Raw genomic sequence first — 288,358 nt, forward strand, 5'->3', positions numbered from 1 at the left:
GAAACTGTTTTTACTTATAAACAATTAACATAGTCTGAGATAGAATGGTTATCATCTTTTGTTGAAGCGTTCCGACTTGTACTCATCAGGACAATTCACAAGAGTATCAATGTGAGGAGAATAATGAAAAGTTTTGCATAGGTTTTCCACATACGCGATGAAGGATTCCTTCACATTGGGAAGACAATGCAGGAGTTGCATATTAATATGAATGTTGTGTTCATGTGCTTATTTGACATTGTTAGCCTATTCACCAATGTTCCACTTAATGTAACCTTGGACGTTTGTACACATTAGTAGAGAAATCTGCCAGGTATTCTCTACTACAGTTTACTACAAGCCAACCTTCGCTGGTCAATATACACATTGAGATTCCTACAGCCTCACACACTATAAGATTGGCCTTATCAGCAACCCTATAAAGAGGGCCCGAGCCACTTGCTCACCATGTAAACTAGATGCTGAAACAGAGCACACACCAAAGGCATCGTGCAAGATAATGGCAACCCTAATCAGATCATTTCACATCGTATATCACGTAAATTCATGAATGGGCTAAGGCCATCATCCTTGGCCCTGAAAAGTGCCCAGTCTACCTCAGATCACCCTGGAAGGGCAAGAGATCAGAAAAAAATTAGCAACAGGTAAAGCTAGTTGTTTCACACTGCTACAATGCAGTAGTTTTAAAGTTTATTTATTAGTGTCACAAAATGGCTTACATTAACACTGCAATGAAGTTACTGTGAAAATCCCCAAGTCGCCACACTCTGGTGCCTTTTCGGATGCACTGAGGGAGAATTTAGCATGACCAATGCACCTAACCTGTACGTCTTTCAGACTGTGGGAGGAAACCAGAGCACCCGGAGGAAACTGAAGGCAGCAGTACTGAACACTTGTGCTCCAGAACTTGCCACATACCTAGCCAAGCTTTTCCAGTACAGTTACAACACTGGCATCTACCCAGCAATGTGGGGAATTGCTCAGGTAAGTCCTGTACACAGAAAGTAGAACAAATCCAACCCAGCCAATGACTGCCTCATCAGTCTACTCTCAGTCATGAGTAAAGTGATAGAAGGGGTCATCGACAGTGCTCTCAAGCAGCACCTGCTCATTAATAACCTGCTCAGTAATGCTCAGTTTGGGTTTGCCAGGGTCACTCAGCTCTGACCTCATTGCAGCCTTGGTTCAAACAAGGATAGAAATCAGAGCTCAAGAGATGAGGCGAGAGTGACTGCCCTTGACATTAAAGCAGCATTTGACCAAGTGTGACATCAGGAAACCCAAGAAAAGCTAGAGTCAATGGGATCAGGGAAAACTCACTCTCTTCGGGTTCCATTCCTGTTTCGCTAACAGCAGTGAATTGGCCTACCTCCAGGCTGCCCAGTCCAATGCCACTTCTTCCATCGGTGTCAGGATAGCTGACTAATGGAGTCTGCTGCCTGTCTTTGTTCAGGCCCTCCCTCTGTACACTCTTCTCCTGAAAGCTCACGATGTACACTGTCAGTCACCCATTGCAGCACTTATGCTGGTACCAGCCTGAATGTCCATTCTGGCTCCACAAGGATGTCCTTTCTACCAACTCCACCTTCATCATTGGTCACATTGCAGTCTCTAAGATTAACAATGTGTGCTGCACTCACCTTGCCAGGATCTAATGAGGTTATAAACACTCTTACAGCACTATAGCCTCTGGCAAGGGAAAACCCCACTGCTACTGACCTCCTCTAAGATCTGCATCCAGGTTTAATTCATCTGCTGGGTCAATTTCACCAACTCCCCCTCACTCCCCCCAATCTCCCTCGCCCCACAGGACCTCCCTCCTGGCCCAAGCAGCTTGAGGGAGTTCCGGCAGGTAGAATTAATAAACTGTAGGGCTACCCTGGGACGTCCTTCTAACATCTCTGTACGTCCCTCAGTTCAGGTCTCAGTGTCTGCTGTCTCCAGGGCTGCTGCCATTTAACTTATTGCCCGTTTCCCTCTAAATATGGCTCTGGCTCCAATGGGAAACAAAACTTCTGCCCACTCCCACCCAAGCAGCAAAGGAACCCGTTTCCAGTCCCAACGTCGGGATCTTGGGCCACTCGGCAGAAAACTCCATCCCTATTTCCCTTGCTGAATTGTTATAAGCTGGCACTTTTAGCAAATTGCCATGCACAAAATGTATAAGTGTAAATGTGCAAAGGTAATCGAATGCCAGAAAACACTGGATTGACTCCAATAGCAAACCATGGCCCCTGGTTCCTGAAGACAGTTTTAACCCAAAGTAACTTCTCCAGTCTATTCATGGAGCTGTTCTGCCCAGACTGAAACACTGGGAAGTGGGCTGCACTGTCCAGTGTAATTCAGACTGGGCAGTGAAATGAAAAAGGCACAAACACCAACATCAGTGGATACTGGCAGAAATTATTGGCATAAATTTAGGTTCAACATGAAGTGGCAAACAGAGAAACTGGGGGGGGGGGGGGTGGTGGGTGGGTTTAAATTGTTAAATTGGATTGGCTCTGAAATTGGCTGAAGGATTGTGAGGTGGTCATTAACTCATGCCTGATCGGAGTCATGCAGGTACCAAGGAATCTCTGTGTGTTACCCACTGGATTGTGATGATTGTGATGGACAGGCAATCACTGACTGAGCCACTGAATGGTTGGACACCTCGGGGGAGGGGGAGGGGGGGGTGTCCAAGTTGGTGCGAGCGCCACCTAAAACTATCCAGCACTGCTTAAAACCAGACTGCAACTCTTCCTTCAAGTTGCTGTGCCTCCTGGCTGCAGAAAAGTCTGAAAGCTCTTCAAATGTAGCGTAAACCCAGGAGGGGGCTCCAGAAATTGTGCAACAGGCCAGAGGGTGTGCCCCCAATTGGCTGGAGAAGGCTTTGGTGTGTGGAGAAAGATCCTCTTTCCTCAGTGAATCAAAAGATTCTTCAGACAGATCCTGAGAAGACATTGTGAGCAGATAGCTGTCTCAATCAACGCCAACAGTTTAGACCAGAGGACCTGCATGGATGTGCAGAAAGTTTAAAGACCTCATAAAAATGGTCAGAGTGGTGAAAATGTATCTTCAAATGCCATCTCTTACCAACTACCCTCACAGCCTGCTCCATCTGCAGCCACACCCCCTTCACTCACCTATCACCAATCTCTACCAACTCCTCAGATCCTGAAGCAGCCCGTGCCACTTTGCAGCAAGACCTGACGACTCTGATGGGTATCATCGGGAAAATGGTTGATGGGTTTACACGTTGAAATATCTGGGGAACTTCAGCATGAACTTCCAGAGCCGACCATAATGCAGCATCTGATGACTGATGCCTCAGCTTCCAATACAGCACCAGCTGAAGCCATTCAATGTCTCATTGCTGCAGTGGAAGCTCCAACATTGGTCATGAAATCTCGGCTTGTTGCTACACAGGCTCTGACTGCAGCCTTCCTGGCTGCCGATGTCAGTGTTAAACGCTGTTTGCAGGATCCCACAGTAGTCCAACATTCTGTGCTCCAGCAGATTACTCAAATAAAGCCTTGTTAAGGACACTAGGCCAGGCAAAGACACCCATAAAGATGTACACAGGGCGATTCATTGTGTATTGAAAGGATTATTGGATAATTGTGCTTAAGAGGATGCTCTGATGGTCTACAATGGAGGGATAGCAAGGTGTGTAGGGCTGTTGTCCACCAAGGATCTAAAAGTCAGAGTGAAACAATGTGCTCACTGACAGACTGTCTGGAAAGTGGATGTTTCAGCAGCTTCCTCCGTCCCACATCCTTCTCTTCCTGCTCCAGTTGAGCTCCTCAGCAAATCAGGGCAGTGAGAGGTGATGGCTGGGTTCTGGCGGATGCAATGCACAATTACAAAGTGGGACACCCATTTGGATGAATACTGGATGACTCCCCATCATTGTTGAGGCAGAGGAACCTCAATGACTTGCTCGATAATGCTCCTTGTGGCAGCAGGGCTCTCATTGCATGGGTGTTGGTCATATAAGATTGGGTTTTCGAGGGAAATCATTAACCAGGGTCACTAGTATCACTGAATAGCCACACTCTGGTTTAACATATGGTGGCTAAAAGATTGCCAGAATCGCAGACTGGCACAGGATGGGTGCATCATGACATCACCACATACGGTGCTTGTTTTAACACCCTTAATATGATGGCATTCATCACGTGCCACACCGGAAGTGGATGAAACCACTGTTGTACTAAACCAGCATCCCTACTGCTGAAACGACCGAAGCTATGGAGCTGAATTTAGCAGCCTGGAGCTCCCAAACTGGACTGGGAATGATATTGCTCATGAAACAAAGTGGGAATGAGTCCCACACATTCTTGTGACTCACAGATGTGTTCTTCTTGCAATGATGTAAAAACAGTAAACACATTCAGATCCTGAGTTTTGCCACACAATTCCGTTTGTAAGAATATTACAATCTTAGCTGATCCCTCACTTCAAGCAATGGCCATGTCACTACAATGTTCAGCAGAGCTCGCTGCATGTTGATTAGGACAGAAACACTATTCTGCAGATTGCTTTTAACCTCCCCTGTAAATAGCTGCCAGCAGCGACCCGGCAGGAAGGACTGCCCATCACCATTCTCGCTTTCCTTGCTGGGAGATGGCTCGCTGCCACCAAGCAGAATGCGAATAAATCTCATTAATCATTGTGAACTGATGTGTGTCTGTAGTTGAAAAGTGAAGATCTGTATAAAATGTTTCACATTCGATCATGATACATAAACAAAAGCTCCTTAGTATCAATAAATCAAGTTGGTGAAGGTTGTCAATTAGTTTAATATTTTAGGAAATGAGTCCACTGGCTGCCTTGTGGCCCTCTATCACGACAGCTCTGATGTTTCAACAGTATTTCATTAATTGTGAACTGCTTTGGGACATCCTGCGAGGTACGAATCAAAACTCAGTTATTTTGTTTTCTGTAAATCCTTTCTATCTCAGTTCAGCCAGACTCCCTCCCCCGAAATACTAGACCCCAAATACTTTCAGTGTATTACACATTGTCTACCACTTCCTGGGTCCCCACAACTTTGAACAAAAAGATAAAAATTATATATACAGATTAGGGAACAGCGTTTTCCCCAGTTTTCAAATGGTTGAGGCATTTTAGAGTAAATTATAATGGCTCAAGTAAATATTCCCATATTTGGATAAGTTAGCCAAAACAAGATGTCCTTGGGTAAATGCTTCAGCCATATCTTTGCATTCAGAGGATCGGTAATCATGCAACAAAGGGAGCAGGAGTCGCAATCTGAAGCATTGATAGAGAAGGTCAGCAAACAATTGTACAACAATTACACCTGACTCTGAGCAAGAGTGAAACTTCCATCCACTTCCTGCCTCACAGCAGGAACTCCCTACAGGGCCCTTCAGACTGAGTCACAGAGCCTATCTCTGCATAAATACTGCTTCCAGAGGTGACAGGTTCGACTCCATCACACATCCACCACCTCTCTCCCTTCCCATCACCAACCCCTCCCCCCACCAACCACTCTCCTCTCCCCACTCCCCTCCCCCCACCACCCCTCCTGGCTTGGGTCACTGTCTGTGTGGCGTTTCCACATTCTCCCCGTGTCTGCGTGGGTTTCTTCCGGATGCTTCAGTTTCCTCCCACAGTCCGAAAGACGTGCTGGTTAGGTGCTTTGGTCATGCTAAAGTCTCCCTCAGTGTACCCAAACAGGAGCCAGAGTGTGGCGACCAGACGATTTTCACAGTAACTTCATTGCAGCATTAATGTAAGCCTACTTGTGACACTAATAAATAAACGATTCTGTGCACCCGAATGTGGAATGAAAATGAGGAGCACAGTGTTTCTGAGAGGAAATGTTTCTGCTGTATAGATTGCTATCCTTGGGGGCTGCTCTGCAGTCACCTGTGAAGTTTCTACTGCCACTGTAATGTCCTAAAGTTTCGAAAAATCTCTTGCCTTACTACAGGATTTCTAAAGGGCCATACAGGAAGCTTTGAATATTCTCAAACAACTGCACCCATTCTCTCATTGCTGTGTTCCCGGCAGCAGAGAAATCTCTCAGCCTCGCCCACCAAGCAAGTTGCATCTCAGTAACAGCAGCAGTGTCTACTGACTCTACCTCGCTGGCGCTAACACGTGCTTTGTCTGTGTTATATGTCTTCACAGTAAGAAGTCTCACAACACCAGGTTAAAGTCCAACAGGTTTATTTGGTAGCAAATACCATAAGCTTTTGGAGCAGAGCTCCTTCATCAGATGGAGTGGATATCTGTTCTCAAACAGGGCACAGAGACACAGAAATCAAATTACAGAATACTGATTAGAATGCAAATCTCTACAGCCAGCCAGGTCTTAAATGTACAGACAATGTGGGTGGAGGGAGCATTCAACACAGGTTAAAGAGATGTGTATTGTCTCCAGACAGAATGTCTTCAGGCAGGGAAAGGGAATCGAGACTGAAAGGTTTAAAATGGGTGACATTGGATTGTTACCGATTATACTGTCTGTTTGGTGAGAGGGAAAATGGGGTGTGATGTAGAATAGCCAGCTGATTCTCTACCGCCTGATTAGTAATCCAGCCCAAGTTGCATCTTTATGAAAAGGTTTAATTATGCAGCTATAATAGCAGTACCCAGAGCAAACTGTTAGCCAGAAGCAAACTTTATAAATAAAAAGCAGCTGAACAAACAACAAGATTTACTTTTTCAGCCTTTTAAACAAATCAAGAAATAAAAATTCTTATTTAACCAGTCGCGCCTGCATTTACTGTTCGACACACAAAGAATATAAACAGTGTTAGGAATGCAGCTGCAGTGTAAGGAAAACATTGTGCGGCCAATTTTACACTCCATGGACCGTCTGAAAACATCTGGATGGTGCAAGGTGCTCGCAATGATTCTCTACCCATTCATTTTAATGGGTAAAACATTCAATCTGTGCTCTAAGCACCATTTCATCAAATTAGCCTTTATTTCTTCGTGAAGACATTATCAAAACAAAATGTTACTCTCTGTAGGGAAATGGCTTACAAACCTTTTTTCATTGTGTTTCGCTGGCAATGTTCGCTTCCCCAATCCAGTCCTCCCTCAGCCCCTAGCTTGAAGCAACTCTAACTCATTCTAGATAAAGCTATAGGAGGCCTGCTCCCATGTAATATTTTTTTCCTATTTAATCTGTGGTGTGACACATCGCTTCACAAGTGTTTAAAGATACAAAAGTCTGAGGTTACGTACCATCTGACTCAAGAACAGTTTCTTCCCTGCTGCCATCAGACTTTTGAATGTACCTACCTTATATTAAGCTGATCTTTCTCTGCGCCCTATCTGAAACTGCAACACTATAGTTTGCACCCACTCCTTTCCTTCCCTCATTATGTACTCTATGAATGGTATGTTTTGTCTGTATAGTGCGCAAGAAACAATACCTTTCACTTTATCCCAATGTATGTGACAATAATAAATCAAATCAAATCAAATTGTCTGCCTCATTTGCATGACAACAAAAGTAATTGGTTGTAAAGCAATTTGAAACGTCCTGTGGTCATGAAAAGCTCTGCATCAATACAAGATTTTCTGTCCAGTTTGAACATTTTGGGGCCTTATCCACAATATTGGATTTACAGCTGTCCTTTTCAAAGTTGCTGCCTGACGAAAGCACCTACTCCCCAGCTAATTGTGTTATGGGCCAAGTTCTCAGAGGAAGCTTCCCACATGACAGTGGTCTCTTTAAATGAGGGGAAGGAAATCCTATTGGGGAAAACTGGTGCAGTCACCCACTGACCTGCCTTGTCAGCACAGAGCGACCCGCAGAGCAGCCAATCTGGGAAATCAGAGATAGAGTCAGCATACAGGGAGAAGTACAGGGAGGCGATCCAAAAAAATATTCCTGCTATTAATTGTATCATCTGAAAAAGTGCTAAAGTGAATACCATAAATTAACATCGAAGTATTTTGGTTGAAATTGTTCTTTGAGTAAATTTGCAATTTACTAAATAAATACCACTATTTGAGCAGAGAAACCTACTGCAAACTAGGGAACGTTTAGTGATTGCAAACTTTGTATTTGCATAATTTTCTTCCTAAGTGTGTTAACTGAGGACAAACAATAAATAAAAGGATCCATGAAATGATGAAAACTCCTGTGTTGCACGGAATGGTCATTGGGGAATCCTGAAGGTGAAAGTGTGACACATATAATTGCTTGATGTTTGCTGAAAAGGTTATAAAGCAACATCAGAGCACAGCTTCCTGCCGGTGGTTTTTGGGAGAAATGAAGAGGAAGTGGGTTAGACTCATTAAAGAGGTGCGGAAAGGCTCGGGGAAGAGAAGGAAATCAATCAGAAAGCTGAGAACCTCCAGAAGGAAAAATAAAGTGTCGGTGCGATGGGAAGTGTTTGCAGGAGAAATAGAAAATAAAAATCAGTGGGTGCAAGAGTCAAACAGGTGAGGCAACAAGTGACAATGAGGAGCAAATTAAAGTGCTGCTCATTGTCAGAACTCATCTGAGACAGGTCTGTTCAGCAGATGCAATAAAAATAGTTTTTTCCAAAATTCTGGAGCTGGTGTTGATAACGAATAGTAATCCCTTTGTAGGATCTAGCTGCGCATCAAACTTCTGCCAATTTCCTCATGGCCCCATTCATCCCTATCTTTGTAATCTCCCTCAACCCCATAGCCATCCCAAATCTCTGCACTCATCTAATTCTGGCCTCTTGCTGTAAGATTTTGGATGACTTCATATTTACAGAGGATAGAATGTGAGAGAGCAGCCTGGAGTCTCTTGGATTAGTCAACTCTAGGGGTAACAAATATATTAGACCATAAGATCATAAGACATAGGAGCAGAATTAGGCCACTCGGCCCATCGAGTCTGCTCCGCCATTCACTCATGGCTGATTTTTTTTTCTCATCCCCATTCTCCTGCTCTTTCCCCATAACCCCTGATCCCCTTATTAATCATGAACCTATCTATCTCTGTCTTAAAGATATTCAATGACTTGGCCTCCACAGCTTTCTGTGGCAAAGGGTTCCACAGATTCACCAGCCTCTGGCTGAAGAAATTCCTCCTCATCTCTGTTTTAAAGGATCATTCCTTTAGCCCGAGGTTGTGCCCTCTGGTTCTAGTTTTTCCTACTAGTGGAAACATCCTCTCCACGTCCACTCTATCCAGGCCTCGCAGTATCCTGTAAGTTTCAATAAGATCCCCCCTCATCCTTCTAAACTCCAACGAGTACAGACCCAGAGTCCTCAACCGTTCCTCATATGACAGGCTCTGCATTCCAGGGATCATTCTTGTGAACCTCCTCTGGACCTTTTCCAAGGCCAGCACATCCTTCTTTAGATATGGGGCCCAAAACTGCTCACAATACTCCAAATGGGGTCTGACCAGAGCCTTATAAGCCTCAGAAGTACATCCCTGCTCTTATATTCTACAAGATGGGGATGTATATTCTACATGGGGATGTATATTCCTGTGGGTTTCAACAGCAGATGAGCTGAGACAGGGTAAAAGCTGGGCAATGTTATTGAAGTGGAAATAGGTGGCCTTGGCATGAATATGAGCTTCGATCCTCACCTTGGGAATAAATGTGACAGTAAACTTGTTAACAACTGCCTTTATCTCAGCCTTATTTAAGGGAATGGAGTTTGGAGCAATAACTGAAAACAATGGTTTCTTTTTTCCCAATATTTAAAGGGAAGAAATTTTTTGATCATCCAGTTCTAGATGTTGTATAAGCAGTCTGATAATTTAGCAAGAATGGAGGGATCGAGAGAGGTAATGGCGTGATAGAATTGGGTATTGTTTGTGTTAATGTGAAAACTAATGGTGTGTGTCTTTGGTTTAAGTGGTCGAGGGTCTGCATACAGATTAGAAATAGAAGGGGACTGGGAGTAGATCCTTGGGGGACATCAGAGGTGGGAGCAGGAAGAGAACTCATTGCAATTGATTCTCTGAATCTGATTGGATAAATAAGAATTGAACTATGTGAGAGCAGTTCCACCCATCTGAATGACAGGGGGCGGGCGGCAGGGGAATGGGACGTTGGAGGAGGATGGAGTGTGAACCGTGGCGGAGGCTGCAGACAGGTCGAGAAGGATGAGGAAGGAAGTTTACATTTGTCACAGTTCAGAGGATGATGTTTGTGACTTTGATGAGCTATGACCAAAACGTAGCATTGTCATGGGAACATCATTAACTGGAAGATTTCCTCCAAGGTGCAGAACATACCAGCTTGGACATGTCCCTCCATTCCTTCATCACCACTGGCTCAGTATCCTGGAATTCTCTACCTTACACCATTGTCGGAGAACCATCCCCACATGAACTACAATAGTTCAAGTGGAGGGATCCCCAGCATTAGCATCAGGGTAACTCAGGCAATAAATGCAGCTCTGCCAGTGTTGCCCACTTCCTGAGGACAATAATAAAAAAATGGCGAGGCAAGAGGTAGGAAAAGTCAAAAATACGGACTGTCGCTCCCTGTCTGGAGATTGTACGGTACAACATTCACATTACAACATGCTTCATCTATATAGTCTTCTTTTCTCAAGCCTCATGCTGTCCAAAATGCAAGTTTTCTTTTGTTCTCAAAAAAAAAACAAACCGACAGAAATCTTAAATAGATATCTGAGTAGCAGACAGACTGGAGAGTTATCCAGATTAATGGAGGAAATTCCAAAGGTTTAAATTATAGCAAATTTTGAAGTTTTAACTTTTACTCCAGTAGCAGGTTATTAAATGAAAGCAGCTGCAATAGTATTGTGGCTTTCCAGACCTAATGGAAATGCATTAACTCATTAAGATCAAAAGAACAGGAGAGACTGGAAATATATGAAGAGAAATGGTATGGATTACTATAAATACATCGATGTATTCCATAATACAAAATAATTTTATTAACCTTGCTACCTCCAATCCAGAATTTTTGGGACTAAAGCTAGCCTAATATAATTCTAACAGAATTTCACATCTGAGGTAAAAATGAAACCAGAATTGATCAGTAACATCCATTACACTTCATGTACATGCATGGTGATGATTGATGTTGAGCCTAAACTTCTTGTACAGTGCTGCATGTAAAAAACAATCCTCAAAATGGGTTTTTCTTACTGTTCACCCGACGTGCACTGTTTTGTAATTGCCTGAGGGAAGGTGTGTGAAGAATGGTGTACTGTATATTGTCTGTTTAAAGGCCTAAAGGGGAGGCAATGGTTTCCTGTACCACAAATTCCCAGCGCTAGTCTGCAGACAGGTACACAAAGCTTCTTTTAAATTTTATGAAATAAGCGGTGAGATGAAACATGCCCACTGATGGTTAACAGATCTGTCCCTGAAGACTCTGCTTCTCAGAATACAGAGTTTGTTTACACTCTCTGAAGCTTTTAGCATTTGCAGCATATGAGAGGATTTGGCAGATGGCCACAATGGTGATTACAATACTCCCAAGCCAGAAATGTCAGTTCCTTTTTTTTCCTGATCGCCCATTAAACACATTGTGTAGTGTCCCGAGGTTCACAGCAGTTACAAAGCCTCAATTTGTATAAAATCCATATGTTTGGATGAGATGATGTGAAGCTTTTAAATTGAGCAAAAAATGAATTCATGCATGGTGTTTAACTTTGAAATCATGCAAATTCTAAAAGAAGATGGTTAGCACTAAATGATCAATTTAAAGAGCTAATGATAATCTATCAAGCAAAATGGCAATGTAACTTAAAGGCCTAACTGTTTGTCATTATGGAAATTCTTCCGATATAATCAGTTCATTTGCACATTGCCTCAAACTGAGCCAGTTCCACTGCCTTGTATATAAGAGAGCAGATCCTTTCTCTCACTGAATGGCTAGTCTGAGAAATTTACTTATGACATAAAGTTCTCAGGATATTAACTTCACTTTTAGTTGTGGGAATTTGGCAATATGACTGGCAGCTGCCCCTTCTTCACATTACATTCCACTGATTTTGATGTCCAGTGCTGTTCCTGCCCCTCAGGCTATTGTTTCATCTCTTTAATGTGTCCAGGTTGGAGGACCCACACTTCTGCTGCTGACCTCCTCAGCCACCTCCAGCCATGCCTGCTCGATTGGAGGGGTTGTCCTCTTCCTCCCATCCTTGGGAATAATTACCTCATTGCAGCCCCTCAACTCCTGCAGTAGGACAGCCAGACCCAAGGAATACTCTTCTTCATTCTTCTTCATTCCTGTGATTGCTGCAGCTTCAAAACTCCAAGTGCTGGTGGTCCCTTGTAACTCATGCCTTTCATTAGAAATCCTTCCTTTGATGCATGAGAAATTGTCCCGTCCACCCTCCATGATTGGTTGGACATTCCAGGTGTGGAATGCTAATGCCATAATTGAGTTAAAGAGCCATAGTTAAGTCCATCCATTAGTAAATGGCATTCCCAATCTGAAAATGGTCTCAGCATTCTGAAAGGGCCTCAGTCCAGTACATTCTTCCTATTGTTTGTGTTGGCTCTTTACTAGTGAAACCTAAAGTTAATCTCACTGCACCATGCACTCACATGGTTTTTTATCTTCCATTGCTTCAAATATTTAGAAACATAGAAACATAGCAAAACTACAGCACAAACAGGCCCTTCGGCCCACAAGTTGTGCCGAACACATCCCTACCTTCTAGACCTACCTATAACCCTCCATCCTATTACGCTCCATGTACTCATCCAGGAGTCTCTTAAAAGACCCTATTGAGTTCGCCTCCACCACCACTGATGGCAGCTGATTCCACTCGCCCACCACCCTCTATGTGAAAAACGTACCCCTAACATCTCCCCTGTACCTACCCCCCAGCACCTTAAACCTGTGTCCTCTCGTAGCAGACATTTCCACCCTGGGAAAAAGCCTCTGAGAGTCCACCCGATCTATGCCTCTCAACATCTTATACACCTCTATTAGGTCTCCTCTCATCCTTCGTCTCTCCAAGGAGAAAAGACCGAGCTCCCTCAGGCTATCCTCATAAGGCATGCCACTCAATCCAGGCAACATCCTTGTAAATCTCCTCTGCACCCTTTCAATCTTTTCCACATCCTTCCTATGGTGAGGCGACCAGAACTGAGCACAGTACTCCAAGTGGGGTCTGACAAGGGTCCTATACAGCTGCATCATTATCCCCGGACTCCTAAACTCAATTGTTCCCTTTTTCCTAAAGGATGCAATAATTTATGTTTCAAATATTCTCTGGAGCACAATCCATGCTTCAAACAACCTAATGTGAAGAAATATCTCATAATCTCCCTTCCGATTCTTTTGTGATCATTTAAACTGATAGCCTATCATTGCAGATTGACCATCAGAGAAGGTGAATTTTCCTTATTCACTCTCAAAAACAGTATTTAATCTTTGTGTTCTCTACTCCAGTCTCTTCTTATAGCTATAGTATTGCATTATCCTTTTGAATATATATGTTGTTGCCTTCTGTGGCTTTCGAATCCTTTCTGCATTGACGTGACCACGATTGGACAATGTACTCTAACTGCAGCCCTAGTTCTGTGCAAATTACAGCCGAGAGCTTCATCACCAAGTCACCTCAGTTGTTTCCCTCATCCCCATGGGCTCATCGTGGAGGGAGTGAAAATTTCCAAGGAGGCAGATGGCTTGATCCCAGTAAAAATGCCTGAATGAACTATCCCAAAGCCCTCCATATCCGACTCTGCCAAAGTTCACAGGGATAGGGGATGGTCCCTTAACCAGCATACATTTCCATTCCACTGCAGTGGGGAGGGGGAGGGGATTGGGGGGTGCACCTAGGTTATCCACATTTTCCCAGAGGTCAATAACAGTAACCTACATTTATAAAGTGCCTATAATGTAATAAATTGTATTAGGACGCTTCACAGGAGCATTAACAAACAAAATTAGACATGGAGCCAGAAAAAGATCTTGGTCCATGACAAAAGTTGAAAGAGTATCTTAAAAGAGAAGGGACAATACTAAGGCAGAGAGGTCATTCCAGAGTTCAGGCTCTAGCAGAAGGAAACACCACCAATGGTAGAGAAATTAAAATCTGGGATGTACAGGTGACCAAAATTGGACAAGCACAGAGATTTTGGCTGTTTGTAAGTCTAGAGGATATTGCAGAGAAACTGAGAACTAAACCATGAAGGATTTGAAAACCTGTACAAGAATTTTAAAATCAAGGTGTTGCTGGACTTGGGGCCAATTCGGGGTTAAAGGGTGAGCAGGACTTGGTGTGATTGAAGGTACAGACAGCAGAGTTTCAGATAAGCTCACGTTCATGTCAGGTGGGTGACAGGAGGCCAGACAGGAGAGCATTGAAGTAGTCAAAACCAGAGGTAACAAAGGCATGGGTGAGGATTTCAACAGTAATAGAGCTGAGGCTGGGGTGGACTTGGGGAATGTTATGGAGGTGAAACTGGACGGTCCTGGTGATGGCGTGGATATGTAGTCAGAAGCACACCTCAGGGTCTAATGTTGCCAACGATCTGATTCAGCCTCAATTTCCAGGTGGAGGGATCCTGCCAAGACTTCAGGCTGATATAATTGGTCCTTCAACTGAAAGATTTCCCCTCAACATTATGCCCTGGCTTTATATCATGGGTTCTAAGGGGTAAAACAAGGGGTGAAATGATCTAAGGCAAGTGACATAGGAGGGTGTAGAGATTCCCAATGTTCCAGTGTTCCTGACCTCACAAAGACCATTTTATCTTTTCTGAGGTAGCAGGGATATGGCACCATTCACTGGAGCTAGTATATCTTATTGTGATACTTCCACCTGGTTCCATTTCCATTTCAACTTTTCACGGAAGTGGAAGGATCTTTTAAGGGATTGGGGTGAAGATAATGGGAGGGGTGATGGGCCGTGAGACATGAACAGAGAGAAACTGGGAATTAACTTGCTAATTATCTAAGTTTTGCTGGTGGTGAAGCCTCATGATGGTGAAGTCGAGAAAGTGACTGGGAAATCTTGTGTCTGAAATTAGAACAAAAGAGCAAGGGGACCAGTGGAGGCAAGGGGGGATTTAAGTCCTTAAGGAACAGATACAATAAATAAAGATAAGTATGGAAGTTTATGTTCAGTTAAAATAGGAGGAGTATAGCTCAGTTGTAAGAGGTTATTATTACAGCAATAAACCTGTTGGCAGTTGAGTAACATATTACTGTAATATTAGGACTTGTTTCACTGTCATGGTCTGTGAACTTTTAGAATAATGGCTGATGCAGGAAGCCCACAGTAAAATAAATCGATGCAACAATATCTTGTGCAATTTATATGGCATTGGTAACACAAGGGTTTGAAATGTTGGTGAATCTAGCTTTATGCAAAATAAATTAATGGACAGTCTCTTATTACATTATCAAATTGATGATTTCACCCCTCCATTTGTATTATAATTTATATCATTGCTAAAGTATTATTACCTTCCAGATTGCACTAAGCAATAGTGGTGGCACATTGACAACCTCTATATCTGTCGTCATGTCTCCATGAAGCACAGTGTATTTTTCCTGGACTGGTTAGACGGTGATGCATTACGGTGCATCAAAGTTATATGTTTGCTTAAGAGCCTCTTTGACAAGCCAATTGCAGCTCAAATAATGGACACATTCTTAGAACCATTATCTACTTCTGGCAGGTAAGTAACTTGAACTAAACCGCTCAAGATATTCCTTGCAGTTCCAGATTTACTTTTACTTTTCAACTCCTTGCTTTGCGTACTCTTCTTGTGTTTTTGACTGTGTGGTGTTTCCTAGTTGATATTAGTTCCATTGACGATTCATCAGCACTACTCGCTGAAGAGGAACCGAAGCATGCAGAGTGCGATGACTGTGTGATTAATCAACTTGCCATCCATCACAAAGTAGCCAGGCTTAAACGTTACCACAATTGCAGATCAAAAGATACTTTAAAGCAACAGTATCACTTTCACTGTACATTCCACAGACTTATAATGAGAGCTGTAGAAAATTAAAACTACTTCACTTTCCTGTAAATTCCTCTAATTACTCCCAACAGAACATTTGTTAGTTCAGAGATCAATTAAATTTGCTTTCAGCAATATGCCAAAAATCTAAGTATAAAGGTGGATGCATTTATTAGATTTTATTTCATGATCTTAAAGTACAGAGCATTTAATACAGATTTTCTTTAAATTGCCAAATTAGGTATCTCTTGAGGGATTCTAGGGATGGAGCTGTAGGACACTTGACTACACTCCTGCTCAGGTAAGTTAAAACAATCAGTCCATCTCAAATTCAACATGTTTATTATCCTGTCATGTGAAAACCTCATTACTGTCTAGGAAGAAATATAGGCGTGAGGTAAGATTAACATGTTCATGTTGGAGTGCAAGTTCTTGCCTATCATCTAAAATCTCATGGTACATTGCAAATGATATGTACTTTGAACATATTATAAAGTCAGATTTTAAATACTTGTCACATCTGCTAAGCACAGTTTGCTTAGCCGTTATGTCTATAAAATATTGCATTGTGCTGTTGTCCCGTATCTTAAATCCAATGATAGGTATGATTTTCAAATTTAGTCTTGGCAAGGTGATGTCATCACTAATTGGCTAAAAACTGATAACTCCATAACAGAATGAGTTGTTGAATGCAAATTTGCTGGATGGAATTTGTAGCAGCATCTGAAAACAGAACTTCATTACCAGATGTGCGGGTTAGGTTGATTGGCCAGGCTAAAATTGCCCCTTAGTGTTCTGGGATGCATAGATTAGAGGGATTAGCGGGTAAAATATGTAGGGATATGGGGGTAGGGCCTGGGTGGGATTGTGGTCGGTGCAGACTCGATGGGCCGAATGGCCTCTTTCTGTACTGTAGGGTTTCTATGATTTCTATGAGATCACTACTTGCAAGCCTGATCCAGTATGCAACTTTCTAACAAGTCTCAGTGGGTGACAAGCTGGAGCCCTGGCTGATTTGTGCTCACTTTATTCTGGACAAATTCTTGGACTCTTAAGATCCACTCATTCAATACAGCTGGAGAATTGATCCTGGAACCTTCCTGTTGCTGTGTGGCTTCATGATATATTGCTTAGCTGGCTTTAAGAAGAAGCTATTGACTGATTAACCAGGGTGTGAGTCTAGGATATTGAAATGAAAAGAGAATGCTCTATAATGCTTGAAAAATGTTTCAGCACCAATCTAGTTCTGAATTACTATGACTAAACTCTGACTTTAAGAATATAGCACATTTTTCATTTACTAGCCTATCTCCCTTGGCATTACACATGGCATGTAAGAGAATATAACTACCCTCTTACCTGTCTTTATTTGTGTTGCTGATTCCCTCTATCATTTCTGCTTTTTAGCTGCTCTTCACTGTGTCTTCTGCTTCTTTTCCTTATCCTTCTGCCTTTTGGATTGAGATGGGTGGCATTGTGTGGTGTGACAAGGAGCCACATATAGCAATAGTGTGGGAATTGTAATTTTCAGTAGCTGTTTCCCCATTCCCTCCCCCCCCCCTGGACTCAGCCATGCCTCAGTTAGTAGCACTCTTGTCTCTGAGTCACAAGTTTCGGGTTTAAGTCACGCTCCAGGACCTGAGCACAAAGATTTTGGCTGCCACTCCAGTGCAGTACTAAAGGGAGTGCTGCACTGTTGGAGGCGCTGTCTTTTGAATAAGATGTTAAAATGAGGCTAAGTTAGCTCTCTCAGGTGGATGTAAAGTATCCCATGGCCTTCGAAGAACAGTTCCGACATGCCACAATGAAAAACCGCACCGACCTCCTCAGAAGACAAACACGGGACACAGTGGACAGAGTACCCTTCGTCGTCCAGTACTTCCCCGGAGCGGAGAAGCTACGGCATCTCCTCCGGAGCCTTCAACATGTCATTGATGAAGACGAACATCTCGCCAAGGCCATTCCCACACCCCCAATTCTTGCCTTCAAACAACCACGCAACCTCAAACAGACCATTGGCCGCAGCAAACTACCCAGCCTTCAGGAGAACAGTGACCACGACACCACACAACCCTGCCACAGCAACCTCTGCAAGACGTGCCGGATCATCAACACGGATGCCATCATCTCACGTGAGAACACCATCTACCAGGTACATGGTACCTACTCTTGCAACTCGGCCAACGTTGTCTACCTGATACGCTGCAAGAAAGGATGTCCCGAGGCATGGTACATTGGGGAAACCATGCAGACGCTACGACAACGGATGAATGAACACCGCTCGACAATCACCAGGCAAGACTGTTCTCTTCCTGTGGGGGAGCACTTCAGCAGTCACGGGCATTCAGCCTTGGATCTTCAGGTAAGCGTTCTCCAAGGCGGCCTTCACGACACACGACAGCGCAGAGTAGCTGAGCAGAAACTGATAGCCAAGTTTCGCACACATGAGGACGGTCTAAACCGGGATGTTGGATTTATGTCACATTATCAGTAACCCCCACAGCTTGACTCCTGGACTTGCACAATTTCACAAGCTGTACTGTCTGGAGACAATACACATCTCTTTAACCTGTGTTGAATGCTCCCTCCACCCACATTGTCTGTGCATTTAAGACCTGGCTGGCTGTAGAGATTTGCATTCTAATCAGTATTCTGTAATTTGATTTCTGTGTCTGTGCCCTGTTTGAGAACAGAGACCACTCCATCTGACGAAGGAGCATTGCTCCGAAAGCTTATGGTATTTGCTACCAAATAAACCTGTTGGACTTTAACCTGGTGTTGTGAGACTTCTTACTTCGAAGAAAAGCAGGGGAGTTATCCTGGTATTCTAGCCAACATTTATCAACATCACAAAAACAGATAGCATAGTCATTATCAGATTGTGGGAGTTTGCTGTGTGTATAACAGCTGCTGTGTTTCCTGCATTGTAACAGTGAATATAGTTTAAAAGTGTGTCATTGGCTGCAAAGTGCTTTGAATATCCAGTCATCATGAGGAGTGCTATCTAAAAGCAGATATTTTGTTTACCATTGTGCCCCCAACATCTTCACCCAAATACCATCCATTCTCCTATCTCCCACCCCCTCAATTCAATATTTTCCCATCTTCTTCTCCTTTGAACAACCGTAACTATCCTCTGCAGCCTCTCTTCCGGCCTTCATACTATTTCCCCATTTCTAATCATTGTCTCCAGGGGTAGGTGCAAACACAGCAGAGGCTTTCCACACCCTCAGCCAGTTTGCTTTACCCCTCCCCCTCTCATTGTCAATAAATCAAATTAAAATGAGGACAACATTGGCTGTTTACCTTTTTCTCTCTTGTTCTTTTTCTCTGGCCCCAGACGCTCTGCCTCATATTCTCTTTCCCTCAGTACAATGCACCTGGTCCTGTTTACAGAGAATAAAAAGCTGCAACAGGTGTGGCATCAGGGCATTTTTCATTTTCCTCTTTCTCACGTACATGTAAGTTTCTGGACCGAGTGTTGAGTAAGGGCCATTAGCAGACAGGATTACTCATCTCCATGACTGCAGCGTGAATCTGGGGACTTCTGATAGTCCCAGTCCTGGCCACTGCTGGTGCTGGTGCTACAGTGCTGCTGGCCAATCAGATTGGCTGGTAGATCTCTAAGGTGGGACTTCCACCTGAGTGAAGAAGTTTTGTCTCCAGCCAATCGATTCTCCTTACAGCGCTGGGTGGATGCTGGCCTAATGTGACCAGCAGCACTTATTGGGTAGCAGGGCGGGTAAACCTGGCATCCAAAAAATCCTTTGATTTGATGTATTATTATTGTCACATGTATTAACATACAATGAAAAGTATCGTTTATTGTGCGCTATACAGACAAAGCATACATGACCCCGCCCCCGGTTTCAGATAAAACAATTTCTGTTACTAATTATAGAAGTAACCATGATTCTTTTACGTGCTTGATTTCATGAATGAAAAATTCAGCCATGAGTATTCCTGAATTCTGACAAAAATGCTCCATGAAATTCATTCTTCATTCCTTATGGGGGTTTTTTTGTTTGTTTTTAAGGTGGCACAATGGATTTCTGGTTTGAGCAGAAATAACTACAAGTTTCATTTTGTCTTCAGTACCTGCATTAAAGGGTAGCTCAGTTGTCAAGATGTGGTTCATATAACACCAGCAGCATGAGTTCACTTTCTGCTTGAGCTGAAACCTCCCTGTTTGTCCTGCTCTTGAGAGTGGAAGGCAACATGACAAACTTCCACTGGCAAGAAAACAGCGCAGGGTGAAGCACTGGCTGATAATGAGCCAAGGGACTTGCCTTCAGGCAGGGCACACATGAAATGAATGAACTGGATTAAATCCTTGTTTTTGCATATGCAGGCTGACATGATTTTATTAAATTTTAACTGGCTGTATATGCTGAATAAACCTTTGTATTTCGCTTTTCACCAGCCACCAATCATCCATTCTTTTATTTGTAAAGGTAAATAGTCAGATGCAAGTATCTGAGGCATAGATATTCTTTAATGTATAAAATGAATCCATGCAGACAGTTTCATTTCCATTTTGGGACTCAATGTTGAGTTCAGCAACTTTAGATTTTGACCTTTATACTTCATCTTAAATATCGCCATACACCCCCTCCTCCAAAATATCCCACACGTGTATTGCCTCAATCCAACCTTCCCTCACCAACTCATCTGTCCTTTGTTGCAGTCTCTCAGAGCTCTAACGCATTCTCCCTCCCTTCAGTTCTGACAAAGATTCAAAGGGCTCAAAATGTTGGCCGCGATTCTTCCATCGTGACCCGCAATTTTTCTGACCGGTCGCGGTCGGAGATGTGCGTCGCCTGCCTTGTTCTGGGATTTGCACATGTGCCGGGAACGCATGCGCATCTCCCAGAGCCGGCGAACAGTCGCCGGTCAGACCACGCTGGAAACTGGCGGGAAGACAGGTAAGTCATTTGAATCTTTTAAAAATGTATTTCAAATATGTTTTCAATGTAATTATTGGGAACCTTCAGGTCCCGATTGAATTTCCCACCCCGCCAGGAGTACTTCATTCCGGCAGGGTTTAGGCCAGCTCCACACGTTCGGGGAACTAGCAAGAGACCCCACCGGAATGAAGCGGGGGGGGCAATCGGAGCCCCCAGGGGGTCAGGTGGTGGCGGGGTGGTGCCTCTGGGCATGGGCACCCTGGCAGTGCCAGCCTGTACCAAAGGCACCGCTCAAGGGACAAAGTGCCCATATCCAGGGGGCACCTTGGCACTGCCCACTAGGCATTGGGCAGTGCCCAGAGGGTGGGACCTATTATGGGCGGGGCCTAGGGGTGATCAGAGGGGGTGGGGGTCCCACTGCCACTCTGCATGGTGATCGGTCTGGGGTGGTGGGAGGGCAGAGATTGGGGCGGGTTGGGGGGGAGTTCTGTCGGGGGGGCCCTGCTCCAGGGGTGGGTCTGACTCCAGTGGGGGTCTGACCCTGGGGGAGTCAGTGGGGGGGGGGGAGGGGGGGAGGGGGGGAGGGGTGTCTGCTGGTGTGAGGGGGGATCGTCGCTGCTGGGGGTGGTGGGCTGGGCATAGGGACGCTCGGAGCGGGGGAGGTCAGGGATGGCCCGGGAATTGCTGTGAGGACCGCAATCAGGGGCCATGGGGGGTGGGGGGGATGCTGGAGGGGCAACACTGCGCGGGTCCCGGGCGATTGAGCTGGTCAGCAAACGGGGAGTCTGACAGATTGGGGCCACTGCACATGCGCAGAGTTCCGGAACTGTCAGACTCCGGCGTGAATAGGCCCCACCCCCCTGGGTTTTTAATGAGATTCACGACTGGGATCTCTGCAGTTGTCTCCAGACAGTACAGCTTGTGAAATTGTGCAAGTCCAGGAGTCAAGCTGTGGGGGTTACTGATAATGTGACATAAATCCAACATCCCGGTTTAGACCGTCCTCATGTGTGCGGAACTTGGCTATCAGTTTCTGCTCAGTGACTCTGCGCTGTCGTGTGTCGTGAAGGCCGCCTTGGAGAACGCTTACCTGAAGATCCAAGGCTGAATGCCCGTGACTGCTGAAGTGCTCCCCCACAGGAAGAGAACAGTCTTGCCTGGTGATTGTCGAGCGGTGTTCATTCATCCGTTGTCGTAGCGTCTGCATGGTTTCCCCAATGTACCATGCCTCGGGACATCCTTTCTTGCAGCGTATCAGGTAGACAACGTTGGCCGAGTTGCAAGAGTAGGTACATGTACCTGGTAGATGGTGTTCTCACGTGAGATGATGGCATCCGTGTTGATGATCCGGCACGTCTTGCAGAGGTTGCTGTGGCAGGGTTGTGTGGTGTCGTGGTCACTGTTCTCCTGAAGGCTGGGTAGTTTGCTGCGGACAATGGTCTGTTTGAGGTTGCGTGGTTGTTTGAAGGCAAGAAGTGGGGGTGTGGGGATGGCCTTGGCGAGATGTTCGTCTTCATCAATGACATGTTGAAGGCTCCGGAGGAGATGCCGTAGCTTCTCCGCTCCGGGGAAGTACTGGACGACGAAGGGTACTCTGTCCACCGTGTCCCGTGTTTGTCTTCTGAGGAGGTTGGTGCGGTTTTTCGCTGTGGCACGTCGGAACTGTTGATCGATGAGTCGAGCGCCATATCCTGTTCTTATGAGGGCATCTTTCAGCGTCTGGAGGTGTCTGTTGCGATCCTCCTCATCCGAGCAGATCCTGTGTATTCGGAGGGCTTGTCCGTAAGGGATGGCTTCTTTTACGTGTTTAGGGTGGAAGCTGGAGAAGTGGAGCATCATGAGGTTATCTGTGGGCTTGCGGTACAGTGAGGTGCTGAGGTGACCATCCTTAATGGAGATGCGTGTGTCCAAGAATGCAACCGATTCCGGAGAGTAGTCCATGGTGAGTCTGATGGTGGGATGGAACTTGTTGATGTCATCATATAGTTGTTTCAGTGATTGCTCACCATGAGTCCAAAGGAAGAAAATGTCATCGATGTATCTAGTGTATAGCATCGGTTGAAGGTCCTGTGCGGTGAAGAAATCTTGTTAAACCTGTGCATGAAGATGTTGGCATACTGAGATGCGAATTTTGTCCCCATGGCTGTTCCGTGTGTCTGGATGAAGAACTGGTTGTTGAAGGTGAAGATATTGTGATCCAGGATGAAGCGGATGAGTTGTAAAATTGCATCTGGAAACTGGCAGTTGACGGCATTGAGTACTGAGGCCGTTGCAGCAATGCCATCATCGTGGGGGATGCTGGTGTAGAGTGCCGCGACATCCATTGTGACGAGGAGTGCTCCTGGTTCAACTGCTCCATGTGTGTTGAGTTTCTGTAGGAAGTCCGTAGTGTCGCGACAAAAGCTGGGGGTTCTTTGTACAATGGGTTTCAAGATGCCCTCGACATAGCCGGAGAGGTTCTCGCACAGGGTTCCGTTTCCTGAAACGATGGGACGGCCGGGTGTGTTTGCCTTGTGTATTTTTGGGAGGCAGTAGAGATCTCCAACGCGTGGAGTACGTGGGATGAGAGCACGGAGGGTGCTCTGAAGGTCCGGATCAAAGGTTTTGATCAGAGTGTTGAGTTGACGGGTGTGTTCTTTGGTCGGATCTGTGGGTAACTGTCTGCAGTGTTCCTCATTGTTCAGTTGTTGGTACACTTCTTTGCAGTAATCCGTTCTGTTCAGTATGACGATGGCCCCTCCTTTGTCTGCTGGTTTGATGACAATGTTGTGGTTGGTCTTGAGAGCGTGGATGGCGTTGCGTTGTGCTTGGGTGATGTTCGGTGCTGTCTTGTGAGTTCGGCTGATGAATTTGGTGTTGACGCACCTCCTGATGGCTTGGGCATACATGTCAAGTCGAGGGCAGCGGCCTTCCGGAGGAGTCCAATTCGACTCTTTCCTCTTCGGTTGCACTGCGGATCTCTCTGTCTGCTGTTCCGGTTCATTAGCTGTCTCATTGTGTTCGCTGTTGGCCTCTTGGGGTTTGTGGAAGAACTCCCGCAGCCTCATTCGCCTGATGAATTCCTCTGTGTCCGCTGCGAGACTGATGGGGTCTATTTTGGTAGTGGGGCAAAAGTTGAGCCCTCGGCTGAGAACTTCGATTTCATCTGGCTGAAGTGTGTAGTCCGATAGGTTGACAATGGACTTTCCTGCAGTGGTACTGTTTTCTACTGTGGTACCGGGGGAGGCTTGGTTGCTGCTGGTGGTGATGCCGAGTTTCTCAAGTTTCCTGTTCTTGGTGTGCATGTAGATGGTGTAGTTCCTTTGTCTCGTCTGCTTGGCAGAGTTTCGCAGCTGGTCTGCGTCCTGAGCGCAGGTTGAGAATATGGATTCGATCTTGGTTTCCAGGCTGCGGCGTTTGCTGTAGAGTTGGTGTATGAGGTGTTTGAGGAGGGTGAGAGAGGTGTGACGGCAAAGTCTCTCAGCGTAGTCCGTGTTAAAGGTTGACCTGAGTGCGTTCGTGATCCGTAGTCCTTTCGGTATCTTGTCTGCTTTCTTGCATGTTTGTAGAAACTTGATGTCTGTGTCGATGTGTGCGATCTTCTTGGAGATTTTCCTGGATTTATGTCACATTATCAGTAACCCCCACAGCTTGACTCCTGGACTTGCACAATTTCACAAGCTGTACTGTCTGGAGACAATACACATCTCTTTAACCTGTGTTGAATGCTCCCTCCACCCACATTGTCTGTGCATTTAAGACCTGGCTGGCTGTAGAGATTTGCATTCTAATCAGTATTCTGTAATTTGATTTCTGTGTCTGTGCCCTGTTTGAGAACAGAGACCACTCCATCTGACGAAGGAGCATTGCTCCGAAAGCTTATGGTATTTGCTACCAAATAAACCTGTTGGACTTTAACCTGGTGTTGTGAGACTTCTTACTGTGCTTACCCCAGTCCAACGCCGGCATCTCCACATCATCTCTGCAGTGCTCAGAGTGCAGAGATTCAGGTGAGAAGCTGAACTGACAAAACAGTCGGGATCTGGAACAGTTCTCCTGCCAATTCAGCACTTTTGGGAGAATTGCAGCCGTTAACTCTGCTTTCTCTCCTTACAGGTGCTCTCAGACCTGTCGGGTCTTTCCAGCATCCTCTGTTCCGAACTCAGTTTTCATAGTTTGCCTCAAGCAAATTGTATCTGAATATATGTCAATCAATTTACATACCTGCACTGAAATATTAAAAACCAAGGAATAAAGCTGCCATGTACTATAATAATTTAGTGAAAACACAAAGCAAATGTATTTCTCTATTTCTGTAATATTTTATGGTTAAGCAATATTTCATACTTGTGGAAGCATGTTGACAATAAAAGGCGATTTGATTGTAAGTTTATACAGCCCTCAGTGTGGCCAAAGACTCAACTAGATCAACTCTACCAAAGCAGAGAACTGTCTGTATGAATCTGTAATTTGTGCTCAAGTCACTCGTTAGGCAGCACAGCCAAAACGGCCAGCACGTGGATTTCTGTGATTTCAGCCTTGTAATTCTCAGTGTTGATCCATTCTTCAGAACAGCTGGATTGAGTTTCCATTGTCGTGGTCAGGACTTCCCAGTGGAAACCTTCCTGTATTTGGTGAGGAACTTTATGATTATTTGTCTGGATTATCAGTACTCATGGCTAGAATTAGCTGGAGAGTTCAATAATCAAAGGAAATAAATGACCAGTTTACTTAATATCTTCTTAAACTTTGTAAATCAGAATCCCAACAATTTTATACATTAAAAAAATTATTTAATGCAAACTAATGTCATTTTTAGAAAGGCAAGTATGTTCATAGAATTATGGTCAGGAGAGGCTTTAATTTAAACAGTCCTGATTTCTCCTCACACCCCTCATCCGGAAAAAGAAAGATGTTTTGATTTTGATTGCCCCCTTTACAGGTGGTAGTGTATTTCCCAATCCCTCACATTTGCTGTGATCCATTTTTATTAATAACCCCATAGCAAACCTGAGATAGGGTTAACTCAGTGGGTTAGTTTATTCACACACACTCAAACACGAGAGGAGAGGCATGATGTAGCCTTCTTTTTCACCCACACAATAAAAGAGGGGAGATAGAGTATTAAATGCTTAAAGTGCAAAGGTCACAGAACAATTCTAGTCAGTCTGGAGTCCAGAATCAAAGTGCAATGATGATTGCAAAGTGCAATCTCACAGAGATTGGCAGGTTGAAGACTGATGCTGGATAATTCACTTTTCCCGTAGAGATGACTTACATGATGGCATAGGCACATAAAGATGACTTATCCTTTTAGGCGATGGTATAGAAATTCACAAGTCCCACAGTGAAACAGTGGATATAAAGTGAACTCTTGTTCTGAGCTGCTGCTTGCTAGAGGGAAGATGGCAGGCAACTGGCAGCAGGGTAACTGGTTCTCCCAGCTGAGTGGGGGGGCAGGGGGAAGGGGGTCATGTGACATGACTCCCACTTATCCATTTTGACAAAGGGTGTATATTCCTTTACTTGGATTCTTGAGAGTGTTAATGTTTCAACCATCAAAAATTCAGAAAGAGGTTTCAGGGTCCTTTGTCCTAGCAGACTGGCAGTCTCCATTGGAGACTGGGTAAAAAATTAGGAAAGAGACAGGAAGCACAGAATAGTCAACGATTGTTTTTCAAAGTGGAAGGAGGATTAGAATCATGGAGTCATAGAGTCATAGAGGTTTACAGCATGGAAACAGGTCCTTCAGCCCAACTTGTACATGCTGCCCTTTTTTAAAATCCCTAAGCTAGCCCCAATTGCCCGCATTTTGCCCATATCCCTCTACACCGATCTTACCCGTGTAACTGTCTAAACGTTTTTTAAAATACAAAATTGCTCTCATTGCTCTTTTAGATATATACTAGTGACCTGGACTTGGATATACAGGGCGTAATTCCAAAGTTTGCAAATGTAGGAAACAAAATCAAAGCAGTAATGGAGATCAGGAAGATAGACAAGCTGGTGAAATGAATAGACATGCGGCAGGTGAAATGTGAGGTGATTCATTTTAGTAGGAAGAAAGAGGAGAGAGAATAGAAACACAAAGCTACAATTTTACATGTGTTCTATTCATTGAAGAAGAGTACAAAAAGTACAGAAGTTATTCCAAACCTTTCGAAAACACGAACTTGATCGAGTTTTTTGAGGAAGTGACGAAGATGATTGATGAGGATAGGGCAGTGGATGTTGTCTACATGGACTTCAATAAGGCATTTGACAAGGTCCCTCATGGCAGACTGGTGCAGAAGGTGAAGTCACATGGTATCAGAGGTGAACTAGCAAGGTGGATACAAAACTGGCTCAGTCAAAGAAGACAGAGGGTAGCAGTGGAAGGGTGTGCTTCTGAATGGAGGGCTGTGACAAGTGGTGTTCCTCAGGGATCAGTGCTGGGAACTTTGATGTTTGTGATATATATAAGTGATTTGGAGGAAAATGTAACCGGATTGATTAGTAAGTTGTGGACGACACAAAGGTTGATGGATATGCGGATAGCGATGAGGACCATCAGAGGATACAGCAGGATATAGATCAGTTGGAGACTTGGGCAGAGAGATGGCAGATGGAGTTTAATCCAGACAAATGTGAGGTAATGCATTTTGGTCTAATACTGATAGGAAATATACTGATAGGAAATATACAGTAAATGGCAGAACCCTTAAGAGTATTGATAGGCAAAGGGATCTGGGTGTACAGGTACACAGGTCACTGAAAGTGGCAATGCAGATGGAGAACGTAGTCAAGAAGGCATACGGCATGCTTGCCTTCATCGGCCGGGGTATTGAGTTTAAAAATTGGCAAGTCATGTTGCAGCTTTATAGAACCTTAGTTAGGCCGCACTAAGAATATAGTGTTCAATTCTGGTCGCCACACTACCAGAAGGATGTGGAGGCTTTGGAGAGGGTACAGAAAAGATTCACCAGGATGTTGCCTGGTATGGAGGGCATTAGCTATGAGGAGAGGTTGGAGAAACTTGGTTTGTTCTCACTGGAGCGATGAAGGTTGAGGGGAGACCTGATAGAAGTCTACAAGATTATGAGAGGCATGCTCAGAGTGGATAGTCAGAAGCTTTTTCCCAGGGTGGAAAAGTCAATTACTAGGGGGCATAGTTTAAGGTGCAAGGGGCAAGGTTTAGACGAGATGTACGAGGCAGATTTTCTACACAGAGAGTAGTGGGTGCCTGGATCTCGTTGCCGGGGGAGGTAGTGAAAGCGGATACGGTCGTGACTTTTAAGGGGCATCTTGACAAGTACATGAATAGGATGGGAATAGAGGGGTATGGTCCCCGGAAGGGTCAGAGGTTTTAGTTAAGTCGGGCAGCATGGTCGGTGCAGGCTTGGAGGTCCAAAGGGCCTGTTCCTGTGCTGTAATTTTCTTTGTTCTTTGACTCCAGCTGGAGTGTTGTGCTCAGTTCTGGGCAGCACACTTTAGGGAAGAATGTTCACGTTTCAGAGAGAGTGCAAAGGAAATTTGTTTGAAAAGTACGAGAAATAAGGGACTGCAAATAAGAAGCATTGTCCCTCCTTTCAGCAGAGATTTTTATGAGATATAATCGAGGTATTCACAATTTTGAATGATTTTGATGGAAAAGATGAGGGGAAAGTGTTTCCAGAGGCTGAAGGGCAGATAACCAGAGGAAACAGATTTAAGGTGATTGGCAAAAGAACGAGAGGTGATGTGAGGATGACATTTCTTTACACAATGAGTTGTGATCTGGAATGAACTGCCTGAAAGGGTGGTGCAAGAAGGTTCAATGGTAACATTCAAAATGAATTGAATAAATACTTGAAGGGAAAAATGTCCAGTGTTATAGCGAAAGAGTAGGGGAGTAGGAATAATTGGATAGTTCTACCCAAGTGCAGGCACAGGGAAGAAGGGCTGAATGGCATCCTTCGGTGATGTATAATTCTGGGACTCCATGATTTTATCTCTGAGGAGTAGAATAGTGAAAAACTAGGAACAGTGAAAATTCAAAGAGACATACACATTTCATTAAAATGTAGTGGTCTGATACAATGAAAATCAGAAAAGCTAATGGAATGTGAACCTTTAAAACCAGAGAGCTCGAAAACAAAGGGGAGTAAGTTCTACTAAACTATAAAATACTCTGTTTTAGTCCAAATTGGGAATACTCTGCGTACTACACCTTAGAAATGATATACTGGCCTTTGAAGGAGTACAGCACCGATTCATTAGGATATTACCAGGGCTCCAAGGGTAAGATTATGAGGGAGATTATATAAACTAGATTTATTTTCCCAGAATATAACAGGTTATGAGGTCATTTTTGATTGAGGTTTTAAGATTTTGAAATAATTTGGTTGGCTAGATTGGGAAAAGCCTTTGTGCTGGTCGGTCAGTCTAGCACAAGGGGATTTAACCTCTAAATCAGAGCCAAACCATTAGGAGGGAAGTTAGGAAGTACTTTGGAACTTTGCCCTACATAAAGCCATGGAGTACAGCTCGATTAATATGTTTAAATCTGAAATCATTAAATTTTTGCTAGCCAAGGTAAGGTATATGGACACAAGAATTCTGACAGATAGCAAGGAAGGTAGCACTGATTATCTTCCACTTTTTATTAATTTTATAGAAAGTGAAATACAGATGGGACATAGCATATTGGATTAAAGTACAAACAGAATTACCATAAACTTTTAAAACTTTATTATTTCACAAGTCTATGTTTTTATCTTAATTGGCATTCCGCAAAACATAAAACTAGGTTTTCAAGCCAGAGAGGTTGGTCAGAAATAATTACGTCTTAGTCTGTGTATACCCAGTTGCGCCTCACTCAACAAGGAAGGACTTTTTAAAAAGTTTTCTAGTGAGGCAGGTAATACAAAAAGTGGAAGTTCATTTCAAACGAGTGATTTCTGCAAGGAGTCCGACAGTGCATCCTGTGAAGGAAGGGGAAATCATTGAAAGCAACTTTCACCAGATATGTGCAGACACCAAAAGTTGCTGTATCATTGATGGTGTATACTGATAATTCCTGCACCATTGCAACTGGAAAATACAGGAAAAAAAATATTTTTTTTTGATAAGAATGAATAAAGTGGCATTTATATATTGTGACAGGATGTCCCAAAACTCTTCACAGACAATAAAGTAATGTGGAAGCATGTTCACAGTTACAATGTAAGGAAAAGCAAAAGACAATTTTGACTCAACAAACTCCGACAAACAGCAACAAAATGAAAGACCAGTTAAATAGTTTTAGTCATGCTGAATTAAGGATAGTTACCAGAGCAACTCTCCCTACACTTCTTCAAATAATGCTGTGAGATCTTTTACATCAAAGGCAGAAAGACCTTGACATCTAGTGGAGGCTTTGACAACATTTTCAGCAATCATTCGTTGGTGAAGAATTGGGCCATGGGAGGAATTTATGAACAGATTTATTAAAGGAAAACCAATTCTTTAAAAATATGGAACATTGCTGCAAAAATTGTCTGGTTACATCTGTTGAATAACATACAAAGTGCACAATGACATCAATCTACCATCAAAATATACAGAATTCCAATGTTATTATGATTCTTCATCTAGTCGAAGTTGTTAATTATGTCATTTGAAATTTGACACTAACATCATTCAGGATCACACTACACCAATACCCAAATGTGCAGCAGAAGCAATGTAATGGAGGTAGGCCAGTTACAAGCTTAAAGCACCCTCCACAGCATTAAAAGTTCGCCCCGCTCCCCACCTCTGCCCCCCCCGCCCCCCAATTCTATACTTCCATTTCTCACGTCAACTACCCTTTGACCAAGCCGTCTTTGTGCATGAATCACAATAAGCTAGCATGGCTATTTCAGCAGGTAATCAGGAAGACAAACGGTATGTTGACCTTTGTTTTGAAGGGAATGGAGTATAAAAATAGGGAAGTCTTGCTAAAACTATGCAAGGTGCCAGTTTGACCACACCTAACAGTTTTGGGTCTCTTATCTAAGGAAAAATATACCAGGATTGGAGGCATTGCAGAGAAGGTTCATTAGGTTGATCCTGGGTATGGATGGATTTTCTTATGAGGAGAGGTTGAGTAGGTTGGGCCTCTACTCATTGGAGTTTAGAAGAATGAGAGACAACCATATTGAGGCATGTAGGATCTTGACAAGTTAGATGCTTGACAAGGTAGATGCTGAGAGGTTATGTTCAATTATGGGAGAGTCTAGGACCAAAGGGCATAATCTCAGAGTAATGGGGTTGTTCATTTAAGAGACAGATGAGGAGGAATTCCTTCTCTCAGAGGGCAGTGAATCTGTGGAATTCTTTACCACAAAGGACAGTAGAGGTTGGGTTGCTAAGTATGTTCCAGGCTGAGATAGACAAATTTTTAATCAGTAAGAGAATGAAGGGTTATGGGGATAAGGCAGGAAAGTGGAGTTGAGGATTATCACATCAGATCACTCATGATCTCATTGAATGGCGACACAGACACGTTGGGCCAAATGGCCTACTTCTACTCCTATGTCTTATGGTCTCATAATTAACTTAGTGTCATTAAGTTACCACTGCATTCACACACATACATAAAATCAGTGAGAAGCTGTTTAACTTCACACAGACTGTCTAAATTCAAACCAAATTTAGCATGTTTCACATTTGGGAGTTAGATCGTGTCTCGGCACTCGATTTCACAACCATTTTCCAGTGCAATGCTTCAGTTTCACAGGAATGCGACATCTGTGCAGTGTTGGCCAACCCTAAATGTAAAATTCAGTGCCAGTTTTGTGCTATGTAACAGGAATGTGTGACAATCCTATGCAGGAATCTTTGTGAGGGCCCAGAAATCTTTAACTCATACTTCCAGCTAGAAAGTTATGCAGGTTCCCAATACAGTTCCTATTGGCTGAATCAGGATGGAACTATGGCTGGTAGGATACTTGCAAAATTGTTTCAGAAAGATGTATTTTATTTTCTACTCTATTTGTATCACACTCAGAAATAAGTCAATTATGATGCTAGAAGCTTCTTATTGAATATGTCTAATTGGTAATGTGGGGAGAAATAAACTATTTCATACAATGTTCAATAAAATAGAAACAGAGGCATTTAACCATAGGAATGACGAATCTCTTTGCTTTTACTTTAAATAGATAAAGTCGCCATAGTGCCAGATGTCCAATTGGCTGCTGTCCACTTTGAGGTGGGTACTGACTGGTGGCGATTTAACCTGAGGATCACCACACCTCAAGTGAGGGGCAAGGTTGAGAAGGCGGGGCCTTAAGGAATAACCTCCGCTGGTGCTGGGCCACTGGGTGACATCACGTCAGGGGGCTGAAAGCTTGAGTAAAGAAGGTTTTAAGGATTGTCTGAAAGGGAAAAGGAGAGTTGGAGCGATGGTGCAGGTGTGGGGGGTGGCTTGGGGAGGGAATTCGAGAGCTACAGGCCTAGACAGCTGAAGGCACAGCCACAGAAGGTAAGGACAACAGATTTCCTTTTTTGTTTTATAATACTAGTGAAGTGGCAAAGATGTTTTTATTACTTTAAAGGTGCTAAAGTTGTTGTTGTTCCTCCTCGAAGGGCTTTGTGAATAAAGTGGGTCTTCATGACAATCTGTAGCTTTTTAGTTCCAGATTTGTGAACAGATTTATTAAGGGAAAACCAATTCTTTAAAAATGTGGAACATTGCTGCAAAGATTGTCCGGTTACATCAGTTGAATAACATTCAAAATGAATTATGACATTGTTCGACACTCAAAATATACAGAATACCAATGTTATTATGATTCTTCATCTAGTAGAAGTTGTTAATTATGCCATCTGAAGTTCCAGATTTATTTAAGTAACATTCAGGCTACACAAGTGCCAAGCAGTGATCACCTCTGAGAAGAGAGAATTTAATCCTCTCCCCTTGACATTTAACTACGTTACCATCACTGAATCCTCCACCATCAATATCTTGGGAACCACCACTGACCTAGAAACTTAACTGGACCAGCTGCACCAATGCTCTGGCTACAAGAGCAGGTCAGAGACCTGTGGTGAGTGATTCACATCCTGATTCCCCAACCCTGTCCAACATCTGAAAGTCACAAGACAGGAGTGTGATTGAATATATATTTTTTATTCATTTTACAGGACATGAACGTCACTGGCCAGGCCAGCACTTATCGCCCATCCCTCACTACCCTCCATTTCAGGGAGCAGTTTGAGAGTCAACCACATTGCTATGCTAGAATCACACGTAGTACAGACCAGGTAAGGACATTAGTGAACCCCAGATTGGTTTTTACAATAATCAACAATGGTTTCATGATCCTCATTAGATTTTTTATTCCGGACGTTATTGAATTCAAATCTTAGCATCTACCATGGTGAGTTTAAAACTTGGGTCCCCAGATCTTTCTCGAGTCTCGGGATTACTAGTCCAGTGACAATACTACTGTGCCACTGCTCCCCATTTGGTCCACTTGCCTGGATGAATGTCACCCCAAAACACTGAAGAAGCTCAACACCTTCCAGGACAAAGCAGCCTGCTGGATTGGTGCCCCACACACCACATTCAACATTCACTCCCTTCATCACCGATGCAGTGGGAGCAGTGTGCATCATCTAGAAGATGCACTGCAGCAACTCACTAACAACTCACTTAACAACACCTTCCACATCTGTGATCTTTACCATCTAGAAGGACAAGGGCAGTAGATACATGGGAACACCACCACCTGCAAGATCCCCTCCAAGCCAATCACCATCCTGACTTAGAAATATATCGCCGTTCCTTCACTGTCACTGGGTCAAAAACCTGGAACTCCCTCCCACAGCACAGTGCATGTACCTACACCATTGTTCAAGGAGGCAGTTCACCGCCACCTTCTCAAGTGCGATTAGGAATGGATAATTAAAAGTGGTCTAGCCAGTGATGCCCACATCCCATAAACAAATAAAAAACCTGGATTCAAGTTCCCTGGTTGACATGACAGGATTTGAAGTCTGGCCCCTGGATTAAAATCAGTAACATGACCCCTAGGCTGCTGAACTCCATGGCTCAATTATACTGTTCCCTTTAGCTGAAAATGTTGAAGTGGGCTGGTTGTAGGGAGCTATGACATTCTGTCTCTGATAACATAAAGACACTTAAATGTAAGTAACTGTTTTAACTACACACAGCACATTGAGAGTCTGGGACCTTGTTCTTTCCACTGTTCTCAATTCCAGCTGGAAAGGTAATTGACCCAATAGGTTGTGATTTATTAAGCATGAACCAACAATAACACCACGCAATTGTGTCTGCAGAGTCCGTTCACCTCATATTTTACCCACACCCTACCCAAAGTTTCATCACGTCCGATTAGTATCTGCAAAATTCCTTAACAAGTTTTAACGATGGAACCGTCTGTTGATATTATTGAAAAACATGGTTGGAATTTGAATTTGTTTGTACAAAATAAGCGCATAACCACATTCACAGCGACTCTTTAAAATGTCGTGCACATTCTGAACGCATTCACCCAGCTAGCAGGTAGTTAACCTGCAATGATATTTACTGACATGGAATAGGATTTACATTACTGCATTTCAATCCTAGTCCATTTCTTACTGAGAATCCTGGTCTATTTCTTACTGACAATCCCGATCCATTCCTTACTGATAATCTTGGTCCATTTCATACTGAGAATCCTAGTCCATTTCTTACTCTGCTGCTGAATTTATGCTGCACTGTGTGAAATACACATTTCTTATCCATTTGGACTTCACGCTTTGTCTATTCACGTGTACCTAAACATTTCTGGACAATTATAACATGTGTATGTTTATTTTACGAACTATGAACGTTGAGGCAAAAATCAAGGATTAAGTATGATTTAACATGAAAAGGTCTGTGTTGAAATAATCAAAACTAGCAGCTTTGCAAAAAGGGACAATGCCACAATCAGACTGCAGGCTGGCTTTTTGCTTTTCTTCATTAGTTTCTCGACAATAACTCAGTCCTGTAGCTTGTTGAGTAAAGCAGCTTTGAAAGCCGGTGTTGGCGGCCCAAGTGAACCAGGTTGTTAACCCAGTGACAAGCCTGGGACGGGACTGGACAGGAGCTGGCCTGAGCCTCCAAACTCTCACAATAATTATTTGAATTTGCTCATGACATTGAAGCTCAATCGAAACATTGAACCAAGAAATGTAAAACATTTAGACAAACCAATGAAAAGCCCAATGGTTTAAAATAAGGAATGTAATTACAGATTTAAATGCAGCTGTGGGAACTAATATTCTCAAAAAAGGGGGAAGAGGAGAGAGAATTTCTCCTTTAAAACATGTTTTATTTGCGGATGTAAGGATCGGCCTGTCCACAAGGTTTCGGCCAAAATATCTTTACTATTTCAGTGATGATACTGATTAATTTAACCTTCAAATCCGGAATTATTCCCAGGAGGAAGTTTCCAAACTCCCTCCATCAACAAACCCGGGGGTAGTTGCGAAAGCAAACAGTGAGTAAATGAAATGTTTCGTTTCCGAACAGAGATGTTTCAGGATGTGGGGGGCTCCTCGCCAGAATGAAGCCGCTCCCAATCCCGCCGGGACTTCCTGATGTGAGCGCGTTTCTGTAGTGGCGCCGTCAACATTTCCAAATTCTTCATACTACTACGTTTTAAAAGAGAAATAAAACAAATACCATTTATTTGAAAGTGCATCGGGTTAACTATTCTCCCAACGAACTCAAGATTATATAAGTAGGCATTCATTTTAATACGCTTAGTTCAATAAACATCTCGAGACTTCAACAGGAACGATGCCATTTCAATTAATTGTTTATTTGAATTTAGTTATTCTCAGTTAAAAGGCCAACCAATGCTCCGATTAAGCGGTTGACCGCACACGAAACCAAGTGCCGGTGTTTTGCGGTACTTCGCACCGCACCGCTGCTGTCGGCACCAGAGGGTAAGGAGGCTAGTCAAGGTTACCCCAAGTCAGATGTCGGGTAGCAGCATAATTTAATGCACACTTTAATCATTTACTACTGAAGTTTAAACACTCGAAAAATAAAAATGCTGTCCAAGGTTTACAATTTCAGGAATGTATCCAGATTATTTATTTTCCCGAAGCAACTGGTATTTAATTGTATTTTTATATTTACTGATGATGGTCCCTTTACTGATTATACAGCGTTCATCCAGGCTAAGATTGCATCTGCAGTGTAACTAACTACCTGAGTTCCCAGCCACTCAGTATCTTGTATACATTAGTAAAAGCAAAATACTGCAGATGCTGCAAATCTGAAATAAAAACAGAAAATGCAGGAAAAAATCAGCAAGTCTGGCAGCATCTGTGGAGAAACAGAGTTCCGAGTCCATATGGGCCTTTCACAGAACTGAAGAGGGATAGATAGAAACGTAAAGAATTATATCATTGGAGAGGGAGGTAGAGGAGGCAAAATAGGTCAGGAATGGGCCTGTCACTTTTTCAGTTTTGCTTTCACTGAGCATCAACCTTTGTTCGTTTATTAACACATTGTTATCTTACCTTTATGTCACTATTAGCAATGCTTAATCCCGCCATTAACACCCTCTTTCTGATGTTCATGACATCTTTGTCAATCTCTCCTTAGACCTATCCCTAACCTTACATTCTGCCTACTCCTCCACCTTTGGTCCAACCAGATAATCCATTATAAATAAAAACAAAAAAATGCTGGATAAACTCAGCAAGTCCAACAGCATCTGTAGGGAGAGAAACTGAGATAACATTTTAGTCTAAATTACCCTACTGCAGAAATGAGGAAAGGTAGGATTGTAAAGAATGATATAATTGGAAAGGAAACAAAGAAGGTGAGGCAGAATAGAAAAAAACAGGAAAGGTCAGGGCAAAGGAGATATTGACAACTTTGTCATGGACATAAGGAGATAGGAAGTAATGAAGGTGAACATGGTAAAAGAGAAAAAACAGAAGTTCAATCGGAGAGAAGAGCAGTACTTCTTTGAGGAAGGCATTCCTGAAAGAGAAATGAAAGTGAATTAAACAATCAAATGATAACAAAATAACGCAATGTCAGAAATCTGAAATTCATTATATTTCTATCCCTCTAATTCTGTGGAAGGGTCATCCAGACTCGAAACGTTAACTCTGTGTCTCTCTCCACAGATGCTGTCAGACCTACTAAGTTTATCCAGCATTTTCTGTTTCATATAACATGTATGTATTGTTTGGTTTCCACCTGCCTGAGGCCTAAATTATCTACAAGGGGGAACCATCCACCAATGGACCATCATTTTTAGGAGATAAATGCAACAATCTAAAATTTCCCTGTGTAGTGCCCAAAGTTTTGGCACTAATAATGTTGTTTATGGTGTCAAAAGGGCATCTGTGCCTCACACCATTGTAGCTTGGTTGTTACTGTGGCACTGAGTGATTTTGGGTTGGTTGTTACTGGGACCCTGTGATGTAGTGCTAGAACGATTCAGAGCAGGCAGATTACAATGTCAGTGATATGATTCTAATAGTGCCATTTTTGATCCCACATTTTTAAGCTAACATTCTCTCTTAATCAACCACAGCCAAACTTATGTTATGCAATGGGGGCACCCATCACTAGTGCTATTTAAGGGGATTGTCAATTACTTACAGTTTTCATTATTTAGTTTTTAATTGATTTCTACTGCTTCCAGGTAAATTAGTCAAAGTGTTTGGAGGTTTGTGTCTTTGCACTGCTACTTTTAGTTTTTGAAAACTAAAGGCAGCCATCTAGCATGTGATGAAGGCCTGAGTTGTGACTCAAAGATCACTTGCTCTCAGTTATCACTGCTGTAGTTACTCTTAATTTGCACCATGGTGGGTAGAATGAGTAGAGGTAACAGAGGAGGACAAGCCATGCAATGAAGGAGGCTCTGGAAAGAGAAGGGCCCTCAGCAGGGGGCCACATCCACCTAGGGACTTCAGGGAACAATTTTATGTCAATCTCAGAGAGGAATAGTATATGTGTGAGATATCTCTGTTTCACTAAAGAGGTGTTCATTGATATCTGCCACTTGTTATAGTCAGATTTGTAGCTTTGGTACATGGTGTGGATAGGATTGACAGTATTTGCATAAGAGACAGTGGCAGTAATGTTTTTGTGTTGGGCTTCTTCAAGGTGATATTTCTGACACTTTGCCAATCACAGTTGCAGTTTGACATCCATGATTGAGGGAGTTCACTGCAAGTCAAAGACAGCTGAATGCATTTCATTCTCTCCTGCCAGATAGAAGCAGGTGGAGCTTCATCATGATAGCAGACTTCCCCATAGTGGAGCGTGCCAATGACTACAAATCTATGCTTTGTGGGTGCATGTATATTCAGATGTACTGCAATTATAAGGAACTAGAACTCCCTCAACATTTGACAGTTATGTTACCACTCCATGCTGATCTCATAACGCAGGTGAATACCTGATATCTTGGCAACTGTAATGATGGCTTTATTCCATGGTATTCTCGAGATGTTACCTACAACCTGTTACATATGTTAGGAAATTACAATATAACTATTTACATGGAACCTTTTCTAACAAGTAAAATCTTAATGCCATCAACACAGAAAATGCAAAACAATTCTTTTAATGCATTTATCTGAAGTCAATATTTTCCTAAACAAGGAAAAGTATTACATATTGGACCTGTGAGAGTTAATGCCATAGGCATTGATTAAATAGAACCAGAATTTAAAACTATTGCAGTCATTGTTTTTCTGCAACTCAAGTTCATTTATTAGTTAAAAGATTAAGCCCACAGAAATGTCATGACTATTTCAAGTATCCAATTCAACTACATTTTCTATGAATTATGGTCTGCTATTATTAATAAAATACCTTGTGCAAGTTAACTGTGTTTTTATACATCTTTGAAACTTTATTCTAGTAATAGCAGAATTCAGTTATTCCCGCAAAACGTGGAGAAGTGAAATGGAACATACTTCAAGATATTATATACAATACCATACACTCAACATATGGGAACAAAAAGTGAAAAAAATGCTGGTTTGAGGCTAACATCACTGAGACAGATCCTGTCATTGAAGCCAAACAGTCCACTCTCATTAATGTCAAGAAAGATCTGAGAGACATTGCTCTAGATGCACGAAGAGCTGCTTGAAGGAAAGTCCAACAGACTGCTAGGTGCTGTGCCCATGACTACTGGTTACATTATTGGTTACACCTTTGACAGAATTTCCACATGTCTTTTGATACAGGGAATGCTAGGGGCATGTATGAAGAGATCAAAAAGGCAACTGGTCTATCAGCAAAGAAAACACCATCACCAAGTGCAATAAACAGTTGGAATGATGGATGGACTAACTTGTGTTTTATTCTAAGGATAATGCTGACACCAGGGAAACTTTGGATACGACGGAAAGCCAGCCTGTCATGGCAGAGCTGGATATTGAACCCACACTGAAGGAGCTTAGCAAAGTTATTGGCTTGCTTACCATGGGCAAAGCCGCAGGTGCTGTGCTATACTGCCTGAATTCATCAAGCACGGGAAACCAGCACTCACACGGCATCTGCATCAACTTTTCTAATTCTGCTGGTGGAAGGCAGCAATGCTCCTGGATATACATGATGTAAAGATTATGACCCTGTACAAGAATAGGGGCAAATGCAGCAATTGCGACAACAATTGAGGCATCTTCCTATTGAGCATCAAGGGAGAGGTTTTTTCCCATATTGTCCTTGTCAGATTGCAAATCACAGCTGAGACAGCTACCCTCAATCCTAGAGTGTTTTCAGAACTGAAAGATTTACAATTGGCATGATTTTCTAACTCTGGCAGCTGCAAGAGAAATGCCATGAACAATGGAGACAACTATATGCTGATTTCATTGATCTCATAGAGGTTTTTGACCATGTGATCAGGGCAGAATATTTAAGCTGCTGGATAAAACTGGCTGCCTGCCAAAACTGCTCAATGTGATCTCCTCTTTCCATGACAACGTGCTGCATGCTGGGTAAGGTCAGCTATGACATGGCAACATCAGCAACCTTTGTGATCCACAGTGGGGTCAAACAGGATTGTGTTCAGGCACTGATGCTCTTTGGCATCCTCTTCTCTTTGCTGCTGTCATTTGCCTTTAAGTCATCTACACAGTGTCTCTACTTATATATCAGAACTGACAAAAAACTGTTCAGCCTTGTCTGAGATCCAGGACAAAGGTGCACCAAGTCCTCATCAGAGAGTTGCTCTATGTTGACGATACCGCACTAGCAATTCATACTGAGGAACATTTTCCGTGGTAAATGGACAGACCGTCTCAAACCCGTAAAGAGTTTGGTTTGACCATCAACATGAAGAGGACAAATGCCATGGTTCAGGATGTTGCCATACAGCCATGTATTAGTGTTACAATGTGACGCTTCAGGTTTTTGATGATTTTACATACATTGGCTCCACAATCAGCAGAAACCTGTCTCTTGATGCTAAAATCAATATGTGTACTGCAAAAGCTGCAGCTGTGATGTTCCAAATGAGTAGGAAAGTGTGAAACAACCAAGCCTGCATCCTCAGTGCACTGCTCTACAGTGGTGAGACCTGGACAACATATGCTCGACAAGAGAAAAGGCTGTCTTCACTGACAATTTTACTGTTTCAGACATAGCCTCAGTATCTCTTGGCAGGAAAAAGTTACCAATCAGCAGTCCTAGAGTGTATTAATTCCATCAGCATATACTCATTGCTAATCCAATGATGCCTGTGCTTGGTCATGTTCATTGGGTGGGTGACAGCTGTGCATCCAAAGACTTCCTGTACAATGAACTGGCCACAGGGTCTTGACCTCCTGGACATCCATACCTATACTCCCTGGGCAATTGCAAGCAAGATATCAGGATAACAGACATTGACACTGGCAATTGGAAGATATTTGCTGACGGTTGTGACCTCTGGAGGCTGACTGTTTAGAAAGGAATTGGAAGAGGAGAGCAGAAGTGAAAAGTCCAGCTGGCGAAGGAGACAGCCCAGAGGAAACAGAGCTCAGCAAATGATGCACTTTCTCAGCCCACTCGCTTCCTCTGCAGCAAATGGGAAAGAGACTGCTTAACCAGAGTGGGGCTTCTGAGCCACAACAAACAATACTTAACACACAGTTGACCACCACGGTATATCTTATGAGACAGAAGGCTACCACATATACATATATGGATTATAAGACTATATACAAGATTATAAGACTATATATAAGATTATAAGACTACCTTATGCAAGTTAAGTACATTTTTATGTATCTTTGAAATTTCTTGTCATATCAGAATTCAGTTGTCTGTGCTGCTTTTGTTTTACTGCAAGAATAAATCCACTTATATTTTCAAAGTATTTCAGTGTTTTCATTAATTTGATATTCTTTTCATTTTTTCCTCAGATCACAATCTAATGCTTGTATATAGGAGATAGCTGGTCTCTTTGTTCTACTAGTCTCCATTGCATTGAAAATATACAGAACAGAAATAACAATGTTCAGAATAAATTCCAGAAATGTCATGAGCTGATTTGGTGTTCAATATGGAGGAAAAGCACAGAGGTGTGTATAAAATTTCCAACTAGTAATAAATATCTACCCATCTAACCAGGTGTTATTTTAATTATGCACACACTAAAGTATTTGGTATTGCATCTCAGTGAGTTGACCATCATGGTGAAGAGGGAATTAGTGCATGTATAGATGTCAAACATGAACATAAGAACTAGGAGCAGGAGTAGGCCATCTAGCCCCTCGAGCCTGCCCCGCCATTCAATAAGATCATGGCTGATCTGACGTGGATCAGTACCACTTACCCGCCTGATCCCCATAACCCTTAATTCCCTTACCGATCAGGAATCCATCCATCCGCGCTTTAAACATATTCAGCGAGGTAGCCTCCACCACCTCAGTGGGGAGAGAATTCCAGAGATTCACCACCCTCTGGGAGAAGAAGTTCCTCCTCAACTCTGTCTTAAACCGACCCCCCTTTATTTTGAGGCTGTGTCCTCTAGTTTTAACTTCCTTACTAAGTGGAAAGAATCTCTCCGCCTCCACCCTATCCAGCCCCCGCATTATCTTATAAGTCTCCATAAGATCTCCCCTCATCCTTCTAAACTCCAACGAGTACAAACCCAATCTCCTCAGCCTCTCCTCATAATCCAAACCCCTCATCTCCGGTATCAACCTGGTGAACCTTCTCTGCACTCCCTCCAATGCCAATATATCCTTCCTCATATAAGGGGACCAATACTGCACACAGTATTCCAGCTGCGGCCTCACCAATGCCCTGTACAGGTGCATCAAGACATCCCTGCTTTTATATTCTATCCCCCTCGCGATATAGGCCAACATCCCATTTGCCTTCTTGATCACCTGTTGTACCTGCAGACTGGGCTTTTGTGTCTCATGCACAAGGACCCCCAGGTCCCTTTGCACGGTAGCATGTTTTAATTTGTTTTCATTGAGATAGTAATCCCATTTGTTATTATTTCCTCCAAAGTGTATAACCTCGCATTTATCAACGTTATACTCCATTTGCCATATCCTCACCCACTCACTCAGCCTGTCCAAATCTCTCTGCAGATCTTCTCCGTCCTCCACACGATTCACTTTTCCACTTATCTTTGTGTCGTCTGCAAACTTCGTTACCCTACACTCCGTCCCCTCCTCCAGATCATCTATATAAATGGTTAATAGTTGCGGCCCGAGTACCGATCCCTGCGGCACGACACTAGTTACCTTCCTCCAACCGGAAAAACACCCATTTATTCCGACTCTTTGCTTCCTGTCGGATAGCCAGTCCCCAATCCACTTTAACACACTACCCCCAACTCCATGTGCCCTAATCTTCTTCAGCAGCCTTTTATGGGGCACCTTATCAAACGCCTTTTGGAAATCCAAAAACACCGCATCCACCGGTTCTCCTCCATCAACCGCCCTAGTCACATCTTCATAAAAATCCAACATGTTCGTCAAGCACGACTTTCCCCTCATGAATCCATGCTGCGTCTGATTGATCGAACCATTTCTATCCAGATGCCCTGCTATCTCCTCTTTAATAATGGATTCCAGCATTTTCCCTACTACAGACGTTAAGCTGACCGGCCTATAGTTACCTGCCTTTTGTCTCCTTCCTTTTTTAAACAGCGGCGTAACATTAGCCGTTTTCCAATCAACCGGCACTACCCCAGAATGCAACGAGTTTTGATAAATAATCACTAACGCATCCACTATTACCTCTGACATTTCTTTCAATACCCTGGGATGAATTCCATCCGGACCCGGGGACTTGTCCACCTTCAGTCCCATTAGTCTGCACTGCCAGCACTGCCTCTCTGGTAACATTAATTGTATTAAGTATTTCTCCTGCTGCCAACCCTCTATCGTTAATATTTGGCAAACTATTTGTGTCCTCCACCGTGAAGACCGACACAAAAAACTTATTTAAAGACTCAGCCATATCCTCATTTCCCACTATTAACTCCCCCCTCTCGTCCTCCAAGGGTCCAACATTCACTCTAGCCACTCTATTCCTTTTTATATATTTATAAAAACTTTTACTATCATTTTTTATATTAATTGCTAGCCTAGCTTCATAGTCTATCCTTCCTTTCTTTATTGCTTTCTTAGTCTCTCTTTGTTGTTTCTTAAATTTTTCCCAATCACTTGTTTCTCCACTATTTTTGGCCACTCTGTGCGCAGCTGTTTTTATTTTAATACTCTCCTTTATTTCCTTCGTTATCCACGGCTGGTTCTCCCTTTTCTTACAATCCTTGTTTTTTGCTGGAATATATTTTTGCTGAGAACTGAAAAGGATCTCCTTAAAAATCCTCCACTGTTCCTCAGCTATCCTACCTGCCAGCCTGCTCTCCCAGTCTACCTTAGCCAATTCATCCCTCATCCTATCATATTTCCCTCTGTTCAAACAGAGGACACTGCATATGAAATCGTAAGTATTACTGCACAATTGCAACTGATATTGAAGCTATACGGGAAATAGTCTGTAAGTATTACTTGTGTTACATGGTTATAATTTTCAGAAAATACAGGGGGAAGTAAACAATCAGTATATTCTTGGAGAATAATAGATATTTGAAGGGAGTTACAGGTGAGACTACTCAATCTCAAATATATCTTGACTCAGTCATGAGTGAATGCAATAGTCAGAAATAAATAGAGAAGCTCCAAATTAACCTGCTATTTGTTTGTCAAGGTATTGCTCTACCATCATGTTTGTGTTGATCTTAAGTGGTTTTTCGAGTGACAGCTATCACTTAAGAATCAGGTCAAAGATCTGACTGTTGTGACTTGGTTAGTGCAACTCCACATGGCACAATACTTATTCTGATAGTGGTCTAAAAGTAGGATGTACATGAGGAAGGGCATTAGCAATGATGACAGACAAGTGCAAGATATCACAGGTTCAATTTCACCATAAACAACCAAACCGGGAAGGAAATGTTTTCAGTCAAACATGCTATATACATTGGAATATTATCAAAAAATATTTGAAAATGTCTCATATCGTAATACAAAAGAGCAGGTAAAGAATTTATCAATAAGCACTGTTATTTATAAAGGTTTATGGTTCGTCTGTTAAGGAAGGACCTGAAAAGCACAAGCACTATCATTTTACAAACTGATTTTTATTAATTTAAACACACAATTCATAAGGATGTTCTGTACATGTAATTTGCAGACAAAGCACTTTTTTTCTTACAGCGAGACACAGGTGATCTGTTGATTTCCAGTCATTTTGATTGAAAAAAGCAAAATCATAATCTATAGTTATTTATTCTAGATCTTTATCTGCAAACATCCAGTTACCAAATAGTTAAAGTAGTTCACTGTGGTCTTGATTAGCAGCAGTGCCCATTTAACAAATCCCCTCATGAAGAAGTGGATCTTTTTTGTAATAATAAACAATTTCTTGCAGTTGCTGCAATAGATAGCTGTGTGGAACTTTATAAAGAAACAAGCCTGTTAAGTACATGAGGTGTAAAGCATCATAGAGCTGAAATTCCTTTTACATTGAGGGAGGGAGAGTGTTTGGGACTATGCTTAGAATTGTATTTACAATACACAGGCTAAGCTTGTAGCTTTTTGCAGTAAGGAATCTTGAAGCTTCATGAGATCCAAGATCAAACAAAAATATCAATCAACAGCTGAGTATGTCAATAATATTAACATTTTGGATGAAAAATGGACAGTACCAAAATGGATCTGGTCTAATTGCACAAGAACAATTCTAAAATGTTCTAACAGTTCCTGCTCCAAAATTCTGAACTTTATTTTCCAAATGTATTTTCATATAAAAGAATGTAGACACTACAAGGATGTAAGTTGACAGTAGTCCTCACTCTCGCTGGTAACAAAAGAAATCAGGTTTCATAATAAAAATATATTCCATAACATTCACATTATTTGTGAACGAAGAGAGCAGAGAATTATTTCCTACTTTATCCACACAGAGTATTCCATGTATTTGTTTGCAGAAAAGATGGATGAAATTAATTTGGCGAAATGAGAAAGCTGGAGAAAAAGGAAGATAAATCTTGACACTTGACATCCAAGCTTTTGATCTTAATAAAATAATCGCAAAAATTCCATTATCTACATATTTACCCAACAAAAAGTTGCACTTTAACACACTAACACTTTGATAAGGCAAAGCAGTGTTTCATGTACGCACAATACCTCGCGACACCTTTACTTCACCTTTCAATTGCATTTGCCTTAACAATATGTAAGAGAATTGCCTGATTACAAATTTACACAAAATGACATTTTTCTGTACATGATTGTCTTAGCAAATTCAACAGTCATCTTGAATTATAAGAAAACCGTTTTTCTGTAAACTACTTTGTGACATGACAGAATCAAATGTGCTTCTTGTGTCTAATGGCAAAATCTAATTTAAGTACCTTCATAAATGATGTTAACACGAAACAATCAGTTCATAAATAATAAGAGTACCCTGGATATTAGTGATCATGGAAACGAACCTTCTCCACAAGTAAAATATGTTGCTAGCATTTGTCCAACTCAGTTTTCAGTGTAAGTTTTAGATTCATTATGGCAAAAATGTTTTTTTTAAACAGAAGCTTTAGACTGTTAGTGCTTAAAGCATTATCCATAACATTTGTTCTGAGGACCTTATAAAGAATGTTGGTGAGATCTATTTTCTTCACAGGTCTGAACTCTTGTAGCAATATAGAAATAACAGGGCTGTTAAATGTTATGATGGCTTTTCACTGTACAGTCTTCGCAGTCTTTTGAACCATCAGCAGCTTTGCCAGGGATTGATTTGCCTCCATTTAAAGAATCGTTAAGGGTGAAGACAAATTGCTGTTGTATTTCAACACTTGGGACATATCACACAGTTTGGAGTCAGAAGCTGCCACAAGACAAAGAAATATTGTAGTCCACAAATAATGAGGTGGAGATCCTACATTTCAAAGTACTGCTACAAGTACTCCAATTCCAGGGCATGATGTAGGGCCATAAGGTCAGAATGGCTTGAGATCCTCCAGAATGGCATGGTGTGCTGCAAAACAACACAAACAAGAAATCTGAGAAGACCACATAGCCTTTGCTCTGGCTAAACAATTAATTGCTTGACTTGCTAGCTCTAAACAAGCCAAAGCATCAAAGATATAAATTGTGTTTCATAAATTGTCTAGTCTTTCTAAAAAATCACATTATATATTCATCAAAAGTGCTTTTGGTTTTCTGTTTTTAAAAGAGATTAAAATATTAAAGAAAACTGCTAAAGATAGCTGAAAAAGCATGCAGCATACAGACATCATAAACAGCTCTCAACTTTAACATGTTTGAATATTAAATCATGATTTTCATATTGTATTCTATATCCAGTATGGTGAATTAAATTGATGCATATGATGCAGTTTATTACCATAATTGTTTTAAACCTGAGAAATACAGCAAGTTATTGACTGATATCCCATTTTAATTTCTGAATATAGTTAGAAAGACTATTTTGCAATGATTGAAATTTACTGCAGGAAGAGCCTGCCTCATTAAGCAAAGATACATATGCCAATAGGTTACTACCTGCCATTACTCAGGCATCAGAATGATGACAATCAGGTTCTGTTCACTATAAAAACAAATGCATTCATTGTAGAAATACGACTCTCAGGTGAACTAGAAGGAGACCTTGTCAAGAAATGACTTGAAATATTTTCCTCGGATCATTACCATGTCTTATCAAAGGTAAATATTCTCAGAAGGAATGCATTCCGATCCCTAATGCTTATGCTGACCCAAGTAATGGCCTTTCCTTTGTTGTGTAAATTCCCTTTACTGTAGAGGTCGATTACTTTATTCACTAGCTATCATCCCAGAGTAGCACATCAGGGCAAATATTTCAAAATACCCTTATTAGACTTTTATATTCGGACTTTGAAAAAATACTTACTGCTTTAGGACTGTCAATTTGTTTGATTTGTTTCACTTTTTCTAAGGAGGTGATATGACCTTGGAGGAAGTCTTGGTAAGTAAGATACATTGCAAGTTAATATGTCCCTCAGGGTTTCTTTGTGGATTGGATATTATCGTGCCATGCCATAGTTCTACCATCCATTGATTAATGTATGGTTTGTGAAGTAGATATATATTTAAAAAATTACATTAAGGGAGCTATTATTTTCTAAAATTTACTTCAAAGTATATTTACTTTCCTATGATAAACAGAAACCTAAACAGAATTATGGATGAGATCAGCAGCACTAAATGTTACAGGATAGTTTCTGCCTCATAAGATATGGAACTTTCAGTGATAATTTTCATTATTCCATCACTTGGGTTCCCACAGAAAGAGCTTGTTAGGGCATGTTATTCATTCCTAATTCTGCCTGAGAACTACATTTTTGAAAGATTAAAAATAGCAAATCTGTCCCCTCATTCTTTCACCCAGTAGTTTTGAAGCCTTCCCAATCTTCATTATCATTTACTGCAGTTTGAATTAAGTTCCCTATTATATCAGGTTCCTGCCTGCCCCTTAATTAGCATTCGAAGTGTTGAGGTTATTGTCAGGGAATTTAATTTACTCTATAAACTTAAGTCTCTAAAAGGTGAAGTGCCAATTCTTTTTATTAGGTACATATACGTCAATTTCTCAATTTCAACAACAAAGAAATATGTACTTTAAGAGCACTCAAAACACAATTATTTAAAGATAAGCCAGTTGACTGCTGAATACCTTTCTCCTTTTTATTGCATGCCATGTACAAAAATTCCCCAATTTCAACAGATTTTGAATGATTTTCATTTACAATTAAGTTTGCAAATACTTCAACCTTCTGCATTTACGAAAACTCCATTTTTGAAGCACTCCAATAATGTTCCTACCCTGGTGGGGCTCACTAGCGTGGGGAGGGGAAGGGGGATTAGAAACAAAGCTAGTGGGGTGGATTCCAGTAGTATTCACAGCCTTCTTGGTGCTGGGTCCCTTGATTGGGCACTGAGTGCTTGTCAGGGTCTGCCTGGTGACCTTCTGGAGCCCTGCACGGTGAATGCAAATTCTGGTAAATCCCAGAGCCACCACTAAATTCTGGTGGGCTCAGGAAAACTTGCCTTTAAGTGGCTCATTTATGAGTCTAATTACCATCCTAACACCAGGATTTCCACATTCAGGCCCTTTCTGTTGCTGACTAGATTGGAGGGTAGTTTTCCCAATGCGGGATATTGGACCCAGTGCTCACACCCATTTCTCTCTGTGTTCCCTGTCATCATAACTGTTCCAGTTTACTCCATTAAATGCAATCCACCATGAGGCTGTGAGCATGGTGAACTACCTCCCCATCCTCCCCTCATTTTTCCTGACCTGCTTGGAAGCTTTGACATGGTTGACCACACCATCCTCCTCTGTTGTCCAGTGGGTGTGACTGCCCTTGCCTGGTTCTGTTCTATCTATCTAGCTGTAACCTGAGAATCTGTGGATCCCTCCTATCGACCATCTACAAATTGTTCCTTGGCATTTGTCATGGATTTGCCTGGGAACAAATAAGATCCAGAAGTAACAAATGGAATGATGGGATGTAACAAGGGAGAATCTGCCAGACCCCCACATTCAAAGGGGCTGATGAGAACTGTCCTTTTCCCAGTAACAAGATTAGCAGACGTCTAGATAAGATCAAATGTAAATGGCCGTCATCAGCCGGCCAGGGTAACATCTAACAGCCAGCCAGCGAACAACTACTTTGTGAAATCCTCCAGCTAAGTTAATGCAGAAACCTTTATAAAGGCAGCTTACCTATCTTCGCTGAAGCAGGCAAAGATGCTTCCCAGACTGGATATTCCTCCTGGTATTGTGTGGTAACTATAAGCAGGATTTAACTTATAGATTTTAAAGTGGATGTTGCTTGGGAAACGGGGAAGTCTTACTGAGTTCAGATATTGGGGATATAGTTTGGAACAAGGAGTAATTGCCAGATAAAACTGTGGGTATTTGTATAACTCTGGTGTTTATGTGTCTTATAGAATTGCAGTCCCATTCGTGTGTATTTGTCTTTTCTTTCATTTAATAAATAACCTTTAGTGAGTAGTAGAATCCACCCAGGATTACAAGTACCTCCAGGACATACAATGTTCCTTGGACTGTTGTTCTCGCCCTATCCTGAGATCCACACTCAGTGCCATGCACCGCCATATTAACACACTAGATATCACTCTGCAGTATAATCAACTCACCCTAACACAAAACTGTCCTTACTCTTAGTTTCATTTCAATCTTTGTCTCATCCGACGCCTTAACAAGAAACATTTTCTTTTCTCTTCAGGTGTAAGGAATGCAAGCTTCAACAACTCATCGATAGTAACGCCCATCTAGGACCCTCCTCCCTTTCCCATCCCTCAGACCCCACTCCTAACCTCAGTCTTTGCAGTGTATTCACTATACCCTCTGACCTTCCCCTCTCTGAAACTGAACGTGCTGTACTCAGCAAAGGACTCGGCTTCATACCCTTACGTCCTCAACTCAACGAATTTTGGGCTCGATGTGATGTTGAAATCTTCTGCCACCTTCGTCTCTGTGCTCACTTCTTTGGGCAAGAGTTCTTCCCCATGTTCAATAGATCCTTTTACCCACCTCCAATATTCTCCATTCACCTGGAACCCTCCCTATGGCTTCTTACCTACTCTTAGGGCCCAATTTTACCGTTGCGTTGCGCCCATTTTCGGGCGCGAAAATATGGTAAAGTTGGGCGTGAGGCGAATAGCTGTGTCCATGCAGATTCCCACTTTATCAATGCCCGAAAATGGCTCCGATTGGAACCGCGCCCGAAACGGGCGCAATGTCAATTTAAATGCATTTGTATGCATTTAAATTGACTTAATGAGCTGGACGCCCAATCTTACCTGCATTTCCCCCTTTACCATTGCGTCCGCCCGTCCAGATTCGACGCGAAACAGACATGCTCATTCTGGGGTAGGTGGGACCTCTACAAACGAGATGGTCTACACCTGAACCAGAGGGGTTCCAATATCCTGGGGGGGAAATTTGCTAATGCTCTTCGGGACGGTTTAAACTAATTCAGCAGGGGGATGGGAACCTGAATTGTAGATCCAGTGTACAGGAGGTTGAGAGTAATGAGGTCATGGATAAGGTTTCAGCGTCGCAGGAGTGTACTGGCAGGCAGGAAGGTGGTTTGAAGTGTGTATACTTCAATGCCAGGAGCATCCGGAATAAGGTGGGTGAACTTGCAGCATAGGTTGGTAACTGGGACTTCGATGTTGTGGCCATCTTGGAAACATGGACATAGAGCAGGGACAGGAATGGTTGTTGCAGGTTCCGGGGTTTAGATGTTTCAGTAAGAGCAGGGAAGGTGGTAAAAGAGGTGGAGGTGTGGCATTGTTAGTCAAGGACAGTATTACAGTGGCAGAAAGGACGTTTGATGAGGACTCGTCTACTGAAGTAGTATGGGCTGAGGTTAGAAACAGGAAAGGAGAGGTCACCCTGTTGGGAGTTTTCTATAGGCCTCCGAAAAGTTCCAGAGATGTAGAGGAAAGGATTGCAAAGATGATTCTGGATAGGAGCGAAAGTAACAGGGTAGTTGTTATGGGGGACTTTAACTTTGTAAATATTGACTGGAAAAGCTATAGTTCAAGTACTTTAGATGGGTCAGTTTTTGTCCAATGTGTGCAGGAGGGTTTCCTGACACAGTATGTAGATAGGCCAACAAGAGGTGAGGCCACATTGAATTTGGTACTGGATAATGAACCAGACCAGGTGTTAGATTTGGAGGTAGGGGAGCACTTTGGTGATAGTGACCACAATTCGGTTACGTTTACTTTAGCGATGGAAAGGAATAGGTATATACCGAAGGCCAAGAGTTATAGCTGGGGGAAAGGAAATTATGATGCAATTAGGAGAGATTTAGGATGCGTAGGATGGGGAAGGAAACTGCAGGGGATGAACACAATTGAAATGTGGAGCTTGTTCAAGGAACAGCTACTGGGTGTCCTTGATAAGTATGTACCTGTCAGGCAGGGAGGAAATGGTCGAGTGAGGAAACTGTGGTTTACTAAAGAAGTTGAATCTCTTGTGAAGAGGAAGAAGGAGACTTATGTAAAGATGAGACGTGAAGGCTCAGTTAGGGCGCTTGAGAGTTACAAGTTAGTCAGGAAGGACCTAAAGAGAGAGTTAAGAAGAGCCAGGAGGGGACATGAGAAGTCTTTGGCAGGTAGGATCAAGGAAAGCCCTGAAGCTTTCTATAGGTATGTCAGGAATAAAAGAATGACTAGGGTAAGATTAGGGCCAGTCAAGGACAGTCGTGGGAAGTTGTGTGTGGAGCCTGAAGAGATAGGAGAGGCGCTAAATGAATATTTTTCGTCAGTATTCATGCAGGAAAAAGACAATGTTGTCGAGGAGAATACTGAGATACAGGCTATTGGACTAGACGGGATTGAGGTTAATAAGGAGGAGGTGTTAGCAATTCTGGAAAGTGTGAAAATAGATAAGTCCCCTGGGCTGGATGGGATTTATCCCAGGATTCTCTGGGAGGCTAGGGAGGAGATTGCAGAACCTTTGGCTTTGATCTTTATGTCGTCATTGTCTACAGGAATAGTGCCAGAAGACTGGAGGATAGCAAATGTTGTCCCCTTGTTCAAGAAGGGAAGTAGAGACAACCCTGGTAATTATAGACCAGTGAGGCTTACGTCTGTTGTGGGCAAAGATTTGGAAAGGATTATAAGAGATAGGATTTAGAATCATCTCGAAAGGAATAATTTGATTAGGGATAGTCAACACGGTTTTGTGAAGGGTAGGTTGTGCCTCACAAACCTTATTGAGTTCTTTGAGAAGGTGACCAAAGAGGTGGATGAGGGTAAAGCAGTTGATGTGGTGTATATGGATTTCAGTAAAGCATTTGATAAGGTTCCCCATGGTAAGCTATTGCAGAAGATACGGAGGCATGGGATTGAGGGTGATTTAGCAGTTTGGATCAGGAATTGGCTAGCTGTAAGAAGACAGAGGGTGGTGGTTGATGGGAAATGTTCATCCTGGCGTTCAGTTACCAGTGGTGTACCACAAGGATCTGTTTTGGGGCGACAGCTGTTTGTCATTTTTATAAATGACCTGGATGAGGGCGTCGAAGGATGGGTTAGTAAATTTGCGGATGACACTAAAGTCGGTGGAGTTGTGGACAGTGCGGAAGGTTGTTGCAGGTTACAGAGGGACATAGATAAGCTGCAGTGCTGGGCTGAGAGGTGGAAAATGGAGTTCAATGTGGAAACGTGTGAGGTGATTCACTTTGGAAGGAGTAACAGGATTACAGAGTACTGGGCTAATGGTAAAATACTTGGTTGTGTGAATGAACAGAGAGATCTCGGTATCCATGTGCATAGATCCCTGAAAGTTGGCACCCAAAATGATAGGGTTGTTAAGAAGGCATACGGAGTGTTAGCTTTTATTGGTAGAGGGATTGAGTTTCGGAGCCAGGAGGTAATGTTGCAGCTGTACAAAACTCTGGTGCGGCCGCACTTGGAGTATTGCGTACAGTTCTGGTCACTGCATTATAGGAAGGATGTGGATGCATTGGAAAGGGTACAGAGGAGATTTACTAGGATGTTGCCTGGTATAGTGGAAAGGTCTTATGAGGAAAGTCTGAGGGATTTGAGGTTGTTTTCGTTAGAGAAAAGAAGGTTAAGAGGTGACTTAATAGAGGCATACAAGGTGATCAAAGGATTAGATAGGGTGGATAGTGAGAGCCTTTTTCCTCGGCTGGTGATAGCTAGCACGAGGGGACATAACTTTAAATTGAGGGGTGATAGATATAGGACAGATGTCAGAGGTAGGTTCTTCACTCAGAGAGTAGTAAGGGCGTGGAATGCCCTGCCTGCAGCAGTAGTGGACTCCCCTACATTAAGGGCATTTAAATGGTTATTGGACAAACATATGGATGATATTGGAATAGTGTAGATTAGATGGGCTTTAGATTGGTTTCACTGGTTGGCGCAACATCGAGGGCCGAAGGGCCTGTACTGCGCTGTAATGTTCTGTGTTCTATGCTCGGCCAAGGTCTGTTTCGGGCGCTCCAGCTTCTGAAGAGATAAGTTCAGAACTTCCAATGGCTCTCTGACTTAGATCGGTGGCTGGGGGGGAAGGGATGCGGGCCAGATCATTCTCTGGTGGGGGGGAGGAGGAGGAGGGTCAGATGTATCTCTGGTGGGTGGGTGGTTGGGGGGGGGGGGGGCGGGATGGGGGGAGGAGGGAGGCCCGATCATTCACTGGTGGCGGCGGCGGGGGTGGGGGGGGGGGGGGAGAGGCCAGATACATCTCTGGTGGCGGGGTTGGGGGGGGTGGTGGGGAAGGAGGAGGAGGGGGGTGGGCCAAATGGATCTCTGGTGGGGGGGGCGCAGGGGAGCCCGATGATTCTCTGGTGGGGGGAAGGGGGGGGGAAAAGAGTGGCCAGATGGTTCTCTGGTGCGCAGGGGGGGGGAGGGGGGGTGGGGGAGAGGAGGGAGGTGGGCCAGATGGATCTCTGGTGGGGGGGGGAGGAGGGAGGCCTGATCATTCTATGATGGGGAGGGTGGGGTGAGGGAGGCCAAATGGATCTCTGGTGGGCAGGGGGTGGGGGTGCACGTTGAGGAGGAGGGAGGCGGGCCAGATTGTTCTTTGGTAGGGGAGGGAAGGGAGGAGGAGGGCCAGATCGCTCTCTGGTGGGGGGCGGGAGGAGGGAGGCCCGATCAGTCTCTGGTGGGGGGGGGGGGTGTTGGGGGGGAGGAGGAGGAGACAAGATGGGTCTCCCCTGGGTGGGTGGGTCCGCTGCCACTCTGTGGGTGATCGGTGGGGGGGGAAGGGGGGGCACGGGGGTCATGATCGGTCTGCGTAGCGGGGAGGGTGGGTGAATAAGGGGGTCAGTTATGTTTTGGAGGTGGGGCGATATCTGTGGGGGCCATCACTCTCGGGCTTCTTTATCTGCTTTTTGCGGCCTGGGAGCGATGTAACAGGGGAGCGTTTTTCAGTTTTTTTTTCACAGTGCTTGCGCAGCTGAAGGCTCCGATTGGAGCAGCAGCATTTCGGGTGCAATAAGCCCTGCCCACAGCGCAATTCAGACTCGCAATTCTTTTTTCAGGTTAAGTGTGTATGGGGGCGCCTGAGAACAGGTTTCCAAGTCGAATCTGAATTGCGCCCAGATTCAGTACATAGAATCAAAATGGTAAAATTGCCTCCTTAATCTTTTCATCGAGAACTGTTGGCATGATTTGGCCATCTCAATTTCACTGCTCCTCTCATACACTCTAACCTGTCTCCTTCAGAACTTGCTGCACTTTGCTCTCTCAGGTCCAACCCTGACTTTGTCATCAAACTTGGTGACAACGGTGATGCTGTAGTTGCCTGGCATACTGACCTCCACCGCTCAGAGGCTGAGCGCCAGCTTTTGGACACTTCCTCTTACCTCCCACCTCCCCCTGGACCATGACCCCACCACCAAACAACAAGCCATTTTTTCCAGGACTGTCATTGACCTCATCTTCTCCAAAGATCTTCTCTCCACAGCTTCCAACCGCATAGTCTTCCAACCCTGGACAGTCCGCTTCTACTTCCTTCCCAAAATCCACAAACAGGACTGCCCTGGTAGGCCCATTGCGTCAGCCTGTTTCTACCCCACTGAACTCATTTCTTCCTATCTTGACTCTATCCTCTTGTCCAATCCCTTCCCATCTACATCGTGATTCCTCTGATGCCCTACGTCATATCAACAACTTCCAGTTCCCTGGCCAAACTGCATCCTCTTTACCATGGATGTCCAATTCTTCTACACTGCCATTCCCCACAAGGTTGTCTGAGAGCTCTCCACTTCTTCCTTGAACAGAGCTCTGAACAATTCCCAGAGGCCTGAACAATCCCCATCCAACACCATTCTCCTCCACCTGGCTGAACTTGTTCTCTCACTCAACAATTTCTTCTTTAGCTTGTCTCACTTTTTCCAAATAAAAGGTTTGCTACGAGTAAACGCAATGTGTCCTAGTTTTGCTTGTCTCTTTATGGGGTATAGTGGAACATTCCTTGCTCCAGTCCTAGTCAGGCCCCCTCCCACAACTCTTTTATCAGTAGATAGGTACATTGATGATTATTTTAGTGCCGCATCATGCTCTTGTCTGAGCCTGGAAAAATTTATCGATTTCGCTTCCAATTTCCACCCCTCTATCTCTTCCAGCTGGTCCATTTCTGACACTTCTTTTCCCTTCCTTGACTTCTCTGTCTCCATTTCTGGTGATAGACTGTCCACTAGCATGCATTACAAGCCCATCGACTCCCACAGCTACCTTGACTGCAGTTCTTCACACTCCACATCCTGTAAGGACTCCATCCCATTCTCTCAGTTCCTTTGCCTCCATGTCATCTGTTCTTTCCAACATAGCGCTGCTGATATGTCTTCTTTAATCGTGGATTTCCACCCAGTGTGGTTGACAGGGTTCTCAACCATGTCTAACTCATCTCCCGCATCACTGCTCTCACCCCCTTTCCTTCCCCACCCTCCCAGATCCAGGATAGGGTCCTCCTCATTCTCACTTTTCACCACACCAGCCTCTGTATTCAAAGGATCATTCTCCGCCATTTCCGCTGACTCATAAACACTGAACACATAAAGTTTAAAGTTTATTTATTAGTCACAAGTAAGACTTACATTAACACTGCAATGAAGTTATTGTGAAATTCCCCTCGTCACCACAGTCTGGCGCCTGTTCTGGTCAATGCACCTAACCAGCACATCTTTCAGAATATGGGAGGAAACCAGAGCACCCGGAGGAAACGCACGCAGACATGGGGAGAACATGCAAACTCCACACAGATAGTGATCCAAGCGGGAATTGAACCCAGGTCCCTGGCGCTGTGAAGCAGCAGTGCTAACCACTGTGCTACCGTGTTGCCCACACTGTGCTACCGTGCCACCCATTGTCCCCTCACTCCCCCTGTCAGCATTCCACAGGGACCGTTCCCATCAGGATACACTGGTGCACTCCTCCATCACATGCAACACCTCACCCCCTGCTCACAGCACCTTCCATTGCACTTGTAGAAGATGCAACATCTGTCCGTTTATTTCCTCCCTGCTCACCATCCAAGGGCCTAAATACTTTTTGAGATGAAGCAGTGCTTCACCTGCACCTCCTTTAATCTGGTTTATTGCATTCGCTGCTCCCAGTGCGGTTTACTGTACATCGGAGAGACCAAATGCAAAGTGGCTGACTGCTTTTCAGAACACCTTTGGCCCCTCTGCAAGCAGGACCTTCCTGTCGTTTGTCATTTCAACACACCATCCTCTCATATCCACATGTCCGTCCTTGGCCTGTTGCAATGTTCCAGTGAAGCCCAATGCAAACTGGAGGAACAGCACCTCATCTTCTGATTGGGCACTTTATAGCCTTCAGAGCATGAACTCTCTCTTCCACCTCCACTCCATTTCCATTAGTTTTATTTTATCTTGTGCATTTATTTTTATTTTTTAAATTTTCACTTCTTTCATCATTTCGTTTGTCCATTTTTAAAAATTTCCATCTTGTTAAAGTTTAACGTTTGTTTATTAGTGTCACAAGTAGGCTTACATTAACACTGCAATCCCCTAGTCGCCACACTCCGGCGCCTGTTCGGGTACACTGAGGGAGAATTTAGCATGGCCAATGCACCTAATCAGCACGTCATTTGGACTGTGGGAGGAAACCAGAGCACCTGGAGGAAACCCACGCAGACATGGAGAGAACGTGTAGACTCTGCACAGACAGTGACCCAAGCTGGAAATCGAACCCGGGTCCCTGGTGTTGTGAGGCAGCAATGCCAGCCACCATTTCACCCATTTTTTTCCCTACCATGGTCTCCCCTCCCTCCTCCACTAGGGCCATCTGTTACATATCTCAGGATGTCTTTGGACACACTGCTTACCTTTGCTCTGGGCTGCTATAAGCACCCTTCTTATCCATGATCATCACCATTTACATTCGCTTTTGTCTTTTTGTGTGAGACATTTTTGTCAATTACATCCCCCAACCTCACCCTAACAATATAAATCTTGTCCTATTTTCTTTGTCTTCAGCTCTGATGAAGGGTCATCCAGACTTGAAGCATTAGCTCTATTCTCTCTCCACAGATGCTGTCAGACCTGCTGAGATTTTCCAGCATTTTCTGTTTTTGTTATAGATTCCAGCATCCATAGTAATTTGATTTTTACTTTAACCTTTAGTAATTGATATGTTACGACTGGACTGCTTATTCTCATGGGAGTTTCATGTGACTCCTAACACCATTTTTAAAAAACAATAAAATACACCACCATGAACCAGTGTCTCACGTTGAGGCGCCCTTGCAGATATCAGCGTGGTTTGTGACAGCATTACTTTCTGAAAACCCAACGTAGTTTCCACATGAATTTAAACAACATCCAACTCTACCTCACTGTTAGCACTCTCAATCCTTCCACTGTTTCTGATTTGCCACAGCCTCCCCCGACATCCATTAACAGAAGTGCAACTTACTACTGAATAAATTATTGATCCTTTTCCACATTCACTCATAATTATTCATTCACCCAAAATGTGACATGTAGAATAACAAAAGCAGAGAAGCAGGCCATTCGGTCCATCAATTCCACCAATACTTTTCTCCACATTAACTATTTTGTGTAATTTCCTTCATGATCATAAATCCTTAGTCCTTGCCTCAAGCAACCATCTAATTCCCTTCAAAATGCTTTCTGTTTCAGCAATGTTTTTTGGAAAATAATTCCCTATTTTATTCTTTTTCAAAGTTTTTTTGACCATAGTTTAATTTATTTTGTGATCATCAATTCTTCAACAAATGGAAATCTCAGTCCTAATGATAAAAGCACTAATTTCCCAATTCTTTTTCCATGCTGGTCACCCCTGAGACTAGTGAATCAAAGTTGCACCTTTTCAATTAATGTTGTATCCTTCCTATAATGATTGTTGCATTCCAGCTATGGCCTAATTAAGGTCCTGTACAAATTCAACATTACATAACTGTTTGAATATTAAATATAGATAGAAACATAATAGAGCTAAGTGTTCTATTTGCCTTTTTGTGGCCTTTTGTATGCCCAATCTTAATTATCCATGAAGCTCTAAAACTAAAGTTCCTCTCTTCCTCTACTTCCTTTAAGATTGTGCTATTTACTTCACTATATTATCTCACATTCCTCTACACTGAACTGCAGCTTCTACCTATTTGCTCAATTTACCAAACCATCTCTAGCCTCCTGAAATCTTTTACAGACCTTGTCACTAACTGCCATGTCACCACATCAATGTCATTAGCAAGTTCCAATACTGTTCTCCGAATTCCTAAATCTAACTCATTTATGTTTATAGTAAATAAGCATAGCTCCAACGTAAAGCCCTGTAGTACTTTTCTGATCAAAGCGCTTCAATTTGAAAAACATATCTCTACCGCTTGTGCTATAGCATCAAGGCTAGGGCCTGGATTTTTGCTCAAGTCAGGAGCGCAGAGTTGGGACTGTTTCTGAGTCTGCAAACGTGACCCGGGAGAAAGTGAACCGGGGGTTGGATTTTCGTTCTGGGGTGGCAGAGTTCCCTGGTAGTCAGGCCTGGTGGCCCTGGAGCAATCGTAGATGATGTAAGGTGCATGGGGGTAGAAGGGGGGAACGCTGGGCAGAAGGCCTGCCTTGTTGCACTGGCACTGTCTTGAAGTTCTTAAAAAGCAGAAAAACACAAAACAGTCCCCCCAGCAGCCCAGCCTCATGCATTCTGCATGCCCCATCAATCCCACCTCCTTCCTCCCATCCACTCCCATTCCTTGCATGCAAACCTATGCCCCTCTGCCCACCTCTGATGACCCGATACCCTCCATGCCAATCTACACCCCTCTTCCACTCCCAATAACTCTTTATTGCTCAATATAAATTTATTGATAACCCATGCCCCCATCACCACCCTTTTTCCTTGCACTTATCAAAAATTCATCCAGTATCCACCATGGCAGACCTCAGGAACCATGCTGAGATTAAATAAAATAAAGTTTCTATTGCATTCTTTATTTTATAAAGGCTCTCATTGCCAAAATCCCATTTATTACATTTACATTTCTTCAACTATTTATTCTTTATAACAACAAACATTTCAATCAATTGAATAAACTCTTATAAAAACAAATAGTAGTGTTCATAGTCCCACTTCAAAGAGCCCAATACCACTTGATGCTGTTAATCAAGCAGTGAAATGGCAGCTATACAACTGTGATAATGGATAATGAATCTAAACTTGGAAGGGCGACACGGTAGCACAGTGGTTAGCACTGCTGTTTCACAGCTCCAGGGACCTGGGTTTGATTCCCGGCTTGGGTCACTGTCTGTGTGGAGTTTGCACATTCTCCTCGTGTCTGCGTGGGTTTCCTCCGGGTGCTCCGGTTTCCTCCCACAGTCCACAGATGTCCGGGTTAGGTTGATTGGTCAAGTTAAAATTGCCCTTAGTATCCTGAGATGCGTAGGTTAGAGGGATTAGTGGGTAAATATGTAGGGATATGGGGGTAGGGCCTGGGTGGGACTGTGGTCGGTGCAGACTCGATGGGCCGAATGGCCTCTTTCTGTACTGTAGGGTTTCTATGATTTCTATGAGCCATGTTCAGGGGCAGGACTTCCAGATTCTGGCCTCTTCTGTCATTTTTGCAATGACTGAGAGATTCTCTATCGTTGTGAAAACCCAAGCCTAGGTTTTTATACTGCGGGTTAGATAGATAGAACAGTACAGCACAGAACAGGCCCTTCGGCCCACGATGTTGTGCCGAGCTTTATCTGAAACCAAGATCAAGCTATCCCACTCCCTATCATCCTGGTGTGCTCCATGTGCCTATCCAATAACCGCTTAAATGTTCCTAAAGTGTCTGACTCCACTATCACTGCAGGCAGTCCATTCCACACCCCAACCACTCTCTGCGTAAAGAACCTACCTCTGATATCCTTCCTATATCTCCCACCACGAACCCTATAGTTATGCCCCCTTGTAATAGCTCCATCCACCCGAGGAAATAGTCTTTGAACGTTCACTCTATCTATCCCCTTCATCATTTTATACACCTCTATTAAGTCTCCCCTCAGCCTCCTCCGCTCCAGAGAGAACAGCCCGAGCTCCCTCAACCTTTCCTCATAAGACCTACCCTCCAAACCAGGCAGCATCCTGGTAAATCTCCTCTGCATTCTTTCCAGCGCTTCCACATCCTTCTTATAATGAGGTGACCAGAACTGCACACAATATTCCAAATGTGGTCTCACCAAGGTCCTGTACAGTTGCAGCATAACCCCACAGCTCTTAAACTCCAACCCCTTGTTAATAAAAGCTAACACACTATAGGCCTTCTTCACAGCTCTATCCACTTGAGTGGCAACCTTTAGAGATCTGTGGATATGGACCCCAAGATCTCTCTGTTCCTTCACAGTCTTTAGAACCCTACCTTTGACCCTGTAATCCACATTTAAATTAGTCCTACCAAAATGAATCACCTCACACTTATCAGGGTTAAACTCCATTTGCCATTTTTCAGCCCAGCTCTGCATCCTATCTATGTCTCTTTGCAGCCTACAACAGCCCTCCACCTCATCCACTACTCCACCAATCTTGGTGTCATCAGCAATTTTACTGATCAACCCTTCAGCCCCCTCCTCTAAGTCATTAATAAAAATCACAAAGAGCAGAGGACCAAGCACTGATCCCTATGGCACTCCGCTAGCAACCTGTCTTCAGTCCGAAAATTTTCCATCCACCACCACCCTCTGTCTTCAATCAGATAGCCAGTTACCTATCCAATCGGCCAACTTTCCCTCTATCCCACACCTCCTTACTTTCATCATAAGCCGAACATGGGGGACCTTATCAAACGCCTTACTAAAATCCATGTATATGACATCAACTGCCCTACCTTCATCAACACACTTAGTTACCTCCTCAAAAAATTCAATCAAATTTGTGAGGCACGACTTGCCCTTCACGAATCTGTGCTGACTATCCCGGATTAATCCGCATCTTTCTAAATGGTCGTAAATCCCATCCCCAAGGACCTTTACCATCAATTTACCAACCACCGAATTAAGACTAACCGGTCTATAATTACCAGGGTCATTTCTATTCCCTTTCTTAAACAGAGGAACAACATTCGCCACTCTCCAGTCCTCTGGCACCATCCCCGTGGACAGTGAGGACCCAAAGGTCAAAGCCAAAGGCTCTGCAATCTCATCCCTTGCCTCCCAAAGAATCCTTGGATATATTTCATCAGGCCCAGGGGACTTATCGACCTTCAGTTTATTCAAAACTGCCAGTACATCCTCCCTCCGAACTTATTATTGGAGTATTTATTATTGGAGTCATGTTATCTATTATGATTGCAAATTGTTCCAAATGTTATTAGTTGCTACCTGCAATGTTTGAGACATTGAAACAGGTTGTGCCCCCATCTGAATAGCCTTGCATAGTGCAACATGGATACATACAGTAATACTAGCTTGGAAACAATTTTCTGGTTAACAGGCTCTTCTTAAGAAACTAATACATAAGTACTGTTTGGTAAAGAGGGCATTAAAAATCTTTGATCATTTACCTTTTTAGATGCCTGTTCTTCTTCTACACCATCTCCCACAACAACATACACTACTTTTCTGCCAAACCTTTGAATTATTCGTTCAAAGCAGCTTTCCTTTCCTAAAGCAAAGTATGTAAATTGTTAACTTAAAATAACTTCATTGTTTTCCTATTACACCAAAGTTAAATATTTTGCTTAACTACAGCAAAATAATTCAGCAGGTTTGAGCTCTTAACATGCTGTGGCACACAGTGGAAAGATGTGTTTTTTTTGTTTGAAATTCCTTGTATGAACTATCAATATCAGCTATGTCACAACATAGAGAGAGATAACACTTTCTAGTACCTAGTCACATACAACAGCATTGACAAATGAGTGGAAGAAAATTATTCAATGTCTTCTTGGCTGGGAATATTGGATGACATAGGAGACAAAGCGAAGTGGATAAAACAGACTTATTTTTAAGAAATCAAAATTATAAGTAAATAAGTAATTAACACTTTGCATCATCCCAGTAAATTAAATAAAGAACTCTAAATGATCTCAATTCAATATTTGCAAAGAAATGCAAGTGCGTTTATACTATTCATGTGCAGAAAGCAAAGTTTAATGTTGACCAGGTGTTTTTGTGTTTCATGATATACATCAATGATTTTAGACTTAAATGTAAGGGACATAATTAAGATATTTGGAGATATTACAAAAATTGATGCTGAGGAAGTTGACAGTGAAGGAGAATGATGCAGGCTATAGGAAGGTATTAATGGACTAGTCAGTCAGACAATAAAGTGGCAAAGTGATTGGAGTATGGAACTTACTGCCAGAAAGGATGGTAGAGGTACAAACTCTCAGCACTTTTAAAAAGTATTGTATATGCCTTGAAGTGCTATAACCTACAAAGCCACAAATCAAGAACTGGACAGTGGGATTAGGTCGGTTAACTCTTTTTCAGTTGGTACAGACACAATGGACCAAATAGCCTCCTTCTGTGCTGTAATTTTCCATGATTTCTGATCCTATATCTAATGTTAGACCATATATTTTAAAACCATGAATTACATAACAATTAATTGCAGTTCATTCTGCCTCATGCATCAAAAATGCTTTTCTTAAATACTGCCAGAGTTTAGCATTAATGTGTTTATTAATCATATCATTATTGGGAGAATAACTTTAATAAATGAATCTTGAGAAGTGCCAAACACACTTGGACTACAGATGAAGTGAAATACTTCTGTTATTTGCATTGCACTTTTTGATACAGGTATTACTCACCTATTTTTGTTGCACTATACACGTTTTCAATTGGAAAAACAATTCCTAATCCATAAAGCAGCACTTTGGCAAGAGCAGGTATCAATTGAGTTGTTGTTACTAAAATATTTATACAATTTGACCTGAAAGACATCATATTTTTGGTATTACTAAAAGTTATGTTATAAAACTAGAAGTAGATGCACTCTAAAATCAAGAAAAAGGAGTTCAACCATTTTGTTACAAGGCAAATACTATAAATTGTGCTATTGTATTACCGTGTTTTGTACAAATGCAGTGATCTGTACTAATCATGGATAAAAACCTTCAATACTGGGTATTAGAGAGACAGTTAAAGGCTTTTAGACAAAATTTATATTTTGCTCAACTATTATAACAAAATGTTGCAAAAACAAACATGTAAGTACTCACATTTACACAACCAATGTGCGGTTATGCATGAAGAATGAAGAAAAATGTGGATCCAACATTTAATTTTAAGGGGAGACTTTTTTTTATTTACTGACACATTAAAGAGGGTTGATTGTGGGAGATAGTTTGTGTTTGGAGGTCAGGTAGCATGTGGAAAACTCCAAAGTCTGGCTTTTCCCACATGCTGTGGAGTTAAACTTTTGGCTCTGACAGATTTCCTGACTGAAGACAGCCTGATTGACAGGCTTGGTTTCCACTCCGACAGGGAACACTCCAGAGAAGGCCACAGGAGCTGATAAGGCTGATTTATGGCCCTGACCTGGGTGGTAGGGGATGTGGGGTTTGAGGAGTGGATCTGGGGATCTGATCCCAATCTCGGGAGGAGTGTGGGGTTAAAAAATGCTTCAATCGCAATCCCCTAACTGTCGGATCCCAGAGAAGGAGGTTTGCATGGGAGGGTGTACCTGAAGGTGCAGGAGTTTGGCAGGCTGGGAGGAAGACTCCTGCTCCTCATGATCAATAATTTCTCCTTGAGACAGCCCTCATTTTACAGCAGTTGCTGAATTTCCTGAGGCTTAGGAAACATGGCCAGCCACAGTTTAATCTACAAAGCTGGATAAATTCAAGGTTTCCAGCCTCGCTACCATGTTTAAAATGCCATGCCGCCTGGGAGCAGATTGCTGCTGCTCACCCCTTGCCCCAATACTGTAAGATCCAGAAGTTTGCAGGGTTGAATGGGTTTCCCAGGGTGAGACTCTTAAATTTCCCTAAACTATTTCATCTTGTTCTCTTTTCGAGGATCTCCCCTATCTCCTCCCTAATTAGCAGCTGGTGATCTGCTCCTATGCTACTGCTAATGCTGCAGCAAAGTATAGTTATTGGGAAAATGGAGGATATATCAGGCAGAAACTATTATTGAAATAGTTTCTCTAATTTTCCTACTGACTATGTTTTGAAGTTTACCTCCCTACAAATATAGCATGGCTGGAATTGACAATTTAGCATGTGGAAAACTGGTTGTAAATCTCGCTTCTCACTAAAAAACAATATTCAATTATGCAGGTTGTAAAATCTCTACTGAGTTGATGGAAGTGAATATCAACTGGGGTTTAGAACAATTGGGCAGGGAGTATAATGGGCAGCTGATCCAATACCGCCAGTTTTGTGCCCTCACCAAAAGTTGGAGTTCTACCTCTGTGATATAGCAGTCAAATTATTATAATAATTTATGACAGTTTCATGCAGAAGACCTTCAATCCATTTAGTTCACCAGTTCACAGGATTCCCTTAGTGAATGCATTTAACTCTGAATTTCATTTGATGACAAGAGCATGTCTAGTTCCTTTATGTAATCCATTTGATTTCTTCTTATCCCACCCTTGATGACATACTATTTGAAATATCTATTACCCTTTTAGTAAAAGATATTTCTCCTTCATTTGTTATATTCTTATGTTGTGTTTAATTTGAAAATATGACTCCTTGTCTACAAATTCTACACAACAGAATATCTTACGAATCCACTTTATCTGAACCATTCATAATTTCTTCTCTCAAGGCTTTTTACAATTCACTTCCTTAGTTTTCTCCTTTCAAGACAGAAAAGATCCAGTATAGTTAATCTTTCCTTATATATGGAACCACAATGTGCTTTACCTTTGAACTATCCCAATTCAGATTTTTAAATTTATACAAATATCAGCAAAAATAAGATAATGTATTTATGGTTTGCTTTCATTATCTTGATGTTTCAATTTTTTCCAGATAAGCTTATTTTTTGATGCTGCTGTCCTATTATAAAATGTTTTCATCAATGTAATGACCTCAGTTCGCTCAAGATTGCATGTTCACATCTACCCTCACCTTGAATGAATGAGTGTGAGCACTTTCAGTGCAAGTGTTAACCAGGAATCTGTTAAAGCTTCAATTTCTGCTCGCAACTGCAACCATGATTCCCTTTTAGTTGGACCAAGGAGACCTGAGGTTTAGTTAAATAATAATTGAGTTAAAGATTCATTTGTTATTTATACCAAACATTTCAACAGCAAATATTCCAATGTATAACAGAGTTAAACACAACCACTCAATGCAATTCTATCACAAAACATAATGAAGAAAAAGAATCCATGCAAGGATCCAGCTGGTATATCTAAACATTGTATAAAGACCTACAAGGTTAAAACAAACTTTTTCCAAAATATTGAATATAGTTCTTTTATTTTATATTTTGACTCTTTTTCTTCTCCACGAGTGCCACAAATCAACATTCAGGAAGCAAGAAACAACAGCATGGATCACATACCCACATGGTTACTTACTGAAGCCCTGCTTAAATCAAGACTTTTGTTGGATTTACTTTTGCAATTGGAGACATGAATCAAGCAGGGTAAGTTGAGAAATTGAATTCTGCTGGATTTTTATCATTTTCTGACATGCAAACATTTCATTTCACTAGATTTCTCCAAATACCAGTCTACTTGAGAACTAATGAATTTCAAGCGAAATACACAAACTTGATCAAGAGAAATCCCTCATATGCAAATTCATAACATTTTGGTTGGAATTCTTTTATTTAAAAAGTGACATAGAATATTACCCAACTTGACCATAAATGCAGATACTGTTGTTTAACACAAACCTTAATTTAATATGGTTTAAGGAATTGAATGATCATAGATAAAGATTATGAAGTACACATACATGATTATAATTTTTTCAACTGACAAAGGTTTGATATTCCAACACTGCCAGATTAATAAAAGAAACATTCAAAAACTGATATAAATCATATAAACACAATATTTCATTTGAGTTTTGTCTTTTAAAATTCTAAGTTATTAATTTTAGCAGATATCAGTGATCATATCACCATCCAATAGTCAGCGAAAACAGTACTCACTTTCACCATTAACATGTTAGATACTAAATGATTTAATTCCTTGCAAATTAACCAAATATTTCATGAGGGAAAATTAGAATACTTGCCTCCAACATTATTTTTGTAGGTGTTATATACTTCTTTTACTCTTCGATAGCGAAAAGCTAACTTCCGCATCCAATCAACCCCTCCACGCACACCAGTTGCTAGGCAAAGATTTGCACTAGTTGCTGCAGCGTGAAAGCCATCTGTGGCAAAGTTATAAGTGCTGTGTAAATGGACACAAATGAGTCAGCCATCAGTAGAGAGTAGAACTCATGATATGTCACATAACATACTGTGATATCTAAGAAATAAATTCTGTTGCTTAGTGATTAACATACCTCAAATCCTGCCCATTATCATCTGACGATACATCATCAATGTGAACTTGATCACATTCCTGTTAAGAATTAAGGATGTTTGTAAGGTAAGTGAAATATAGGTTGAAACTGAATTATTTTTGAAAGAAGTCTGAAAGCAATGGCAAAAGAATGAGGAATTTGTAAATTTGGCTATATGTAGATTTGGCTAATATTTCTATTCAGTTATTTTTTTACAATTTGTTTTATTAAAACACTCTTGTAAAATCAAAATTAAATTATTTACTGTTTTTTATTCATACACACATGGCTATAATGGTGCAATTTTAAATCAAATGAGCAATAAATTATCTGATAAGAATAATCATTCGATAACAGCCTTGAAAAGCCACCATTTCCTTTGTTTTGCTGCAAAAAAGAATTCACTGGCGCATCGCTTGGTATGGACAATGACAACAAAGTTCATGAAAGCATTTTTAATATTCATCAGTGTTAGTATCTTCAAATAGCAGGTACCTGTTCGAGTGATTTTGTAAAAACATAAGGGAATTCTAAAAGAACGGAACATGATGATACACACATTTTATTAGTTACCTCTTTGAGGGCTACAAAATCAAGTATGCTTTGGGCTGAATCTTCCTTGGACTGGCAATCACTATCAGATTGCCACTCTGCTCCTAGACTGGAGCTCCACATTTGACATCTGACTTGAATCTATGGAGAAATGTGGAAGGTAACAGGTCTTGGAGTCCTACAGGAGCATTGGGAGGAACCAAACCATGCTCCCTTTATACAGCAGTAGTTGCCGTATGCCAGTAACTTTCAATGTCTCAGCAATTTTGACAAGCTATGGAGAGATGGTAAATATGTAGGCGGGTGAAGGGTGTGTTGGATGGACTGGGGGGTGGGCTGGGGGGCTGTTGTGAGTCAGTAGTATAATTAGTTACCTAGCAGTTAGAACTGCTTCTAACTTTTCCTCAGTAACTATTCTGCTAAGTTATTTGGAACTATCCAAAAGCTTTAAATTGGAGCTTTGGAAGATTCCAGGTGCAGATTCCACAGAGGTTGAAACCTTCCAGGCAAATCTCCATGCAGTCCTTGTGGGGGTCACCCGGCAGAACGTTTGCAGTACGATCCCCCAAAGAACAGAAAATCAGGGCCATTGTGTTCAAGAACAACAACTTGTAGTTATGTAGCACCTTCAGGATAATATAATGTCCCAAGACAGTAGTGCTATCAAAGAAAATTTGACACTGAGCCCATAAGGAGATATTAGGAGGCAGCTGAGCGAAGTTTTAAGGAGTGTTTTAAAGGAGCAAAGAGAGGAATAGAGGCAGAAAAGTTTAAGGAGGGAATTCTAGTGGATACCAGTGATGGAATGATTAAAATCAGAGATGATCAAGAGGTCAGAGTTGAAGAAACTCAGAAATTTTGAAGTGATGAAGACGGGAAGAGATGACAGAGATACAGGAGGTGGAGACAATGAAGTGCTTTGAAAATAAGTGTGAGTATTTTAAAAATCATGGCATTGTTAACTGTCTTCCCTAATGTAGATCACTGAGCACAGGGTAGGTGGATGAACAGGACTTGATATTTGATTTGTCACATGTATTGGGATACAGTGTAAAGTATTGTTTACTGCATGCAATAGAAACAAAACATACCGTTCATAGAGTACATAGGGGAGAATGAAAGGAGAGAGTGCAGTTATAGAGGTGAATTTTCTTGTTCTGGCCACCATAGGAATTGGAGCGGGTGAGGGGTGGACCATGGAAAGGTCCGATGACCCCAGGCGAGATTTTCCGGTTTTGGGGCAAGCACAGCCGAAAAATCCTGCCGATAATGTTAGAGTCACAGGGTGTAGAAAAAGATCAGCTTAATATAGGTCCTGATGGCAGCAGGGATGAAGCTATTCTTGAGTCGGTAGGTACGTGTTCTCAGACTTTTGTAACATTTTTCCCGATGGAAGGAGGTGGAAGAGAGTATATCCGGGGTGTGTGAGGACCTTGATTATGCTGGCTGCTTTTCCGAGGCAGCAGGAAATGCAGACGGAGTCAATGGATGGGAGGCTGGTTTGCATGATGGACTGGGCTACATTCACAACCCTTTGTAGTTTCTTGCGGTCTTGGGCAGGGCAAGAACCATACCAAGCTGTGGTACATCTGGAAAGGGTGTTTTCTGTGGTGCATCTGTAAAATTTGGTGAGAGTAGTAGCAGAATTTCCTTAGCCCACTGAGAAAGCAGAGGCGTGGTCGGCTTTCTTAATTATAGCATCAGCATGGAGGGACCTGGACAGGTTGTTGGTGATCTGGACACCTAGAAACTTGAAGCTCTCAACCATTTCCACTTCATCACCATTGATGTAGACAGGGGCATGTCCTCCACTACGCTTCCTGAAGTCACTGGCTACCTCCTTCATTTTACTGACTTTGAGGGAGAGATTATTGTATTTACACCATTTTGCCAGATTCTTTATCTCTTTCCTGTACTCCGTCTCATCATTGTTTGAGATCCGGTCCACGACGGTGGTGTCATCAGCAAACTTGAAAATGGAGTTTGAACGGAATTTGGCCACACAGTCATAAGTGTATAAGAAGTATAGTCAGGGACTGAGGACACAGCTTTGATACGAGTTAGGATGCAGGAAGCAGAGTTTAGGATGACCTGACATTTATGGAAGGCAAAGCTTGGGAGGCAAATCTGGAGGTAATAAAGACATGAATAAAGTTTTCAGCACCAGATGAACTGAGGCAGGAGTGAAATCAGGCAATATTACCAAGGTGGAAATAGGCAGTCTTAGCAATGACATAGATATGTGGTTGGAAGCTCATCTCAGGGTCAAATATATTATCATGATTATGAACAGTCTGGGTCAGCTTCAGACAGTTACCAGGGAGACGGATGGAGTCAGTGGCCAGTGAATAGAATTTGTGGTGGGGGCTGAAGGTTTTGTTCTTTCAAATATTTAGTTGGAAGAAACTTCTGCTCATCTAGTACTAGATGTTAGATGTAAAATAAAACTATAATTCTTAATTTTTTCTCAAAGGTATTAAAAATCCACTTATGTTCTTGTTCCCCAGAATTAATTCTGATGTAATATTTGACATGTTTTAGCAGAATTTCCTTCCAGACTTAAATAATGGAAAACATGTTTCAAAATAAAAATCATCTTCAAATGATTAAGTAAGCAAATAAGTGAGAACTGAAAGATAACAAATGGAAAGTTATTCTTTATGAGTTACTTTGCTGATTCAAAATTAAATTTTGAACTGATATGCACATGAAATGACTTAAATCCCTTTTCCTATACTTAATAAAGATAGCAATAGCAAATGAAATCTCTTATTTTTCATTTCATTGTTATGATTTGAATTTAAATATCATGTTCAGCTAGGTTGTTTCAGTCAATTTTCGGAGTAACAAAACAGACTTACTGTTGTTGCATACTGCATGCTAAAAAAAATTGAACCTGATGCAAACTGCCAATGAAATTATGACCCCTGATTGCCATTGAGCCACACACCACCATTGCCTCAGGCTTGCATTTAAAAGGCTAGTAGACAAAAAAAATCTGCAACTAGTTTGCTGTAGACACTCTATGTCCATGTTTTGCTAAATTGTATATAGTAAAAGAGTTTAACACGGGGCACTGCTAATAAAGCATGCAAGGCCCAATCTACAAGGCTGTATTTGGGAATGATACAAAATGTGTGTTATAATGAGGGGCCCATTACAGGTTTGGCATTTTATATGTTCTCCTATGAGACAGCATGAGAAAAGGGGAGAAAGACAGAAGCATCAGAAGTTGTGTCATATCAGAATATGTTTTTCTTTTACAGTGGAGAATGCTGCTTTAGCTGCACATCAAATATTATTCTCTGAATATACAAATAAATGTCTGGCCTTGAACATTTTCACTTTACTGAGTATTTTCAGGACACATTTTTTATCTTCCTGGATTTGTGGATAAGGGAGGGAGAGAACTGCAGAGAAACTAAAACCAGCTGTTCCTTAACAGAATTAAAATCCTGACCCTCAACCTCTGTTCTAATACATCTATTCTGCAATCAAACCTCTCCCAGCAAGCAGCGAGGGCGAAGGAGGAAAAGACTTTGACCCTGTAACCTTCTCCTCCTTCTGAGAGGTCAACAACTTCAGATAAGAGAGAAAGTCAATGTGGCCTCACAGGAGGGCTGTGAATTTAACATTTTATAAAATAAGTCACCAGTTGAAGACATAATTCAGAAACTTTTTTGAAGTTGTTTGTTAAATCTGTTTTAAGGCGACGCATGAAGACCTCTCTAATATAATGGTTTTCACAATTTGTCATAGGCAGATCTAACTTAATAACACAGTACTTGAGAGACTGATAATATTGGTTTAAAAAAAAGGATTGGCAGAGAAAAAATAATGGAAGCCATGGGTGGGGAGGAATAGACACATTCAGTTGCTCTCAAGCCCTCACACAGGGCTATAATCCTTTTAATCAGAGTAAGGGTTCTTATGTGCACAACCGAAGCAAAACCTGAAATTATACAGTTAACATCATGAGAGACAAAAGCTCTTCACCAGGAGCTATTTAGTAGAACTCCAGCACCCAATTACATACTAATTGGCTGTTAATGAATCTATTACGACTATTCTTCTTCAACATCCTGTGTTTGTTTTCTCCTGCTTGCTTTGTTTGGGTTGTCAGCCACGACTTGCGGCAACTGTTTGAAGTATTGTTCGGAAAGCAAGCCTTCTATAATTATGTGACGCCAATTCTTACTCAGCAAAGACATTCAACAGATGGGAACTTGTTTATTTGTGGGGAGATTAAATACGGTAGTTTTAATGATCAATGATTGTACATGGTGTGATTACAGATTAAAACTATTGTTTCTCAGTCCCTTCTTTAGAATGCTTAGTTGCCATTGCTATTAGATTAAATAAATGCTTTGCCTTCAGGGGATTATATGTCACCGGTCCAAAATGGCAAGAATTCTTAAATTTTATAGAAATTATAGAGTTTATAAACACAGGAGATGACCATTTGGCCCATTTTGTTTGTTCTTATTCTATGTTAGAGCAATCCAAAACCAATACAATAGCCCCATGTTCTTCCCATAACTCTACACCATCTTCTGTTACAAATGTTTACATTTTCCCTTCAAAATATCCAATGATATCTGCCTCAACCAGGATGTTGCCTGGTATGGTGGGAAAATCGTATGAGGAAAGGCTGAGGGGCTTGAGGTTGTTTTCGTTAGAGAGAAGAAGGTTAAGAGGTGACTTGATAGAGGCATACAAGATGATCAGAGGATTAGATAGGGTGGATAGTGAGAGCCTTTTTCCTCGGATGGTGTTGGCTAGCACGAGGGGACATAGCTTTAAATTGAGGGGTGAGAGATATAGGACAGATGTTAGAGGTAGGTTCTTTACTCAGAGAGTAGTAAGGGCGTGGAATGCCCTGCCTGCAGCAGTGGTGGACTTGTCAACATTGAGAGCGTTCAAGTGGTTATTGGATAAACATATGGATGATATTGGAATAGTGTAGATTAGAGGGGCTTTAGTTTGGTACCACTGGTCGGCGCAACATCGAGGGCCGAAGAGCCTGTACTGCGCTGTAATGTTCTATGTTCAACCACTGCCTGTGACAAAAGAGTCCATGCCCAACAACGCCCGTTACTTCTGATCTCTTCACTCTTAGGGGGCGATTTTACCTGTTTTTTTCCTGAGTGCTGGGCGGACTTGAAACTGGGAAAGTTTCAGATCCGTCTTTTGGGCGTATTTTCAGGCCCCTGCATACACACTCTGCCTGCAAAAATATCAGCAAGCCTGTTGCTCGATGCAGAAACCTGTGGGCAGGGCTTAATGCACCTGAAAGCCTGCAGAAGGAGGTAGTGTGCATGTGCAGGCTTCTGATGCTGCACATGCGCATTAGCAGCAGCAGGGGTCTGACCGAAAAGAGAGAGCTGTCAGTAGAGGTCCTTGCCAGTGCAGGCCACCTGAAGCAGTTCTCCCCTCCCTGCAATCGCAGGGGCCCACAGCCTGAGATATAACTCCCGCCGACCAGACCGATCAAGGACCCCCCTCCCCCACTGATCGTGGACCTGCTGTCCCCCTCCCCCAACCGATCGCTGCAGTGTGGCAGCAGGCCCCCTCTCCCTCCTTCACCTCACAATAGCTGCAGAGTGGGAGCTATCTACCTCCCTCCCTCCCCCCCACAGATAGTTGCAAAGTGGCAGCGGGCCCCCTCCGTATTAGCCACTCCTCCATATTAGCTGCTCCCCATTGGCACCACCCCACTGGCCCTGCCCCCTGGCCCTGCCAGGTGGGTATTGTCTAGGTATTGTCCAGGTGCCAGTCTGGCATCCCCCTTGCCCTCTGCCTCCCTGCGGGGCCTCAATAGCCTCCGGTTCCACCTGCAAGGCCAACCTGACTGCCCCCCATTCATGGGGAGTATGTCTATTCCTCGCCAGCGTGAACCTTTCCTGGCAAGGTCATAAGGGGGGGCGGGTCTGGACGATTGAGCCCCGGGCTTGCTAAGCAGATGTAAAACAACATTACAATAAATTTGAATGCATTAACCTGCCTCTCGCCCATTTCCAGCAACTGACTGACTGCGCTCGAAATCTGGCGCTCGTAAAATGGCACCAGTCGCGAAAACCGGCGCCAATTGTGCCAAGCGCTTTATGCCCGACTTTACTACTGCGTCGCTGCCCATGTATGACAATTTTAAAATTGATGACTCTTGTTCACCAGTTCCCCACCCAGAGGGAATCATCTTTTCTTGTTCATTCCATCAAATTCCTTAATAATTTAAAAAACTCTGCCAAAACATTCATTGCCTGTCTTCACTCCAAAAATTATAAATACTTCATTCCTCTTGTCTATCCAATTGATCTCTTTATTCAAAAAGTTTATTGAATTTGTCAAATGTTACCACTTATTTCAAAAAATTTATTTGATCCCAATGTGTTGCTGCTGATTTATTAGCTCCCTTGTTAATTCTGCACAATATATCTCTTTCTACTTGAACATAAATCCATCAAACTCCCATTCTAAATACTCTACTGTACTTGCCCAATTATGTCAACCCATGTTGCCACCCTGCAGTCAAGCTGTCAACTGTTGTCCATTTAAGGATGACAGACAGACTCTCAAAACTCGAGGGTCAATCAGAAGCCTTCCAGCATGAATAGAAAAGCAGGCTCTGGTGCTCTGATGGAAGCTAAGTGAGAGAGAGGGCAGTTCAATATGGTGATACCCTTTCTCCTGCCTTTTAAGTTTTGAATAAAAAATGGCTTATGGAGTAAGTCAATTAATGTGTGGGTGTGCAGGGTGAACCTCTCTACAGGGCGGCCTGTGGCTGCTCCTGCATGCAGGAAGTCAGTAAGGGCCTGCCTCCCTGGCCTGCCTTTGGTAGAGGTCTGCCCATGGTGGACACTTGGTGAGTGGGTGTGGAGGTGGCATGGGGATATGAAGGTGAAAGGGAATGGGTGGGGCATGAGATGGCATTGACTTGGCATGCAAGATATGAGGGGCCATGGGGGTGAGTGGATGTCATGAGTTGGCATTGGTTGGAGCATGAGTATGCGACAGTATGAGAGGACATGGGTAATTAATCTCATTGGGACTTAGGCCACAGTATTCTTGGGGTGCCCAGAGGAATGCTCCTGCTAGCTTTGTCACAGAAAAGCTAACTTAAAAAGATCTGGAGCCATCCAACTATTTGTTCCTCAAAATTCAATTGGGGTACTTTGTATGCCACAGGATACATTGCACACCAATGCACTGACCGCCCATTGAAAGGTCTCTTCGAAGATGTTGGTGACTGAGTGCAAGTATAAACAAAACAATAAGTGATCCAAATCTATTTTGGGATCACTAGTATTCCATTTATGTTAGAGAAGCTGGCTTAAAACTGGACTTATACTATTTTACTGAAAAAGCTGAATTTCAATTTCTGGATATGTTTTCGGAGCATGATACAAATTTGGCCCAGACTTTCCCCACGATGGAAAGCCTCTGCATCGCAATGAAAATAGTAGAAATGTCCACAAACTAGAAGTCGCACCCGCAAACACAGCACTTCCCATTTTTGCGGGGGGTTCGAATGGGGGAGGGGCATGTTTTATGTATGTATGGTTTACAGAGGAAGCTGGCTATTTAAATAATCAACTGCCTCCACTGTTGAAAATGCATGCTAACCTCATGGCTTACTGATGGAATAGACAGTACCTGTGAATTTAGTATTTTCATACTCTGGACAAGTATAGGTACAGCTTCCTTCTGTATTTGCCCCTGGAAAAAAATCTCCCCCAATTCACTTACAAGTGCATTTTCAAAATCTCACTGTCTACTCACTGACTCATCATTCACTATTCCAACATTTCTGCAGCTACTGATTTGCTCAATCACACTCTTCTGCCTTCAATGTACTTGTTTACATTAAAACTATGACTCTCTGTCAACCTGGCCACTACCCCTAGTATGAACCTCATCTCTGCTCCCTTAAGTCCAGAGACGCAGACATATTGCTGTACCGCTTTTACAATAACAGCTTGAGTTCAGTGTGCGATACAGGTGTCATAAAACAATATGAACTAATTGCATATTCTGCAGCATGGGACCAATTATTCCTCTACTTTGTGAGGACACTTGGTTTTTAAGTATTGGCTTGCTTTCTGAAGTACATTGTCTATCGCTAATTCTGCTTTTGGCTCTTCTCGTAATAAGATTTGTAGTCGCTTGTGAAATCACAGCAATCATGTGGTCTTCAATGTCGCAAGTCACTTTTCTACTGTTAATGCTATCAGCTACTCAAGTTTAAAGTTTATTTATTAGTGTCACAAGTAGGCTTACATTAACACTGCAATTAAGTTGCTGTGAAAATTCACTAGTCGCCACACTCTGGTGCCTGTTCGGGTACACTGAAGGAGAATTTAGCATGGCCAATGCACTAAACAGCGCATCTTTTGGACTGTGGGAGGAAACCGGAGCACCCAGAGGAAACCCATGCAGATATGGGAGAACGTGCAGACTCTGCACAGACAGTGACCCAAGCCAGGAATTGAACCCGGGTCCCTGGCGCTATGAGGCAGCAGTGCTATCACTGTGCCACCATGCCGCCACAATTGCTATGACTCTGAGAGATATTTGATCTTGAAGTCATGAAGAAGACTTTCTGACCATTTGTAGATGTACAGAGGTTGATGATTGATTCTGACGTGGCTAACAATGTAGTCAGTGCTTGGTGATGAATGCAGAGAGTAAGTTTTCTGCTATAGAGATACATGCACCAATGTTCACAAACATCAATGGAGGCTAGTGTTTCTTGCTCTCCAGAAGTGTATTTGCATTCAGTTTCTGATGACATGCAAGAGTGATTGGTCATTCACTTCCTTCTATGTACTGCGAGAGTATAGCTCCAATCACATTTCCTGACACAAATCTATTGTGGCAAATGTTTCCGCAAGTGGGTGGGAATGCGTGAGGACTGGCAGAGGTGCTATCTTTAAAGGGTCAAATGTTGTTTGTTGCAAGTACCCATTCCCATTGTGTATATTTGCACAATAGCTTTTGATGTGGCTCCGCAATTTCAGTGTATGCAGTACTGAATGTGAAAAAGTTGGTAGAATGAAGGAATGATGCCAACTCTTTCATATTAGATAAGTTGGGAGCACATGAATGGCTTTGATGTTCTCATGTGTAGGCTTTACTCCAGTTGCCTGAGGCTGAACCAGATTACTTGCAACCCTGATGTCATATTTGACTGAAATGAGCTTCCAACCATATATTCGCTAAGATCCCCTATTTCTACTTTAGAAACATGTCCTGCTGAAACCCTCATTGCTCTCTATGTTACCGCTGGACTTGACTATCCGAAGACACTCCTGGATGGTCTCCCATCCATCTACCCTCCATAAACTTGAAGTTATCCAAAACTTTACTGCCTGTGTCTTAACTGACACCAAGTCCTATTCACCCATCACCCCTGTGCTTGCTGACTTACATTGATTTCCTGTTAAACAATGCCTTAATTTTAATATCTTCATCCTTGTTTCTAAATTCCTTAATGACCTTGTCCCTTCCTACATCTGCAATCTCCTCTAGCCCTAAATCTCTGTGATATCTGCCCTCCTCAAATTCTGGTCTTTTGTGCATCCCAATTTTAATCACTCCACTGCTGGTGTCTTCAGCTGCATGGACACTAATCTCTCAAATTCCTTCCTGAAACCTCCCTTCCCCTCTATCTCTCTTTCCTCTTTTTGGATGCTTTTTAAAATCTATCTTTTTGACCAAGCTTCCAGTCATTTGCCTTAATATATCCTTATGTGGTTTGGTATCATATCTTGTTTTGTAATGACCCCATGAAGTGCCTTGGGCTGTTTTATTAGGTTAGAGGCACTAGATAAGTAAGTGTTGTCATACAAGATGAGAGGGCACGTATGTATCTTAAGAGGATGTAATAAAACAGCAACAGTATTTAATAATCATTAAGACAAAATATAAAGAAAAGTATTAACCGAATATGAAAGTTATTTATCTGAAATACTTCAGGAGTACTACTAACAAATGACATAGGATGATACTGAAATATTATTTTAATTTCTACAGCAGCAGATCCACTTCTGGGAAATCTTTTCATTTGTATGGCTGGGGAAGCAGTTATGGTTCAATGTCAAAATGAACAATCCATTCAGGGAAATGAAAATCATATTTCAATGTCCTCTAGATCTATGGTTTACCCACCCTCAGATTTCCAACAGATCTAGTTCATTTTCTGCCTCCCTGTAATTTTCCATTTGAACTTGTCTTTTTGAAATTCCTGCCCTCTTAACTATGCAGTCTCGTTGGGGGGGATGAGAACTGCAAATTTCAAAAGCATTCGAAAATAGAATTTGTGCAACCTGCTCAAATGCATGATTCTAGTATGGAGCCAGTACTGAATGTGCTGATAAGTAGCTGCATGTTTGAGCAAGAGTTACAAAATTTAAGAGATTAGTGTGAGTTCAAGCTAATCTGTGCTACTTAAAGCCAGCCTGCACATTTTGTTATTCCTTCATGAGATGAGAGTGTCGCTGGCTAGGCCAACATTTTTATTGCCCATCCCTAATTGCCCTCGAGAAGGTAGTGGTGAGACACCTTTGTGAACTGCTGCATTCCACATGGTGTAGGTACACCTTCCGTACTGTTTGGGAGAGATTTCTAGGATCTTGACACAGAAACAGTGAAGGAACGGTAATGTATTTCAAAGTCAGATGGTCAGTGGTTAAGAGCGTTAATTTGCAGGTGGTGGTGTTCCCATCCAACTGCTGCCCTTGTCCTTCTTGGTGGTAGAAAGACCTCTTAAAGGCAAGGCATATTTTGACTGGAATATGTGCTGGAAGTCATTGTAAAAGAGAGGTTGACCTGGGATAGCCACAAGAATGGCACACTCTGGCAGACAACAGACTTCACAGTTCTTCTACAGCACCTGAGACCTTGGGTGTAGGAGGTGGATAGGAGGGGACAGTTCCACACTGCATAGATATTCAGGAGGATCTCCACACACACTGCACTAGCATGTGGTCAGTGCCAGTAGTACAGCCCTGAGGGCCTGAATACAGTGCTGCAAGAAGTTCAATCACCTTACAGGGGTGATCAAGATCAGTGACTGGATCTTCAAATGCCATATCTACCGCCTCCACCAATAATCTCACACAGTGGTTTATTCACCACTTCCCACCTTCATTCACTCATCTCTATCAACCATGACTCATTCTGCACCTTCGTCCCACCCTCATACACTATGCTATTATTAGTCTCAGACCGATATCTCACAGCTGGCAGATGCTGCCAGCAATTCAATCATAACAAGCACGTCACCCGAGCACACTGCACTAAACTCACTGATACTTACCTTTCTCTTGCAGGACAAGATGGAACACAATAGCAGGCAGCAGCACCTAACCAGTGGAGAACAGATACAGTTCTATGTCCTCGCCACAACAGAATAGACAATGCTCACCATCACTGAGGCAACCAGGACTGGGGCTGTGGCAACCAGCAGGGCTGAAAGCATCAAAGATGATGCTGTGTTCACATCTAACGCCCTTTCTCACATTCCATGTCCTCCTCATCCCACAATCTCTTCTGATTTACAAGCTGAATATAGTCTGAACATGAACCTTTCAATGTCCACACCTCTCCCTTCACCTCATTCATACCCTGGCACCTTTCTCCTTTCAGCTACTCAAGAACTGCAACCCGGTCAGGCAGTGGTTTAGGAATAATAGGTAGAAGACAAAGAAACAGTAGAAGAAGAAAAATCATCACTTGCTCTCATACTTACAACCACCAGTCCAGAGCTCAGATACTGACACTGTTACACTTTGGAGGCTAGCTCTGAGGTGGGAGGTGAGATACTGGGCATAAGTGGCCTGCAGGAAGGCAAGGGGAAAGGATAGCAGAGGTGCCAGCTTGATGAAGGGTGAGCTTGCACATGAGTTCTGCTGTAGGACTCAGATGTAGACTTCATAGGATGGGTGAGGTCGGGGGGGGGGGGGGGGAGATGGTCGGAAGGTGCATGCAGTAAAAGGTTGATGGGTGTGCACACATAAACCCATGATGCATTGGTAGCCCTGCCAGAAAGCTGGGCCACCAAAGCTTTCTTGCATGTTTGTAGAAACTTGATGTCTGTGTCGACATGCGCGATCTTCTTGGAGATCCTCTCCACTTGGAGCCGGCAGTTTGCGGTGTCGATGGTAGTCATGATGTGGAGATGCCGGCATCTCCACATCATGACTACCAAAGCTTGTCAAGGAGTACAAAGGACACCAACATTGTGTTAAGTTTTATGAAATGCCTTTCCAGTGTGGCCAACTCAATTATCACACTTCTGGATTGAAGTAAGATGCAGTATCTCAGCTTCCAAAGCAACACAAGCAGGAACCACCCAACAGCTGGGTGCCAAGTGCTATAGTGGAAACTCAAACTGAAGACATGCAAGCTTAGTTTGCTGCCATGCTAGCCGAGGCTGAAGTCATTATGGATGCAGATATTAGTGTTCGTAGGGCATTGATTGCAGGGTTTCACAGCAGTGCAACAATCAGTCCTCCAAGACCTTGCTAGGACATTGCTAGGACTGCTGAGACAACACCCTGGGAGAATGGCAGTGATTCTGTGGAACATGATCTTAATGCCCTTTCACAGGATGACATAATTCATCCTCAAACCATTACCACTCTGCCACTGTTTTTGTTGTTGTTTGATATTGAGAATACCCTCCATCAAGTTGTGTGGCACGATCCCTGTGCTTAATAGGATAGATTTCAAACAGGTCTAGCAAGACTGGGCATCCATGAAGCACTGTGGGCCATCAGCAGCGGCAGAATTGTACTCAACCACAATCAGTAACCTCATGATCTGGCATATCACCCCAGTCTACCATCATCACCAAGCCAGGGGACCAACACTGATTCAATGAAGAATGCAGGAGGGATGTCAAAAATTGGTGAAGCCACAAAACAGGGCTACCTCCATGCCAAACACATAAGCAGCAAGTAATAGACAGAGCTAAGTAATTCCAGAACCAACAGATCAAATCTAAGTTCTGCAATCTAACCGTGAATGGTGATGAGCAATTAAAAAACTTGCTGGAAGAAAAGGCCCCACAAATATCTCCATCATCAATGACGGAGGAGCCCAACACATCAGTGCAAAAGATAAGGCTTAAGCATTTGCAAGAATCTTCAGCTTGAAGTGCTGAGTAGATGATCCATCGTGGTCACCTCTGGTGGCTTTAAGCATCACAGATAGAACATAGAACAAAACAGCACAGGGACAGGCCCTTTGGCCCATGATGTTGTGCTGAACATGACGCCAAATTAAACTAATCCCTTCTGCCTGCCCTTGGTCTGCATTCTTCTATTCCTTATACATTCATGTGCTTATCTACAAGCCCCTTAAACGCCCCTATCGTATCTTCCTGCACTACCACCCCTGGCAGTGTGTTCCTATCACTGTGTAAAAAAACTTGCCCCTCACATCTCCTTTGAATTTTCCCCCACTCACCTTAAGTGCATGCCCCTCATATTAAACATTTCAACTTTGGGAAAAAGATTCTGACTGTCAACCCTATCTAAGCCTCTCACAATTTTATAGACTTCTATCAGGTCTCCCCTCAGCCGCTCCAGAGAAAACAATTCTAGTTTGTCCAGCCTCTCCTTACAGCTCATACCTTCTAATCCAGACAGCATCCTGGTGAACTTCTTCTGCACCCTCTCCAAAGCTTCCACATCCTTCTTGTAATGTGGCGACCAGAACTGAACGCAATACTTAGTTCGGCCTAACCAAAGTTTTCTAAAACTGCAACATGACATCCTGACTTTTTTGTACTCAATGCCCCGACCAATAAAGGACTCACCTGATGAAGGAGCAGCGCTCTGAAAGCTCGTGATTCTAAATAAACCCATCGGACTTTAAGCTGGTGTTGTGAGACTTCTTACTGTGCCCACCCCATTCCAATGCCGGCATCTCCATATCATGCTGACCAATAAAGGCAAGCATGCCATACACCTTCTTTACCACCTGATTTACTTGTGTTGCCACTTTCAGGGAGCTATGGACTTGAACCCCAAGGTCCCTATGTACACCAATGCTGTTCAGGGTCCTGCCATTAACTACATGCTTACCCTTAACATTTGATCTCTCAAAGTGCAGCAACTCACACTTGCCAGGATTAAACTCCATCTGTCATTTCTCCGCCCATATCTGCAACTGATCTATTTCCCTCTGTGTCCTTTGACAAACCTCTACACTATTCATAACTCCACCTATCTTTGTGTCGTCTGCAAACTTATTAACCAACCCATCTACGTTTTCATTCAAGTCATTTATATATATCCCAAACAGCAGAGGTTCCAGTACGGATCCCTGTGGAACACCACTAAACCAGCTAGAAGTGCTGAGTAGATGATCCAGCCAGAAAAACACTGTTTCACCACTACTCTCTGACTTCAATGGGCAAGCCAATTCTGAATCCAAGTGGCCAAGTCACCGTGGATTCCATGCATCTTAATCTTCTGGATGAGCCTACCATGAGGTACCTTGTCGAAAGCCATACTAAAATCCATGCAGACAACATCCACTGCTCTACCTTCATCAAATACTTTTGTCACCTCCTTGAAAAAAAATCAAATTAGTAAGACATGAACTGCCCAGCACAAAGTCATGCTGACTATCCCCAATTAGGCCATGCTTTTCCAAATGTGCATAAATTCTATCCCTAAGAATCCTCTCCAATAGCTTCCCAATGTGAGACTCACCGGTCTATAATTTCCTGGATTATCCCTCTTTCCTTTCATGAACAACGGAACAACATTAGCTACTTGCCAGTCCTCTGGGATCTCTCCAGTAGCTAGCGAGGATACAAAGTTCTTTATCAGGGCCCCAGCATTCTCCTCTCTTGCCTCTCTTAATAACCTGGGATAGATCACATCAGGCCCTGGGGACTTATCTGCCTTAATGCTCTTCAAGAAACCCAACACCAGTAAACTGATGGAAGGGGGTCATCAACAGGGCTATAAAGTGGCACTTACTCAACAATAACAAGGACACTTACATCAGACTCTGATTTATTGACTACAGCTCAACAAAACTCATCTCGAAGCTCTGTGGCCTAGGGCTTGGCTCTTCCCTCTGCGACTGGATCCTAAACTTCCGAACCCACAGACTGCAATCAGTTAAGTAATGACATGTCCTCCATGATTATCCTCAACACCGGTGTCCCGCAAGGCTGTTTCCTCAGCCACTTACTATACTCCTTATACACTTATGATTGTGCGGCTAAATTCCACTCCAACTCTATGAACAGCATGTTTTGTCTGTATAGCACGCAAGAAACAATACTTTTCACTGTATCCCAATACATGTGACAATAATAAAATAAAATTAAATTAAAAAGATATAAAAGTCTGAGAACATGTGTCAACCGACTCAAGAACTGCTTCTTCCCTGCTGCCATGCGAATTTTGAATGGGCTTACCATATATTAAGCTAATCTTTCTCTTCACCCCATTTGTAACTGCAACACTATATTCTGCACCCTATCCTTTCCTTCTCCCCTATGTGCTCTATGAACGGTATGTTTTGTCTGAATAGCATGCAAGAAACAGTGCTTTTTACTGTATCCCAATACATGCAGCAATAATAAATCAAATCAAAATCAAAGCAATGATGAGCAATAATAGAAGCAACTGCCTATGGGAGAGCTGCACATTTACTGTCTGCTGCACGCTTCTAACATAAAATGACCTAGAATGGTAGTTTGTCCTTTACAAAAGCAAAGTACTACAGATGCTGGCGGATATGCTCAACAGTTATGGCAGCAACTATGGAGAGAGAAACAGAGTTACTGGGTGAGGTTTAACTGCCCCGTTTCCTAAATCTCACAAGAGGGCCATAACAGGATTTGCGCTGGTGAGATCTTGGTATGAGATCTTCCCATGTTCCCCCCCCGATGATGTAATCTGAGTGTGAACCTGATTTGCATCAATTTAAATAATATAAAAATCTCAATGCCATATTGTCTGGCCCTGTGGAATGCTCACCCCTGGCATCATGACAACGTAAGAGTTTTAACAACACCAGTTAAAGTCCAACAGGTTTATTTGGTAGCAAATGCCATTAGCTTTCGTGATATCATGACATCATACCAGTGCAATTCTCTACGAGTTTCAAAAATGAAAATCAGTCAAAAGGACCACATTGGGGTACAGAATGTCTGGAGGCCTCAGGGGTTGAGGGCCAAGGCTGGACATTGCGCTCTGGCACCTTGGCAGTGCCACGGGGCACTGAGTTGGGCACTGCCAGGGTATTGAAAGAAATGTCAGAGGTAATAGTGGATGCGTTAGTGATTATTTATCAAAACTCGTTGCATTCTGGGGTAGTGCCGGTTGATTAGAAAACGGCTAATGTTACGCCGCTGTTTAAAAAAGGAAGGAGACAAAAGGCGGGTAACTATAGGCCGGTCAGCTTAACGTCTGTAGTAGGGAAAATGCTGGAATCCATTATTAAAGAGGAGATAGCAGGGCATCTGGATAGAAATGGTTCGATCAATCAGACGCAGCATGGATTCATGAGGGGAAAGTCGTGCTTGACGAACATGTTGGATTTTTATGAAGATGTGACTAGGGCGGTTGATGGAGGAGAACCGGTGGATGCGGTGTTTTTGGATTTCCAAAAGGCGTTTGATAAGGTGCCCCATAAAAGAAGATTAGGGCACACGGAGTTGGGGGTAGTGTGTTAAAGTGGATTGGGGACTGGCTATCCGACAGGAAGCAAAGAGTCGGAATAAATGGGTGTTTTTCCGGTTGGAGGAAGGTAACTAGTGGCGTGCCGCAGGGATCGGTACTCGGGCCGCAACTATTTACCATTTATATAGATGATCTGGAGGAGGGGACGGAGTGTAGGGTAACGAAGTTTGCAGACGACACAAAGATAAGTGGAAAAGTGAATCGTGTGGAGGACGGAGAAGATCTGCAGAGAGATTTGGACAGGCTGAGTGAGTGGGCGAGGATATGGCAAATGGAGTATAACGTTGATAAATGCGAGGTTATACACTTTGGAGGAAATAATAACAAATGGGATTACTATCTCAATGGAAACAAATTAAAACATGCTACCGTGCAAAGGGACCTGGGGGTCCTTGTGCATGAGACGCAAAAGCCCAGTCTGCAGGTACAACAGGTGATCAAGAAGGCAAATGGGATGTTGGCCTATATCGCGAGGGGGATAGAATATAAAAGCAGGGATGTCTTGATGCACCTGTACAGGGCATTGGTGAGGCCGCAGCTGGAATACTGTGTGCAGTATTGGTCCCCTTATATGAGGAGGGATATATTGGCATTGGAGGGAGTGCAGAGAAGGTTCACCAGGTTGATACCGGAGATGAGGGGTTTGGATTATGAGGAGAGGCTGAGGAGATTGGGTTTGTACTCGTTGGAGTTTAGAAGGATGAGGGGAGATCTTATGGAGACTTATAAGATAATGCGGGGGCTGGATAGGGTGGAGGCGGAGAGATTCTTTCCACTTAGTAAGGAAGTTAAAACTAGAGGACACAGCCTCAAAATAAAGGGGGGTCGGTTTAAGACAGAGTTGAGGAGGAACTTCTTCTCCCAGAGGCTGGTGAATCTCTGGAATTCTCTGCCCACTGAGGTGGTGGAGGCTACCTCGCTGAATATGTTTAAAGCGCGGATGGATGGATTCCTGATCGGTAAGGGAATTAAGGGTTATGGGGATCAGGCGGGTAAGTGGTACTGATCCACGTCAGATCAGCCATGATCTTATTGAATGGCGGGGCAGGCTCGAGGGGCTAGATGGCCTACTCCTGCTCCTATTTCTTATGTTCTTATGTTCTTACCCACCTCCATGGCAGTGGGGTTTCCCCTTGTGTGGTGGGGGGTGGGGGGGGGCAGTGGAAAGAGGGGTGAGCCGAGGACAGTGGAGGGGAAGGAGTGGGATAGGGGAGAGAGTGGCTCTAGGTACTTCTGTGGTAGGACGCCCCGAAGTTTGTGAGGGTGGACATGTGGGAGGGGGTTGGAGTCTATTATTTCGCAGATCAGGGCACCCTTTAAAAAAGGTGCCCCAATTTCCGTGGAATCTTTCTGGCTCTATCAGGCCACTCCCCGACCCGCCAGAGTGACGGCACAAACTGCAACCCTGATTTTTTTTGACAAAGTGTCAGAAGATTTGGTGAGAAAATATGGCTTTTTCTGGAGAGAAATATGCTATTTTTCAGTCAGAACCTGACACTTTGCCATTTAAAAAAAAAAATTCCGCCCAATGTTTCAAATTGATGGCCTTTCATCAGATCATTTGTTGTTTATATTGGTTGTGAGGTTGGGGTGATTGAAAGGTTGTTGCCTGTCTGATTGATATCTATGTACGTGCTGTATGTCACATGATATATAGCAGGAGTATGATTAACACTCACAATGGCAGTTGTAAAAGTAAGCTACTTCAACTAAAGAATTAATTTCAGTGCACACGTGCCATTAGATATATAAGCTGTACATGCTGTAAAGGAGCCAGTGTAAGATGATGTACATTTTTGAAGAGAATGCAGAGGTTTTTCTTCCACAAAAAAAGAAAATGATATGTTTGACTTTAAAAATCAGTCAAAGCAAAACACAGCGCTGAAATATAGCGGAAGAAAATGTTCTGGAGTCAGCATATTTTCATTCACACTTTATATTCCCCTGTTCATTCAAAAAGACTGGTTGGATCTTCTCCAGTTTAAAGGAAATCATCAGTACCTCCTTTGTTCTTTCTATGTCTGTCACCAAGCAATTAACATCCACCATTTCAGTCTTCCTGTTGAGTATGAAAGGAGGTTATCGCCAACTGCAATCTATCAATCTGCATCATGTTTATGGAACATTTAGAAAACCGATTTTATTTGTAACAGTAGCTTTTATTGTTTTTTAATATTATTTGTAATTTAATTTTTAATTCTTAAGTGCAATGTGTTCTAGGAACATTTTATGTAGTCTCTGTAATACCTAAATGCCTTATTTGATTTAATCTTTTTGAAACTTTAGATGTCTTCAGAATTGACAATACAGCATTTCAGTTACTTTGGACGCTTTCAGCCATCATCACAACATTCCTATTACAAGCTAATGCCATGTGAAAAACCTAAATCTACGGTTCGCAGCTTCTCAATGCTGGCACACATTTGGCAGAACCTGTCATCCCTGTCTGGTCTGTGGTTCATGACCTTTGCATTTTCTTTGCTTTCTCACCACAATTATTCTATGCAGAAAAAAGGGGTGCAGATTACCTATGGGTCAGAACAGGATATAAAGAACAAAAGGAGTTCTTGAAACCCACTTCATTCCATTCTACAATTTTTGGATGAACAGTAAAGGAATTAAAATAGGCTGTATGGGGTCCTAAATAATCCATTTGAAGTGCAATGAATGAGTACATGTATCTTTTGTTATTGGGATCAAGTTATACAAAATGTGTATCAAGTGGTAAATATTGAGTATACTCAATTTTTATTTTTCACAGAATATTAAATATGCCATTATCGTTAGCGCTCCTATCCATTGCACACTACCATGATAATTATCCTTGAAAGGCATAGAATAAGCCTTAAAACTGTCAAGTAATGTTTTTGTTGGATAATTGAGTTTTAATCTGGTCATTTGTATCTGCATTATGGGAAACCATGGTGTCAATCTTTAAAGTGCAATGTATTTAAGAATGTAGAGTAAAAGAAAATCAAGATAATTATTCTATTATTCTTACATTGGGGAAACCATTACTTATCAAAATTATTAAGATATCATTAACTTATTTGAAGTAAACAATGTAGTTATTTTGATATACTGAGTGAACTGCAAATCTCAAATACACTGCAGCAATAATTGGGCATTTATAAAAATGGCAAACTAGATCCCTTGCCTATACATTTAAAAATACCATAATAATCACATTTTACAGGTTTTGGGGATTGTTAATAAATCAATATAAATTCTTAGAATGTTTCCTAAGAAGCACGTTTCCTAAAATTACCATGATCCAGTTACTGCTATCAATTCTGAGGGCAAGGCTAAGCAATAAACATTTTGATGAATGCCACATCTTACTGTTTCTTTATTGTTTGCAACAATAGGAATGTTTGAAAAGTCACTCAAAATGACCAGATATTTCAGTAATTTGGAAGGCCACTCTACCTCATCAATAGATTGAAACACCAAGTGAGTATTCACTGAAAAGTTCTACCAATGTTGCAGTTCATTTCTTATTTAGCCTGGAGAAGTACTGTTAATCACATCATCATAAGCCAATATGAATTGAACATAAACATTAATTCTTGTTACTTGTATAAAAGTAGACTCAAGATTATGATCCTAATTTTGGGCTTGACTGCATATTGGACTGACAGAGTGATCACAACACCTGCCTCATGTTGTCAGTGAGAGGCCGGAGTCCCTTTGATGCTTAGGACTCATTCGTTGAGGCTGAAAAAGTAATTTTATGTTTGTTGAATGTCAAATTTCTCCATTATAAGAAAAGCTTTTCCACACATGTATGAAAAAAACCTTTGTTTATGATATGTTTATGAAACAGGGTGTAAGGCGTTAGGGGAGAGAAAGTTTGGGGTTAAGGTAGGTGGGCGTCTTAAGAAAAATTTGGCTTGGTGGATAAGGAAAAGGAAGGAAGCTGCAAAGGCAGCAGAATGAGTAGTCTTAATCCTAGTGATATAGTAGGCCAGAAGCTCCTCATATTTGCTATAGGAGGTGAACGTGGAGGATGCAAGGCAAAGGAATTTTCAAAGATGGCTTGTGCTGTTTTAGTAGGGGAGGGAGGGGCCTGATGGTGCTTTATGCGGTCCAACCAGATCTAAATGCCTAAATCTTCTGCCATAAACTTTCAAGTCGAACCCACTTGGATTTATGGGATTGGAGATGAGAGATATAGAGACAAGGGTACCAAAAGTAGAGCTGAGGGTTTGACTGAGCAGATTAGTAACTTCAGCATTATCATGATGAATGATGGGGCAAGGACAATTTTATATGTATGTTCTGGACAAATTAATCCGTAACAGTATTGAGTGAGCCTACCAGTTTTAACTGAGTTTCTACAATCTATGACATGGTAGGGAACAAATTCTGAACATTTTATGGTGGCTCAATGGCATAAACCATCACAAAAAAAGTTAGATTGTCGGAAGTATAAGGTACTGAAAATAAACCCCTGGTATAGAAGCTTTATGTATCATAGAAAATAGATAGATAGCTTGAAATAATTACCATGGAGTAATCTCACACAATAGTTCAGATGATGTCATAAACCACAAGGGTATTTTCGTGTTGTAATTTGAATCCAAGGATAAGTTTACAATCTTAAAATCAGTCAGGAACATCTATTATTTCTATCATATATACACTGTAAAACTCTTGGGGAGGTGCTGTTCAGATGTTGCTTACTTTTGTGGTTGCAATATCTCTTAGGCTGAATGCCAATGCACAATCTAACAACGTGACAATGGATGCGTAACCTCTACAATGAAAGACTAACAATTTTGGTTATTGTATGCTGACTATTCAGAACATTCACAGTCTATCTAGTAGAAAATATAACCTGAAACAACACAGAACTTAAAAGTTATTGGAAGAAATAATATAGATACAAAGGGCTTTTTTCACTTGACTTTACAGTGTTGGACTGGCAGATTACTGTAGGCAATTACTTCTTAATTAAAGTGTTTTTGAGAAACAGCAGAAATAAGTACAGTGCTTTTAAATCATTTTATCAATGTGCTAGTTCACAATATGACTGTAATTGGTTCCATCAAAGATGAAAGAGGTCAAAATGTAGGACAGATGTTCAGTGAAGCCCATTTAGGCTCTTATAATCTAGTATTTTAAATTGATTTTGCTTCATCTGTGAAAGAAGGTACACTTTACTGGGTTTTGAAAAAGAAAACATCAGGAACGATTTAAATAGAAATTGCAGTTAATTAATTTTGATAAGCAAAACTCGTATTGACTGAAATCTTTTAGATTCTTCCTTCCTCTGAAGAAAACAGATGCAGATTTATACACAAGACAAATTTCATGAAAAAACTCTGATAAGTCAGGCTGGCGAATTATTTTTGCAATTGAACATTTTGAAAGAATGGTGTTTGTGATGATTTTACCAAAAGCCTTTAAGCCAAACACGCATACTTTGCATCATATCCTATAACTAGGGCAGCACGGTGTGCTAGTAATGGGGTAAATCTTCATTGCATCTTTAATACCAATCCCTTTACTGAATGCATAGTTGCCAAACAACAGTCAAGATTTTTCACAGGCATTCATCAAAACCTGACAAAAAACTGTTCTTTCTGGCATTCGGTCCAATAATCAGTACTGATAATGCATGACAAACTATATTTTTACAAGTGCTCACATTAAGTACTCACAGTATGATGTAGACAGACAAGACTGACATAGAAACCCTAGAATCTTAGTAAATTGTACTTACTGATGTAGGAGACATGGGAACAGCAGTATAAGGATATGGCATGCGTCACAAAGACTGACAGCTCATGTAAAATTCATGTCCCATGGGCTTGAAGGTATTACTTTTCCACAGTGGGATATAACTGAGGAATTTGCACCCTACCAAATGTTTATGAATATCAAAGTTTAATATTTAATAGTGTCCAGTCTTCATCAGCATTTGGTATTTTTAAAGCAGATTCAAATGCTTTCAGTAACTATTCACAACTTGAACAAGTTAATTTTCTAACAAATACCTTTAATTTATGTTATTTCTGTCATTCACCAGCATATTGAAAATTAGCTAAGACTTTTATCTGCTTCTGACATTAGACTGTCAATTTGAGCTAAGAGCCAAATAAATATGAAATATGGATCGAAGTTTAAAATAATAGATAGATAAATACCATCATTGAGTGACAAGATACAAGTTTATGCTAATGATTCTACATGCACTGCATTACGTTCTCAACCAGGTTAAGGAAAATTATAGTCTGGAGGCCAGCACTTTTTCTCATAGTGATAAGAAACTTGGGAGCAATCTTATTGGCCAGATAGAAGCTGGCAATAGAAAGTGCTTGAAAACAGGTCAGCAGCCTGCTCACTTCAAAAAATAACAACTTTCACCTATATAACAACTTTAATACAGTGAAGTGTCTCAAGACCTTCCTTGTAAGCATTATCAACAAAATTTGACAATGAGCCATGCAAGGAGATGTTAAGCTAGATGATCAAAAGCTGGGACAAAGTGGTAAGTTTTAAGGAGCAACTTAAAGGAGCAGATATCTTGCATGAGGGAATGTTTTAAACAGCAAGTTCGAAATACCCTCCTCATGACCCCATGTCAAGGTATTCCACCCCCACCCACTTCCTATGGCCCCTCATGCCCATGCCAAGCAATGGCACTTTCATGTCCATTCATTCATTGGACATTGTATAGAACTAATGGACCTTATAGTGACAATAGGATGTGTAAAAATAAAACTTTAAAAAACATTACTTGCTAACTTTCCACTTTCTTTTAAAAAAAACTCCCTCCTTTTTACTAAAGGCCAATAAAAGTGTCAATCACCAAGACCCTTTAATGTATTAAAGGCAGAAACTGCAAACATTTGAAACCTCTATATGTTGTATAAATAAACATTGTGCTGTTGACCAAAGGGGCCAGAGAGCCAGAGCTGTCAATCAAGCAATGTTTTCCCCAGGGCTCAGATACTTCAACAGTCTGATGGATTCCTGGGCTCTCAGACAAGAATGCATAATGAGGGTGTGGGCATAATGTGCCATGCAGGAGGCATGAGGAATGTGTGGGATATGAGAGGGTGCGAGGTGAGGGCTAGAAGGTCTTACTTTTTTCTCTATACATGGGACAAATTCTCAAGAAACTGAGATAGGCCTTTAGAGCAGCCTGCCTCGGCACCTAGCAGTCCCTGTGGCTGCATCCGAGCATTTTTCTGGGTTTGCTGGCCCTGCAGCCTGCACTCTATCATCAGGAATGAAAATTCCATCTTTCCTGGCATTTTCTCCTGAGGCCAAGCCGGGATATTTCCCACCTCCCACTGCTCACCTCAAGAGTGAAAATCAAGCCCATAATTGGATTGGCCATAATAACACGATGGCTTCAAGAAGAAAGCTGACCATGAGTATTATAGGATGGTTGGCTCACCTTCTGACTCCTCAATGCCTATCCAGAATTTACATGACTTTTGTGAGATAGCATAAACTGTTTCTATCCAAGATCTTTCCTAACAGATTTACTGGACTTCTTAGAGGAATGACACACCTTGTCAACTGAATTTCTTAATTTGATTTATTTAGATTTCTGGAAAGTTGTGATATCAGCCACATAATTAATGTACATTTAGAACAGATTTATCTAGGTGTCAGTTGCTAATATGTATGTAACATGCCAATCATTACTGACACCCTGAAACCAACTATTACCTAACTCTAGGCTACTCAGTTATACTTCCTAAACCACTTGCTAACCATCATAAGTGGCTCTGTATGGTCAGGCATCGAAAATGCTGTCATCACCTCATTGCCAACAAGTCCACATTTGTTCCAAATGTCCTCTACAAATGTCACGCCCAATCTTTCTTTGGCAAGGTTCTTGGAAGTGTAACTGTCTCAGTGTTCCATTTCCTCTACTGCCATAGCACTCTTTTTGAATGTCTACTGTCCAGAACACCAAGAAGTGGAGATGCCGGCATTGGACTGGGGTAAACACAGTAAGAGTTTTAACAACACCAGGTTAAAGTCCAACAGGTTTATTTGGTAGCAAATGCCATTAGCTTTCGGAGCACTGCTCCTTCGTCAGATGGAGTGGATATCTGCTCTCAAACAGGGCATACAGAGACACAAAATCAAGTTATAGAATACTGATTAGAATGTGAATCTCTACAGCCAACCAGGTCTTAAAGATACAGACAATGTGAGTGGAGGGAGCATTAAGCACAGGTTAAAGAGATGTGTATTGTCTCTAGACAGGACAGCCAGTGAGATTCTGCAAGTCCAGGAGGCAAACTGTGAGGGTTACTGATAGTTGACATAAATCCAAGATCCCGAGGCATGGTACATTGGGGAAACTATGCATACGCTATGACAACGGATGAATGAACACCGCTCGACAATCACCAGGCAAGACTGTTCTCTTCCTGTTGGGGGGCACTTCAGCGGTCACGGGCATTCAGCCTCTGATCTTTGGGTAAGCGTTCTCCAAGGCTGCGTTCACGACACATGACAGCACAGAGTCGCTGAGCAGAAACTGACAGCCAAGTTCCGCACACATTGTCTGTATCTTTAAGACCTGGTTGGCTGTAGAGATTTGCATTCTAATCAGTATTCTGTAACTTGATTTTGTGTATGCCCTGTTTGAGAGCAGATATCCACTCCATCTGACGAAGGAGCAGCGCTCCAAAAGCTAATGGCATTTGCTACCAAATAAACCTGTTGGACTTTAACCTGGTGTTGTCAGAACACCAAGACCAGGCTGATTAAAATCACCAATAATATCTTCTTTGACTACTACCGCATGGCTTACCTCTCATCCTACCACTGTTACTCCTTCTAGCATCGCAACTCTGCCCACTCCAGCAATAGAGCTAGAGCCATCATTTGTCTCAGATCTATATTCTGAAAATCCCTTCCTAAATCTCTGCGCTCTTGGACTGGCAAAAATAACCTACTTCCTTTCCTGCTTTAAAAGCTTTCTTCAAACCCATTTATTAACAATCATCTCTCCAGTAACTCCCCCATAAAGGTTTGATGCCCATTAATTTTCTCGCTATGATCCACCTTGGACATTTCTCTACATTAAGGCACTAGGGTAAAGATTTACCCATGGTGAAGCACTTCAAAGCGGTGTTATGCAGATCATGTAAATTTCCCAGAGGCAGACAGCACCATGGGGCACCATCTACGCATATCGTGCAGGTTTGCTTGATGATATCAATGGGGAACCCAATAATGGTTGTATAAGCAGCAGCTATGGCACTGTCTACACTTTGGGAATATATATAGTCTGCATAAAGGAAGATTTATATTTATAACATATTACGTCTCTCAGAAATGTCTTAAAATGCTCCATATACATTTTAAGTCAGGTTAGCTCAATAATATTTCTTTTGTTTCAGGATGTTGAAGGTTCAAGTGCCACTTCAGGACTTCACCACATACTCTAAGTTGATACAGTAATGAGGGGTATCTCATTGCTGGAAATGCTTTTGGATAAGATATTAACATAGAATCTTATTTACTACTTCAAGCAGATAGGACAATTTCAAGATGGGCAGAAATTTCTCCTTGTGTCAGTATTAGTCATAGAGTCAAAGAGTCAAACAGTGCAGAAAAGGCCATCAGCCCATCGAGTCTGCACCGACAATATTTACCACTAAAGGCACGCCTTTACCACTTCAACTAAAAACAATTAGTTATTCATTTGATTGCCGAATGTAGCATTTTATTTGGAAGGTAGCAGCTCTGTACTGAGTCTCTACCCTTTAAAATGATGCAAATTATTAAAAATTTGCCAATTTAAAAAAATGAATGAGAACAAGATATAAGAACGTAAAACCATCATTTTGCACTTTGGCTGCCTGCAGCTGCATATTCCTGCCCATTTCCAAATTCATACCCAATTTTTCAACAGTTCCATACTGATGGAAGAAGGGCCAGCTGCCAGTTTGGATCAACAAGCCCTTAAGTGAAAAAAAAAGGAAAATACTTGGTGGAATGGGGTGCATAACACTTACTTTAACAAGTATGGGCTTTAACCTTTCTTGCCTGTTCAATAGATATAAGATGATTTCAGAACTTGAAAGCTGTTCTAATATTCCACCAATAGATACGGGGATTCTCTGGTCTCCTTGCAGCATGTTTCTCGCAGCAGGAGGCAGTGTGTCGTTTGCCAGCAGTGGAATCTTCTGGTCCTGCATCTGTCAATAGATTTCCCATTGACTGCACCCCATGCTGCAGGGAAACCTGTGATGGGGGTGCACCATCAGCAGGACCAGAAGATTCCGCAGGCATGAACAGCTGGAAACTTCCGGCCATATTTTGTCCATCTATGTATCAAGGTTTGAACATAGATGTTTAAAATTATTCTTTAACACAAATTCAGCTTTGACATGTTCAAAGAACCAAATCCTGAGGACATTCAAAATCAATATCAATACTACTGTGATGTACAATATTTTATTTTTGTGTGGAAAGCCAAATTGACAACTGAATTCTCTCTAAATTTTAGCTAATGACATTGTAGTTGACTTATGTACCAATGTAAACAGTAGGAATCCCCATTCAGGAAAAAAAACTAACAGAGCAACTCAACAAATAAAATGGATTTCCTGTCCTGGTCCTCCATTCCATCAGTCGAAAGTATTTTCAGGGATATTCTTCAGCTAAATCAGTATTTAAACTGAAGATTGAACAAAGGGAGCTTTATTGCTGAGTTCATTCATCCTTCTACTAATCACCTGTCCATCAATGATAAAACAAACAATTCTCTAATGAGCTGTTTTGAGCACAGGTCATATTTAACAATAGAGTCCAACCATTAAAAAAATCACCACTTACTTCTAAATCGTTAAAAAACAGATGTGTATCAGCCAAGTTGAAGATCATTTCTTCCATTCGTAGCCCAAGTGACACTGATGTAGGTGGATCCTGGAAATAAAAGTTCAAATAAGAAAACAGCACTCGTAGGCTAAAACAGGAGTGCCCTAACTTTTTTTAAATCTTTATGGATCACTTAGTTGCATCCTCTGGATTGTTGGTGGCCATGTTAAAATTAAAATTTAAATCTTAAGCTTTTGATACCAACAGATCTCAGTGTTTTGCTTTGGGACTTGTTCACAAGCTGCCTTTTAAAACCTGCAGCCCCATAAAATTCAAACATAAATGGTTAGATTTTATGGAGGATACTATTTACTACCCTCCAGAAGAAAAATCAGTTGGAAACTTACCAACTTTAAAAATGGCAGTTCTGCAGTATGTTACTGTGGGTCGCCTCAACAAACAGAAAGTGGGACTACCAAAACTCAGTAGCCAATCTGATTGGCCAGATGCACTTGCAGTTCCAGCACTGCCCACCACCGGGTTCTGGGACTGCAAGGAGGCCCACTTGGCGCTCAGTCAAATCTCCATTCACTGCAATGGAACTGGAGAATCCCAGCTCGGGCGAGGTCGGAGAATTCCAGCCAATAATCATGTTAAAACCAAATCATTTTTAGTACCAGTTCACAACACAATGAGTGTTGATAATCCTACTTATAATCCTATGTAATTAAACAGGAACACACAAACGTAAGAATTAGGCGTAAACCATTCGGCCTGATCCACTATTCCATACGATCATGACTGATCTGATTGTTGCCTCAACTCTACTTCCTGTCTGGCTCCTTAACCTTTGATGCCTTAGATGATCAAAAATCTAACTCAGCTTGAATGTACTCAATGACCCAGCCTCCTCTCTGGGAAGAGAATCCCACAGACTAACAACCTTCTCAGGAGAAAAAAAAAATCTCATCTCATCTTAAACGGGAGATCACAAATAGAATAAATACAATTTACTGCTTAATTAATTAGAAACCAATGCTTTTTAAGTCACAACACACAAGAATGTTACCTATGATTCCTGCCCAAACAATCACTCTTTGAATCTCCTGAGCTTTAAACATTGCATGAGCTTCACAGATAGAATATATAGGTCAATGTCTATGTAATTATCAAGGTTTAAGTTCTACAACATTATCTTACCCAGGAAAATTATGGCCTCAGTGTTATTCTTGAGGATTTTAGCTTAAATATTTGATCTCTGATTTTAAGCCCTGCTGTGAATGAAAATGGGGCATGCAGGTGGTTAAAATCTCAGTATTATGCTGCTCATTGAAGCCACACTGCTCATAGGCCAAGCTATTTTAACAGATATGTTTCAGGTAGTATGAAGCCCTCTCCCCAAGCAGACAAATAGGAGACAGCAGCAGCAATCTATGGGTGCAGTCAATGATGCCCTGAACACTGGGAAATTCTGTAACCTGAGCAAATCCCTATGTTTTATCCTATTTCTTCCTGATGTTTAAAGGTAATATGAAAAAGTATGTGTTCTGAAAAACAAGGAACCAGCCATTCTTTTAGTGCAAGTATGAAATGCACACTGATTCATGTTGCTGATATCTGTTGTGGGAGTCTAGAAAGAATAGGAAGCAAAATTGAGGAGTGCAGTGATCTTGACTTCAATGGACACTGCTATGTTAGAGCTAGTTATATGTCTTGTTGCAGGAAGTGACAGAACTCTATGACAGCCTATCTAAAGAAACACGACTTCCTTATGCTCTGCTGCTTTTAGAAATGCAGGTAGTTTGTCCTGGGCCTACAAACTGTGGGAGGGTAAGGATCCTCCTCCTCCTCTTCCAGAAAGACCCCATGATGAAAAACTGTTTTGCCAAAAGGCCACATTGTACAAGCATTCAAAGCATTTAAAATGATTTAAGTAGCCAAAATTCACAATGTAATAGAAGCAAAATAGTATTCTAAACTTTCCAGCATGTTCCATGAAAGCAGCTGAGGATCTCTTTTAGGTAGCACTGAAAATGATTGGCTGCCAGAAAAGAGCAATGCAGATGGCAAACAAAATATTATCCCAGGTTGCAAAACAGGTGTGATTTACACAAGTGCATTTGATTGCCAACCATTTCAAATATGAGTGATGGCTACCTAAAAGGAGAACTGCTTTTATATTACATTAGATACAATAGGTGTTAGATTCAAATTCAGTGCAGAGCACTGTTACATTTTGGCCTGGTACTGTTCATCCTGAAAAATGGGTAGTAACCTAACTAAAATCCTCTGTCTGAGTAAACATAAAAACAAACCTTGATATGACACATTTCTTTGGCATTATGGATGCCATTTTGCTTCCACATTTCGGCCCCATTTTGTTGAGGGTACTAGCATGCACCCAGGGTGTGTATCCACCAGAAGTAGGCAGATTACACAAATTGTGAGGCACCACCATTTTTTGGAACTCAATACTCCGAGTTACTCCCTCACACAGAACAAAGTAAGAAAAAGGAACTGGAACAAGTCATTTGGCCCTTCGAGTCAGAAGGAAGAACCCCATCCCCCCACCTGTGCTATTTAAAGGGCTCATCAATACTTTGTGTGGTGAACCATCGTTGGTTACCACTGTGGGGTTGTTCTAATGTTGTTGTTGGGCTAGGGTGTTCACACTGTGGGATTAATACACCTGTGGTTGTTGCTGTTGTGGCACATCCCAGTCGGGCCCCACCTCCTGGGAGAGGTATAAGACCCCCTGCTCGGGCGGGACCCCTTCAGTCTGGAGTGGTGTACTTGTGTTCTAATAGTTCCATTGTTAGACAATAAAAGCCTTCAGTTACCGAAGCCTTGTGTCTTGTGCTCGATTGACGTGCATCAATTTTATTGTCTAACACTAAGCTCTCGACGGAAAGGAGAGTATGGAACAAATGCTAAAGCCAGAGCGTCTGACGCTGGATCCACGTGCGGTCGGCGCCTCTAACACCTTCGACCACTGGCTGAAGTGTTTCGAGGACTACCTGGCAGCCTCTGCAGCGGTCATCACAGATGACGACAGACTCCAGGTCCTCCATGCGAGGGTAAGCGACACTGTCTACCTCGCGATCCGTGCGGCCACCACTTACCCGAGGGCCCTCGAGCTTTTGAAAAAGCGCTACACGAGACCTCCCAACGAGATCCACGCTCGTTACCTCCTCGCTACACGACGTCGGCAGTCGGGCGAAACCATGGAGGATTACGCCAATGAGCTCTTGCAGCTTGCCAGGGGCTGCGACTGCAAAGCTGTGTCGGCTGAGCAGTACATGTACGACCTCGCCCGAGATGCGTTTGTGGCAGGGGTAGGGTCTTCGTACATCCGTCTCAAGCTGTTGGAGAAGGGGAATCTCAACCTGACCCAAGCTATGGAGATGGCTGAAATGCTTGAGGCGGCTTCGAAGAGCTTGGTCCTGTATCCGGAGGACCACGTGGAGACAACGTGGCAGGAGCAGTCACAAATCCCTCCTCGCCCCACGGGCTCGAAGTGCAGTATTATGGCGTGCTCCCATATAGACCCGACGACGGCGGCAGCCCCAGGCGGCCCGCGGTGCTACTTCTGCGGAGAAGCCAAGCATCCACGGCAAAAGTGTCCTGCTAAAGCGGTGGTCTGTAATCAATGCGGTAAAAAGGGGCACTACGCGAAAGTCTGCAGATCGAAGCCCAAGAACGGCAGTGCAGCCTGTGACCCTCCAAAACGGGGATCATCACCATCGACGTCGAAGTACCCACGAGGTCCGTCCACGTGCGAGTCCAGGACGACGCCATTGTGGTCGGCGGAGTCGGAGGGAGATGACCACCAGGAGTCGCTACACTTGGCGCCCTCAACCATGTGCGATTCATGGGGGCGGCCATCTTGGTCGACGACGACCTGGAGCGACCAGCAGGGGTCCTCAGCATCGACCTCAGCTGCCTGCAGTGACGTCCAAGGGCCAACGGTGGCGTCGATCACCCTGAACCAGGCTAAGCATCACAGGCTTGACTGTTCAATGATGAACATTAAGGTAAATGGTCGTACTGTTTATTGTCTGTTTGACAGCGGGAGCACTGAGAGCTTTATTCACCCTGACACTGTAAAGAGGTGTGGACTCCAGGTTCTACCTGCCAAACAGACAATTTCTATGGCATCACGGTCCCGATCTGTACCGATCCAAGGACGTTGTGTGGTAACTCTGAAAGTGCAGGGCACAATTTACGAGCGATACAGGCTTCTTGTGTTGCCGCATCTTTGCGCACCAATTCTCCTTGGACTAAACTTTATGGCCCACATGAAGAGTGTGATCCTACAGTACGGTGGGCCACTCCCTTCGCTGACAGTAGGGGACCAGCTGCAGCCTCCAAATTGTCCAAAGCGCCCCGCATGCAATCTTTCCACATTAAAGATCACCACACCCTCTTTATTTAAGAATCTGGTACCAGGCTGCAAGCCCATCGCTACTAAAAGTAGGCGTTACAGCGCTGAAGATCGGATCTTCAGCAGATCTGAGGTTCAGCGGCTCCTCAAAGAAGGGATCATACAGCCCAGCGTTAGTCCGTGGAGAGCACAGGTCGTGGTGGTTAAGAGCGGGAACAAACCCCGGATGGTCATTGATTACAGTCAGACCATTAATCGATATACGCAGCTGGATGCGTATCCTCTCCCGCGCATATCTGATATGGTCAATCAGATTGCGCAGTACCGGGTGTTCTCCACCATAGACCTTAAGTCCGCCTACCACCAACTCCCCATCCGCCCAGAGGACCGACATTACACGGCTTTTGAGGCGGATGGTCGTCTGTATCAGTTTCTTAGGGTTCCATTTGGTGTCACCAATGGGGTCTCGGTCTTCCAGCGTGCTATGGACCGAATGGTGGACCAGAACGGGCTGCGGGCTACCTTCCCGTACCTGGATAATGTCACCATCTGCGGCCGTGATCAGCAAGACCATGACACAAATCTCCAGAACTTTTTGCGCACTGCATCTCGCCTGAATCTGACCTACAACAGGGAGAAGTGTGTATTCCGTACGCGCCGGTTAGCCATCCTGGGATACGTAGTGGAAAACGGGGTCATTGGCCCTGATCCCGACCGTATGCGCCCCCTTGCTGAACTTCCTTTGCCCGCTAGCGCAAAAGCACTGAGGAGATGCCTCGGCTTCTTCTCCTATTATGCGCAGTGGGTCCCCAACTACGCGGACAAAGCCCGTCCGCTTATTAAGTCCACGACTTTTCCACTCACGCCAGAGGCCCAATTGGCCTTCAAGGCTTTGAAACGCGACATTGCGAAAGCCACGATGCACGCGGTGGACGAATCCATCCCTTTTCAGGTGGAAAGTGATGCATCTGATTTCGCCCTGGCCGCCACACTAAACCAGGCAGGCAGGCCCGTCGTGTTTTTTTCCCGCACCCTTCAAGGTCCCGAAATTTGGCATTCAGCGGTGGAAAAGGAGACCCAGGCCATTGTGGAGGCCGTCAGACACTGGCGCCATTATCTGGCGGGGAAGCGGTGCACCCTGATCACGGACCAGCGGTCCGTGGCGTTTATGTTCAATAACACGCAGAGGGGCAAGATCAAGAATGACAAGATCTTGCGGTGGAGAATTGAGCTCTCCACCTATAATTACGATATTATGTATCGTCCAGGGAAACTCAATGAGCCCTCGGATGCCCTCTCACGCGGAACATGCGCTACTATGCAGGAGGACCGCTTGAACGCCCTCCATAATGACCTGTGCCATCCTGGGGTCACTCGGCTCTACCACTTCATCAAAGCCCGCAACCTGCCCTACTCGGTGGAGGACGTCAGGTCAGTGACAAGGAGCTGTCGGATTTGCGCGGAATGCAAACCGCACTTTTACCGACCTGACCGGGCACATTTGGTCAAGGCCACTCGCCCCTTCGAGAGGCTGAGTGTGGATTTTAAGGGCCCCCTTCCCTCAACAGACCGGAACGTGTACTTTCTTAACATCATAGACGAGTACTCCCGGTTCCCGTTTGTTGTCCCCTGTGCGGACACGTCGACTGCCACAGTGATCAAGGCATTCCGTGATCTTTTTACCCTGTTCGGGTACCCCTGCTATATACATAGCGACAGGGGCTCGTCGTTCATGAGTAATGACTTGAGGCAATTCCTGCTCTCATACGGGATTGCCTCTAGTAGGACCACGAGTTACAACCCTAGGGGCAACGGACAGGTGGAAAGAGAGAATGCTACAGTCTGGAAGGCTGTCCTATTGGCGCTGAAGTCTAAAGGCCTTCCAGTCTCCCATTGGCAGGAGGTCCTCCCAAATGCGCTTCACTCCATTCGCTCCCTCCTGTGTACGGCAACCAATGCTACTCCCCACGAGAGGATGTTCTCATTCCCTCGGAAGTCGTCCTCGGGGATATCTTTACCAGCCTGGTTGACGTACCCAGGACCCGTCCTTCTGCGGCGACATGTAAGGGCCCGCAAGTCCGACCCCTTGGTCGAACCGGTCCACCTCCTCCACGCCAACCCTCAGTATGCCTATGTGGCATATCCTGACGGGCGAGAGGACACAGTCTCGATCCGAGACCTGGCGCCCGCAGGGGACGTAGCAACTCCTGTCGCTCCCATACCCCCAGTCACGAATCCCCTATCTCTTATTTCTCCCCCGGACGTGGCGCGGTCAGCACCGGGACCAGTGCATAACAGTTATACTCCACTGTACAGCTTGCCTGAGACTCGGAGATCGGCGCCATCGCAGAATGTACCGGGATCCCCTGCACTACCGCTTCATCAGGGTCAACCGGCCCGTGAGTCCGCGAGAGGACAGCCGGACGCTGTTTTGGAGAGAACGCCACCGCAAGCACCTGCTCCGGTGTCACCACCGGTATTGAGGAGGTCACAACGACGGTGCGGTCCTCCAGACCGTCTGGACTTGTAGATTGTTGACTTTTTTTATATAGTCTGTTTTCGCACCCCGGCGGCCTTTGTTCTCAAAGGAGGGGTGAATGTGGTGAACCATCGTTCGTTACCACTGTGGGGTTGTTCTAATGTTGTTGTTGGGCTAGGGTGTTCACACTGTGGGATTGTTCTAATGTTGTTGTTGGGCTAGGGTGTTTACACTGTGGGATTAATACACCTGTGGTTGTTGCTGTTGTGGCACATCCCAGTCGGGCCCCGCCTCCTGGGAGAGGTATAAGACCCCCTGCTCGGGCGGGACCCCTTCAGTCTGGAGTGGTGTACTTGTGTTCTAATAGTTCCATTGTTAGACAATAAAAGCCTTCAGTTACCGAAGCCTTGTGCTCGATTGACGTGCATCACTTTGTTAGTTGCTGATTGATTTATTTTGGCTCTTGCTACCATTCTAGAAAATCTGGTGGAATAACAAGATTGGGCAATGTGGTTCATGGTTGAATAGCTTTCAGTGTGTACGAGCTGTGAGGTATGGGTGTGAGGCTTGCAGCAATGCTAAGTGTGTGGGAGAAGATGATGCTATAAATTTAGGCATGAGGTCATGACTGATCAAGATTATTGAACAATGGGAATATGGTGCATGGAGCAGTGGTGAATGTGAAATTTGAAGATGCTTTTGCTGGCCTTGAACACTGGCCTTGAGGTCACTGAACCTCCTTTAGTCTGCATCCAGGTGCTGGCGACCACACTGACAGCCACTGCTATGTTGTTGGTCCTTTTCCTGCTGAGAGTTTCTCTGGAAGCCCACCTGACCCCCTATGGATGGATGACATTTCTCCTCCTCTGCATCTATCAAGCCAGGTCTCAAGTGCAGGATTAGAAAATCATGGAGCCTGCATGTTGTAATTCTTGTGTCTGTTCCAGGTCAAACTCACTTTTACAGTGACGTCCAGCACCTGCTCCAGTCAAAATGCACCTGCCCTTGAAGAGATGCAGGGTGGCTTTAAGTACTGCAAGCTAGCTTGAACTCACACTAGCATCTCATGATTTTGCACCCAACTAATGTGTAGATATGCATGCAATCAACCGTGTGCATAGTGCTGGCAGGTTGCTACAATCATTTAAATGCAAGGAAGCATGAAGTTTTCACACTACTTGCAGTAGAGGCTTTGGGCACAGATGAACCATGCATCACAACCCCCTTGCCTGTTTTCAGATCTGATCAAATTTTGTGGCCATTCAGTGGTAAATTATTCAAAACATTGTTTTAGTTGGATTTAAATTCAGAGCTTGATGTTCACCGTTCATTCATTGCTTCCAAGGGTCATATTCCCTAAGCAACAAGAAAGCTTCTATTTTATAGTTCAAAAGCTTTGTCTGATATTTTCAATTGTAATGACCATTTCACTTATAATTAAGGCCGCGAGGGAATGAATTTGGGTTTAATCTGCAACTAGGATTTTTTTTAAAAAGCGGTTTGAGATTCTAAAAGCTGTAATTATTTTAATGGCTTGGTGCTAAAATTGTTGGACATCTATTGAAAATTAAGTGCTTTATATGATGGAGAAAAGTTGTGCTCAGTTAAACTCTTTTGTTGTTAAAGCAACTAATTGAAAGCTAATTATTCTAAGTTATAATAACACACTTAAGGAGAAAGCTTACAATGCACAAGGATTTGCTGTTTAATGTGACTATCTTAAAAGGTGTGGTTGAACTATGAACAAACCTTTGAGGGGGTAAGGATTAAACCAAAGGAGGAATGACAGCTTGCTATAGAATCCTAAACAGAACTCTGTTCTGCTTGGAAGAGGGTGGATTGAAAACATAGGTTGATTGCCATTTTTAATTTCACCTCACGGAATCACTTCCTTCAAAAAATGTTGAGGAACAGGAATTATTAGTCTTTGCAGTTTTACAATGAATAACGATCATTATAGTTTTATGTGGAAAATAAGAAAAAACAAGGATTATTTAACCTATTTCCACTTATATTCTTTGGAACAAAACCCATTATCAATTAAAAAGAGCCTAAGGGAATTGTAGGGCAAGTAATTTTAATACTGTTCCCCTTAAATATTTATTTTATTTGCATACATATATTGAAATACATATATGAATTCACTTATTTCCTGCCAACAGCAAAGTCCTCTGTTGAGTAGTTGAATACAACACTAACTGGTACAGGAAATTTGTAGATGCAACCATGCAAGAAAATGTCAGGCTTCAGCTGCTCTTTAGCTTTTGCACCTGCCTTCAGTCATCAGTGCTATCTACAAAATGTCAGCTTTTTCCCAGCTTCCAAATCCAATCACTATACAGCTGGTTTGAACTGTCAGTTTTATGCGCAAGAACTGTTGATGCCAATCGAGATAACTGAGCAGCATAACAGAGGAACCTTGTCCGATTTATAATTTTTTGCTCTACAGCTAAGAGAAGACATTGTTCAAAGAAGATTTTCATTCACTCTTAAGAAAAATTTACAAAGTAACATGACTGAGAAAAAATTCCATAAAACTGCAGCAGTCTCAACTGGGAACTGAACAATATGTAGCAGCATTGAACAAAAGGTTTTTTGAAATTAATTTGCTTCAAGCAATTTTTTGCACAATTTTTATTCCCTCTTTTTTGAGATATTGACTTACTGCTGGAGCATATTCCCCAGAAGGTTGTGGTCCACCTTTCACACCTGCCCCAGTAGCCATTATTCAAGTATGAGGCCTGTAGATGAATGTTGGAGCTCCTCATTTGAAGTATTTTATTTTTCTATTCCTCTTACTAAAATGAATAACTCACATTTTCCCATCATACCCCATCTGCCACTTTCCTGTCCACTTAGCCTATCTATATCCTTTTGCAGACTCTTGTGTTCTTCTCAGCTAAATTTCCCATCTAGAATTGCATCATCGGCATACTTGGATACATTATCAGTATGTCATTAACATACTAATTTACTGATACTTGTACTTGCTAAGTTGTCAATTCTCTCTCACTGTTAATTTGCATTTTATTGTTTTTAGTGTTTAAATGAATTGAGTTGTGTAATTTTTGATGTTGCGGTCATTATTATAAATGAGAATTGGTTCTCAATTGACTCACCTGGCAAAATAAAGGTAAAATGAATAAAAATAAAAATGGATTCTAAATAGCTAGAGCCCCAGCCTTGCAGCACATTATTGTTAAACTGCTTGCCAGTCTGAAAATGACCAGTTTAGAAACATAGAAAACTACAGCACAAAACAGGCCCTTCGGCCCCACAAGTTGTGCCGAACATATCCCTACCTTTTAGGCCGACACTAAGGGGGCAATTTAGCATGGCCAATGCACCTAACCTGCACATCTTTGAACTGTGGGAGGAAACTCTAGCACCCGGAGGAAACCCACGCAGACACGGGGAGAACGTGCAGACTCCACACAGACAGTGACCCAAGCCAGGAATTGAACCCGGGTCCCTGGCGCTGTGAGGCAGCAGAGCTAACCACTGCGCCACCCACGAGGTTTATTCCCACTCTGTTTTCTGTCCTTTAACCAATTCTAAAAGTAAAGTTTATTCATTAGTCACAAATAAGGCTTACATTAACCCTGCAATGAAGTTACTGTGAAATTTCTCTAGTCGCCACACTCTGCCTGTTTGGGTCAATGCACCTAACCAGCACGTCTTTCAGACTGTGGGAGGAAACCAGAGCATCCGGAGGAAACCCACGCAGACACTGGGAGAACGTACAGACTCCACACAGGCAGTGACCCAAGCCGGGAATCGAACCCGGGTCCCTGGCGCTTCCCCTTGCTAATAGATTACCCCAAAATCCATGAACCCTTACTTTGCAACATTTAGCCTAGTGCCTTATGGAATGCCTTTTGAAAATCCAAATATCCAATATTCACTGATTGCCCTTTATCTACTCTGCTAAATACATCCAGTACATTTGTCAAAATCAAATCCCCTTTCATAAAGCTATGTTGAATCTGCCTAATTTTATTATGACGTACTACACTTCCTTAATAATGGATCCCAGCATTTTTCTTACACCAATGCCATGTTAACTGGCCTGGAGATACTCATTTTCTCTCCCTCCTTTTTTGAATAGCAGGGTTACAACTGCTACCTTCTAGATCACTGGGACCATTCCATAATCTGGGGAATTTTGGAAGATCACAACCAGTGCATTAATTTTCTCTGCAGCCACTTGTTTTAGAATGTGAGCATGTAGATTATCAGATTATCAGGTCTAGGAGACGTGAAGGCTTTTAGTCCCTCTCAGTTTTTCCTGTACTTTTTCTTTACTAATATTAATTACTTTAAATTCGTCACTCTGAGAAGTGTGGTTCCCCATTATTTTTGGTATTTCTGTCTTCTACTGTGACGAAACACAGAAAGTACTTGCATAACATCTCATTAAATTCCATTATAATTTCTCCTGCCTCAGAAGCCAAGGGATCTATGTTTATTTTTGCTATTCCCTTCTGTCTAGTTTATTCTCATTGAATTTTCCCCCAACTTTATCTATTTTTTAGTTGACATTTGCAACTTTCTAAACTCTTCCAATTCTAAGGTTGGATCGGTGCAGGGGGTGCAAACAATAGGAAACCCCATTGACAGCGGCGGGATAAGAAGGTCCTGCCATCGGCCAATGGTGGGCTGCCTCCACCGTTGCCACAAAACATGCTGCGGGCATGTGGAAAATCCTGCCTTTAGGATTACCACTCAGATCATTACTACTCATTGTTGAAAGGGTGGCACAGTGGCACAGCACTGCTGCCTCACAGCGCCAGGGACCCGGGTTCAATTCTGGCTTTGGGTGACTACGCAATTTGCATGTTACATAGAAACCCTACAGTGCAGAAGGAGGCCATTCGGCCCATCGAGTCTGCACCGACCACAATCCCACCCAGGCCCTCCCCCCACATATTTTACCCGCTAATCCCTCTAACCTACGCATCCCAGGACTCTAAGGGACAATTTTTAACCTGGCCAATCAACCTAACCCGCACATCATGTTCTCCCTGTGTCTGCGTGGGTTTCTTCTGGGTGCTCCGGTTTCCTCCCTCAGTTCAAAGATGTGTGGGTTAGATGGATTGGCTATGCTAAGTTGTCCCTTAGTGTCTCAAGATGTGTAGGTTAGGGGGATTAGCGGGGTAAATACGTGGGGCTACGGGGATAGGGCCTGGGTAAGATATTCTGCCGGATGCACTGAATGGCCTCCTTCTGCAGTGTAGGGATTTTATGAAAGTAAACATTGTCAATGTGTCCAATTCAGATGCTTCAAATTGATAAAAAAACAGAAAATGCTGAAAAATCTCAGCAGGTCTGATAGCATCTGTGGAGAGAGAATAGAGCCAACGTTTCGAGCCTAGACGACTCTACGTCACAGCTGCTCAAATTGACATATATCTATCCATTATTAATAATCAAATATTTTGCTGGGACCTGCACTTCACAACTTGAGCAATCTCTCAGAAATTTCTTCTGTGCTATTTCATTATATGTGGAGGAAATTCCTGCATAGGCTGCTTCCCCACACACTCTGCTTGATTGCCCTCATCTTCCATTCATACGTAGCGTGCCACCTTCTTGTACACCAAAGACAGGGGACCCCAATGGGGATTTTCTTTGCAGGAGTCCTGCCTGCACCGCAGGATATCTCAGGTAGGGAATGTTGCACAGAGTTGTCCTCTCTTATAGGTTTTACAGTTATTTTATAAACGTTTATAGTTTTTTCAACCTCGACAATATCATTTCTTTCATATTTTTGTTCAATGTCATAGATTGCAATTCCACTCCAGTACTTGAAAGGGATGTAGATCAACTCTAGGCACCATCTTAAGACCACATTCCTGATCTTTGGCCACCCACTGTAGGGGAAGGCAGGATAAGTGGAGGACTGGTTCATGAGTCTACACCTGCGGCTGAACAAGTTGGTCCTCTACAGGTCCAGGCTGCAGACTATGAGGGTGGTCATTCTGAATATCTGCCTCTCTTCTATGAGCTTATCTGTGCCTCAGTGGCTCCGGAGAAGGAACACTTGAAATCCATCGATGGATTAGAGGTCATTCGTAATATATGGGCGGCACGGTGGCAGAGTGGTTAGCACTGCTTCCTCACAGCACCAAGGGACACAGGTTCAATTCCAGCCTCGGGTCACTGTCTGTGTGGAGTTTGCACATTCTCCCCGTGTTTGCGTGGGTTTCCTCCAGGTGCCTCGGTTTCCTCCCACAGTCCAAAGATGTGCAGATTAGGTTAATTGGCCATGCTAAATTGCCCCTTAGTGTCAGGGTAAAATACATGAGGTTACGGGAATAGGGCCTGGGAGGGGTTGTTGTCGGTGCAGACTCGATGGGCTGAATGGCCCCTTTCTGACCTGTAGGGATTCTATGAAGTGGACATTGCAGAGACTGGAAACAAAATTATTTTTAATGTTTTTAAATTTCCTATTTTTATGGTTTTGTTCAATGTTAAGGTAAGAACATGAGAAATAGGAGCAGGAGAAGACAATATGGCCCATATCCTTTGACCAAGGGACAGATTTTCATGACTGAGATGGGTCTCTCCAAACTCTCCAGACCCTTCTTGGTAAAAACTGCCCAAAATACACTCATTCTCTTTCATAGAATCATACATTCTATCCCACACACTCACTCACTCTCTCTCTCACACAGACACTCATTCACTCTCTCTCACACAGTGGCTCATTCACTCTTTCTCTCCTTCACAGAGTCACACTCTCCCGCACAGTCAATTGCTTGCCACATACACACACACACAAACAGTCACACTCACTCACTCTCACACACACTCACTGGGGTGAATTTCCCCATCCTGCCTGCCACGGGAATCAAAGCGGATGAGGGGTGGACCACGGAAAGGTCTTGGGCGGGACTATCTGGTTTCAGGGCGAGTGTGGCTGGAAGATCCCACCCACTATCTCTCACACACACTCACTAATACACTCACACACACTCACTGCGCCCGATTTTACCATTGCGTTGTGCCCGATTTTGGGCACGAAAACTTGGTAAAGTGAGGTGAATAGCGCGATCCGTGCCCGCCTCCGTGCCGGTTCCCCTTTAACAAGGCCCGAAAATGGCCGTGATCGGGACCGCGCCCGAAACACACACACTCTCTCACATGCACACACTCATTCTCTCTCACACTCACACACACTCTCTCAAACACACACACTCACTCTCACTCACACACACTCACTCTCTCACACACACTCACTCTCTCTCACACACACTCACTCTCTCTCACACACACTCACTCTCTCTCACACACACTCACTCTCTCTCACACACACTCACTCTCTCTCACACACACTCACTCTCTCTCACACACACTCACTCTCTCTCACACACACAGTCTCTCTCTCGCACACACAGTCTCTCTCTCGCACACACAGTCTCTCTCTCGCACACACAGTCTCTCTCTCGCACACACAGTCTCTCTCTCGCACACACAGTCTCTCTCTCGCACACACAGTCTCTCTCTCGCACACACAGTCTCTCTCTCGCACACAGTCTCTCTCTCGCACACACAGTCTCTCTCTCGCACACACAGTCTCTCTCTCGCACACACAGTCTCTCTCTCGCACACACAGTCTCTCTCTCGCACTCTCTCTCTCTCTCACACACACACTCACTCACTCTCACACACATTCACTTTCTCACACACACACACACACTCACTCTCTCTCTCACACTCTCTCTGTCACACACACTCTCACTCTCTCCCACTCACACACTCTCACTCTCTCACACACAGTTGCTCACTCTTCTCACACACAGTCTCATTCTCTCTCTTCTCACACTCTCACATACATACTGTTGCTCACTCTCGCACAACACGTTCTCTCATACACATTCTCACGCGCGCACACTCCCTCTCGCGCGCGCACTCCCTCTCGCGCGCGCACTCCCTCTCGCGCGCGCACTCCCTCTCGCGCGCGCACTCCCTCTCGCGCGCACACACTCACTCTCTCTCGCACACACTCACTCTCTCTCGCACACACTCACTCTCTCTCGCACACACTCACTCACACTCTCTCGCACACACTCACTCACTCTCTCTCGCACACACTCACTCACTCTCTCTCGCACACACTCACTCACTCTCTCTCGCACACACTCACTCACTCTCTCTCGCACACACTCACTCACTCTCTCTCGCACACACTCACTCACTCTCTCTCGCACACACACACTCACTCTCTCTCGCACACACTCACTCTCTCTCGCACACACTCACTCTCTCTCGCACACACACACTCACTCTCTCTCGCACACACTCACTCTCTCTCGCACACACTCACTCTCTCTCGCACACACTCACTCTCTCTCGCACACACTCACTCTCTCTCGCACACACTCACTCTCTCTCGCACACACTCACTCTCTCTCGCACACACTCACTCACTCTCGCACACACTCACTCACTCTCGCACACACTCACTCTCTCTCGCACACACTCACTCTCTCTCGCACACACTCACTCTCTCTCGCACACACTCACTCTCCCTCGCACACACTCATCGGATCTCTGAATTGCGCATGCGCAGTTCGAAAAAAATCTGACAGAGTGCCCGGGCGTGAAAAAAAAAGCAGAAAGCGGAGAGAGCGGCTCTCTGACGTTCATCATCTGGTTGGGAGCGGGGTGGGGAGGGGGAGGGGGTGTGATGTCTCATCCTCTGGGGGGGGGTGGGAGGCGAGGTGGTGTGACTGATCATCCCCTGGGGGGATGGAGGGGAGGGGTGTGTCCGATCATCCTTGGGGAGGGGGGGGGCGGGGAGGTGTGACTGATCAACCCCTGGGGGGGGGGGGGGGGGGGGGGCGGGGGCGGTGGGAGGGGATGGGGTGTGACCGATCATCCCCTGGAGGGCGGGAGGGGGTGTGACGTATCATCCCCTGGGGGGGGGGGGGGGAGGGAGCAGAGGAGGTGTGACGCCTCATCCCCTTTGGGGGGGGGGGTGGGGAGGAGGGAAGAAAGGGGGTGTGACATGTCATCCCCTTCGGGGAGGGGGGGGGGGGGGGGGGAGGAAGAAAGGGGGTGTGACGTCTCATCCTCTGGTCCGGGGGAGGTCGGCTGCCAGTCTGCGGCCAATGCCTTCTGCCGGAGTGGATGTGCGGCCATGCCATCCCATGAAATCTTCAGGATGAAGCGATTCCTCGCTAAGAAAATGAAGCAGAACCGGCCGATTCCACAGTGGATCCGCATGAAAACCGGCAACAAGATCAGTACAAGTCCAAGAGGAGACACTGGAGAAGGACCAGGCTGGGCCGCTTCTGCTTCATCTTCTTTGCGAGGAATTGCTTCATCCTGAAGGTTTTGTGGGATGGCAAGGCCGCACGTCCACTCCGGCAGGAGGCATCGGCCGCAGACGGGCAGCTGACCCCCCCCCACACACCCCCCCCCCCCCACGAGGGTGAGATGTCACACCCTCTCCCCTCCCCCCACCACCCCCCTCCCTCCAGTAGATGAGACGGCACACCCCTCCCCCCCCCACCCCCACCCCCAGGGGATGAGACGTCACACCCCCTCCTGCTCGAACCACCCCCCCCCCCCCCCCCCCGACCAGAGGATGGCCTGGGTCAGAGAGCCGTTGCAGTCTCTGACCCCGCTCTTCGGAGGCTGCAGCGGCGACTTCAGACTTTTATTTTGCAGGTCGGTAACAGCGCGGCCGCAGATCGTGCCAGAAGATGGTAAAGTGGGATTTGGCGGTAGAGTTGGCCGCGCGGTTCATTAGGTCGATTTAAATGCATGCAAATGCATTTAAATCGTCGGGCCACCCGATTCGGGCGCAGAATCGGGTGTCGGTAAAGGCGCAATCTGCTCAGATTTGGATGCAGATCGTGTTAAAGGCCCGATGCCCAACTTTACCGCGATTTCACGCCCGGAAACGGGCACGAAGTTGGGGTAAAATCAGGCCCTCACTCTCTCTTGCACACACTCACTCTCTTTCAAACATACTCTCTCACACACACAGTCGCTCAATCTCTCACACACGCACACGCTCTCTCCCCCGCGCCCACTCACTTCTCCCGCGCACGCTCACTCTCTCCCGCGCACGCTCACTCTCTCCCGCGCACGCTCACTCCCTCCCGCGCACGCTCACTCTCTCCCGCGCACGCTCACCCTCTCCCGCGCACGCTCACTCTCGCCCGCGCACGCTCACTCTCGCCCGCGCACGCTCACTCTCGCCCGCGCACGCTCACTCTCGCCCGCGCACGCTCAGCCTCGCCCGCGCACGCTCACCCTCTCCCGCGCACGTTCACCCTCTCCCGCGCACGCTCACCCTCTCCCGCGCACGCTCACTCCCTCCCGCGCACGCTCACTCCCTCTCGCGCACGCTCACTCCCTCTCGCGCACGCTCACTCCCTCTCGCGCACGCTCACTCCCTCTCGCGCACAATCACTCCCTCTCGCGCACAATCACTCCCTCTCGCGCACAATCACTCCCTCTCGCGCACAATCACCCCCTCTCGCGCACAATCACCCCCTCTCGCGCACAATCACCCCCTCTCGCGCACAATCACTCCCTCTCGCGCACACTCACTCCCTCTCGCACACACTCACTCCCTCTCGCACACACTCACTCCCTCTCGCACACACTCACTCCCTCTCGCACACACTCACTCCCTCTCGCACACACTCACTCCCTCTCGCACACTCACTCCCTCTCGCACACACTCACTCCCTCTCGCACACACTCACTCCCTCTCGCACACACTCACTCCCTCTCGCACACACTCACTCCCTCTCGCACACACTCACTCCCTCTCGCACACTCACTCCCTCTCGCACACACTCACTCCCTCTCGCACACACTCACTCCCTCTCGCACACACTCACTCCCTCTCGCACACTCACTCTCACTCTCTCACATAGTCATTCACTCTATCTCTCACACAGTCACTCACTCTCTCTCACACAGTCACTCGCTCCCACACACAGTCGCTCTCTCTCACACACAGTTGCTTGCTCATTCTCACACACAGTCGCTCACTCTTCTCAACACACAGTCTCATTCTCTCTCACACACACACTCTCTTGCATACACAGTGTTGCTCACTCTCTCGCACACAGTCACTCACTCTGACACACAGTTGCTCTCTCTCTCATGCCACACACACACATTCTCTCATACACACACATTCACTCTCTTGCACACACAGTCGCTCACTCTTACACACACACACACTGTCGCTCACTCTCTCGCACACACACAGTCGCTCACTCTCTCGCACACACACAGTCGCTCACTCTCTCGCACACACACAGTCGCTCACTCTCTCGCACACACAGTCACTTTCTCTCGTGTACACATGCATTCTCATACACACACATTCACTCTCTCGCACGCACAGTGGCTCACTCTCTCTCACGTACACTCTCATTCTCTCTCACACAGTCGGTCACTCTTCTCAACAGTCTCATTCTCTCTCACACACACACTCTCTCACATATGCAGTGTTGCTCACTCTCTCACACACAGTCGCTCACTCTTGCACACACACAGTCGCTTTCTCTCTTGTGCACACATGCATTCTCTCAAACACACACATTCACTCTCTCACACACAGTCACTCACTCTCTCTCACACAGTCATTCACTCTTCTCAAAACACAATCTCATTCTCTCTCACACACACACACACACACACTCTCTTGCATACACAGTGTTACTCACTCGCACACACAGTTGCTCACTCTCGCACACACACGGACGCTCACTCTTACACACACATACAGTCGTTCTCTCTCATCCACACACACATTCTCTCATACACACACATTCACTCTCGCACACACATAGTCACTCACTCTCTCGCACACACACAGTCGCTCTCTCATGCACACACACATTCACTCTCTTGCACACAATCACTCACTCACACAGTCGCTCACTCTCTCGCACACACACACAGTCACCCACTCTCTCGCACACAGTCACTCACTCGCACACACAGTCGCTCATTCCCTTGCCCACGCACAGTCGCTCACTCTCTCACATACACACTCACTATCTCTCATACACACACTCTCTGTCACACACACAATCGCACTCTCTCTCACACACACACACTCTCATTGTCTCTCACACACAGTCGCTCACTCTTCTCAACAGTCTCATTCTCTCACACACACACTTGCTCGCATACACAGTGTTGCTCACTCTCTCACACACATACAGTCGCTCGCTCTCGCACACACACAGTCGCTCGCTCTCGCACACACACAGTCGCTCGCTCGTGTACACATGGATTCGCTCATACACACACATTCATTCTCTCGCACACACAGTTGCTCACTCTTCTCAACACAGTCTCATTCTCTCTCACACACACTCTCTCGCACACACACAGTCGCTCACTCTCTCGCACACACACAGTCGCTCACTCTCTCGCACACACACAGTCGCTCACTCTCTCGCACACACACAGTTGCTCACTCTCTCACACACACACACTCGCTCACTCTTAAACAAACACGCTCATTCACTCTCACACAAGCATGCTCCCAGTGAAAATAGTTACAGCTGGAAATAAGGGCAGGATTTCCACATCCGGGTCCTGATCGCCGCCAGCCCCCACCTTCATGGCCAGCCCTGATTGCCCCCCCTCACTCTCCATGGCCAGCCCCAATTGCACCCCCCATGGCCAGCCCTGACCACCCACCACCCCCCCTCCTTGCCAGCCCCAATCACCTCCCCCCGCCTCTCCCACCACCAGTGATCAGCCTGCCCTTGGTCTGACCCCGCACCAAGAAGGCCCTGCCCCCCTCAGACTCTGCCTTCTTGGAACTACCCTGTGCCCAATAGGCAATGCTAGGGTATCAGGCTGGCACTGTCCAAAGAGCATCCTCCCTGCCAGACCTCCTGGGGGGGCCTCAGTGGCCTCTGCCCCCACCAGCAAGGCCATTATGCCTGGTCCCCGTTGCTTTAATCCCCAGGGGTCAGAAACATTAGCGAGCCCGGACGATACCGTCCCAGACTCACTAATGAGCTTCAAATATCAATTTCAATATGGTAATCAGTCTCGTGCTGTTTCCTGGCACGAGGCGATTATACCCAGGAAAGTCACGACCTATGAACAAGCAACAGACTGTTACAATATCAATTACAGAAGCTTTAAGTGCTTCATACCTCTTAATCTTGTACAAATAACATTTGGCCATTGATAAAAGAGATCACAGAAAAAATAACTTACCATAAACACATGAAGATGTCAGTCAAAGTCAACAATTCACTCAATCTGTGCAAACAACCTCCCACTCACAATCTTTTGATGCATTTGGGCTCTCAGCCAAGCTGTTGTAGAAACATCAGTTTTTTTTCCTCAGATAATTATTTTTTTCTGAGCAGTTTCACACATGTCATTCTTACTGTAGAGCTCACTGGTTCTGTTCATGGTGTCTATTGGGTGAATGGGCATGGAAGGGGCATGAGTTGGTGTAGGGGTATAAAATGCATTTAAATCGTCGGGCCACCCGATTCGGGCGCAGAATCGGGTGTCGGTAAAGGCGCAATCTGCTCAGATTTGGATGCAGATCGTGTTAAAGGCCCGATGCCCAACTTTACCGCGATTTCACGCCCGGAAACGGGCACGAAGTTGGGGTAAAATCAGGCCCTCACTCTCTCTTGCACACACTCACTCTCTTTCAAACATACTCTCTCACACACACAGTCGCTCAATCTCTCACACACGCACACGCTCTCTCCCCCGCGCCCACTCACTTCTCCCGCGCACGCTCACTCTCTCCCGCGCACGCTCACTCTCTCCCGCGCACGCTCACTCCCTCCCGCGCACGCTCACTCTCTCCCGCGCACGCTCACCCTCTCCCGCGCACGCTCACTCTCGCCCGCGCACGCTCACTCTCGCCCGCGCACGCTCACTCTCGCCCGCGCACGCTCACTCTCGCCCGCGCACGCTCAGCCTCGCCCGCGCACGCTCACCCTCTCCCGCGCACGTTCACCCTCTCCCGCGCACGCTCACCCTCTCCCGCGCACGCTCACTCCCTCCCGCGCACGCTCACTCCCTCTCGCGCACGCTCACTCCCTCTCGCGCACGCTCACTCCCTCTCGCGCACGCTCACTCCCTCTCGCGCACAATCACTCCCTCTCGCGCACAATCACTCCCTCTCGCGCACAATCACTCCCTCTCGCGCACAATCACCCCCTCTCGCGCACAATCACCCCCTCTCGCGCACAATCACTCCCTCTCGCGCACACTCACTCCCTCTCGCACACACTCACTCCCTCTCGCACACACTCACTCCCTCTCGCACACACTCACTCCCTCTCGCACACACTCACTCCCTCTCGCACACTCACTCCCTCTCGCACACACTCACTCCCTCTCGCACACACTCACTCCCTCTCGCACACACTCACTCCCTCTCGCACACACTCACTCCCTCTCGCACACTCACTCCCTCTCGCACACACTCACTCCCTCTCGCACACACTCACTCCCTCTCGCACACACTCACTCCCTCTCGCACACTCACTCTCACTCTCTCACATAGTCATTCACTCTATCTCTCACACAGTCACTCACTCTCTCTCACACAGTCACTCGCTCCCACACACAGTCGCTCTCTCTCACACACAGTTGCTTGCTCATTCTCACACACAGTCGCTCACTCTTCTCAACACACAGTCTCATTCTCTCTCACACACACACTCTCTTGCATACACAGTGTTGCTCACTCTCTCGCACACAGTCACTCACTCTGACACACAGTTGCTCTCTCTCTCATGCCACACACACACATTCTCTCATACACACACATTCACTCTCTTGCACACACAGTCGCTCACTCTTACACACACACACACTGTCGCTCACTCTCTCGCACACACACAGTCGCTCACTCTCTCGCACACACACAGTCGCTCACTCTCTCGCACACACACAGTCGCTCACTCTCTCGCACACACAGTCACTTTCTCTCGTGTACACATGCATTCTCATACACACACATTCACTCTCTCGCACGCACAGTGGCTCACTCTCTCTCACGTACACTCTCATTCTCTCTCACACAGTCGGTCACTCTTCTCAACAGTCTCATTCTCTCTCACACACACACTCTCTCACATATGCAGTGTTGCTCACTCTCTCACACACAGTCGCTCACTCTTGCACACACACAGTCGCTTTCTCTCTTGTGCACACATGCATTCTCTCAAACACACACATTCACTCTCTCACACACAGTCACTCACTCTCTCTCACACAGTCATTCACTCTTCTCAAAACACAATCTCATTCTCTCTCACACACACACACACACACACTCTCTTGCATACACAGTGTTACTCACTCGCACACACAGTTGCTCACTCTCGCACACACACGGACGCTCACTCTTACACACACATACAGTCGTTCTCTCTCATCCACACACACATTCTCTCATACACACACATTCACTCTCGCACACACATAGTCACTCACTCTCTCGCACACACACAGTCGCTCTCTCATGCACACACACATTCACTCTCTTGCACACAATCACTCACTCACACAGTCGCTCACTCTCTCGCACACACACACAGTCACCCACTCTCTCGCACACAGTCACTCACTCGCACACACAGTCGCTCATTCCCTTGCCCACACACAGTCGCTCACTCTCTCACATACACACTCACTATCTCTCATACACACACTCTCTGTCACACACACAATCGCACTCTCTCTCACACACACACACTCTCATTGTCTCTCACACACAGTCGCTCACTCTTCTCAACAGTCTCATTCTCTCACACACACACTTGCTCGCATACACAGTGTTGCTCACTCTCTCACACACATACAGTCGCTCGCTCTCGCACACACACAGTCGCTCGCTCTCGCACACACACAGTCGCTCGCTCGTGTACACATGGATTCGCTCATACACACACATTCATTCTCTCGCACACACAGTTGCTCACTCTTCTCAACACAGTCTCATTCTCTCTCACACACACTCTCTCGCACACACACAGTCGCTCACTCTCTCGCACACACACAGTCGCTCACTCTCTCGCACACACACAGTCGCTCACTCTCTCGCACACACACAGTTGCTCACTCTCTCACACACACACACTCGCTCACTCTTAAACAAACACGCTCATTCACTCTCACACAAGCATGCTCCCAGTGAAAATAGTTACAGCTGGAAATAAGGGCAGGATTTCCACATCCGGGTCCTGATCGCCGCCAGCCCCCACCTTCATGGCCAGCCCTGATTGCCCCCCCTCACTCTCCATGGCCAGCCCCAATTGCACCCCCCATGGCCAGCCCTGACCACCCACCACCCCCCCTCCTTGCCAGCCCCAATCACCTCCCCCCGCCTCTCCCACCACCAGTGATCAGCCTGCCCTTGGTCTGACCCCGCACCAAGAAGGCCCTGCCCCCCTCAGACTCTGCCTTCTTGGAACTACCCTGTGCCCAATAGGCAATGCTAGGGTATCAGGCTGGCACTGTCCAAAGAGCATCCTCCCTGCCAGACCTCCTGGGGGGGCCTCAGTGGCCTCTGCCCCCACCAGCAAGGCCATTATGCCTGGTCCCCGTTGCTTTAATCCCCAGGGGTCAGAAACATTAGCGAGCCCGGACGATACCGTCCCAGACTCACTAATGAGCTTCAAATATCAATTTCAATATGGTAATCAGTCTCGTGCTGTTTCCTGGCACGAGGCGATTATACCCAGGAAAGTCACGACCTATGAACAAGCAACAGACTGTTACAATATCAATTACAGAAGCTTTAAGTGCTTCATACCTCTTAATCTTGTACAAATAACATTTGGCCATTGATAAAAGAGATCACAGAAAAAATAACTTACCATAAACACATGAAGATGTCAGTCAAAGTCAACAATTCACTCAATCTGTGCAAACAACCTCCCACTCACAATCTTTTGATGCATTTGGGCTCTCAGCCAAGCTGTTGTAGAAACATCAGTTTTTTTTCCTCAGATAATTATTTTTTTCTGAGCAGTTTCACACATGTCATTCTTACTGTAGAGCTCACTGGTTCTGTTCATGGTGTCTATTGGGTGAATGGGCATGGAAGGGGCATGAGTTGGTGTAGGGGTATAAGAGGCTTTTGGGGGGGGGTAGGGGCACATGGGTCGGCATTCAGTTGGCAGAGAATGCATGGGGCATGAGTACTATGTTTTGAACTTATCTTTCAAAAGGACTATGGTTCACAACTTCTCTGAGGGGTTGTGAACCATAAGTCACGGAGATGCTGACGTAACTCCATGAAAGTTGTGGAACTGGGAGGAGAGGGGGCTAGGAGATTCCTACTCCCACAAGCAGCCGGCCATGTCAAAAGTGTGGTTCACTACCCACACCCTTATACCGTGCTGGCAAAAACTGCAAGGCGCTCGGAATCTTGGAATCGCATCCCGCCCACCAAATTGAAATGTCCTTCTGACTCCGAAAATTAATTGAATTTCAGAATGTGACTCCAAACAAATAGAAATGCTGAAATTCTACATGACATCTAGACATTTAACATATTTGGTCATTTTGAAGCTATGGCCTTGTTCAATGGCCTTTATACGCGGTTGCTTTTCATGCAATGTATATTGTTTCTGAGTTGTCAACTGTTGAGGGACGTGTTAAGATTTCCTGAAGTTGCTTGTCAGCTATTCTGAGTTTTGAAGGCTAGCATCTATGGAAATCTGTATTGAAACATAATTCTTTGCCAGGTTTCTGCACCTCATTTTGGGTTTTTTCGATAGAATTTAAATTGGAATCTTTAAAAAATAATGAAGTGTCCAATATCAATGGGAATTTTGTGTGTTGCTTCAAGAAATTTTCAGACTGCGGTATCCTAGGTCCCTGTTTGCCTTGAATGCTTGACTAATAAAAAGTAAATAAACACGACAGAGTCAGCCAAGGGTTTAAATATTTCCCTCATTAGAACAAAGGCAAATGTAATTAATAAGTGAGCTCACTGTGGGCGTTTTATTTAAACCAAACAAAGAATGTTGGTGGGAAACAAATACCATACACAGTGCTTTATCTACTCTGCACTCTAATTTGCACACTGTTCACTGGATGTAATATTTATGATGTTGACAATATTATTTTTCATTGTCTGTTTAGTATATCCAATGAGTCTCACATTTATATATCTGCTGAATCTGATGCCTGTTTGGATTAATACAGTAAGAAGTTTAACAACACCAGGTCAAAGTGGATTAATAAACACTCCTTTACACTGATTCATTATTTGCAGGGAGAATGACGCTGAAGCAGACACCTCCAACTTCCCAACAACTTCCCAAGTGCTTCTCTCCTGGCTTTGCTACTTTAGTATTGATAGGGTTTGTTGGGTTTGTATTATTGTCACTAGCGACCACTATTGAAACCCAATGGGCAGGATTTTACGGCCTCACTCGGGCGAGACTGGAAATTCCCGCTGGAGGTCAACTGAGATTTCTGTTGTCGGACCCGACCTTTGCCCGTGCCGATTCCATGGTGGGCGAGGTGGTAGAGTTCCGGCCAATAGGTTTTGGGTCTTGAAATGATCAAATATGTAGAATTGACCTTTTTATTATGAAATCTGGCATCACTTTTGTGGTACTACTCATCTGAAGTAGGTATCAAACTAAATAGTTTGCATAGCAGATTAGCTCAAAAAGTGGGCTCTGCTATACAACCCAAGTCAGGTAAAACTGGAATCAATTCCTGTTTATAGTCTGGAGCTAATTCTACTGTATCTGACAAACAAGCACGTACTGCTGTTTGAGTGTATTGATTTGGGAATTTTTGTATGGCTATTGAATTTTCCCATGAAGCAGGGCATTAAGTAACTACTTTGTACGTGACTTCTTGGTAGAAGACAAAAGCATTCCAGAAATAGTGGGAAAACAAGGGTCTATAAAAAATGTGGAATTTAAATAAATTAGTATTAGTAAAGAACTAGTACGGAAAAAATAGGACTAAAAGTTGTCAAATCCCCTTCATATAATGGCTCAGACCTTTTTATTTATTTGTTCATGAGATGTGGGTGTTACTGGCTAGGCCAGCATTTATTGCCCATCCCTAATTGACTTTCGAGAAGGTGGTGGTGAGCCACCTTACTGAACTGCTACAGTCCATGCGGTGTAGGTACACCCACAGTGCTGTCAAGAAAAAAATTCCAGGATTTTTACCTAGTGACAATGAGTAACAGTCGTATAGTTCCAAATCAGGATTGGGTGTGACTTGGAGGGATAATTCTCCTTGGTGAATTACTCAGTGCATCTTGCAGGTGGGAAACCGCTGCAATTGCATTGGTGGTGGAAGGAGTGAATATTTAAGGTGATAGATAAGTTATCAATGAAGTGAACTGTTTTTTTCTTGATGATGTTGAGCTCTTGGTATGTTCTTGGAGCTATACTCATCCAGGTGGAGAATATGCCATCACTTCTGACTTGTGCCTTGTAGATGGTCAACAGGCTTTGGGGAATCAGGAGGTGAGTTACTCTTCACAGAATTCCCAACCTGTGACCTTCTCTTGTAGCCACAGTATTTATATGGCTAGTCCAGTTCAGTTTCTGGTCAATCGTAACCCCCAGGATGTTGACAGTGGGAGATTTGGCAATGATAATGCCACTGAATGTCAAGACGATGTTAGATTATCTCTTTTGGAGATGGTCATTGCCCAGTAATTGTGTGGCACAAATGTTACTTGCTACTTATTAGTCCAAGCCTGAATGTTGTCCAGGTCTTGCAGCACACGGACTAGAAAAGCTTCAGTACGGGGGGAGCCACGAATGGTGCTGAACATTGTACAATCATTAGTGAACATCCCCACTTTTGACTTTATGTTGGAGGAAAGGTCATTGATGAAGCAGCTGAAGGTGATTGGGCCTATTCCGAGAACTCCTGTAGCGAAATCCTGGGACTGAAATGATTTATCTCTAAGAGATAACTGGAGTTCAGACGAATGAGGGGGGGATCTCATAGAGACCATAAAATTCTAACAGGACTAGACAGGGTAGATGCAGGGAGGATGTTCCCGATGGTGGGGGAGTCCAGAACCAGGGGCCACAGTCTGAGGATTCAGGGTAGACCATTTAGGACAGAGATGAGGAGACATTTCTTCACCCAAAGAGTGGTGAGCCTGTGGAATTCATTATCACAGGATGTAGTTGGTGCCAAAACATTGAATGTATTCAAGAGGCAGCTGGATATAGGTGAATGGTATCAAAGGTTATGGGGAGAAAGCAGGATTAGGCTATTGAGTTAGACGATCAGTCATGATCAGAATGAATGGCGGAGCAGGTTTGAAGGGCCAAATGGCCTCCTCCTGCTCCTATCTTCTATGTTTCTATGAACCACAACCATCTTCCTTTGTGCTAGTTATGATCCCAACCAGTGGAGAGATTCCTCCAATTCCCATTGACTTCAATTTTCTAGGCTGCCTTGATACCATATTCGTTCAAATGTTACCTTATTGTCAAGGGCAATCTCTTGCACCTCACCTCGAGTTTAGCTCTTTTGTCTATGTTTGGATCAAAGCTGCAGTGAGGCCAGTAGCAGAGTGGCCCTGGCAAACCTCAACTGAGCATCAGCAAGCAGGTTATTGCTGAGTAAGTGCTGCTTGATAGCACTGTCGATGATCCCCTTCTATCACTTTGCTGAATATCATAGAGTTTTAAAGGATGTGGCTACATAAATAGTGGATTCATTTGTTTTAATTTTCCAGAATTCCACAGATTTTCCAACAGTTTTAGTGGATGGGAAAATAGAAAACATAACCCACTATTCAAGGAAGGGGAGAGAAAGCAGGGAGCTATAGATCAATTAGCTTGACGTCAGTCGTATGCAAAATTCCAGAATCTGCTGTTAGAGAGATGGTAACAGGGCACTTAGAAAATCATAATATGATTAAGCACAGTCAACGCTGAGTTTGGAAGTGAAATTATGTCTGCAGTCCCACCACACCTTGTCATGAATCATAGTGGACAATTAAACAACTAACTGGCGAAAAAGACTCCAAAAATATCACCATCCTCAATGTTGGGGAAGCACAGCACATCACTGCAAAACACAAGGCTGAAGCATTTGCAATTATCTTCAGCCAAAGGTGCCAAGTGCATTATCTTTCTCTGCCTCCTCATGAAGTCACCTTAAATACTGTTGCCAGTATGTTGTCAGGGCCCATGGCCTTTGCAGTATCCAGTGGTTCAACTGTTTCTTGATACCATATAGGATGAATAGAATTATGATTTAGGCTGAAGACTAGCATGTGTGATGGTCGCAACTTCATGAGGAGGTAGAGTGATGAGCTGCTGTGTGATATATATGGCAAGGTTTGTCCTCAAGGCTTGCTGCGTCCGCATACATCTGGGCTGCCCAAATCACGAAAAGTGATGTCCCATTACATGCTGTTATCTATGAGCAGTTCTGCACAACATGAATTGGCCAGATGGTTGAATTGTTACAACCAGTTTTCCATATACCTGGTGAAGGATTCCTTCACATTTGTGAAGACCATACAGGGCTTGTATATCGATAGCAATGCTAGGTCCGTGTGCTCATTTGACATTGCTAGCTTATTCACCAATCTTCCACTTAAGGACGTCTTGTACATTTGCACTGCAGCACTATATCATGATGATCTAGACCCGCCACCATTGTGTGAATCAGTATTCACTGGGCTTATAATTTTGGCAACTTATGCAGTTAAGTTCAATTTTAAGACACAATGAATGCCCAAATAGATGGTGTTGCCATTAGACCCTTCTAGCACCCACTCTCACAAACAACTTTGTTGGGTTGTATAAGAAAAGATTTTTTGATGGAATAACATCACACCTCCTATTCCTTGCACTTTTGTAGTTTATGAGGAGAGATTAAACAGATTGGGTCTGTACTCGTTGGAGTTTAGAAGGATGAGGGGTGATCTTATAGAGACATATAAGATAATGAAGGGGCTGGATAGGGTAGAGGTGGAGAGATTCTTTCCACTTAGAAGGGAAACCAGAACTAGAGGGCACAGCCTCAAAATAAGGGGGGGCCGGTTCAGAACAGAGTTGAGGGGGAACTTCTTCTCTCAGAGGGTAGTGAATCTCTGGAATTCTCTGCCCATTGAAGTGGTGGAGGCTTCCTCGTTGAATATGTTTAAATCACGGGTAGATAGTTTTCTGATCGATAAGGGAATTAGGGGATATGGGGAGCAGGCGGGTAAGTGGAACTGATTCGCTTCAGATCAGCCATGATCTTGTTGAATGGCGGGGCAGGCTCGAAGGGCCAGATGGCCTACTCCTGCTCCTATTTCTTATGTTCTTATGTTCTTTTCAATATGTGGATGACATTTGCCATATTTGAATCTGCAGCTGTGTGTAATAATTTCCTTACATGTCTGAGTGGGCTCCATCCTGTGGTCAAATTCACCTTTGAAATGGAATGGTCAAGTGAACTCCTCTTACCTGGCATACTAGCTGAGAAATCCACCTCATGCTTGCAAAACCCAAAATAGTGTCCAACATTAGATGTAATTTCGTGATTGGACAACACTTGCTGAATCATCCTCAGTGTGCTAAGAAATATGCTGACAACCAAATTAAGATTGTCAGTTAGGCTTGCGGTGTGGCACATTTGTGTGTACTAGAGGCTACATATATGAATAGAAAGGGCCCTGTTCTTTGCAGACAAAAAGAACATGTACACATCCAGCCTGTTTCAGCTAAACAAAATAAATGACAGCCATTCCTCAGGGCAATGTCTTGGCCAAAGTCAAGCTGCCTGGTTTAAATTTCAAACAATGCTTGGCAGTTGATTGTCATCTTCAATTAGTGCATTCTCCATGAAATGCCTCTGCCAATCAGAGTCCACTTGTCAGCCAATGAGCATTCTCTTCTCAGACAGTATAAATTTGTTGCTTTCCCTTGCATTGGTATTCTTGCGAATTGTCTTGATGAATGCAAGACAAAAAGCTTTGGCAAATGTCTCTTTTTTCAGCAATATTTATAATTTACTTCAATGACTTAGATGCAGGGCTCGAGTGTGGTACATTTAAGTATTTTGATGATACAAAGCTCAGTGGAAAACTAAACTGGCAGATAGAATATAACATGGAGTAGTGTCAACTTATCCACTTTGGTAGGAAACAGAGAAGCAGAACTCTTTTTAAATGGTAAGAGACTGGGAAAAGTTAGTATTCAGAGGGATGTGGGTGTTCTTGTAAACCAATCATAAAGTTAACATACAGCAAGCAATTAGAAACACAAATGGTATGTAACCTTCAGCATTGGAAAATAAGAGCAAACGAGTCTTGCTACAATTACCGAAGACCTTGGTGACACCATACATGGATTACCATATACAACTTTTTTGATTAGACTGGGCCAATGTACTTAGGGCAGCACGGTGGCAAAGTGGTTAAGACTGTTGCCTCATAGCTCCTGAGTGACTGGAGTTTGCACATTCTCCCTGTGCCTGCCTGGGTTTCCTCTGGGTGCTCAAGTTTCCTCCCACAGTCCAAAGATGTGCAGGTTAGGTGGATTAACCATGCTAAATTGTCCCTCAGTGTCCAAAGGTGGGTTGTTTAGGGGGATTAGCAGGGTAAATATGTGGGATCATGGGGATGGGGTGGGCCTGGTTAAGATGCTCTAGCGGAAATTTGGTGCACACTCGATGGGCCAAATGGCCTCCTTCTGCACAATCCACGTAAAAGCTCTAGTTAGGTATTGTAGGGGTCACTTGCATAAAACAAATTAAAACATTATACCCTGTAAGTTGAAATACTGTACATTCCTAAATTCCTGCATTTGTAAATTAAGTAATTTTTAAAACAATATACATTTCAAAATATAACATAAATATGTTAACTGTTCTGTGGAAGGGTCATACAGATTCAAAACGTTAATTCTGTTTCTCTTTGCACAGATGTTGCCAGACATGCTGATCCAGCATTTTCTGTTTATATTTCAGATTTCCAGCATCTGCAGTATTTTGCTTTTACATAATTATAGAATGGTTACAGTTCAGATGGAGGATATTTGTGTCTGTGCCATTCCCTGCCTTTTTTTGTAGTCCTTTAAGATTTTCCTTTTCAGCTGGTGATCCAATTCCCTTTTCAATGTCATGATTGATCCTGCCTCAACCACACGGTCAGGCAGTGCATTCCAGATCCCAACCACTTGATGCGTAAGTAATGTTTTCCTCATGTCACCATTGCTTCTTTTTCCAATTAATTTAAATATGTACCTTCTGGTTCTGGATCCTTCCACTAATGGGAACAGTTTCTCCCTATCTACTCTGTCCAGATCCCTCATGATTTTGATTGAATAGCTAATAAATCTCCTCTCAGCCTGTGCTTCTCCAAGAACAGTCCCAGCTTCGCCAATCTATCTACCTTCCTGAAGTTCCTCATCCCTGGAACCCAGGGTAATGCTTCTGTATCCTTCCCAAAGTGTGTTACCCAGGATCACTTTCTCAACTTGCACATGATTTGTGCACATACCCACCAGGTCCCTCTGTTCCTGCGTCCCGTTAGAATGGTATTATTTATTTTATAGGAGTAAGTGAGCATGTTTTGCATATCTGACTATTGCAGCAGATTTCAGAATTGGAACAGCAATAATAAGCAAATAAATCCATGGAATGCCCAAGGAACAGTTAATTAGGATAATATTGGTGAATAGAGACACATGCTGCCAAAGCTTCAGTTTTGCACTCATCATCAGGACAAACACAATGATTCTGAATTTCAGAAGATCACAACCATTCATACTACAGGAGAAAAGGATGCCAATTGGTTGGCAAGTCAACTCTGATTGACCAAGGTGTGCTATGGTGAAGGTTAACAGGGAACTACAAGCTCCCCAAGCTCCTGGTAATTCAAAAAAGGCACAAGGTTTGAACATATTCCTTTTGTATCATAATGCAATGAACTGCGCAGGGTGGAGAGGCAGGGTCCTTGAAATGCCACATGACACAGATAACTCTGAGGCAGAAGATGAGGATAATGACGAATCTGATCAAATTGTACTGCTCACAAGGAGTTTTAGTTCAGTTATGAATCTGTTTGTCACAGATTTATTCAACTGTGCTGTGCTAGATAGTACTGGCGCTTTGACTCCATGTGGAACAAATTGGTTAAAATGTTATGTAGATTCACTCAGCAGTGAGGTTTGACAAAAGGTTAAGGAATATAAAAATACTACTCTCTTCATTTTTGATGATGACAACACATCAATGTCATAACAACAGTTGAAGTTCCATGTCAAACAGCTGGAATAAGTCACTTTGCCAGTACTGATGTACTCTCTAGTGAAATACTTTTGCTATTGGGAAGAGCAAATGTCCTAACAGCGATCCCGGAGGAACTCCACTATAAACCTTTCCCCAGTCTGAAAACAATCAATTCACCTTTGCTCTCTGTTTCTTACAACTCGGCCACTTTCATATCCATGTTGCTACTGTCCCTTTTATTCCATGAGCTCTAACCTTGCTACAAGTTTGTTGTGTGGCACTTAATCAGATGCTTTTTGGCGGTCCAAGTACACCACATCAACAGCATTACCATCATCAATCCCCTCTGTTACCTCATCAAATAATTTAAGCAAGTTAGTCAAACACGATAAGGCAAATTATTTTTGGAAAATCAGTTGACCTGCAGTTCACCCAATCAGAATGGTTTTGTATTCCTCAGATTGTATTAATGGCATCAGGTGATAAGAATCAGAGAGGAAGCAACTTGTCTTTAACATTACAGGTGTGAGGAGCATGCAAGGCTTATAGAAGAGGCTAGTTTGAAGTATGAAATTAGTAAAGATGTCAGGAGATGCCAACATTTCCTATTGTAAGTCTTCGACTGGTATGTGACTTTACTAATACTTTACTTTAGTCAACTGTGAGGTAGTTGTGTGGATCTAAAGATATGGAAGATATTTTATAGACCAGACAACCAGATTTAGTCTTTCTACAATGATAAATAGATGGAATAAAAGGCTGCACCAGTTTAACTTCTTTCAATCGTGACCTCAGCCATTAGGAGATTTGATAACGATGGTGCCTTAGAAGGTCATTGGAAGATAATAGGATTTTCGCTTGTCCAAGAGTCATTAACAGGCAGTTACATGGTGCAAATGTTACTTACAACTTGCCCAAGCCTGTATGCCTCTCTAGTTCTGCCGTAGGATGGCATGGACTGTCTCTATCAGCGGAGTTGTGAATGGTCTGAACATTCTGTATTTGTCAATGAACAGTCCCAGCGCTGAACTTATGATGGAGCAAAGGTGAGTAATGAAGCATCTGAAGATGCTTAGGCTGAGATACTTTCTTAAGGACGCTTGCAATGATATCCTGGCATTGTGATGACAGGTTGCCAACAACCAGTCATTTCCCTTTTTGTCAAGGATAACAAAAAATATACATGACTGTTCTAGTCCCTTTGACTCCCAATGTGATTGATAGCTTTTTAATTAGTGGGGGAGTTAAGGATTACGGCGAGAAGGCAGGAAAGTGGATTTAGTGAGTGTTAGATCAGCCATGATCTTATTAAATGGTGGAGCTGACACGGAGAGCTGAATGGCCTATTCCTGTTCCTATTTCTTATGGTGAATAATTTTAGTTTAAAATTATTTTCCTTAGCGCTATACTCAGTCAAATGTTGCTCTGATGTCAAGCAGAGCTACTTTCACTGCTCTGGCATTCATCTCTTGTATCCCTATCTGAATCAAGGTTATGAGGCGTTCTGGAAGCAAGCAGTTCCAGTGGAATGTAAATTGGGCATTGGTATATATGGTGACTACTGATGAGCAGGTGTTGCTTTAATATGTTCCCTTGGTATATTGATTTTTAAAAATCTCCTCCATTGAAGGTGGATGGTGATAATGTTTGCACTCTTTTTGTTAGTCTGTAAACAATATATCTCAAAACATTATGGCCTGATCTTAACAAAAATTGATACACACATACTGTACAGCTCAAGGAAGAATTTGTTAGTTTTTGATGAGGATATGGATTCAAACCCGGATCCTCAAATTATTTTAGAGGATCTGTTAACATGGGTAGGTAGTTTGAATTGTCTCAGCTGATGTTCTGGAATTTGTCACAGCTGTCAAAATGTGAGCATTGTTTTTGGAGCAGGTTGTAGTATGTGGATTTACCTAAAGCTTCCTCAGCCTGAATAAAAAAAATATGTTTTTCAGCTTTGTAGTTATAGAGCATCATCTAGGCAGGGAAAAGCTTCAAGGAAGAGTGGTATAATTGTAATAGCATTAAGACAACATGACAGAGGTATAAGCTCTGAGTGCCCTCTTCAGTGTTGGTGTCTGGGATTGCATTCATTTTCAAAAATGGGATCATATTGGAAAATTATTGGCAAGTGCTAGTCTATATACTCAAAACGTTATCCTATCTTTTGTCTTTACAGATGCTAATGACCTGCTGTATATTTCCACATTTTAATTCCCTCTTATAAAAGTGCTTTCTTAGAGTTAAATCAATTAGAAAAATATTTCCACAGAAAATAGAATAAAATTTTAAATGATCAGAACGAAAGAGCATTCAAAAATACACAACAGGAATTTCTCAAGGGGAATAATAGTCCAATAATTCTCTGTATTTTTTAAAATATACACATCACGCACAGACACAAATATACATATATCCTACAAACTAGTTACAGCCCCAGTTCTCAACGGCGCAGCTCCTGGTTGACTGCGAATATTACCAACCCACATCCTGGTAACTAAATTTGGATGACCCTTAACTGCTTGAAGATGAGCCAATTGCTCCACAAGTGCAAGATGAGGAATAGCTTAAATTGTGACTGTAGTCATCCAGGTTAGATCATTGCTTACATACTAAACTTCTGCCCTGTGAGATCCATTCCTGCACAACCGTTCACACTGCATCAGCTGAAGCCATTGAATAGGTTATTAACCTCGACAATGAACTATAACTGCTTCCCTAGCCATACAAGTAAAAATCTGCATACCCCTAGACCTACAGGAAAATTTGTTACAGTGGTTGCATATTAATATGTAATAATAAAAACAAATCTTTCAAAATTTGCAACCTTACCACATTTTCCATGATTCCTCGTATTTATCTTACATCTTGATGTTAAAAAGCATTCATTATTTTTTAGAAAGGACAATTTAAATGTCCATACCTAATGTCCTTTGGTACTTACCCTTCCATATCTATTGGCATAGGATCCTGTGAGCAAGGAGTGAAAAACAATGATTGTTTCATCTAGGTCCCATATGAACACTCGCTGTGAAGAGACATAGAAATCAATGTAGCCCTCTGCACACTGAAAAATTACACCTCAATCAATAATTGTAAAACCAGCGGGAATTGTAGTTAAGTGCAACTGTGTCGTGACCCAGCTTTCTACATTACTCACTAAAGGACTTAAAAGTCAAAGTCTGAAACCAGCAAAATCTATTGCTAAGTCACTCATCAAATGAGATAATGGTTATAGGTGATAGTATATTAATGCTTGGTAGTTACTAGATCAGATTGTATTAACTAATTCGTACATTTAACAGATCATTTATCAAGAGAACTAACATTAAAAAAATCAATACTCAAACTGTTACTGAGAAAAAAAAAATTTACAAAAAGATTTAAAACTATTTAGCTCATTCATTTTCATACATAGAACCTTTATTATGATATTAGTGAGTGCACCCTTCATTAGTACTCATATATCATTTTGTTTTATTTACTTTTAATGAAATCAATGTGTCAGCTTTACCTCAAGGTCAGTGTCTGGGGGAGGCGAGGGGTTATTATTTCTTCTGCCTCTGCCACGTGACTTTCCATCTGAAGCTCTACGCAATCGATCTGATTCTGAATCTTTAATGGGTGTTGATGGACTGTGGATTGTACCAAACTCTCCTGAAATATAAAATGATTTTCACCTTCCAGCAAAGACAGATAAAGGATTTTTCAAGTGACTATGTAAAACTGTCATTTGTAAACTTACGGATTTTAAAATTTCAAGAGGGAATACATTTATGGACCATGTATCTTTTCATCAAGATTGTTAGGATAATAAAGTGGAGTCATATTGCATGCAGTTGGCTGGGAAGGACAAAATTAAATTTGTAATGTCAGCAAATGAATGCTAAATACAATCCTATAATGTTCCACTTCCATCCATTTCAATGGAGGAGTTAACCAGTTTAAAATGAAGGCCTCCGTTAAAATAAGAGCGCAATTTCATACAGAATTGTTAAGCATTCATATATTTTAAGCATTCATATTTAATATTGTCAACAATAATTGAGTCTGTGTTTGTTCTGCTAATATTGTGATTTGAAAAGTAATTCCTAAATAAATCTTGATCCAACTAAGAAAAATTCCATGCACATTGAAGAAGATTTTTATTTGTTACAGATGATTGTAAAATAACACCTCTTGGATCCTGTTCCTTTCTTTAAATATCACATCCTAAAATATCTCAATTCCGTGAGTGCCAGCATGGTTTCGCGGTTGCACTCTTTCTCCTGAATCATTAGATTACAAGTACATGCCCAAGCATGGACCCATGTGCAGAATCAAACCTTACCCTGTAGCTGTATTGCTAGAGATTCTGGATGGGATTTTTTGGTCTCGCCGAAGGTGACCCCCACAGCGGGTTCCCCGACAGCAGGTTGGATGAGCCACACAAAATGTCATAGATGTTGGTGTGATCTTCTGATCCTGCTTGTGGCCAATGGAGAGCCAACTCCGCTGCCAGAAAACACACCAATGGGGAGGGGGGGGACTGGAATATCCCACCCCCTATTCTTAGGATGAACCTGAGAAACTGAATGGTAACACAGATGGATATAGAAAATCCCGTGACACTATTCAGAGTACATCATTAGGTATTCCTGGTGCCCTGCGCAGTGCTCTCCCTTTACCAACACCATAAAAAAAAGCAGATTATTTGAGTAAACTCTTACTATTTGTGGGGACCTATTGTGCGCTTATGCCAATAACTGCACTTCAAAACATATCCACAGGTGTACAATGCTTTAAGATATTCAGCTTGGGAGCACTCTTGCTTCTAAGTTTCAATTTATGGATTCAAGCCGCACACCAGGCCCTGAGCACAAAAACCAAGACCAACACTCTAATGCAGTACTGATATCCCCCAAACATCACAAACTTTGGTGGGATGAAAAGCTGTATCATAGCATTATGCATATTTTTGCTGCCATTAAGCTTTTTGATATAAAGTCGGTTTCAGCTTTTTAAGAACTCATTCCCAAATGCCAAACAGTTTGTATTTGGCGTTACTGAAACAGCAGTATAGCCTGGAATGTTGATCAACTTCATAGAATCACAGAATTCCTGCAGTGCAGAAGGAGGCCATTCGGCCCATCAAGTCTGCACCGACAAGAATCCCATCCAGGCACTATCTTGGTAACCCCCTATTTACCCTGTTAATCCCCCTAACCTACACATCTTGGGATGCTAAGGGGCAATTTACCATGGCCAATCCACCTAACCACATAATTGGACTGCTCAAAGGGAAATGTGTTAACCATTAAAACTGTCATCCAGATCAGTTTGGGACAGTGGGATGGAAGTTGTTAGCATAGCGCATTTCAACATCTTCTAGCAATAGTCATCCATGTAATCTTAGTATGGTCCCCTTTCATGAAGCCCAACAGGTGGCTTAGTTGAACAAATAATGTGGTTGCCAATTGGGCCTGTTAGAAGGGCTTGTTCAGTAGGTCTCATAAGTGCAGAGGCTTGTAAAGTTGAACAGTAATGTTTATTGGTAACACATAGCTATATACATACGTACAAAGTATAGCCCAAACCAGGAGCAAACTTCAACATGAGTCTCTCCATATAACTTTATCTCCTGTCCACTGCCATGTGTCTGCCTACATCATACTATAGGTCATACTATTCTCCAGTCCCACATTAACCCTTGCTATGTTGAACACTCTAATACCACACCTCCAAGTCTTTACCCAACATATTCACAGTACAGTATTTCTTTAATGGTACCACTTCTTGCCACTCTTCAAGTATCTGACTTTATAAATTCAGATCGTCTACAGGTTTGACAATTCTTCCAAATCTCATTCTAATCTCATTTGGAGGAGTGGTACGCTCAGTTGCTTTGAGTAAGCTTTGTTGGCTTGAAATTGTATTATTCTGTGTTTCTGGCATTTGGATGCTTTCATTTGATTTGCGTAAATGTTTAGCAGGAGGTCCGCCTCGAGGGTCGAGGAGAAGACTCCTTCTGTTCCATCAGATATGCCCTTGGTCTATTACTATCTCTCCAGACAATCGTGCCCTCTCTTCAAGGTCTTAGATCTAAACATGGTCACTTGTGTGCAATTCAGGCAGGGTTTCTAGAGTGGTACCTGCTATTTCCCACACTGCTGTCTGTGGGACTGTTCTTGGTCCTGAACCTTCTGATAGCCCTCAACTGCCAATCATGGGATTATTTTATTTGGCAGCATTGGGAGTTGTGTGTGAAGTTTCCTGCCCATCAGGAGCTCTGATGGGACCAATCCACATTGCAGTGGGATGAATCTATTTGTTAATAAGCACCATTGGGAATTCTTCATTTTTTCTGTAAAGGGTTTTAATGGTGCGGATGCCTCTTTCTGTCTCACCATTAGATTGTGGACACCTTGGGGAATTGGTAAGGTGTTGAAAGCCGTAACTAATGGGCCGTTAATCAAATTCCACGTAGTCCAGGATGCTATGGCTTGCAAACACTTCCTTCAAGGACCCAACGACTGCCTGTGTGGTCACCATGTGTAACTGCTTTACCATGATCCAGTGGGAGAAGTAATCAACCACAATGAGGAAGGACCAGCCATTAAACACAAATAAGTCAATTCCCAACCATTCCATGGCCTGGTAGGGAACCGTGTGGAGATAAGGGGTTCCCTCTGGACAGATTTGAGCATTATGCACACCTCGCAGTTTGAGATAATTTCTCCAATTCCTGACCACCCACTGCAGATGGGGCCCATGGTTCGCACTTTGTAATATCCAGGTGGCCTTAGTGGATTTATTGGAGCATCTCCTGCCGAAGGAAGACTGGAATGACCAACTGCTTGTTATGTAGCAGCAGATCATGTATCATGGTGAAGTGTTTCTGCTGTTCACCACAAACCTTCATGGCATTGCCACCTGGCCTCTGCTGCTTCACCGTTGTTTACGGTAATGACAAAAATGGACACACTCATCTCACAACTGCTCATGGCCTATTTGTTGAAGTTTTTCTGACATAGCCGGTAATTGTTTTCTCAACCAATTGGGAATACAACTTGAACTTCTCAACCAGACTGATATCATGTGGCACAGGAAAGTTGACTATGACCATGAATAGTGTGTCTGCAGTCATTTGTAGCTTCCCTTAAATGTACATCCTATCACATGCAAAGTGCAATTTGTAAATTCTAGTGGGGCATCTTCTCAAGTTCCTTCTAATCTAACAGTGAGACCAGTGGTTTATGATTGGCCTCTATGGTGACTTTCAGGCCAACAGTGGAGTCAGAAAACTTCTTGCAAGCCCATGTGGCTGTGAGAGCTTCCTTTTCAATAACAGCATGCCCTATCTTGGCATTCAACAGAGTTTAAGATGAGTAATACTAATACACTGATTGGCAACATCCATCCAATGCTTCGGGAACAAAACTGCCCCGAGGTCTTTGGAGGATGAATCGATTGCTATTATATTGGGCAGCGTTAGGTTGCAGTGAGCCATACTGACTTTCCTGTTCAACGGGTAAAATTCTTGATTGTGGAATACAAATAGTGTCTCTTGTATTAATTTGTTTTTGTACTGGGAGTGTGGCCTGCAATGTACCTTTAACTGGGAGCTTAATGGCACCTGCTCCGTACAGCTGTGATTTTGGGTGGTAACAGGTGTTACTTCACCAGTCAAGGTTCCTTATTTGAAAGGACCGTAACACTGGTCCCCATGCCTAATTTGAAATGATGAGGTGACTATTTACAGAGATGTCAGCTTTCAAAAAGAGAATACAAGATCCTTGATCCACCCAAGAAGCATAGTTGAACTTCCTTCTCGTGTGGTACCTCAACCTCATGAACTGTTTTGGGATCCTCTGCACGTCTTGAGGTCCTAGACTTACACAGCTTTTCAAAGTGTCCCAGCTGATTGAAATAGAAACGCTCCACAAGAATTGCTAGGCATTTCTCTAGTTTGCTGTCTTTTGGCTCTACAGCGCTGACAAGGTCTGTTTGGATTTTGTTTTACTTGGCCTGGAGTATCCCTGCTCTTTTGTTGCTTTATGAGCTTGACAGTTGGGGATTCTCTATACCAAGGCTTAATCTCGCCACGTAAAATGGACTGGTATTGTTGGCGAATTTCAGACTGTCTTTTGGTGGCCTTTTCGAGAGTCTGATGTCTTTTTGCCTGTAGTATGGCCGAAAGAGCATCAGCCACTCTGACTACTATTTGGTCTTGTACGAGTTCTGACTTAAGGTCACTGTAGTTACAGCCTTCAGCCAATCTGTATAATTTGTTTATGAAAGAGCCAAGCTCTCCAAAATCATAGTGCTTTGGCTCTAGGCTATCTGCAGCTTCTGGGACTCGCTTTAAATTTAAGTCAATATCAAAGTATTTCACAACATCTTCAAACTTAGTTGAAGATTTATTTATTCCATGCCCTGCAATGATTTCACCAGCTATTGAACCTACTTAGTGCATTCACTTATTCAGCTGTCTTATTTATTTTGAAAATCTTTTTCACCTAAGTGTCCAATTTTAGCCTGGTCTGGCCCTTGTATCATTCTACATTGAACTGGTACGGTGATTTATTATCCATGGTTGCTTTTCAGCGCAGGGGAGTGCAGCTTTAAATGCTGTTTCATTTTTTTGAAGATAATGCTGCAGTAACCATTTTTAGTAAGGAGTCTAACAACACCAGGTTAAAGTCCAACAGGTCTAACAACACCAGGTTAAAGTCCAAAAGGAAAATAAACCTGTTGGACTTTAACCTGGTGTTGTTAGACTCCTTACTGTGTTTACCCCAGTCCAACGCTGGCATCTCCACATCGTAACCATTTTTACCATGCTTCTTACCATGCTTATCAGATTTTGTCAGGCTTTCACAGCAATAGGGGATCTGACCTCAAAAGGGAACAATTTCTTCGGGCAAGTCCAGAGCTTGGTTGCCATGTGGCATGGGGCCATCTCTGAATCTGTGCTGGCCATGCTGATAAACAAAATAGATTGGTCTGATTGATTAATAGCCTAAAGGTATTTAAAGGCTAGTTCAGCCTTAGAACGGAATTTTTTGTTGATCCTTGTTAGGTTCTTTGATTCTGCAATTGATGGGCCTGCATGTGCTCTGGTGGAGGCCTTTGGCTGCACAGTGGATTTTTCTTCTGCCCTTCAGCCTCCCATCTAATATGGAGCTTCTTTTTAGGTGCTCTCCAGCTGTGTCCTCAGTTCAGGTGCTCTCCTGTCATGTCAGGATGCTATTTCTTTAGTTTATCAGATTCTGGGTCCTTTGCCAACTTCTTAATTTCTGAGTTCATTCATGAGCTGCCACGTTTGTTCAGTAGGTCTCACGAAGAAGCTCAGAGGTTTGTAAGATTGAACAGCAGTGCTTACTGATAACACGTATGTGTACACATATGTATGTGTACACGTATGTGCATGTATACAAAATATACACCAAATCAGGAGCAAACTCAAGTCTCTCTCCATACAACTCTTGTCTGCTGTCATGTGCCTCTCTACATCATACTGTGTGCAGTACTGTTCTCCAGTTCCACATTAACCCTTGCTATGTTGAACACCCTTATATTACAGGATCCACAGCAAAAAGGACAGTAATTCAATGTGTTAATTCCCAGACAGGGAGTTGGAAGAAGATTGGAGATTAAGATCAAGATCTTGGCCTTTTTCCCAGCTGAAAGAAATGGTAAGGATTTCACTTTCTCTCCAGCCAGAAGAAAGCCATGACAGACTGCAGGTCAAGGTTTAAATTCCTACAATCTATATTAGAAAAGATTAGTGCTGGCTAGTTGGAGGGCCAAGTTGGTAAAGTGAACTTAGCCCATTAGCAGAGTCAGACATGGCCTATTTTGTAATTTTCCATGTTACAAAGAGTTATATGAAAACAATTAATATTTATTGTAAACTATTCTATCTATTCATATATTACCTGCAAAAAAAGTTGTTAGTTTCAATGTTCATATCTCAATAGCGTTGATCAATGAACCTTTGAGAAGATGAAAGAATGCATGTGAAGTGTGTGTGCGCATACGTTTAAAAATCTTCAAGTTTCAAGCTTCAAGTTTTTAGGTGCCCACCAACAACCTGTCCTGGTCCCCCCATGCCGACACTATAATTAAGGAAGCTCACCAGCGCCCTTACTTTCTCAGAAGACTAAGGAAATTTGGCATGTCAGCTACGACTCTCACCAACTTTTACAGATGCACCATAGAAAGCATTCTTTCTGGTGTATCACAGCTTGGTATGGCTCCTGCTCTGCCCAAGACCGCAAGGAACTACAAAAGGTCGTGAATGTAGCCCAATCCATCATGAAAACCAGCCTTCCATCCATTGACTCTGTTACACTTTCCGCTGCTTCGGCAAAGCAACCAGCCACGCACCCAGGACATTCTCTCTTCCACCTTCTTCCGTCTTGAAAAAGATGCAAAAGTCTGAGGTCACGTACCAACCAATTCAAGAACAGCTTCTTCCCTGCTGCTGTCAGACTTTTGAATGGACTTACCTTGCATTAAGTTGATCTTTCTCTACACCCTAGCTATGACTGTAACACTACATTCTGCACTCTCTCGTTCCTTCTCTATGAACGGTATGCTTTGTCTCTATAGCGTGCAAGAAACAATACTTTTCATTGTATGTTAATACATGTGACAATAATAAATCAAATGAAATCAAATCAAATGCCAAGTGTAGACTGTTGAGAATGCTAGCTGGAAAGGTTTTATGAAATATTCATTTTATATGCTGGTTTTTATCTTGTAATTGAGATGATTTGCAGAATCTGTTGAAACAGGTAATATCTGCAGAATGTCAACAAACCAGTTTGAATTTGATCTGATCCAAAACAGCATACATGATGTCATGCAAGATATTCTTCAGAAGTTCTTATCTTCAAATCACATTTTAAATCTGTTTGGTGACAATAAACTTTTTCTTTTGGTGGAAGGTTCAATAACCAGATGATGTCAATTTAAGGTAATTCGCCAAAAGAACCAGAGGTGACAGAAAGAAATATTTTTTGTGCAATGTGTAGTTAGGATTTGGAATGTACTGTTTGATAGAGCGATGGATATAGGTTCAGTAATAACCTTCAAAAGGGAATTGGATAAATATTGAAGGAGAAATACATTGTAGATATAAGACGGAAGAGGGGGAACTTAGATTAACTGGATTGCTTTTTAAAAGAGCTGGCTCAGACTCAAAGGGCCAAATGGTCTCCTTCTATGGCAAGACATTTACCTTTTCTGTACATATAAGGACAGCTTGTTACAAGACCTACTCTGGAATGCTAAGTCATTATAAGTTAACTATACAGCCAAGAATGAAGTCATGTAGGAGGTGACTTTTTAAGTTGACCTTAAAAAAGTAAAACTACTCTAAGAAAGCAAGGGAAAACACATGAACTAATATCCTATAACTAAACTCAGAAACTGCAGCGGGAGGTTTCCAACAGCTTTTGCATTGTTTGCGTGTTGTCTGAGGGTATTAGTTTTCAAAGCCAAATCTGTAAATGGAAGGTTTTACATTTAGAAACTCGATTTCTGCTACAGACAGAATGGGCCAGGTTTTGTCAAGGTGGCTAAGGTGGGTTAGAAACAGGTTAGCTAGCAAATTTGCACTGCAGCTCAGTTGCCTGGCATGGTGCAGAGTATGGCCCCCTGCCTGGTAGTGGTGGGCTGATGGTTAAAGATAGTTAGGAAGAAAGTTGATAGCCAATTAAGTAAGGCAGCAAAATTTTATCAGAGATCATGGACCACATGTTGTGTCAGCACCCCATCCAAGCATCTGCACAGTGGCCAGTCCTTGACTGAAGTAGCAAACATACACAATTTTGTGTAAAAGGATTTAACAGTGAGCAGGAGTTGTTGCACATTCACTAACCTGCCTTTTTTTGCAGCAGAGCTGAACCCCAGGAAACGGTAATCGAGAGAGAGAATATTGGAGAAATTATTCTTCACAAAGACTCAAGGGAAGTTTGGCAGCTGAGGTTCTAGTGTCTGACACTATTGGAAATAATGGGGGATCACTTACTCAAAGCTGGGCTGGAACAGATGTGGAGGCAAACAGCTCTAGAAGATCTCCCAATTGCTAAGATGCCTGTATTGCACTTCCTCGGGGTTGCTGTGCATGCGATGGTGCCCCAACAGACTGCACCAGCTACAGTTGCGCAAGAACAGCCTCAAATATGGAGGCGTGGCACAGAGGTTAGCACTGCTGCCTCACAGTGCCAGGGACCCGGGTTCGACTCCCGGCTTGGGTCACTGTGTGGAATCTGCATGTTCTCCCCGTGCCTGCGTGGGTTTCCTCCGGGTGCTCCGGTTTCGTCCCGAAAGACATGATGGTTAGGTGCATTGGCCATGCTAAAGTCTCCCTCAGTATACCTGAACAGGCGCTGGAGTGTGGCGACTAGGGCAGTTTCACAGTAACTTCATTGCAGTGTTACTATAAGTGATGCACGACAATCGAGCACGAGACACAAGGCTTCTGTAATTGAAGGCTTTTATTGTCTAACAATGGAACTATTTAAACACGAGTACACCATTCCAGACTGGAGGGGTCCCGCCCGAGCAGAGGGTCTTATACCTCTCCCAGGAGGCGGGGCCCGACTGGGATGTGCCACAACAGCAACCACCACAGGTATATTAATCCCACAGTGTAAACACCCTAGCCCAACAACAACATTAGAACAACCCCACAGTGGTAACCAACGATGGTTCACCACATTCACCCCTCCTTTGAGAACAAAGGCCGGCGGGGTGCGAAAACAGACTATATATATACAAAAAAAATCTACAAGTCCAGACGGTCTGGAGGACCGCACCGTCGTTGTGACCTCCTCAATACCGGCTGTGACACCGGAGCAGGTGCTTGCGGTGGCGTTCTCTCCAAAACAGCGTCCGGCTGTCCCCTCGAGGACTCATGGGCCGGTTGACCCTGATGAAGCGGTAGTGCAGGGGATCCCGGTACCTTCTGCGATGGCGCCGATCTCCGAGTCTCAGGCAAGCTGTACAGTGGAGTATAACTGTTATGCACTGGTCCCGGTGCTGACCGCGCCACGTCCGGGGGAGAAATAAGAGATAGGGGATTCGTGACTGGGGGTATGGGAGCGACAGGAGTTGCTACGTCCCCTGCGGGCGCCAGGTCTCGGATCGAGACTGTGTCCTCTCGCCCGTCAGGATATGCCACATAGGCATACTGAGGGTTGGCGTGGAGGAGGTGGACCGGTTTGACCAAGGGGTCGGACTTGCGGGCCCTTACATGTCGCCGCAGAAGGACGGGTCCTGGGTACGTCAACCAGGCTGGTAAAGATATCCCCGAGGACGACTTCCGAGGGAATGAGAACATCCTCTCGTGGGGAGTAGCATTGGTTGCCGTACACAGGAGGGAGCGAATGGAGTGAAGCGCATTTGGGAGGACCTCCTGCCAATGGGAGACTGGAAGGCCTTTGGACTTCAGCGCCAATAGGACAGCCTTCCAGACTGTAGCATTCTCTCTCTCCACCTGTCCGTTGCCCCTAGGGTTGTAACTCGTGGTTCTACTAGAGGCAATCCCGTATGAGAGCAGGAATTGCCTCAAGTCGTTACTCATGAACGACGAGCCCCTGTCGCTATGTATATAGCAGGGGTACCCGAACAGGGTAAAAAGATCACGGAATGCCTTGATCACCGTGGCAGTCGACGTGTCCGCACAGGGGACAACAAACGGGAACCGGGAGTACTCGTCTATGATGTTAAGAAAGTACACGTTCCGGTCTGTTGAGGGAAGGGGGCCCTTAAAATCCACACTCAGCCTCTCGAAGGGGCGAGTGGCCTTGACCAAATGTGCCCGGTCAGGTCGGTAAAAGTGCGGTTTGCATTCCGCGCAAATCCGACAGCTCCTTGTTACTGACCTGACATCCTCCACCGAGTAGGGCAGGTTGCGGGCTTTGATGAAGTGGTAGAGCCGAGTGACCCCAGGATGGCACAGGTCATTATGGAGGGCGTTCAAGCGGTTCTCCTGCATAGTAGCGCATGTTCCGCGCGAGAGGGCATCCGAGGGCTCATTGAGTTTCCCTGGACGATACATAATATCGTAATTATAGGTGGAGAGCTCAATTCTCCACCGCAAGATCTTGTCATTCTTGATCTTGCCCCTCTGCGTATTATTGAACATAAACGCCACGGACCGCTGGTCCGTGATCAGGGTGAACCGCTTCCCCGCCAGGTAATGGCGCCAGTGTCTGACGGCCTCCACAATAGCCTGGGCCTCCTTTTCCACCGCTGAATGCCGAATTTCGGGACCTTGAAGGGTGCGGGAAAAAAACGCGACGGGCCTGCCTGCCTGGTTTAGTGTGGCGGCCAGGGCGAAATCAGATGCATCACTTTCCACCTGAAAAGGGATGGATTCGTCCACCGCGTGCATTGTGGCTTTCGCAATGTCGCTTTTCAATGCCTTGAAGGCCAATTGGGCCTCTGGCGTGAGTGGAAAAGTCGTGGACTTAATAAGCGGACGGGCTTTGTCCGCGTAGTTGGGGACCCACTGCGCATAATAGGAGAAGAAGCCTAGGCATCTCCTCAGTGCTTTTGCGCTAGCAGGCAAAGGAAGTTCAGCAAGGGGGCGCATACGGTCGGGATCGGGGCCAATGACCCAGTTTTCCACTACGTATCCCAGGATGGCTAACCGGCGCGTACGGAATACACACTTCTCCCTGTTGTAGGTCAGATTCAGGCGAGATGCAGTGCGCAAAAAGTTCTGGAGATTTGTGTCATGGTCCTGCTGATCATGGCCGCAGATGGTGACATTATCCAGGTACGGGAAGGTAGCCCGCAGCCCGTTCTGGTCCACCATTCGGTCCATAGCACGCTGGAAGACCGAGACCCCATTGGTGACACCAAATGGAACCCTAAGAAACTGATTCAGACGACCATCCACCTCAAAAGCCGTGTAATGTCGGTCCTCTGGGCGGATGGGGAGTTGGTGGTAGGCGGACGTAAGGTCTATGGTGGAGAACACCCGGTACTGCGCAATCTGATTGACCATATCAGATATGCGCGGGAGAGGATACGCATCCAGCTGCGTATATCGATTAATGGTCTGACTGTAGTCGATGACCATCCGGGGTTTGTTCCCGCTCTTAACCACCACGACCTGTGCTCTCCACGGACTAACGCTGGGCTGTATGATCCCTTCTTTGAGGAGCCGCTGAACCTCAGATCTGATGAAGATCCGATCTTCAGCACTGTAACGCCTACTTTTAGTAGCGATGGGCTTGCAGCCTGGTACCAGATTCTTAAATAAAGAGGGTGTGGTGATCTTTAGTGTGGAAAGATTGCATGCGGGGCGCTTTGGACAATTTGGAGGCTGCGGCTGATCCCCTACTGTCAGCGAAGGGAGTGGCCCACCGTACTGTAGGATCACACTCTTCATGTGGACCATAAAGTTTAGTCCGAGGAGAATTGGCGCGCAAAGATGCGGCAACACAAGGAGCCTGTATCGCTCGTAAATTGTGCCCTGCACTTTCAGAGTTACCACACAACGTCCTTGGATCGGTACAGACCGGGACCGTGATGCCATAGAAATTGTCTGTTTGGCAGGTAGAACCCGGAGTCCACACCTCTTTGCAGTGTCAGGGTGAATAAAGCTCTCAGTGCTCCCGCTGTCAAACAGACAATAAACAGTACGACCATTTACCTTAATGTTCATCATTGAACAGTCAAGCCTGTGGTGCTTAGCCTGGTCCAGGGTGATCGACGCCACCGTTGGCCCTTGGACGTCACTGCAGGCAGCCGAGGTTGATGCTGAGGACCCCTGCTGGTCGCTCCTGGTCGTCGTCGACCAAGATGGCCGCCCCCATGAATCGCACATGGTTGAGGGCGCCAAGCGTAGCGACTCCTGGTGGTCATCCTCCTCCGACTCCGCCAGCCACAATGGCGTCGTCCTGGGCTCGCACGTGGACGGACCTCGTGGGTACTGCGACGTCGATGGAGATGATCTCCGTTCTGGAGGGTCACAGGCTGCACTGCCGTTCTTGGGCTTCGATCTGCAGACCTTCGCGTAGTGCCCCTTTTTACCGCATTGATTACAGACCACCGCTTTAGCAGGACACTGTTGCCGTGGACGCTTGGCTCCTCCGCAGAAATAGCACCGCGGGCCGCCTGGGGCTGCCGCCGTCGTCGGGTCGATATGGGCGCGCGGGCCCGTGGGGCGAGGAGGGATTTGTGACTGCTCCTGCCACGTTGTCTCCACGTGGTCCTCCGGATACAGGGCCAAACTCTTCGACGCCGCCTCCAGCATTTCAGCCATCTCCATAGCTTGGGTCAGGTTGAGATTCCCCTTCTCCAACAGCTTGAGCCGGATGTACGAAGACCCTACCCCTGCCACAAACGCATCTTGGGCGAGGTCGTACATGTACTGCTCAGCCGACACAGCTTTGCAGTCGCAGCCCCTGGCAAGCTGCAAGAGCTCATTGGCGTAATCCTCCATGGTTTCGCCCGACTGCCGACGTCGTGTAGCGAGGAGGTAACGAGCGTGGATCTCGTTGGGAGGTCTCATGTAGCGCTTTTTCAAAAGCTCGAGGGCCCTCGGGTAAGTGGTGGCCGCACAGATCGCGAGGTAGACAGTGTCGCTTACCCTCGCATGGAGGACCTGGAGTCTGTCGTTATCCGTGGTGACTGCTGCAGAGGCTGCCAGGTAGTCCTCGAAACACTTCAGCCAGTGGTCGAAGGTGTTAGAGGCGCCGACCGCACGTGGATCCAGCGTCAGACGCTCTGGCTTTAGCATTTGTTCCATACTCTCCTTTCTGTCGAGAGTTTCGTGTTAGACAATAAAATTGATGCACGACAATCGAGCACGAGACACAAGGCTTCTGTAATTGAAGGCTTTTATTGTCTAACAATGGAACTATTTAAACACGAGTACACCATCCAGACTGGAGGGGTCCCGCCCGAGCAGAGGGTCTTATACCTCTCCCAGGAGGCGGGGCCCGACTGGGATGTGCCACAACAGCAACCACCACAGGTATATTAATCCCACAGTGTAAACACCCTAGCCCAACAACAACATTATAACAACCCCACAGTGTGAACACCCTAGCCCAACAACAACATTAGAACAACCCCACAGTGTGAACACCCTAGCCCAACAACATTAGAATAACCCCACAGTGGTAACCAACGATGGTTCACCACAATAAGCCTACTTGTGACACTAATAAATAAGCTTTAAACTTTAAAAAGTGAGCCTTATTGTGTGTCCCAGTCAGAGAGGCAGAGGGGCCAGCTTCAGAAGATGGGGTCCATTGGTTGGGGGCCAGATCCTCATCATTCCTTGTACCCACAGCTCTTTGATGGCCCATCTGCACATCTGCTCTTATCAGCTGAGTGAGAGAGAATACCTGATTAGGCATGTACCCTTGTACCATCAATGCAACTGACTGCTCAAGACTAAAGATGCATCATACATTCTGTTCAGGCCAGATCAATGCTCCTGCATTCACTTAGTGGACTACCTTTGTAGACTACAAGTTTCCATGAAGTTGACCACCCTTTCAATGAAGGAGCTTGTGCATTCATATGCCTGTGTCAATGCAGTCCGATCTCATGAATGGGCTCCACCACTTTCATCGTAAGGAACTGCACTGCCCACGAATCTCTTCCAGACGTCCACACATTTCTTTTGCTGCTCAACCAGCATCTACTTTGTACATGACTCCAGAGTCTCTTTAGTTCTGATCAGGTAAGCATAACTGAAGCTGCACACTGATGGAGACTGCCCCCTGAGCTTTCTGCCTCCATTATCTGCTCCTGCTCATGTGTACTATGCTGCTCATCTTGTGCCACTCATTCTAAAATTGCTTGAGGCCCCATTGAGGTGTATGTAACTGTGCTGGTAGATGGTGCAATTGACTGCTGTGATGGTGGTTCCTCAGAGTGTGAGTTGCTCTCTGAAGTTGACATGGCCTCCAGTCAGATGCACTTCCTCCATCATGAGCACTGTGCAAAGGAGAAAACATTAGTTTCTCAACCTCTGTTGTCTCAGTTGGTGCTATAGCTTTCAACACATTAAGTGGCTTTCACTGAAAAATCCTTCACAAGAGTTGGAAACAGTTCCAAAGCTGATGGAGAATTCATTAAACTGTCACCCCTCTCACCATCAGACGTTAATCCCTTATTTCCAACTGCCTGCATTGTTGCCACCCTTACAATGACAAGTGCCTCCTCCGCTATCACCATTAGGATGGTCATCTTGACTATTCCACACCAGAGCCCTCAACTACAGTCGACCCATTTCCCGCACTTTTATCCACATCCCATCAGCATTCTGCAGGGACCGCGCATTCTGCAGTCAGTGTTCCAAGGGTACCTTTCCCTCTGTGACACTCTGATCTACTCCTTCATCACCCCCAACACCTCATCCCCTTCCCATACAATTGCAGGAGGTATAACACTTGTGTCATTATCTCCTCTCTCCTCACATTCCTTCCAGAGAAAGCAGCAATTTATTTGCAATTCTTTTAATTTAATATACCGTATTAGCTGCTCACAATGTGGTCCCCTGGGTTTTGTTTTGTGGAAGACTTGCACTCGGTCCACCAGAATGACCATGATGTTCTGTCATTTGCTATTTCAAGTCGCCATCTTGTTCACATCTCTGACCTTGGCCTGCCGCAATGTTCCAGTGACGTCCTATGTAAGCTAGAGGAACAGCACCTTATCTTCTGCTTAGGCACCTTACAATCTTCTGGACTCAACCTTGATTTCAACAGATTTCAGACCATGAATGAACTCTGTCCTTAATTTTGAAATTTATTTCCGTCAGTGCCAGTCTGTATCTTGTTCCCATGATTCTGCTTTCAGACGATGCTGACCTTTATTCTGCTATTAACATTACTCTGACCAAGTTTTGTACCTTTAATCCTATCAGTACCACCGCTGCTTTTGCCTGTGTTCCATGACATCTTTGTGTCTTGATCTCTCCCACTCTATAACTTATCCCTGACCTTCTCTTTTGCTCCATTTGCCCCTCCCCAAACTTTTTTTAACTGCATAAAACCCATCACATTCCTACTTCTCTACAGTTTCAAAGACATATCAGATTAGACTTGTTAACTGTTTCTCCCTCCACAGATGCTCCCAGACCTGCTGAGTTTTTCCAACACTTTGTTTTTATTCCACCCCCTGGATGACTCTGCTCTCCTATGTTGTGTGCTCTTTCTCCTGCAATACGGGACTAGAGGAGTCAACTACAATCAACCATCCCATTTACTCATCCTGATCCACGATCTGAAGTGATGCTCCTGTCATTACATCAACCCAGTATTTACATAACCCTCCTCAACCTTCCATTGCTTTGATCATTTGCCTCAGGTGAGGGTTGGCAATGGGCAATGATCGCCACAGTATTCCTATTCATTGCTTAGTGGTGCCCTTCTACACAGAGTGTGCCTTCTTTGTGCAATTGTCAGGGCTGACAGCTTGGCTTTACTTCATATCTTCTAGAGCACCTTGCCCACGTCCTTCTCATCACGCGGTGGCTTCTGACTTTTTTGCAGATCTCCAGCCATGCTTCCTTTGTTTGTCTGACAGGTTTCCTCCTGCCAGTATCGGAAAACAACATATTTCATGCGTCACACTGCCCCCATCACAACATCCAGGGAGGCATCTACAATGGACTGCCATGTCCCTTCTCTAGTATACTACACCCTCAGCACTGCTTTCCTCTGATTCTTTAAATTTGAAAATTGATAGGCACTCAAATTGGGCAATTCCAGGTCTCACCTCTTACTCACATCTGCTGTCCTTCATAGGATGGATATTGCGGATGTGACCCACCACTTGGTCGCCTCCTAAAAATACTGACCAACAGCTCATGCTCACCTCCAATGCAGTCAGAACCTGGAAATGGTTCCGGTGTCAGTATGTCACCGAGATCGGAAAATCCAGTCCATTAATAGCTCTAAGTTGCTCTCGCTAATAGTAGCTTTTTAAACCATGCTCTTCTTTGTCAAACAGGGCAACCTTTCTTTTGCCTATATCCTGAAGAAGCAGCTCTGATATCTACACCATTGAAAGGAGACACACAACTTCCATGGAGCGGCAAACACAGTAGGATTGCCACTTTGCTCCTTAATATTTATCTTAGTCTAGAGCTGTACATTTCTTGCCCAGAAGTCCAACCTTGGCCTGGTTCCCAACTCCTTTGGTGCAGGGCAGCAACGTTGGGGACATCAAGCCACATCTTTTATATGGCACTAGCTGTGTAAACAAGGTAAGTTTAAAAGGTCCCAGCCATTTGAAGCCAGGGGAAACGCAAATGTGTAAAGTAAGTGGATGAGGTTGGGGGGCGGGGGGAGGGGCTATGGTGGTCAGTTGCTCAGGGGAGGTAAGGGTTGGAAGATTGGGTGGTGGTGGTTGGGGGCAGGGTGAGGGTGTGTATTATAGTTACTCTGGGGTTAGAAGTAGTTTTCATCCTTCTAACATTTCATGGGTAACTATTGTGCTATGGACTTTCTGGATTGCATTGTGTGGGGACACGCACACGCGCGCGCACGCACACACACGCCTTTACTTCAAGAGCTGTAGATCTGCTGCTCCCTTTCCAGTGAGTGGGCTTCCAGTAATAGGACCAATGCAGGCCAGGAGTTTTTATCAAATATAATCCTGGAAAGATCATATAGATGTAAAGGCTTAGCCATTCTTAAACACGCGAGTGCAAAACATTTAGCGAATGAATCCCATGGCCCTCATGTTGGGACCAGAAATTTACACCTTTACGTATGGAAGGAACAGGAAACAAATACTGTTTTAAATCAATTTATTGCCTGCTTTGCTATCATTATCAATATAGCTTTTGTCACATTCTTGCGTTCATGATGAATGTGGCCTTGTTTATATTTAGTTGCATTTTGTAACAATAACAGGATTTCGTGGGTCTGTGTAATGTCTGACATTACATCCATTCAATTGATGATTACTAAATGGGAAGGCATTGCATCTCAGCAAATATTCCTTCACAACAGGCTCTCTTCCTCAATACTTCACTTGTTGAAACAGACTTTTCTCGAGAGTTTCTGAATCTTGGCTTCATAGTTCTTAACCAATGCCCTTAGTCTAGGAATTAACTTATATGTTTATTATAGCTGTGAATAGACTTCTTGCTTTTAAAGGTGCGAAGTTAATTGCTGTCAGCTCAAATTTGCACTGGTTAGTTAAATTTCACAATTATAAGGTTATCAGATCTCAATAGTTCTCACATATTCATTTTTTTTCCCCATGAAAGCTTTTCTACACAAAGCGAATATATACTCAGCGTTTTTTGCAAGGTGGCCTCCTTTGTATATTGTTTCAAACATTTTGAGTTCATTCATTTTAAATGCTCTTACATAATCTCCAACAAGAGAGAATCTAACAATCTCCCCTTGACATTATCATTGCTGAATCCTCCACTAACACCCCTCTAGGGATTAGTGTTGACCAGAAACAGAGCTGAACAAGTTGGAATTCTGAGATAAGAATTTCATCTCCTGACTTCCCAAGCATGTCCAGCATCTACAAGACACAAGTCATTCTCCATTTGTCTGGATGAGTGCAGCTCCAACACTCAGGACAAAGCAAACCACTTGATTGGCTCCCCATCCAGCACCCTTAACATTCATTCCCTCCCTTACTGGAGCACAGTGGCAACAGTGTGTAACATTGATAAAATGCACTGTAGCAACTCATCAAGCCTCCTTTGACAATTCCTCCCAAACCTGTGACCTCTACCACCTAGATGAACAAGGGCAACAGATCTGCAAGCTCCCCTCCAAGCCACACACCATCCTGACTTGGACTTGTATTGCTGTTCCTCCACTTTCATTGGGTTAAAATCCGAAATCCCATTCCTATAGTGCTGCGGGTGTAGCTGCACCATATGCACTGCAGCAGTTCAAGAAGGTAGTTCACCACAACCTTCTCAAGAGCAATTAGGAATGGGTAACAAATGTTAGCCTAGCTAGCGATGCTCACATCCCATGAACAGATACATTTAAAGAAACACAGGCCGCATTTTTACCGGCCCGCTCCACCCACCAATGGGCAACGCAAACCGGTAAAATCATGAGTGCGCCAAGAAATTAGGTTCACCTCTCGTGATCTTACAGGCGATTTGGTGCGATCAGTCTCTCGCCCATTTCTGGCGAAAGCCTGAATATGCAATCGTCCGGGCTCACTTGCCTTTGTGGCCTCGCCGGGAGAGGTTCTGACCGGCGAGGAAAACACCTGGTCCCCACAAATAGGGAACAGTCGTGAAGGCCTCGCTGGTAGAACCAGAGGCCATTAAGGCCCCACGGAAAGATTGAGGGCAATTGCCTTTTGGACAGTGCCAGCCTGGCACCTTGGCATCATCCACCTGGCACCATGGCATCACCCACCAGGCACCTTGGCATTACCCACTGGGCAGTGCCGGGGCAGCGTCTGAAGGAGCAGGGCCTTAAAGGAGTGAGGCTGGACCAGGGCGGTCTGATCGGGTAGGGAGGGGTAACCACTCTGCAGTTGTGATCAGTGGGTAAGGGCGAGGGAGGGGGCGTGATCGGTCTGGGTCGTGATACTTCTGGGAGATGTGGAGCTCGTGATCGGCCGTGGGTCTCCATGATAGCTGGCCTGGGGGGGGGGGGGAGGGGGTGTAGTGCTCATTGAGGCTGGCTGCAGCAGCAGAGGCCTGACAGGTCTCTGTCTCAGACCTGTCAGGCCTTTGCTGTTACAATTGCGCATGTGCAGCCACAGTCTGCACAGGTGCAATAGCTCCCTTTGCTGTTACAGTAAGCTGGCTGGTGATTTATGCCCCGCCCCTTCCCCTAAAAGCAAGGAATGGTTTAGCCTAATTTTCCATGCACTAAGTGTATAAAATTCGTGATTTGAATTCACCCAAAAAACAGGTGAGAAACTCTCCCATTTTCCCGCCAGTCCTGAACTTAGAATTCGTTTGGTAAGATCGCTCCCACAGTGTTTGGTGAAGTACAAGTTTACACTTAATTCAGAGGCATAATGCAAATAATCAAGCAAAATATGAAACAACTTTATAAATTACAGCAGAGCTAAGATGAGACTTTAAGCCACCTGACTGCTCCTGCTTCAAAAGTTGTACGGCCAGGTTTCTGACAACTAAGAGATTCCATGCCTATTCTTTTTGATTGAATTTGAAATTTGGTAAATTTTGCATGATTTTTACTTCCTCTGCAGAGTTTAGTGGTCCTAAAAAACAGACACAAACCACCTTTCCACAGGATATAGTTTTTCTATTGAATTTCTGCAAGTTTAATAGTGGTGATATGAAGTTGTAGTGTGCAATCTGTTTGCCCGAATTATGCATGTCTCATACGACTGCTGTGAGCTCTCAAAGAAACACAAGTTTCTTTGGTGAACAATGAAAATGTAAACTGTGAGGGGGATGCAAACAGGTTGCCTGGGGATGTAGACAGGTTAACTGAGTGGGTAAGAACATGCAAATATAATACAATGTGGGGAAGTGTGAAATTAACAATTTTGGTAGGAAAAATAGAAAAGCAGATTTAAAGATACTGAGTGTTGGCTAAATGTTGGTATTCAAGAGAATCTGGGTGTTCTGGTATACAAATCACAGAAAGTTAACACCAAGTACAGCAAACAATTATATAAGCAAATGATCTGTTAGCTTTTATTCTAAAGGAATTGGTGTAAAACAGTAAAGTAGCTTTGGTGTATGGGGTTTGTGAGACCACACTTGGAGTTCAGTGTACTGTCTTGGCCCCTTTACTTAAAGAAGGATACACTTGCCTTAGAGGGAGCGCAATTAAGATCCACTTGACTGATTTCTGGAATGAGGAGATTGGCCTATAAGGAGAACTTGCTTGAGCTAGGCCTATATTCCTTCTAATTTGGAAGAATGAGAAGTATTCTCATTGAAACATGCAAAGGTCTTGAAGGCATTAATGCTGGAGGGATGTTTCCTCTAGCTGGGGAGTCTTTTTTTTAATATGTTTATTGAAAATGTTCTTACATTTTACATAGCAAACAAACACAGATCCACACAGTGCTCACGTGTACATTCCAACACAACTGGGCACAGGGCTCCTTGTGGCCAGGGGACAAGCCCCTGGTACCCCTGGCACCCACCCTGCCCAACTCCCATCTAATTGCACCAGTAATGATGGTAATAATATAAAGCAAAAAGGCAGAGGAACGCCGTTGGAGAACCAACTGAGCACCTAAACAGCCCAAGCTATAAACTAGCGAGCAGAGAAAAGAAAGAGAGACAGCGAAGGAGAGAGAAGAGAGAGAGTAAGAGAAAAGTTCTCGTGTTGGTCCCCACACCTCAGTAGGGTGGGCAGGTGTACTCAGGTAAAGGGCCAGGGTGCATCCACCAATCGGGAGGGGGAGGGGGGTTCTGTGGGAGCACCCGGGGCCCTCCGGTATCGACTCACCTGGCTCCAACTGCAACGTCCCAACATGCGCTATAAATGGTTGCCAGGTCTTACAAAACCTAGCAGTGGACCCATATAGCGTGCACCTCATCTTCTCCAGCTTAATGGTATCTACCACCTCCTTCACCCACTGTGAATGCATCGGGGGCACCTGATTTTCACCTAGACAGGATTAGTCGTCTTGCCAGGAATGTAGTGTAAGCTACAAAATCCACTTGGAATTGCGGCAGTGGCGGATTTAAAGGCACGACCCCAAACAGGGCAGCCTGGGTCGATGCACTTATGTCCCGATCTAGCATTGCCACAATCGTCTCAAATATCGATCTCCAGTAGTTATACAGTGATGGACAAGCCAAAAACATATGTAAGAGGGTGGTGAGAGCTTGCCAGCACAGTTCACAAATGGGGCTTATGCCTGGGTACATTCTAGAGAATCTAACCCTAGTTAAATATGCTCTGTGAAGGAGTTTACATTGTATCACACCCAGCTTGACACATATTGAGGAGGAGTGTACTCGATGCAGCACTATGTCCCAATCCTCCTCCGAGAACTCCTCCCCCAGATATCGTTCCCATAAAGATTTAACCACTGATAGAGAGTTTTGTTGGGACAGAATTTGAGAATAAAGAACAGAAATGATACCACGCATAGCAATAAAGGCACTAAGAAGATGTCAATGGAGGCATGAGGTGGGAGTGTCGGAAATTGGGGGTCGGCCCTATGCAAATATCTGAAAAAGTGCATCGCAGGTAAAACAAACTTATCCACCACCTACTGGAATGACGTAAACACGCTTCCACATACAAGTCCCGGAATGTTCTGATCCCGTGCTTGACCCATATGTTGAAGGCACCATCCAAAACAGATGGAGGAAATAAATGGTTAGCCGACACTGGGGAGGCCAGTGACCAGGCCTGAAACCCGAAGTGGCATCTAAATTGCGTCCAAATTCTAAGAGTTGACTTGACAAGTGCACGCCTAGTATACTGGGAGGAGGGAAAATTTACTGGGGAATACATCAAGGCAGCCATGGAAGATGGAGCACAGGAGGAAGATTCTAACTGCAGCCAACAAGAAACCTCCTGTTGCCTCTCTCTCTGCACCCAACACACTACCGCTCTCATATTGGCTGCCCAATAATAAAATAGAAAATTGGGCAATCCCATACCCCCCTCCCGTTTAGGGCTTTGCAAGACTGTCCTCTGCATTCATGGGTTTTTCCTATTCCAGACAAAGCTTGAAATGAGCCGATCAAGTCTGTGAAAAAAGGATTTGGGGATGAACACCGGGATGTACTGAAAGAGATATAAAAACGTAGGTAGTATGTTTATCTTCATCCCATTGATACGGCCCGCTAACAATAATGGGAGGATGGACCAACGTTTGAGGTCCTGTTCCGTCCGCACCATGAGTGGAGCAAAGTTAGCTCCAAAGAACCCACTAAATTTGCTAGTCACTTGCACCCCCAAGTAAGTAAACTGCCTAATGACAATCTTGAAAGGCAGGGTGTGGAGCGGGACGCTACGAGGCACTACATTCAAAGGAAGGAGCTCACTCTTATTCAAGTTAACCTTGTATCCCGAAATATGACCAAATCTCTCTAGAGTTCGGGAATCGAGTTGGACGGATCACCGACCTACAACAGTAGGTCGTCCGCATACAGTGATAATCTCCACTCGATTCCCTCCCGACCAATCCCCACCACTCATTTGCTGTTGCAAAAAGCCACAGCAAGAGGTTCAATAGCAATGGCAAATAACAGAAGGGAGAGGGGGGCATCCTTGCCTAGTGCCCTGGGACAAAGGGAAAAAAGCTGAATGCACATCGTTTGTCCGGACCGAGGCTAGAGGGGCGGAGTTCAGTATTTTGATCCAGGAGATGAGTTTTGGGCTGAACCCAAACCTCCCGCGAGCATAAAATAAATAATCCCATTCCACCTGATCAAACGCATTTTCAGCGTCCAGTGAGATTAACATCTCTGGTAGCTTGGAGGTGGCAGGCGCATACATAATATTAAACAGCTGCCGAATATTCGAGTTTTAATTGACCCTGTCTGGTCAGGCGAGATGATAGAGGACAGAATGTCCTCCAAGCGAATGGCCAGAATCTTAGAGATCAGTTTGAGATCCACATTCAGCAATGAGATCGGTCTGTATGAGCTGCAGATTTGTGGGTCCTTATTCTTTTTAACGATAAACAAAATTGTCACTTGCCTCAAAGTCTGCGGGAGAGTGCGGTTCTCATATGATTTGGCTGGGGAGCCTTAAACTAGAGGATGCAGTCTCAGATTAAGAGGTTGACCATTTTGGATGGAGAAATGTCTTCACTCAAATGCTTGTGTATCTTTTGAATTCTTTACCCCCTCCCCCAACCCCTGCAAGACACTTTCTCAGTCATAATTCAAAGCAGATCACTAGATTTTATAATTGTAAGATAATTAAACAATAAGGGATTGTGCATGAAAACGGATTTGATGTAGTAGTCCAGCCATTATCTTAAAATTATTTTTATTCATCAGTGGGATGTGGGTGTCACTGACTGGACCAGCATTTATTGCCCATCAAGAGTTGCTCTTCAGGAAGTGGTGGTAAACTGCATTCCATTTCAGAGGGCATTTAGAGGTCAACCACACTGCTGTGGATCTGGAGTCACATGTAAGCCAGACCAGGTAAAGGTGGCAGATTTTCTTTCCTAAAGAACATGAGTGAACCAGATGGGGTTTTAAGGCAATTGACAATGGTTTTATGGTCATCATTAGACTTTTAAATTCCAAATTTTTATTGAATTCAAATTTCACCATCCGCCATGGTGAGATTTGAACCCCGGTCCCCAGATCTTGTCCAGGATTACTAGTCCAGTGACAATACCACTAGGACACTGCCTTGCCAAAAATATGCTTTTTTCTTTGAGAGACCACAGTTGAGGTGTTTGAAGGAAAAGCTGGAAAACAGGTAGATTTTAAATTTCAGCTATTGCAAAAGTGAGCATCCTTGTTTTGACAGTTCAAGACCCCAAAACCACAGACATGTAGACTGACTAGGAAGTTGGTGACAATTGTGAATGTCAATAGAACTGCATTACGTGCCTGGAGTTTTCACAGATAGAAACATCTGCCAAGATAGTCTGCATGCCATAAAGAGTTGCTCGAAATCTCAAATTGGTTACAGCTGCATACAAGATGTGGTTTGCACACGTAGATTCAAATAAGAACAACAAGGTTTATTGAGGAGCTGCTGCCAGTACAGAGTGGAAAATGAAACTAAGGCAAAAACCAGTGAAATACCCCAATGGCCTCATGATCAAGTCATGTGATTTGCTCTTAAAGTAACCATGCAACCACAAAAATATATAACAGGAGGTCAAACAAGGTCAATGAATATACAATTAATGGGAGGTGTCAAGGAAGTGAGGGACCTTGGAGTGAATTTCCATAGGTCCTTGAAGGTAGCAGGATAGGTCGATAAGCTGGTTAAGAAGGCAAATTGAATCCTTTCCTTTATTAGCTGACATATGGAACATAAGAGCAGGGATGTCCTACTGGAACAGTATTAATCATTCGTCAGACCACAACTATTACCTCAGTAATTAAGGGATGTAATTGGACTAGAGAGGGCACAGAGGAGATTTATGTGGGTGTTGCCAGGACTGGAAAACTGCAACAATGAGGAAAGATTGGATAGGCTGTGGTTATTCTATTTGGAACAGAGGACGCTGAGAGGAGATTTGATCGTGATGTACATAATTGTGATGGGCCTAGACAGAGTGGGTAGGAAGGGTATATTTTCCCTAGCTGAGCAGTCAGAGATTTAAAGTGATTGGTACAAAGATTAGCGGGTAAATGGGAAAGTATTTTTTTACTCAGCTGATGGTCAAGACTGGAACTCACTGCCTGAAAGGGTAGTTGAGGCAGAAACCCTCAACTAATTTAAAAGATATCTAGAGATATCTAGATGTGCACCTTAAGTGCCATAACCTGTGGCCAAGGACCAAATGCAAGAAAGTGGGATTAGTCTGAGTGACTAGTTTTTCAACCAATGCAGATAGGTTGAATCAAGTGGCCTCTTCCCGTGTTGTAAACTTTCTATGATTCGATGATAATCCTGAAGTAGTAAAATAAATTTAACTAAGGAGAGGGAAGGGAAACATGGTAGTGCTTAAATGGGCCAGATTTAGCAATGAATGAAAGATAAGTTACTAGGTGTATTCCATTGCTAACCCTCAGATTTAAATGAGTAAAGGAGAAAATTGGGAGGGAAGAGAGAGACACTGAGTAATGTGGAAGGAGTAAAGGTGTTTATGTCAGAGATGAGGGAACAGCTGATCAGTTCAATCCCAGTTGTGGTATTGCATTGGGTGAAGGGCTTGAGGAGAGGAAGCTGGGAATTTGAAAGTAAACTTGAGAGGCAGCTGTAAAGAGCTTTATCCAGGGACTGAGAGCCAAAGTCTCTTTTTTTGTCCTGTACTTTCCTATATTCCCATTTGGTTATTTGTGCCATAAATTCACCTTGAAAAGAAGTCTCAGCATGCATCTTGATGGGAAAATTATGTCAGGTATATGGAGTTATGTTATAGTTCAGCCATGATTTAGTTAAATGGTGAAACAGGCTCAAGGAGCTAAATGGTTTACTTCTGTTCTTATGTTCCTAGAAAGAGGGTGTGTGTGACATTGAGGGGAATAGAACTGGTGTCAGCAATACAGTAGGATGAATCAGACAATAAAGACGGTCATAGTTGAAGCATTTCTTAAAAGGACAAACCACAGATGTTAAATAATCATACCTAATCATATGCTATTAATCAAATACCATCTGTTGCTATGTTATGGTGGGCTCCTGCCAAATTGGAACCAAAACTAATTGAATACTCATCACAGTCGACACATAATCAATCACTGGTTCCAATCACTTCTTCTAAGTGATCCTCTTGTGAAAGGAAGAACTGTGTTAGTTCGCTTCAGGGCTTCATTGGGATTCAATAACATTTAGGTCTCCTTGGCTACACATTGCACAGGCATGCCATAGACAGATTTCTGGTGCCAATATTACTATTCTTTGCTTTGATATATATGTTAACAGATGGAAAGATCACCTTACCTGGCACCACTGCATATTACATACTTGGAGGAGTGTGTAGAAGATTTACAAATATATGCATGCAATGGCTCAGTATCTTGCTAACTGTGCATACTCAGGAACTATAGGCAGAAGATGTAAAGGACACACTCACTCTATCTCTTCCGGTACCATGTCCTGAAAAGGCGTTGGTAGCCATGGACTTCCATGTGTTGGGCCATGGTTATGCTTGGCAAGGTATTGCAGTGGTATGCCATTGCCTTCTGCAGCTTCTGGTTGACCAGGAGATTCTCTCACTCATACTACCTGCCATAGGTGTATTGGAATGATGTGCAGGTAAATGATCAACCTGTTTGGCCATGTTATGAAAACACTTTCCATGACCATCCAAGTCCTAGAATGGGACTTGAAACCGGAGCTTCCGACTCAGAGGTAGGGATTATGACTCAAGACATCTGCAATCTGTAGAAAGGGCATTATGGGACTGAATTGGTTAAAATGGAGGCTGATATTCCTGAGTGAAGGCAAGGAAAATATCAATCCTGCCAGGAGAGAATGTGGACAAAGATCTCAGAGCCCTGATGTGAAATGAAGGATGCTCACTGATGCTCACATCGGACACAGGTTAGAGACACTGCAATTTTGCAGCAGATGTATGTCAGTTGGATGGTAATTGTGGTGGATTTCAATGCCATTCTCTGCAGCACAATTTGAGATGGATTTCTATTAACTTCAGGAAAATCTGGTCACTTGATTGCATGACCTGTGTGTCAGGATATCCAAGATGCCAGCATTGATTACAGGTTTTAGACAGTGGAAAATCATGGAGGTCTTAACCCATTGATCTCTTGAACACATCCAAGTCAGCATTTTGATGGATTTGTACGGTATCTGATGATCTCACTCTTGAGTTTTGAAAATATGAATGCTTTCATGAAGTATGTTCTTGCACAGATCTTGTATCTCTTTCTAATTCAAGTGGGATAGTTGTCCTTGCAAATATCACATTAGTTATTTAATTGACTAAAATGATTAATATTGTGACTGAAGTGTGACTTTGAGTTGACCAATCATTGTTACAAACAAGGAGGAATGGAGGAACTAAGTAAAAGGCTAGTAGGTCAAGATAGTGATTCCTCTATGAAGGAAAAGATACCTTGACAAACAGTGGTTTGTGCTTCCGTGATGGTGCCCGGAATAATTGCTGAATTGCTGCTGTTTCCTCTTTCTGTGGTTGATATCATGATGTCACCATCTGCCTCTCTCTATTTATCCTTTGACATGTCAATCTTTAAACATTTCTGGATAGCAAAGTTGTGGAAGACATGGCAGGCTACCACATACGAAAGACTCTCCAGCTCTCTGACCTCTCTAGACAGCTGAATCTTCTTTTTAGCTTGTCTGTTGATAGCTTTATTCCAGTTGTTTTTCTTATGTGGGAATCATTATGTCTCTTCTGCTGCATAGATGATGCTGGATACAGGGATGGGCTACTGGGGAAGAGAGTAGCGTTTATCTCCAATGAGTCGTCCTAACGTATGCTTCATTTCAAAACAACTGTCAGATGGCACATATGTCATGGCAACTGACAACATGTGAGGAAATAATTGCCTTTCATCACATATCAGTTGAATATTCAGGAAGTGGAATCCCTTTCATAGAACATTACAGCGCAGTACAGGCCCTTCGGCCCTCGATGCTGCGCCGACCAGTGAAACCAATCTAAAGCCCCTCTAATCTACACTATTCCAATATCATCCATATGTTTATCCAATAACCATTTTAATACTCTTAATGTTGACGAGTCCACTACTGCTGCAGGCAGGGAATTCCATGCCCTCACTACTTTCTGTTTATGAAATGATAAAGATCGTCTGTCATGGCATACAGAGTCAAATTGCACCAAGGACCTTGGGAAATCCTGCAACTCAATAGCATAGTAGTACTAAAAATAGGCTCACTTATGCAGCAGAAGTCATGTCACCTTGAAATAAGATAATCTGGATTGTAAGTCCAGTTACAACAGTTGACAGAATTCCACTAGGGCTGTGTGATTTCACCACCGCCTTGTTAGACTTAACTCCAAATATTTAGGTCAATCTATCCTATTGGTAGGTATCAACAGGAGGGTCTGATTTTTCTTAGGTGCTACCTTACTCATTGTGCACACCATGCACGCACTTGCTCATTCTCCAACATGCTTTGAATGTACAATGGAATTCCATTAGGAATGCCATTTTGCAACTTGGCAGCTATTATCCCAAATTCTCCAGGCAAAGATGTCCAGGAGGTCTTGAATTGGAAACTAAAAACTTCAGATTAATGGAAGAACTGTTCTTTCCAAAAATATAAAGCAACATTACAGCCAGAAGATTTTCCTACCAAACAGGTTATGGGATAGGCACTTGTCCCCTTCATCATCACTACCAGTGTAATTTTCAAATCATTTTAAACAGGGTAGAACCCAGCAAATCCAGGTTCTGCACCAAATTCCTACCCCCTACAGCAAGAATTTCCACAGTTGCATCCAGTCTCCAAAAAATTCAGGTCCTTTGAGATTCACTCTTCGATTCACCATCTAAATCCTTGGGTATGTTATTTCCTTCCTGAAGTTGATGCACAGTTTGTTATTATTTCAATCCATAAAATTCAATATCAAGTAAAAGGTGTGTACTTTTATTACCTGTAGCAGAATCCAAAACAGCTTGGCTGGTGACAGTTGGTATATCTTGCAGCTGGTATGTTGTGGTGGTCGAAGGAGTTGTTGGACTGCTGTTGTTACTTGTCATATAAGGGGAAGGGTATGGAGAATTGTTATAATACTGTGCATATTGTCCCTGGCCAAAGCCTGCATAAGAATATTCCTAGAAAAAATAAGATAAACATATTTAGATTCTTTTTAAATATTCTTACCTTTGTACTGAAATAATTTTGTTTTTCATAATGATACATCAATAATAATAACACAATTCTATCATGGACATTCCATGCAGAGCGATGTTCCACGCTTTGTAGGGCAATGGATAATGAGTGACCATTACATGGAGGCAGAAAAGAGCAATGTCACTTGGTGGCAAAGCATGGTCAAAGAGAAAGATATTGAGGAGGATTTCGAAATACATATATGACAAAGCAAGATGCCGAGGGAGGGAGTTTCAGAGGGCAGAACAAAATGACTGAAAGAATGGTTGAGAAATTCTGGAGCAGAGAAAAGGGGAATAAGAAGTAAACTAATGCTGAAGGACCAGCGGGTGCACTTATACAGAATTGTAAAGCGATGAAAACGGATTATGGGGACATTCAAAGTGAGCCTGAGAATCTTACAGCTGTTGATTAGACAAATGGAAAATCAATGGACTTTCGGGAGGACAGAGCGATGGAATTGTGGACCTTGGTGTGGATAAGGATGCAGGCTATTTGCACTCTTAATGAAGTGTAGTTTATGAATTGTGGAGGTAGGAAGGCTGGCAATGATAACATTGAGAAAGTCCAGCCATGGGTGATAAAAAGGTAGATTAAGGAGGCAAGCAATGTTGTGCAGGTGACAGAAAATGGCCTGGGTGACAAACTGGGTCAATGAATAAAGGTTAAACTGGGGTTAAACAGTTCTGCAATATTCCCCACCTGAGGCTGAGAAGAAAGTATTAGATGAAACTGGAGTAGCAGAAGGGTGACTTCGATTTTGCAAACATTACACTTGTTTAAATTTTAGCTTACTCAGATATTAATATTGAATAGGCAGTTGAAAACATTGGTGATAGTTGTGAGGTTGATGGAGGGGATGACTGTGGTGAACCACTGTAGTTGTCTGTTTATGTGATAGTTATGTGATATGCCTGGACACACCCCTGCTGCCTCAATCCGGGGCTCCGCCCTCCTTGGGGTATAAAGGTGGCTGCTCTCCACCCCTTTTGCCTCAGTTAGGATTAGCTATTGGTTTGGGAGTGCTTCTGTTCTTTGTTAATAAAAGCCTGTTGTTTTGCAACATCTAGTCTTTGCGTAAATCAATGGTGCATCAATTTTATTAACAAAAGTTTTGAGATGGAGCAACTCCTGAAACCTGACAAATTGGACTTGGATCCGCAGGCAGTTGGGGCCTCTGACTCTTTCGATCACTGGCTGCGCTGTTTTGAGACCTTCATCGCCTCCTCCTCCTCCGTCGTCGTAACCGACATTGACAAACTACACGTGCTCCACGCCCGCGTCAGCGCTCACGTCTTCGCGCTGATCGGAGACGCAGAAACTTACCAGGAGGCAATCGATCTCTTCAAGAGCCAGTACAACCGGCAGCCAAATGAGGTCTATGCCAGACATCTGCTGGCCACTCACAGACAGCAGCCCGGGGAATCAACTGAGCAATTCCTGCGCGAACTGCGTGCACTCGGCAGAGCCTGCATCTGCAAGGCTGTTTCAGCCGCCCAAAACGCCGACGACCTGATCAGCGATGCCTTTGTCGCGGGCATCAGGTCGACCTATATCCGGCAGCGCCTGCTGGAACAAGGTGGGCTGGACCTGAAGAAAACTGTGGAGCTTGCCGGCTCGCTGGAGGTGGCTTTCCGGAACCTCAAGGCCTACACCCCCGACCGCGAGGGCGCACCGTGGACACCGCGACCGCAGCCATCTCTGTACCCGGGAGGGCCGCAAACCTACGCCACGCCCCGATGCCGAACTGACCACTGCGGCAGTCCCCGGAGGCCCGAGGTGCTACTTCTGCGGCCTGGAGAAGCACCCACAACAACGCTGCCTGGCGAAAGACGTGATCTGCTCTGGCTGCGGTAAGAAGGGTCATTACCTGAAAGTTTGCAGGGCAAAATCGGCCCCCAGGCCCAGCAGCGCCGCGTGTGATCCACGGGAGGGTCTGCCTTTGACACCATCGACCGTGTGCGATCCGCGGGTGCCGCCACTACTTAGCTGGCAAACGGTTCACTCTGCTCACGGACCAACGGTCCGTTGCCTTTATGTTCAGTAACGCACAGCAGGGCAAAATCAAGAACGATAAGATTTTGAGGTGGAGGACCGAGCTCTCCACCTACAACTACGACATTTTATACCGGCCTGGGAAGCTCAATGAGCCCCCAGATGCCCTGTCCCGGGGGACCTGTGCCAGCGCAAACCTAGACTGGTTACAGACTCTCCACGATGACCTCTGCCACCCGGGGGTTACCAGGTTCTTCCATTTCATCAAGGCCCGGAACCTGCCAGATTCCATCGAGGAAGTCAGGTCTGTAACCAGGCACTGCCAAGTCTGCGTGGAGTGTAAGCCGCACTTCTACCGGCCAGACAGAGCGCACCTCATCAAAGCCACCTGCCCTTTCGAACGCCTGAGCGTTGACTTCAAAGGCCCCCTCCCCTCCTCTGACTGCAACGTATACTTCCTCAACGTCGTTGATGAGTATTCGCTGTTCCCCTTTGCTGTTCCCTGCCCGGATATGACCTCGGCCACGGTTGTCAGGGCCCTGCACAACCTCTTCACCCTGTTTGGTTTCCCCAGCTATATTCATAGTGACCGGGGTTCCTCTTTTATGAGTGACGAACTGCGCCAGTACCTACTCTCCAAAAGCATAGCCTCGAGTAAGACCACCAGCTACAACCCCAGGGGGAACGGACAGATGGAGAGGGAGAATGCGACAGTCTGGAAGGCCGTTTTATTAGCTCTCCGGTCTAAGGACCTTCCAGTCTCCCGCTGGCAAGAGGTCCTCCCTGATGCGCTACACTCAATTAGGTCACTACTGTGCACGGCTACCAATGCCACCCCTCATGAACGAATGTTTGTTTTCCCCAGGAAGTCCTCCTTGGTGACCTCACTACCGTCGTGGCTGACGTCCCCTGGCCCTGTCCTGCTCCAGAAGCACGTGCGGACCCATAAATCGGACCCCCTGGTCGAAACGATCCGGCTCCTCCATGCCAACCCCCAATACGCCTATGTGGCGTATCACGACGGGCGGGAGGACACGGTCTCCATTCGCGATCTGACCCCCGCAGGTACTACGTACCACGGCCCCTCACCCCCAGCTCCCAACGTTGTCCATGATGCACCAGAGTCGCAGCACGCTCATTTAGCCCCCGTGTACGGCACGCCTGAGCCCCAGGAGCTGCCTCCACACACCTGGCAGTCTGAAGGCGCTACGGACAGCTTCACCGGTTATGGACTGGCGTCTGACTCATTACCGCGGCCTCCTGAACCGGCACCACGGCTGACACCGCGGCAGTCGCAGCGGCAGATCAAGCCCCCGGAGAGACTGAACTTGTAACTTGAATCAATAACTTGTGACTGTCGTTCCACCACCTCGCCCCCGCCGAACTCTTTTTTAAACAGGGGGTGAATGTGGTGAACCACTGTAGTTGTCTGTTTATGTGATAGTTATGTGATATGCCTGGACACGCCCCTGCTGCCTCAATCCGGGGCTCCGCCCTCCTCGGGGTATAAAGGTGGCTGCTCTCCATCCCTTTTGCCTCAATTCGGATTAGCTATCGGTTTGGGAGTGCTTCTGTTCTTTGTTAATAAAAGCCTGTTGTTTCGCAACATCTAGTCTTTGCGTGAATCAATGGTGCATCAATGACGAAATGGATACAAGTCAGCATCAAAGTGAAAGTTAACTGTATGCTTCTGTATAATATTAGAAGATAAAAATAATTTCCTTTTGTCTAGCACTTTTCCCATTCCAAAGTGTGTTACAGCTAATGAAGTACTTTTGAAGTGTAGTCACTTTTTAAAGACATGAAAAGCAGCAGTCAATTTGTGCACAGCAATGTTCCACAAACAGAACTGTGATAATGACTGGAAAATCTATTTTAGAACTGTCGATTGAAAATTAAATATTAGCCATGCTTCCTCTACTCTTTTTGAAATGTTGCAATAAGATGTTTTATATTCAACTGAAGGGGCAGAAGTTGGTTTAATTACCTCATCCAAAAGATGACGAGGGCAATCTAATCTTCCTGTCCTGCTGGTCAATGGGTGGGACGAGCCAGTAAGATTGCCAGAGAGGCAAAAAAAATCGGGTTCACGCCCGATTTCTTGCCTCTCGTAATTGTACCAGCACCGGATATCCCAAAAAGGGCGCGAGGCTGATCTCAATATTTCAGTTCTATGTTAAATAGAACTTAAATATTACAAGTGAGCCCGGGATGCGATCGTCCGGGCTCACTTGCCTAAGGGGCCTCGCCGGTGAAGAACCTCGCTGGCGAGGATCACGTATGGTCCCCATCAACGGGGACTGTTATGATGGCGTTGCCGGTAGGACTGGAGGCCAGTGAGACCCCCCAGGAGGTCGGAGACAGTGCCCCTTTGGTAGTGCCAGCCTGGCACCCTGGCTCTGCCAGCCTGGCACAGTGGCTCGTGGAAGGGGGAATTGGCCGAGAAAATTGGCTGTGAAGGCCAGTGATAGCAGGGTGGGGGGAGTGGAGGGGCAGTCAGTCGCAAAGGCCAGTGATGTGTACAGAACAGAGAGATCTGTGCACACTCGATTGTGCTCTCTGCTGTGAACTGTCAGCTTTTGGTAAGCTTAGGCCTTGCCCCCTCCCTCTGCTGGCGGGATACAGATCTTGCATCATCTTCTGCTCAGAGTGTGGTAAGATTGGATTTTTACCTCACCCTGAAAAATGGGTGCGATTCTCTCCCGTTTGCATGCTCATTCAGCACTTACATTTTTTTTGTAAGATTGCCCCTGACATTACAACAGTGCAGTACTACCTCAGCACTGCACTTAGAGTACCATCTTAGATTTTGTATTCAAGGGCTAGATTTTCAAAGAGGGGTTAGGAACCTGCGCCCAGATAATTTCTGGGTCCTGACATTGCATTGCCACTGTGTCTTTGAAATCCTAATTGGACAGAAAGCAAGCTCAAATCTCAATTGTGGCACTGAGTGTCTCTAGAAGGCAGGAGCTGCCTTCAGTGCACCAGTGACAAAGGTGGAGACAGTAGCCATAATGGAGCCTACCACTGCCTTACTGAAGAGAGCAAGCTGTTGCTTGGAGGGCCAGCAGTGTTAAAGCACAGGAAAGTGGCCATGCAGCCCAATAACGGTAATGTGTATGACCCGGCGCAAGATCCTCCATGAACAGACAGATTAAATTGTTCAAAACGAGTGGCACAGTGGTTAGCATTGCTGCCTCACAGCACCAGGGACCCAGGATCAATTCTGGCCTCAAGTGATTGTCTGTGTCGAGTTTGCACATTCTCCCCGTGTCTGCGTGGGTTTCCTATGGGCGCTCCTGTTTCCTCCCACAGTCCAAAGATTTACGGGTTAGATTGATTGGCCATGCAAAATTGCCCCTTTATGTCAGGAAGATTAGCAAGGTAAATACATGGGGCTATGGGGATAGGGCCTGGGTAGGATTTTTGTTGGTGCAGGTTCGATAGGTCCAATGGCCTCTTTCTGCACTGTAGGGATTCTATGAAACTTACAGTTCTCCCTGCAATGAATCAGACAGTTGTGCACTAATGTGCACCAAATTGTTCAAGTTTGCTGAACTCACAATTGAAAATGCTGTCCTTGCCCTTCCCAGCCTGTTAACAAGCTCCTCAACAAGCTTAATGGGCTATTAATTGGATATGTTCCATGCCTTCCATCTTCCATTTGAAAATCCCAATGTCCCAGGGGCACTGGGATCCAGAGATGTCCTCTGGGAACACAGTTGTATCCGTACCCAATTCCAACCTTACAAGCAATTGAAAATCTGGCCCCAAGACTCTAGAGGGGGATTTGAAAGGTGAGATCACTAATACTGAGCTAATGTTGATACATTGGTGAGGGCAGGATGCTACTTAAGAGAAGGGGCTCAAGAATGGCTTCTTACAGAACACAAAAGTAATTATCCTGCAAAGAAAGAAAAATCACTGGAATGTAGAATGCATGTCAAGTAAGAGTGGAACCAGGAGAAAGAGCTGCCATAAGAATGAATGGTGCAGCACTTAATGAGGGTCTCTACTCCATCGTGTTTGTTTCAGTTCTGTATCAGAGCTGTCTAAAAGTAATGCATAGGATGGATGGTGCAGAGGCAGGTAGTCAGAGGAGACAGTTTGTAGCGGAGTAGAAGAGTTTGTAGTTGTTCATGCTTTCCTGGGTGATTTGAGATTAAAAGAAAAATTTGACAGTGGCAAGAGATATGTACAACCTGAGGTACTTTAGGTCATATCTGATGATGGATAGCTGAACTTTCTACTTGCCAAACATGTTTCAGTTTATGGCCAATGATGTTGAGGCTATTATACTAAAGAAGTGGCATTGATGGAAAGCCATTTGTTTCCTATCAGAACAAGAACATTAGAGATTTATATTTTGTTTACATTTCCTGGTTTATACTTCCTGGTTAGACTCTAGTGTCTCAGTGAGGTTTCTTTAATCTTATCAGTTGAAGAGTCTTGCAGTTGCTTTTCCTCCCCCCAGACAGCACAGGTACACATAACAAGTCACCATCCAAAAGCCTAAGAAAAGAGGGTCAATGTCAGTCCATTGAATGATCATGCCATTCCTTATTTGAGGAAGGATGTACTGACATTGGAGGCAATTCAGAGGAGGTTCACCAGATTGATTCCATGGATGAAAGGGTTGACATATGAGGAGAGTTTGAACAGTTTGGGCTTATACTCACTGGAGTTTAGAAGGATGAGAGAGGATCTGATCGAGGTGTAAACAATAGTAAAAGGGATTGATGGAGTAAAAGTAGACCCAATGTTTCCCCTTTGGGGCAATCAAAAGCAAAAGGTCACAGGTATAGGTTGAGAGGCGGTAGATTTAAAACGGAGATGAAAAGGAAGTACTTCTCGCAGAAGATGGTGAATTTGTGAAACTTGCTGCCCCATAATGCGGTGGAGTCTGAATCATTAAATGGTTTCAAGAAGGAGATGGATATATTTCTGATAAAAACGGGTTAAAGGGATATGGGGAACAGATATAGAGGTGGATTTGAGACCAGAAAGAGATCAGCCATGATCTGATTGAATGGCGGAGCAAGCTCGAAAGGCTGAATTGCCTATTTCTGTTTCTAATTCCTATATTTGCCGCTGAATGCAAAATCCAGGTCAATATCCCATTTACCTATTATTCTGGAACCAAGTGGATGGGTATGCAAGCTTATTGACTTTTAACAGCTTTGCTCTCATTGTAGTTGCTCAAAGAGTTAAGAGTTGTGAGGATAGCTTGATGGTGTTGTTTAACTGTGCCTGACAGTGTAGCATTTGTGCAGTAAATGGCAAACTAGTATAACACTGACAATTTGAATCAATGTGGAATGATGGAAGGGCAGGATGATCTGTGTGCAGAACCAAAGTGATACACATAGTAGCCTCCCGGATTTCTGCTGATTGACAAGTGTGGGGATTGAATGGCAGTTACTAAATATCACATAAGAGCCAGAATCATGGCATGCTGTGATGTCAAAAGCTGCATTATGAAGCTTGCATTGCCTTACAACCTACCCTTCTTCGAGGAACTCAGTTTGGAATTACTGTTTTGCATTGCTTAATTATTGTTCACACTTAATTTTGATTTTATACAAATCTCTTTTTTAAATATATGCTGAAACTTTCCAAATATATACTTACACCAATATTTTCATTACATTTTAAAAGGTATTGTTATAACTAGAAGTTTGTCTTCAGAACCAATTTACATATTGAGCAACTGAACAGCTTGTTACTTGAGAATTATTGTATTTTGGCAGGTGTAATATATATGGTTGCTCAAAGCACTGTATTTTGACATTTGTGCAGATATTGTACTCCAATTTCTTCTCTACAGTTCGAAAGAGAGTGATTCTTCTTTACACAAGATTAAACAAAAACAGCATACTTTTATATAGCACCTTTTACACAGTAAAAGTGTCAAGGTGCTTTGCAGGAGTATGATCAAACAAATTACATTGAGGCACATAGGAGATATTGAGACAGATGGTCAAAGAGTTGGGATTTAAGGAGCATTTTAAAAATCAGGAAGGTAGAAAGGAGGTAAAGTTTTGGGATTGAGTTCCAGAGTTTGGGGCCCAGGCAGCTAAAAGAAAAGCTGCCAATGATCACAGAATCACAGTGCAGAAGGAGGCCATTTGGCCCATCAAGTCTGCACCGACTCTGACAGAATATCTTACCCAGGCCCTATCCCCGGAACCCCACATATTTACCCTCCTAATCCCCCTAACCTACAGATCTTGGGACACTAAGGGGCAATATAGCATGGCCAATCCACCTAACCGGCACATCTTTGGATTGTGGCAGGAAACTGGAGCACCAAGATGAAACCCATGCAGACACAGGGAGAATGTGCAAACTCCACACAGTCACCCAAGGACAGAATTGAACATGGGTCCCTGGCACTGTGAGGCAGCAGCGCTATGATGGAAGAACTAAAATAGGGCTTGTGTCAAGAACCAGAATTTGAAGATATCTTGCAGGGTTGTGAGATGAGAGGAAAATGCAGAGATACGGAGAGGAGGGATTTGAAAACAAGGATGGAAATTTTAAAATTTGTGAAATTGCCAGATCAGGAGTGAATATAGGTCAAGGAGCACAGGGAAGATGGATGAACAGCACTTGGTGTGGGGAGGCCACGGGCAGCGGAGCACACACTGGAGGGTAGCATATGGAAGGCCAGCCAGGTGACCACTTAACTTGTCAAGTATATAGGTAACAAAGACATGGGGTAGAATTTATGGTCCCCCACTGGCAGGTTTGCAGATGTGGGAGAGCCTGTAAAATTCCCCAGGTGGCATTCCCACCACCATCCTGCCCACTCTGATCTCTCTGCAACTTTATGGTGGGATGAGAGAGGCCTTGGCCAGCTAGCCAACCCACCCTTACCCCAATTGAGGTCCTTATGTTGGCAATTAATGATCACTTAAGAGCCATTTCCCACTTGGCCTCAGATAGGAAGAGTTCATGAGCAAGATGGAAGCCTGGAATGATCCCTGCTCAAACCCTTGTTGGGAAGGCCTCCTTCAGTGACCTCCTTTGAATATCAGGTGCACGGTGCACAACTTGGGGTCAAATATGATACCAAGTTTATGAACGGTTTGCTTTAGTTTCAGACAATTGCCAGGGAGAGGTATAGAATTTGCAGTGGGGCAATGACTTTGGTCTTCTCAAAATTTAATTGCAGGAAATATCTGCTCATCCAGAATTGGATGTCAGACAAACAGTCTGACATTAAAGACTGTAAGAGGGTCAGATGTAATGGCAGTGAGGTAGAGCTGGATGTCATTAGTATACATGAGGAATCTAATGTTGTGCTTTCAGATGATGTAGCCAAGGGGCAACAACTAGATGAGAAATAGGATGGGGCCAAGCGTAGATTGCTGGGGATCTCCAGAGGTAACTGCAGGAGCAGGAAGAGAAACTATTGAAGGTGATTCTCTGGCTACAACTATGGTTATGCACCCAAATCTAGTGTTGAATTTTCAGATCTGAGCCTGATCTTGTTCTCACCCAAAGATCACACACCCAAAACAGACATTGTGGCAATATGTAGCAAGAGTAATTATATAGTTTTCAAGTGCAGACATCTTGGATGATATTCTCGCTTCCAAGTCCAGGAAAACGGGGAACATTATGCTGGCTCATCACTGTCCTGGCTTAGATCAGCTAACTCTGCATAGTTCAGGACTAAAACTGGAATCTTTCTGCTCTGCAACTTCTGTACATCATATTACACAGTTACCCCCTAAAATTAAGAATGTACTTAGATGTAACAGTACCTTTTTTAAAAACACCCTCCTCTAACTTTCCCATTTTGTCACTATTCATGTATGAGCCTTGGCAGTAAATACTAGAGAGCTATTCCATGGGAGCCATCTGTTATGTTTGAAGTCTACTTATGGGTATAAAGAGACCATGAGGTAAGTAGAAGTAAATCAAACAGGAATGGCTTATTCAGCATCATAACAGGGTCAACCCATGGAAAGCGAATGGCCCGGATGGGGTACCCGGACGAACACTCAGATCCTGCGCGGATCAGCTGGTGGGGGTATTTGCAGAGATCTTCAACCTCTCTTTACAATAATCTGAGATCCCTATCTGCTTCAAGAAGACGACCATCATCCCGGTACATAAGAAAAACCAAGAAGCGTGCCTTAATGACTATTAGCCGGTGGCTCTGACATCCATCATTATGAAGTGCTTCGAAAGGTTAGTCATGGCACAAATCAATTCCAGCCTCCCGGACTACCTGGATCCACTACAGTTTGCGTACCGCTACAACAGGTCCACAGCAGACGCCATTTCCCTGGCCCTCCACTCAACCCTGGAACACCTAGATAACAAGGACATCTATGTCAGACTCCTATTTATTGACTATAGCTCAGCCTTCAACACTATTATTCCCAAGAAATCCATCTCCAAACTTCGTGGCCTGAGCCTCGGCACCTCCCTCTGCGGTTGGAATTTCCTAACTCACAAACCACAATTAATGAGGATAGGCAACAACACCTCCTCCACAATCATCCTCAACACCGGTGCCCCACAAGGCTCTGTTCTCAGCCCCCTACTATACTCCTTATACACCTATGACTGTGTGGCCAAATTTCTCTCCAACTCGATTTTCAAGTTTGCTTACGACACCACCGCAGTGGGTCGGATCTCAAACAATGATGAGACAGAGTACAGGAATGAGATAGAGAATCTGGTGAACTGGTGTGGCAACAATAATCTCTCCCTCAATGTCAATAAAATGAAGGAGATTGTCATCGACTTCAGCAAGTGTAAAGGAGAACATGCCCCTGTCTACATCAACGGGGACGAAGTAGAAAGAATCGAGAGCTTCAAGTTTTTAGGTGTCCAGATCACCAACAACCTGTCCTGGTCCTCCCATGCCAACATTATAGTTAAGAAAGCCCACCAATGCCTCTACTTTCTCAGAAGACTAAGGAAATTTGGCATGTCAGCTGCGACTCTCACCAACTTTTACAGATGCACCATAGAAATCATTCTTTCTGGTTGTATCACAGTTTGGTATGGCTCCTGCTCTGCCCAAGACCGCAAGGAACTACAAAAGGTCATGAATGTAGCCTAATCCATCACACAAACCAGCCTCCCATCCATTGACTCTGTCTACACTTCCCGCTGCCTTGACGAAGGTTTTCTCTTCCACCTTCTTCCGTCGGGAAAAAGATACAAAAATCTGAAGTCACGTACCAACCGATTCAATAACAGCTTCTTCCCTGCTGCTGTCAGACTTTTGAATGGACTAACCTTGCATTAAGTTGATCTTTCTCTACACCCTAGCTATGACTATAACACTCCATTCTGCACTCTCTCGTTTCCTTCTCTATGAACGGTATGCTTTGTCTGTGTAGCGTGCAAGCAATAATACTTTTCACTCTATGTTATGTGACAATAATAAATCAAATCAAATCAAAATAACAGTGGCAGAGTCAACACAAGATTAACCTTGCAAGTTCCACCCACTGTGCAGCTTGAGCCCGGGGTCACCTGACCCACTCTCTTAAAGGGCCATATGCTCAACTACATACATATGTGCGTGCACACGCACACATTCCAATTAATGTCTACATTGACATAATCAGTCTTTCTGGGGGATGACAATTCCTGGATGAATGGCTCCTTGCCTCTGGAGCCTTTTCGGGTGTCATTTCCCAAACTCCCAGAAGTTCTTGTCGCACATTTATAGCTGCCTCTCGAGATTGCTCTTTGTCTCCTATTTGCATTGCCAACATCTCCTTCTCAGGTAAAGCTAACCCTGCCTCAGGAACACTTTGCTCGATTGCTTCCTCTGGTTCTGTCTGATCCACTTCTGGATCTTGGAGAACTTCCCTCCGTTGATAAGATGCAGTGACCTGCTGATCCATGTGCCTCCTCCAGACCAGCTCATCCTTGGACTGCAACAAGTATTGTGGTGTACTGGGAGTTGTCATTCCTCCCATATTAAGAGGAAAGATGCTGGAACAAGAGCACCAAGGGCACCTGGGCATGGTGCAAATGAAGGAGATAGCCAGGAGCTATTTTTGGTGACTGAGTGTAGACTCCCAGATCAAGGAGAAGGCAGGTTCTTGTGAATCATTCAAGATTTGCACTTTTGGTCACTTGGAATGGGCATCGACCACGACAAGTAGCATTTGTCCTTTCACAGGATCTGCGAAGTCTACATGGATCCTTTGCCAAGAAGCTTCAGGCCATTGCTGTGGGTGAAGGGCTGACAACGATGGCGCCTTTTGCACTATCATGCATGATTCACAAGAACCTGCCTTCTCCTTGATTTGGGAGTCTACGCTCAGTCACCAAAAATAGCTCCTGGCTATCTCCTTCATTCGCACCATGCCCAGGTGCCCTTGGTACTCTTGTTCCAGCATCTTTCCTCTTAATACGGGAGGAATGACAACTCCCATACCCCACAATACACATCCGTCCGACAAGGACAACTCTCACCTCCTGGACAGGTAGGGACTTAAATCTGGCTGATTTCTATGGCCGGTCCTCCCTCTCAGGACGAAATCTATGACTTGACTTAAGACTGGGTCATTATAGATAGCATTCTGCGCCTGGGCTGCAGACACCAGTACTTATCTTCTTAACAAAAATATATGATTTTCAACTTGGAATCCAGAACATCCATTCATCCAGGGAGAGGCAGCCTTGAAAGCGCATCTGTGTTGCCATGCTTCTCCAATTGTCGATATCGTAAGTTGTAGGAATGTGCTGATAGAAGTAGTGCCCATCTTTGTAAGCATGCTGCCGCCATAGTTGGTATCCCAGTACGTGGCCTGAAAATGGTGGTGAGGTGTCTGTGATTGGTTAGCAGCACGAAATGCCGGCCGTATGGGAAAAGTGATATTTTTTCACCCCAAACACGATACTTAATCCTTCCTTTTTGACCTGGACATAGTTTTCCTCTGTTTTCGTCAAAGAACTTGATGCAAAGGCAATGGGTCTTTCCTCTCCATTAGACAATACAGTGCCAATACCATAAGGTGGGGCATCGTAGGCTAATTGCAAAGCCAACTTTGAGTCGAAATGGGTTAACACTTCTGACCTCCTTAAGGCTTGTTCTACCTCCCAGTAAGCCTCCTCACACCCCGGGTCTATCTCCATGGCCGGCCTTTCCCAAACAGCCAGTGTAAAGATTTTAGCACGGTTGCCAGATCTAGCATGAACTTGCCATAATAGTTTAACAACCCCAGAAGCGAACGTAATTGCAATAAGTTTTCTGGTCAAGGAGCCTTCATAATGGCATTCATTTTCTTTGATGCATATGGTAGACCTTCCCTATCAATGACATGGCCCAGGTATTCGATTGAATCTTTGAAGAATTCGCATTTTCTTTCTTTACTTTCAGGCCATTCTCCTGCAACCTTCCAAGGGTTTTTTCTAGGCTCTTCAAATGTTCCTCTTAGGTGAAGCCCATCACCAAAATATCATCCAGGTAACACTGGGCCCCCGGTAACCCACTCAATATTTGATCCATTGCCCTCTGGAAAAGGGCTAGCGCTGACATGATGCCAAAGAAGACACTTATAGCAGAAAAGTCCCCTATGAGTTACTATCATTAGGGGTGGTTGGGACTCTTCTGTGACACCCATTTGAAGATAAGCCTGTGACAGGTCAATCTTCAAATATTTCTTCCATCCTGCTAATCCACTGAACAGGTCCTCAATGAGAGGAAGTGGGTATTGATCAGCACACAGTGCTGGGTTGACAGTGACCTTAAAGTCCCCACAGATTCTATCCATGCCATCCTTTTTAGAACTGGAACAATTGTGGTGGCCCATTTGCTGGTTCCAATGCCTCCATGGTCACCAGCTGTTCTCGTTCTGCCTCCACTTTCGGCCAGATGGCATACAGTACTGGACGTGCCTTCAGACTCGTTGGATGAGTCTCTGGCTTCAACTGAACTTTAATTTTGACCCTTTCATCTCATCCAAGGTGCGCCTTGAACATATCCTTGTACTTATCTGGGGCATCTTGTAAACTCGTTCTCGAGTATGCCAGTCTATTCACTGCGTCCCAATTTAATTTCAATTTCTGTAACCAGGAGCATCCAAACAAAGCAGGACAGTCACCCTTGACTATATACAAAGGTAACTCTGCATACTGGTCCCTTAGCTATACCTTCACCAGTACATATTCTTTCAATGCCACCACTTGTTCCATGTCAGTACGTACGGTAATCTCGGCAGGATTCAACAGCAGTACTTTGATTTTATCTCTGTAAAATAAGTCAGGAATCAGTGACACTGCTGCCTCCACATTCACCTCCATTTTAATTATCTTCCTTTCTAACTTGGGAAGGAGCCAGAACCGATCAGCTTCTCATTGGACTGACAATATATTTAGCCGAAATTCCGCAGATTTGGCTGACTCCCTGTCCCCTTCCTGGCTGGCAGCATGTAACTTTTGCCTTGTCTTCAGGATAGTCTCTCACCGACTCCCCTTTTCCTCTTTAAGTCGTGCCCTACAATTCCGGGCAATATGCCCCAACCTGCTTACATTTACAGCATTGGGCTTTACAAGTCCAACATGATGATTCTTTGTGGCCAGACTTGCCACATCGGCAGCATTCTACAGTTGGCATCACGTTCTGCTGTGTTTCGGCTACTTTGTGTACTCAGGCACTGACACCCAATTGTGTTGCTTCATTGGTGGCCAACTCCATTGCAGTAGCTATTTCAAAGGCTACGTTGAAGTCTAAAACGTTTTTCGTTAAAAGTTTTCATTGGATGGCTTCGTTATGGAGGTCACAAACTAAACAGTAACGTGAAGTACCTTGAAGAACCCCACCAAATTTGCAGTGCTCAGCCAATCATTTTAAAATGGCCACAAATTGAGCAATGGACTCTCCTTCCAGCTGTACCCTTTTATAAAATCGGAAATGTTCTGCTATCTTTAGAGGCTTGTGTGCAAAATGGTTCCCTAACACCACGCACAAATCGGCAAGGGCTTTCTCTGCAGATTTTTCAAGCTGCATCAGACTTTTTAGCGTATTGAATGTCTAACTCCCTTTGGTGCTCAGAAAGACCGCTACCACGAGGTCTTCATCCACCTTATTGGCGTTAAGTTTGAATGAAAATGCTCCGTATATAATGTCTAGCTCTCAGATTCTTCATTGAATGGCCCCATCACTCAGAACCGGTCCACCTTTTTCTCTTCCCACTGGTGGGAATTTTTCCCACCATTCATGTTTCAGTAGATAATTGTAGCCCTGGTTCCCTCATTTTGTGCTCTTCGCGCCAGCCAATCCCTCACCGACTGTGCTCTTACTACTCTTCCTATCAAATGCAGCCCAACTTCCCTCGTGACCGCTTCCCCATAATGATCTCGGTACTCCCAGTTTGGAACTCCCTCTGTTATTCTGGCTGTCGACAGTGGCCCTTGTTCCCTCACGACCACTGCCTTAAACCCATTTCCTGATAAATACCTTTGTTTTTGAGGTGTTGAATGCAGCCTGAGTCCCCTCGCTGCTGCTTCCCTCGATGCCTAGGCCTGTTTCCTGCAAGTTTATCCCGCTACCTCGTTAATTTGCGCTGTTTTCAAAATCTGGGCAATGTTGGACATTCCTCCCCTCTCCCGAAAAACCGACAGTAACACGCAATCTATGGGCTGTGACTCAACCTCATCGACAGTTATTATGTTTGACGTCTGTTTATGGGCTATAAAGAGACCATGAGGTAATTACAAATAAATCAAACAGGAACGGTTTATTCAACGTTGTGACAGTAGCACAGTCAGCACAAGACTGACCTAGCAAGCTCCATCCAGGGTGTAGCTTGTGGCCCGGGTCACCTGACCCATTCTCTTAAAGAGGCATATGCCCATCTACATACATAACACCATCACACCCAAGCAAAATCACCTACTCAACCCCTACACATGGGTACTTCCATAAAGGGCAATAGATAATAATCAGAAGTGGAACCGTACCTGCTATTTCCCCTCTCTAACTGAGGTTGATTAAGGCCATTTGCAAAATCCCCACTGCTACCCTTGTTGAAATTATTTACACAGTATGTTCAAGGATTGTAACAGATTTTTCTGGTCTGAATGCCTCAGTGAGGAGAAATTGACACTCACTGGAATAATTCACTGGGCTACAAAATTCATTTAGGTCTATTTTAGGATGCAGAATGGCTGGTTCAATCCTGGTGCAATCTCAACTCATGCCGGAAGCTGGAGGACAGACGTTCAGCTACAATTGAGCCTTGGACCTCATTTCAATATTATCCGTGAGTTCCAGGTGCCTTTGTTCTCTTTGGCAACTTCTCAGTTTGAAGATTTCCTATACGGGCCAATTCTGGCTGTTGACAGTAGCCTAAGTCCCCTCACGACCACTGCCTTCAACCCATTTCCCAAAAAGTACCTTTTTATTTGAGGCATTCAATGCAGCCCGAGTCCCCTCGCGGCTGCTTCCCTCGATGCCTAAACCTGCTGGTAGCAGTTCTCAGGTAGATTGTGGGAGGAGGGAGGGAGGGGGAGAATAGTTGGCAGAGACCCTCGGAAATGCTGTGGAGCTATGCTGCTCCCCATAGCTCCATATGTAGATACAATTTCTTTAAACATACCCATTTGTTGACAATCGCTACTCAGTTTCTGGAAGTGTTTATAATTGAACATTAAGCCCCTTATTAACTTATGCCAAGAGTCTATCATATGTTTAAGGCAACCATCCAGGATACCCGAATATCATCTGAGGCTAATTACTGGGGAGTGGAGCAAAATTGGTCATTTGTAGTTCTTGTTTCCTACACAGAAAACAGGTACAATGTGAATCAATTTCTCCTCACTAAGACTTCAAGGACTCCTATATCAATACCATAAGCCATGTACAGAAGATACCCAAAAGTTGGTGCATATCATAAATTGGTAGATAGCATCTGATAAGAAAGCTATGGAGAACGTTATAAATAGTGAATTTGTTGCTTTCATGAGACTACTTGAAGAAGAAGATTGCACATACAAGATGGAACACTGCGCTGGAGAGTTAATTGGTTTAGGACCAATAAAATTGACTGAAATCAGCTGAAGTTTGAAATAATCCAATTAAGAAGAACGAAAGATATTTGTAGAACACTGAAGATATGTAGAAGAAGAAGAATATGAAAAAATTATGCATGGGATACTCTAAATACATTAGGATTTGTGCTTGATCTGCACATGACCCCAGGAAAATACTTTCAAACATACTGTTGCTTGGCACCTTCTCCACTATTGCCTGTGGAATTAATCAGAGTACAAACTCTGATTAATTCTCTCCTAAAATAACATATGGAGCTCCAAAATATGTCACAGGATTCTGGTGATTCCTTCCATAAGCCTCTTTCAATATGGCAGTCGCTGCTTGTACTGTATTATTGCTCCATTTGCACCAATTAAAATCAATTTTATCAGACTGCCACTTCTGTTTAATTTGGAGAGCTATATTAACATACAAACAGACTAATTAGGAGCAGGAGTAGGCTACTCGGCCTCTCGAGCCTGCTCCGCCATTCAATAAGATCATGGCTGATCTGATTGTCACCTCAACTCCACATTCCTGCCTGCCTCGATAATTTTTCACCCCCTTTCTTATCAAGAATCTATCCACCTCTGCCTTAAAAATATTCAAAAACTCTGCTTCTACCACCTTTTAAGGAAGAGAATTCCAAAGACTCAAAAATATTCTCCTCGTTTGTCTTAATGGGTGACTCCTTATTTTTAAACAGTGACCCCTAGTTCTAGATTCTCCCAAAAGGGGAATCATCCTTTCCACATCCATCCTGTCAAGACTGCTCAGGGTCTTACATATTCCAACAAAAAATTATCTTACTCTTTTAAACTCCAGTGAATACATTCCTAGCCTGTCCAACCTTTTCTCAGAAGACAACCTACCCATTCCAGGTATTAGTTTAGTAAATCTTATCTGAACTGTTTCCAATGCATTTATATCCTTCCATAAATAAGGAAGGATGTAAATGCATTGCAAATAATAATATTCCCATAAAATAGCAAGGAATTAGCAAACTAATATGGTTTGATATATAATAGTAATATTGCTGCATTTATTCTCTTATTTATTCTCTTGTTTATTTCTTCCAGCTACGTAGGTAATGATTTAGCATTTAATTAATTTACCCTTACAATATTGTTGGTACAAAAATATAAAATAAGAAGGTGCAATACCTGAGGTGAACTATTAAAGCCTGTAGAATTTGTAAGTGAATTGTTTCCTGTGTAAATTCCTGATGCTGATGTAAAACATCCCCCTGAAAAAGAAAACTTTTGTCAGATTTTTACTTTCTTCAACAAAATCTAATCCCTGTATTTTGGGTAAACATGTTGCCAATATACATGGGTGGTTAGGAAATAAAATGTCATATCGCATAATGATTGATTCATTTATTTCCCAGTTTGTTATCAATTCTGGATTCTCACAACCAAGTACAAATTTTGTTTTATTTCTTATTCATTCATGGAATGTGGACATCACTCAAACTCAGCATTTCTGAAGTGGCTTGTGAGGCCATTTCAGAAGATTGCTGAGAGTCTGGAGTCACATACAGGACAGATAATGTCAGGATAGCAGATTTCCTTCCCTAAAGATATTCGTGAACCAGCTGAGTTCTTACAACAATTCTACAGTTTACTGGGCACCATTACATTAAAACAGCTTTTTATTTCAGATTTATTAATTTTCTCAGCTGCCTTGGTAGCTCCAGTTTACTAGTCCAGTCGCATAAGCTATGTTACTATACCCACTGATGTCACCAGGTTTGATACTGCCTTGTGGAAAAGGATCCAAGGATCAAAAAAAATGTAGAAAATTGTAGTTAAAAATGGGAAACAAGGAAATGTTTTTAGAGTTTTAATCTCATTTTTGATTCAGATAATTCTGCTTCCTCAAGATATTAAAATTTACTTCAGGGCTTCACAATGTCCCTCGGGATTCAGGAGAAACCAATGTCCCTTTAACTGAATGGTTAGAGCCTGAAACAGCTCTGAAAGCTACTTCTTACTTCACATCTGCCTCCTTGATGAACTGATTTAGCATCACTCTGCACAAACCCCATACATGTACCAGATGGGCTGCCTTGCATAAAAACACAATTATATATAGTATGCTCTAGTCATGTTCCCATCTAAAACCTATTCCTTAGTGGACAGGAACATACAGTGATAAAAAAGACCCATAACTGATTTTAATTACTGTTCTTTCCTACCAGGTTCCATAATTTGCTTCCTTGGCCTGCTGCCAGTGGGCAGGGAGTATCATCAGTATTTAAATTTAGGCAGTTATCCTGCTAACAATGAAATTGAAGGAGAATCACTTCTCCACTATTACATAATTCAGCCCCTCTTCATAAAACACATTTGCAATATTAGAGCCCAAATTGCGCAAAGGCTAAGCGTGTAACTAAAGCCTGTAACTAAATAAATGCCAAAATATGTCATCGCCTTTCCCGCACTCATTCCACTTTGCTCCTATATGGCATCGCAATCTTGCTAATAAACAATGCTGCATAGTACACAACTGTGTGTATATTTGTCTCAATGAGATTCTTCCTTTGGATTGATACATAAGCTTCCATTAAACAAGATACGGGTTGATATTTAATGTATAATGAAATGTAATGTAAATTATATGCACACAGGATTAATTGATGGGAAGAGCTATTCCATCTTCACTGCTACCAACCTTTCCACACATGCATCCTAAAATGAAACAGGCAATTGTGACTTTCCTTTTGCAGTCTCCAATGGTGAACTGTTTTAATAACAAATTATACAGCTACCTAATTTGCATTAGTAATCCCAATCACCAACCCTGCTAATGTTTATTAATCATGGAGTGGTAACTTTGTATAAATAATTTGGGTGAGCACTTTCACCACTAGACGACACATCCTGGAATCTGCCCAAGGATGGCAAAAATGTTGCCATTTGGACTGCCTCCGTGACACAATGCCAGTGCTCTTCTTCCTTCAGGAATAATGATGCTCTGCTCCAAACCCCTTTGCTACCAAAATTTGAAGATTTTTAAGGGATTTAGGTTACAATGCAGGCCTGGATTTCCAGGTAGACACCATTTCTAATGCACCACAGGCTCTCTGCTCCTGCTCTCAAATCAGAGGATGATATTTGAGTTTATCCTATTCCTGGTACTTCTGTTATACTTACAACAGAGGAAAGTACTTCTCACAGTCAGGACATTTAAACAGTCTCTTATCAGTACGAACAAGTTGGTGTGTCAGCAGGTTGAATGAACGGGTAAGTCCCTTGCCAGGTGCTGCAGATTTTTAGGTTAATTGTTCTTGGAGTTTAAGACTACCAAACAAATTTAATCATGTTCTGTGCAAAAATATATTTCTAAGACCAGTTATGCTAGAAAAAATGTTAGCCTTGTATGACATGAGAAATAAATCTGCACTTGTAATTATCCCCATTAAAACAAAATGCTTAAATTCTCCTACTCCATATTGAATAGGAAGGATATCCAGTGTATTTTATTGATACTAACAAACACTTGTGGGATGATTTTAATATTTCAAAAATTTTAACACTGTCCACCTGGTAAGTGAGCAGTCACCCTTTAGATTTACCTGCTCAGGTACCATTTTCTTCTTGCAGGTTCCTACTTTGACTTGTTCTTCTTAGTAAGAGGGACACCACTGGTAGCCATCTGGGTATTTTTATCAGGTTCCAATTATGTCATTGGGACCAGATTGTTATTTCACCGTAATGTTGCACTGTAAAACAATTCTGGTTTCCCACCAGGCCAACCAAAGGGAAGAAGAGTCGGGGCCAAAAGAGGCCCACAAAGTATGTGGCTTTATAATGTGATCTGCTCACTATTCATTTTTCACCCTGCCCACTTTATTTTTTATTGCTTTCAATGGACGATAAAATTTAGCAGGGTGTAAATCAGGCAGGTTATCAGGTCCCATCAGATGGTCTGGGTTAAAATTATTCCTGAGATGCAGTGGTGTGTGTCAAACCTCCCAGCTGATGGTACGCAGCGTGGACATATTCAAAGTGATAGGAAGGAGGGTGGCTCTATTTGCCACCCAAATAACTCTGTCCATAGGATAGCAGTGCAGAATATTTGGAAAGTTGGAGAGCTCAACGGCACTGACTGCCATCAGCCAATTGTGAATTTTTAAAATTTAGTCTTGATGTGAGCGTCACTGGGCAAGGCCAGCATTTATTGCCCATTCCTAATTGCCCTTAAAAAGGTTGTGATGAGCTGCCTTCTTGGAGCACTGCAATACTATTATACTGATTTGATACAACTGATTAACTTATTAAGTCATTCCAAAGGGCAGAATCAACAATATTGCTGTGGGCCCGGAGTCACGTGTAGGCCAGATCGAGTAAGCACTTCTTCTCCTGAAGGGGACATTGGTGAACAAGAGAACCAGATGGGTCTTTCTGACCAATAAGGGTTTTGTGAATGTTATTAATGAAACTAATATTTTATTCAGATTTATTAATTAATTGAATTTAAATTCCTCCAGCTGCCATGATGGGATTTGAACTCATGTCTCGAAAGCATTTGTCCAAGTCTGATTAACAGATGAAACTGTTTTATCATTGCTTCTACAGGCAGAACACTTGGTATATTGGGACAAATTTTTTGATTTTGAACTTGAGTATAAAATATCACACAGGCAGAGTGCAAAATGGCAAAGTGAACCAATTGGACTGCCTGCTCATAACAAGACCAGCAAAATTTACATCCGTTTTTAAGTGGGTGGAAAACTGGTGGGGTCCATTACAGCCAAATGACTCTCTTTGCCTGATTTTCCTTTTTGCACTTTGCCCAGGTGCTGCTTTACACCGAAATGCTGGAAAGCCATCTGTCCAATGGACGTAAACAATACTGATAATGGTCAAACTTTTCCCTCTATGTTGTCACTTGGCTGATTTGCTGTTCATGGGACGGCATTATGTGCAAAACTACATGGATAATAATCATTATGGCAAGATCCCAAGGCCTGAATTTTGCACTCATTGCGTGCGCGCATTCAATAGCTCTGGAAACAGATGTGAAATGCCATTTTGGTCACTATCAGCTCCCAAACATAATTTCACGCTGGTTGGCCCACTAGCGGGCAACCAGTGTCAAACATGCACTGAGAAAGGCTCAGTGCTGCTGGGTGGGTGGAAGAAAAGGGAGGGTGTACGCTGGCGTTTCTAATCAGTTCCCTCAAGGCGGACAGCTGTTGCATTGCTGTCTTGGAGAGCTGCAAACCTGTACAAATTAAATGTGATGAAAACATGCAACCTGTGTCTATGCACCTTTTTCAAATGCTTCTCAGCAGAACTCAGCAAACCACAGTCCCCAGACATCTTGTAAAATTTTATTTACACTAGACATTTCATTCCACCCTGGATTAAGGTAGTTGAAAAAATGTGGAGGCCGTCTGGCCAACTGGCCACTCACCAACTGCAAACGTGTAAGGACCACATACAAATTGCTTTTAATTGATTCCATAGTAGGCTTAATAGTCTACTCAATTGTCGGGAGTGCTTTTCTAACTCCTGCGCGTGTCCGATATCTTCTCATGCGCTTCCAGGATGGGTGTGCATCCACCTGAGCAATGTAAAGTTCTGGCCCAAACATATAGTTAACTCACTACCGTTTTAAATTAGTAACTCTTTGTAAGGATCATTTCATGCTAATGCTACAAAGTAAAATAAATGAACATGCTGGGAATGTTAAAACATTTGCTGCTTCATTGTACGTTTGTTACTGAAAAATATATAATGGCCCCAAACTGCATTGCTGTTTCAGCAGACATTCATTAGAATAGCAAAAAAAACTGGTCAAAATTTCAACATGGCAAGTCCCCAGCTGCTCTAATATTCCTGGAATAGTCTCATAAAGGGGCCCTAGAACACAGGATTTCTCAAAGTGACAATCCATTTTCCAAGTTTAAGTTTAAACTTAACTTTAACTTAAAATTAGACCTAGTCACACCAGCATATTTCCTAATCAGAGTGTGTCACACCTGAGTATATAGGCTGGGTTAAAACGTGGAGCCACAATGATCTGGTGGAAAAACATTTTTCGTGGGGACAGAAGGAGTGATTTAAAGCAGCTATCTTTATAGGGAAAAGTACACTCAAACCTTTCTCCCGGGAGAAGGCTGGTGGACATTTTAGGGGCCTTCCCTGCCAAAGATCTGTAAGAAAGCCCCTCCCTTGACCCTGTGAATTTCATTGTGGTCAGTGGCAGGGGTCCGCTGTGGATGTGGTCTAGCATAATTGCCATGTTCACATACCCAAAGATTTTTTAAGCTAATGTACTTTGCCATTTTTATGTGCAAAATACAGCATTGGAAAGTCTCAATTCGGAATTGTTTGAATGGTTTAATTCTAAGAAATTTGTTTCTTTATTTTCATTCCTTTTAAACATTTTCTTGAATTCACTATCAGCCATGAGAACTTCCTACCTCCAGATGCCAAAGGTCCAGTGCTGGAGAAGGCTGCATCCGTCCAGGGGCACAGTGAGCCACCTGAGCCAGGCACTGCAACAGTTGGTACCACACGGACTGGGAGGTCACCCTTTCCCTGTGGCCCTGAAAGTCACTGCCGCTCAGAACATCTATGCCAGTGGTTCATTTCAGGGCTGCATGGGTGACCTGTGCGGCACCTCCCAGTCAGCCACGCATAAGTGCCTAACGGAGGTCACAGATGCGTTATTTAGAATCCCTATAGTACAGAAGGAGGCCAGTTGGCCCATCAAGTCTGTACCAATCACTATCCTACACAGACCCTATTCCTGCAACCCCACACATTTACCCTACCTTGACACTGAGGCCAATTGAGCATTGCCAATTAACCTAACCTGCACATTTTTGGACTGTGGGAGGAAACTGGAGTACCCGGAGGGAACCCACGCAGACATGGAGAGAACGTGCAAACTCCACACCGACAGTGACCCGAGGCCAGAATCGAACCCGGGTCCCTGGTGCTGTGAGACAGCAGTGCTAACCACTGTGCCACCGTGCCGCCCAAAGGCCCATCTGAATATCAACTTTGACCGGGACCAGGTGAGCCAGGAAGTTAGGGCCATGGGCTTTGCTTGCACAGCTGGCTGGCCCCAGATAGAGGGCAGCATTGACTCCACCCACGTGGCTCTGAATTCCCCATGGGGCACTGTTCGTGAACCACAAGGGATTCCACTCCCTCAATGTTCAGATAGTGTGTGGTCACAGCATGTGCATTATGCAGGTGTGTGCCCATTTCCTGGGAGTGTTTATGATATCTACATCCAGGGACGCTCACAGATCCCAGCCATTTTTGAGGAAGAGCAATGGCTGGAGGTATAGCTCCTCTTAGATAAAGGATAGCTCCCTCAGTGGGTAGCCAATGACAGTGTGGAGGCATCAAACACCCTTGAAACTCACTATAACGAGGCTCATGCATTAACTTGTGCATTGGCCGAGCAGGCGATTGGCCTTTGGGGAGCCTTCCAATGCAGACCCCAGAGGCTGTCCTGCTTCATTGTGGTGTGCTGCGCTTTGTACAACCTGGCACTGCAGCGGGGCGAGCAGCTGGACCAGGAGGAGATGGAAAAGTGCCACATCTCCTCGGATGAGGAGGACGATGGTGGCAACCCACAGAGAAGGCAGAGGGGGGACCTCAGACGATGGCCAGGGCCCGCATGTGGCACAGGGCTAGGAATGCCCTCATTGCCTCTCAATGTGTGGATGACCAGAACTAGGGCATCAAGACTTCTCTTATCATGGGGTATTACATGTTCCCAACACGGTGGAGCTTGTGGGAGGTCATCGTGATGGCCACACCATTCATGGGCAGGGTGCTAAAGCGACTAACCATCACTGCGGGAGAATGATGACATGCAGTGAGGACAGAGCGATGCTCCTCTTATCCTCTGCAAGAGTCCAAAGATGTGTGGGTCAGGTGGATTAAACAAGCTAAATTGACTGTTACGCTGGAATTTTACAGCCTGCCCGCCCACCCACCCGCCCGGGGAATTGGAGCAGGCGAGGGGTAGACAATGGGAAGGTCCGTTTACCCTGGACGGGATTTTCCGGTCTCGGGTCGAGTGAGGCGGTAAAATCCCGCCCTTAATTTCAGGGGGATTAGTAGGATAAATGTGTGGGGTTACGGGAATAGGGCCTGGGTGGGATTGTTGTCGGTAAAGGCTCAATAAGCCGAAAGGTCTTCTTCTGGATCCTATGAATCTCTGAAAATGTCTGACTTCTGCCTGACAGAGAGCTGAAAGTGACTTGCCACTGAACAGGGTGATTTAGGGGCTGAGAGAGGTTGAATGAAACATGTCAGCTGCTACTGCTTCCTCCGAGGTCAAGGGTCCTAGTCTCCATCTACTAATGAGCTGGATAGACTTACACCTTTTCAACCCATGGCATCCTCATAATTAGAGAATTCTGGTAGATATGAGAGGCCTGAGTGTTGATGAGAGGGGGGATGGGGAACCTTCCATGGATAGGGATTGCCAAAAGCGGCGTGGCATTACTGTGTTGTCCGTGTGGGAGATGGGAGAGACACATTGCTGCCATTCTCTCAGTGCACAGGGAGGAAGCACCGAGTTTGCCTAGGGCTTTACAGAGCATGGTGCCATGACAGGACAGCTTGGAGGCTCCTTACGGGTGATCACATTTAATTTTAATGCAAGCTGGTTCTTACTGTGGTGACTTATCACACTCACGTGCATCCACTAGGTGCCTACAGTTTCTTAACCTTCCTCACCCTCCCGCTACATCCAGGTGTATCCTCAGGATCCACAGCCAAGGTTGAGGCAGCTTGCTGACTTCCATGCCCTGTTGCCCGAGATAACTTTGGCAGGTATCCCCTGGACTTTGGGGGTCCAGGCCTACTTTTGGGCAGCACAGGTGCTGCAGTGTTGCCCTCTCAGTATGTGGGGCTGGAAGTGTGTCACCCAAAGGAAGGGGGGTGACAGATGTTCCGGACACACCAAGGATCGCCTGGGTGGAAGGCTCTGGGCTGCACACCGACCAATTCTCTTCCCTTCGGGTCCATGGGGGCTTCTGGGCTCCTTCATGGGATAAAGCGACAGCTGGAGTAAGATCCAGAAGCCTCACCATCCTCTGACACTGACACTCATGGGATTCTCACTAGTGCCTGCACCATGCAGTTGAATCCCTGCACCATTGAGCTCATGCTCTCATCCATAGAGTTCATAACCTGAACCATGACGTGGACATCCCCTGCCATGCAGTGCACATCCTGTATCAAGGTCTCCACTGCAGATGGCACCCTCACAGTGTTGGCCTCATTGTGCTAGAGTAATGGCACCATCCCCTCAGACAAAAGGTGATGGGACTCCGAGTTGGCTTGGCAGTCCGAGGAGGGATGCTGTCAGCCCTTTCTGATATTTGAGACTCTGTTTACGCAGCCCCAGCAGCTCTCTGAATCCAGGAGTATATCCGCCTGGGTCTCAACAAAGTTCTGGGCTTTGGCATCTCTCAGAGTGTGGATCATCAGGTGTGAGGCACTCACCAGTGAGTGACCCAGAAACCTGCCTACTACTTATTCCCACCGAGGTGCACTGGTGGAGGGAGTGGGTGACAGCTGTGATGCACCTTAATGCTGAGATGTCTCCCTTGGAGCTGATTGGGTCTGTGGTGTCCAAGGGCTGTGAGGCTGGTCTGGGCAGGTCTGCTGATTGGCCTGCAATAGAAGGGAGATAGCATTAGTGCAGGACTGGGGAATGCTGATAGGAGAAAGGCCACTCATTTGAGACTTGCGCCATGGCTCTTGCCCCCTCCTCACCCTCTGTATAAATATGGTCCAGCTCCTCATCAGCATTATTAACCCTAACCCTCAATAGTTCAAGGGCTCATTCCTCAAACAGGGTTAGGGTCTTGAGCTCTGGCATGGCTCCATCCGGCTGTGCCCACTCACACTGATTGTGTTCAACTTTGTCCTGCAATGAAAGAGATAGGGAGAGTGTAGACGGGAGTCGTGCCACATCAGATGGGAATGTTGTCTGGCATGTGTGGGAGGTGAGTAGGAGTGAGCCTGTGAGGGGCCTTGGAGCTACTGGGGGGACATTATGGAGAATGGGGGAGGGCTGGGGGTGCGACACATGGCCAAGCGCTGTGACCCTGCGAGGTGGGTGTGAGCGAGATCACCATGGAGGTGTGAGGGTTGTGTTAGGAGATGCAGTGAGACATGAGGAGGCAGACTAACCCTGGCTACATAAAGATGATGCTTCATTTCCTTCCGACGCTGCGGCCCCACCCTCTTATGAGGTGAGCTGGTGCTCACAATTGCGGCCACAGCTCCCAGGTGGGTTTGGTCAGATTGCTGGCTGGATGTCTGCCCGATCAAGGGTAGAGGGTCTCCCATCTCTGCTCGAACCCATCCAGAGGTTTGCTGAGGCTTTCCTCGGTAAAACATGATGCAGATTTTCTGGTTGCCACCCCCCCTGAACCCACCAACTGGACCTGGGGTGGTGTTTAAGTGGTGCGCCCCACCGATTGCATCGATGGAGTTGTAGCAAGGTGAGCAAATCAACGACAGGCCACCACGGACTTGGCATCAAACTAGTGAATTTTATTTTCCTTAAAGAAGCCAAATATAGAACCATAGAATTCCTACAGTGCAGAAAGAGGCCATCCGGCCCATTGAGTCTGCACTGACTCTCTGCCAGAGCATTTTACCCAGGCCCAGGCCCAGGCCCAGCCCCCCCCCCCACCCCCCCACCCCCACCCCCACCCCACCCCCCCACCCCACCCAATAGGTGGGAATTTGCAGTCGCTCATACTGGCAGGATCATCTGGCCCTGCTGACAGCGAACCTCTGCCACAGGTTCTCGGATAGCAGAGGGTGTGAAGACCGGGAAACCTCATTGACATCCGCATGACTGGATGATCTTGTTGCCAGCCAATGGCAGGCCACCTCCACCCATACTCTTTCTCCTTTTCTTTATGTTTTCCTCTTTCAATAAAGTTATATTTCCTTCTTACCAGTTTCTTTTCATATCATTTATCATTGTTATATTGAACTATCCTACTTAACTGGCACTGTCACTCATTACTATTATGTCCAGAGTGTGGTTCCAAATGCAAGTGAGACCCAGCAAGGGACATTCACGCCTTTACACTGTCCAGTATTCTACGAGACATGATGGAAAACAGCAATGCAGCCCAAAGCTCATTAACAGTCTTCTCTGTCCTCTTTCAACATGGCAGCAGTGAAAAGTTTAAATTGAGCACACACTTCCGTTGGCCATCTCCATTCTGACTCCTGTGGCTAACTGGCCACCAAGCCCACCTCCACATCAATTCAGGAGTTGCCCCAGGAAAACTGTGACTCAATTCGGTTTTCCCTGGAGTAGGTTCAGGACCCGGAAATATAGTCTCAAACTCCGGTTCCCTCCCTGGTCTCAAAATCCAGCCTATGATCTCTCTGGTGTAGTGCTGGAGCATTATTGGCATTTGGAAAATTATAAACAGTATTTCCCAACCAAAATGAAAAAAAATCGAATCTCTGTGTGATAAAAATGTTGAAATTCTCCGTTTAAGTAGCAAAATTAGTGAAAACTGAATATGGTAAAGATTCCAGTTTCCTAAATTAGTTCGCAATAGGAATTTTCTTTATAGTTCAGCTGAAAAGCTTTGCATTCTAAAAACAGTACACATATTAATATTCAACTGTCCAATGAAAAAGAAGCTCAAGAGAAACCTTAGCAGTCTCACAATTTCAAAGCTCCTCAATGTTACCAGCTTTTGTCAAAAAAAACACAGGAGATTAATTTACAACAGTCGGCAGAAAAAGTAATTACACCTCTGTTCAGGGAATCAAAATGAGCATGGCCCTTTCATCCTGTGGTCATCAGCTCATAGGGAGGTCTTACAGACCGTAACAAACGTAAAACAGGTTTGATACAAGACGCTGTGTGGGCTAACCAGTACTGTTGGCTCTGACATGGCAATTTAATAAGGTAGGATGGGTGAAGATTACAAGAGCAGTTTAATAGTAAATTTCATCAACTCTCATATTCTAAAGTGTAAACCAATACTCTTCTATATAATTAGCAACCAGTGTGTGTTTTTGTCTCTGAGGCTCTAAATCCTAAGTCACTCTGTAACACCCAGACTTCTCTGTAGAACAAATTAGCGAGATAGGCACTTCCAAATACGATAAAAGCTTAAACTTACAGGTCAAAGGGCAAGTCAAGAGAGAGCAGAGACCCACATTAAAGCTAAGAACCTGACCAACATTTGAAGAATGAAGACCTGCTGGGACTAGTTTGTAGCTCCCATGTGTTGAGCCTTTTTTTCTATTTCCCATTTTTGTGGGCAAGACGCTAGCCTCCTTTGTGAGTTTCTGACAGGGGACCATTTGCTTTGGTTGATCAGCTCCTTGCCATGGGCTACGTCTATCATCAGTGCACAATATATGTGGCAGAAGTTAGAAGATCTCTCTAGGGAAATGCCTATGAAGTCCAGATGGGCTCTTTAAAACCAAGCATTTCAGCCTCTGATTTATTCGGAACTAGTTACAAGATCAGGCAGCTTGTACTCTAGTATAGGTGATTGCAAACAAACTTCTACATCTGTACTAAACATTTTACATATGTCAGACTAAATTACTCAGTTTGCATGGTTTGTAATTACAACAAGTTATACAAAATTTGCATTTATATTTATAGAATAAGCTTCCACAACATAAAAGGTTGAAATAAGCAACAAATATAGAACATTAAACTTCTGTACAAAAATATTTTGTTCATCCTCAAGTTGTGTGTATATTCACACTGTGATTTCTGCCCAAGTAGCAAAATTGCTAGCATGGGCCTAATCATGTGAGTTAGGGAGAGAAAACAACGAAGAGTTTGGAGGGAGAGTAATGCATTTTTTAAAAGGTCCAATGAGCATAGATGGCAGCACAACTATAGAAAGTATAAGCAACTTGAAACATTCTAACCAAAGTAGATTAGATGGAACATGTGAGGAGAGGTCAATAAGGACAAATTAAAAAAAAACAATTTAATAATACAAAGGAAATCTCGTGTGACAAAAGTTAAAGCCTATTAGGTGAAACAGCCAGTCAAATCAGCTTACATATATTTGATCTATACAGAAGAATCCATGTAGCTTGCAAATACTTTACCCTCTCCCCATTACATACTTGCTACAGATTCTTCTTATATGTTTAATTGTTGATAAGTGAAAAGTTGGATATTGCATAAAAAGTGGTTAAAATAATTTTTGCAAATTGCTAACTTCCACTGTTTTAGACTATAACTAAGGAAAAGAAAAATGTTTTTGACGTATAATGTACACGTATAAATGAAATCTGTAGTTAGAAAAAGAAAAGGAGAATCAGTGATGAACTCCAAATAAAATACAAAGAAGAGATCATGAATCTGAACTTCCCAAGTGAGGCGTGTCTGATAAATAGACAAGGCTGATGTTGCCAGGAACAGAAGGCTTTTATTCGCTAAAAAGGAACGATGTGGAACAGACAATAAACAGAACAATACTGGGCATGAGGATCTCCCGACTGAGGCCGGAGGGGGAGGGCTGCAGCCTTTATACCCTGAGGGCGGAGCCTCCAGTTAAAGGTGCAGCCGAATTAAAGGTGTCAGGGAGTGTCTCATATACGAACAGTAGTGGCAACAATATATACAGCTCAACCGTGCCGAAGGCACGACAGTGGTTTACCACACCAAGATTCATTTGTTGAACTATCTATGCATTATTACATTGAATCATAGAACCAACAAGTCATACAGCACAGAAAGAGGCCATTCAGCCCTGTGTGCCCAAGTCAGCTCTTTGGGTAAGGAACAACGGAGTAGCACAAATTGAATACTTCTTTCAGAGTGTTGCAAAATTGAATTTGAACAGGAGACGAAAACGCCCTGAAGAGAGCATTAGATGCATATCTACCAATGCATAGTAACACTGCAGCTTCAACTGGTAAATGCAATGTATAAGACCATTTTGATTTCCTCCAGTTCATGTTCATTTTGAGATTTCAAATGAATTTTTTCAGACTTACTTAAATCAAGGCGTGGACACAGATCTCAATTAATTTAAACCAATCTAAATTGTTTTATAACCTTACAAATTCATTTTGAAACTAACATTGATTTGTTGGTGCATGCACTTCTAGCTTATGATCTTTAACAATTATAGCTAGCATATCATTTATAACTATTCAGTATATTTCATGCATCTGATGCAAGAGGAGGTCAGACAGTAATCTGCATGCAAGCATTGCTTTATGATATTTTCAAATTTTTAATTAACTGTAGATCTACTTTAAAACAGTAGCTAGCTCCAAAACCTTTCTATGGGGAAAAAAAAGAAATGTGAACATCAAAATATCATGTGTCGATGCCGGCGTTGGACTAGGGTAAGCATAGTAGGAAGTCTCACAATACCAGGTTAAAGTCCAACAGGTTTATTTGGTAGCGCAAGCCACAAGCTTTCGGAGCACTGCTCTTTCATCAGGTCAGTCAGCAGCGCTCCGAAAGCTTGTGGCTTGTGCTACCAAATAAACCTGTTGGACTTTAACCTGGTGTTGTGAGACTTCTTACTGAACATCAAAATAGCCAGACCAGTTAACAATTAGCTCCGTTAGTGGTAACTTCCAATAATTCATAAGAAATGTATGTAACCTTTCCACATACCAATTCAATTTTCTTGGGTTTTTAGCAGCTGTGACACAGATCAACCACAACTTATCAAAAAGGACATTTGTGTCAATGGCCATTATGGTAACAGCTAAACTATGCTCCATGCTGTCAATACAGAAATTGTCTCTATGGTATCCATGTGAAACACCTGATCAATATGAACTAACTAGCACATAATGGCAGTATAATCTTTTGTGAATACTCCATGAATATCCATCTGCTTTCAAATTCCTCCTTAGGTGTTAATTGCGATGTGAGAAAATTCCAATGATGCTCCTGAAACTTGTGTGCAACTAAGGAAAGGCTACTTCTTTTGAGCTATGATATACCAGAGATCTAATTTGATCATAGTCTTGCAACTGTCATTAATTATCATGAAATATCAAACCTTTATGTGCACACTTAGATACATGCTATCAGAAATTAGTATTGTTTTTAAAAACATGTGCAAAAAACACATTCTGACATTTTAAAATATCAACTTTTCATTTGAAAATTGTGTTGTTGGCAGGATCTTACAGGATCAAGGCAGGGATTTTTGCTACAAGTCAGGTATTTAAAAGTAATGTACAGCTCCTCCTTGACTGTCCGTGGTGCATTCTCACATTTTTTTCTTATTGCTGTAAACCTGCTTTCACAGTGATAATGGTAAATGGACATGATTTCAAAGGAGCAGTAGGGACCTCAATATTCTGGTGGCAAAAAAGAAATCCAATGGGTGGGAGTGTCTGCCCCTAAGGCTCCCAGGCCTGCGATATGTTTTGAGATGGCAGAGGCAGCTCGCCATGCGGGGGGGGGATATTCCCATCCTGCGGCTGCCAACGCGGTTTTTACCCTTTGCCGCTGGGGAACCTGTGACGGGATGCCACCGTCAGCAGGATCAGAAGATCCCGCCAGCGGTAAGGGCCAGAAAATCCTGTCCGACACTTCCTATTAGGTAATATCATTCCATCAATTGACAAAAGGAGCGAAACCTTCTGATTCTTTTTTTAAAAAAAGAGTGTTGGTTTCAGCAACAAAACTGGCATGCAGCTCTCCAACAGCACAGCTGAATTTTCTCTCCAGATTCTCTGGCACAAAGGACCCTACCAATCACAGCTTTCTCAAGAACCTAAGAATAATATCTGAGGTTCAATAAGCAAGTGGGCTCAGAACATCTTCTTCAACATGCTCAGGAATCTTGCACCAGGACAAGAATGACCCTATCAGTGGCCTAAAACTCAGTGGCATTAAACTGCTATGCATCTAGCTTTTATAGGTGTGAGACATATGTAACATCTCCTACTATTTCATCGATTATGATTCCACAGGGGGCCAGATGGTCCCTTGAGGTAAAGCTTCCAAAGGGAATGGGGACAAGTGGTTAAGGTCTGCCCTATGGACCTGGCAGCATAGCCACAAGAAGTTGGTCATGGTCAGTCAATGCACCTTTAAAGGACATCGCCCACCCATTGAACCATCAACCTTTTGCACTGTCCAATGCATCACACCGCCTTAAGTCAACTAAAAGCAATTCCTACCACTTGCGACTTACACCCAGCATCCAAATACTTCATCCCACAAGAGAGACTGAACAGTGAGGCCTGCCGTCTAAATGCAGAATAAATAAATATGGACACAAAGAACAGGAAAGGACCAGTCAGTTCATTGATCTCATGACATTATGTAACTTACTTCTGTAACCATCATCAACACTACCCTCTCTCTACTGCAGTCACGCAATCTCTTAAAACAGGCAAAGAACCACAGATAACTCTTTTGGTCAATTTAGGAAAAACTTTGAGAAATTTGTCTCTGATTCCTAAAGTGAAACTCCAGTCAACCATGGTGACTGGGTGACACAACCCCCAATGGCCTACCTTTCTTCTATATTTAGATACGCTTACCAATTGCAGGAACTTTACACACTTCCTTTCAAATGCTTGTAACAAATTTGTACTCACTGCACATGCTAGTAACTTATTCCAGAGGTCACTGACTTGCTGTGACAGAAGTTCCTCCTTGCATTTAACCTAGTTCCAAGTTTTATGTTCTATGAAGTAAAGGAAAAGAGAGAAAAAAAAGAGTGGAGGAGTGAGTCAGTAGACCAGTGAGGGAGTAAAGTGTGAAAACTAATGTACTGGAAACAGACAAACACCTCGTGACATTCTGGATACTCCAAGCATCATTAGTTACAGAACTGAGAGTTTTTGATGAAACCTAGAATCAAAAGTTTAAGAATTAGATACTTTTATTCAAATTAATTAGCCAAAGGTGAATCTTGAGTGGCCAGTCACTTAAAAAATATATTTTTTAAATGTTTTGTTTCAAAGTTTCAAGATTTTGCACAACAAAATTAGATGTGCCCTGTTCACTATAAAAAGGATATTTTACATCTTACTTTAGAATTCAAATTACGTTCTGTGCCACAGACTTCAAACATGTGGCTGTGAAGATTAATTTCTTTAAATACCAGTTGGGATTAGAATTGGTTGACATAGGGATAGGTGTAAACAGGTGTGATTAAGTATCCCATAAGAAATATATCCATGTGTTGGTGGGGCAAGATGAATTTCTTGGTAGGCAACAGAGCAGAATTGAGTGTTAGTGATGTGAAGATGAATAATTTACAATAAGGACTCAGGGTTATGGCTGCAAAGCATTCCATAGGCCTTCACTTATCCCATGTTTAGTCCTAAACCATACAGACAAAAATGTTCCAGCTTTGATTTCCAATCTCTGCTGAATTAGGCAATGACATCTGGGGCACCAATTGGGGCACTACAAATTGGTGTTGACATCTCTGGACTAGGAAGGGGAAAATCAGCCATGGTTCCAGATCGCTGTCCAGTGATTCCTGCTGGAAAGTGCTCATGTGAACGTCAGGCTCACCTGTGATGGTCCCATGATAAAAGCCTGCGGGCTCTCACCCTCTTGGCTCATGCATGAAGAATGACCACGTGAGTGAGATACTGAAGGTCTGCTGGTGCCCATGGAACTCTACCCCAACAACGGTCAGCACCTTCAGGAGATGAGGGGAGAAAAGAGAATTTTTTAAAACAAAAGCTCCCCAAGAGTTCCAATGGAATATTGAGTTAGATGGTATACTTCCGAGACATTTTTCTTCCTTTTCAGCTTTACTTCCTTATTTTTCTAATATTTCCCTTCCCAGGTGAGGAATACAGTTGAGTACTTTATTTTGATAATTATCTTAGTTGCTTAGTGTAGCCTGATAAGACATTGTGAATGATGTTCTAGAGAAAAAAGAGTCAGTTTTCTACTCGGAAAAATAGAAATGACCACATAGAAATTAGCTCACCTTCTGAAGTTAATTCAACAATGGAGCAAGTAAACTGTTTGGCAAAATATTTGTGAAATATAGATTTCCTTTCATATTAACTGATTCTGTATCGCCACTGACAGAAGGCTGCAGGAATAAACAAACTAAACACCTCATCCACCATCAGATCTCTGGCTCACCAAACACATTTGTACTTAATTCATCTGAGGACTAAACTGATAGATTTCATTTTCTGCCAGGTGATTGAAATTTCAAGATTTGGGCATTTGAATACATGTTGCAAATACAAAGTCGGGAAACATTAATTAATGAAATAACACTTTCAAGAGTTGAATTCATTTTAATCTAGTTTTAAAATTCCGAAGTTGATAACCATAATATACATTTATGAAACACCTTTAATGCAGAAAAGCATCCTACAGCACGTCAAGAGACATTGCCAGAATTCTACCGCCTCGCCCACCACAGAATTGGAGCAGGTGAGGGGGGACAACAGAAATGTCCGTTGACTTCAGGTGGGAATTTCCAGTCTCGCTCGAGCGAGGCAGTAAAATCCACAACTTATTTCTTTCATCTCAAATCAAATGCCTTGAGCATGTCAATGCTAAATTCACAGGTAATTATCATTCTTGCTTTTATACCCTGCTAACTTAAAAAGCAATATCTCCCCATGGTCTATTTTCTCTATATGCCTTTTAAAGCAAGGGTATCACTGTCCACGCCTACATCTATGGCCCATCAGTAATTGCCCTGGATAAGGTTGCGGTGTGCCGGCATATTGAACTGCTGCAGTCCACATAATGTAGGTACACCCACAGAACTGTTAGGAAGGGAATTCCAGGCTCTTGTTCCAGCTTCAGTGAAGGAACAGGGATATATTTCCAAGTCAGGATAATGTGTACTTGAGGGGAATGTGCAGCTGGTGGTGTTCCTATGCATCTGCTACAGCACTTGTACGCCTAGTCCAATTCAGTTTCTAGTCAACAGTAACCTCTAGGAGTTGAGATTAGGGGATTTAACGTTGAGAATGCCATTGAATGTCAAGGGACATGGCTAGATTCTCTCTTGTTGGAGATGGTCATTGCCTGGCACCTATGTAACATGAATACTTAACAACCCAAGCCTGAATGTCGTTCAGTTTTTGATGCATATGGACATGGACTGCTTCATTAGCTGAAGAGTCATGAATGGTGCTGAACACTGAGCAATGATAAGTGAATCTTCCCCTTTCTTAACTTTATGATGGAGGGAATGTCATTCATGAACCAGCTGAAGATGGTTGAGCCTTGGACACTATGGCGACTCTCCCAAAAAAGTTCTGTTGAGTTCGCGGGAAAACTGGTGTAAATCACGATTGTTTTTTCAGTGCAACTTCAGACAAGAATCTCCCACACACTGTGCAATGCAGAGGTCACAATTGTGATTATCATTAAAAGCTCAGGGGGGCGGGGCCAATTTACACCGGAGACAGTTCCAGGCCTCTGTGCATGCGCAGTGGCCCGTATCTGTCAGCCTGCAATTTGCCAGCCAGCTCAAACGTTGGCCAGCCCAGGACCCTCACAGTGCTGCCCCTTCACAGCCTGATCCCATCCATTCATGGGCCAGCCCTGGACCAGTGCCCCCAGCAGGAGTGATGATCCCCACCCCCTCCCCCTCCCCACCCCCCCAAGAAGCCAGACCCCGCTCCCCCAAATCACTGGCCTCTCTCCTGCCCCCATCGATTGCAATGGCAGAGTGCCAGCGGAACCCCCACCAATCGTCCCTAGGCCCTGTCCCCAGAAGGCCCCACTCCCTTGGCACTGTCCCATGCCTGATGGGCAGTGCCAAGGTGCCCCCTGGGCATGGACACTTTGCCCCTTGGGCAGTGCCGGGGGCACAGGCTGGCACTGCCAGGATGCCCATGCCAGGGGGGCATCCCCTGCCTCCCGACCCCCTGCGATGCCCCGATTGCCTCCCCCCTTCACTCCGGTGGGGTCATCTCACTATTTCCCTGAAAGTGGGGAGCTAGTCTGAAGCCTGCTGGAGTTATAGAGTCATAGAGGTTTACAGCATGGAAACAGCCCCTTCGGCCCAACTTGTCCACGCCGCCCTTTTATTTTTTAAAACCCCTAAACTAATCCCAATTGCCTGCATTTGGCCCATATCCCTCCATGCCCATCGTACCCATGTAACTATCTAAATGCTTTTTAAAAGACAACATTGTATCCGCCTCTGCTACTACCTCTGGCAGCTTGTTCCAGACACTCACCACCCTCTGTGTGAAAAAATTGCCCCTCTGGACACTTTTGTATCTCTCCCCTCTCACCTTAAACCTATGCCCTCTAGTTTTAGACTCCCCTTCCTTTGGGAAAAGATATCGACTATCTACCTTGTCTATGCCCCTCATTATTTTATAGACCTCTATAAGGGCACCCCTCAGCCTCCTACGCTCCAGAGAAAAAAGTCCCAGTCTATTCAGGCTCTCCTTATAACTCAATCCATCAAGTCCCGGTAGCATCCTAGTAAATCTTTTCTGCACTCTTTCTAGTTTAATAATATCCTTTCTATAATAGGGTGACCAGAATTGTACACAGTATTCCAAGTGTGGCCTTACCAATGTCTTGTACAACTTCAACAAGACATCCCAACTCCTGTATTCAATGTTCTGACCGATGAAACCAAGCATGCTGAATGCCTTCTTCACCGCCCTGTCCACCTGTGACTCCACTTTCAAGGAGCTATGAACATGTACCCCTAGATCTCTTTGTTCTGTAACTCTCCCTGTAACCCTACCATTAACTGAGTAAGTCCTGCCCTGGTTCAATCTACCAAAATGCATCACCTCGCATTTGTCTAAATTAAACTCCATCTGCCATTCGTCAGCCCACTGGCCCAATTGATCAAGATCCCGTTGCAATCCGAGAAACCTTCTTCACTGTCCACTATGCCACCAATCTTGGTGTCATCTGCAAACTTACTAACCATGCCCCCTATATTCTCATCCAAATCATTAATATAAATGACAAATAACAGTGGACCCAGCACTGATCCCTGAGGCACACCGCTGGTCACACGTCTCCAGTTGAAAAACAACTCTCTACAACCATCCACTGGCTTCTGTCAAGAAGCCAATTTTGTATCCATTTAGATACCTCACCCTGGATCCCGTGAGATTTAACTTTATGCAACAACCTACCATGCGGTACCTTGTCAAAGGCCTTGCTAAAGTCCATGAAGACAACATCAACTGCACTGCCCTCATCTACCTTCTTGGTTACCCCTTCAAAAAACTCAGTCAAATTTGTGAGACATGATTTTCCACACAAATTCATGCTGACTGTCCCTAATCAGTCCTTGCATCTCTAAATGCCTGTAGATCCTGTCTCTCAATAGACCTTCCAACAATTTACCCACCACAGATGTGAGGCTCACTGGCCTGTAGTTCCCAGACTTTTCCCTGCAGCCCTTTTTAAACAAAGGCACAACATTTGCTACTCTCCAATCTTCAGGCACCTCATCCGTGACTATCGATGATTCAAATATCTCGGCTAGGGGACCTGCAATTTCCTCCCTAGCCTCCCACAATGTCCTGGGATATACTTCATCAGGTCCCGGGGATTTATCTACCTTGATACGCTTTAAGATTTCCAGCACCTCCTTCTCTGTAATATGCACACTCCTCAAGACATCACTATTTATTTCCCCAAGTTCCCTAACATCCATGCTTTTCTCAACAGTAAATACTGATGAGAAATATTCATTTAGGATCTCACCCGTCTCTTGTGGATCCGCACATAGATGTCCTTGTTGATCCTTAAGAGGCCCTACTCTCTCCCTGGTTACTCTTTTGCCCTTTATGTATTTGTAGAAGCTCTTTGGATTCTCCTTTGCCTTTCAGCCAAAGCAATTTTGTGTCCCCTTTTTGCTCTCCTGATTTCTCTCTTAACTCTACTCCTACACCCCCTATATTCTTCAAGAGATTCACTTGATCCCAGCTGCCTATGCATGTCATGTGCCTCCTTCTTCTTCTCGACCAGGGCCTCAATATCCCATGTCATCCAGGGTTCCCAACTTCTGCCAGCCTTGCCCTTCACTCTAAGAGGAATGTGTTTACCCTGAACCCTGGTTAACACACTTTTGAAAGCATGCCACTTACCAGACGTCCCTTTGCCTTCCCACAGACTCCCCCAATTAACTGTTGAAAGTTCCTGCCTGATACCATCAAAATTGGCCTTGCCCCAATTTAGAATTTTAACTTTTGGGACAGATCTATCATTCCCCATAGCTATCTTAAAACTAACAGAATTATGGTCACTGGTCCCAAAGTGATCCCTCACTAATACTTCTGTCACCTGCCCTTCCTTATTTCCCAAGAGGAAGTCAAGTTTTGCCCCCTCTCTAGTCGGGCCATACACATACTGAATGAGAAATTCCTCCTCAATACACTCAACAAATTTCTCTCCATCCAACCCTCTAATACTATGGCTGTCCCAGTCAATGTTGGGAAAATTAAAATCTCCGACTATTACCACCCTATTTTTCTTGGAGCTATCTGTAATCTCCTTATATATTTGCTCCTCAATTTCCCGCTGACTATTTGTGGGCCTATAGTACAACCCTATCAAAGTGATTCCCCCCTTCTTATTTTCAGTTCTACCCATATAGACTCAGTGGCCGAACCCTTGGATATATCCCCTCTCAGTACGGCCGTGATGCTTTCCCTAATCAAAAGTGCAACTCCCCCTCCTCTCTTACCTCCTGTTCTATCTTTCCTATAGCATCTATACTCTGGAACATTAAGCTGCCAGTCCTGGCCCTCCCTTAGCCATGTTTCAGTAACTGCTATAATATCCTAGTCCCATGTACCCATCAATGCCCTGAGTTCACCTGCCTTGCCCGTCAGGCCTCTTGCATTGAAATAAATGCAGTTTAATCTGGACTTCCCTTGCTCTCTGTCTTGCTTTTGCCTGATCTGTCTGGTACTAGGATTACTGACACTGCCTTTACTAATTAATGTGCTCTCTTTAACTTCTGTGCTGTCCTCAAACTTCTCTTTTGTCTCCCTACTGCTTTGGATCACAGCCCCCTGCCAAACTAGTTTAAACCCTCCTGAGTGGGTCTAGCAAATCTCCCCACCAGGATGTTAGTCCCCCTCCAGTTCAAATGTAACCCATCCCTCTTGAACAGATCAGCTCTTTCCCAGAAAAGATCCCAATGATCCAAAAATCTAAATCCCCGCCCGAGTTGGAGATGTTAACGGGCCCAGAGAATTCAGTCCTAGGCCCGCTAATCTGATTTAAATTACATTAAAAGTAGATTTAAATCACTTACCTGGTGTTCCCTCCAGTTTCCAGCACAGCTCAAATGGCGCCGGATATCTGGTGCTGGGAGATGCGCATGCAGCAAGAACACATGCGCGAATCCCACGCATCAGTGGACATGCAATTCTCCCAGCCCGCTGTGCTAAAAAATTAGTGCGGTGTGCTGGGGGAATCACCCCTGATGTTGCGGAACGCCTGCAGTGATATTCTGGGCCTGAGATGATTGAACTCCAACAGCCACCTTCTTTTGTGGGAGGCATGATTACAACCAGCAAAGAGTCCCCCACCCGCTACTTCCCACAGTATTGCTTGGGTTCCTTGATGCATACTCAGTCAAATGCTGCTTTGGTGTCAAGGGCACGCACTCTCACCTCACTTCTGGAGTTCAGCTCTTTTGCCGATGTTTGTATCAAGGCTGTAATGAGGTCAGGAGCTGACTGACCCTGGTGGAACCCAAACTGATCGTGACCTATATGTTTTCAAGAAGCAGTTAGATATCTGCAACAGATAGAATGGTGAGGATGAGAGCAAATAGACTTTTCCCCCTTGTTGTTTTGCTCGCCACCTGCTACTGGCCTAGTCTAAGAGCAATGTCCTTTAGGACTCAGTCAGTTCAGTCTGTGGTGCTCCTAGCAAGCCACTCCTGGCAATGGAAATATAAGTATATTCTGCATCGTTCATTTCCTCAGTGCTTCTTTCATTGGAGTTCAACATGTAGGAGGATTGATTTGTCAGCTGAAGGGTGCAATAATCAGCAGGTGTGCTTTTCCATGTTTGACTTTATGCCATGAGACCTTATGGGATCCAGAGACGATGTTCAGGACTCTCAGGCAACTCCCTCCTGAATATAAACCAGAACTGCCACTTCTAGTGCTTGGCCCTGTCAGTGGGACAGGACATTCCCAGTGATGGTGGTGATGGTGTCTGGGACATTGCCTGTATGGCGTGTTTAGTGAGTATGAGTACGTCAGGCTGTTGCTTGGCTAGTCTGTGGGACAGCTCTGCCAATTTTGGCACAATCCCCCAGCTGTTAGTAAGGAGAACTTTTCAGGGTTGACAGGACTGGGTTTGCCATTGTTGCTTCTGATACTAGGTCAATGTCAAGTGATATGACTGGTTTCAATCCTTTTATACTTCATAGTGGTTTGATACAACAGAGTTGCTTCTTTCAGGTCAAAATGGTCAATGTGATCACAGGGTACAATGGAAGTCGGATTCCAAAGCATGTCCAAAATTTAACCTCAGCCAAATCAGCATAATTTTGGTGAGCTGTGGAAGCTAATCAGGCATCTAGAGGTAGCTTGCTGTTTTTTAGCATATCTATTTGGGTCATAACTGGAAGCAAACCTTGGGTAGATCCCCATGGGAGATGTGGGGTTGGAGCGGAGGAGAACAAGAGGAAGGTGATGCAGAGAGGCAGTGGCCCTCAGTACCATTGTGAAGCCAAGGAGCTGCTCATGGGAGAATTTAGGGCTTTGTTGGTGGTGTAATTAAAACCTGCTGGTAATGTTACAGCAAGAGCATGAAAAACAAATGGGTGCTTGGCACGCACTCTCTCAGTGCCATCGATTATCTGAGAGGGGTTCCGAAACAGGCATTAGGCCCCTCCATTAATACATGCAAGGAGTCAAACATCTATTTTAGACAGCAGCCAGGAAGCTTGCACATTACTCAAGCCAATCTGGTATTGAACGTTTTTCAGGTGCCCTTTTGATACAGGAAGTAGCACCACAAAATTGGTTGTTATTGCCCCTCCTTTACAACTAAAAACCTCTGAAAAGTGTTTAATTTTTCCCCTTTAGTTCCTGGTATGTATTAACGATTCTACTTTCTTATTTAGCCCTGAATGTATAACATATGCATCATATTTAACTTGAATAGAATTACAAAATCACAATTTATTCTTATTACTTTTTGCATAAATTATTAAGATCTTTACCTGCGCTCTAATTCAGTCCCTGCTTGCATTTCCAATCCTATTCTTTCCTCATTCTTAATCAATTGTAATTCTTAACCTTCTTACTTTCAACATGCTATGTGACTCTATTTAAAGTGTTTCCTTTAAATGGTGCTCTTTACCCATCTTAGTAGTTTAAATCTATTCCAAAAGCTATATTTATTTTTGCTGCTTGAATATTGATGCCAGTGAGCTTCAATGACGATCATCTAATTACTCCTTTGACAAGGTTGTTGCATAAGGTTAAATCTCACAGGATCCAGGATGAGGTAGCTAAATAGATACAAAATTAGCTTGATGACAGAAGCCTGAAGGTGATTGTCGAGGGTTGTTTTTCAAACTGGAGACCTGTGACCAGCGGTGTGCCTCAGGGATCGGTGCTGGGTCCACTGTTATTTGTCATTTATATTAATGATTTGAATGAGAATTTAGGAGGCATGGTTAGTAAGTTTGCAGATGACACCAAGATTGGTGGCATAGTGGACAGTGAAGAAGGTTTCTCGGATTGTAACGGGATCTTGATCAATTGGGCCAGTGGGCTGACGAATGGCAGATGGAGTTTAGACAAATGCGAGATGATGCATTTTGGTAGACTGAACCAGGGCAGGACTTACTCAGTTAATGGTAGGGTTACAGGGAGAGTTACAGAACAAAGAGATCTAGGGGAACAGGTTCATAGCTCCTTGAAAGTGGAGTCACAGGTGGAGAGAGTGGTGAAGAAGGCATTCAGCATGCTTGGTTTCATTGGTCAGAACATTGAATACAGGAGTTGGGACATCTTGTTGAAGTTGTACAAGACATTGGTAAGGCCACATTTGGAATACTGCGTACAGTTCTGGTCACCCCATTACAGAAAGAATATTATTAAACTAGAAAGAGTGCAGAAGAGATTTACTAAGATGCTACCGAGACTTGATGGTTTGAGTTATAAGAGGCTGGATAGACTGGGACTTTTTTCTCTGGAGCGTAGGAGGCTGAGGGGTGACCTTATAGAGGTCTATAAAATGAGGGGCATAGACAAGGTAGATAGTCAATATCTTTTCCCAAAGGTAGGGGAGTCTAAAACTAGAGGGCATAGGTTTAAGGTGAAAGGGGAGAGATACAAAAGTGTCCAGAGGGGCATTTTTTTCCACACAGAGGGTGGTGAGTTGTCTGGAACAAGCTGCCAGAGGTAGTAGTAGAGGTAGATACAATTTTATCTTTTAAAAAGCGTTTAGACAGTTACATGAGTAAGATGGGTATAGAGGGATATGGGCCATATGCGGGCAATTGGGACTAGCTTAGGAGTTTTTAAAAAAAGGGCAGCATGGGCAAATTGGGCCGAAGGGCCTTTTTCCATGCTGTAAACCTCTATGACTCTGACTTTTCCCCTGCGCTAGGACTTAGATTATTGCCCCTAAAATATAAATTTTTCCCTCCTATATCAGGACTGCAATTTTCTACTTTGGCAGAATTGTGTTGCAACTTCAAAACAATTTCAATACATTTGTTGAGTTTCCAGTGACAATGCCACTACGGTCAAGAAGAATATCATCATGGTCAGTCTTGCATGCCAGTCACAGAGAAACAGAATGCTACCTCCAAGGCAGCCGAAGAATAGCGTAATTTTTCCATAAAATTTAAATTTCATGGCTGGAAAAGAGGAACCACACATCCCATGATCACATCCATTCTCTGCAGCATCTTTAAAATGCAATTTACCCACTTCTTCGGCATTCTGCAGAAACACTGGATATGAGAAATGAACCGACATTCATAGCTCACATAACTCTTAGGGTATAAATGATGAGAAAAGTATCAGACCATGTAGTTGAATATGCACATCCCAGTCACTTTTGGAACTGATGGGGAAAAGCTGGAAACCAGTAGAATGGTTTCCAAACAGTTTCCTGCTTCTGGCAGGGTGGCACAGTGGTTAACATTGCAGCCTCACAGTGCCAGGGGCCAGAGTTCGATTCCAGCCTTGGGTGAATCTGTGAAATTTGCATGTTCTCCCCATGCCTGCATGGGTTTCCACCAGGTGTCCGGTTTCCTCCCACAGTTCACAGATGTGTAGGTTAGATGGATTGATCATGGTAAATGCACGGGGTTACAGGGATAGGGCAGAGGGTACAGCTTGGATGGGATGTTCTTTTGGAGAGTTGGTATAGATTTGATGCACTGGAAGGCCTCCTTCTGCAATGTAGGGATTCTATGATTCTGCTGGGAAGACTTGGTCTTTACCTCTCACCATGCATTTAGCTGTTTAAAATCATGATGCATCTACTGCATAGTACATGTAGTTACATCATTTCATTATTAGTTCTGGTATATTCTGGAGGGGCAGATGTGAAGGAAGTATCTTTTGGATAGAAAAAAGCTGTTCAAACCTCAGCCACGAGGAAAGAAGAGTGTACTCAGGTGCTGCAGAGTCTTTGAGCCTAGCTAATTTAGTGGTATTGGAAATTCACAGAAAATAAGCGATTCAGTTCAGCTCTATGAACTCATAGATGTAGCCATAATTCTTATCCTGTATTCAAATTCCTACAGTTGTACATGCAAAGGTTCTACCTGATGCAAGACAAAATTGTTTTCCAGGCACCCCCTAGTAAGTGAAATATACCAACTGCATCCACATTTCCATATTTTTCAATGATAGGAAGGGATCACAGCAACTAAGCACCATTGCATATAATGACATTATCACTGCCTCTTCACATGCATGAGTAGCAAGTATAACAAGAGCAAGGTTCCAAATATGTATTTATTGGCATTTGAAGAGAGCAGTGTATAAAATATATGAAGTTTTCTGAACCAGCCTGAACTTCACAGTTAAGCTCAATGTCCCTCCCTCCACAGCTGTAATATTTTGTTCATAAAAACACTTCAAGATCATAGTCAGATACAGGGTTTATGTATGCCAATACAATTGTTGGTGGTAAACACTTGGGCTTGTGCTTTTGCCCGAGTCAGGTAGCAGGAGCTGAGAGATTTCCCAGATCGCTGAACTTACTGCAGAAAAAAAGTCTCCAAAATGGAGGGATCTTCATTCCCACAGGGCAGATGTGGGAAAGAGTCAGGTCCACCACCTGCAGACTAGAGGTGGCCACTGGCAGAATGTCATGGCAGGCTGTTTAAAAGGCCTGCCGCAGTTTTCTGGTGCTTTGTACCTGTTGTTTCCCTAAAGATAAGGCCCTCTCGCCCTTACCCATCACATTCCTCACCCTTCATATACTCATCATGCCCATACAAGCCAACTCATGAAGATTCACTCACTCAAATGCTTCTTCATATCCTCCATGCCACCAATGCACCACCACACTCAATGGCCCCTTATAGCTCTTATGCCAACTTAGTGCCAACTCTTGACCCCCTCAATCCTTTGCCCTGACACCCTCCATATCAAATCATCTAGTATCCACCATGGACAGACCTCAGGCATCATGCTGGAAAAAAATTGAGGGGACTTAATGTCTAGAATGAGTTTTCACCAATGGGAGTGTTTTTGTATATAGTGAACTCTGTATTACATATTTAGAGTTTTATTTTCTTTCATCCCAGCATGGCTCCTGAGGTCTGTCCATGGTGTTCTAAATATTAAAACAAAATACTGCGGATGCTGGATCATCCTTTGCCATTTCTGCTGACCTCCAGCATGATGCCACCACCAAACACATCTTCCCCTCACTTCCCCTGTCAGCATTCCGCAGGGACCGTTCTCTCCCGAACACACTGGTCCACTCCTCCTTCACACCCAACACCTCACCCCTGCCCACGGCACCTTCCCGTACAATTATAGAAGGTGCAACACCTGCCCCTTTACCTCCTCTCTGCTCACCATCCCAAGGCCTTAACGCCCCTTTCAGGTGAAGCAGTGCTTCATATGCACCTTCTTCAATCTGGTCTAATGCATTCAATGCTCCCAATGCGGTCTACTCTACATCGGAGAGACCAAATGCAGACTGGGTGACTGCTTTGCTAAACACCTTTGGTCCGTCCGCAAGTAGGATTCAGACACTTTCCCACATCTGCCCTGTGGGATTGAAGATCCCTCCATTTTGGAGACTTTTTTCTGCGGCAGGTGCAGCGATCTGGGAAATCTCTCAGCTCCTGCTACCTCACTCAGGGGCAAAAGCACAAGCCCAAGTGTTTGCCACCAATTTCAACACACCATCCTGTCCATATGTCTGTCCTTGGCCTTTTGCAATGTTCTAGTGAACCCCAATGCAAACTGGAGGAAGAGCACCTCATCTTTCGATTGGGCACAGCCTTCCAGGCTGAAAACTGAGTTCAATAAATTCAGAACATGAACTCTCCCCAACACCTTTACACCATTCCCATTTATTTTATTTCTTTTTTTCATCTAATTCATCCATTATCATCACTCATTCTCACTTCCATTTTTCCACTTCTCCATTCTTGCTCTCCATCTTGCCTCCAACAGCCCCTTCCCCCCCTTCAGTGCAACTATCACATTCCTCAGGCAGTCCCTTAACATTTATACCTCTGTTCTGCTATTCACACATTCTGATCACTTACTGGACACTTTTACCACCTTTCTCAATGGGAGATGTGGGCTGTAAGCTTTCTTCACCATCATTTACATCAATTATAGCCCCCCCAGGCCCACCCTCATAGTAAAGCTCTTCCGATTTTCTTTGCTATTAACTCTGACAAAGGGTCATCCAGACTCAAAACATTGGCACTATTCTCTCTCCACAGATGCTGCAGATGCTGTCAGACCTGCTGAGATTTTCCAGCATTTTCTGTTTTTACGTTCAAAATATGTATTACAGAGTTTACTATATAAAAAATACTCCATTCATGAAAACTCGTTCAAAACATTTAAATTCCCTCAAGTACCTAATCCCTTTATCAAACCAAACAGACTTGTTGCCATAACACACAAACTAATCATCTAATAACCATTTCCACCTGTCAATTAATCTGTAAATTTACAACCCAGATCTGCCATTGTGATGTTGTAGAAAGCAGCCACGCATTAATAATGCTGTAATTATTGCACGTAGGGATATGTCATCAAACAGCTATTGAAACTGCTAGAACAGATTTTTTTTCAACTCTCACAGATATAGCCAAGCAAATATATTTAAAGTTTTAAAGAGCTGATCATTTAAGTAACTTGACAACTTGATAGTTCTACAGACCGCATCTACCTTTCAAGAGCATTTAGGACTTCCCTAAACTCTGACACTGTGGAATAAGGCTCTTGCTGTAGCAAAAACTCAGCAGAGTTCAAATGACCATGCTGTGTTTGTGATTTCCACAAGTAGGAGTCACACCCTGCCCCAGTTCCCCCTGCTGAGTAAAAATAGGATCTGTTGGAAATGGGGTCAGATTTCCAGATCTGGTTCCTGCCCAAAATTTTGCAAGGTTCTGGAGACTCTGTGAAAATTCAGACCTTGATCCTTAAAATAGCATGCATTGGTTAAACAACACTACACATTGAAATCGTTTAAATCATATTAAGAGTGGCACAGACCTTGCATTTGGTAACTGTAAGGAGCTTGGCCTGGTTGAGGTGCACTAAAACTTGAACCATAACTCAGAAATCCCGTTTGGCCAGGTGACTGCGATTGAGTCAATCCACCTTCAGTCTTGATGCCTGCCCATAATGCACCTATATCAGTTAGTGACATCAGATCTGCAAGTTCTTATTTAGTTATATTAGAAACTGAAGAGTTATTATTTGATAAAATTTCTAATTACAAACAAATTATAAGACATATTTGCCGTTAGTTCATTTTGTGCAGTAACTGCATTGAACATAATAATAAACAAGATGAAAAAATATTTAATTTAAACAAACATATCTGTTTACCATAGGATGGGATTCCATAATGTTGCCCTGGTTGTGGATAAGTTGCATAAATTGATGCTTGCTGCATTCCTGTGGCATATGATGACTGTCCATATGATGCCATAGTTTGTGAAGGTGGTGTAGGAAGAATGTGTGGATATGACCCGCTGTTCATTACAAATAAGAAGGACAGATCAGCGATTTGCAAACAATTTTTTAAAAAATATATAAATGCATAGATCCACTGATAAATTAGAGTCAATTAATCATAGAATCCCGACAGTGCAGAAGAAGGCCATTCAGCTTATCAAGTCAGCACTGACTCCCCAACAGAGCATCTTACCCAAGCCCCATCCCCGTAACCCCACGTATTAACCCCGCTAATCCCCGAACCTATACATCTTGGGACACTAAGGAGCAATTTAGCATAGCCAATTGACCAAACCCGCACATCTTTGCAGTGTGCAGGAAACTGCAGCATCCGAGGAAACCCACACAGACACGGGAGAACATGCAAACTCCACACAGACAGTCACCCAGGCCAGGAATTGAACCTAACTCCCTGTGGCTGAGAGGCAGCAGTGATAACCATGCAGCCCAAAACGAATTCTGCTACTTAAATTTGAGTAAATAGAACAGCTAACAACTAAAAGTATTCCGAAGAGAGTAAAATTTGTAAATAAATAATTTGCAGGCAAAAATTACTATTAATTCAAGACATGTGGATATATTTTCCTCATAAATAAATCTTAAAATATGATAAAAACAGAGAAGCTGATTATGAGTTTAAATTTGTTTTTTGCTGCTTAATTTTTAAAGAATAAGAGAAATCTTACTTGGAAGGATAAATCTGTGGAGAAAAATGATGAGTTTGTCTTGGGTTAAAGCTGCTACCAATCGCTGTGAAGAATTAAAAAAGGGAGAAAGAGATAAGCTAACTTTCATGTTAAAAGAGTTCTGAAAGCTTTCGGAACTTGTGCTATGATATCATCTCACCAATTTGTTTAAATAATAATACATTGATTTCTAGACCAGCTGAACTTTTCATTTTTTCCTGCTAATCCATCAATATAAGTAATTCGCAAAGACACTGGCTGCAATTCTCCCACAGCATTCTCACGACGGCCGATTCGTGGGGTTCGTGCACGCATTCATGCCCTGCTAGCTCTCCCAGCGTCGGATTTCTGGCAGCGTCAGATCCACGCCAAAAATCGGAAGGGAGACTCAAAGACAATTAAAAGGTCATTTGCAAATAATTTAAATGTGATTAGCAGGCCCAGGACTGAAGTTTCCGGGCCCGCTAGCATCCACCCCCCGACGAGAGTGGTTCACTCCAGCGGGTGTAGAGCAGCTCCCCACTAACAGGGAACTAGTGGCCCGATCCCGCTGGAGTGAAGGGGCAACAATTGGGGCCCTCCTGAGGGTCAGGTGGGATGTCCCCTGGGCTTTGGCACCCTTGCAGTGCCAGCCTGTGCCCCCTGGCACTGCCCAAGGGGCAAAGTGCCAATGCCCAGGGAATACCTTGGCACTGCCCATCAGGCATGGGGCAGTGCCAAGGTGGCGGGACATACGGGGGATGGGTCCCGCTGCCAGTCTGCATAGGGATGGGTGGGGGAAGATGGGAGGGCAGTGATCGGGGTGGGCCATGGGGGTGTGGAGAACCCGCATTACAGGGGTCTTGCGGTGGCCATCAGTGCAGGGCCACTGCCCATGTGCCAATCTCGGCACTGACAGATCGACGCATGCAGTAGCCTGCTCAGCGCGCTGATAGGCCCCGCCCCCTAGTTCTTAATGACATTCACACTGGTGACCTCTGCAGTCCAGAATGTGGGAGATTCTTCTCTGAACTCCCACTGGAAAAAAAAGTGTGAATTATTCCAGTTTTCACACAAATTTGACACTAAGAATTTTTTGGGGAGAATTCTACCACTGTCAGTTTTTAATTTTCTTCTTCATTCTCCTGAGAACAGTGGGGGATAGCACAGCCATACTCTAATGCTGCTCTCACCTGCTACGTTATCATATACTCTGTAATGGGATTCTATATAAAGCTCCATCCTTACCAGGTGCATAAAATGGATGGATAAACATCTGATTTTCCTTGTTATTGAAAAGGTATCGAAAAGGAGCAGCCGATTCTCTGCTATCCATTATATACTGCAGCCAAAAATTATGCTCACTCTGTTTTAGTCTCCTCAGCTCAAGTATTGTGAAATTACCTGCAGCTCCCCCTTCCAGAAGCTAACTCGGTACAGATGAATTAACTAATACATTAATTTATACAACTGTTAGTTCTGTGCTATGATTGGGAATTGACATCTGCAGGTATTGTAGGAAATTGCAGGTGCACAGCTCATGCTTTCTACGCATACTTTAGGAAGAATCTATCAGTCCTGGAGGGAGTACAGTATAGGTCTATCAGAAAGATATATGGATTCCAACAGTTAAGGTACAAGGAGAGATCACAAAAAACAGGGTTACATTCTCTAGAATTTAAAAGATAAGGAATGATAGGATCAAAGTTTTCACCAATGGTAACAGGTAGTTAAGATCAAGGGAAGCTATTTTCATTAACTGGGGAATCTAAGACTAGCCAACACAGTCTAAAAAATTAGGGGCGGACCTTTCAAAAATGAAGGGGGTGATTCTCCCAAAAAAATTCTAAGTGCTGAATTGGCGGGAAAAACAGTGTAAATCACAATTGTTTTTCAGTGGGAGTTCAGACTCGAATCTCCCACACTCTGTGCAATGCAGAGGTCACAATCGTGAATATCATTAAAAGTTTGGGGAGGGCAGGGCCTAATCACGCCAAAGCCTGACAGTTCTGGAACTCTATGTGCAATGGCCCCGACTGTCAGTCTCCCATTTGCTAGCCAGTCCGCGACCCTCGCAGTGCTGCCCCTCCACCCCCCCATCCCCAATGGCCCGATCAGGTCCCGACAAGCATTCCCGGGCCAGCGCGACCCCCACCCCGTCCCAGAGTACACCGATATCCAGCCCCCGCCAGCAGTGATGACCCCCCAATCTCAGCAGACCGCCCCCCGCGGGGCAGACCACCCCCCACAGTAGGCAGACACCCCCCACCCCCCGATTGCTGGCCTCCCTCGAATCCAGACAGGATCCAAATGGCGGACTGGCGGCAGGACCACCCCCATTCCCACCGATCACCCCTAGGCCTCGCCCCTTGACAGTGCCTCATGCCTGGTAGGCAGTGCCAAGGTGTCCCCTTGGTCAGTGCTAGGGGGCACAGGCTGACACTGCCAGGGTGCCAATGCCCAGGGGGCACCAACCCCCCACCACACAACCCCCTGGGGGCCACGATTACCCCCCCTCCCCATTTCACTCCAGTGGGGTTGGGTCACTAGTTCCTCGAAAGTGGGGACCTACTCTAAACCCTGCTGGCATGAATTTGCACTGGTGGGGTGGGAGATGCCCAGAGAATTCAGTCCTGGGGGATCCGGGTGCAATAGTGCCCCTAGCAGTCTACAGCTGGCTTTCTGGCCTGAACAGGCTCCGCACCTCCCCCTACTGATGGGAATCAGATCATGGCCTCTGTATTTCACAGAGTGCCGTTAACTCACCAAACTTACCTCGCTGGAAAAACCTGCGAGTAAACCTCTCATTTTCTCATCCGTTTGACACTTAGAATTTTTCTGACAAAATTCCGCCCCATATTTTCTGTTCAAGGGCTGCCATATTTTTACAGTTAAACAAAATCTTATTGAATATCGAGACTAGGAAGCCATTCCAGAATGACTGTTAGGTTAGTTCAAAGTCATGGTCCTGTTGCTTCAAATGGAACTTCCCCAGGGTGCCTGGAGACACCAACAATTAACAATACCAAAAGAGGAGCTTGGATACAAATGTCTCAAAAGCAGGTAAGAGGCTGCATCTCTTTATAGTAATAACCAGCAAAATTCTTCTGAGTTAATTGTTTTATTCTGGAAAATTGGGCAGACTGTTGAAGAAAATTCTCGCTGGACTTTACTTTTCCTCTTTAAACTGAAAGTACAGTTTAGATTTCATATTATACAAATGAATAAAAATCTTAGAACAATGAAGTATAAAAACTTTATAACATATGTATTAATTTACAAATTATATTTATGAATATATCATGACATACAACTCCGTTAGGTACAGGATTATACAAAACTAGATAAAGGCAACATAAGTCTTGTTATCTATGAAGTCTATTTACAAAAATAATTAAGAAACTTATTAAATTATATAAATTACTCCATATTCTTTTTGGATTGTGGAAATAATAAAATTCAGTCAGAAGGACAATATGGGTTGGTTACTGGCAACATTAATGACACCTTGTCCTTTTTTCATCTCAGTAAAAATTCAGAAGTAGAATTTGCCCAAGGGCCTGCTTACTGAGCTGAAACTGAGAATCTTATACTTTATCTGCAGTGCAAATGGGTTTGCCTGATTTTCACTAAAAACGTTTCATGTCTTCTTACCTGTTCCTGAGAAATTGTCTAAAGATCCATCTGTTGATGTCGTGGCAATATCACTGTTGCTCATTGGTTCTGTTTTGACTGAAAAGCAAACCAAAAAGTGAAGCTTTGCCAACAATTTGATGAACAAACTTTACATTCACAGAAAACTATTTTTTTTCTTGTATATATTTTTTAAAAAGTATTAAACAAGCAGACAAAGTGTTTTCCCATTTATAAACATTGAAATATTAGATTGTTCATTTCACATACCTTGAATATAATGTTTAAAGCAATTTGAGATGAAAGTGCTACGGAAGCAGAGAGCCACAGCAGAAAGTGCTAGCTCTAATAGATGGAATAAATAGTCTATCCTGTGATTTTAAACAGGATAGATGATAATTTATTCTCACATTTAATTTTTTTTAAAAATTGACTTAGAGATCCTTTCCAACTTTTTATTTCTTCCGTGGTGTGTACTTAAGATGTTATGAAAATGATTTTGCACTTAAAGACTTTAAATGGAAAAAGTTTCATAAGCAATGGCAGCACTTTCCATCTAAAACTATAGAGTCACTCCTCTGATGACTTAGTGTCCAAATCATCAACATGACGCAGTATTGAACTTTAAGGGATGATTTTCAGACCAACCGCAGGGCAGAAAAGGCACAATAGTAACCCAAATTGACAGCCTATGAATTACCTCCCTGTACCCGCCGATGGTGTAGCTGCTGCTATCTTCCGATGCGTCCACTGCAGAGCAACTGGTAAGTTAGCCTGAATCTGGTGATAGATCCTTTTGAAATACAAATTGGGGTTCGATGACTAATCTGGCATCCTGTTTATCTTTTTGACTTAACTGGACTTAGTTTCTGCTCGCAACTCGCTGACCCTATATTAATAAATATTGAGCCTCAACATGGGCCAAGTCTCTGGCCGTCCAAAAACACAGCCAGCATACAACCATACCGAAAGGGCACTTCAGAGAACACGCAATAGAACATCAAAGAGTTAATTAAATTTTGTGATTTTTGTACCAGAACCACACAAACCTGCAGTGGTCTGTGTACTAGAACCTAGCAACCAGTCGCTGTGCTGAGCATAGTCTTGTTGTCACCTAAAGTGAAATTGTAAACAAAAGTTTAAACAATGAACTGACCTTCTCAGGAGTTTAAAAAATAATTGGCAGGCTCAGGAGATGTGTGTTACAGGATAGGATAGGTTGCCCCTGCTATTGTTTCCTGTCTTCAGATGGAAACTATGAACCCAGATGAAAAAGTAAAATTGGCTTTGTAGCCAAACAAAAATCAAAACTTTGAAAGTCAGAATTCAGGGTCTTAAAACTTTAATAATCAAGTCTTTTTAAAATCAATACTGGAGAATGTTATCTAGAAAATAAAGTTAGATTCACAGAGGAAAATGCAAAAGAATAATTAATGACTGCAACTGTAACATCAGTTAAATTTCAGAATTATAGGCCGGAATTCTCCAACCTGGACTGCAGCAGGGATTCTCCGGTCCCACTACTATGAATGGAGATCTGGCTGAGCACCAAATTCTCTGTTCTTGCTGGCAGTGGTAACAGGGCATGGGAGACTGGAAAGTTCCAGGCATAATCTTGAGATTCCCCATGTATAACAGAATTATGTAGCATCAGATGAATATGGGCCATAAGGGAGCTTAAGGAACAAGCCCTCATAATAGTTTATTCATTGTAACAAACATTAGAAAGTTTTCCAAAGTCAAAATATTTGTTTAATTCAATGCATCACATTTCACTTAATGTGCACTGTAATAAAGTAATGTGTCTGTTAAGTAAGAAAATGTTAGGGTTATATGATAAAATGCCTTATTTTAAAAATGCTTCCAAGTTTAGTCAGAAACATTTGTGAGCACAGACAAATTAGCAATACATTTATAATTCAAGATGATAACTGTAGTTTACGAATACACAGAAAGTAAAGACATTGTATATTGTGCACTTAAACTATGGTCAAAATTAGGGAATATCAAAAGGAATATATACAAAGCATGAAAATGGTGGGGGGGGTGCTATACAAATACGTTTTACTTTCCAAATATGAAAATGAAATGCAAAATTTGATGACATTTGCTGTCTTGACTCGAGTATAAGTATTTGGTTTTTTATTCAGCATGAAAATGTGTTGCCACTTTTTTTGCATTCCTTGGACAAATGCTGCTGGTCTCAAGTTATCAAGAACATCAATTACTCTCCCCTGTACAAAATCAAGATTTCAATCCTGAGGGCATGTAAGCAAAATTTACGGAGATCATTTTCTTTTTGGGGAACAACAAGATCCTCTTTTTTTCTTTTGTTATTCATTGTTGAGATGTGGATGTCACTAACTATGCCAGCATTTATTGTTTATCCTTTGTTGCCCTTCAGAAGGTGGTGATAAGCTGCCTTCTTGAACCCCTGTGGTCCTTGAGGTGTATGTACACCCACAGTGCTGTTAGGGAGGGAATTCCAGGATTATGATCCAGCGACAATGAAGGAATGGCGATATATTTCCAAGTTAGGATGGTGAGTGACTTGGAGGGGAGCCTTCAGGTGGTAATGTTCCAGGTATTTGCTGCCCTTGTCCTTCTAGGCGGTAGGGCTCGTGCGTTTGGACGGTGCTGACTAAGGAACTTTGGTGAGTTGCTGCAGTGCATCTTGCACATGGTAAAAACAGCTGTCACTGTTCGTCAGTGGTGGAAGGATTGAATGTTTGTGGAAAGGGTGTCAATCAAGCGGCTGCTTTGTCCTGGATGGTGTCAAGCCACTTGAGTGTTGTTGGAGCTGTACTCATCCAGGCAAGTGGAGAATATTCCATTACACTCCTGACTTGTGCCTTGTAGATGGTGGACAGGCTTTGGGGAGTCATAAGGTAAGTTACCCACTGCAGGATTCCTAGCCTTTAATCTGTTCTGGTATCCACAGTATTTATATGGCTAGTACAGTACAGTTTCTGTCAATGGTAATCCCCAGGAAGTTGTTGGTGAAAGTTACAGCAATGGTAATACCATTGAATGTGAAGGGGCAATGGTTAGATCCTCTCTTGTTGGAGATGGTCATTATCTAGCACTTGTGTGGCGCACATGTTACTTGCCACTTGTCAGCCCAAGCCTGGATATTGTCCAGGTCTTGCTGCATTTGGATATGGAATGCTTCAGTATCTGAGGAGTGTTGAATGGTGCTAAACATTGTGCAGTCATCAGTGAACATCCTTATGATGGAAGGAAGGCCATTTACGAAGCAGGCGAAGATGGTTAGGCCTAGGACACTACCCTGAGGAACTCCTACAGTGAGATGTGGAGGTAGGTGAGCACTTTGGTGACAGTGACCACAATTTGATTACGTTTACCTTAGCTATGGAAAAGGATAGGTACATACCAAAGGGCAAGAGTTATAGCTGGGGGAAAGGAAATTATGATGCGATTAGGCGAGATTTAGCTGGCATAGGTTGGGGAAGGAAACTGCAGGGGATGGGCACAATTGAAATGTGGAACTTGTTCAAGGAACAGCTGCTACGCGTCCTTGATAAATATGTACCTGTCAGGCAGGGAGGAAGCAGACGTGTGAGGGAACCGTGGTTTACTAAGGAGGTTGAATCTCTTGTGAAGAGGAAGAAGGAGACTTATGTAAGGATGAGACGTGAAGGCTCAGTTAGGGAGCTTGAAAGTTACAAGTTAGCCAGGAAGGACCTAAAGAAAGAGTTAAGAAGAGCCAGGAGGGGACATGAGAAGTCTTTGGCAGGTAGGATCAAGGAAAACCCTAAAGCTTTCTATAGGCATGTCAGGAGTAAAAGAATGACTAGGGTAAGATTAGGGCCAGTCAAGGACAGGAGTGGGAAGTTGTGCGTGGAGTCTGAAGAGATAGGAGAGGCACTAAATGAATATTTTTCATCAGTATTCACACTGGAGAGGGACAGTGTCGAGGGGAGTACTGAGATGCAGGCTGTTGGACTGGATGGGATTGAGGTTCATAGGGAGGAGGTGTTAGCAATTCTGGAAAGGGTAAAAATAGATAAGTCCCCTGGGCCGGATGGGATTTATCCTAGGATTCTCTGGGAGGCTAGAGAGGAGATTGCAGAGCCTTTGGCTTTGATCATTGGGTCATCATTGTCTACTGGAACAGTGCCAGAGGACTGGAGGATAGCAAATGTTGTCCCCTTGTTCAAAAAGGGGAGTAGGGACAACCCTGGTAATTATAGACCGGTGAGCCTTACTTCTGTTGTGGGCAAAGTATTGGAAAGGATTATAGGAGATAGGATTTATAATCACCTGGAAAGGAATAATTTGAATAGGGATAGTCAGCACGGTTTTGTGAAGGGTAGGTCATGCCTCACAAACCTTAGAGTTCTTTGAGAAGGTGACCAAAGAGGTGGATGAGGGTAATGCGGTTGATGTGGTGTATATGGATTTCAGCAAAGCGTTTGATAAGGTTCCCCATGGTAAGCTTTTGCAGAAAATACGGACACATGGGATTGAGGGTGATATAGTGGTTTGGATCAGGAATTGGCTAGCTGTCAGAAGACAGAGAGTGGTGGTTGATGGGAAATATTCATCCTGGAGTTCAATTACTAGTGGTATACTGCAAGGATCTGTTTTAGGGCCACTGCTGTTTGTCATTTTTATTAATGACCTGGATGAGGGCGTAGAAGGATGGGTTAGTAAATTTGCGGATGACACTAAAGTCAGTGGAGTTGTAGACAGTGCGGAGGGAAGTGGCAGGTTACAGAGGGACATAGATAAGCTGTAGAGCTGGGCTGAGAGGTGGCAAATGGAGTTTAATGCGGAAAAGTGCAAAGTGATTCACTTTGGAAGGAGTAACAGGAATACAGAGTACTGGGCTAATGGTAAGATACTTGGTAGTATGGATGAACAGAGGGATCTGGGTGTCCATGTGCATAGATCCCTGAGAGTTGGCACCCAGGTTGATAGGGTTATTAAGAAGGCGTACAGTGTGTTAGCTTTTATTGGTAGAGGGATTGAGTTTCAGAGCCAGGAGGTCATGTTGCAACTGTACAAAACTCTGGTGCAGCCGCATTTGGAGTATTGCGTACAGTTCTGGTCGCCGCATTATAGGAAGGATGTGGAAGTGTTGGAAAGGGTGCAGAGGAGATTTACCAGGATGTTGCCTGGTATGGTGGGAAAATCGTATGAGGAAAGGCTGAGGGGCTTGAGGTTGTTTTCGTTAGAGAGAAGGTTAAGAGGTGACTTAATAGAGGCTTACAAGATGATCAGAGGATTAGATAGAGTGGATAGTGAGAGCCTTTTTCCTCGGATGGTGATGGCTAACATGAGGGGACATAGCTTTAAATTGAGGGGTGATAGATATAGGACAGATGTTAGAGGTAGGTTCTTTACTCAGAGAGTAGTAAGGGCGTGGAATGCCCTGCCTGCAACAGTAGTGGACTTGTCAACATTAACAGCATTCAAATGGTTATTGCATAAACATATATGGATGATATTGGAATAGTGTCGGTTAGATGGGCTTTAGATTGGTTTCACTGGTCGGCGCAACATCGAGGGCCGAAGGGCCTATACTGCGCTGTAATGTTCTATGTTCTATGATTGACCTCCAACAGCCACATCCATCTTCCTTTGTGTTAGGTCTGAAGTTATTTCCCTCGATTCCCATTGACTCCGGTTTTGCTAGGGCTCCTGATGTCATAAATCGATGAAATGCAGTCTTGATATCAAAGGCTTTTCACCTCAACTGTGCTCTTTTGTCCATGTTTGGACCAAAGCTTTAATGAGGTCAGGAGCTGAGTAACCCCGGTGGAAATCAAACTGAGCATCAATGAGCAGGCTATTGCTAAACAAGTGTCACATGATAGCACTGTCGTTGACCCTTCCATCATTTTACTGATGATTGAGCATAGACTGATGGGATGGTAATTGGGTTTATCCTGCATTTTGTGTACAGGACATATTTAGGCAATTTTTCACATTGCTAGGTGGATGCCAGTGTTGTTGAACAGCTTGGCTAGGCACACAGAAGTTCTGGAGCACAAGTCCTTAGTACTCTTGCCGAAATATTGTCAGAACCCATAAACTTACTGTATTATATTTTTATTCACAAAAGGAATTATCCTATTTCTGAGCATTTTGTGTAATTTGTTATACAACTCCTGATCAATGGGGATGTGAACTGACATTTGACGACATGATAGACAGATTTTTATTATGCACAGAATCAAGTACAACATTCTCAAATAGAACAATGACCTATTAAGGTCACATCACATTTTGTTTCTTGGCACACATTCATTAGATGAACTCAGGGCTGTATGAAATGAGGTTCACTGCAGCAAATTAAAACTTCACAACCTCCATTTTGTGGTCAGAAGTGGAGTGACAGCATTGCCACTGTGCTCGAATAAAGCTTTCCACAAAAATCTAGTGATCTCCATGGCATAGATTTCATTATTCCTGATGTTAATTTGATTCTGGCACCAACTAAAGAGAATCACCAATATCCAATATCAATGATGTCACATCTTGCCGATCACATTGGCAAATTCTCACAGACAGTAAACCAGGAAGTAAAATGCACTGAATATCCTTCACTTTTTAAATAATTTTAGAGTGTGAAATAAAAATTGGGATGGCACATGGGATTAAGATAGAAATTGGAATATCATAAACAAACTGTTAAAATAATTTTTATATATAAAATCTATGGATTTTTAAAAATCAAAATGGAGAAATTGACATCCCACAAATATAAAATTAGTTTTCAAAGTCTAGAGAGAAGCAATTATAAAATAGAGATCCAGTTGGAAAATTCAGTTAACAGGGCTTAATTTTTTAATGGGTTTTCACAGCAGGACTAACGGTGTAAAAGTGAAAGCTCATAGCAATTCATGTGATTTTGAAAGATTTCCTTAGGTGACAACTTCAACAGCACACCATGTGGAGGAGTGGAGAATCACCGATAAAAGTTCTGGATTTGAGTTTAACTGCAGGTGAGGAATCCAAATGTTTTTAGTTGAAATGACATTGAATGCTGATAATTATTGTTTGTTATGATGAATAAACTATTATGAGAGCTGAACTCCTAAATGAACTATAGAATTGTTCAACAAATGCTTCATAATTCTATTGCTCATAGGGGAAAACACAAGATTATACCTCGAACAGAAAGAGCTCATTCAAACACATGTTATTGCTTTAGCTATTAATTATTTTTTTGCCGAATCTAATTTTAGTTCCTACAGAAACCTTTTCAGTATTGAACTGTCACCTGGTAAATTCAGCAGTAAAACACTGATTTTTGTTTTATTTTGTGACTTAGGATTGATATTTCTATTTTGTTGTAAAGCCACATTTATTGTCTCTCACCCAAGTTCAATATTTCAAAAGATATCAACTCGGGAGAAGAAAGTTATCAGGAACAACCTATCTCATCTGATAAAATATATCTCCTGTGCACTGATGTACAGTTCCACCAATAACAGCTGTAAAGAGGTTTGCAACTTAATCCTGCAACCTTATTTGATGAATGTGGTATTAAGACAGAGTAAAATGAAAAATGATAAAATTGGGATTTTATGCATCAGTTAAACTGGGTTCTTATCTTTTACTGAAGAAGAATGAAATAAAACATCAACCTTTTAACACTGAAGAACTTCAGTTCAAAAAACTGAAAGCATCCAGGAAATCTATGGAAGAAGTAAATGATCTGGCCTAATGGCTTTTTCTCATTCCATGCTTCATGTTTCTCATTGAGAAGGTAATAATATTTTTTTCAATGTTGTTTACCTATAGTATGATGTTTAAACCTAGTAAAATTTACAAAGGGTTCCACTTTGTTCTGATCATAAAATCAAGCGCAACTTATGTTCAATGCCAAGCCATTATACATTAAAAATTACATTATACAAAATTTTATTTGCAATAGTGTAAAATTTATTTGTACATGTTCTTATTTGGATCCTCACCTAGCAGATGTGCATATCATAAAATCATGAGTGGAATTTGGTGTTTGTTATAGCGGCCTTGCCTACCAGCTGGAGAACCAGCGGGAGCCCCTCGTCACCCCATTGATGAAGGCCAGCTGGAAGTTACCAGCATCAGGCCTTCCCCCATGATTTAGGACCCCTGAGGGCAGAAATCCTGCCCAAGAGCTACTGCCCTTTCAGCAACGCACAAACCAGAGACCCAGGGTCAATGGGAGAATTCAGCTGAATTAGGGTCAGATGGAGGTTATGGGATTGGGGTCACAGGAGGGGTCAGCAGAACGGGATGCACGGTGGCTCGCAGTCAGGCCCCTTTCCCAATGTAGGGTCTCTCAATCAGGCACTGAGGGTGGGATTTTCTGGCTGTGCTCGGCCCAAAACTGGAAAACCACACCTGAGGTCAACGGACCTTTGCATGGTCCATCCCTCACCTGCTACGATTCCCATGGCGGGCGGGAAGGGCATGTTCCCTCCTGAACGTCTTTGAACAAGAGACCCCCCCAACCAAGAAGTCTGCAAGGAAACGCAACAGCATTTGATTTTTGGGCTCCCTGCATGGCAAATCCCACATCTCCTGCTGGTTGAATACCAGCATTGGCAGAATGTGGCCCGTAAGTAAGCAATAATTGCCCACTTAAGGGCTTCAGGGTCACTCATGAACTTTTCCACTCCAGATTTATCAGGTGTAGGCCACCTACACTGCAATCTCCTGCCTGATTAAATGCCCCCTCTACCTCCAAACTTGCCATGATGTGGAGATGCCGGCGTTGGACTGGGGTAAACACAGTAAGAAGTCTCACAACACCAGATTAAAGTCCAACAGGTTTATTTGGTAGCACAAGCCACTGGCTTTCGGAGCTCCAAGCCCCTTCATCAGGTGAGTGGGAGTTCTATTCACAAACAGGGCATATAAAGACACAAACTCAATTTACAAAATAATGATTGGAATGCGAGTCTTTACAGGTAATCAAGTCTTAAAGGTACAGACAATGTGAGTGGAGAGAGCGTTAAGCGCAGGTTAAAGAGATGTGTATTGTCTCCAGACAGGACAGTTAGTGAGATTTTGCAAGCCCAGGCAAGTCGTGGGGGTTACAGATAGTGTGACATGAACCCAAGATCCCGCTTGAGAGCGTCCTCATGTGTGCGGAACTTGGCTATCAGTCTCTGCTTAGCGACTCTGCGTTGTCGTGTGTTGTGAAGGCCACCTTGGAGAACACTTACCTGAAGATCAGAGGCCGAATGCCCGGTGACCGCTGAAGTGTTCCCCAACAGGAAGAGAACACTCTTGCCTGGTGATTGTCGAGCGGTGTTCATTCATCCGTTGTCGTAGCATCTGCATGGTCTCCCCAATGTACCATGCCTCGGGATGTCCCCCGCAACTTGCCAAATCTCACTAACTGTCCTGTCTGGAGACAATACACATCTCTTTAACCTGTGCTTAACCCTCTCTCCACTCACATGGTCTGTACCTTTAAGACTTGATTAGCTGTAAAGACTCGTATTCCAACCATTATTTTGTAAATTGAGTTTGTGTCTTTATATGCCCTGTTTGTGAATAGAACTCCCACTCACCTGACGAAGGAGCAGCGCTCCGAAAGCCAGTGGCTTTTGCTACCAAATAAACCTGTTGGACTTTAACCTGGTGTTGTTAAAACTCTTACTGTGTTTACCCCAGTCCAACGCCGGCATCTTCACATCATGGCTTCATGTGGGAGACAGTGCTCTGAAATACGGCAAAGCAGAAAGTGAGGCCAATGCAAATAGCATCACTGAAACCATCCAGAATAACAGTATGCTCTTGTCTTATGTACCTTCTCAAGTCCCACCTCATTCCTACTCAACCTAATATGAAGTAGAAACTGCCAAAGATGTAACCTTACACCTCCTGCTGTCCATCCAGCCCCTTGCCTCACACCAACCTTTCCCTTCAGCATTTATGCTTTCAGAAACCCATGATTTGCTGTCCAGCCAGCCAGTGCAACTTGATAATTAGCAGCAAGAAGGGTACACGTCTGAAGATCTGACACTCCAAGACACCAACGCCGGAAGTGACACTGCTTTGACTTTAGATGACAGTAGAGAAGGCGGATCTGCTCATGCAGCATCACCAGGCACAAGTCGAGTGCAACCGGGCTAGGGGGAGAGGATGCCTACAGGAGGGGGAGCTCGCAGGCAGGTACTACCGCAGAGGACTCAAACGAGGGCTTCAATGGTGTGAAGTACTGGAAAAAGCTGATAGGCATGGAAATGCTTGGTGAATTGGTAGCAATACCACAGAGCCTGCTGTCATTATCAAGAAACATGGAGACATTCAGCTGGGCGGCACGGTAGCATAGTGGTTAGCACTGCTGCTTCACAGCTCCAGGGTCCTGGGTTCGATTCCCGGCTCGGGTCACTGTCTGTGTGGAGTTTGCACATTCTCCTCGTGTCTGCGTGGGTTTCCTCCGGGTGCTCTGGTTTCCTCCCACAGTCCAAAGATGTGCGGGTTAGGTTGATTCGCCAGGTTAAAAAAAAAATTGTCCTTGAGATGTGTAGTTAGAAGGATTAGCGGGTAAATATGTGGGGGTAGGGCCTTGGTGGGATTGTGGTCGGAGCAGACTCGATGGGCCAAATGGCCTCCTTCTGCACTGTAGGGTTTCTATGTTTCTATGTTAATTTGGTAGAGCGCTTTATGAAAAGCTTGGAGCGCATCCTTTCCATCAATGAAGTGGTGGACAACCCCATGACAGCACTTATGGACCTAGTTGTATGCAGCATCTGATGGTTGATACCGGAAGCCATCCAACATCCAAGCACTATAGTGAACAAGGTCTGCACTGTGCCATGCAGTCAAGCTTGCTGCCATGCAGACTGTTACCATCATAGATGGTTGCAGATACCAGTGCTCAAAGCAGCTTCAAGAGCCCACAATAGCTCAACAATCATGCTTCAGCAAATTACAAGGATTATTGAGGTGCTGCCCCAGGAGAATGGCAGCGGTTCTGCAGATTAAATGGACATTAATTGCTCACTTAAGGGTCTCAATTGACATCCAGAAGGCCATCTGCAAGTCATCCTGCCCCGGGGGTGAAAGAAAAACTGTGTGGTCCTCACCCTGCACCCTCCTGTCAAATCTTCCTGTTTGAGATGAAACATCCGGAGGCCTTATTCATCATGGCCAGGGACTTCAACCAAGCCAAGCTCAAGAGTGTCCTACCAAGATATCACCAACATGTCTGTTCCACCAGAGGCCCAAACATTCCAGACAACTGCTACACAAACATCAAACATGCCTACCACTCTATTGCCCGCCCACACTTCGGCAAAATCAAACCACAAGGCTGTGCTCCTGCTCCAGCTTACAAGCAAAAACTGAAACTGGAGAATCCGATAAAGAAAGTCATGCAATGGTGATCTGAGGAATCGGATAATCTCCTAGGGGAGTGCTTCGAATCAGTGGACAGGTCAATATTTAAGAACTCAGTGACCAACCTGAACGAGTATGCCACTATCGTAACATACTTCATTAGTAAGTATGCAGAAGACTATATGGCAAAGAAACAAATCCATGTGTTTCCCAACCGGAAACCATGGATGAACAGGTATACCCATTGCTTGCTTAAGTTCAGGTCTGAGGCATTCACGTCAGGCGACCTTGACCTATACAAGAAATCCAGATGGCATCCTTGGTTCTCTGTAGATTCTAAGAGACAGTACCAGACCAAGCCAGAGTCCCAGGCTAACCACACGGACTCCCACCGACTATGGCAAGGTCTGCATGACATAACAGACTCCAAGATCAAGGCATGTAGAATCACCGGCAGGAATACACCCCCCACCCCCCTGATGAGTTCAATGCATTCTATGCCTGTTTTGAGCAAGAGGTCAGTGAGAGCACACCTTCCTCCCCAGATGCCTCAGCCGAACTGGTATCCAAGGTCACGATTGCAGACGTCAGATCAGCCTTCTCCAAAGACAACCCATGGAAATCAACTGGCCGGGATGAGCACTCAGATCCTGCGTGGATTAGCTGGCGAAGGTATTCACAGACATTTTTAACCTCTCCTTATTCCAACCTGCTTCAAGAAAATAACCATCATCTCTGTACCAAAGAAAAGCCAGGCAGCATGCCTTAATGACTTTCGCCCAGTTGCTCTGACATCCATCATTATGAAGTGCTTCAAAAGATGAGTCATGGCACGGATCAATCCCAGCCGCCAGCTTGCCTGGATCCACTGCAGTTCACCTATCTCTGCAACAGGTCCACAGTAGTTGCCATCTCCCTGGCCCTACACTCAATCCTGGAACACCTGGATAACAAAGACACTGTTGTCAGACTCCTATTTATTGACTACAGCTCAGCCTTCAACACCATTATTCCCACAAAATGCATCTCCAAAACTGTGGCCTCAGCTCCTCCCTCTGCAACTGGATCCTAGACTTCCGAACCCACAGACCGCAATCAGCAAGGATAGGCAACAACAGCTCCTCCACGATTATCCTCAACAAAGAACCAAGAAAATTACAGCACAGGAACAGGCCCTTCAGCCCTCCAAGCCATCGGTGCCCTACAAGGCTGTATCCTCAGCCCTTTACTAGACTCCTTATACACCTATGACTGTGTGGCCAAATTCCCCTCCAACTTGATTTTCAAGTTTGCTGATGACACCACCATAGCAGGTCGGATCTCAAACAATGATGAGACAGAGTACAGGAAACAGATAAAGAGTCTGGTGAACTGGAATCTGTCCCTCAATGTCACTAAAATGAAGGGGTTAGCCATCGACTTCAGGAAGTAGTGGAGGGCATTCCCATGTCTACATCAACGGGGATGAAGTAGAAATGGTCGAGAGCTTCAAGTTTCTAGGTGTCCAGATCGCCAACAACCCGTCTTGGTCCCTCCATGCCAAGGCCATAGTTAAGAAAGCCCACCAATGCCTCTACTTTCTCAGGAGGCTGAGGAAATGTCCACTACGACTCTCACCAACCTTTACAGCTGCACCATTGAAAGCATCCTTTCTGGTTGTACCACAGCTTGATATGTGCGCCTGCTCTGTCCAAGACCACAAGCAACTACAAAGGGTTGTGAGCGAAGCCCAGCCCATCATGCAAACCAGCCTCTTATTCTTTGATTCTGTCTACACTTCTCGCTGCCTCGGAAAAGCAGCCAGCATAATCAAGGACCACACACACCCTGGACATTCTCTCTTCCACCTTCTTCGTCGGGAAAAAGATACAAAAGTCTGTGGTCACGTACCAACCAACTCAAGAACAGTTTCTTCCCTGCTGCCACCAGACATTTGAATGGACCTATCTTAAATTGATCTTTCCCTACACCCTAGCTATGATTGTAACACTACATTCTGCACCCTCTCCTTTCCTTCTCTATGAGCGGTATGCTTTGTCTGTATAATGTGCAAGAAACAATATTTTTTCACTGTATACCAATACAAGTGACAATAGTAAATCAAATCAAAATCAAAAGGCCAACCCATGGGTTTGGAACTCACTTCGGAGGAAGAGGGGAGGCATTAAAGCTTGCCTATTGAGTGTGTTGCAATGTGTGTGGATGATGTCCCAGCCATGACTGAATAACAAATATTGTGCACAAGCTGAGAGATGTTGGCTTGCAGCAGTGCTAAGTGTTTGAGGTGAAGCCATGAATATTAGGTATCAGTCATGCTGGATAGGGAATGTTGATAGGTGAGCAAAGCAGAATGAGACACTACTGGTTCATTTGTAAGGATATGGCATTTGAAAATGTACTCGCTGACCTTGACCACTTGTGTGAGGTCATAAAACATCTTTTTACACTGAATTCAGGTCCTTGGAGTGAGACTGCTTTGACAGAGGTAGCTATCTGATCTTGTTGCCTTCTCAGTGTCTGTCTGCGGGGTCTCCTAGCCCCCAGTTGACAGTGGATCTCTCTTGTCCTTTTCACTTTCTGCACTTAGTACTGTGTCAAACAACCTTGAAGGATACACTGTGCCTCGTTGCACCAAGTCTCAGTCTTCTTTCTGCCCTGCTACAGCCATAATGCACCAAGAAATTAAAACTGACTTTAAGTCATGCAGGTTAGCATTAAGAGGTGCAACTCTCACATGCCCTTGCTGACATGCACAGATACTTAGCTGGATGTTTAGCGCCAGGCTGCACACTTGTCATTTAATTTTGCAAACAGCATGGGTTTGTGCTGCCTGCATTGCAACAAACAGGCACAAGCTAATCATGCATCAGTCTCAGAGCCTGTGGACCTATCCAATTCTGTCCATTAGTCTTTTTGCTTTGTTTACCATTTTGATACAATGAACATAAAGAGAGTGATTCTCACCTTAAACAATTTTCTGAAATTTTGAACACAAACCTTAGGTTGGATAACAAATTCCTTCATCTTGCCAGCACCCTGAACTCCTTAGGCCATAGTATACCAATGACCAAAAGAGCGGGTGTGCAATCTGCTCCTAACTCTGACTAGCTACTAGGATGTTTGTGACATTGGGCAGAATTCTCCCAAAAGCTAAGTGTCATAAGGGGTGACTGCTCCGCATCGCAATTCACAAACAGTCTCCAGGTGAAACACGCATTAGCGTCTCCAGACACATGACTCACCCAAGGTGGCCACAGCTGTATGCCATTAATAAGGGGGAGCTGCATTTAAACACTTCCACTGTACTCACAGCCAGCCACAACAGGAAGATGGCACTGCGCAGACCAGCCCTATGCTTTACAGAGGGACAGTTGCTGAATGACGTGGAGAGGCGGGCCATCCTGTACCCCCAGGAGGGAAGACGACCCAGGAGCAATGACTTCAATGCAGCTTCGGAGGTGGTGGCCGTTAGTGCCTGTGGTTTGACATGCAGGACCAGGGCCCAATGCAGGAGAAAGAAGAACCTCCTCATTCAGGCTACAAGGGTGAGTGTCCACCCAACTCATCCTGGTATCAATCCCATTCATCACTCCTGGAATGTTCACCCTGACCCTTCCTGGACACCCCGTGGATGTCCATCACCCGACCCCCCAGCATCCTCCTCAAATCCCTCTGGCATCCCCAGTCACAACCTCTGCCTGGTGAGGCACAGTGCTGAGCCACGCCACCATTCCCACCACCCTGTCCCCCTCCACAAGCACCTTGGAGGAAGTTCCAAGGAAACCACAGTGACTAGGTGTCACAAGCATCAGCCACACCATCCACCACCACAGAGACACACACCTTGGTAGGTAGAATTAGCAGAGAGTCTTCAGGTCACTTTCTGGTGAGCACCACACAGCTGCTGATGCACATCAGGTGGAGGCGAGAACATCTGAAGGAATCGAACAGGCAGAGTCCTGTCAGATCCAAGGTCACAGCTGGCCCCTAGCTAGGTGCCGGGCCACTGGAAAAGGTTCTCACAGAGCTGCTGGGGATGCAGAAACAAAGCTGGGGACTGCAGGTGCTGGTGTCGGAGACATTCCAGCAGCTGCAAGGCTGTTTTGAGGAGTCCAATAGCCTTCAGGTAAAGGAGATGGTGCCAGCATTACGCGATACCCAGGCCAACACTGCAAGGGTGGCGACTGTGGTGAAAAGCCTGGGGTAGGAGAAGGTAGCCATGGGTGGCCAGGTCCATGGTATGGCTGTGTCGCTGAGGGCTATGGCTGTGGGCCTCAAGAGCATGGGCCAGTCATAGAGGGCACTTGCTGAGAGGCTCCATAGCTTGGTCCAGACTCACAGGACCATTGCTATGAGCTTATGCATCATGGTGCAGACGTGGTTGGACCTCCAGGACTGGCAGCGCCAGGTGACACAGATACTTCTGGAGCCAAGTCCAGGTGTCCCATCATCCCAAGGAGTGTACCGGGAGCCATGAGCACCCCAGGAGGAGGAAATGCTGAAGCGATGCCGGGGCCTTCCACCCTGGAAGAGCGTGGGGAGGTAGAAGGACAGAGTGAGAGACAGTCTGTACGGGGGTTATCCATCCAGAGCCCCTCAATCCCTCCCAGCACCCCCTGTTCCCTTGCATTTGCACCCTTGCAGCACAACGCCATCCACGTGCCATGCACCACCTCAATTAGTTGCCGACATTACCACATCATTGCCTCAGCGGCCACAAACACTGCCCATGTCCCCTCAGTTGCCAATGGAGTCCCACATAGCTGTACCCTCCTTTCACATGATGTGGCACAATGCCTTCTCCACTCCCAGTGCAGTTGCATGCTCGCTGGCATGTGGCGCAGAGCTGCCCATCCAGATGGCTGGCTCCCCACCGGAGAAATCTCCCTGATACCACAGGCCAGTGGTGGCATCATGAGGCTGACTGGGTTCAGCGTTCTGGTGCTCACGTTGAGCATAAGGGTGGCTCTGGGAAGGTCCTCAATGTTGAAAACTTGCAGTTTACACCTTCGTGTACCCACCTGGACGTTTGGTGCAAAGTAGCTTCCAGACATAGTGTCCAGGTCAGGCAGATGGTAGCGAGGTGCCCTACTAACTTCCATGCAACAGGTGGCCATTGTAGGGAGCACTGCAGAGTTCCTGCTGTGTGCAGAGCTGCGTTAGCACCCGCTGAGCTCCATTGATTGGAGCATCAGTTGCCAGCTGCTTGTGACTGTTAGTGGAGCCTGCAATGGAATGTCCGCACTAAACAACTGAACTTTCCCAGCCAAGAGGTGGCAAGGTGGAGGATGCGACATTAATGGGATTTGACCTCGAACTCTGGAATCTCTCGGGGGGTCTTCAAGCTGGCAGGGAGAATGGCCCCAACCCAGTGGCGACACTTACTTGAGGACTCCTGCCCCACCCCAACCCTTGTACCCATAGGGCCCCCCCATGCCACACCATGGCAGCGGCTGACCTACCCTCCCACTGGAGAGGTGGAATCATGCTGGGAGGAGGGTGGGTTGTGCGCCGATTCGCAAATGATATTGAAATGATGTTGATCTCATGCCAATCACCCTCTCGCCCTTTCTGGGCAAGTATGGGCACGAAACAGTTTATGCCATTAAAAAGAGGCCGGGAGAATTGCAAACGCTTTTGCGCTAGGCATGCTATTCTCTGAGATCAGCGCAATCTAATAATGTTGTGGCGAGGTTGGAGAATCCCCTCCATTGGCTAGGACGGACTTGTCATAGATTCTGTTCAGCACCTCACCACAGCCGCGTTATAGATTTTGGAAAAGCAGTTGTGTGTGGAATTGATTCTGCATCCTTCTACTGATAAAGCATTACACATCAAGAAAATTATTTAATATCATTGCAGCAAAAGCATTACTCAACTACAAGTGAGAGCAGCGGCACGGTGGCACAGTGGTTAACACTGCTGCCTCATAGCACCCAGGTTCGATTCCTGGTTTGGATCACTGTATGGAGTTTGCATATTCTCCATGTCTGCGTGGGTTTCCTCTGGTTTCCGCCCATAGTCCAAAGGATGTGCTGGTATGTGCTTGACCATGCTAAATTCTCTTTCAGTGTACCCAAACAGGTGCCGGAGTGTGGTGATTAGAGGATTTTCACAGTAACTTCATTGGAAGCTTGTGACTATAATATTGGATATTATTGTGAATTGGTTTATCAGAATTCTGCTACAAGATGCAGAGTGGCATTCGGTTTAGAATGTTTACTTATTTCTAAAACAAAATGAAATAATTGAAAATTCCTTTAATATATTTTGTAGCAATTGTATTGTGACACTCGAAAATGAAAACTAACATTGTGACAATCTAGCAGTCATTGAGAGTTTTATTTAGGTAGACATTACATATTCTATGTTCCCATCAATCAAACTGTAATTTTATTTTTTCTAAACTATAATTTTGCGATCATCTCCCAACTTTATTTTGACAGCACTGAATATATTGCCAAATCATTTAGTTTCTTTATGATTGGTGAGAACTTGGACATTCCCTGCATAAACTGACTACATATTTCAGCAAAACAATTACTTTTGTGATAAGATTATTGCTTCTGGATGTGTTGAATACTTTCTCACTTAATCTTTAAAAATTCTAAAATATAATTTTTGGCAGGATGGGTTAAAATGAACAAAGGAAGAACAATGTCAGAAAGTAATAAGAATCAGTTTTGCAGCTTTTCTCTCTTAATAAACATAGTAAAATTCTCACTTTCAACTTAAGTCTCTCTGATAAACCATAATTTCTGACTCAATTTGCACTTCCCTACCTAAAAGTATGTTTATCACTTGCTTCCAAGAGCCTGTCAGAGGGGTATTTGGAAGATAAACAAGATATTCATAAATCATTTTGAAAAACCACTGCATCTTGTATCTTATGGGCCTTGCTTAAAAGGCAAATAAAAATACAATAATGAACGCATGGTACACAAATTTGTTCCATACTGGACCTCATAGTTAAGAAAATCAAGCACTTACCTTCTGTGCCATTTTGTGTCATGGAATTATTATTGATACAGGAGTTGTCGAGTTTTGGACCATTGGGAGTTTCGCTACTTCCACTTACTAAATCCTGCATTTCCATAGACCTGCAAACAAGAAATAGTCCTTATCTATGAAAATTATTATAAAAGTATGTATTTATATTATTAATACTAGGTAGTATTAAGACATTTGGAAACAGTTTTGGGAAAAAGGCACTCATCTATTCATCTTTGACCAACATAAAGGTTGAATTTTGTTGTAACTTATGAAGCATTAAAAGGACTATTTTACAAACCTGAAAATGGTTAATTGTTTTAACTGCAGATTATATAATCAAGGATATACTACGTAATTTACCACACAACCAAAACACTTTACACTTGCCACTGTAGTTGTGTATCACTGTCAAACTATTTTTATCAGAAAATAATATTAAAAACAGAATGAAGAAAGCCATTGTTGAGCATAATACCCAATCCAGGAATCAGGGTTTCAGAAATCACACCCAGTGACAATACTCAAAACTTATCAAAATTATGACCTTGCACAAATTGACAGAAGTGTCATCAATAGCTCTTTGTCATAATTAACTTTCATCAATATATCTGTTCCATATTTTTTATCTAAAATATTACAACTTCTCAAACCTTAATGATATGACATTTGATGTGATTTTAAAACATTAATATAACATGAATACCACACATTTAAATGATATGCAAGTTCAGTATAAATCAATCATCTCGCTTGCTCCAGTACTACAAGTAACTGGAGAAATATATGCTCAATTGACAGGGAATGAGGTACTTTTGATATATATATGTGTTTACTCTGGCAAACTACTTAATTGTTTTTGTTTCCTTCCCAGCATGAAACACATTAAAACATTATTATGCTTTCTGATTTGTTTGCTTTTTGGATTATATTAAGCACAGCCAATTGAAAAGGGATAAAATTTACACCCATCCAGTTTATAAATGAATTAGACTGCTTTAGTAATTTGGAGTACTTCAGTTGCCACTTGATCCCAGAAAACAGAGGATTAAGCAACATTTCTTGTGTCTATTTGATTTATGATCGAGTCCACATTTCACATAAAGCTGAATCAATTGAACAGCTTAGTCTATGAAGTAAGTGCACTGTATCATTATTTTATTTTCTATCATTTGTGGAACTGGAAGACTTGCATCAATAATTAGACTGCAGAATTAAAGTATCAAAATGTTATTTCATGATCAAAAATATCTTCAAGATTTTCATTATTCCCTTTGCACTTGTTGATTAGAAGGCATATTATTTTTAATAGCTACTGATTGCTTCTCACAGCGAAACAAATTTACAACTCCAAAATATAAAAAGATATAACAAGTATCACAGGAGACATTCATTATGGAATATATTTTCTTTTGCTATTCTCAGACCTAATCGTGAAATATTTCAACTTTCTGTTCTCATGACTGTGGTAATTATAATAAAATAAATGTAAGCATTTTTATCTCTTCCACATTAACTGTTAAGTATGTTCCTGAAATCATTCTTTGTAATTGCATCTTTCAAACAAAACTCGGAGCAAGCGTAGGCACTGTCTAATCACCAGTGCATAAGGTAAAATTTCAACAATGCTCTTACCTGGAGGATCTGAAACATTGGAATCAGGTCGAGCTTTTTTCACCTGCCAGTCAAGAACAAAACAGCTCCTTGGTATTCAAGTGTCACAGCTCACTATATTCCTGAACAATAGGCCTCAGCTTGGGGAAAAAAAACATTCTTTCCCTTCATCAGAAGGGAAGAAAGAGAGACTGTGTAACAGACAGTCACATTGTCTTTCAGTTGATCTTTTGTGCCATTTCCTCCTACAGGTCTTTTCTCCTCCCATAACAGGGAAAGCAGCCAAATGATGAGAAGGTGATTCATCACTGGGTTAGACAGCTGCAAACAGGATTAACCTTCCCCCTCCCATTAACATGCAAAGCAATTTTGCCAACGCAAGCAGCAAGAACTGGCTGAAAACAGGTAGCAGTTGAAGTAGTTTACTTCCAGCATTTTAGATCTTTCAACTTCCACTAACAATGAAATATCACTACTGTTTCCTCCTTGAGCTACAGAACTGTCTTCTATTGTGCTGGTTAACTTACTCAATAAGAAGTCTCACAACACCAGGTTAAAGTCCAACAGGTTTATTTGGTAGCACAAGCCACTAGCTTTCGGAGCGCTGCCCCTTCATCAGATGAGTAGGAGTTCTGTTCACAAATAGGGCATATAAAGACACAAACTCAATTTACGAAATAATGGTTGGAATGCGAGTCTTTACAGGTAATCAAGTCTCAAAGGTACAGACAATGTGAGTAAAGAGAGGGTTAAGCACAGGTTAAAGAGATGTGTATTGTCTCCAGCCAGGACAGTTAGTGAGATTTTGCAAGCCCACGCAAGTCGTGGGGGTTACAGATAGTGTGACTTGAGGCCGTCCTCATGTGCGGAACTTGGCCATCAGTCTCTGCTCAGCGACTCTGCGTTGTCATGTGTCGTGAAGGCCGCCTTGGAGAACGCATACCCGAAGATCCAAGGCTGAATGCCCATGACCGCTGAAGTGTTCCCCAACAGGAAGAGAACACTCTTGCCTGGCATTCTCACCAGGCAAGAGTGTTCTCTTCCTGTTGGGGAACACTTCAGCGGTCACAGGCATTCGGCCTCTGATCTTCGGATAAGCATTTTCAAAGGCGGCCTTCACGGCACACAACGCAGAGTCGCTGAGCAGAAACTGATAGCCAAGTTCTGCACGCATGAGGACGGCCTCAACCAGGATCTTGGGTTCATGTCACACTATCTGTAACCCCCACGACTTGCCTGGGTTTGCACAATCTCACTAACTGTCCTGGCTGGAGACAATACACATCTCTTTAACCTGTGCTTAACCCTCTCTTTACTCACATTCTCTGTACCTTTAAGACTTGATTACCTGTAAAAACTCGCATTCCAACCATTATTTTGTAAATTGAGTTTGTGTCTTTATATGCCCTGTTTGTGAACTGAAATCCCACTCAGCTGATGAAGAAGCAGTGCTCCGAAAGCTAGTGGCTTGTGCTACCAAATAAACCTGTTGGACTTTAACCTGGTGTTGTGAGACTTCTGACTGTGTTTAACCCAGTCCAATGCTGTTATCTCCACATCATAACTTACTCAAGTCAGCATATGAATTTCACGATAGTTCAGATCACAGCCATTAAACATTATGGGGGGAATTCTCCCAGTCCTGCCCGCCACAGGAATTGTAGCGGGGGGGGGGGGTCCTCCCATTTTGGGGCGAGTGCAGCCGGAGAATCCCACCCTACACTTTTAAGTTTAAAGTACATCACATCGATTTAATTTTTTTGAACTCGACTAAATTATTTTAGTTTTTAGAAAATCTTTATAGTTCAATTTGCTAACATTCCCAATGTAATTTTGTTAATGATTATAGAGTGGCCTGGTGTCATTGTTTGTAGTGTTGTAAAGGTAAAGTCACCATAGTACCAGATGACCATAGGCTGACTGATAATGATTTAACTTGAGAATCACCATACCTCAGGCAAGGGGACAAGAATAACCTCAGTTGGTACAGGAACTGAACCCACACAGTTGGCATTGCTCTGCATCACACCACCAGCCATCTAGCCAACAGCAATAACTTCAAAACTGTTTTATCGACTGTGAAAATTTTTGAGAAGTCCTGTGGTTATGAGCCATCCTATATGAATGAAAGTCTTTAAGATAATGCTGTATAACAATTTCAAATAACATAGTAATCTTACTAATTTTCACAGAATGGTTACACCTCAGAAGGAAAGCAGGGCGGCACGGTAGCACAGTGGTTAGCACTGCTGCTTCACAGCTCCAGGGTCCCGGGTTCGATTCCCGGCTCGGGTCACTGTCTGTGTGGAGTTTGCACATTCTCCTCGTGTCTGCGTGGGTTTCCTCCGGGTGCTCCGGTTTCCTCCCACAGTCCAAAGATGTGCGGGTTAGGTTGATTGGCCAGGTTAAAAATTGCCCCTTAGATTCCTGGGATGCGTAGGTTAGAGGGATTAGCGGGTAAATATGTGGGGGTAGAGCCTGGGTGGGATTGTGGTCGGTGCAGACTCGATGGGCCGAATGGCCTCCTTCTGCACTGTAGGGTTTCTATGATTTCATTCAGCCTCCACCTCTGAAGGAGCAATTCACCTAGTGTCACTTTCCTACCTTTTCTCCATAGCCCTGTAAATATTTCCTTTTCAGAAATTGATCCAATTCCCTGTTGAATGCCTGAATTGACACTGCCTCCAACAGACTCTCATAGGAACATAAGAGTAGGAATAGGCCATTCAACCAGGTCTGCCATTCATTACAATAATGGCTGATCATCCACTCCAAAGCCTTGTTCCCACACTATCCCCGTATCTTTCTATGTCATTGGTATTTAAAAATCTGTCAATCTCTTCTTTAAACGTACATGATGACTGAGCTTCCACAGCCCTTTGGGGTAGAGGAATCCAAAGATTCACAACCCTCGGAGTAAAATAAATTCTTGTCATCTTTGTGCTAAGTGGCTTCCCCTTACTTTGAAATTATGTCCCCTGGTTCTAAACTTCTCAATGAGGGAAAACATCTCACCTGCATCTACCCGTCTATTGCTTTAAGTATTTTCTGGGTTTCAATTAAACAGGTAATGGTTGGAAACTGGACATACTGAACAGAAATAACTGAAGTATTTATCTTCAGCATCTTTATATCTTTCATAGAATCCCTACTGTGCAGAAGAAGGAGTCCATTTGGCCTATTGAGTCTGTACTAACTCTCCAACAGAGCATCTTACCCAGGCCCTATCCCCGTAACCCCACGTATATACTCCACTAAACCCCCTAATCTACATATCTTGGGACACTAAGAGGCAATTTAGCATGACCAATCAAGCTAACCTGCACACCTTTGGAGTGTGGAAGGAAACCGGACCACCCGGAGGAAACCTACACAGACATGGGGAGAACAGGCAAACTCCACACAATCACCCAAGGCCAGAACTGTACTAGGGCCCTGGCACTGTGAGCCAGCAGTGCTAACCACTGTGTCACCATGCCGCCAATTTCGACTTCAGTCACATAATGAAATGCCATCACTGTTTCTCTCATTCTTCGAAACGCTAGAGAATACAGGCCCAGTTTCCCCAATCTCTTCACAGGACAACCCCACAGTTCCAGGATCAAGTCTGGTGAAGCTTTGTTGCACTCCCTCTACGGCAATAATATCCTTCCTAAGGTAGGGGGACCAACATTACACACAGTACTCCAGATGCGGTGTAACTAAGGTCCTATACAATTGAAGCAAGTCTTTGCTTCTGTTGTATTCAAATCCTCTTGCAATAAAGGCTAAAATAGCATTCACCTTTCTAATTGCTCACTGCATCTGCATGTTAGCTTTCAGTGACTTATGAGGACACTTTTAAGAAATACTTTAAGAAATAGCTTTGTGTCATCCACAAACTTGGAAATATTATATTTGGTTTCCATGCCCAAATCATTAACAGATATTGTGAACAGCTGTGGCCCAAGTATGGATCCTTGTGGTACTCAAGTAGCAACAGTCTGCCAATGCAAGAATGACCAGTTTATTCCTACTCTCTGTTCTGCCTGTTAGCCAATCCTTAATTCATGACAGTATATTACGTCTTAACCCATGTGCTTTAATTTTGCTAACCTACCTCCCAGGCAGCGCACTCCAGATCCTAACCACCCACTATGTGAAAAAAGTTTTTCCTCATGTCACCATTACTTCTATTGTGATTTACCTCAAGTCTGTGCCCTCTAGCTTTTGCTCCTTCCACCAATTGAAGCAGTTTCTTCTTGTCTGCTCTGTCCAGGCCCCTCAAGGTTTTGAATACATCTATTAAGTCTCTTCTCAGCTTGCTCCTCGAAGGAGAATAGCCTCAACTTCTTCAACCTCTCTACATAACTGAAGCTCTTCATTCTGGAACCAGTTTAACATAACTTCCTTGCTTTTGTACTCTTTTGCTGAAATCCTGTTGGCATTTAGGCCGACAGGATCTTACAGTCCCGCTGACAGCGCACCCCCACCATGGGTTTCCCGGTTGTGAAGAGTGCGTTCAAGAGGAAATCTCATTTTCAATGGCAGGACCATAAGATGCCTCCACCAACGGCGGTACACCACCTCCCGCTGCCGCAAAACACACTGCAGAATGGGAGGAAACTCCTGCCCTTTGTTCCTTTTGATAAAGATTTGGATGGCATATGCTTCTTAACTGTGCTCTCAAACTGTCCTGTCACCTTCAATAATTTATGCACATATACACATAGATCCCTCTTCTCCTGTATTTTACAATTACAAATACATAAGTTTGTATCAGTCACCTTATTCTATTTTGTTTTCACATTTCCCATTTAAAACAAATCTCAGTTTATGCTGTAATGTTGAAACTTACATTTAGAAGAACTTAAATAAATGTCATTTACAGTTATCTAACATATCTTTATTATTTATACTGCAAATGTAGCAGAAACTGCCATGCCGGAGTGTGGCTCCTTAGCCAAACCAGGTGATGTGTAGCAGAGTTGGCTACCTAAGTGCAAACCATCATAAGATGAGACTGAAGACTGCCAAAGAATTAGCCAAGTACATAACAAACTCAGGTCCCATTTTATGCATATCCCTAACACAACTTAAAATACTTATTGATTTCTTAAAGGAATAATGGAGATGAACCAAAACTTAAAAGTCTTCTTTTGTTTTGACAGAAAGAGGTGAAATGCACGTTTGAGACTAAGAATTCTGATATTTCTTGCTCAGCGCATTTTGCAACAAGGCAACTAAAAAAGCAAGCAGCAGCCTCTCCAACAAGGTACAATGCAGCATGTTAACTTTCACAAATATGTAACCTGATTATTAATCATTTGTTCATCATATGCTATCATATTTTATGGCCAGACACTGGTTTTAAAAAATGGAAAAAAAAGAAATTCACACCTTTGAATTAACTGAATCCCAGCAAAGGGTAAACAATGTTAAATTTGGTTGAAGATAATGAAAGTTTGTTATGCTTTGTTGCCACAGTACTTATTAACCAACTTCAATTTTCATTTAATGAACCAAACTAAATTTGACAAATAGGAGTTAAAATCTGTTATGACTGCTATGGCGGAACTGCAAACAAACCAACCAAATCCAGAATTCTCCCATCTTGGAACTATGTCCCATGGCAGGGATGGGAATGTGGAGTGTTGCACGCTGCGGAGGCTAGCTCTGCCAACTGCTGTAGTATTCTGGGGTCCAGCATTGCCACCGGTCTCCATCCTGAACCCCAGGATAGCCCCAACATTGTTCAAGTGAGTTCTGATATCTAAATGTTATGTTCTTCTTTGCATTGGTGTGTTTCCATCAGTGGGATGCAAATGACTTTTATGTTACTTCCAGATCTGCCATGGTGGGCATCAGTGGAAGATCCTGCTGTAAATTCATTCTGGCGTGAAACCGATTTTTGGACCTCTCGGCGGATTCTGCCAACACCATTCCCATTCTCCCCCTCCACCCCCCTTCCTCTCTCATCCCAGCCATTGATCCTGCTGGCAGAGGCTTGGGAGAATTCCACTACAAATTTATTGAATGGCCCCCAAATGAAGAATTTACCAACAAAATTTCACCTTTTGAAACTTTTTACTCAACCAATATAGACTAAACTTGAATTGAGGCAAATAATACTTCAAATATAAAAGATGAATTTCACTAAGTAGTCAATTTAACAGAGATATGAATTACAAAACCACAAACATCCACATCACTTTCTGCACACCTGGCATTATGTAGATACACAGTTCCAAATATGATGCTCTTTAATTCACGTAGGTTAGTCAGAAGTCCTATCCAACAACAGCTTTAATCTCGGAGATTCATGGGTGGGAAGGCACGCTTCTCCAAACCTTCACTCCCTCAGGTCATGACAGTCCTGGTGGTACAGCTTTTCAGAATTCCTTTTCAGTTGACCAACACCTTGTCTCACATTTGGTCAATTATGAGAAAACAACCAGCTCTTCAGCAACTCTGAGCTATTCACACAGCCTTCTAGGTGTTTGACCTTTTAGACAGCTCACACTGTACCTCCTTGAACTCCTATCTTCTTTCCTGCCAAATAGTAAAACTCACTTCTTCTCGAGGGAGATCTGCTTCATTTTCTCACAAGAATTCAGTCTTTTCCTCTGTCTGTTTTAGTTAGCTCTCTTTGTGTTAGCATCTGTGTGCTGATCACCTTCTCCCTGCTGTTCTTCTATCTTCATTACAGGAGTAATTTCTGTGTTCTCTATGTCTAGACACAAAACTTTTGTATTTTAACTTCCATCATGTTAGTACTGCTTCCAAATCAAGAGTCATTAAGTCACATTGGCCAGTATTTCGTATTATCAAATAAATTATTACCACTCCCTTTGTCTTGCGTCCCATGAGACCTCTGTTATTTAATCTCTCCTGCTGTGACCTATTTTGTTCCACCTGCCCCTCCACCTTTTTCAACAGCATAAAATCCATCATGTTTCTAGCTTTCTCCTCCTACAAAGTAGTCATTTTGGACTCAAAACTGTAACTGTTTCTCTCTCCACAGATGCTGCCAGACCTGCTAACTTTTTCCACCATTTTCTGTTTCTATTTCAGATTTCCAACATCTGCCATGTTTTGCTTTTATATTAAAATTACAATTGATGCAAACTCTGACAATTCCTTTCAAACATTATTTTACAGATTCCTGTTAAAGAAATTGCAAATTTTCCTCACTATGCTGCTCCCAGGTCAAAAGTCTTCATGTCTAACATTATTTCTTAAAGATAATTTATTACAGCATACAAATTAATAAACAATTTAAACTGCAAATTGTCACATACTGTACATAGACATTTTGAAGATTCTGTGACGTAAGTAAAGACATGATGAAATGTGGATGTTATTTTGTTTCATAATCACATTGGTCACATGAGAGAAGTGCAGCAATTATAACCATGCTTATAATAGAGAAAAGACTGCACTGGGAAGCTTGATTAAGGTTGAAAAAATTCAATCATATCTCCATTTTCTCTCTATCATTATAGGAAATTTTGCATGTTCCACAGCTAGATGAACAAAATATTTGGCATTTAAACTACATAACAGGCAATTTAGCTGAGTTAGAAGAACAAAAGTAGTTTGTATCGGCTAATCAAGATTTGCCAATTTGCTTTAGTTACCACTAATAAATTTGCCTAAGGTGGAAAATATGACAGAAAATTTGTGTGTATTAACTGTTATGATTTCAGCTCATTTTATTAAACTATAGAGACAACTAATCTGCATTTACGAAAGAGGAACTATGATTTCTCTAAAACTGTGAAAAAACTGTTTATAAATACACATTCCAACTGAGTTTTAAAATATATTTTCATGATGTTTACTATGAAAATCCAATAGAATTGCCTGACCTATGTTTCTGCACTTAATTTAGAACCTTAATATGACTGTATATTGCAACATACATTAATAGTAAAAAGGTATGAGCTGTAGCTAGTGACACCAGTCCTTTTGCAATAATGAATACAAATTGCCAGCAGGTGATATGGTCCAGGTGAGTAGAATGTGTTGGCTCTAAAACACAAAGAAATCTATCCCTTGCTAACAGCGTATGGTCTAAAAACCTGCAGTCTGTATCTTTGATGTGCATTTCAATTCAACCTGACCCAGCAACTCTTTTGATGTTTCCAGAACAAAGCCAGAAGAGATGAAGCATTCTAAGTGCCATCATATTCAACAAAGCAACTCTGAGACACTCCTGTTTATACTAATTTTTAGTGCTTAGCCCTGTTTGGTAATTTTACTTTTAAATGTACTAGACTATCAAAAGAAAGTTTTTTATTAAACTGCAATAAAAGCAAAATGCAAAGAGCGGGTCGTTGAACTGGAATTCATTAGTATTCCAGATGGTTTAACTTACCAAGGATTAACAATTGCTATCAAGCTAATTTAGAGATCTTGTTCATCACAGTAATAATTTAATCTCTTATTTTTCTGATAAGGGATTAGGTTCTATTTCTGAAACTAGTTAAGTGTTTACAAGTGCAAACTTGTAAATAGTACAGCACATGCAATATCTTGTCTGAAAGTTTATTTGGACTTTTGATTGCTTTTAAAAGAGCAATATGAACATATTACAATTAAAATAATTCTTATGGATTTATTAATACAAAAACAACTGCAACTTGCAGTTATTGTAGCTAAAGATCATAAAGAACTTCAGAGAGGTGTAATATTGGAGGAGGTTCAAACAGGTAACTATGATGAAATATGATTGTAAACAAAATTTTAAGAACTTTTTTAACATCACATTGATGTTGCTCTCTCAGTACAGTAGAATGTATGCTTTCTTGGTATTTTGATCAGAACAGCAACACAATTATTGCTATGGCAATAGCATCAATTAAATGATGAATGAAGTGTTAATAAAATACTACAAAAAGTGCTTTAGTACATTACTTTTGTCTTAAATTATATCTAAGCTCATTCACTTCTAATCATACATGCCCAAATCTGTCTAATATGGCTCCAACTGTATCTCTGAATATGAAACTTTGTCTCAGTAATAAAAATTGCACTGTCTGCATAGATTCTCGAACCTTAAATTTCCATGTGTCAATTTTCTTTTGATTTGTCATAAACAAATTATTTTACTGCTGATTCATTTCAATAACCATGTTACTATGATTTAACAGCATCGGTTTTATTAATACATTCTAGTGATTCAAGTAAAATATGTAGGGAGGTAATAATACCTTTAGTAGTCTTCCACCTGGTTTGGTATTTTAAATCTAGTAAGAAGTTTAACAACACCAGGTTAAAGTCCAACAGGTTTATTTGGTAGCAAAAGCCACACAAGCTTTCGAGGCTCTGAGCCCCTTCTTCAGGTGAGTGGGAATTCTGTTCACAAACAGAACTTATAAGACACAGACTCAATTTACATGAATAATGGTTGTAAATCTATACATCTTACAGGCTTGATTATTAATGTGCACTTCCCAATTTGATTGTAATTTTGGTCTGCATTGGAACAAATAATTTAAAAACCTCCCAGTATTTTCAAAATAACTAAAGCTCTCTGGTTGGCTGAATTTCTATGATGGCCAAGAAAATTATAACTGTAGAGAATTCATTTTTAAACAACAAGATGCAAATTTGAATGGAATTTGATAAAATGATGCAATGTACTATATTTTATGATAATTTAAACAAAACTATGACTTATTAAATTTAATTAAATCCCAAGTATCTCAAATATTCCTAAAATGTTGAATAAATAAGTAATCGGATATTCATGACCAACTACTGATCAACATAAAGATTTCTCCTTTTTCTTTTGTTTGATACTCATATACATTACACTTCAAATTCCATAAAACAAAATTAAAAAACCAATTGTTTTAAATAAATTCTTAACTGTTAAATATTAAATTGAAAACAAATTGTGACTTTATGAAACAGTAAATATCAACTAAATTCAATAAAGTGCTTCATTTACTCAAAAAAGAAACTCAAAAGTCCAATACAACCATGAGACAGAATAAAGTGCATTTGTAAAATAAACAATTCATTAACTCAGTTGCAATTATTTTAATTAAAGTATAATTTCTCTTTAAATAGTAATTTGCTGTAGACCCACAGCCATGAACATTTTCAATTTGTTTCTTTTGTTTTGTTGAATTTGACATACTGTTTTAGCCATCTGACTGAATTGGCTACATTAAATCTGTTAATGCTGTGCTCTTCAACCCCAGAAATTATTTCCAGAAGGGAAACGCTTTGAGAGATGATCAAACACGTTTTAAGGTAGACATTTTATCACATTTCCCTACCGCAGAGTCAGGCATAAATGAAAATGGATTCTTTCTCAACTCATGTTTAAGCTCCAAATATCTACAAGTAATTTCAATCTACTCTTAAATTCAACATCCAAATTTAAATATTTCAAAATTTCAGTTTGGTAAAGAGTTTCTGATTTTTTTTCACATTTTCAGTTTGTGAAATTATGCTTTTGAAATTATTAATTTCTGGAGCATTTAAAATACTGCTATTATTAATAAACACATTTCCTTGCAAGAGGAAGTTTTTGATAGGAAACCCGATCAAACTTGTTCTTTAGTGGTTTGATATATATTTACATATACATACATATAAAATATAATATGAATACAAAATTTACATGCTTCTGAAAAATAAAATGAACTAAATAAAAGTACAGCTGAATGGAAACATCTACTTTCATAAATCATTTGCGAAGTGGATTCTAAGGAATCTGGACAGAAGGAATAAATTAATTCTAACCCTTAGCAGAAGTCGGGGCACCACAGGGTGCTAGCACCTCTACACATCCAGCTGCCAGTAATTTTTTGCCACAAATCTAAACCATTTATTTCTTCTAAGGCTGTCACATAAGGATCTTATAGTCTTTGATAGCTGTTTTCAAAAATAGTCTCACATTTAAGAAACTGAATTTTTAGAGATTTGTATAAGCTATCTCATGGACGAAGTGAAAATATGTATCAGAAAGAAAGCTACTTTACTTTCCCTTAATTATCACATTTTATGAAACATTTGCAGTTATGCCACCTTATGCCAAAAAGTATCAAATACACATCGCTAGACAGACCACTACACAGACTTATAACTCAAACAAATTAACTAGCTTAATGGTAATTACTATTTTCACATTTGGTTTTGGTGTCAATTTGCCTTTTGAAATAAATATAAAATATGACATTTCTAATATAACCAACAATCATTTAAATCGTTTTTTATTTGATTTTTTTTCAGTAAATACTTAATATGAGAATATTTATTCCTGCAGCTGGAATACCTATATGTTCTTTCCTTCAATACTCTCCATTATGTTATAAGAGAATGCTTGCATTACTTTATTTTTCTTCTCTTATTCACAAATTTATGGTTAAACTGCATCAGCTAAACTTATGTCTTTGTCATTTCAAGGCAAAAATAATGTTTGGCAACAAATCCATTTGCCCCATGTATGTGCTACAGAAAAGGACTAAATTAACAGCTAATTAAGGAAACCTAATCCATCCAAACAAATATATTTTTCAAAACACACAGGCAAAATTATAAAATCAAGCTATATTTTAGCCAGTGCAAAATTTACAAAGTAAAAGTCACACAGTATGGAAATAATGGCTTATTGCTCAAGCAAGCAAAGAGGGTGTAAGAAAATATAAAATTTGTATTGTTCACGTTTAAGCTATTTCGATCTAAAGGAAAAATGCTCCATACGGCATGCCATAACAGAAATTGTTATGTAACACAAATATACCTAAATTAAATTTGTTAATCAATTTACTTATAAGCATTTTAAACACATGTTCGACATAAAAATTCACTAATAAATGGAGACTGTTTAACTTGGTACATTTTGTTTATTCTACTGGTCTGAAAATGGTCTCCTGTGGGGATCTGAATGTTTTGCTTAGTGCAACAAAAATTTAAACTTATTAAGAGAAAGGATTTCCTGGTTCAACAAGGACCATCAAATGTCCTCAGGTTCAAATTCACAATACACAATTTAAATGTAAAATATGCTTTATTAGATCTTCTTGTATATTGAAGGGAATGTATATCAGAAGGAGGGCATTAAATATTTTCCTCTTCATCATATTATTGACCATGGATTAAAACAGCAAAGATCCCTTCTGAAGCAAATCACCTTATAACAACTCACCAAAAAAGCTGCGTTCACCTGCTATAAAGCACCATTTAACTTCAGGAATTGATGAGAAATGTGTGGAATTGAATTTTATTTACGAATGGAAATAACAGGCTTGTAGTGTTGATGTTATGTTAAACCAGCATTTCTACAAAATTAATGTAATACTCTCTCTTTATTTAAGGGTATTCACTTCAGTACTCACAGCTATTGACTTAAATCTTATTATTATACAAAAACTACACCATTTGCGACAGTTACCATAATCTAGGCCTTTCTTTACTAAGTCCCCAGGGCAAATGTAGAAAAAGGTTACTGATGCCTCAGAGAATTGGACAACTGCTCGCAATCCAAAGTGCTCTTCAATGCAATTTAATAGATGTAGACTTGTACTTACAGCACTTTAAATGCAAATCCTCCTGAACTCCTCTAGATTCCCTTCAAGTTTTTGAATTTAACAAACCATCATTTCCTAGTATAATCCTTTTCCTGATCAACGCAAAAGTCTGCACTCAATGCAGCAATTGTCCAAGTTATATGCAAATGACATAGTAGCAGTTGTGGAGGTTGAAACAGAGCTGAGTGAGTGCAGTCCAGTCACCACAGCAGACTCTGACTGGAGAATGTCTGAGTTTAGCAGTTTCCAAAAAAAAATCCACAGTGGACTTTGACAGGAAGACTTAGAATCGGAAATGACACTTGGGAGTACACAGCTACCAGCGAACTGAAGTACCAACCCTCTTATGTATTGCTAAGTCACTGCTCTAAGCTATCTACCTTTTCCCATTAAACAGCAGCAGATAATATCAGTGATCCAGAGACAAAGAAATGGCAGAACCTTCATCCGTCCTATTTGTTTGCTCAATCTTGTGGTTCTGCCCAAGCAGCCTCAGGGCTTTTTGTTTTGTAATGCAAACCACAGCTTTTCTCCTGCATCCAGCCCCACTGGCTTAAATGAAACAATAGAAATCAGCATTATGTTATCCCAATATCCTTTAGTAGCTTAAATAAATTCATTATGTAAATGAGTAAGTCACAGTTTCTAAATAAACAGCTGTGTGTCTGACCTAATTCAAGTACTCCATCAACACGCAGCAAGCATATGTTTGTCTCGCATCTACTTTTTTATTATCTAAAAGCTACTGGCAGTTCACACACACAGGTTTTGCTGTATCTGTCAGAACGAATAATAAAGAAAACAATTTGTCATTCTCACAAGCCTGCATGCAAATATACTTATTTTAGTAACATAGACCATAAAACTATAGATATGTGAAAAAACATTAAATTACACATTCAAACATTTACCTAAAATTCGTATTTTATGATGAACTTTTCTAGCAAAAGAATGCTAGATAAATTTTTCAGCAAGTTTCAGTTTTATATATGTATTATCTCTGGTGACACAGACATTTGAGAACTACAGCATATTGGATACTTCAGCTCACCTTTCAAATAAAAAGTACCAGCAAGTGATTAACGTAATATTCCACTGACAGGATGCTTAGATATCCATTAATAACAAGTTACTACATTTTTGTTAAGTAATGATTAAATTACTAAGTAACGAAAGTGAAATAACTATTGCAGCACAATTGTTGAAGGTTATTTTCTCAACATATATTGAAAAAGTAAAATATACCTGTAAATAAATTAATGATGCATATCTTAGTTTTAAAAATGTTATTTTTTTATATGATTATACTCAGCTACATTTCAAACTACGTAAATAGTGCGAAGTTTTCAGCTCGTGTACAATACTTTAAGACTTTTACTGTTATTTCTATCCTGAATAAAACTGTTATTCTAAACATTAATATTTCATTTTACATCGTTTAATTCAGAAAATGCCTTATTAAAATTCTGTAAAATAATTTTGCTCATTTGTCTCCCTCCAATTTAATATCAAATATATTTAAAATAAGAAAAATTAAACCTTCGTTTGTGCGTTATTAATACACAGTTCAAGGCAAGACCGTGGATTTTTCTTTTTTCAGATAAAACTGCATACGTCAGACTGCCAGTGGCAAATACAGCATGTGCCGTCACAATATTGGTGCTACATGTTATGCCAGTGAAGTTCTATGAATATACTGAAAAATAAGAGGAAGCACCAGCAATTCTGAAACGTAATACTTTTCGGATTTTATGTACTTCCATATATGAGATAACATATAAAGCAACATTACGTTTAATGGCATGTAATTAAAAACAACCAAGTTTTTAATACGAATGAATAGAAAATCACTTTGCATTGAGATCTGCCAATCTGGCACTTCTTACCTTTTACAGAACTCATCAATACAGCAGAAATCTAAAACGGAAATATAGTCATACTATATATCCAGTGCCTGTTAATGTATTTTCCAATGTGACACCCGATTCTGTGCGCTGGCTGATTAAACACAAAAGTAATCTTAGAATATAAGAATGTTTTGCCAGGGTTGGATAGAAGCCTCAAATTGCACACACCTAAGATTTTGTTTTGCTTGTGTGCGGCCAAGGAACTCTGGGATACTAACTCAGCCATATATGGTAAATCAGGTTAAAATGAATAAACCTGCAGGGCTGGTCCATGGAAATGACAATTTAAGGAAGTCGCACTCTTAGACGTCACAGCATGAGAATTGTGGTTCAAAATCGGTGTCAGTATTATATTTTGGTTTGGTTATTTTATGCAGAGATAGGTTAAAGTAAGAAAAAAGTAACTATAGAATTAGTCATAGCAAGAGTTTTTGACGGAAAAGTAATTTGTGGAAAAAGTACCATTCATGATATTGAGTCTTTGTGTTTCTGATGAAAAGCATTGTGACAGCCTTCTGATGCAAATGGAATAAGATAATCCGAAAACAAGTTTCCATACAACCTATTTATAATTAATTGTACTTTTTAAAAACGCTGATAAAAGGGATTAAATTGTCAAATTAGGCAATTGTTCTACGCCTGGTACTATGAGCTTAAGCATTTTTTTAAAAATCAAAGAAAGCAGGAAAACAATTAAATTAAAGCTGCATGTTTGTTTCATTTCATTCATGTCTAGTCGATTACAATAACAGCAAAGAGTAGTAATGGGCAACATTCATCTACTTTGATGTTCTCTGTTCAAACAAAATTAACATTTCTCAGCAATCACACAAATGGGAAAACAAAAACTAACAAAATGAAATCGATGCTATGCTTGATGTCTCTTTGGACTCAAGGTCAAAATTCATCCTTTTTTCAAAGAACTAGTAACTCAATCCATAGACGATTAGGTTCCCCAGCCAAGCTAGGTAAAGACATCACTGTCAATAAAATAAAGGATGATCCAACTCCCCTCACCTTCCTATTCACCCTCTCCCCCCTGCCCCCAGCTAATACCAGTTATTTTAAAGGAGAATAAGCGTCTAGGCATGTGAAGGTTTTTTTTCAGTAGCAACTAAAAAGTTTATGGAACTTCATGTTAACTGCGCAGATGTTAATTTTCCTCATTTGATGCCAGTGCATTACTGTGCTAACCTGCTTTACAGATAGAAACTTCACTTACTGTTAATGAAAACAACCTTTTATAGATTTGTGCAGTTACTTAACAAGTCTACATTTTACTTTCAAATAACAAGTCTGTAAACACTGCTGTACTAATTTCTCAAACTGTTCATTTAACAATTCACTTTAGCAAAATGAATTTAACTGAGTAATTATCAGATTCAAAATGAGAAAATCACAGTTTATAAATACAATAAATTCCAAGCCTCCTATAGAATCCCTACAATGCAGAAGGACTCCTTTCAGCCCATCAAGCCTGCTATGACAACCCACCCAGGCTCTATCCCCGTAGCTCCACATATTTACCCTAGTCCTCCTGATAGCAAGAGGCAATTTAGCATGGCCAATCAACCTAATCCGCACATCTTTGGGAGGAAACCGAAGCACCCGGAGGAAACCCATGCAGACACAGGGAGAATGTGCAAACTCCACACAAACAGTCATCCAAGGTTGGAATTGAACCCGGGTCCCTAGCACTGTGAGGCAGTAGTGCTAACTACTGTGCTGCCTTTGCGGGCATATGTTTTTAAAATTTCCTTTAACTTGATGTGTATGAACTGTAAATTAGGTTGTTGCAAATAGATATGTTAAAATATAGTATACAATATGTATAAAGGTTCAGTTTTAACAACCCACTTTCTATATGGTAATATTTATGGCAGAGTCATCTGGATAGCCATAAAAATCACAAGAAATTAACATGGAATGTAGATATTCAACATTTTAATTGTTTTCTTTCTTACCTAAATAACTAATGCCATGTTTTTAAGGATTACACAAATAATACTGTAAAGGCAAAACATAAAATTTAGTTAATAAGTTATTTTTAAATCATCCTACATAATTGTAACATTATTATGAAGGCAATGCCATTTACATTTTTGAATCATTTTTAAGTAGTCATTTGTAAAATTAGTACAGCAGTAAATATAAGAAATACAAAATGCATTTGTGAAATATGCATCTCCAGTGCTTGCCTCTGTGATTTTTGATTATCGTACCAATATTGTGGCATAGTAGCAATCATGCTTTAAGGCAAATTTACCATCATAAAACTTTCATTTAAACAATAGACCAAAATTTTCTGTCAAAGTGATGACAAAGCTGATGGGTGGAATTTTCCATTATTTTGGCTAAATATCATTTTGGGTGAGAAAATCAAAGAGAACCATGCCAGCCCCAGCCATGTCATATTTTTATGCACTTTTAAAAGAAAATCATGAGATTCACACCGCATCTGTGGCATGATGGCTCTGATTCACCTTCCTGGGGATCAGCTGAGCATTTCAATCAGGGGATGCTGTATTTAAATACCTTCTGTTTAAAGTCTCCTCAAGAAAATGGCTGGTTGAAAGCCTGTGCCAAGGTTCTTGGAGGGAGCACTGACCAGCTTGCTGGATGTGGTGGAGGAGAGGTGTGCTGTGTTGTACCCTCAATTGTGGCGAAGACCCTCGAGAAAGTTCACCAATCCCACATGGGAGGCAGTGGCAGTGCTTGTCAATGCCAGCTCCCTGCACAGGAGGATGGGAGTGCATTGCAGAAAGAAGATGAATGACTTCCTCTGTGCACAGTAAGAAGTTTAACAACACCAGGTTAAAGTCCAACAGTTTTATTTGGTAGCAAAAGCCACACAAGCTTTCGGAGCTCAAAGCCCCTTCTTCAGGTGAGTGGGAATTCTGTTCACAAACAGGGCATATAAAGACACAGTCTCAATTTACATGAATAATGGTTGGAATGCGAATACTTACAGCTAATCAAGTCTTTAAGATACAAACAACGTGAGTGGAGAGAACATCAAGACAGGCTAAAAAGATGTGTATTGTCTCCAGACAGGATAGCCAGTGAAACTCTGCAGGTCCAGGCAGGCTGTGGGGATTACAAATAGTGTGACATGAACCCAATATCCCGGTTGAGGCCGTCCTCATTTGTGCGGAACTTGGCTATCAGTTTCTGCTCAGCGACTCTGCGCCGTCCTGTGTCATGAAGGCCACCTTGGAGAACGCTTACCCGAATATCAGAGGCCGAATGCCCGTGACCGCTGGAGTGCTCCCCAACAGGAAGAGAACAGTCTTGCCTGGTGATTGTCAAGCGGTGTTCATTCATCCGTTGTCGCAGCGTCTGCATGGTTTCCCCAATGTACCATGCCTACAAATAGTAGGGAGCTCAGTGCCCAGTGCTGTTCTTCCGTGAAGTGAGGTGTTATCAGGACGCCCCAACCCCTCCTCCCCATTCGAGCCCTTGCCGTTGCCTTACTGCCATCTTCTGCCTCCTCCAGGGGTTCCCCTCAGTGCCGTCCTCAACATCCACCTCAGAGGAGATGTACCATTCATCTATCCCCTTCTCCTCTGCCAGCTCCTCGCCCTGTTGCAGCGTCAGGTTGAGGAGGGCACAGCACACAAGAATGTGCAAAATTCTCTGGGGTCTATACTGGAGGGTTCCACCTGACCAGTCTAGGCATCGGAATCACATCTTAAGGATGCCGATCATCTGCTCTACCAATGCACAAGTGAGCCTCATTGTAACAGGTCTCTGCTGCACTCTATGGCCTCCATACAAACGTCATTAACCATGTCCTGAGGGAGTACCCCTTGTCATTGAGGATCCAACTCTGTAGCCAATGAGCTCTTTCAAATATCTCCAGTATCTGAGAGTGGCCAGATGTAGCTGTAGTGGACGCTCCCTGGGAACCTAATACACACCTGCAAGATGCTCTTGACATGGTTGCAGGCAATCTGGACATTCAGGTAGTTTATTACGGGGACTCGCTGATGCCGTGGAGATGGAGAGCCACATGCATGTAGTCAGTGGCTTCTTGCACTTGAGGGAAGCCAACAAAGCCCATGGCTCTGGCATCCTGGATAGCCTGGTCCCGGTCAAAGCCAATGCAGTGATGCATCCTTGCAAAGGGCGCATTCATGACCTACCTAATGCCCCTATGTGCGGAGGCCTGGGGATACCACAGAGGTCGCCAGTGGAGCTCTGAAAGGAGCTACTGGTGTAGAAATTTAATGATGTGGAGATGCCGGTGTTGGACTGGGGTAAGCACAGTAAGAAGTCTCACAACACCAGGTTAAAGTCCAACAGGTTTATTTGGTAGCACGAGCCACAAGCTTTCGGAGCGCTGCCCCTTCATCAGGTGAGTGGGAGTTCTGTTCACAAACAGGGCATATAAAGACACAAACTCAATTTACAAAATAATGGTTGGAATGCAAGCCTTTACAGGTAATCAAGTCTTAAAGGTACAGACAATGTGAGTGGAGAGAGAGTTAAGCACAGGTTAAAGAGATGTGTATTGTCTCCAAAATAGTTGCATCCAGACATACAGCGGCAGAATTGTGGAATTGTAACTGGACAAAAAGAAATCACTCTACAACTTCACCATTGTTGGTCACAGAGCTTAAAATAAATGTTAATTGGTCCACATGACTCACGTCTGATCAACTTACAGAGTTACAGAGACTTGGCTATCTCAGGGTCAGGACTGGGTACTTCAGGTGCTGGGTTTCAGGTGTTTCAGGAGGGACAGGGAAGGAGGCAAAAGAGGTTGGGGAGTGGCACTGTTGATCAGGGATAGTGTCACAGCTGTAGAAAAGATGGATGCCATGGAAGGATTGTCTACGGAATCTCTGTGGGTGGAGGTTAGGAACAGGAAGGGGTCGATAACTTAACTGGGTGTTTTCTATAGGCCGCCCAATAGTAGCAGAGATGTGGAGGAGCAGATTGGGAAGCAGATTCTGGAGAGATGTGATAATAACAGAGTGGTCGTGATGGGAGATTTTAATTTCCCAAATATTGATTGGAATATCCCTAGGGTAAGGGGTTTAGATGGAGAGGAGTTTGTTAGGTGTGTTCAGGAGAGCTTCCTGATACAGTATGTGGATAAGCCTACAAGAGGAGAGGCTGTGCTTGATTTGATATTCGGGAATGAACCTGGGCAGGTATCAGATCTATCAGTGGGAGAGCATTTTGGGGATAGTGATCATAACTCTATCTCCTTTACACTAGCATTGGAGAGAGATAGGATCAGCCGAGCTAGGAAAGTGTTCATCTGGAGTAAGGGCAACTATAATGCTATTAGGCAGGAAATTAGAGGCATAGATTGGAAGGAGATTTTCTCAGGGAAATGTACGGAAGAAATGTGGCAAACTTTCAAGGAAAATTTGTCTGGAGCTCTGCACGGCAATGTTCCGGTACGACAGGGGAGTTATGGTAGGTTACAGGAACCGTGGTGCATGAAAGCTGTAACGGATTTAGTCAGGAAGAAAAGAAAAGCCTACAAAAGGTTCAGGGAGCTAGGTAATGTTAGAAATCTAGAAGAGTATACGACTAGTAGGAAGGAACTAAAGAGGGAAATTAGAAGAGCCAGGAGGGGTCATGAGAAGGCCTTGGCAGACAGGATAAAGGAAAACCCCAAGGCATTCTACAAGTATGTAAAGAGCAAGAGGATAAGATGTGAAGGAGTAGGACTGATCAAATGTGATGGTGGGAAAGTCTGTATTGAACTGGTTGAAATAGCAGAGGTACTCAATGAATACTTTGCTTCAGTATTCACAATGGAAAAGGATCTTGGTAGTTGCAGTGCAGACTTGCAGTGGACTGAGAAGATTGAGCATGTGGGCATTAGGAAAGAGGATGTGTTGGAGCTGTTGAAAAGCATCAAGTTAGATAAATCGCCGGGACCGGATGGGATGTACCCCAGGTTACTGTGGGAGGTGAGGGAAGAGATTGCTGATCCTCTGGCGATGATCTTTGCGTCGTCAATGGAGACGGGAGAGGTTCCGGAGGATTGGAGGATGGCGGATGTGGTTCCGTTATTCAAGAAAGGGAGAAGAGATAGCCCAGGGAATTATAGACCGGTGAGTCTAACCTCAGTGGTAGGTAAGTTGATGGAGAAAATCCTGAGAGGCAGGATTTATGAACATTTGGAAAGGAATAGTATGATCAGAAGTAGCCAGCACAGCTTTGTCCGAGGCAGATCATGCCTTACGAGTCTGATTGAGTTTTTTGAAGATGTGACTAGACACTTAGACGGGGGAAGAGTGGTAGATGTGGTTTATATGGATTTCAGTAAGGCATTTGATAAGGTGCCCCATGCAAGGCTTGTGGAGAAAGTGAAGGGGCATGGGATACAAGGGGACGTTGCTTTGTGGATTCAGAACTGGCTTGCCCACAAAAGGCAAAGAGTGGTTGTAGATGGGTCTTTTTCAGAGTGGAGGTTGGTCACCAGTGAGGTGCCCCAGAGATCTGTTCTGGGACCCTTGCTCTTTGTTATTTTTATAAATGACCTGGATGAGGAAGTGGGAGGATGGGTTGGCAAGTTTGCTGATGACACAAAGGTTGGAGGTGTTGTGGATAGTGTAGAGGGATGTCAGCAGTTGCAACAAGACATAGATAAGATGCAAGACTGGGAGGAGAAGTGGCAGATGGACTTCAACGCAGATAAGTGTGTGGTCGTTCATTTTGGCAGGTCGAATAGGATGGAAGAATATAATATTAAGGGTAAGACGCTTGGCAGTGTGGAAGAACAGAGGGATCTTGGGGTTCGGGTTCATAGGACGCTCAAAGTGGTGTCGCAGGTAGAGGCTGTGGTTAAGGAGGCGTATGGAATACTGGCCTTCATCAATAGAGGAATTGAGTTTAGAAATCGGGAGATAATGCTGCAGCTGTATAGGACCCTGGTCAGACCCCACCTGGAGTTCTGTGCCCAGTTCTGGTCGCCTCATTACAGAAAGGATGTGGAAGCCATAGAACGGGTGCAGAGGAGATTTACGAGGATGTTGCCGGGATTAAGTGGTATGCCTTATGAGGATAGGTTGAGAGAGCTAGGTCTATTCTCCTTGGAGAGGCGAAGGATGAGAGGTGACCTGATAGAGGTGTATAAGATGTTGAGAGGTATTGATAGAGTGGATTCTCAGAGGCTTTTACCCAGGGCTGAAATGGTTGTCACAAGAGGCCACAGGTTTAGGGTGCTGGGGAGTAGGTATAGAGGAGATATTAGGGGTAAGTTTTTCACTCAGAGGGTGGTGGGTGCGTGGAATCGGCTGCCGGTAGTGGTGGTGGAAGCGGATTCGATTGAGTCTTTTAAGAGACTTTTGGATAGGTTCATGGAGGTTAGTAAGATAGAGGGTTATAGATGAACCTAGAAGGTAAGGAAATTGTTCGGCGCAACTTGTGGGCCGAAGGGCCTGTTTGTGCTGTAGCTTTTCTATGTTCTATGTTCTATGTTCTAACTATTACAGAATAGTATTTGCCATATTTTACTGCATCAGTGAATTGGTTTCTGCGCTGCTCTGCCATTATAGTAATGAAGTAATTATAAGTTCTGTTCACTAAAAAGTTAATCTTCCCTGAGCCACAACATTGATAACTTTTCAAATGTTCTTTGAAAAGTTCATCAGATTCTTTGAGATAATCAAAGCAGGCTAAAAAAATTACCTCTTCGAGTTGACAATGGTGACTCAACATGTCCTCTTAGATGTAGTCCCAAAGAAGACAGCAGTTTGACTGTGGGAACAACACGTCTCAGCACTTTCCTGCAATGAGAACATTCCTTTTCAAACAGAGCCGGTAATGCAGAATCAATTCTTCCAGATAATTTACATCCTTGAACAAACGCATGCATCGCTCTAATATAAGCTTTGGAAACTTAATGATCAGCAAGGTCTCTTCCAACATTTCTCCAGTTAGAGTACCCTTCGACAAATGCTTGTTTCCCTTTTCTCGGGTCAGGGAATAATTTGCAAATCTAACAATAGACTGCCTTAGAAATTTCCAAAAAAACCAACCAATTTCTAATTTCTGTCATTCCATTTCTCTTCGCCTTAAGAAAATGGGACTTATGAAGATTTCTAACCTGCTTTTGACCTCCAACCTCAAATGCTTTCCTTAAATTTTCCGTATTACCTAAGTTTTTTGGTTTACTTATTACAAAATATTGTATCATACCCAATGGAACAGATTTTGGCCATAAGGCAATGTCTTTAGAGTAGGTTTCATCCCTCACTTCAACAGAAGAAATATCTTGTCGTTTCATTGTCATTTCAGGTTCCATTTCTCGTTCAACATTTTCAGGCCATGTGGTTTTCCTGGAAATCGGCAAGTCTAAGTCATCAGATAATTCACCCATATTTTTGATAGATGAGGATGAATGTGCAGTTTGCGCACTGTGCAATACTTCAAACCTTTTAAAGTAAAATTACAAACTGTCTTTTTGCCAAACTTTATCCTTTTGCCTCCCCTTCATTTCTCTGCATTTTTGACTGCCAGATTGATAGTGTTGCTTCATGTTAATTGATCTTTTTTGTTTTTAATGAGTTTTCTCAAAGAGCAGGCTTTTTTTAACCTCCTCAGTCCTGGGGGTAGAGTCACCCCTGCTCCCCTTGCTGCTTGACAATGGCTATCCCAAGTTCTGACCAGCTGGCTTCCCACCTCCCTCTCTTGTGGCTTTTTTCACCAATTTACCTGGCCCTGGTGGCACCTTACACCTCACCTCGACAACCTCAACTCATTGCTGGCTGCCTGGCTACGGTTTTCCCAGGCCTCTGCAGCCCTGGCCTGGGGGTTGAGTCACCCCTGCTCCCCTCAACAACTGCTTGCTTCCGAGTCCCGACTAACTAGCTGGCTCACCATTGCCCTCCCTCATGGCTTTTCTTGCCAATTCATGAAAAGTTAGTTAAGCAAACACAGGAGATCTTTCCCTTGATTGCTATCTCTCTCCCTCCTAGTCACTTCACTGTTCACCAGTGTTTTTCTGCTCAAAGGGGACTCTACTAATCAGAGTTTGATGTCGCTTTGCATTGCCTGCTGATCAGGCTCTGAATCATTCCCACAGACACTGACCAGCATGGGCCCTCGCAATGGTCGGGGCCTTGTGTCTTGGCATGATGTGTTTCATTGTAAGTCCTCCTCTGGTGAATGGCAAATTAGGTTCACATAGTCAGTTATGGTAAGTCCTTTTCCAGTTTAACTGTTGATTAAGAATCAAGTTGTGACATTGTACTAACTTTCAAGTAAATTAAAGTAGCTTGTTAAGTGGGAAAATGCCTGGTGTGGCAGTTATCTGTCAATCATCCGAAAGCTCTTGGTTCATGGTAGAGACTGAGTGAGTTGCAAATTAGGTTTACGTAGGAATTCAGTGCACAGTGGAAAGAGGTGTGGCTTACTTTGGAATTATTCTAAGTCAATTAGTAAGTAATTAAATTCAGTTAAATAAATAACAGCAGTTACAATGGATGGACAGATGTTATGTTGCTGCTGTGGAATTTAGGTGTTTTGGATATCGAGTTGATCCATGACAAACACATCTGTAGAAAGTGTAAAATGCTAGAGGAATTCCGGATTAGGATTATTGATCTAGAAGGTGAAGTGCAGACACTGTGCAATATAAGGGAGGGAGAGAAATACCTGTACACTTTGTTCCAAGAAGACATTCATGCTCTTTAGAATAGGGTCATCCATTTTGGACAGCAGTGAGACAGGTAAAGGCACTGAGCAGACAGCAGTGGCGGAGCCTCAGATATTCCCATTTTGACACAGGTTTGAGGTGTTCACAAAACAGGAATATGATGGTAGTAGGGGAAAGTATAGTGAGTACATTGTTCTCTACAGCAAAGAGCGGGAGGCCATAACGCTGGACATCTGCTCAGAGCTGGAGAAGAACTTACAATGGGAGGGTGCCGATCCAATTGTCACGGTCCATGTAGCTACCAATGGCATAGGTAGGACAAGGAAAGAGGTTCTGTACAGTCAGTTTGAAAGGAAAGGCAACAAATTAAGAAGTAGACCTCAAAAATAATCATCTCTGGTTTGTTACCTCAGAAAATTGCCAAAGGGCAAGTAAGATTAGAGAGATGAATGCATAGCTCAAAGTCTGGTTTGGGAGAAGTGGGTTCTGGTTCGTGGGGCACTGGCACCAGTACGGGGGAATGTGATAGAAGTCTATAAAATTATGAGAGGCATAGATAGGGTTGACAGTCAGAATCTTTTTCCCAGAGTTGAAATGTCTAATACTAAGGGGCATGCACTTAAGGTAAGAGGGGGAAAATTCAAAGGAGATGTGAGGGGCAAGTTTTTTACACTGAGAGTGGTAGGTGTCTGGAATGCGTTGCCAGGGGTGGCGGTGCAGGCAGATACGATAGGGGTGTTTAAGGAGCTTTTAGATAACCACATGAATATGCAATGAATAGAGGGATATGGATCAAGGGCAGGCACAAGGGATTACTTTAACTTGGCGTCATGCTCGGCACAACATCATGGGCTAAAGAGTCTGTTCCTGTGCTGTACTGTTCTATGTTCTAGGTGATATTGTGATAAAGGGATAATGATCATGGGTGACTTTAATCTATGCATAAATAATCTTGGATACAAAACTGGCTCGGTCAAAGAAGACAGAGGGTAGCAGTGGAAGGGTGTGTTTCTGAATGGAGGGCTGTGACAAGTGGCGTTCCTCAGGGGTCAGTGCTGGGATCTTTGCTGTTTGTAATATATATAAATGATTTGGAGGAAAATGTAACTGGTTTGATTAGTAAGTTTGCGGATGACACAAAGGTTGGTGGATTTGCGGATAGCAATGAGGACCATCAGAGGATACAGCAGGATATACATCGGTTGGCGACTTGGGCGGAGAGATAGCAGATGGAGCTTAATCCGGACAAATGTGAGGTAATGCATTTTGGGAGGTCTAATACAGATAGGAAATATACAGTAAATGGCAGAACCCTTAAGAGTATTGATAGGCAAAGGGATCTGGGTCTACCGGTACACAGGTCACTGAAAGTGGCAATGTAGGTGGAGAAGGTAGTCAAGAAGGCATACGGCATGCTTGTCTTCATTAGCCAGGGCATTGAGTTTCAAAATTGGCAAGTCATGTTGCAGCTTTATAGAACCTTAGTTAGGCTGCACTTGGAATATAGTGTTCAATTCTGGTCGCCACACTACCAGAAGGATGTGGAGGCTTTGGAGAGGGTACAGAAAAGACTTACTAGGATGTTGCCTGGTATGGAGAGCATTAGCTATGAGGAGAGGTTGGAGAAACTTGGTTTATTCTCACTGGAATGACGGGAGGTTGAGGGGCGACCTGATAGAAGTCTACAAGATTATGAGAGGCATGGACAGAGTGGATAGTCAAAAGCTTTTTCCCAGGGTGGAAGAGTCAATTACTAGGGGGCACAGGTTTAAGGTGTGAGGGGCAAGGTTTAAAGGAGATGTACGAGGCAGATTTTTTACACAGAGAGTAGTGGGTGCCTGGAACGCGTTGCCGGGGAGGTAATGGAAGCGGATACGGCAGTGACTATTAAGGGGCGTCTTGACAAATATCTGAATAGGATGGAAATAGAGGGATATGGTCCCCGGAAGGGTAGGGGGTTTTAGTTAAGTCGGGTAGGCTTGGAGGGCCGAAGGACCTGTTCCTGTGCTGTAATATCTTTGTTAAACTGGAAAAATCAGACAGGCAGTAGTAGTAGTAGTAGTGGAGGCAGCATGGTGGCACAGTGATTAGCACTGCTGCCTCACAGCCCAGGGACCCGGGTTCGATTCCTGGCTTGGGTCACTGTCTGTGTGGAGTCTGCACATTCTCCCCGTGTCTGCGTGGGTTTTCTCCGGGTGCTCCAGTTTCCTCCCACACTCCAAAGATGTGTTGATCAGGAGGATTGGCCGTGCTAAATTCTCCCTCAGTGCACCCAAACAGGTGCCAGAGCGTGGCAACTAGGGGATTTTCACAGTAACTTCATTGCAGTGTTAATATAAGCCTACTTGTGACCAATAAATAAACTGTTTTAGTCCAAAAGAAGAGTTCATAGAATGCTTTTGAGACAGTTTCTTAGAATAGCACATTCTAGAACAAACCAGGGAGCAGGATATATTAGATTTGGTATAATGTAATGTCTCAGGATTAATTAATGACCTCACAGTAAAGGCATCCCTAGGTAGCAGCAACCACAATAAGATTGAATCTAACATCCAGTCTGGAAGGGAGAAGGGTGGGTCGAGGACTAGTATTTTAAACCTAATTAAGGGCAACCATGTGGGCATGAAAGCTGAGCCAGCTGTAGTGAACTAGGACACAAGGCTAGGGGATACATCAATAGAGAAACAGTGCCAGATATTCAAGGGGATAGTTTGGAATACTCAGAATATGTATATTTCGACTATAAAGAAAATTTCTAAGGGGAGGACCCACTATCCGTGGTTAACTAAAGAAGTTAAGGAAAGCATCAAACTTAAGGAAAAAAATGCAACTGCACAAAGACGAGTAGCAGGTCAGATGACTGGTTAGAATATAAAAACAGTAGAGAATGACTAAAGGGTTAAGCATGAGAAGGAAGTTTATGTATAAAAAGAAGCTGGCTAGAAATGTAAAAATGGATTGGAAGAGTTTCTACAGGTATTTGAAAAGAAAAAATAAGTAAAGTGAGTGTTGGTCCTCCATAAAATGACAATGGGAAGTTAATGGTAGATAATAAGGAAATGATGGATGAAATGAACCTTTGCTCTTGTCTTCACCATAGAGGATACAAAGAGCATTCCAGTAATTGCTATAAATCAAGAAGTGGAAGGGAGAGAAGAAATTATTCACTAGGAAATCTGTGCTGAGCAAACTGATGGAACTACGGGCTCAAAAGTCTTTAGTCCTGATGGATGTTCCCTACGGTCTTAAAAGAGGTGGTTAATGAGATAGTAGATGCGTTGGTATTAATTTTCCAAAATTTGCTGGATTCCAGTAAGGTTCCATCAGACTGGAAAGTAGAAAGTGCCCTCTATTCAGGAAGGGAGGGAGGGAGTTAAACAGGAAACTACAGGAATAGTTAGCTTGATGTCTGTATTGGGGAAGGTGTTAGAATCAATCATTAAGAACGTTATAGCATCATGGATTTGGAAGGCAACAAGACCTTGACAGTAGTGTGCGCCATCTATAATATGCACTGCAGAAACTCACTAAGACTCCTTCAGTGGTACCTTCCAAATCCATGACCGCTATTATCTAGAAAGACAAAGCAGATACATGAAAACACCACCACCTGGAAGTTCCACTCCAAACCACTCTCCATACTGACTTGGAAATATATCGCCATTCCTTCACTGTTGCTGGGTCAAAATCCTGGAACTCTCTCCCTCATAACACTAAGTTCACCTACCCCACAGGCACTGTAGCAGTCTAAGAAGGCAGTTCACCACCACTTTCTCAAGGATAATTAGGGATGGATGATAAATACTTGTTTAGCCAGCGACACACAATCCCCTGCACAGTCACAAGACCCTCTCTCCTGGGAAAACCCCTTGCCTGGGAAAATTCCCCCTGTGGTATAGTGTTGGCCGGGGAAGACCCCAGAAAGACTGTGGCCAAGAAGCACTGATACTAATGTTGTGGCTCGAAGGAAGAATGTGGTTGGGGGTCAGATCATGGTTGGCTCAGTAATGGGGAGTTCATGGGTGAGGGAATAATTACATTATTATAGATCAACATTCCAATAACAATTAATATTACATTAGGTGTCCAATTTATTATTTTCCTTTCCTAATTTTAAAAAAGAATTTTCAAAGAACTTGCCTGTTTCCAGACCATAATCCCGCCCCATGCTCCTAAATCCCACACAGAGAACTGCACAAGCAGGTGAATCGGGGCTGGTGGTGGGGTTGCACCTCAATCTGAATCTAAATTCTTTCCAAGGTGGATGGACTGCTGGCAATCAATGCTCAATTGAGAATGAAATGGCAGCAGGTCTGTTAGGGTTGGAGGGGATGGGTTATACTCCAACTTTCAAGCTGGCGGGTGCCAAGTGTTCACCATCCTGAAAATTCAGGCTCACATTTTCCCACATTATACCTCCATCTGCCAGATTTTTGCCCATTCATTCAACATATCTATATCAGTCTGCAACATCTTATGTCTTTTTCACAAAATACTTTCCTACCTAACTTTGCGTAATTTGCAGATTTAGCTATCAGGCCTTCACTCCCCTCTTCTAAGTCATTGACATAAAGTGCAAAAAATTGAGGCCCCAGCACAGTACCCTGCAGGACTCCACTCATCACATTCTGTCAAATTGAAAAAGACCTTTTTATACATATGCTCTGTTTTCTGCCAGCCAGCCAATTTTCTATCCATGCTTTTATGTTATCACCTACATCATGAACGTTTATTTTCTAAAATAATCTTTTATGTGGTACCTTATCAAATGCCCTCTAGAAATCCAAGTACAGCATGTCTATAGGTTCTCCTTTATCCACAGCACATGTTACTCCTTCAAAAAGCTCAAATAGATTGGTTAAACATGATTTCCCTTTCACAGAACCATGCTGACTCTTCCTGATTACCTTGAGTTTCTCTTTGGAGATGGACTGCTTCAGTACCTGAGGAGTCATGAATGGTGCTGAACATTACAATCATCATCCCCACATCTGATCTTATGATGGAAGGAAGGTCATTGATGAAGCAGAAGATAGTTGGGCTTAGGTCACTACCCTAACACACTCCTTGCAATGAGTGCAATGGTCAGGAGCTGAGTGGCCCTGGCTTCTGTGAACTGGAAAGAGTTAAAAGGGGAGAGTGTTTCTGTGAATTAGGGAATGAGATTAATTGTTGAGGTAGTCCTTTTGAAAGTTGCAGTCTGTTCAATGTCTGAATCTGGAAAAGTCTGAATTTTAGATTAAAACTCCAGCATTGTGAAGTAAAACAAGTGTTTTAAATTGACCAGACTCACATCGATATATGATTAATTCAGAATTTTCTGGGGAACATGTTCTGGATTCTTCTAGAAATACAATAGCTACAGCACAAAAAAAGACAATAATAACATTTTTAACAAGTCTGTACAATTTTAAATTTGTTGCCTGTGGCACTATTCTGGTAAGGGAGTTATAACATACAAAGAGGTGAACAGGAAAATATCAGCTGGGCCAACAAACCTGTTTCATTTAACTGAAGGGGACGACTTTTATGCTTAATATCATGGACATTTTTACGCGTTTATATTGAATTTATGTTGCCCGGCAATGAATGATGGGAAATATTGTCAGCAGCTCACAGCAATGCGATGACTCATGGAGAGGCTCCTTGCACCCCCTAATCACTTCAGACAGTCTTAATCACTTTAGACTCCAGGCAGGGAAACATAGACAATAGCTCAACTGATTAGATTATGCAAGAAGTTCAAATCACAAAGGGAACTCTCCAGAAAGAGATCGGCCCAGGAGAAATAGGATCACTTCACCATTAACCGCAGATCAACCCCACCTATCTATAATGGCTTTTCAATACTTCGCTATTGTGTCACTGCTTTGTGTAATTGCTAATTGTTTTTAGAAGGTACTGATCGCGTAACTTGTAGTAAATGACAATAACCCACGTGGGTCCCATTCATGCTATCAGCAACCGCTTTGAATGAGCCCATTACCATACGTTTGGCGCGAAGTTCAAAACCCTATAAATTGTAAAGCGCACAATGGCCAGGGGAAGCAGTTGGCTAGCAGCTAACTTCTCCCAGGCCTGTGGTTTTTTATTTTGGACAGGGAATAAAGCTTGTGTTGCCTTTTGTACTGTACTCATGTCTGCTTGTCTTTTATGCTGGTAGGAAGCAAAAACTTCCCCTTACATAACCATATTGCAACTAAGCAATCTGACCCCAATACTCTCCACTCACCAGCAGCCATGTAACCTCCTGGGAGAGATAAAGAAAGGCATATTTTTAAAAAACCTAGGTCAATTCAGGGAAAGGAATTCTGTGAACTTAGACCACAAAATCTATCTTCATTGCGCCTCTGTGTCAGAGCTACAGCAGCCCAGTCCTGTATATTGTTGGCAATCCACTTCTGGCTATTTCCAGCATGGTCTGCATGACATACCATGTTTGTAAGAGTACTAACATAGGCATGCCATGCATGTACTAGAGGCATGTAGAATGGGTAGATTGTGTCATCACTCAGTGTCAAAAAATGAGTTGATACCAGACCTGCCATTTTAGATGTAACAGGTTCTGTTAGTGCCCTCTCTGAAACACTGTCAGCTGAATGTTTTTATTTATTCTTTTATGGGACGTGGTCATTTATTGACCTCTCTAATTGCCTTTGAACTGAATGGCTTGCTTTGCCTTTTCAGAGGGTAGTTAAGAGTCAGCCAAACTGCAGATTTGCTCCTCTCTCTCACATTACTTGAAGCATATACCTCCAGTAACATGGCAATAATTATTTTGCTTCTCAATTCTAACCAAATGGATCCTGTCCTTATCCCCTCTTTCCACACTACAATGTCTTCTCTAACTAGTCGTGCCAATCTACTCCCTTTTATCCTTCCTGTGAAGATATTGAACATTGCTTGAATATATAGAGTGGGACTTTTCCACTCCGCTGCACGAATCGAGTAGCATATTGGGGTGGAAAATATGAGCAAGGGGCGAAAAATTAGGTTCACGTCCAATTTCTTATCTCTCCGAATATTACCGGCCCCATTTTCTTGCCCTTTCAACATTTTGAATTTTTCTGAGAAAATTCTGCCCATAGTGTCCTCGTCAATTTTAGACTGCATTTGCATTATTATGATGCCTCCTAGTTTGCTATCGACTGCTTAAGGGAGGTGATTGATGCCCTTTATGTAAGGGCAGAGGAGTTTATTGTCTTCTCCTTTGACCAGAAAGAATTAGAGCTTGCAATTTCTGCTATTAATTCTGTTGAGTTTTACACCAGCAGCATGAAAGCTTGAACCATGAATGGATGAGTTTAAAAGCAAAATGCTTTTTTCTCCGTTGCAGTTAATTCTATAGCATATGTTGTATCTATATTCATTAAGGTGAACTATGAAGGTGCTGTGATTTTGGGTGGCAGGATTTCCCTTGCAGCCACTTGAAGAATCAGTGGAGAATGAATCGCCAGTAGCACAGTGCCCAGGACTGGGACAACAAGCAGTTGCCTCAAGGCGAGTAATGGGAGTTGAGAAAATTCCTGGCTCTGCTTGCATGTTTCAGAGTAGGAGGGCGTATATAAATGGGATGAGAACTTGGGCGGGGGGGGGAAATTTAGAGTGAAGGGTTAACATCAGAAGCACATGATGTTGATGTAATGATGATGTAACACCCCATGATTGAGCAACAGTGATCTGGAGAGAGCAGAGGTTCCAACCTCATGCAAAGATTCCAATATGGATATAATAGCTGTAAATAAAGAGTAATGGTTTTAACAAACTCCAGTCTCAAATAGCTTAGTTCGGGAGAATAGATTAGCCCCAAAGAACCCCACCTAGACCACAAACACATGATGAAACATGATGGCAATGCACAGTGAGTAAAAGAGACAGAAAGGTTTAAGAAGCAGCTACAGACCTGGCAAATCAAAAGATCCTTCAAAGAAAGATGAAAGGAACAGGTTCATAACTCACTAAAAAGTCAGAGGTGCAGCAGATGCAAGCTGAGACAGATAACTCAGATAGAATTTTCCAGCTGTTCATGCCCCATCACTGCTGGAAGCGAAGACGGAAAATTTGGCGCTCAGCCAAATCTCCGTTCACTGCAGTGGGACCAGAGAATGCTGCTGACATGAATGGCCAGAAAATTCCAGCCATGGAGTCCAGACAGCAGTGAGCACAGACCTGAGGCAACCAGCAGCACCAATGAAGTAGCAACAATTCCAGGGTTCAGTAGATGCATGGAATCCACACTACCAATCCAAGAATAATTTCAAAGCACTGACGGCTCAGAAGAGGTTCAACTCTGGAACAACTGGAGAAAGTAGTATTCCCCAGATATAGAACCGCTTCTTTTTTGCATAAAAAATAACAAAATGATCAGGTCAGTACATTATCCAATGCAGTTGGAGTTATTCCTGATGATGTAATAACGTGGTAGGGAGTTGATAAGAAGTCCGTCAAGTATTTGATTCATACTTCAGCATTCGCAAAAAAGGGCTAAGTTTCACAAATGCAAACATAGGCTAGGTGAGAGCATGAGAGCATGGATTTATTCATCAATACCTCTGCAGATTGGCAGAAAATTGCAACTATGAAATATTGAGGAATGGATTGATTTGTAATCGAATAATAGTTGGGGTTTTAGATGAAGCTCTTTCAGATCTCCTGCAGATGAGAGAAGACTTAACTCTAATTAAGCCAATACAATTTGCAAGACAAATTGTGCTCAGAAAACAAAATAGTGCATTTCTTTGCTGAGAAGGCACAGTCCCATGGAAAAGAATGAATGAAGCCATTCAATATGTTGGCCACAAGAGGGAAAATGCACCTAAGGAGAAGTATGTGAAAACAAGGAAAAGTGTGCCAACCTCTATCCTGAAATGCGCCTGGTGTGGCAGAAAGCATCTTCACAAGTCTTCTTTCTCTTTCCAGTAAGCCAATTGTAGACATAGATCATTTCATTATGCAAAAGAGATGGCCAGAGACATCAATAGACGATAAGCCGACTGGCCAGGATCTTGCATCTGAATCTGCAGAAGAGAATGCTCGCTGCTCTGCTGCATCCACAACAGGGGCGCCCACCTAGGGGAACCCACCTCGGGCATCACAGGCCACAGGCACGGAACACCTGATCACCTCCACCTTTGATGTGCATCCTAGGGGTCGCCTGCCAAAGTGGTAGGCCAGATCAGATTAAAAAGTTGAAGGGTCACCAAGAGGGCATGGGTGAAGGCAGTCATTGTAGTTAGGGATAGGATAATATACACTGTAAATAATCATTATTATTGTTCTTGCACCCCAGACTCCTCTGTTTGTGACCTGCCTCCCACAGGGAGTCTCAAACCCCTTCCATACCCAGAGAGGTCAGAGCCTTGTTCAATGCAAGAGAGGCCCCGTGCTCACCAAGTGTGCACCAATAATACCTACTGCTAGAGTCATATGGATCCCAGTGCCAAATCGTGGTGCCAGATCCCTGACTGCCTTGGTACCCCAAGTGCTCATCTGAAAACGCTGTTAGAATTACGAGGTCACCGAACCCCACTTGGGACTCAGCGGTCTGAGCATCTCTGCCTAAGTCCCTGCCAGCCTTCCAAGAAATCCCAACAGTGGGGGCCCTAAAGGCCCCCTGTGACAGACAATCTGTGATGGCATTCTCATCACTCATCGCACCATAGGACTGCCCCTACCCCGCAACACCAATCCCCTCACACCCAGGTCATTGGGTCACATGGTGGTGCCCTCGATCCTCACTCAGATGTGGGCCCGAGTACCAGTGTGCAGTCAGAGAATAGGCAGGAGTCAAGGTAGGAGTCAGATTTCCGTTGGACCAGAGCAGCGTCACAGCATGCCCATAGCAAGACATCATCACCCTCCTGCCTGGCCAGCACCTTGCCAACAGCGCAACCAAGGCCCATTACCCTGGTGTGATGTCAATGGGGTGCACAGGTTTATAGACAAAGGGCATGGGGGGGACGGCGGGATTGAAGGCTCCTGGTCGGGGATGGGGGAGGGGTTGGAACTGCTGGATCCCACGCCTGCTAATGGGACAACATTGGAACCTTGCAAAGGTGAGGGCATCCCTCGCCGTCCTGCCCTGCTAAACTCTTTCCAGCGCCTGTCCTCCATCCACTGGCTTCTCCTCAGTCTCATCCTCCACATCCTCCTGGGCCTCCTCCTCCTCAGGGGCATCCACCCAGTCCTCCTCGTTCTCTTCCAAGATGTCTCCCTGCTGCTGCGCCAGGTTGTGCAGCGCACAGCAGACCAGAACGATGTATGAGACCCTCAGGGGATAGACTGTAGGGTCCCACTAGCGTGGTTCAAGCAGTGGAACCGCATCTTCAGCAGCCTGATGCACCACTCAACGACGGACAGGAGGGCAGCATAGACCTCACTGTAGCGCGTCTCCGCCTCAGTCTCAGGCCTCCATGCTGGTGTCGTCAGCCATGACCTCAGCAGGCAGCCTGTCCCCCATGAGCCATCCCGTGGTGGTCCTTGAAGACCCTGGGGATGTCTGAGCTGTGCAAGATGTAGCTATCATGCACGCTCCCCAGGTGCCATGCACACACTTGCATGATAGTCATCTGTTTGCACACACCATCTGGATATTCAGGAAGTGGATCCCCTTCTGGTTAATAAAGGACATGATGTGGAGATGCCGGCATTGGACTGGGGTAAACACAGTAAGAAGTTTAACAACACCAGGTTAAAGTCCAACAGGTTTATTTGGTAGCAAAAGCCACACAAGACAGCCAGTCTTGTCTGGAGACAATACACATCTTTTTAGCCTGTCTTGATGTTCTCTCCACTCACGTTGTTTTGTTTCTTAAAGACTTGATTAGTTGTAAGTATTCGCATTCCAACCATTATTCATGTAAATTGAGTTTGTGTCTTTATATGCTCTGTTTGTGAACAGAATTCCCACTCACCTGAAGAAGGGGCTTGGAGCTCCGAAAGCTTGTGTGGCTTTTGCTACCAAATAAACCTGTTGGACTTTAACCTGGTGTTGTTAAACTTCTTACTGTAATAAAGGACACCCCTTGGTCCCATGGAGCCCGCAGGGTGATGTGTGTGCCATCGATAGCCCCCTTCATATGGGGCATCCCGGCGATGGTGGTGAAGCCTGTAGCCTGGCCACCCGTTGGGCCCAGCCCACGCCAAAGTGGATGTAGTGGCCTGCCTGCGTGTACAGGGCATCCGTCATCTCATGGATGCACTTGCATGCAGAGGACTGAGAGATGCTGCAGAGGTCTTGAAGAACCTGGTGGCGTAGAAGTTGAGGATCGCTTTGATCTCCACTGCCAAGGGAGCAGGTGTCCTCCTCGCCCATGAGGTACCAGGTCATGAGGACCTGGTATAGGTGCCGCACTATCTTCTTGCTGAGATGCAGCCTGCGGTGGCACAAGGTGTCTGGCTCGCACCACTGCTGGCAGCCTTCTATCCTCTTGCTAAGGCCTGTAGCCTGCGCTGGTCTTGCCGAGGGTAGCCGTCTCCTTCATCCGCCACAGCAGCCACAAATATAACCGCCAACTCAACTGGTTCTAAAGCGAAATCCCCCCCAAACCCCTGCACCCATGCAAGCCCCTTACCCCATTGCGGTAGCTGACACACACCTCACACCCCGGAGGTGGTGTGCTCAGCAGTACTAACCTCCTCACTGTCCTTCGCTACTGCTATATCTGAGCCACACTTTTAAAGAGCAGTATTTATTGGCGCCAGCTGACATCATGCCGAAGAGATGGGAAGCATCTCTGAGGGGGAAGCACGTGTGCCAAACTCGCTAATGATATTGAAATCTAGTCAATCTCATGTAAATAAGCTTTGTGCCCTTTCTGGGTGCGATACGGTTCACATCATTAAAAAGGGGCCAGGAAGATAGCAAACTGTTTCACACCAGGCACAAATCAGATTTTTAGCTTCGCACACTAGTTTCCCAGCTCGCTACGCTGTTCACCGGGCACAGTGAGGTGGTAAAGTCACGCCCCACACTTTTTAGTCTTCAAAAGGCTTGCTGGTTGACTTTACAAACATATTTATCATGTCTAAGCCTATATTGACAGTCTGGTACATTTAATAAATTGCACCTTTTATGAAAATAAAAGTAATAGATTGAAAAATGTTTAGCCAAGCTATACATAATTAATGGTGTCCGTAGCACATAGCCCCTAATAAATAATTAAAATTAATCTCATAATACAAGTTTTCATTGTAGGATCATTTAATTACAAGCCAAAGGGCTACATAGGAGTGAAGGAAGCTTTTACAAGTAGTCCCAGCTAATGGTTAAATGATAGAGCACATGGGACCATGCATTATTTATTGATCCCTCTGAGACAGGAGAAATGAGCAGATCAATGTTAACTTGTCATCCTATCAACATTTACAAAACACTTTCTAATAAGTTCCGAAAAGAGAAACTGAAAGAAATCATTAACTTTTATCAATATACCTGGAAATAGCTTAATACTGTGCAGACCACCTCTCTGTTAAAAATAAATTTCAAGTTCCAATTATTCATAAAGTTTCTCCCTAATACTTGATGCTAGTCAAGCTAGATTAGGTCAGGATCTTAGTGAAAATTATTTTGTGTTCATGTATACCTTTTACCAAAATAAATGATAGCACAGTCATATGGAATTCATTAATAGGCTTTCCAAGTTAGCACGATTTTACCACCTCACTGCGTCCGGCAAACAGTGCAGCGAGCCAGGAAACTAGCGTGCGACACGATAAACCTGATTCGCAACTGCGCCATAAGGTTTGCTATGTTCCTGGCCGCTTTCTAATGGCGCCAACACCCGGGCATGTCACTACATCCACTTTGATGCTGGTCGGGCCCAACAGGATGCCTGGGATGCAGCTTTGCCACCATCGCCGGGATGCCCCATATGAAGGGGGCTATCGATGGCCCACACATCGCCCCATGGGCCCCATTGGAAAAAATGTAGAAGAGATTTACAAGAATAGTTCCAAGGATGAGAAACTTTAGTTCTAAGGATAGAGTGGAGAGGCTGAGACAATGTTCCTTGGAGAGAAGAAGGCAAAGAGGAGATCTGATAGAGATGTTCGAAATCATGAAGAGCTGGACAGAATAGATGGGGGGAAACTATTCCTGCTCATAAAAGGATAAAGAACGAGAGGACATAGATTTAAAGTGATTTTCAAAAGATGCAAATGTGATGTGAGAAAAATCTGGTTCGGGTCTGGAATACACTGGAAGTGTGCTGGAGGCAGATTCAAATCAAGACATTCAAGAGAGCATTAGATGATTACTTGAATAGAAACAATATGCAGGAGTATAGGGAAAAGGCAGTGGAATGGCACTAAGTCACAATGCTCATTTGGAGAGCTGGTGCAGACACGATGGAGCAAATGACCTTCTTCTGCACCGTAAACATTCTGTGATATTTCAATTCCTTTACAATAAAGGCTAACCTATCATTTGCCTCCATAATTGTTTGCTGGACCTGCATGTTAATTGTCTGTGGTTTATTAACAGACTTTGAAACCCTCTGTGTACTAATATTTCCTAGATTCTTCCATTTAAAAACATCTTGATTTTACATTCTTCCTGTCAAAGTGAATAATTTCACATTTCTTCACATTATAATCTATCTGCTACTTTCTTGCCTTATCATCTAACCAATCTATATCCCTCTGCAACCTCTTTGCATCCTCCTCACAGCATACTTTCTTCTTGCCTTATCATCTAACCAATCTATATCCCTTTGTAACCTCTTTGCATCCTCCTCACAGCTTACTTTCCCACCTGCAAATATGGATATATTACAATTGGTTCCCTCATCTAAGTTATTGCTGCAAATAGTATAGTGTTCAATGGTTTGTTTCATCTGTGTTTGATTATGCCAGTCTGGTAGCTGATCCCTGTATACTTGCTTGATTGCTAAGACTGAGGTTGGAACTAGAGAATGAAGAAAGTTGAGAAAATTCTAGAAAGGATCTGGTTCAAAGTTGTGAACATTTATGTGTTGAAACTTCTGTAAGTTCTGAGATATTTTGAAGTTCTGTAAATAAAGTATGATGATCGAATTATATGCATTCCATCAGGGATCCCAGGGAAAGAGTGAGTCCATCAAACAATATGTGGCAGTGTTGTGGCCATTGGTTTCTACATGTAAATTTGGTACACTAACAAAATAATTAATTCATAACAATCAATTGAAAAGACTTTAATTCTACAAATTAGGGAACACTTCATCATGGAGAATAATGATTTAACCTTGGAAAAAGCTACAGTGTTGGCAGTCCAAATCAAATCTGACATGTTAGATTCCAAAAGGTGTCACAGCAATTCACTCTTAGATTCAGAATTTCAAGCTGCTTGTCCAACCAGCTGAAGCACAAGGGTTACGGACAATGAGACCTCAGCAGTCTCATCAACATATGACCCAACACAGTTAAATACCTTCAAAACAGTGCCAAATTGTGGAAATGCTTATAGAGTCATAACGTCATGTTCGGCTCAAGGGGAAAAAATGCAACTCACGCTCTAAATGGAACTATTTTGAAAATTTGAGCAAGTTGTTGTAGAAGACTTCATTGGTTTGACACGTGGAAAAGTATCTTCTTGAAAGTGAAGTTCAGCACATATATACCATTACAAGAGGCAAAGCAGGTCACTTTAAGGAATGCAAACCTTACAAATGCAAACTTTGCAGAAAATAATTTGCTCACAGAAATGTATACAAGAATCACAAAAAGACGCACTCAGAAGCGAGAATGTTTAATCGTGAGGAGTGTAAGGCTTTGTTTCAGACTTCCTTCTCCCTGCAGAGACATCTGCTGATACACTTCAATTGACAGACTTTCAGACGTGAAAAAGACACATATTGGAAAGAAGGAGAATATTTGCTCAGACTATGGGCAGAAATTTGTCAGCAATAGAATATTATGTGTGCATATATGGTGAACCCCCTCCAAGTGTCCCTACTGTGACAATGGTTTCAACAGTTCTTGCATTGAATTCAGATGCATGGCACAGTGCTCCTGCTGCTGGCTGCCTTGGCCACCTCCAGCCATGCCTTCTTGGTTTCAGCAACAGTTTTTTCATCCTGTTGTTGGAGAAAAGTTTCTCGCTCTGGTTCTTCACAGCCCAACAATACATCAAGGATGGTATTGCAGGGCTTAGAATTTGACACTCTGAATCCATCACTCAAATCTGTCTGCTTTTGCTTTCAACTCACAATTACTGCAAATTCCATCTTTGGTTTTGCCCTTTAAATACTGGAGTTGATATTGCATCATGTGGGGCTGCACCACACTTGCAGCTGACGACTAAACTGGAACTAAATTGATAATGAGATGCTTGTGTTAAAATATTCCTGACAGATGTGTTGACTGTAATTCTGGGTTTCCCATGCAATATCACACCCCTGCTCCCAATGGCTTCCAAAGTTAACATCAGGGCCACTTCTCATCCCAATTGCTGGCAGGTAATCCAGAAGTTTCTAATATTCTAATATTCCACTTCTGGCTGTGCCAAACCTCAAGTTCATCTTCCAAGTTCTGTCATGCCCCTGGCATGGTGGTACCAGAATGACTTCACCAAGCTGCTTAACATGGCAGTCCCTGTGCAGTATTATCAATTCAAGAATACTCACTCCAGTTTTGACAACTACTAGAACGTTGATTCAGGTCTGTACTACATAAACATGCTGTTTTCTTTCAGGGTGACAGCATTTGTCCTTCCAAAATGCCAGTGCACTTGGTTGCCTTTCTACAAGCCAGCCCAGACTTCGACTGCCATTCTGAGATGCTGCAATCTGAAGCCATGTCTTCTAGACCCAGAACCACTTCAGCACATCCTGCAAGGCTATTTGGAGTTTCTGCATTGAAAGTCAGCAGCCTTCCTCCAGTCAGGCAAAGGCATTAGCAAGAGAATGCATGAGGAAGATTAGTTAAGTTTTGAATGAAATATTCCATGTTTTGTTGGATCAAGGTGGTACGGAATGACTGTTTTGTAGTTTTATTTCAAGGGAATGTGGCAAAGAAGACACCGCGATGTTTCATAATTGAGGATGGGAAGATGTAGTACTGATGTATACTGCGGTTAGGGTTGCATTAATTGGAACTGGAGACAAATGATGTGCTTATGCATGGTCAGTCTGCAATATAGATGTGCCAACTGCCTCCTCCCTTCCTCCTCATCCTTCTATTCTTCCCCTTCCTTCTTCTCCTCCTGAGATAGTCACCAAAACTGTGGTAGGAAGATTGTACATTCATGATGAGCAGGTTTTGGAGGATGCAACAAACCATTTATGAAATGGGTCACCTGCTCCAGTGAGTCCTGGAGGGCTCCTCCAGGGTGGCCAACACAATGGAAACTTTGCTTCAGGATTCCAGGCTTCTGCTCAATGATGTTTCTTGTGGCAGCATGGCTCTCATTGCACACAAGCTAGTTACATGTAATTAGGTTGTGGATGGCAATCATCAGTGAGCTATAAAGTGGCTATCCCTTTTCATCCAGCAGCCACCCTCTAGTTTGACATAGTAGCTGACAGGATCTGGAACTGCAGCCTATTTCAGAATGAATACATCATGATTGCTGCCAGGATACTGGACATTCACCATTATGATGTGCTGAGTGTTGTCACATATCAACTGCACTTTAAGTGAGTTAAACGATCCTAACTTTTATGGTTCTTGTAAATCTCTGCATGGAGATGCAGCATCTGAAAAACCATGTGTACATATGGATAACACCTTGCACTATGGAGAAGCTGCTATCCTGAAAAGGATGTGAAAGAATGCACTGAGGCACCTCTCTTGGGATGTCATTTCTATCACCTTTGATGCAGTAATGGATGGGAAATTGAGAGATGTTGAACAGATGCCACCTGTTCCAGCCAATGCAAAGAAATTAATGGCAAATTCTTCTTCACGGCTATTGACAGAGCCATCCACACATGGCTCTGAAGCTGCAGGTTTTGTTTTGCAGGTTTTGTGCACACTGTTCCTGGTTCTGAGAAAGCCCGAGTTGGATAAACCCTCTTGCTATGTGCCTTTCTGTCACTCCTCCTCATCTTCCTCCTGTGAGCAGTTTGGCTTGACTTATTTGTAGCCACTGCACAATCTCCCTTTTGTGTTAAGATCCAAGGGGGACTGCAATGGAAAGAAGAAAGTGAGTCTTCTCCCTTTTGTCTGGGGAATTCCAGCATAGTCCATTTACTATTGGACATTGTACCTTTAACAATCTTAATGAAACTCTTGCCAGATAAGAAATTTAAAATATTAAGATGTTTGATAAGCATATGTGGATAAATTATTTATACATGTGGGTGAGTCCAAAATAAGATAGTTACTAACTGATCAAAGAACTAATTGAGAATATATTTCTTCACACTGAGAATGGTGAAAATATGGAACTTGCAGCCAGGTAGAGTGGTTGGAGCAAATAGCACTGATATACATAAGTAAGATACATAGAAATATAGAAACAGAAAAACTACAACACAATACAGGCCCTTCAGCCCACAAAGTTGTGCCGAACATGTCCCTACCTTAACGATTACTAGGCTTACCTATAACCCTCTATCTTACTAAATTCCATGTACTTATCTAAAAGTCTCTTGAACGATCCTATCGAATCCGCCTCCACCACCGTTGCTGGCAGCCCATTCCACGCACCCACCACCCTCTGAGTGAAAAACTTACCCCTGACATCTCCTCTGTACCTACTCCCCAGCACTTTATGTCCTCTTGTGGCAACCATTTCAGCCCTGGGAAAAAGCCTCTGACTATCCACTCAATCAATACTTCTCAACATCTTATACACCTCTATCAGGTCACCCCTCATCCTTTGTCTCTCAAGGAGAAAAGGCCAAGCTCACTCAACCTATCCTCATAAGGCATGCTCCCCAACCCAGGCAACATCCTTGTAAATCTCCTCTGCACCCTTTCTATGGCTTCCACATCCTTCCTGTAATGAGGCGACCAGAACTGAGCACAGTACTCCAAGTGTGGTCTGACCAGGGTCTTATATAGCTGCAACATTATCTCACGACTCCTAAACTCAATTCCTCGATTGATGAAGGCCAGTGCACCATACGCCTTCTTAACCACAGCCTCAACCTGCACAGCTGCTTTGAGCATCCTATGAACTTGGACCCCAAGATCCTTCTGATCTTCCACTCTGCCAAGAGTCCTACCATTAATATTATATTCCGCCATCCTATTTGACCTGCCAAAATGAACCACCTCACACTTATCTGGGTTGAACTCCATCTGCCACTTCTCTGCCCAGTCTTGCATCCTATCAATGTCTCGCTGCAACTTCTGACATCCCTCCACACTATCCACAACACCTCCAACCATTGTGTCATCAGCAAACTTACCAACCCATCCCTCCACTTCCTCATCCAGGTCATTTATAAAAATCACAAAGAGTAAGGGTCCCAGAACAGATCCCTGGGGCACTCCACTGGTGACCGACCTCCATGCAGAATATGACCCATCTATAACCACTCTTTGCTTTCTGTGGGCAAGCCAGTTCTGGATCCACAAAGCAATGTCCCCTTGGATCCCATGCCCCCTCACTTTCCCAATAAGCCTTGCATGGGGCACCTTATCAAATGCCTTGCTGAAGTCCATATATACTACATCTACTGCTCTTCCTTCATCAATGTGTTTAGTCACATCCTCAAAAAATTAAATCAGGCTCGTAAGGCATGATCTGCCTCGGACAAAGCCATGCTGACTATTCTTAATCATATTATACCTCTCCAAATGTTCATAAATCCTGCCACTCAGGATCTTCTCCATCAACTTACCAACCACTGAGGTTAGACTCACTGGTCTATAATTTCCAGGGCTATCTCTACTCCCTTTCCTGAATAAAGGAACAACATCCGCAATTCTCCAATCCTCCGGAACCTCTCCCGTCTCCATTGATGATGCAAAGATCATCGCCAGAGGCTCAGCAATCTCCTCCCTCACCTCCCACAATAGCCTGGGGTACATCTCATCCAGTCCTGGTGACTTATCTAACTTGATGCTTTTCAAAAGCTCCAACACATCCTCTTTCTTAATATCTACATGCTCAAGTTTTTCAGTCCGCTGCAAGTCTGCACTGCAACCACCAAGATCCTTTTCCATAGTGAATACTGAAGTAAAGTATTCATTAAGTACCTCTGCTATTTCTTCCGGTTCCATACAAACTTTCCCACCGTCACACTTGATAGGTCCTATTTTTTCACGTCTTATCCTCTTGCTCTTCACATACTTGTAGAATGCCTTGGGGTTTTCCTTAATCCTGCCTGCCAAGGCCTTCTCATGACCCCTTCTGGCTCTCCTAATTTCCTTCTTAAGATCCTTCCTATTAGCCGTATACTCTTCAAGATCTCTAACATTACCTAGCTCCCTGAACCTTTTGTAAGTGCTCTTCCTCTCTCCAACTATCTCAACAACACTACCAATATGCTAAGACTCTCATTGGAGATTCCATGAGCCCTTGTAAGGGACAGTGCTTCATCTGCTCTTTGAAAGGACAGCAACAGAGAAAAGAGCAGCACTCCCAATTCCAAGAGTTCCCACACACAGAGCCCCATTCTTTCTTATAATGCTTGTGATCGACATCTAGAAAACAATACTCAAGCTTTGGAGTGAGATTCAAACAGAGAATCTTGTAATTCAGAGGCTAAATGCTACCAACCGAGCCACAGCTGACACTAAAGTAAATGTCTTCCGTCATTAGTGGCTATGCAGGAGTGCTAGAAATAATACTATCGAGGACATCTCCTTCCATTGGGCCAACACCATGCCCATCATGGATCTCCTTCCCTCAATGTCAGAATTACCCAATTTCCACCAAGGATACTTCAACTGAAGTGTCAGTGAATTAGGGGAACTGTACCGTGAGGCATTGAAATATTAACTGAAATATCGCAGTGCTGGAAACCTTTGCTCAGAAAAAATGGCTGTCCCAATGGCTGCCCCAGGCTTCTCAACCCATTTTAATGCAACATGGAACAGCATTTTTGCTTCCTTTGCAGAGGTAGGAATCCCATAGTAGAGCCTCGGAGTACAGCGAGCCTGCACTGAGCATTTAGCCAAGGGAAATACAATGAAGTCACGTCAGGGTCACACTGTAGAACTACAGTCCAGCGCACTCCAGTGGTGAACTAACGTGGAAAAAAAATCTTGGTCCTTGGTTTTTGTTGCCTTTTTCTTCGAAAACAAACTATTGCAACCACTTGTATAGGAACATTATGTTCTATTATATATGCCATTTGGAAAATCAAACTTGAATGCATATCTATCTCCACCGCAGGCAATAATTAGCTCTAATTTGTGGCTGAAGTCATTGCGCTAATTGTGTAAGAACTTCTGATTTTAAAAAGTACTTCCAGCAAAACAATAAAGGTAGCTGGAAATCTATTGGAGAAATTTGATTGTTATTAGCTATGCTGTTGTACGTGCCAATAAAAGACATGTTAATTTAGCATAGCAAATTGCAGCTTCAGGACACTGTCATAGTCCATGCTCCAAAAGTTTGTGAGACCATGTTATATAGTGTAGTAACTTGGGCAACATCAAGAGGAAAGGAATGATGAATTGATACTAATGAGAGGTGGATGATGAGATGGATGTGTGGAGTAATGAGAAAGGACAAAATCAGGAACAAGCAGATTGGGGGTCAGTGAACATTTTGGGAGATCGAAGAAAAAACCAAAAGAGATTGAAATGGTGCAGTCAACTGTTGCAGAGGGAGAGAGGAAATGTGGTGAGGTCAGCAATGGAGATGGGACTGCCAGGAAGAAGAACAGGAAGTCCTAAGAGCAGTAGGAAAGATGTGGTGGCGAAAGACTTAAACACAATGGAATTGGAAGATGAATAGGTGACTGTTATACATTGGAGAATGATTCTAAGGAGCACAGAGGGTTATAAACAACAGAGCTTTATTTGCAGTGTGTGTTCTCTTACGTGGCTGCTTCTTCTCTGACTGTTTCCCACACTTGGGATTTATGACATCACTTATGAATACATTAATACAGCAGAGCTCAGTGAGCCAAAAGGAATTAATACAAATACATAATATTTCCTCTCCCCTTCAAATGAATGTTTCTAACAAGTTCAAAACAATTTCAACATGAACAATAATCAATAAGTCAGTCAATTAATAAGTCATTCGGTCTGGAGGTTATCGTTCTCGAAAGAGTTGAACCTCTGGCACCTTCTTCTTTACACTGGTGGTAACCTCTGGCATTTTCATCATTTCACTAACATCACTGGTGGTTGGTTTCACCGTTGTTGACGTAGGCGCAAGAGGTTGTCTCTGTGTCTGATTGGTAGATGAGATGTTGCTTTCCTCAACAGTGTCTGATGGTATTGGGATTGCAGGAATGTTCAGGTCAGGACTCTGTATGGTTGAATTTGGATTCTCAGTAGGTTCCAATTTCAGCAGGGTGATATGTGGTGGACCAAATATGTTGAATACCATTCTCTTGTAAGAATCTTTCATATTCTTGTGAGACAAATTGAGGTTCATTGTCACTTACCAGTTGTTCAAGGAATCCAAAATGTCTAAATATTTTTCTAGCTTCTCGAAAGCCTTCTGCAATGAAATAGATCTCTGGTCACTTAGTGTGATCATCAACCATTACCAAGAACTTATGTCCTTCAAAAGGTCCTGCAAAATCCACATGCACTCGTTGCCAAGCCTCTCCACGCCATTCCCATGGATGCAGCAGTGCCAAGGCTGGCAGGGTCACTCATTGTAACCGACTCTAACACACCAGTATTAACAAGTCATATTAATTCTTCTTCAACCTTGGGTCAAATCACAAATGCCACTGCTCTTGCTTTGAGACTTTTTGGTTGACTATTAGGCTTCACCTTAAGTTTCATTTGACCTCTCTTCATTGAGCCAAGTGTATGTGGATTTTGCAGGACTTTTTAAAGGACATAAGTTCTTGGAAATGGCCGATGATCACACTAAATGACCAGAGGTCTACTTCATCGGAGAAGGCTATCGAGAAGCTAGAAGAAGTATTTCGACGTTTTGGATTCCTTGAACAACTGTTAAGTGACAATGGACCTCAACTTGTCTCACAAGAAGTGTATCTTCAAATTCACTCTTATATTTATCTAGATGATGCTGGTAGGTCTGTTTTGGTTTTTGTTATGGTTCAGGTTAGAAATTCCAAAGTGTTTTATGGAACCCACCTGGAACATAAGTTTTGCCTCTTGAATTTGGCTAGGATAAGCATGAGATGTTTCACTTCAGGTGTGATTCAAATGACACAGTAGGGAGCTTTTATCATACAAAATTTAGTTACAAAAATAGGTAACATGTATGGAAATAAATTAGCAACAGCTTTTAACAATTACAAACAAAAACAAAACAACCACAATAATGTATAACCTTTAACAAATATCTCTAAGGTGTTCCAATCAAAACCAAGCTTCCTTTATCCAAAAGTCTGCTGCTCACACAATATTAGAATTGAGTCCTTTGGATGAATGCTGCAGTCCTCTTGAAAAGAAATAGAACAGTTTGAAATCAGAACAGCTTCCCAGACCAGAGAGACTCTCTGGCCAAGCCAGCAACAGCAGATTTTCTACTCCAGGAAGAATTTCAGCTAAATAGCCGAATTTCCCAAAACCAGGGAGAGAGAGAGACTTCTTTCAGTCTGATGTCCACTTCCTTCTAAATTAAAACACTGCTGCCAGCCAAAAACAGAAAATTAAACCTTGAATTCCCTAGGAAGTGAAAAAAAACCTGACCAGAACCCATGACCTTCCTCCTAACAATGCAGGGCCATAAAACCAATCCCAGAGCAAACATAAACAAACCCCCATTTAAGCAGTAATGAAAAGTCTCTTGTAGACAACCCAGCAACAATGAGAAAAAGAAACTGAAAAAGTTTGCTTACAACTGCAGAGTACATGATTTAAAAAAAACCCTTCTTAAAGGTACACTAACATCACAATATCCAAAATAGAGCTGATAAATTACCACGGACCACATAGAGAGACAACTTTGCCGTTTGTCCACTCAGCTGTACATAATATACCTTTTAATGACATGATCTCTTCTGTATATGTCCTTAAAATCACATCAGCTGTTTTGAAAGGTAGATGCTTCAGCTTTTGTTGGTAAGTAGTCTCAGGAATTAATGATACAGCAGTACCAATATCAACCTCCATCCTAATAGGTTGTCCATTTATCTTCGGAATCAGCCAGAATCTATGTGATTCACCCTGTCTCGACATTCCCTTCTTCACAGTTGTATCCTTTCCTTCCATGCTGTAAATTATTTTTGTAGAATGCAACTTATTCTTCTCAGTGAATGTACTCAGAATCTTCTTCTGAATATTTTTCTTGGGGAAGCAAGTCTAGCTCAACAAACTTTTGCAATATGATCCATTTTGCCACAATTCTTGCATTGACTATCCTTTCTCCAGCATTCACTCACTGAATGGCCTACTTTGGCACATCTATGACATGCTTGTTGCTGTTTTGACTTCTTATGGGCAGTTTCCAACTTGTGGATCTTCATTCCTGCACAAAATTGTGAATCCTCTTTAGCAGCCAGTTCCATCGACACTACAATTACTACTGTTGCCTTTGAATCATAGCATCTTCAGTAAGCAATCTTCTTTGGATAGACTCATTTTGGAGACCACTAACTAGATGATCTCTAAGAGTATCTTCTAATGACTCACTGAACTCACAATGTTATGCTTGCCTTTTTAACATTGCTACAAACTGAGAAACGTTTTTGTCTTCCACCAGGCTCCTACAATGGAACCTGAACTGTTCCACGATGATCAGTGTCTTTGGAGAGTAATGCTCTTCAACAATCTTTGTCAAGTCATCGTAAGTTTTGGTTCCTGGCTTTGCTGGATGAACCAAGTTCCGGAACAAATTAAAGGTTTACTTTCTATTGCACTGAGAAAAACTGGAACAACCAATTCTTTTGCAGTATTATTCACTTGTACAAAGTACTGAAAATGCTCTACAAAGGAACTCCATGATTCATTTTCTTAATTGAAAAGACTTATGGCACCTAATTGACCCACTATTTTTCTTTCAGACACCGTCAACTCGAGACTGCTCAGTATTTGGTTTTACTGTCTTCCCAGTATTCCTTTTTTACCCTGGAGATCATTGACTTAATGTTTTTTTCAAATAATCTCAGCCATACAGCAAAGCATCCCTTCTTTTTAAATATGCCAGATACTGTCTAGAATCTCACCTTCCACTGATCGGAACAAACTCTCTTTTAAAACCACACAGAGAGCTTCCACCTTTTTTTTAAACCTTTTTTTTACTTGCTCTTCCTGCACTGGAACTTCAACCTTTAATCCTGTTGTTGATTTTCTGCAACCTTCTAATATTCAAAGTGTGAGGACCCATAAATATTTTACTTCTACTTAGGATTTTTACAAAAATTGTTGATGAAACTAAATCGCAACTCATCACCAATTTTCTTTTTGTAATGTCCTAAAGTTATTAGAGGTTATGGGTTTTAAACAAACAGAGAAAGATTTGTTTTTCACATAGCGATTCAAACTGACAACAATAGATTTATTCTCAGAGTTCTTGCCTCTACAGAGTACAAAATGAAACTGAAACAGCAGCCTGTGAAACACCCTAATGACATCAACATCAAATCATATAACTAGCTCTTAAAGTAATCATGCCACTATTTAAATATATAACAGCTTTACTATTTGTCCCAAATAGTGTCATTCAGCGCATGTTCAAACTCACAATATTCTGCAAGTCTTGAAGGCACAGCCACGAATTGCACAATTTACTCCCCCTCTTGGTTTCTTTTGTGGAATCTGAAGCGCTCCGCAATCACCAAAGGGTTTGGCGAAAAATGTGCTTACAAAATATTAATCATAAATCATAGAATCCCTACAGTGCAGAAGGAGGCCATTCGGCCCATCAAGTCTACACTGACCACAATCCCACCCAGGCTCTATCTCCATGACCCTACTTATTTACCTTACTAATCCCCCTGACACAAATGGGCAATTTAGCATGGTCAATCAACGTAACCCGCACATCTTTGGTCTGGGAGGAAATCGGAGCACCCGGAGGAAACCCACGCAGTCACGGGGAGAATGTGCAAACTCCACACAGACAGTGACCCAAGCCAGGAATCAAACCTGCATCCCTGGCGCTGTGAGGCGGCAGTGCTAACCACTATACCACCCCAAAACATTTCCCCCCATCATGTTCAGGAAACTGGGCATCTTAATATCTTCAGCTATTTTGTTTCCCTCCACAAAGTTGTAAAAACACTCCGTATAGGAGCTCCATCGCTCCACATTTTCATCAAAGGAATCCCCACTATGCCACAAACTCCCATCATTTTTCTTACTAATTGACATTTCCCATATGCGTTCTTCACAATGCATTTCCAGTAGCTACCTTGAATTTTCTTTCATACAAGGTAAAACCCCAAATTTTAGCCTCTTTTTTAGCACACTTAGGTCTATAACTGCTGCAGTTAACATCACTCACATCCATCTAGCCCATCAGGTCTGGAGTACATGGGAAAGGCTTCTTTTCTAACTTTTCTGTTCCTGACTTTTTCCTCTGTAAATTAATCTTCCCTGGTGGCTAGCAAGTGCCATTCATTATCCTCATCGCCAGTTTTTATTCTGTATATTGGAAAATGATGCTAGGGAGAACAGAGGGTTAAAAAAAGAGCCTTATTTGCAGATGTGTGTTCTCTTACATGGCTACCTCTTCTCTGCCCATTTCCCACACCAAGGACATATGATGTCATTTCCGGTGAATACATGAATATATTAGTACAGCAGAGCTCAGTGAGCCAATAAGAATGAAAAGAAATACATATCAGTGACTGACAGGAGGTGCTGGAGAAGGGTGATCTATCATCATTGTGACAATCCCAAGTAAAATGAGAGAAGGAAGAAAAACACATCTGATAGTGGCGATCCTTCAGTCTATCTACATTATATGTAAAAATGTGATCAGTTATTACCCATGTTCCTTCCTACAACAAAATTCTTTATAGGCTGGGATTTTGCAGTCTCGCCTATGGTGGGAATCATCATGGGTAGGAAGGAAACTTTGATGGACCAGACAAAGGTCCACTGACTTTACGTGGGAATTTCCAGTCTATCGACAGGCAGGACCTGAAAATCCCCACCATAATGTTTTAGAATAGTTTCACCTGCGATAGCTAGAATGGATAAGAATTAGCACCATTCGTTTTTGTGCGTCTTTGCTTTAACATTTGCCAGAAACCTCTGAAAGTGAATCCGAACCCAAAGTTTCAGTTAACTTGAAATTTTTATCCTACAGTGAACAGAGCAAACAATGCGCAATGACTTCAGTCAGGCCATTGAGATTGGCCTATTGGAGTATGAACTCCCTGATTAAGGATCCAATTGATCCAATCAGGGAGACCGATTGGTGTGCGGAATCAATAATTTGACCACACAAAAACGCCTGTTGGCGGAGGCCCAGCTGGACTGCAAACAAGCATTACAGCTGGCTTTGTGCTTGGAAAAAGCGACGAGCGGAGCATGAGTTACAGATAATTCCGATGAAGGTAGACGCCCACCCCAGTGCAACTGATTTAAGGGACCACCACTGCAGGTTAGGCAACTATTTAGCCACCCTCAGGAAAGATTCGGATACAAGGGAGCTCAGGACTGTCCACAGAACCGCTCCTAAACAAGGCAAATTAGGACTAGACAGACAGCAGCCCCCTCAGAATCCCGCCCGGCAAGATATTGCCACTATTGCCAGTATCCGGAGCCGGAGAAGAAAAGCAAAGTTCCTAAACTGACATTTCAGAAAACGACGCGTAGGCCGGGGTACAGGAGAATGCACACCTTGGAACCTCTACCTACCTCCGACGAGGAACAACTACTTTGCATAGCAATGACCAAATCGGAACTTATTAAATTATCTGTAAGACTGAATATTAATGGAGGTCGACACAGACACAGCCGTATCCATGGTAGGGGAAACAATGTTCAACAAAATTCGCACTGGACTCTAATCCTTATCCCTAACCGAGACTCCGGCAAGACTGAGGATTTGTACAGGAGAACCACTGAGAGCATTGGCAAAACCCATATGCCTGTTGCTTATGGAAAGCAACTTGTTAGGCTACCATTGATGATAGTGGAAGGTTCGGGACTGGGCCTATTAGGACGAAATTAGCTGAAGGAAATCCAACTAGACTGGGTAAACATTTTTCAGTTAGAAAATGGTTGCCTGAGCGAAGTCCTGCTCCAATACCTGGAGGCTTTTTAAGAAGGGCGAGGAACAATTAAAGGAGTAAAAGTAACACTACATGTCGATCTGGAGGCGGTCCTGAAATTTTGCAAGGCCTGGCCGGTACCCCTCGCATTAAGGGAAAAGATGGATACGGAAATCAAAAGATTGGAGTGCAAAGGCATAATAAAACCGGTCCAGTTTGCAGAATGGGCGGCATCCGTGGTACCTATTCTAAAGCCAGACAGTTAGCTTCGTCTTTATGGAGATTTTAAACAGACAATAAATCGCTACTCACAACTTGATAAATTCCCAATTCTCCGGATTGAGGATCTCTATCACAAAACTGGCAGGAGAACTCTTATTCTCTAAACGAGATATGCATATCTACAGCTGAAGCTGGACGAAGATTCACAAAAGATTTCCACGATCAACACACTGAAGGGCCTTTTTCAGTATACAAGATTACCCTCTGGGGTATCGTCAGCCTGTGCGATATTTCAGAGAACGATAGAGAGCATACTATAAGGGTTGCCACAGGTCGCCGTTTACCTGGACGATGTCCTCATCACTGGGAAAATGAGGGCAGAACACCTGCAGAACCTGGAGAAAATCCTTAGAAGGTTTTCAGCAGTGGATATGCACTTAAAGAGGGAGAAATGTGTTTTCTTAGTACTGCAAGTAACCTATCTGGGTTACAAAGTCAATAAGTCAGGCCGACATCCCCTGGAGGTTTGGGTGCGGGCAATCAAAGATGCCGCAGCCCCCACCACAATCCAGGAGTTACGGTCGTTTCTAGGGCTGGTGACGTATTATGGGAAATTCATACAAAACAGGGCCTCCATCTTGGATCACCTACATCAGCTACTAAAAAAGGGGCAAGCCTGGGAATGGGCTGCCTGCCAAGACTGGGCCTTTCAGAAAATCAAACAACAGCTCTCCTCAGCAAATGTTTTAGCGCATTATGACCCCAGGAAAGAATTGGTGCTCACTTGCGACGCGTCTCCATACGGCGTTGGTGCAGTTCGGGCACATAGATGGCAAAACGGAGAGGAATGACCTATAGCATAGGTCACCAGGACCCTAGCAATAGCGGAACGGAAGTATGCCCAGATCGAAAAAGAAGGATTGACCATAATTTTTGCAGTAAAGAAATTCCACCAGTAGCTATATGGGTGGAAATTCACAATCATCACTGATCACAAACCGTTGCTGGGTTTGCTCAAAGAGGACAAAGCGGTGCCACTAATAGCATCAGCCTGGATCCAGCGCTGGTCACTATTACTGGCAGCATACTAGTATCAATTGGAGCACCGGACAGGAACACGGGTGGAAAATGCCGATGCCCTTAGTAGGCTACCATTACCGGACACCCCACCATTGGTACCCAGAATAGAAGAAACAACATATGCCTGTGGACGCAAAAGAACCCGGTGCTAGCAAAAGTAAAACACCTGGTACAAACAAGGGAAATAGAAAGACCAGTCCAACCACAATTCTACCCCTATTGGAGCAGAAGAGAGCAAGTCACCATAGAAGATGGGGTACTGCTATGGGGAGCACGGGTCATAGTCGCAGGTCAGGGCCATCGGGCCATACTGGCCAAATTACATCTTGGGCACCCAGGAGTGTCCAAGATGAAGATACTGGCCAGGAGCTATGTCTGGTGGCCGGGCTTGAGTGCAGATATATAGGCATTGGTAGGTTGGTGCTAGGAATGCCAACAAGGGCAGAAGGTGCCACCGGCAGCTCCGCTGCACCCATGGGAATGACCAGATAGACCATGGACGCAATTGCATGTCGATTTTGCAGGCCCATTTATGGGTTCCATGTTCTTGATAATAGTAGAAGCTCACTGAAAATGATTGGATGTCTACAAGGTGAATTCGGCAAACACAACGACAACCGTTGAGAAGCTGCCTGCTTCATTTTCCTCAAACGGAATTCCAGAGGTGTTAGTCTCGGACAATGGGTTGGCTTTCACCAGCCAAGAATTCACCAATTCATGAAGTCGAATGGGATTCGACACATCAGGACAGTACCGTATCATCCAGCGTCGAATGGGCTCGCGGAGAGAGCTGTCCAGACTTTAAAAGGCGGGTTAAAGAAACAACCAATGGTGTCAATAGACACCTGACTCTCCCGCTGGTTGTTTGATTACAGGACAACCCCATTCACTACCAGGGGAATAGCACCGGTGGAACTACTCATGGGCAGATGACTCCTCACCAGGCTGAGCCTGCTATTCCCAAATCTGGGAGGGAAGATGGAAAAGCACCAAGAGGCCCATTGCAGGACCACGACAACAGTCGCCAGGAGAGGTGCTGCGATGCTGGGTGAAAAAGTCTGGGTGAGGAACTTCACAAATGGTCCCACATGGATAGCGGGAATGGTTGAGTCCAGGACAGGACCTGTATCCTACCGGGTACGTGTGGGAGAGGCCATCTTAAGAAAGCACCTAGACCAGGTACGGGCCTCGAATTCGTCACCCGTCCCAGAGCCAATTCAGCTCAACGGGCCAAGGACCGAGGACAGTCTTCCCTGACGGGCCAGCCTCGCCTCTTCCGCATCCCTGGTGAGAATCTTGGACTGCGAGATGGACATGGTGGATGAAGCCATGGCTGTTCCCCTACCGCTGGAGGGAGAAGACAAACCGGCCCTCCGGCACTCTCGACGGAAGAGATGGGTGCCGAGTAGATACATCCTCTCCTACGTCGGATACAGAATTGGAAGATCCGGACCTGGTGCTGAAATGGAGGAAGAGACCCGTGAGGCACGCCAACCATGGGGATCCCTTGGACTTTGTGGGGGGAGGAGTGCAATGACTTCAATCAGGCCATTGAGGTTGGCCTATTGGAGTATGAAATCTCTGATTAAGGATCCAATTGATGGGCCAATCAGGGAGTCTTTGCCTTGTACTTAACCGGGAGTGTCAGTTTATCTCTCATCCCTGGAGATAGACTGCTAATTGCTAGCACTCTGTGTACTGCTGTTAAGAGTTGTAAATAAAGGTATTTTGGTCAAGAGATTTCTGCCTCTGCAGACTTATTACACAATGGGCCCGATTTTACCATTGTGTCACGTCCATTTTCGGGTGCAAAAACTTAGTAAAATGGGGCGTGAGGCCATTAATGCGATCCGTGCCCGTGTCCACGCAGATGCCCAATTTACCAAGGCCCAAAAATGGCCGCGATCCGAATTGTGCCCAAAACATTTGCATGCATTTCAATTGAATTAATGGGGTGCCCGCCCAACTTTACCAGCATTTCCCCCTTTACCATCGCGTTCGCGCTTCCAGATTTGGCGCGAAGCAGGCATGCTCAGCAAAGGTCTATTTTGGGCGCTCCAGCTTCTGAAGAGGTAAGTTCGGAGCTTTCAAGGGCTCTCTACTCAAATCAGTGGTGGAGGGGGATGGAGGGAGGCGAGTCAGATCATTCTCTGGTGAGGGAGGGGAGTGAGGAGGAGGCGGGTCAGATGTATCTCTGATGCGCCTCCTTCCCACGGTGTGGGGGGGTGGTGGCGGGAGGAGGGAAGCCAGATCATTCTCTGGTGGAGTGGGGTAGGGAGGCCTGATCATTCTCTGGTGGCGGGGGGGGGGGGGGGGGGGGCGATGGAGGGGGGCCAGGTAATTCTCTGGTGAGGGGGAGGGAGGAGGAGGCAGGTCAGATGTATCTCTGGTGGGCGGGGGGGGGGGGAGGACGGAGGAAGGTCAGATCATTCTCTGGTGGGAGGGAGGCCCGATCGTTCTCTGGTGAGGGGGGGAGGGATGCCAGATTATTCTTTGGTGAGGGGGGGGAGGGAGGAGGAAGCAGGTCAGATGTATCTCTGGTGGGGGTGGGGGGGGGGGGTGGAGGAAGGAGGGAGGCCAGATCATTATTTGGTTGGGGGGAGGGAGGGGAGGGGGGATGGTTCTCTGGTGGGGGGGAGGGAGGCCAGATCATTCTCTGGTGAAGGGGGGAGGGAGGAGGAGGTGGGTCAGATGTATCTCTAGTGAGGGGGGGAGAAGGAGGAAGGCGAGATTGTTCTCTGGTGGGGGGTGGGGGGGGGGGAGGGAGGCCAGATCATTCTCTGATGAGGGGGGAGGGAGGAGGAGGCGGGCCAGATGTATCTCTGTTTGGGAGTTGGGGGGGGGAGGAGGAGGGAGGCCAGATCGTTCCCTGGGGGCGGGGGGGGGGGGCGGCGGGGGGGGGGGGGGTTGGCAGCGGGGGGCAGAGGCCAGATCATTCTCTGGTGAGAGGGGGAGGGAGGCCCAATCATTCTCTGGTGGGGGAGCGGGGGGCGGAGGCCCGATCACTCTCTGGTGGGGGGAAGGGGGGTCTGCTGCCACTCTGCGGGTGATCAGTGGGAGGGGGAAGGGGGGCAGAGAGTCTCAATCGGTCTGGGTAGCGAGGCTGGTGGGTGGATAAAGGGGACACTTACGTTGTGGGGGTGGGGTTATGTCTGTGGAGACCATTGCTCCTGCTTTTCACTCCCGGGCCGCTTCATCTGTTCTTTGCGGCCCGGGAGCGATGTGACAGGGGCACGTTCTTCAAATTGTTTTTCTGACTGCGCATGAGCAGTTCAAAGCTCCAATCGGAGCTGCAGCGTTTCTGATGCGATAAGCCCTGCCCACAGCACGATTCAGACTTGTGATTTTTTTTCCAGGCTAAGTGCGTATGGGGGCGCCTGAGAACAGATTTCCAAGTCAGATCTGAATTGCACCCAGATTCAACACTTAGAATGAAAATGGTAAAATTGGGCCCTATGTCTCCTCATTCGCACATAAATCAGATCAATTTATGTTTGCAGGCGCTTGTGACTTTTTGTCATGTAACTGGTAAAAACCCAGTATTATTAATGGTATTGCTCATGTGTGCTAAGAATCAATAAAATAAATGAAACCAAGGTTTGCTATCGTAAAAACCTAAACTTTTTCCACAAATGTTTTATTGATTTTGAGTTAGATTAATGTGAAGAACATACAGCTGGAATGTGCTAAAAAGCACCCTTTGAAAGTAGTGTGGAAGCAATTTAAAAATGTGATTTTGCAATTTAAGAAAATTATTTCCAATTACACCATGAAAAGAAGTTCCAACTACTCAAAAGTGAATACAGTCTTGATGCAGGATAGATACTAAATCCCAACCAGGCATCCTGGACACTAATAATTTTAGAATTTAAAATTATTGCTACAATTGATTTCCTTCAGATTTGTGTTTTAATGTTGACATAATTTATATCAACTAGTCTGCTGTACAGAACAACTTTGTGAATACTCAAAGAATGTTACTTCGTTTGTTCTGAAACAGTACATTACAAATTGAACAAAAATGAAGGAAAGGAAGATAATAGATAGATGGGAACATAATTAGTTAAGGATCCTTTATTTTTATCCATTGCTTTCTCTTTTTACATTGAAAAATAAGCAAGAACCACTTACCTTTCTTGG

General features: G+C 43.5%; 1 protein-coding gene across 7 annotated transcripts; it reads right to left on the reverse strand.

Moving 5' to 3' along the window:
- Positions 1-46,195: 46,195 nt before the first annotated feature.
- Positions 46,196-230,149, reverse strand: eya1 (EYA transcriptional coactivator and phosphatase 1). 7 transcript variants are annotated; one of them, XM_078217102.1, is made up of 16 exons: positions 230,041-230,149; positions 211,759-211,836; positions 208,126-208,189; positions 207,311-207,456; positions 206,972-207,109; positions 177,470-177,552; positions 159,054-159,234; positions 130,408-130,547; positions 129,838-129,921; positions 94,828-94,917; positions 66,743-66,801; positions 66,467-66,627; positions 65,345-65,459; positions 63,071-63,192; positions 61,814-61,914; positions 46,196-46,276 (listed from the first exon to the last, which is right to left on the reverse strand). In XM_078217102.1, exons 1-16 carry the CDS (start codon positions 230,144-230,146, stop codon positions 46,196-46,198), a joined length of 1,749 nt encoding a protein of 582 aa, XP_078073228.1. In that variant the 5' UTR covers positions 230,147-230,149. The 7 variants fall into 7 exon arrangements, with proteins under 7 accessions (XP_078073228.1, XP_078073227.1, XP_078073229.1 ...); XM_078217101.1 differs by having other exon boundaries at positions 206,972-207,094; positions 230,041-230,146; XM_078217103.1 differs by lacking the exon at positions 230,041-230,149 and adding an exon at positions 212,787-212,820 and having other exon boundaries at positions 130,408-130,550; positions 206,972-207,133.
- Positions 230,150-288,358: the final 58,209 nt, after the last annotated feature.

The sequence above is a fragment of the Mustelus asterias genome, chromosome 7 (genome assembly GCF_964213995.1).
Source record: "Mustelus asterias chromosome 7, sMusAst1.hap1.1, whole genome shotgun sequence".
Classification (NCBI taxonomy): Eukaryota; Metazoa; Chordata; class Chondrichthyes; order Carcharhiniformes; family Triakidae; genus Mustelus; species Mustelus asterias.

Bases quoted from the DNA above. Each gene is read 5' to 3' on its own strand.
- eya1 (XM_078217102.1), bottom strand. From the start codon at position 230,146: ATGGAAATGCAGGATTTAGTAAGTGGAAGTAGCGAAACTCCCAATGGT. The intron at 211,837-230,040 runs GTAAGTGCTTGA...TTTGCTTTTCAG, and splicing joins GACACAAAATGGCACAGAAG to TCAAAACAGAACCAATGAGC. The intron at 207,457-208,125 runs GTAAGATTTCTC...TGTAATGAACAG, and splicing joins CCACAGATTTATCCTTCCAA to CGGGTCATATCCACACATTC.